We start from the raw sequence: 243,793 nt of genomic DNA, 5'->3' as shown, positions 1-243,793 counted from the left end.
ATCAACCATTTTTATAACGATTGTAAAACAGATTTCGAGATTTTTATTTTTCAACGATTGTTTTATTTTTTGTTGATATTTAAGTCATACTCGTAATACACAAATACAAATACATGCTATGTTTTGTACTAAGCCATCTGAATACAAAAAGAGTGTCACATTACCCAAGGTAAAATATTATAATCTGTCGTCTAATCCACTGACCATGTTGTTAGTAAATTACATTTTTTTTACTAGTAAAGTCATATACAAGTCTACAATATTCAATAATAACTAAGAAAATCCTTTTTTTATAGGGTGACATATTTTACAGAATATTTTTTCTTCTTCTCCTTCTCCTTTCTTTAGATCTTTCGATATGTTTTGCGACATGTCCCTGCGATGCAGATATCCAACTTGTACTCCACCACTTTGGTGGTCATACTGGGCTGGTATTCTGAACGGAATTGCGCTCGAAGAGATCGCTCTGTGAGCGTGTATTTAGTACGTAAATACGCGTTAAAAATGCGTTTTCAACGCGCGCTTTTGCGTTCAGAATACCACCCCTGGTGATCGACAAATCAGTACCAGTAAAATTTAGCATCTCAATACCAACTAGGGTTGACCCCTTACCGAATACCTACAGATGCATATCTGTCGGAAAGTTTATTATAATTCTTTATTTTAAAGGATAAACCACGGGAATCACGTGTAATGTTTTGTTACATTTTTTCAGTTTATTATAAATTTTGTACCTAAGTACATTGAAATTTTTATAGTACTCTATCGGATATACCTATGATAGATTTACAATTATTCAGTATTACTGGAAAACATGAATTTTATCATCGAATCTAAAGAAATAAGCTCCATTGGCTCTAAAGTACGTTGTCGGTATCCGGAAAAAACTCTCATTACAAGATTTTTTACAATTATAAGTACCTAATGTTTTAAGGCGGTGTGCCGCCTCATTGGAGGTTCTAACGGTGCATGCGGCTTATGCCGGCGCTGATTATTGAGCATTTTTTCTGTATTTTTAACTAAATGTAAAATTCGATGTTGTAAAATTCAGTGTTGTAAAATTCGCTGTTGTAAAATTAGTAAAGTAGAGGAGAAAGAGAGGCAAAGTGCTTGCTAATAAAAGAAGTAAAATGTTTGCCAACACCTAAGAATGGCATCATTTAGCGCAAGAAGCATTTTTTATTCCTAATTACATAATAATATCCTTACTGAGACAATGTTAAGTATTTTAAGGTTTATTCAATTTACTATTTATGCTCTTTGCCAAAGAATGATAAATTCGGTGAATCAGTAGGGATAGAGGATTGACTGTAAGTAAATGTTTAAACGTAATGGACTACAAAATACAGATACAATCGCATGGGAGTTATGCTGAAGAAATAGGTGCTTAGACTTAAAAAGTAGATTTTTATAAACTTTTTTCCCTTTTACAAATCTAAGTCATATTATTCAATGAGACTTACAACTTATCAAGTTACTCCTCCCAGGGGAGCTCACAGAAGAAAACGCAAATGTAAGGTGACAAAGCGATGGGATGAAGAGTAAACGTTCGGAAGAAGGGAAGCGGTTCAATGGAACGCGGTTACACCCTGGTTCTGTGGTCTGGGATCCCAGATGCAGAATGAGCCCGCCAGGGAGTGACCGCATTTTTATCAAACAAAATGATAGGATGTATGAAAGAGTATATTTTTTAAAGTTCTAAAATGTCCTGTGAATTTGAGAAGAATAAGTTTTAAACTAACGTGATGAATGTAGTGAATGGAAAAAATAGAATGAGAGAGTGGTACTTGAGGCAGATCGAACTCAAAGAGATGGGATGGAGTATAAGCCCTAAGTGTATTTGGGGATGGAAGACAGAATGATAATGAATGAAATTGCTAGGGGTATGTCTGGAAGTACTAGGGATGGAAATACATATAAAGATATTGAAAGGAGGCTAAGTGCCGGGAATAGGTTTAACTGTGGACTAGGATCGATGAAATTTACCGTTAACAGCCGATATGGCATTAATGTATGGAATTGGAAAAACGAGTGTGATAGTAGGCTGAAGGCTGTCGAAACGCGAATATAGGTAATGTGTGGTAAAACAATGTATCATAAATGCTCAAATCTTGAGATTCAGAGGTATGCAAAGCTGAGACAAGAATCATCTACAAAATTAAGAAAGGGGTGATGCAATGGTTTGGACAAGTTGAGCGAATGGGCACCAAAGGATGAACAAAAAAGACTTACAATGTGAATGTTTATGAATGTAGAAAACTAGGAAGACCGAGAAAGATATAGCATAGCCAAATTCAACAAATACTTGAATATGGAAATGTCAAAAATCAGAATAATCCTCCCTTCCTCCTTAAGATGTATAACGGAAGAAAGGTCTGTATACAAGCAAAGACAGTACGATGTGGCGTTCTATCCTCTCTGCCTTCCCCTACGAGAAAACGGCGTGATGGTTTTTAAAATTTTATTTATTGTTCATAAATTCCAAATAACATGGTTGGATTAGGTGGAATATCCGTAAATTGATACAAGTATGTATTGTATTGTTGTATTTATTATAATATAATGTAACTCAGTAGGATTGCTTTAGGTTCATTTTATATAGTATTTACAGTAGAACTCCAGTTATCCGAACTCCGACTATCTGAATCGCTAATTATCCTAATTATTTTCATTAATATGTTCAGCAAGCAATGACTTTCATTTACAGTACGGTTTATACATACTGTACTAATGCACAGTACGTGTAACTACTCTTAACATGTAAAAGTGCTACCTTTTCATAATTAATTAATAGCTATTTTTCTTGGAATATTTTTTTCTCCTGTTTTAAACATACATAGAGTAATTAATTAAAATAGACACTTCTGAAAAAATCCAACTATCCAAAAAATTACTATGCGAATGTGGTCCGGTCCCAATTGATTCGGATAGTTCTAGTCCCACTGTAACAATGTTAAAATGAAATATTTTATTAAATGTATGTAAGTATGGTAAAAATGTTTAATAATGTAAGCAAATGAAAAAAAAAAAAAAAAAAATTTTTAGACTGGCCATTAAAAAAGGTTCAGCAAGTAGATTTAAGTATTATATCTTCAAATCTTTTGGAAATCCCTCTGTATTGAAGAGTAAATATGAAAAAGAAAAATGTGGTTTAACTAACTTTTCTTGTATATGTGTTAATTAGAGTAATCTATATTACTACAAATTGATGTTGTAAACTCTCTTCATGGAATGAGAAATTCGTGAATTGCTATGGTATGTTGAAATTATTGGGTTGAAATACATGTGTTTCAATGCAAAACAATGTGAAAAAAAATAATTAAAAGGGTATGTGAAACTGTAATCTGTTGAAAGGTTTTTGAAATGAGGTATTGTCAAAAATTGCACCTAATGTTTCTAGATTTAAGAATGATATGTATTGATTTATAAATGATCCCACATTAGTTCATTCAAGTTATCTTATTTAAATGAATTTTATACTAACCACCAAACCTCAAATTGAACCAAAAATAATATTTCCTCTAACTAATGATAAAAAAAACGTTTTTTATGGTTGCTCAAAAGAGTTTATATTATGTATACATACATGGATTTCTAGAGAAATATAGAATGTTGTGGCGAAGGGGTTTTTTTAAAATAAATATTTAAGGGGAATCTATCATCCTTTAATATATATTTTTTTAAATCCTTATTCTTTAAAAAACTAATTAATAGTTTATTATTCCCAAATCTATTTGTCTTTGCAGTTTTAAATTTTTATATGTTGGGGAAAACTTACACTTAGTGAATATTGATTCACTTTTTATAATACTACTGAGGTACTTATACCTATATAGATTGTACAATTTACAATATAGTAACTAGTAGCCCCCTAAAGTTTAATGTAACCTTGGATGTTGTGAGAGTTTATTGATAACTACATTCCTTAAACATGTATGGCCTAAGTGTCTAACACTAATTTAATTATAATGGGTTCTGTAATAATTATTAGATTATAATACATAATGTGTATTTTTAAAACAAAGTAAATATCTTAATCAATTTAGTATTTTGTAAAGTTTTGTTTGTACCCAGCGTCGTAGCTATGGTCATGAGCCCCCCTGGTAAGATTTGAATTTTCTAGGAAGCCACCAAGCCTCATTTTCTAGGAAGAGAAAAGGAAAAGAAAACTGTGAGTTCGCAAAGTGTGCCCCCCTAAGGGTTGCGCCCCTGGCAGCCGCCCGCCTATCCAGCCCCTAGCTACGACGCTGTTTGTACACAATAATTGATCAGATTATTGTACGATTATTGAATTATGTAATTGTCAAATTTTAGTAAATATAACATTAGGATTGTAATTCTTTAATTCATTGATTAGAAATAAATAGTTTAATTGTCAATAATGTGTTTTATTTTGTTTTATGGACATAAATAAAAAACAATATTTATCATATGAATAGGTAGAACCTCCAAAATATAAGAATATTAATCATAAAAATAACATTGCAATTTACAATGAGCATCACTTCTCTTAGTTTATTATTTAAAAATTCCGATTGATTATGATAAGAATAATTACTACCCACCCATGACTTGATCCTCAAAAATTATAATACCTATGTTCGTCTACTTCTGGATTATGCCTACTTAATCTGGAGTCCCTATTTCAAAAAAGACTGAGTTGTTGGAGAAAGTTCAGGAAAGGGACATTAAAATGGTAATCTCTCTGAGGAATAAAACATATGACGACCTTTTGAAGGAAGCTTGGTTTGAGTAATCTGGATGGTCTCAGAGGGAAAAGTCTTTCTGTGAAAGTTATTGGTGCACGTTAGTGTGTTCAAAAACAACCTGGATAAAAGCATTGGTGCACGTTAGTGTGTTCAAAAACTACCTGGATAAAAGCACAAATTCATGATGTTATCCATTTATATTTTATCTTCTCGCCTTGCAAAGTCCCCCCGACGTAGGCCATCACTACAGCGAAAGCATATGTATCTGTCCTGCGCTATTTTTATATTTCGCAGCCAGGACGACTGCTTATTGATGTACTCGCCGTAGTGATTCCTGGGAAAAGATGACCAGAGTGGTTTCCCGTTGCCTTCTCTGGTGAATTACTCTGTCGGGGTTACCTTCCCTTAGCTGGTCGGTTTTGGTTTTGAGGTGCCAAAAACTCGTCTTTCATCCTCTCGTTATCTGCTGTGATCACACCGCTATGAGTGTGATCCCATTGCCCGGGGTTCGCAACGTGGACGCTAATGAGTTGGACTAGTCAGTAGTGCTGCTGATGGAATGTAACTGGGTGTTTGCAGCATTTTATAGAATCGCATCCTCCAGCAAGATGTGACTCACTGCGACCCTACTGACTTTTTTATGTACATAAAATATATATAAAATATATTAGATGTGCACTATCAGGGTAATAGCTCCTATTTAAATCAAGGGTTAGTAATGCAAGTCATAAAAAACAATAAAAAATTAGTGTTAAGATCTTATTTTAGGTATAAGGATTTATTTTTTTATATTTAAAGGAATAACCCGCTAAGCCTCTATTCTAGAGGCTTGTAAGCAGGTGGGAAAGAAAGGATATGGAAGGAAGTTGTGAATAGTACACCACAACACCTAGACCAATTGAGAAAAATCTTTGTTAGATTTTTTTCTTGCAACTGGCGAGAATCGAACCCGCAAAGCCAGTTTCACGGTTAGCCGTTCAACCAACTGCGCTACAGCGCTGAATATAAGATGAATAATTCAATTCAGTAAGAAAATCTTAAAATAAAATGAAAAAATATTTACGATTTTCATGATTTTTTGGGTCATAGGTGAATGAAAAATTATTTTTGTCATTATCAGGTATGGCTAAGGGATAGATGGGCTGAAAACATTGCTACAATATAATATTTGAAACAGGTTATAATCCGTGCGAAGGTTTTCACAGTCACTGTTATCAATATGTTTCTTTTTTGGGTGATACAGCAGTTGTTGAATTTGTTCCGACGTTTTGGCTATCATTGCAGGAGCCATTACCCAAAAAATTAAAATATTAAGATTATGATCCCATTGCAATGTTGGCAGTGTGGACCCATGAATCAAAGACCTGAAGTTTGAACCCTGAGGAGAGCCTTGTGAAGTTAACAAACATCAACAGATGAAAAAACTAAAGGAATATAGATATTCAAATATGGGCAAAATGGTGAATGTTACACAGTGTGTAATGTGGCTTCTTACATCAGCCAATGACAGGTCATAAGCCCTATAGATGCCTAGACTTCTATTTTCTCTGAAATGTTCTTCGTCTCTGTTGTAATATGCTAATATAAACTGTATAATGTCTGCTGAAAAGTTCCCTAGCCTAAGTGCAAGTACAAGATAGCGTGGTGATCTAGAATTAGATCTTTTTGTCTCTGTAGACAATAAATTCTAACTTATTGATATATTTTTCACATATTAAAGCTGATATATACTATAAACAAAAATCAACATCTACAAGACCATTCATGAAAGGTGAATATAGCTTCCTAATATCAAACCTCAGGATGCGATGCTCAGAAACCTGAATTAACGCAGTTGTGGGCTATCGGAACCAGCAGATGCAACCAATAAGACAAAGAGTTAACCAGAGTACCCCACTATGCATCGACACATGTACCTACATATTTTTCATTACTACCTTAAGACAAGATCCCGTCTATCTTAGTGATTTTTTAATTCTATAAAGACTTACACGAAAAAAGTCCAGATCTTGTCTCGAGTTTACAATACGACACAACCGGGACATTGGTGCATGCAAGCCATAGTTTGTGCTGTGTTTATCAAGGAACTGCATATTATTTTTTCGCAACCGGTGGATTGGAACATTGAATGCCACTTGTTCCAGTAACGATGGTACATCAATTAAGCCATTCAGTAAATTAAACATAAATATGGAGTCAATGTTATTTCTACATTTTGTAGACTTGAGATTTTTAACATTGACTCCATTTCTCCGTAAATGTAGTCTCCCCTCTCAAAGCCAATCATCCATGCTATTTTTCTTCGCAAATGATGTTGCACCAATTCGATATGATTTATCCGGCCTACATAGAAGGGAGACCAGATCACGGATGCATATTCTAAAAGAGGACGAACAAGTGAGCAATATAGTGTTTTAACCGTGAACATATTAGTAAAGTCACTAGATGTCCTGCTAACAAAACCCAAAAGTTTTAGTGACTTGTTAATCATAGTATCAATATGTTAATTGAAGGTAAGTTTACAGTCCATGATAACTCCGAGGTCCTTAAAAGACTTGACTACATCTAAATTAATATTTTCATTTTTGTAATCAAAGGAGATAGGTTTTTTCATTTTATCAAAAGACATTATTTCACATATTTTAATATTTAATTCTAGGTAGCTGGCTTGGCATCACACATTAAAAGAATCAATACCTGACTGAAGCAGCAAACAGTCATTTGTATTTTGAATTGTTTTAATAATTTTATTGTCGTCTGCAAAGAGCCAAAAACAAGTTAAGGAGAATACATTTTCTACATTGTTAATAAACAAATTAAAAAGAAGGGGTGGCAGATGGCGTACACTTGATGTAACATCGATACTGGCTGATAAACAGTTCCCAATCCTAACCTTTTGCTGTCTTTCACATAGATAAGATTCTATGAACGACAATAACGGGTCTCTTAATCCAAGTGCATGTAATTTAGCAATAAGAATTTTATGGTCAACTTTATCAAATGCCTTTGCAAAGTCTGTGTAGAGAACATCAACTTGCTGACCACTCTCAAGTGCTTTGGTAATAGTATGTGAATATTCCAAAAAATTAAAGGTAGTTGATCTAGCAATTCTAAATCCATGCTGTTCCTCAATCAGTACATTTTTAAATAGTGCGTACTTGCGGGAAACTGAACCCTCTATGTAGTTTGTCGAGATTAATAGATATTTCAATGGAAATGGTAAACCTTTTTAAACAGGGAATATGGAAGTCCTGGCTTAGCAAAGCTTATGACTGAATTGAATGATCACTTTACATAATGTGTAAAAACTTCCATTCTGCCTTCAAATGCACCTTCTTTGGTCACCTTTTAGAAACGCCTGAAACAATATTATAAATTATTGGACCACACAATTTTGTTCCTCTTCTTTCCTGGATTCTCTTTCTATCTCCTTCCACACTCTCTACCTCATCCCTAACTCATCATGTTTTTTATTAATTCGTCTTAAATATACTAGCTATAAATGTATATGCGTATAAAAAATGTGCAAAATAAATACATATTTACATCAAATTTTTAAAATGCACAAATTATGATCAAATTATACCAGTCTATTTTTGGTAAGTTGAAAGATATTGCTTTCATCAATAAGAGTATCAAAGTGCATTTATTAAGAAATGATTTTGTTTTTCCAGGTGATAATACTCTGTCTCCAGTGGTAAACGGTAGGGAAATGCTATGGACGCTTACTTTGGACATTCTACATAAATGCCAAACTTTCCATACATTGCCTCTTACTAACATTTGTTTCAATCCATGTAACACGGCCTACCTGTAGCCTTTTTCTGTAACTAATTCGTTTCATAAATTCGTTTGTGTCGTATGAGAGAGAACGAGAGAGAAATATGATTTTGATTGCGTTAAAATGAGATGGATATATGACAAACAAACGAACTTACGAAATGAAATTGTGACAGAATAAGCCTGCAGGCCAGTGTTATAAGTTTTGACAAAATAAAACATTCATTATCCTCATAAGATTTATTTGCTGAGGGATATATTGTTTCCCCGTAGGGATAGGTAGAGAGGATAAAACATCACATCACTCTGTCTTTGTAAGTACACCTCGCTTCCTCTACATTCATAAATCTTCTTAAAAAAGAATCTAAGAGAAAATGTATAACATATTTATTATGGTGCAATATTCCAAGTGACTCTACAAGTTACTTGCATGCTTATAAGATAAATAATTTATATATCGTCGCCTTAATTTGAATACAACGTAATTCACTTAATGAGACAGAAGACAATAAAAACTTAAATAAATGTAATTTTGTAAGAAACTTTCGTGATTTTTTTTTCCAAATATTTTGTTATTAAAGTATACATGATTTTAAAATGTTTTACCCAAACAAATGTAAGCTTTTGTACCCCTGATGACCTACTTATATTCTTATATTCCTTGTAATAACAAGGAATATACATCTTCATTGAGATCTTTTTCTTTTCATTTCTTCAAATGATAGAGATAGATGCTATTTTGTATGATAAAAAATATTCAATCCTAATCTGGAATGCAGAAAAAAATTACTTACTTTGTATTCAAATAAAGGTAACTATTCTCACTGAAACTGCCATCGGAGGGCAAATATCAGCAAAGGCGCAGAATCTCAGATGGAAAAAAGCATGTGGGGTTCTTTTTCCAAATCAAACAACTGACAAACTTATATTTATACACCAGCATTGTCAAAGGGGTATATAACAGAATCCCCGGCCGGTGATGTCTGGAACTGTGCAGCGCTCTAGCGGGTGGTCTCTTTGGCGCATGTCTCTCTAGCAACTGCTCGATAGGAACTCTCTCTTGCTTGCCAAGACATTTCCTTATAATACAAATAGTTACCCCTGTGTTTCTTGCATCTGGACGCCGTTGCCATTTTTTTGCAAATAATCATTATTACATTTTGATTATTCCTATTTCTACCTATGAATTTTAAAAAACGTACGAATTTTTTATTTGGTTTTTAGTTTGACAACAAAAGTTCAAGGACGGTTTCGGTTTGCGCTAGCAATTCTCAACCCGAGTACCTACGGCCTACTATACTACTGTAATCTGAAGCTACCGTTTTTTTGCGGGCGATAAGACACCCCAAAATTTATACCTTCATTTTTATGAAAAAAAAATGTTTTGCACGATAAGACACATATCAAACCATAAGACGCACCACAATTTTTTATTGAATTTTCAGAGTAAAAAAGTGAATCTTACGATCCGGAAAATACTGTAACTTTGTGGTTAATAATCATAAAATGGAATGAGAGATTCTTTTAGCCCGTGGTGTGTTATTATTCTAAGGTTGCAACATTAAGTCGTTATTTATTAGTCCAAGATTATTGAGAGTTTTGGCTATGATAGAACAATATTATTGCAGCGTAAATTGTTTTGGCAGTTACGTATTTGAGGTATTGGTAATTCATTCGGTATACTAATTGAAGTCATGGAAAAAGTCATATATTTTATAAATTGAATTCTCCCAATCTCTTCCGAGGGTAAAACTTGTGTTTTCATTTTGTTTGCCTTACAATAATTAATGTGAAGAAAATTAATAGAAATACATGTAACTCAGACTTATTTAGGATTTTTCTTTGCTCCAGTGTTATGAACATTGCTTTAGATAAGTCCTTTTTATTTTTTTCCGGAGATCAAAAATTGGAATAAAAACTCTTCTAATCAGCTCGTTTTTGTCAAGAGTATAATAATGATGCTATGTACTTGTTTTTGTGCGATTTCTAATACAACGAGGCCATTTTCCTTGTGACCCCTTTTTTCATAATTTTAGAGGCAACAAACTCCAATTTTGATAGTTTTAATAGTTATTACCATTCTATAGTAAAAATTATTCAAGAGAAAAAAATGACATTAATGTCTCAAAATTAAAAAAATGTAACTAACCCGTTTTAACCGAGTGCCTTTTAAATTAGTAGAATTACTTGTTTTAAAAAAAAATTACGTAACAAAATTTTATACTTTTGTTAGTGTCATGTTTATTCAAATTATTTGTCAGATATACCAGCAATTAAATAAACATTCTACATAAAGGTTAAATTAAATTGAAATAAACCATTTGCCAATATTTAAAACATATTAAATTCAACGCAGTAGTATCCATGTGTTGGAATAATTTGTTAAAAATACCAAAAAAATACAAACATTTGTGTATTGCACAGTAGCTTTTTCGCTTCGATTATATTTATATAAAGCTTAGACTTTTTATGATCTATAACATAATGACGGATTCCGAATTTAGTAACAAAATGTAGGTGTATTTTATTGGAGATAATCTGTATGTGAATCACCCCTACAATGAAACAAATTTGGGTATTGTCTATGGTGATCAAAAAATAATACTTTGTACCAAGTTAAATTTGTGGTATAGTCTATGCTCATTACTCGTTACCTGTCAAGTGTCAAGCAAATATTAGTATTAGTCAGGCAGTTTTCAGCCAATACAAGACTTTCTAGTCATTCTTCCGATGTCGCACAAGCCACTTGCTAGTAAATCAATACAGTTTGTGGCGCAACTGTCGGCGGCGTGTGCCCAGCCACGCCGTGCCGGCCGGCGTCCTTCTAGACGAACCGCCAATTTATCCGTTTCCATTCGAAATCGCTGTCACACTGCTCTCTGTGTTTTTGCACTTTTTCTTCGAAATACCGAGTTGTTGCGTACCGAATCGTAATTCTACGAAAAAACTACATCGTTTTCCGAAACGATATCCACATTTATTTAAAGAACGGATCAATCGTGTTCAAAGTCCCAAATTTATGAATTTATCCGATGACAAGATTAATCGACGTTGTTTTGTATGCATTAAACACTTCAACGCATTCAACTTTAGCCAATACAATGACATCCAGCTTTTACTGTGCTCTGTGCCTACCATTGGATTGCCAGGTAAATTACATGATATTTCATACATAATTATTTCAAGAATTTGTCTCATGTTGCACGTTTATTCGTCCCGTTTGCCTGCCCTGCAAATTTATAACTCATAGGGAAAGCATACTTTTATTAATCTGGACCCATTTTACAATTAAAGTTATTAGTATTTCTGCAAGAAAAATATATGTACGACTTAGGTTAGCTTTCCACTGTAATTGCACCTTATTTATCTGTCTTGTGTCTATACAATTGCAAGTCTGCTTTTGGAATGTGGTGTTTGTGATTTGTCTTACAGTTTTGCTATATCGTTCCATATTTTTTGTCTCAATCGGAGTTTATATTGTTTTTACAGTTGATTAATCGGGTTATAATGTATGTACAAAGTTGGCGTAGTGCCTTTTCCTGCAACTTCCGACATTTTTATTTGGTCATTATTTACAAACAATTACTAGGGTGGCATGGTGTGTATACAATTGTAAGGATGTGCTTTTGCAATGTGGTGTTGGTAATTTGTATTTTTTTTACAGGGTTTAACAAGTCACCATCCAAAGAAAATAGTTTTCATTATTTACTTGGTGAACAGAGTTCGGGTATGTATTTCTATAATTTTCACATTTCCTTACACCCCTTCTTTCAGACTTATGTTCTATCTCAGTTATTATATTATCGTTAATGCTTTCTACACGTCCTAACCATCTCAGCTTATTCTTTTCTATTCGTTCAAGCCTTACTCGATCTTTCAAGGTTTTTCCTGAAATTCTTGCATTATGTTATCTGGTATGATGTTCATTTTATTTTTATTGTGAATTACAGTCGGCGTAGCTGTTACTGAAGAACTCCCCTGTGCACTCCCGGAAGGCGTTGCCAGTTGCAGTGGTACGACTTTCATCCAACCTATTTCTGGTTTGTAGTAATATTTTTTTATTTTTGTAATAAAAATTTACAGACATACATATTTATATATAAGAGAAAGAGAAACATCTTTGTTTCTTTGTTAAAAAGAAAAAAATAAGAAAAAATACATATAAATTCAGGAGAGTTCAGTGTGTGTAAGAGTTAATGGGAGATTTACATCTTGGTTTGCGATCTCAAAAGGCATGAAACAGGGATGTGTAATGTCACTATGGTTGTTTAATCTATACATGGACAACTGTATGAAAGAGATAGAATGTATGGGTATTGGAGCAAAAACTGATAATTTTTCAGTCAGCTGCTTGTTGTATGTTGATGATGCAGTTCTGTTAGCAAGCAGCAACGAGGATTTGCAACAAATAGTCTCTAGAATGTATGATGTATGCCTGGAGAGCCAATTGGCGATGAACCAAACTAAGTCAAAAGTGATGATATTTGAACGTAGTTATACAGAAAGCAGCCAGCCATAGAAAAGTGAAACTGAGATAATAGCCATTTTGTGAAAAGGGTGAATTATAAAATCTACACAACAGTTGGAATGTTTTTGACTAACAAATGATAACAATGAATACATAAGTTTTTTTAAATATTACAAACAAGAATCTTATTATGTATTTGACAAGTTTAAATGATTTTTATAGTACCATAAGATTTTTCTAGTTTTGTGGGTGTTTTCTGCAAATTTACAAATGCCGTTTTTGTGATCGACAAAGACTACAGCGTCTGAGCGTGGGCCATTCCTTTTTTAATTATTAAAAAGTTTATAGCACATTTATATCGTATGACATGACCATGAAAGTGACCCTCTCAGTTGAAACAAATTTCTGACCCATAATTTTCTCCAGCAAATCGGCATATTAAAGCTGTTTGTATTTTCGAAGAACTTAAAATGTATATATACAGTTACTTGTCCGACTCATTGACACATTGTCACATAAAGTCAGCAAGGGTGCTGGCTTTGATGGCATACACCCTTTTTTTATTTCTAAATGTATTAAACAGCTTGCGCGTCCTCTTACTTATCTTTTTCAATTATCAATAAAGGAAGGCACGTTTCCTGAAATATGGAAAAAGGCAAATATTACACCTGTGCATAAAAAAGGAAATAAGAGTCTTGTAGTAAATTATCGACCCATTTCTCTTCTTCCCATTTTTAGTAAAATCCTTGAAAATATAGTAACCGATCAGCTCTTCGATGTTATAAAACCACATATTAATCCCAATCAACATGGATTCTATAAGAAACGGTCAGTTGAATCAAATCTTTGTGAATTTACCGATATTGTTTTGAATGCAATGGATGCAGGTTTTCAGGTAGACGTTTTATATACGGATTATTCAAAGGCTTTTGATAAAATAAGTCATTTGGTCTTACTTCGCAAGCTTTGGAACATCGGTATACGGGGGAATCTGTATCGTTGGATATGTTCCTACATTAGTAACCGCAGTCAATCGGTCTCACTCAAGGGATTTAATTCATCATTTAAACCAATCCCATCAGGTGTCCCTCAAGGTTCGCATCTTGGACCCTTATTTTTTATTATTTATATCAATGATATAAGTTTATGCATTCAAAACTCAAATTTTTTGCTATACGCTGATGACAATAAAGTATTTAAAATTGTGTCTTCAATAAATGATTGCAAAGTTCTTCAAGCTGACTTAGATAGAATCTGTTGCTATTGCAAGGACAATCAGTTATTATTGAATTCTGATAAATGTCTTGTCATGTCATTTACTCGAAAGAAAAAAAGTATACTATTTGACTACAAACTATCTGGGAAAATTGTCAATCGTTCAATGAAAGCGAGAGATTTGGGTGTACTGATGGATGATAAGCTTTTATTTAGAGATCACATAAATACAATAGTAGATAAGGCGTACAGACTTCTAGGGTTTATCTTACGAATCTCCAAGCCATTCTCATCACCAAATACATTAAAACTTCTTTACTATACTTATGTGCGAAGTCAACTCGAATTCGCTTCATTAGTATGGTCCCCTCAATATAATGTATATATTAATCAAATTGAAAACATTCAAAAGAAATTTATAAGGAGCCTGGAATATCGTTTTGGTAACATTGAAAATGATTACAGCGCATCTTTGATCAATTATAATATAGAATCACTACAAAAAAGGCGCCTTAGATATGATTTAATTTTTCTTTTCAAAATTCTCAATAACATAGTTGATTCGCCGTATCTTTTACAAAATATTGGTTTCCGTTGTCCTCTTCGCTATACTAGATTAAATTCCCTTTTTTATGTACCAACTTGTAAAAACAATTATACCTCGAATTCATTCATTAGACGCACCTGTAGAAATTATAACGAACTCAGTATTGATGTAGACATTTTTAACTGCACGTTGCGTTTGTACAGAAAATTTCTTCATGGGGTCGATTATTTGGGATAGTTGCTGAATGTACATCTTGAGTGGTTTATGCTATGCATATGTGCCGCATGTAATGTATATGTTTGTATATGTTTTATATGTGCGTTCATGTGTGTGCGTGGATGGCTCGGAGTGTACATTCGGTATTTTTATTTATTTTAATTTATTACCTCCATGGAAAACGCAAATGTCAACAATTATCTTTTTTTCACTTAAAATTCTTATTTATTTTTTATTTTTTGTCACATTTAATGTTTATATCTTTTTAATTTATGAAAACTTAATTGGTCTTTTTATGTTAAAAAATTGTTGTTTTTAATACTGATTTTGTATGACTGTATGTTTTCTAAATAAAATAAAATAAAATAAATAAATAAAATATTACTAATTAATAATGTTTTTAGATATCAACGCTGATGACATATCAGGCCCACTGCGTATTTCTGGTCTGAGTGCACTCCAGCAGAGTAATGTAGTCCAGTAGTCAATGTTAATATTTAGATTTTTCAATCACTTATATGATATTTGAGGAAAATAATTGTATTCTGTGCTTTCCCCGCTATTATACCCGACCCAGTGATTACGAAAATATTGATGTACTTCGTTGAATAACTAATTGAATATTTTAACTTTAATATAATAACTCTTATCTAGTGAGGTCCCAATATCACCGGAAAACCCCTTAATTAAGAATATAAACAAATAAGTAAAGAGCCATAAAACATAAAAATAATTTACCATGGAACCTAATGTTTGTCAATTAGGATGTTTGAATATTAAAAAAATAATTTGTTAATTTATTATAATGGGTACCCACAGTAATGGGAAATTAAAATGTTTTAGCTGTTCATTAGGTATTAATTATTACTCTACAAAAAAAACTTAATTATTATTATACAAACTCTATTCTACAAACTATTCTACAAACAAAACGTAATTGTGGTAAATGAGGTATATCAGCTCGATATTGATCCAAGAATACTTCAGAAAAAGTTTCTTCGATTTCTTCCTTAAGAGTCATATAAACTATCATCACATCACTTAGAAGTTGATCGTTATTGTCTAATTCACTTTCGGAATAGGTTGAGCTGCTAAGTCTCCAAGTTTCTCGGTGAGGTACTATTATTTCTATATCACTTTCACTATCCGTTATCATTTTGAATGATATATTTTGTAAATTTATTCACAATAAAAAGGACGCTTTGCAGAGTTAAATTGTTTGTTAGAGTAACAAAGTAAGATTAAATATATACATATATAAATGTAAAAAATATGTAATTTACCACAGCTGTTTGTAATTTCGGCAACTGTTGTCCATCTCGCTCAATCCATTATGCGTGAACTAGCTATTAGTGAAACGGAATATTTTTCTTGGAAGAAATATCAATTTGTGAGACAGTTGCACAAAAACTTTTTTTATTTTTTATTATATTATTACAACTACCAAGAAATAACATAACTTCTTAGTACATTTACCAGTTATCTTTAAGTTTCAATCTAAATAACTCCCTACAAACATTTGGACATACTCTTAAAATATTGTTGATTAAAAAACTTGCATAAAAAAATTAAAGTGTTTTTAGGCATTACCTAGGAGGTGAAATAATTTATCTAGATGAAACTCACCGACATCAATAAAGGTTTGATGCCGCCCGTCAATTAAAAAATGCGTTTGTAGTGTCTAGAGGCGATTATTGTAATGGTATCTATGCAGGTCTACCAATGAACAAAATGACTCGCCTACAATCTGTATTGAATACCGCAGCGAGACTTATTTTCGGAATCTCTAAGTTCAGTCATATCACTCCACTACTTCGGGAACTACACTGGCTACGTTTTCCACAGAGGGTGGAATACAAACTCTGTTGGCTTATGTATATGTCACTGCACAACTCTGCTGTAAATAAAATAAATATCCTGAAACAGGAAACCCGTGAATTGTACCTTCGGGGTGGTACTGAATATAAAGTTCACGGGTTTGAAATTGAAGGCCATGAAATCGTACAAATGTTTGATGTGCCACATCTTTTGAAGGGATTTAGAAATAATATGCTAGTAAAATGTACATTTTATTCAAAATTCTGTATCAAAAATAGCAAAGTGGTCCCATATTGTACAATCATACACATACGATCAAGCAAGAGGGGAAGACTTTTTCCAAATGCACAAATTAACAGATTGTCATATTTTCCCTGATAAACTTAGAAAAATGAAGGTCAAGGTTGGTGTTCAGCAGGACAGTAGGAACTACCATGAAATCTTTGGCAGATACTGTGGATGATATTGACGATGGGGCATCGCAGACTGCTGATCTTGTCTTATTTATAAATAAACTTATCGACAGTTTAAATGGCAGTTCTCTCAATGCTGATAGTATTATTTGTAAATACCGTTGTGGAGTCAGATTAACATCTCCCTACTGGAAATTTTGGCAGGAAGCTATTTCCATCTTAAAATCAGTAAAATTTCTAGATTCCTAAAACCAAAAAATATCAATACCACCTACAGTGCGTAACTGGATTACAACTCTGGAAGCAATATCATATTTGAGTAATAAATTACTTACATGTTATAAATTTACTTTTGTGCTTCCACGTAACCTTAACCAAGACCCCATTGAAAACTTTTTTGGCATGGTAAGAAGTCAGGGTGCACGTAACATTAACCCCTCTAGTTCAAATTTTATAGATGCTTTTAAGTCGCTTCTCATATCAAACTTATCTCATACTCGCTCCATTGGAGCAAATTGTGAAAATGATGACGGTGAAATTTTAGATTCATTAAAACTTTTTTTAACATCGGACATCGAAGTCACTCCTTACCAACAAGTTCTTCAAGACAGAAAAGTAGTCAATATGTTGCGGTTTGTAAATATATAGCTGGTTATGTGGCAAAACGGGCTCTATCTAAATTTGGATCTTGTTGTGAATGTAGACTGGATCTTAAATCTAAAATACAGTTACCGGGGCATAGTTTAATAACTTCTAGGGCATGTGGTCCAAATACTTTAATCCACCCAACAATCAAAATCTATAAAGTTTTTAATACCATTGTCAATCACTGCAAAAATAATTTACCGATTATTTGCCATAAGTTTCATGTTATGTCGAGTTTGAAGGAAATAGTACTATCTAAATTAAATCCAGCATGTTTATCTTGTCCAGCACATAGAGGCCATCTTTTTGATTTTATTGTTAACTTAGTATTACGATTATGTATTTTTTCTTGGTGTAAACAAATGAACTTTCTATTAACTGGGCGAAAAAAATTAGAGTCTTGCATTGTTGATCCTCTCAAATTACAAGCTAGAAAGTCTTATAATAAAAGACTTAAGAATAAGAAGCGCAGACAATAAAGTAGATACATGCATACCCTTTTCTTCTTACCTGCCATATAAGCACTTCATTTCATTACTTAATAAGCATATAAGTGCTTCCTTCTTGTTTTATTCCTAAGCAGCAGCCTAGAAATGTCAATGTGAAATAAAATAAATTATCCACCATTAATAATATTCTTTTGTTTCAGAATGGTGATTGTTGATGCCATGGCTCTTAATCTGCACGAAGAAAATATTTTTCATCCAGGAATAGCAGGGATCCAATGCTGATCACAATGCTGCACAATTTTTAAATAATACTCAATTGTTATTTTTGATAATCCAATATACTAACCACACATGTATATAATATTATTTTACAAGTGTCAGTTTTCTTTCTCGATTCTTTCTGACGTATATAATAGAATTGAGCGATTTATTTTAACAGTAAAATAAAACTATTAAAAATGTTTTTAAAATTTTTTATTTATGTATTCCTATTCCATAATAAATTTAATGTGCAATATCAATATAAAATTGTTTTTTTAAATACAGGACAGAAAAATTAAATTGCGTGCTAATACTTGTATTTAATTAAGCAATTTTGTATTGATATTGTACAATAAATATCAATATACGATGCAACGCAGTGATTTGAATTTTCGCGCCATCGTCAAAGCTTCTTGTATGCCACACTAAACAGCGCTGCGATCGACGCCCAAAGTGCTTAGATATAGTACCATAGTTTCCTATCTAAAGATATCTGTAATCTGTGGTCAAAAACAGCTTTTCGGAGAGAGCGGTGTGGGCCGGCGCGTTGTCATAATGGAAGAATCAGTCGCTTGTGCGCCAAAGATCTGGCCTTTTCTTTTGGATACTCTCCCTCAATCTTTTCAAAACCTCTGAATTGAACTCAATGGTATCCAGACATCTCACAAAGTTCATCAATGGTTCGACGACGGTCTTCACAAACGAGGGCATTGATTTTTTCGATGTTTTTGTCATTTCTTGACGTTGAGGGGCGTCCTGAACAAGGTTGGTCTTCAATTGACATTTCTCCATTTTTTAAATGTGAAAACCACTCGTAGACTCTGGTTTCTTAGCAGTCTTAAGCATTACAATAGTTTCCGCGGCCGATTTCTCCAACAGGAAACAAAATTTTATAGCCGCTCTCGACAATCGGCCATCACGTTTGCGAAAAGGAAAAATAGTTTCCCACAGACGAACTGATAAATTCACAGTAACAGAACTTAGACTTTACACACTAACTCAGAAGACGTGTCCCTAAGGGACACCGGATTGAAAAATGGGTATTCCCACTCTCCCTTCCCACCACAGCGCGATTCCCGTTACTTTTGGGTCCCTCCTCAACCGACTAGTTCAAAGAAATATATTTATATTATATTTGTCACCTTTATTACCATGTGCATATGGGGTGCTGGTTATATTAATTAGTCTTGAATAGTGTCAATTTGTTCTCTTTCACATGCCATCCTTATCGAATAAAAGTGATAGAGGGTATAATGTGGCGAATAGCGAACTCAAATTTTTAATCTATGATCTATAATTTAGTCAGTGTTGACTCAAGGCCGACAGCATATGGATCTGCTAGACAGGTACTCTGAATAAGAATAAGGATACTCGTTTTCTCATTGGAAAACAGAAAATTATTCACGAAAGAAGTCATTCGGGGGCTACCGGGGGTAGTAGGTATTTGGTACAGTCAATTGAGAATTTACTCAGAAATGAGGGCTGTTTGATATTAGGCGATGCTAAAATATAGAACTTCAACTTAAGCCCTAAGGGAAATAGTATACAAAAAATGTTTTTTTGCGCGTGGCATAAATTGGAGCATTAAATTTTGCCGCCAATTTTTCTGAAAATGTACGAAAAAAATTATAAACGAACTACTTTGAAAGAAATGATTTCGCCAGTTATCCTACTCCTTCGTCCGCAAGTGTATTTTTCAGTATATGTAGTAAAATGATAAACAAATGTGATGCATATGCGGAGGAGAGGAGAGCATACTAAATAAAACTCACATTAGACAGATATAAACAGTGTGTGCTTTTTACCTTACTACGTGTTTTGCTTGCCAAAGTCGATGTGATATGATGTGATGACACTTGGCATTCTTCACTGACCATTCCCTTTCCTTCGTGGATGACTTTTTAGCTCAGATTTGTAGGAGCGTCGTCTCTATATATTATATCTCAACGTTTTTAACCTGGTTTTAGTTATTTATAAGGAGGAGAATATATTTCAACTGAATTATATTCTCCTCTTTTTGAAAACATAAACTAAACTAGCATCCAAATAAATGATTTTAAATCAATTTTCGATCATTATCTTACAGTCTTAAGAGCAAAATTAATAAATATTTCACCCCATAAAATTTCACCTAAAAATGACATAATACAAATATAGAAAAACTTGAAATAAAACAATTGTTTATTTATATAAAACAAATTTATTTTGTTAATATATATATATTTAAAACACTTACATATAATACTCTCTATTATAGTTAAGTTATGGTGACAATGAATTGGACAGCTTAGACCAAACCTAAATACACTTATCGTAACTGGATGGACAGAAAGTGTACAAATAAATACAGGAGGCTTTGAAAAATCACTTTTGAAAAGTCACAGGAAAGTTGTTAATTTATTATTTTTGTAGGAGAATCAAGATGATCTTCATGTAGGTAATAATGTGTGAAAAGGGGAAATTTATTTTATAAATATTATGATAATTTATTAATATGTAACATATCTGTTTAACAACACATAATATGATAGTGATTAATGTAAATACAACACATCAATACTTGACATAGAGAAACAATGCTCAACACAGTTTTATCTATTTAATGTAGTGGGTAAATTATGTTTATTTCCCATTCACATCAAATAATGTTTCTAACAAATAATTGAAGTGATAAATAATGTCCCTAAAGCTAAATGTGTTTATAAAAAAAATAACAATTATTCACATTAAGCTTGCTTTGGTTACCAAATATATACACAATAATTAAAGAAAATATTTCGATAGACAACAATGTAAATTATAATAATCTACAAATAATACGATGGGCTTCATCTTGGATTGTTTTGGAATATAAGAGTTTAGTGAGTGATCTCTTGTCCAAGGAATGCTCCGTTGCTTTGGGTGCTAATATTTATATTACCAGATCTTTCTTTGTCCCGAGTTTCCTACACTAAGTACTTACTATAAATTGGGCACAGTCAGTTCCAGCTCTATGGGTTTATTCATATTATATTCATATTATGGACACTGTTAAAGCATTGGCAGATAGTTAATATCAATAAATAAAATTCGTACGCATAATCATTTATATTTTACACAAATCAGTCCATTTATTAATTTATATTAATTCTTTTCTGAAAATGCTATCTACACGAGTTTTAACTCTTACACATATTTTTATACATTTCAGTGGCTTCCTCAAAAAGATTATTTTCGATAGAATATACATAGATAAAATACATTATTATTTATACAGACATAGGTACTAAAAATATATAAATAATTTATTGAAGTAAAATATAAAAGAAAAAACGTATTTTTATTATTCGTCATTTTTTGTTTACTCAACAATATTTTTTTTAAATAGTAAAACTCAATGAACTTCATGAAATGATAAATCATTTTATAATACTTCCTAGGTATTCTTATTCAGATGCATATTTCTCATTGAAAAAAATGTTGAAGGGTAAAAACCTCTCTTCCATCTGAGATTGGTCCCTAGCCTCAAACTTGATTTATATTCACAATACATAGCACATCTTGAGTTTGAATAATAATTTAAGTACATGCACGTTTGTCCAATATTTTGCTTTACTGGTAAAAAATATAATACACACTTTGGTTAGCGAACTTGCATTGAAAAATTGACTTTCTTAAATTCATTTAGGATTGTTTTATAATACATGATATTCCTATCTACTTAAAAAAAGTACGAGTATGCATACAAAAACATTTACTAAACACGGAGAAAGCCACTGATATAATACTTTGATGATTCCAAAGTAAATTTTTAATAAAACATAATTATGCATGTATAGCTCCATCACAAGGTCTTCATATTTACAAAAGTGGAAACAAAAGAGTCATAATCATATGAAACTCACTATAATATATATATATTATTTATAATTTAATTAATCACAAGGATATCATGCATACACATTCACTCGTTCTCACACAATTTTGGCATCTTGAATACACAAATATACTTTGGTTTCCTTCATATTCCATTAGAAAAGTGGGTTTGTTTCAAAAATAATTTTTAAATCAAGTCTTTTGATAAAACATGATAAATAAATTCGTCATTTCAATGAAATTAGAATTTACGACTAGCAGTTAGGGTGCCTGAACCCCCATATTTTATAGCATTGAGTTTTCTCTCTATCTCTAGTTTGTCTTTTCCTTCGTTTCCTCTTTGATTGGTCAGTTTGTTTCTTGATGAATCGAATATTGAAAGGATCTTCAGCTAGTTCAGGATAAGTTTGTATATCATGAACGTATTCCCCTTCGTAATTGGTGGCGAATCCCTGCTTTTGTATTTCATCCATTTCTGTGGCTGACCACTCCACACTACCAGTAAAGCCATTGCGAACAGTTTCCTTTTCCCTGTGCCAGGCCTTCCTTACTGCTGCCAACCTTGCGTGGTGAAGTAAACGTTGTTTTTCTTTCTCTGCTGTTGTACCATATCGCAGATTTATAACAGCATTAGCACCATGAATTTTAACATCGAGATAGTTGTTACCGCTGCCATTTTCTTTGGGGATATCGTGGAAAGTAGAATTTACTTGACCTTGCATACGTTTCAGCTGTTGTTTGTCTTCATTGGCTCTCCAGTTTTCTTCTTTAACAAAGTAAAATGCATCTTGTTGAGCACTATGGACAACAAACGTGAATGGAAGCATATAAGATCGATTAAATACTGAAGTATATACATCTCGATAAATAGCATTTGCTGCAGGAACACTGGACACGATTGCTTGACCTTGAGGGGTGCGTGATACAAGAATTCCTTTCCCAAAGGGAGGTTCAGATGCTGCACCAATCTTTTTAGGAGCTAAATCCATAACATCTGTTTTAAGCGCTGATCTAGGAGGTGATGACAGTGATTTAGCATCTGACATTTTTCTAAGTGATAAGAATGAAATAAATCCTGACTCAACATTTACTGCCGGAGAATTAGACATTAGTGATGGAACTTGTAAAGACCAAGATTCTTTAGGGTTTCCCCAGATTGTTGGAGGTCTTGAAATCGGTGGAAGAATAGATCCACCAGGTAGTTCTTGTGGAAACAGTTGAGGAGCGAGGCTTTTCAGGTTGTATCCTAGTCGTGACAACCAACTCAAGTGATCTGGAAAAATAGTTATTGTTTGAAATTTTGTTCATAATTCAAGAGCGATATGTATCTGATTTTTGAGAAAAGTATTTGATTTTGAAATAGGTACCTGTGGGTTTTTCTCTAGCTTGCTTTAAGTTGATTGGGTCATTTCCATTAAATCTGTAAAGATGTAAATGAGTAGGATTTGCCACTCTCTGTATTATATTTTCCCATAGTGGAGACATCCATTGTCCTATCAACGGATCATACACTTTTCCATTTGGCATATGCACCAGAGAAGTAACTTGATCTAATAAGCCTCCACAAAAGTCTACTGGTAAGTATATGTATGGATTTGAATCGTAAACCATGTGTCCATAAGGAGATCGCATGATCTCTCTTATTCCTTCTCCATATTGATTAAATACCATTATCGGGGTTCCGCATTGATCTGTTGCTACATAATACTTATGGCGATAAACCTGAAATAGAGATGGGGAAACATTGAACAAGAATTGAATTTATGATTTGATCCATAATTAATCAAAGTTTTATTTAAAACTTTAAGAAATTTTTCACATTTACAATATAAATATGAAAACTTGAAAAGTTATTGAAACTCTATTCCGTAGTCATAAGACTTATAATGCAATATGAAAAGGATAAATTTTTGAGTGATTGTATTAAGGTGGTATGTACAAAATATATTTATTTACCTGTGCGTATATTAAGTGCCCTCGGTCATCATATATGAGCGTGATCAATTTTCCATCTCTTGGAGAATATATTTGGCCAACTTCATGAGGTCTGTCTTGGTTTGTGTAGAAAAACTGAGTAACATTTCCGAAGTTATCTTTTCTTGATGCCAATCTAAAAAGGAATGGAAACATTAAATTAGTTTTAATATTTTTATTTATGTACTTTCAAAAACTTGAGTTAATCTTTAAAAATTAATTTAGAAATGAAATAAAAATTATTTACCTGTCTAAGTGATCATAATAATATCGAACATCAAAGCGTCCCTTTTTTGTGGCTCTCACTAAAAGTCCTTTGGCATTATATTGAAAACGTTCTTCTCTGGCGTTCTGTGTCACAAGACCCCTGTTGTCATAGCGATATTGTCCTTCTCCAAATTTCACAATACGATCCATTGCGTTATATTCCATTGGTATGATATTCCCTCGATACATAAGGGATAACATATTTCCATTATCATCATATCTGAACCCCCACGGTTCCTGAGCTTCTACTCCAGATAGTTGACCATCGCAGTCCCAGGTATAATTCTTGACATTGGTGTATGTATTTACTCCAACATTTTTTGTATAGGTTCTAGTCTGCGATATGCGTCCGTGAGAATCATGAGAAAATTCCATCCTGAATACTTCCATTCTGTGAATTGTAACTGTGATTTGTTTTTCCAAAAATCTGTCATCAGTGGCGCGTGAAAATATTGCAGTTCCATCAAAGACAGTAGTTTCGTTGAATTTTGGTCTAAGTATTTTAAATTGGCTGATAAGTTCTGGTGCACCTGTTTTGCTACTATACGCAAGGTTATGTGTGGGTAGTGTTTGACCTCCAATGCGACCTTGAATGGATGTCAATCTGTAATTTGTATCATATTCATAAGAGAATTTGGCATTGCTAAGACCGGTTTTTGCACCATAGTCAATTCTTTCTTCAATAAGTAAACCTCCTAAATATTGGTAATCCCATCGATAATCCATATCTTTTTCAGTGTGAAGTACTTCACTGGGCATACCGGAGGATTTGGAATATGATATTTCGGTTCTACCATCTCCATGCACAATTTCAGCCAATCGTCCGGATCCATGGTAGCGATATACAATGCGAGCTCCATCTCCCGGGTAAACTGTTTGCAAGAGAGCTCCCGAGTGAGAATAGTGTTGTAGGTATGACCGAGATGATCCAGGAGGTGTATATGTTACACGTAAAAAGCCAAGAGATGGTTGAATGCTGAATGAATGTTTTGTACCGCTTGGTAAAGTTACTTGCCTTAGGCCACCTTCATCATCATACAGCAAAGAAAATCTTCTCTGGCTAGCGAGGGTTATTTTGGAAATAAGATTCCAGTCATTATAAGATATAATTTTAGTTCCATCTTGCACACTGGTTATTTCAGATAACAGCCCGTGACGGTCATAAGTGTATTTTTCCTCAGAACTACCCCAATTCCATCCATCCATTCTATTAAACCTGTCGTAAGATATATTTAGGGGAGCTTCCCCATTAAACGGCACAAATGATTGTGGTAATCCTGCAGGGTCAAATGTAATAATGAGTATCGGTTGGTGATCTCGATCGTAAAATGTTTCTTTGCTGGTGAATTGGTCAAATTCTATACCTAGAACTTTTGAACCATTGACCCAAATCTCGCGATTGAGTGTTTGTTGTGGATTTCTCACATCACCCACTAAGCTGTAGCCAGAGGTCATAGTATTGACGAGGTTATCACCGAATGTTGTTGTTTGGTGAGACCACATTCGCAACATTTCTGCTTCAACAGGGAGAGCTGCTTCAAGAAGTGGATGTTTTGCTATAGCGGAACTCTCTAATTTTCCTCCCCAAGGAGTTATGACAGAAAGGGTCTCATTTGCATAAATATAAGCTTTAGTGGTTTCTTCTTCATTTTTAATTATCAATGCTTTAGAGTTTTGACCTTGCATTAAGAGTTCACTATTATGTTGTTTTTCATTAACTGTTATAGCTTTGACAGGATTTGATACATCTACCACTAAACCATGAGTTTTACTTAATCCTGATGCTATGTTAATAATTTCTCCAGTCGGTACTATAAGAGAAGTGACACGACCCAAATCGTCATATTGATACATAAATGTTTCACCACCCTGAAATAAAAAAAGTAATCGGTTTAACATATTGAATCACATCCAAAGTAAAAGTAAAATATGTAAATTAAATGAGCTAATAAAAAAGCATATAAAATACTCGGCTTACCCCAGATTTACTGTTTAACAATCCAGTATTACTGTCGTAATCTAATTCAATTTCTGACCTTCCCTTCTCAGTCAATTTGGTAAGAAAACCTACACCTGACATTTTTAGTTCGGATTTGTGGTCTTGCGTATTTTCTATAGAACTGACAAGATTACTATAGTCTCTGAGAAATTGAATTTTATTTCCTGAAGCATCAGTCACAGTTGACAGTTTACCGAAACTTGTATTTTTAGAATAGAGGAATGAATATCTGGTTTTGGCAGAAGCTAAATCTTTAGTGGCAACATGTTGTCCATATCTATTAAAGACATATATTTCAGATGTTGGTGGGTAAGGAATGTGAAATTCTCCACTTTCATCATGATTCGGCAAATAATGTTTTAGTGCCAATATGTGTAATGATCCTAGAAAAGAAATAAAAAATCATACATTTGTAACAGGTGTAGAATAGAATATAATAAGATATACAATCTCAAATTTTATTGTTAAATAAAATCTGAGATCCTAGTTTATGTATCTTAGCAATGTGTTTGATTAATTGATTAATTAATTTATTTATACAAAGATACATATTAAAAAAAAAAAACAACAACATATTCCTAACTCTATGAGGCCAAGAACCCTGTGTTGAGTTGGGATACAACATAATAGAAAGTGTAAGCATGCATATTATTAGAATTTTACAAATATTTTTTTTACATAAATATAAATTTTAACATTAATTTAAATATTGAAGTATGGTACTTTTTATATGGTTGAATACAAACCTTGATCTGCTACATTTAGTACTCCATCTGGTGAAACAGAAAGGGCTGATATTGACTGGAATTTGGCATTGGAAGATAGGAGAGTTTCAGCATTGCTGGTTGTTTCTTCTCCATAGTAGTTTGGTGAGCAGGGACAGTTTGGATTCACTTGGTCTGGGGTCCCTCGAGCCTGTGGATTAATAGTAGTAGACAAACTTGAATTGCATTCGCACGTCGAATCCTTCATTTTTGATTGCTGCTTTCCAGCGAACAATGTAATTTTTCCTGAAGTGTCCACACATTTGATTGAATTCACTTTTCTAGAATCAGCATCTGCTATGTATAGTTCCCCTGTAGGAGCAAAAGCCAAAGACAGGACTGTACCCAATACATTTTCGGGTTTTACTTTCTCGACAATCGAAGCATTGACATATTCCGGTTTGTCGTTTCCTTCTAGTTCATTACTATTTGGATTTCTGTGACAGTGTAACGGAGTTCCAGCCACGACTTTGACTTTCATATCGGGTGTTAGCTTCATGACAAGTCTATCGTCAATAAAGTGCAGAGAGCCATCCAAAGGGGAAAGAGAGAGCCCAGTAGGCCACTGGAGTTGGGCTTGGTGTGCTGGGGTAGCAATGTTGCATGGGGCTGGTGTCCAGTGGTTATGGTGACCATGATGTCCAACTAAAGTATGAATTTTTCCCTTCGGGTCCACGGCTCGGATGTTTGTTCCATCGGCAATATACATAGTTTTGTCAGCAGCTATAGCAAGACCTGCAATCAAAATAGATATTAAAGAAACTATGCAGGTACTGAGTATTAATACAAATTTATTCACGGTGGTTTATTTTCACTCTAAATTCAAGTGGATGGTTGATGAAACATGTAAAATGAAAAAATATGGAATTTGCAATCCTTTTTAATTTTTCATACAAATTAATTAATTAAAATAAAAGTCAAATAATTATCTACTGAGATGATATATTTCTCCTCTCACATAAATACTAAGATTCACGCACAAGTATGATAATCATAGCAGAAAAAGTTCTATGATACTCATAATTTACTAAACTAGAAAGAGTCTTTAGTGAGTGAAAATTTTTCTTAAATTAAAAGTAAATTATAAACGCAATATTAGAAAAATGTATTAATTTTTTCGCATCATCCATATCAAAAGACATTTAATTAACTGATAAATTATTGTATCATGTGAGCTTTCAAAGTAAAGTGCGTTGAAATGTTAAATGGCATAAATTCAATTACACAGTGAAGTTTCTAAAAAACATATGAAAAAATATGTTTTAATAAGAATGAACTACTTTATGGTGTCATTTTTAGTGAACAGCTGTTTAGAATAGCCAATAACTTATGTGTTTTGATATATTTCCAGTTTCCGAGGAGCCATGTTTAGCGTGTTTTCATATGTACAGGGTTCTCTTTTTAAATGTCAGGACAATTAATCGACACAACTAGTGACATCACGGGTGGAGTGATTTCAAAATTACAAAACTTAATAAAATCATAGCTCCAATAATACGATTCATAAAAGTAAAAATTTCAGGCTTAGTTTGACAGTCTATAAAAAAAAATCGCTAAACTTCCTCATGACAATTTGTGTTAGTATGTATACTAGAATATTTCATTTGAAAACTTTCTGACACTCACAGATAAACAAAGGCCATTAAAGATATAAATGGAATGTACGTATTTATTACATATTGCTCACTATGTACGATTTTTTTTTTAAATTCTTTATTTTACCGAAATTTTTTATGAAAAAACTATTGTTGTCACAAATAGATGAATCTAAAAATAAATTTTCAGCTGTGATTGGGTGAAATGTACCTTTCGGGTGAGCCAGTTTAGCTCTGATTGCTGGAGACTCATCACCACAGTTTGTTTCATCCCCCGGAATACAACGTTCCCCATTACCCACAACAGCTTCCATATTGATTGTAGGATCTCGTACATCGTCCAGTGAAAGAACTTTAAGGATCTGATGTTTTTCTGGATCTGACACATACAGATGCCCATCAGCCGGTGACACACAGAGATAATATTGGTAGGATACTTGGGTCGCGCTAGAACAAAGAGATCATTCTATTAGTACCGATCGGAAAAAGTATACACCTCGATCAAAATGTAAAGTAGATTGTAATTTGATAAAGTTACCTTATCTGCAGTACTGTGTGAACTGTTCCATCAGGTTTGATTCGTCGAATTAAGTTGAAGTCTCCTACGTATAAACTGCCATCAGGTCCTGATGCGAGAGAAACAGGAGTCAAAAGTCTAGCGTCTTTGGCTTTACCGTTGCAATGGTCCGGACACAAAAGTGGCCTCTGTAATCCGGTTCCCATAAGAACTTGGACAGTGCAAGGATACTGTTTCAAATGTAGAGTTGAACCGTCTCCTTTTTGAAGAATACCTTCGTGGAAGTTGTAATGATGATGAATGTCCAATCCCCAACCACCGATGTCTGAAATGTCTACGTCACAACCTTGCAGAGTTGCCGTTTGTGTTTCCCAAACAGGCTCCCGACATGTACTGTGCTGGTATCCGATATATATCTTTGCTTGAGCGACTCCGTATACTTTCTGTTTGTATACATTTCTTTTATTCCACGCAAAAGTGTGAGTCAGATTTGGATCTGCTTCGTAAGTTTTGACATGCAGGGAGCCCTCGATTTCCACTTTTACATGAACATGGGTAAGTGTTGGTGGGATCACATCATGCGTTAGTTTCATATGTACTGTACTCAAGTAACCAGAGGCTTGTGAAGACTGGTACATCAGGTGTAGATCGGAGCCAGGTATCGGGATAGACTCCTGAACAATCTGTAAGTTAGTTGAGTTGAGTTAGATTAATAAAACTGAAATATTTATACACAATAAGAACTTACATTTGAAAGGAGAGAGGTTTAAATATTTACTCAGATCAATGAGTTTTCTTATTGGTTACCTGAGTTTCGGCAAGTATAAGACTTCTTCCAGGCTGGCCGCCGACTGTATGAGGGGCCCATGTTCCTGCCAATCTCGGAGAAAGTAGTTCATGGTCGTGCGCCATACACGGTTCAGTTCCTCGCGTAAAGATAGAAGACGATAATCCGGGAAAGTTCATGGAAATTTGACGGTTGGGCAGGATGCTGAAACTGTTGTGCAAGAATATCATTACTATCTGAACTCAAATGAAAAATTCGGTCACGGAAACAATAAGATTTACGATGAATTGAGATTGCGAAATACTAAATATCTTACCCTGGTTCGGATTTTCGGTCTTCTTCGTTACTCAGTTGCATATATACGGGAGGCAACACGACTATCTGATTCCACGGTGCAAAAACTGTTTGGGTTAGAGGGTGGAAAGGCGACCTTTGGAACTGCAGCGTTACGGCTCCTCCTCCATTCACGAGAACATCGAACCTGCACAAGATTAATTCATAAGTAACCCGGAGAACACTACTAAGCACATTGTCAGAAAATGGTTTTAAAACTTACCAGCCGCCTTGTCTTGTTAGAGTGAATCCTAATCTTGGGAACCGATCAACGGAGACTCTTAGGCCAATTATTCCAAGGCCCTGAGATGTCAATACTTGTCCCCTCATCACGGAAACTCGGCTAAAAGTTGTCAATTTTATATAAAAAACAGATTCTAATAAAATAATTAAACTAACTAGTGTATGAATTGAAACAACAATCTACTATTAATAAAAATGATTCAAATATCAATGAATGTGGTAAAATTAGCTGAAAGTTATTACACAATAATTATATTTGTGACATGCTTAATTTTTGAAAGTGCCAAAAAATATAATAATATTTTATCAATGTGTATGATTTTACAATTCAAAACTGTTGAAATTGTATATGAAAATTAAAGACCCTATTGGGTCTGTAGACACGAAAAGTAAGTAACCACTTAAAACTTTATTTAAAAAAAGTTGAATATTTGGTATTGCATGTATTAAAAAAATAAATTTATATTAGTTTATGATATTGAAAGCTTAATGAATATGTTATGTTAATAATGAATTTTGTTAATGTTGTTAGTAAATGTTAAGTGGAGTTATAAACCAATTTATAAGATTATTCATCAAACAAAATACATAAAAATATTCTAAACACAAAACATTCTTACCCCGAATATTGATACAATACTTTTATTATATGAACAATCCTTTACATAATATGTAGCGTAAATATCAAAATCCTAAAAGAAGAGAATTTCATGCATAACTTTCCATATCTGGCAGTAAGGTAGAATAGGAAATGTTGAAGCAATTTGTATGGAAAATAATTAGTCAATGGTAAAAGAGGTATAATTTGTAATAAATGCAAATTAACAGACCGGCTGCGGCATCTGTGTCGTTCGATCTTTTCGAGATATTATTTTCCTAAGTATTAAAACATGTTGGTCTATTAAAATTTTATGCAACTAGGCTAAGCTTTATAGAACCTAATTCTGTATTTTATTAAACTATTCGGTATTCTTCTTGGCATTTAAACAGTTAAATCTAATGCTTATGTTTTGAAATGTACCTATAGGACTGCATAAATTGGGATTTATTTTATAACGTTTCAATCTTTAAAGGTTAAAAAGTTTAAACGAGATCCATTGCTGCTTTGATTGAAAATAAAGAAAATAACTTGCTTGCACTTTCAACGGCCAAACTAATACTTACATATTGTACACTAGTATTATTACTGTACAAATATTCATTTATTTACTGTAAACAAATAGGCAATCATATTAATAATTAAGAAAGTTTACAAATACTACCACTTATTAACTAAACATAATATTACGATGTTTTTTCGAAATAAGTTCTCTTTTACGATATTATGTATTGTACCTACCTAATATTATTGAACCCATCTCAAAGAAAAAATAAAATCAAGACAGTTATAAATTTGGAAGTAAATTGAAAAATTATTTTTGATTAATTATGTGCATACGAGTAAAACTGAATTAAGATTTAATTTTAGAGGAGATTTACAAATGAACATGCACTAAATTTTAATGACGAATTGAGTAAAAATGATTAAAAAATAAGCAATACGCGCACTAAGGCCCAAATAAATATTTCTCCCTTATTTAATATTATTCTTATTTATTGTATTTGTTTATATGGGAACGAAAGTATAATTATTTGACTGTTACCGCTTTTACGAAAACAAGAAAAAAAATAACTTTAGTATAAAATAGAACTTCGACTCCTAAATCTGACTACCAACTTGGCTAAATATACATATATTTTTTAATATTTGTAAAATAATGGAAATCTACCGTGATTAAAAAATTTGCAAAAAAATATATTTATTTGGAAAAAACACACATAACTTATACTTAGTTGAAAAAAATTGTAAAGTTAATTCATCAGACGCAGTCTTTTGACTGATAGTTTTGTTAACGATTGTACCATAATGTTTTTCTCATAGCAGAGTGATTGCTAAAAAATTTAACAAATCTTAACGAAATAAGGTTTATTCGAACTTTTGTCAAATTTTCGTGGATTCATGCTCAATATACTGGGATGATTTTACTTTTACGCATGCCCATGATGGTGATTAAAACAAATTCATGCGTACCTAATATACATAATAATAATAGTAAACTAAAATATACACTATACATGTTAAAATTGTTCCATTTTATAAATTAGATTCACTGCGTAAAATTTAGTTGATTCGAAAATAATTATCACAGCAAAAAGTTCGGTGTTAAAGATGAATCTGCTCTAAATGTGCCTTTACAAATAATTTAATGTCCCTACTTAATGTATTATTGCATTAGTGTAAGCTTTGAAAAGTATGTACGCAAGTACTTTAAACAAGAAAATTACTAATATCTTTTTTTTCTTTTCTGAGAGTATCTACCCACTATTATCGCACAAGTATCTACTTTATTTCATTCATTAAATCATTTTACTAAATTCACGACGAATTGTGGTCCCGTGGGTAGTTTCGTGGACTCCGAATCAGGAGGTCCGAGGTTTGAACCCCGCTCCACCACAAGTTGTTTTTCATTTTTAACCCGTTTTTTTCACGACTAAAAAAAGGTCCAAAAATCAAATTGTTTGGGTAAATTATAAGATCGCTAATATTTATTAAAAAAAGAAAAGAAAATGCTAGGTATCTACATAAACAAAATGTTTAATGAAAACAACACGTAAACATTATTATGTATCCATGTTGTATAATATATAATTACGTTTATACACTTCTTCTGAACGTACCTTTTATCATCTACATGCAAAAGAAAGATAACATCATTTTATCTGGATCCAGGCGTAAATACTACATACGTTTTTTACAGCATTTTTTTTAATGAAATCGGTATATATTTTCTCACTCTAACAACTACAAAGAAAATGCTAGAGCCTTAATTGCAAATAATAGTAATAATTCAATCTAACTCTATTTAACAAACTTCAAATAGGTATATATTTTTTAATGAACTTTCAAATTATATTTATTTTCTTTTGTTTAAAAAAATAATCTGGGGTGATATTCCAAACGCTCTCACGGCCGAAGAAAAATCTTTTATCTCGCGTATTTGCATACAAAATACGCGAGATAAAAGTGTTTTTTTACGGCCACGAGTGCGGTTGTGAAAAGCACCGCTGGGGTTCCTTCGTGTGAATCCGTTGGCGATAAGATTTTTTAAGAACGGATTAACAAAAAACTTTTTCTTTTCGTATGTTTTATTTTAAATTATACATTTTTTTCAAGTGTAGTAATAAGGAGTGGCCTTAAATAAGTATGTTTTTTTTTGAAAACTATAATTTGCCTATTAATTTGATTTATTTGTATAATATTGAATTTTTTTGTTTTAATGGCTGTTGTTTTTTAAAATAAATAAATATGATATTTGCAAATATTTTTTTAAAGAAATGATTCATTTGTAGTTATTTCATAAAAAAATCCCCTCAGTTGGAAACAGAACACCTAATTTTGATGCTCGAAACAAAGTGGCGTTTACCCAACGAAAATAGAAATTACATAGAAAATAATTTCATACAACCTAAATCGGGAACGTGAAATAAAGTAAAATATCTCCAATCCTTTGTGGATTACGTTCGTTACATAAAACACGTAACACCATCTAACGGCCGACATTATGAACTGTAAATCTTCAGACATGGGCGTAACAACCGATAATCGACGTGCTGTTTAAAGCAGGTCGCTACCCGCTGAGAGAAAATTACAGAGCCCTTTGATCCTCGCCCGGTCGGGGGAAGTTCGCAACAGGATTCATAGAAAGTGCCGCTCATGTTTGTTTGTCAAAGCAGCCCAATCTACGGACCGAACCTTCTCGAACCTCCCCGAAAATTCGGTGACTATGGAAACATTGTCGGAACTGACATTGATGTTGAAAACTTTTTACAGAACTCCAAATAAATAATAACGTGAATTTGGCTCCCCTTAGCGGTAAAGGATGTTTTTACAGGGTAAATAATGGAATACTGAAGGCTAACAAACCGATACCCGTAAATACCATTTTTCAGATGTTTTTTTTTAAAAATGATTACCTAGAGATTTGCCCTGCGAACGAAATGTATAAATTCGAAGGTTTCCTTTTTTGAAAAGGTATTTTCATGGGATAAATACTAAAATATGACTTCTTGTACATTGTTGTTTTGATATTATGGATGAATACCGATACACAGGCGATTCAAATATGTAATAAACTTTGCTTGTGCGTGCATAACAAGTTTTCATATAAATCATTCAAATGTGCGTGCTTTCACAAGCAATAATTGAATTGAAAGGCATTTGCCATTGGTGACAGACAGAAACAAGATTTTCGACAGAAACAGAAACTTATTTCAATAAGTTAAAGGCGCTGGTTCGTTGTTATGTTAAACATATAACTTATATGTAACAGTTTTTCAATGTACACTACAGGAACTTTAAGTTATTAACTATAAACAACGTCGAAGACTGTCCTTTACTTACAAGTTCTTTAGAATATCTTGTACCCAACAGAACAAGACTCCATACTACATTTAATTTGCCAGTACCTAGGACTAACTCAAAGAAAAACGACTTTTTCTTTAGAGAATGTCATTATTATAATACTGTTCTCTCCGGTCACGCAGACATTTTCATCTCTCCTATATGAAATACAGAAAATTCTTTATGGACAGTACATCCGTTTAGTTTTACGATGTAAGTAATTATGTATGTACTCGTATGTTCATTATTATATTTTTGTGCCTTCTACATTATTTTTTATCACTTTTTTCTTTTCTTATTCTTTAAATTTATCTTGTTTCTATTTACTTTATTTTTAAAACTGCATATACGTATATGTATTTTTATTTTATTTGCAACTTTGAAGTGCCTAACATTTCTCAATTGTTAAATCGCTTTTATTTTGATACCGATAATGTACTTAATCAATAGCTTACACCACTGTGGAAAATTTCTATTGAATGTTTTCACAATTTTCGTTCATATGTATTCTTATTTTCTGTATACAATATATGTAAAAACTGTTGTTTTTTTCCTAAATAAAAATAAATAAAGGAAATACAAATATATAAATATAGAAAATCTTAGAACTCACGAGAAAGAGTCACGAGCCATAAGATGCACCCGGGACGGCGTAAGTACAAACGTAATCGGATACATTCCGATCGCAGGTTACGGCTGAGCCAAGTTTCGGCCAATTTTAGGCCGAAACCGAAACCGCGGTCGAAACTCGTTTTAATGGCCCAAACTGACCGAAATCGAAACTTCGGTCGATCACTATTTACCATACGGCCAAAAAAATTCCTTTTAAACGTAAATTGTTATATAATATATTGCAACGAAGTACCATTTACAATCATTGCCTTTTGTGATATAAGCATTGTTTTATTTTAAAAAAAAACAACAGTATGACGTATACCTAGCAGGGTAAAAACGTGGGCGCAATTCAATTCGTCGTGAACGTAGAACAACGATGCATGTGATTTCCTTCAACTTTACATGAGAGCGGTTTTAATTTTTTATGGACACTTTATCTCAAAACTCGATAAGTAAAAAAATATATACTTCGATACTGGGTTAGTTACATACGTTTTTTTTTCAAACCTAGTATACGAGTATAAAGCCTTCATAAACCTTTTCAAGATCAAATATAAAAGAAAATCAACGTCGCATTTCTCGCACATCCGTCTCTGTTCTACGATTACGACGAATTGTATATTTACTTGGTTCACAGACACATTAACCGGTTGAATTTTCGCGAAAATGGTGCTTTATAAATAATTTCCAATGATTGTAATTATTTAATAAAAAAACAGAATAAAATATACAAAGTAAATAGACGCTACTAAAATGATTATCTTAATTAATTAATGTATATTCAAAATAATTATAAAATTTTATTGTGTTTTATTCAAACGCACACCAATGTAATGCCACGAAAGAGATGAAACCGGTCATTGGCCGATGAAACTATTTGAATTACTGTATTTATTTGAAAGATATCTCATACCTATATTATTATTTATTTCTCTTCATACAAATTTTTATTCTCATAAGTTAGAAATTTAGTTCTAGGACTGTTAAAAGTACAAAGGGAAAATCAACTCGCGATTTTATAAACGTTATTACAGCATCTAAAAATAGTTAGTAATTCTAAGTAAAGATGAACCCATCGTAACATAACAAAGGCATATTTCTTTAGTAAATTATTTTGTTACTTACGGGGTATTATTTATGAACCCTCGATTCCAGGTAGTAAATCAATTAAATATTTATACGAAAGCCTGCGGGAATACTTAATTTAGGGGAGTATTAAATATGAAATTATACTCTGTAATATCAACTTGTTTTTAGAAAGTTGCCTATTATTATTAATATTATCTGAAAGTTACCTACTTATTATTTGACTAACGAGCGCTTTTGCCAATTTACGGCCTTTCTTATTATTACATTTTTTGCTACTTTAAACCAGGTAAATTTATTGATATTTAAAAGGGTGAAGTAAACTCATTGCTTCTATTACATTTCTGTAATCAGCATAATCCAAAAATCTTTTTCTGTTCATGTTGTTTGTGTAAAAAATATGTACAATACAAAACATCCATGTTAATTAAAAATATCTATAAAGTTTTATGTAAAACAAGCATATCAATTAAAAAATAATGAATTCAATATTTTTCAAGCGAATTCTTACATTGGAAATCTGAATGTCGATAGTAAAAAAAAAACTAATATTGTATTTTTTTAAGTATCAATGTACCGTTCCTATTTTTTACATATTTAAAAGCTAATACATTACATACATATTTCAACGTTATTGTGTTTTGTTAAAATACATTTTAGTCATGCGGGCGTTTATAAATGGGGAATTGATTTATGAATAATTTATTTATTCAACAATGAGGAAGCTCAGTGCTACGGGAAATTGGATATAAAAAATGTTTTCTTACACGCGGTAAAAATGAAAGCATGTACGGCGAAGTTTTTCTAAAATGTATAAAAAAAATGGTTCGAATAAAAATGAACTACTTTGAATGGCGTTACGTGTTCTTGTGAATCAACCACCGATGATAGTGTTGTGATAGATTTCTGGTTTACAGGAAGCCAATTCACCAATCAGCAGGACTCACCGTAGAGAACTTGTGACGTCACAGGCGGAGTAATTTCAAAATTGAAAAAACTTAAAAAAATTATAGCGCAGATAATACGATACTTAAAGTTTAAAAAAATGGCTTTATTTAATAGTCAATTCACAAATAAAAAAAATCACTAAATTTACTCATTGTAGTCGGCATTACTTTACGGGTTATTTAACCTATTTGGGTAATGTGTTGACTGCAAATACCGTAAGACTTTATTTCCTTTGTTTGCTTTACAGAATTCATTGAATTATTTTATATCTTCGCATGTTTTGTTTATATACTTATTGTTTTTTGTGTCGGCCTTCAGTCTTTTTACTTTATTTAACTTTTTATCATATCTTTCATAATTTCACGCTGTTTTTTTCTGCGCATTTACTTATTTGAGTTTTATTTTTAAGCACGTTAGCCTGTATGGTTTTTATAAATGCCCCTCGGGCGTTAATGAACAAAATAAATAAATATCAGGTTAAATACATTACACTCCACTACTACTGGAATGAGGATGTTCAGTGTTTTTTATTTTTTTTATTTATTTGTTGACTATTAAACTAAGCTTATTTTTTTTCAATTTTTATATATCGTATTATCAGCGCTAAGAATTTTTTAAGTTTTGCATTTCTGGAATAACTCCACGTGTAACATTAGAGGTTTTCTTCCGCTTATTCTCGATCAGTTCTGCCACTCGGTTCATTCACGGCAAGCAAACCGGAAATCTTCCATAACTCTCTCATCATTGGGTTGATTCACGTGAATCAGTGACGTCGTTCAAAGTAGTTCGTTTTTATTAAAATGTTTTTTATTATTTTATTCGTACATTTTCAGGAAACTTTGCCCTACAATTTAATGCCTCAATTTTCACAATTTAAAACATTTATTCTATTCAGTTTCCCGTAGGGCTGAAGTTCCTTATTACACTGGCTACGTTTTTCACAGAGGATAGAATACAAACTATGTTTGTTGGCTTATGTATAATCTGTGTATGCTTCGGAATATTTAACGAAGCTATGTATTCCAGATTAAACAGTTGACAGACGTCTTACGCTTAGATCAGCTACATCTAAGGCAAGAGGAAAAGTTATTATACCTCCACGCGACCAGCGCACTAAATTCCGTGAACACGCATTTGCGGTCGCAGGCCACGATGACATGGAATGGTCTCCCAGCAGAAGTGCATAACTGCGAGAGTGAAGTGATGTTTCGGAAAAAACTTTAAATCCACTTGTTATTTAAATCATTTAAATAAATCCGTAGCATGTGATATCAAAATAAATCGTTTTTATTTAAATTACATATTTTAAGTTAAAATAAATTAATATTTACGGAATCACTTTGTAAAGCGCCCTTGAGGTATTATATTACGAACATGGCGGTATGTAAGTTATCCATAATAGTAAAGTTAATAAATATATATGCTGCCGATATGTACTGAAAAATACCTGCAGAAGCCGAATTCAGCAAGCAAATTGTCATATTAATATGTGAAGTCTAACTTGCATTCATACGGCCTCTGGATGCGTAAATTTGTCCACGAGATCTAGCATTGTTAAAGTAAGTTTTTAGGAATATAAAAACGAGTATTTTTCTGTATATTTGGATTACCTATATATACAAGTTTTGTCCGTTTTTCACCAAATTTAAAAATGAGCATGGTGATCATTTTTAAATATAAATATCTAAAACGCACTCGGTGAGCATGACGTGTGACGTCAAAGTGATGTGAAGTTAACGGCTAGCCGTTTTATATGTACTCGTTTAAAAACCAAAAAAATATGAATGAAACGTTGTTTTATTTACGATTCTTATGATAGTTTTATCATTAGAATCGTAAAAATCCGCTCTAAATATTTATAATACTTTGAACGTTATTCCTATTTCGTGAAAATACTCTTTAATACGTCAAAATTTTTATTGTACTCAAGAAAACGTGTACAAAAATACAATTACGGGTAGCGATAAATTTATTTATTTCTGTGCGACAAAAAAGTATTCAAGTAAGCAATGCCTATGAAAATTCTAAGTAATAATCATTTGTAATGAACCCTGAGGTTTCACTCTGTAGCTAGAGGTCGTTATGTTATCTAGCACATATTTGTAAACGATTTTTGGTAAATAAAAACACTAGAAAGTCAACGTTTAAATTATTTAAATGAGGGCTACCGTCCATGCGCTCTGTAGCTGCAAGACGTGCTGCTATCAGTAATGAAATTTTATCGTAATTGGAAACGAGGAACTAGAATCCCAACTGCCCATACCATACTTACTGTACGGCGCCTTTGAGGGGGTTTTTATGAAAATGACGTTATATAAATTATCCATAACAATAATAATTATAATTTAATCTAACTGTACCTGCCTAATATTTTATTTTTTTGTACACTTTAATATTGTAGTTATTTTATCTTGTTTGAAAGAAGGAAGAAGGGACGACTGATAGCTTTGTATTACTCCGTATGGATCTGCCAGCGAAAGGATTTTTAAGTCCGAGTAAATAAAAAACTTTTTTATTATTTTTATTTTTATTGTTTCATTATTATTGTAATATTTTATTTATTTTTTACGCGTGGAATGATGCGGAGTGGCATTTCGATGTACGCTTTTCTTCTTCTTTTTTTGACATTGTATTTAGTAATGCATAGAAAACTATAATTGGCCCATAATTTTGGTTTATTTGTAAATATTTTTTTTGTTGTTGTAATGGCTGTTGTTTTCTTTTAATAAATATAATAAAAAAAAAAAAATTAAAAGAATTTCTGAATTAACAAACTAGGCGCGTGCTATCCGGCAGAGGATGGCATATTTCAGACAAATTGTCTAAATCTATACGGCACGGTAAAATTAAGGTGGATTGATATTTTTTATATTCTTTTGTCGGCCTCGTGGTGTAATGGTAAGCGAATTTGCCTACCATGCAAGAGGTCTCGGGTTCGATTCCCGACATGGTTGACATGAAATATTAATTAAATGGGTGTTTTTACACAATAATATTTCATAGTCCCTAGACTGGTACCTGAAGCGTAAGACTGATCACCTTACCTTCATGCAACAAAAATGATCGAGATACGCTGGGGTTGTTGTACCAAATAAAAACTATGCTAAGGCTTATTTCACACGTACCGTCCACATCCACAGGGCACGATAAAATCAGAATGCATTGACATTTATTATATTATTTTGTATATATTTATCGGCTACTCTTAAGTCAAAACCCAGCAAAAAGAAATCTAGTGGAGATTAATCGACCTCATGGTGTACTGGTTATTATGTTTGTCTGGCCTTCAATTTTCAAAAGCTTCCCTTGATATATCTTTCATTATTTCTTTCGCTAATCATAATGTCGTAACGTTCTTTATGGCTTTAGTTTTGTATTATTTACTTTTTAGCAAGAACATTTGACAAATTATTTACTCTGCTCAGTATATTTTTTAATTTGTTGATTTAATTTTAAGTTGCTAGAATTCCACTCGTCCATAGCTGCGACACCTGTTATAATCTAGCTCATATTAAAAAAAAATGTTTTAATATCATTCAAGCACTAAACTGTCAAATTAAAACAAAATGTAAATGGGGGGTTATTTCTTACCGTCCATGCGCTCTGTAGCTGCAAGACGTGCTGTAATCTAGCTCCCATCTGCTATAATTCTGATATATCATAATTGAAAACGAGGAACTAGAATCCCAAGCGTCTATGTGCTCTATAGCTGCAAGACGTGCTGGGATATTTATTTACTGTACAGCGCCCTTGAGGTGATTTTCACAAAAAATGGCGCTACACAAATTATCCAACTACAATAATAAAATAAAAAAATATATATTTACAATACGACGTCGGGTTTCTAGCACAAGTAGGTAGTTTAAATTGTAGAAAAATGAGATGCCTTCACAAATGACATCAAATAATCTTTATTTAAAAAGTAAATAAAAATATTTCGTATTTTTTTTTTTTTTTTTTTTAGAGTCTTTATTCAATAAAATATACATATTATTACATTATAATACATTATGAAGAAAACAAAGTATTAAGATATATTTTGTCCCGATAAACTATTCAATAATAGTTTGTCATCGGGTGCTCAGACATTAGTTTTAATTAATAATCAAATAAGAAGAGTACAGACATAATACTGTATACGTATAAAATAATAAACATAAAAATAGTTTAAAGATTTTTTTTATTATTTTTTTTTTAAGTAAGAAAATAGAGTAAAATAATACAATTAAAATTAAAGAATAGTAATTTACTTAAATATATTTTAAATATAAGAAAGAAAAAAAAATAATAGACACATATATAAATAGTGTGTGCTCATAAATGTAATCAAAACAAGATAAGAAAATAAATTAAACAAGGTAAAGTAAATCTAGAATTTCAATTCATATCTACAGAAAAAAAATATAAAAAAATAGTAAGAAAATTAAAAGTACATATTAAAATTAAGATCTAACATTTTACATTTGTAAATGAAATAAGAAAGTAAGAAAGTAATAAAAGAAAAGAAAAGGTTAACCCAAGAAAATAACAAAAATGTAATTAATGAGGGATAAAATTTTTTTTTTTTTTCAAAAAATGTATATATGTAAAAAAAATAATAATAAGAAAAAAAATTAATACGAAAAATAATATTTAATAATATTCAGCTTGCAGTTTTAATTAAATTTTAAAAGTGCACTATCGCACAACTAGTGAAATGTTGCAAACAACTTGTGCCAGAAATCCGACGACAATAAATATCAGTCCACCCTATGTTATTTTACCATGGGTGGGAATTGGTCCTTTCTGGATATTTCAACTTATTTATTTTATTTTATTTTTTTGCACCACAACAGGCCAGGAGGCCCAATAACAGTGGTGAATTACATCACAGATCACCCAGGCTTCAGAAAAATAACATTTTATTTTTTGTGCTCTCACCGGAACCTTCCGTGCGTGAGTCAAGCGTCTTGGCCACTACACCACGGAGGCCGCCAATGAAGATCACTCATTTCATTTAACACACCTGCAATTTCAGACATTTTTTAACTTATTATTTATTTAAGTTTTGATACATCAGCGCAATTAAGCGCATCAACCTATACGTAAATTTAATTTTCGACTGTACTTTTTTGGTGTAATGGCCAGCGTTATTGCCTAGCATGCAAGAGGCCTCGGGTTCGATTTCCGAAGCGGTTTACATGAAATATTTATCAAAAATTGTGATTTTACACTAAAACATTTCACAGTTCCTGGACTGGCACATGAAGATAAGACTGATTATCTTACCTTCATGTATAATAACAAGAATGATGAAGATTAAGTACCCCATGTACGATCAAAATGTTGATATTTCGGAATTAAAACATTATAAAATACGAATAATTTTACTAAGATATTAAATGTTTTATGATTATAACCTGAAGATTATATTTGATTGTGGGTATATTTCACTAAAAAGTCGTTTAGATTTGACTCATGGAAAAATAAAGTTATTTTATTATTTAAAAAGAATCTTTTCATATAAAGTTTATATTTGAAGCACTAACTTTGTGGTTATTCATTATAATAAAATAAATAAAACAACTTTGTTTTTAACCACTAATTTTTATTTTACACCGACCGGTTTCAATGCAAACAAGCTTCTTTGTCAAGGTTTACGTAACTAAACGTAAACCTTCACAAAGAAGCTTGTTTGCTTTGAAACCGGTCAGTGAAACATAAAAATTAGTGGTTAAAAACAAAGTTGTTTTATTTATTTTATTAGAATCTTTACAGGTTAAAAAAAATACGAAGGTTATTGTATTAATATTTTGTGCGGATAAATTTTCTATAAAGGTTTAAAAAATGCATATATTTAAATATCCGTAAACGTGAAGTAGTTTTTTTTATTTTTATGGGAGTTGCATTTATTATTTACCTTGCTTATTATGTACAAGTTTTATATTGCTTAAAGTGAATTTTTTTGTTTTTAAGAAGCTTTAATTTTTTTTTCAGTATTGTAGTCAGACGGATATTCTAAAGTGAGACGATGTATATCGAGGCGTTTCGCGCCCTACATGACAAACGGCACGAATGACGTTTTCGCGTCATACTTGTACGCAATGTTTATTAAAAGCGCAGTGGGCGGGCATGACGGGCGACGTCAAAATGACGTAACGCCGTTTTGTATGTGTTCATTTTTAAATCCGAAAAACATGAATGAAAACTTATTTTGAATACATTGATAATATAATATCATATGAATTGTAAAAATCTGCTCAGTGTTTATTATATTTTTAACGCTTTTGCCGACTTGTTAAATAAAAACCTTTTTGCTAAATTTGGCAGGTTTGTAAATTTTTTGTTATTTTAAGTATAGGTTTAAAATTTGATAAATGACAAAACTAAAGGTTAAATGATAAAATGACTCAAAACATCCCCTTTCATCTAAAACACGCCTAAACGAATTTTACATAAAAATACTGAGTAAAAATAAAATAGTCTCAAGTGTCTTAATATTTGAAATTACATTTAAAAATACTAGATAAAAATTCGTACTTATTTTTGTGATAACAAAATGGATCTATTTAATACCTGGATATATATTTGGACAGTTATTAGCTCTTGCTGTGTTCATCGCGTCGCGCACGCATATTTTGAAGTTACGCTTGTTTACAGAAAAACGTCAGGTTTTAATTACCCCAGTCGTCTTAAAATTGGCGGGGGTAATATATAAAATATCGCGGGGTGGCTCAGTCATTTACTAAGCTGATTTACCCAATTTCTGCAAATGACGGCCAATCCGCCTCTTGGTTAAACCTTCCTATAGCGTGTGGGGTAGCGTACACCCCCGTGGTATTTAGCCATTAAGAAAACCGCGGATATAATAAGCCAAAATAATTAACTTATTTAAAAAAGAAAATACGGGGCTGTCATTAATTTTTGCCAATGATAATTTCCTCTGTGGAGCACTGGATTCTTTGGTACTTTTTTCTTTCATGTACAAGATTCTAAATTGATTTTTCACTGTCTCATAATATCGATTTTAAATATAAAATTTTAATAAGGGAGAAAAGATAAGTTTTTTCCTAGTTATTGAGAGTTGCAAAAAAAAAAAGTTGAAATAAGGTAGATGCGAAATAATTATTGCAAAATGGTCAAAACTGGTCGTTATCTTACTTTTTTCATGCAGGTTATTATGCCCATTTCTGAAAAAAACGCAACAATTATTTATTTAATTAATTATTTACTTTTTTGTGGTGCAACTGGTCCATTGTCATATTAAAAAAATATTTCACAAATCGGGAATAACGTTGAAAATAGATAAAATATTTAGAGCGGATTTTTACGATTATAACTAATATGACTATCAATGTATAAAATGAAGTTTTCATTCACAATTTTTGTTTTGAAAAAAAGAGCACATACAAAACGGCTCGCAGTAGGCGTTACGTCACATGCCCGCTGAGTGTGCTTCTGACAAACATTGAGTACAGGCATGGCGCGGTAACGTAGACCGTGCCTTTTGTTTCATAGGGCGCAAAACGTCTCGTTTTTAGGTAATTGAAAATATGCGTATTTTAAACCAATAAACAATTTAATACCCCTTATATTAAAAAAAAAATGGAAAGACGCTATAAGCGCGGTTTGTGACTACTAATAAAACTAATTAAAAATTCATTTGAATGACTCAAACTGAAAAAATATTTATTTTATTCCAGTTGACGTTACATTTCATATTATTTGATAGATTGAACAAATCTCGACTTTTTTAATAAAAAAAAAAATGCAAAAAAACACCATTTGATATTAATCGGCGTGATAAGTTTGTTAACTATCGCATTAAATGACTTATTAATAATGTATATACCAACACAACATTTTTAGAGACAATTTTTAATTAGTGATGCGATGTTTTTAAAAGAGCATTTGCATTCTACGTGTTTCTTAATTTTTTTTTACCCCTTTGGGTAAAATTGCGCCTCTCTTTGGTTGTAGAGTAGACGCGGCGTACTGGGTGTTAGTGGGTATTTACTGTATACTGTACCCGTTCACGACGGACACGCTGTCAACAAGAAATCGAATTTCACCCAGTGACATTTGACACGATAATGAGAGGCGGCTTTCGACCGCGCCTAGCCTCGCAGGGCTAAAGTTGTTTGCCGAAAGCGAGAATCTCCCCGTTTGACGGTTAGTCAAGTGGGGTGAAGCCGCGGATTTGTGTTTCCCGCCGAGATTGTTATTTGATATTCGAGATCGATGGGTTCCGGAAACAAGACAGAATGCTTTCAAGAAAATCTCTATAAATTGAAAATAATTCCGGATTTTGTGTTTATTTACTAATTAAGATTCACTTAACATATGGTAATAAGATCATTATAGCACCAATAACGACCATCTATTTATATCTAAAACTTAGTTAATGTTTAGATTAGTTTTATGGTCCCCAATTAATCTTTTTAATGTCTTTGTTCCTCATTTTACAATGCAGTAAATATGCATACATCTACTCAATACTTAACATAGACATCGTGAACAAAATATGTACTAAGAGATAACATAATTGATTTACATGCATATACATTTTTCTAGTTGATGTATTTTATTTTGTTTATTTACAAAATATGTACGGATTCGATTTAAAAATACATTTTATTTTATATTTGTAAAAAAATGCAATTTGGCAACAAACTCGTTAATGTACAATAAAGTTTAATAAAAAAAATGCACATTGAAAAAAAATTAAGTAAGAACAGTTATGCGACGGTTGTACATTGCATCGGCCAGATTAGAAGGTAGTTGTTTTCAATAATTAAAACAAATTTTTACCTATATTCAAAATTCATTATAGTATTCAAATTTACGAAGAAGAAAAAATAAACGATTTTAAGGTGAATAAGTCAATCAGATACCAAAATAATACCAACATTCCTAAATTCTACCCAAGTCATGGTTGAAATAGTTTTGTTTTCAAAGGAAAAAAAAATCACAATCTCCCCAATGAACTTAAAACTACTATATCAGTAAATAATTCAAAGTAAATTTAAAGAAATTTCTTGACCCGAGTAAAAACAGCATTTTATTTTAATTAGTATTACTGTTATAATAAGAAAAATACTTTATAGTTTTATTCCACTTTTATTTATATTTTTTTATAAATTTTTAACCAGTGACCGGGTTGCGTCGTGACTGACATCCAGTCCAGACGATGTCGGTTACGACGAAACCCGGTCACTGGTAAAAAAATTATAAATAAAAGTGTTTGGGTAAACTTGTGCCCCTCTTTGGTTGTAGAGTAGACGCGGCTACCGTACTGGGTGTTAGTGGGTATTTACTGTATACTGTACCCGTTCACAAGGGTATTCCACTTTTATTTATAAAAAAATTAATAAATAAAAGTGAAATAAAACTATAAAGTATTTTTATTATTATAATTAAAATGCAGTTCCACCAAAAAATGTCAGTGGAAAAACTCATTATATTACTGTATTTTTATATTCAGTTTTTCTCTTTATTTTTTATTTTTATTTTCATAATTATTTTTATTCGAAATGACATACCTAATTTCAGATTAATAAATAACTATTGTGTAAGCCAAGCCCAAGAGCTAGTCTCTTTTTTAGAAAGTTACAGTTTTAAGATTAACTAAATATATAAAATTAGATCGTAATAGATAAAAAAACCTTTATCATTTTGTGTAACTATATTAATTAATAACAGTAATAAAAATCAGGATTCGTGTTGATATCTACTTATATTTCAAATAACACTTAAAAATAACGGGGTTTACCTTTTATTTGAAATTTAACATAATATTTGTTTTTTTAATTGAAAAATAAATACGTACCGGATTCTATTTGATGTATTTTTTAACGTCAACTTCAGATTTGAATTTATTGTAAGCCGATGTCAAACACTAATAAATTAATTTGTTAATCCAGATTTTTATGATGCGATTATGAAAGGATTTGGTAAGTTTAACTTTTTGAGGCTTTATAAACCTTTGGAAATTAATCGAAAATCATTCAAATGTCAGAATTAATAAATTCACAAATGAATCGTTTTGCAGTAATACTTTTTGTAGGTAAAAATATTAAATAAGAAGGAGCAAACGATAAAAAATAAATATTGAAAGAAGTTTGCTTATTTTATTCACGAAAGGGTTTTTATTTTGGCTAAAAATTGAATATATAACGTTTACTAGGGTAAAAATAGTAAAATACATTTACAAAAATGAAACGATTCTCGAATTTGAGACACAAAGAAATAATTTCTAATAAAACTTATATTTACTTTCGAGAACTTTTACAAAAATCAACATTCATTCCTTTATAAAGCTGTAAGTAGTCAAAATATTCCCTCACCATTATATTTTTTTTGTATTGCTAAGCTTTGCAACAGATGAAATGTATTAGTTTTTTGTTCAGTTGTTTTTTCAAACACGAAAAGTAAACAAATAACAAATCGAAAAAAACTGCCCGCGGGTCAATGATCCCTAGAAAAATGGTAGATACCTGGATACAATTTTAAGGGTTTATTATCATTAGGTTTGTTTAAACGTTTAATTTAGGTGTATTAATAGGATGTGGGTAAAAATTGCGTGTTTTCACACTAGAATATTTCATAGTCCCTAGACTGGTACCTGAAGCGTAAGACTGATCACCTTACCTCCATGTAACAAAAATGATCAAGATATGCTGCGATTGGTGTACCAATGCAGTGCCCTATGCACCATTAGGTGCGGAAAGGGAATGATGATATTATCCGTGGCTTTATCCTACTGAGTTCCTCCAGGGTATGCTCGGTTACAGCAGTTTGAAGACCAGCAGGAATGTGTATTTAACTACGCACTTCTTTCGATTGTTGCGCGGTATCATTGACAACCCTGAAATTACGCGGAGCATTAGCTTTTATGTTCCTTAGACAGCGTCAGCGTAGACTGTTTCACATTCCAATATACAGGACCAACCTGCCAATGGTTATGCCTGTTGGAAGGGCTATCTCTATGTTGAACAATATTACTTTAGACATTGACATTTTTCACGTCTCTGAGGTTTTCGTTACAAGATTCTTTTACTTTTTTAACATACTATTTTCTAGATTTATGTATACTTATGTGTTTTTTTTTATATATACCTAATTTTACCTAATTATTTTAATTATTTCTATATGTATGAATTAAGATATTCCATTTTGTATTATACATATACATGAACAAATAAAATTGAAATGAAAATTATAATGGAAAAAATGATACCTTAAAACCAAAACAATATTGTTTGAGTTTTAAAGAAATAAAGACTCACTGTTTTGACGGACAAAGATTTATTAAGTATGAAAATAAAATCAAACCGTGAGATTTTCAAACACTGTTTCTTTAAACTAATTTATTATTTTACAAATGACCGAAATTAAACTGTTAAACACAAAAAAGTAATGATTATTGTACACTTTGTGTATGCACAAGGAAAATTTATCGTCAAGTAATATGGTACTTTATTAATTTCTAGAAATCTCGCATAATCATTTAAAATATATTTTATATTAGTTATTTCAATAGCTTGATATCGATATATTATATGGATACATTAAAATATACGTGATAAGTGATCCCAGAAAATATTCTAAAATACTGAAATCATTTCTTTATAAAAAAACTTACGGTGGATAAATTTAAATTACTCAATTGCAGATTTTTTTATTAAAGTCTTTATTCAAACAAGCAACAAAGCATGTTAAAACCACATTATATGCAAAATAAAGTAACTGTATTATTTCCTATAGGCTTACATAATAATAAAATATATTAATAGAAGTGATAAATAGAAAAAAAAATAACAAGGAAAAAAAAATAAGAAAAAAAGAGATCCAATGTTTCAAAAAATGCATAAAAATATTTAGTTTTTTTTGTTTTAAATTGTTAGGTACAATTTTTACCACATACGTACTGAAAACATGATATAAATTTTGTTTAACCCATGACTGAGAATTTTAGTTGCTAACGAATATATTTTACTAAAAATGGTGTACATGAAAATCAGTAATATATTTCTGAAAATAATCAATATGATGCATGGAATATATGTCAAAATGATGCATGCAGAACTGGGGTGTATGCCATGATTTTTATTTCATGCTTTGGACAAATAAATGCATATTTTACATTGCTGTTACAATCTAAATCAGTTTTGGCAATGGAGATTGCTATATTTATATCTAATGACAAAATAATGATACAGAAATGTGTCTGAATTAAACATGGATATTATACATATTTACAGAGAGCCTACTATGAATACATACATTTTTTAGTTTCAAAAAATAAATGTTATTACGAAATATTGTATTTTTAGTACGAACAAAATACTAAAATGGCCCAATGCACATAATGTTTCTAATTTGATCGAAAATGTTACTAAAATTGAGCTCATTGCAGATGAAAAAAAAACAAGTTTTTATAATTTTATTGCTTATATGACATTTCTGTAATCAGTATAATCTAAAAGCCCTTTTAATACTTATTCTCTTATACTGATGGACAAAACATCCATGTTAATTAAAAATATCTTAACAGTTTCACTTAACCTGCAATAGGCTCAGTTAATCGTATTTTTTTTTCAAATTAGATTATAAAAATAGTCATTAGGGCGAATTAAAAATTTCGCACATCTCATTTTTTTTGACAGATCAATAAAAATCTTCAACAAAATACTGAATTATAATAAAAAAACTAGTAATGACATAAATATTTTTAGTGTAGAAAAAAAGTAGGAAAAAATACGTTGCCAAAATGTGCAAATAGTTAGTACTTTAAAAAAAAACAATTAGATTTTCTCAACCCTGGGTGTTGTCTGCTGTAATTTACCACTGTAATTGGGCATCCACCTACTGTTGTGCATTTTAAAAATATATATTCATAGTAGGCTTCAAATAGAAATAAAGATGAGCACCAATCTGAAAACGCTTATAGCATAATGTAGCAGAACTCGATCATGAGATATAACTTAAAAGACTTAAAACTAAATAATTTGATAACGTTGAAAGTGCAAACAGAGACGTCGTTTTTTGAGAAATCGTTCAGCTCTACGGGATCAATGCAGCAAACAGTTTAGAAGAAATTAGTCGGCTGGAGGGGGTAGGCGGTCCTGGGGAGGGGGAAACACAAAATGGCGGGGCGGGGGAAGGAGAGGGGAGGTAACAGATAAACAATGAGACGCAGACAAGGGGTAACAAGGGGTAACAAGGAGTAACGAGTATACACCCTACTCTCATCACCGTATATCTTCCAATTAATTTATTGTTCTACGTTACATTCTTGGGAGATATAATTATCTCGATTTGCGTTGCTCACTTGTCAGAAGAATTGTTTTTCAACTTTATATTTATTATCATCGATTTATTTCGATCAAGTTCCGTAACCGTGAACATTTATTCTGAATCATACTGACGGTACGACGTTGCGTCGGTTCCGAATGAGAGATTATGTAGCTGCAGAGGCAGTATGAAAGTCAAACACGGCGCGCGATCTCCTCCAGAGACCCTGTCGGAGCTGCGGGGTCTGCTGGAGAGCGAGGGGCGCCGGTGTCGGCGGAGTCGGCGATCGGCGGTCGGCGATCTCTGATCGGCGATCACGCTTCCGCTTCACGGTTTGCGGGGAGCGGGCGGGGGCGGGAGCCGCGCCGCGCCGCGCGGGTGTGTGCGGGTGCGCGGTGTGCGAGTGTGCGTGTACGTGTCGGGTTGAGGTATCTCACAAGTCGAAGCGCAGTGGACAAGACAGATGGTATGGAGCGATACAGATAATGATGGATGAGTACGGAGCGGGAGTGCGCGGTACACAGAGCAGCGGGTGCGGGTGCGTGGCGGGCGGAGGAGGGGGGGGGGGAGAGAGGGAGGGACAGAAGGGCGGAGCGGGGCGGGGTAACGAGTAGATTTAGTATTACGAATATTACGCTAATGCGAGACATACACATACTTTTACATACACATACCAAAATAAGATAAATAAAGATACATCGAACGAAAGGGAATGGGGACACGAAGCTGGGCCACTGAGGAAGTAGCGTTGAGTAGAAAATAAAGGTATGAGAATGAGGTATAGCAACACATACATAATAGACGATTACAAACAGAGATAGTCGTAACGCAACGTAACGTGACGTGACGTGACGTGACGTAACGGATACGGGGGGTTGGCGGCGACTTACCACGGTGTAAAGGAATTCCAGAACTCGCTAGGAGTAGCACGGGGACACGGCGGCACGGGGGCACAGAAAGACAGGACAGATTACTACACATATAGCTACAGCCTGTTCCACCACTCCTCACTACACTCACCCTCACTCGCACTCACACACACACAGCCGGTATGAAAAAACACACGTTAGTACATATGTATTAAATGTTCAAACAAAATAAACAAACACAAGTGAATAAAGTATATAAGGGATGGAGGTTCTTACTGGATTATTGGTGAAAAATATATTTTACTGTTACAAGCTCATGACAGACACAAGTAGCAAATTACTATGGACGGCACAAATACAAATAATCACACGGAAGATATGACAAAACTCGTTATGAGAACGTGTATATTCTTATAATCTCGTAACCTAACGCGGTTTAGCAGAGTACGGTATGGTATAGTCACTTCAGGAACGCGACAGTCCGCCACTGGCTTGTGTCCGCCATGGCCCGAGCCAAACCAATTTGCCCAACCTATTCAAGCTGACCAACTCTTATTGTGATTAAATTCAACGGAAACTCTTTACTAAGTCATAATATAATAAAACGGTACAAACAAAATACACAACTCAGGGAAACAAATATAACAAAAAATAACTTTTGACAGCGGAAAGTGCGTGCAAGCGTAATTTCTTTCTCCATTAAGGACTCGAATCCCGTCATTCTCCATCCGGTGTGAGAGAGAGGGACAGACGCGTGTATGCTTTTTCATTTAAAATGTGGTGTGTGAAACAGAGAGGTGAGACAGACAAAATGGTAAGACGCACACAAGGGATAACATTAGACAATACACAAACATCTCGGGTCTGAGACAAACTGTTCTAGTTAGGCTGGTGTGGGACACTGTCCATGGATCAGGGAGTTCTGGGAACTCCGAGGGCATCCATGGAAAGTGTTGGATCGCAGTTTCCGATAGGAAACACGAGGAGTTGTAATTCACTAAATGAAGTGAGGTTCGCAACAGACCCGGGAGCGGAGGGGCGAGGAGAAAGGAAGAGACAGGGTGTTGAGGACCAGTCGCGGCCTTTAGGGTCAGAACCGCACAGAGCTCTAGTCCTAGATTTCACTTAAAATTAAACACTGGACTAAGAGAAACATTGCCTTTCTCCGACTAGATTGGTTCAAATATTTGATGCAGATAATTATAAAGAAAAAAACGGGGCAACCGATTGTAATGTCGTAAAGATGAATGGAAATAACTCAAATTATGGTATAAAATAAACTTAAAAACACATGGACATTCTTCGTTAATAAAATAATACAGTTTAAAATATTTAGTTTGTTAGTTAAAGTTAACCTGTTAGTCAATAACTATAAACCTAAATTAAATTACAAGTAGAGAAACTCTACAAACCAATCCAAAGTCGGATAATATAACGAAAGCACTATTGAACAAGGATATCTAGTTGAATATTACGAATCACCTACCTTTCGGAGTAATCATCCATGTGCGCGTACGATTGTACAGAGTTCTCCTCAATGAGGAACTTGACTCTCTGGTAGAAGGAAGCCGTGACAGACGGTGGCTGCTTCCTAAGCAGAACATCAGCGGGGTCGTTGGAGGCGAGACACATGATGTTTTCCTTGCACGAATCCCTTGAGCAACATTCGGCATCCGAGCAGTCGGCAGTACCGTCTGTTGTCATTACAACGATATTAACGTAAATGAGAATCTAAATCTGGTTATCTAATCGAATCTGAGATTATTTGGGTCTTTCTTACCATGGTCGTTATCGACATTATCGTCACACTCCATCTCAAGAGGAATGGAGCAATCACTACCAGCCCAGCCTCTGGAACAGACGCAGGAATATTCTCCTGCTTCCAAGCTGCATTGCCCGTGGCGGGAACAGCTGTTTTCGCATCCAGCTAAAAATAAAAACAAGTTCTAGAAAACGCCATCAACGCCAACGCACGGATAATCATGGAGGCATTTCAAATTTTTAATTGTTTTTCTAATTATTGATAACTTGAATATTTTTTAAATAACGGGAGCGGGGCACAAACACAGGTAAAGAAAGGAAACGAAATTACCAAATTCACATACATTCTAAACGGACATTAAAAATATTACACTAAAAGGATAAACGTACACGGGCCTACCTACACATCAAACGTTTTCCACAGTTAATAAGGAAGTAAGAAAGAAGGAAGAAACGTAATTGTAGTTGTTAGTAAATAATAATAAAGTGAAAATTTGTCATATTTGGAGCAGAACGAAAAAAAGTGGCATTGTTACCTTATATATTGGAATCGGACCATAAATTTGGAAGTTATTTAATATCCAAAATAAACAGTTTTTATTTGCTGAGTTGCCCTTTGATATAATATGTATAACAAAAGTTCTGGTTATTTTTCCAACTTGACCGAGATTCCGAGAAGGAATTGGTTGGAAAACAATTGTTAATTAAAAACACAGTGAATAAATAACGTCGATTCCAACCAACGAATTTGGAAAAGCAATTTGAGACACGGATTTTCAATCCAAAGCTCGGGAACTTAATGCAAAATAAATGAGATACCACATTCAACGTAATCCAACATGCAAGATATCGCTATCTTGGTTTTATCGCTAGAAAGTTGAAAACTTCCAAGTTACTCTTTGGCGATGGGCTTAAGTACTCGGGAACAATATCCGTGTTCTGTCTTCATTACTGAACCACGGTTCTTACATACTTCTACAATCCATTTAATGTCTATAGTTCAGCCAATCAAACAAATAATTTTAATAAAATATGATAACTACAATCTGCAGTTACTGTCAGAAAAACACAAATGTGTGTTCTGTTTAACATAAAAACTAAGATGATTGCATTTTTACGTAATATTTAATAATTTTTAATGCAACAAATGTTTTTGATTGCAATACGCGTGAATAACGAAATTTGAAATAAGATAAAACATTAAAATTTGTTGCTGAAAATCTTGGTAAGTAATTCATCCTATTTTTTATTTTAATATTTAAAAGACGAGTAATATATATTTACTTTCTAATTTCAGGTTTTTTAATAATTGGTTCTGAACCGTTATGAAGTAAAGTGTTTGCGTTTGTATTTACTTACAATATTTATACATACCACCTGGTTGTGGTCCTATGGTAGTGTCTTAGACTTACGTTTCAAAGGTTCGAGGCTCATAAACCCATCATACATTATTTTCATTTTTCAAGCTCAGTTACCTACCCACTTCTGACAAATTGAAATATTTGTGTAAATCATACGAGTAAGAATGCAAAAAACGCCGTATCGTTACATTTTATCAAATTGTCCAAGGTATTTAACATTCTTTGAATATTTAGAAGTTTTCTTTATAAAATACTTAAAAAGTGGCGCTTTTATAAAATGACGTAACAAAATTACAAAAAAGACGATTGTTATAAATCTAAAAACACTAAGTGTTTCGTGTATTTTGTATTTTAATATTCACATTTTGAGATTGTTCCGCTACACGGGCCCCTTGAAAGTTTCTTGAAAATGCAGGAAAGGTAGACGTCATTAAACGTATAAGGCTTTCCATTTAAAGTTGCGATGGTATAAAATGTACTGTAAAGAAAACTATGTAGGGGAATTTGCATACACTAGTATCGCGGCTGAAAGGATTAGTAACGTGGTTTCTCTTTTGCTTTTTGCCCGAGTTTAATATTTTGCATCCTTATTTTTACAGTATGCACATACAAATATTATGTATATTCACTTGGATTTAAAAGTCCCTGAAGGTTTCAGAAATGTACCATATTATGCTAATACGTATATGCCGTGTAATTTCGAATAGGCATATAAATAAATTCAAAGTTGATTTTTTAATGAATTATAATTAAATACAGAAAACAATAAACAGTTTCATAGTTGCAGATGAGCGTTTATTTGATATAAAGTCAGGTGGGGTAGGGGTAACTACAGGGCAAGAGGGACAGAAGCTCATCTATCTAAATCTATAGAATTAAGGGCCTTTTTGCGCAGTCCGTTTTTAACAAAGTTTTCAGAGAGATATATTGTTGTCAATCGAAACAATGTTGAATCGATTGCATTCCAATTTTTTTAAAAGGGAAATAACGAGAAAAGACACGCGGGTGAAAGAGTTGTAATCTGCATAAAAATAAATTGTACTACACTATTTGGTTGGTAAGTTTAATATTTATTGAATGTTCTGCACGTAAAATTATTTTTTACATAATAATTATGCATAATTAGCACTTATTTAATAATTTAAAATCTTGTTAATATTTTTTCAAAGTGGGGCAAGGCTAACTTTGGGTAAGAGAATCATACGTTCTTTTTACCCCAAGTGAGAAATCACAAACCTTTTTATTAATTTATTTTTTTAAATTTTTTTTATTAAATTGAAAACATACTATAAATAATTATCTTGCCATACAATATTCCCAAGGAGTTTTTTTTTTTTTTTTTTTCATTTCTAATTTTAATCATCAGTTATTTTCTGTTTTTCATATTATTACCTAAGTATTTAATATCGTCCATTTTTAGCATTATGGCGCGAAAATATGTCAGAAAAATTGAGAGAGTTTCATATTCAAGAGAAATTTTGGATGAAACAAAAAGAGAGGTAAAAACATAGTCAACACGGTGGCTAGAGAGCCGTTTTCCAATACTATATTCCCAGAGCCACGATAATGGCGCAAGTGTATAAAAAAGGCATAAAATCAGAAATACTACGCAGAAAAACAGTGATATCAAAAGCTATAGTAAAAGTCGGTCGAAAAATGGAAATAACAGAGGTTTGGTTAACTCGGAAGGAAATATTGGAGTTGGTCAAGGATTACGTCGTTTTGACAAAATCGAGCTCCCATTCAAAAGTAACGTTCCAGGTGTAGGTGGAGACCTGGGTTTGGAGAGCGAGAACTGATTTACGGGGATCCGTTACGATAGATCTACACAAGTCACAGGGACGTCAAGAGCATATATAGCACTGACCCCCATTCTTCGTAATAAGAAGACTGATCAAATTTCATAGTAAAAATAAAGATTTACTAACAAAACTATGAATTTTTTAATTTTAGTATAATATTCTTTTTTAAATCCTTAAAAAATATTGTTCTATAACCCTGAATCGAGAGCATATGACACTCTTGCCCCGAATTAGAATGAAAGTAATTTTGCTTTCTTTTTCTTTCTCATATAAATGACTAAATCGGCGGTTACTCTAGTTATTTGTATTCAAGAAGATTATGTCTTTTTTATAATTATATATGGAGAAATACTGCTATTATACTCTTACCCCAGGTAACGGGACAAAAGGAACAGCCGAAGATATTTTTAGATTATTATGAATAACATGATGTTATTGTATGTTTTTGATAAATAAAGGATCTGTACATAAAATAATAACAAACAAACTTTCACGATGTCGTATTTAAAATATGGTCACGGAGAGCGTTTAATTTTAATAACAAAAAAGTATGACACTCTTACTCTAACTGACCTTATTTAAAGTTGCATAGCTATTATTGGATCAGTATAGTTATCGACTAAGTCTAAAGACTCAAGACTAATGCATAGTTCACTCAAAGATACGACAACACTATCTTGTCCCATCTTCCTATTGTTCTAGTATAAAGAAAAATTTGGAGGACAGGACAATGAACCAAGACATTGACATGGATATAGATGGGCGGGCTACCTCCGTAGGGCAATGGCATACCCCCACATTTTCGCAGCGTTCCGCGTTTGAACTATGGTCGAATTGTGCCGTCCTGCGGGGTAGAGGCTGTTAATGGAGCTGGAACAGGACAGTATTGTTTCGTCTATTGTACTGTCCTCGTGTGAACTCTGCTTTAGACAAAAATAAAAGCAAAAGGTGGATAGATATATATGTATGAAATACTAAGATAACAGTAATCGGAAAACACCCTATTCTCGCTAAACAAAACCTAAAAAATATCAATGTTTCTCATATACACGGTTTCTCAGGGCCAGACCGCAAAACTTCAGAGAAACATTACTCATGGTAAGCTTTAAAAATATTCTTTTAAAAAATTTCCAAAACGAAATTTATTTTTTTAAATATTTTTTTTACCATATCAAAATGGAGTAAATCTTTAATTTCTCGCACAATCATCCTTTCCGCAAAACCCCTTCCCCTCCCTGACAAAAAAAAATTGCGATAAAAACGTATTTGACCAACGAAGCGATACGCACCAGACGCGGATAAGGAAAGCGGCTGGGTAGGAGATAGGTAGGGGTTTGTGAAGAGACTTCATGTTCGAGAAATAAAGGTTTACTACCTTTTGAGATTTCATATTTTTTTATTTTTAAATTACTTTTTGAAAAAAAAATTATAAGGATTTTTTTAAAGCTTAACACGAGGAATGTTCCTCTAAAGTATAGCTGTTTGGCCCTAAAAAACCGTGTATATCATATTTATAATTTAGTTGGGTAAAGTGATCATTTAATCTAGCTAATGACAAGTCATAATCCCTGAAAATACCTAGACCTCCTTATTTATTTCTCGAAAAGAGTTTCCCATAAGTATAAGAAGCAAAATGTACGAAGCGCCAAAAAGTATTAGTGGTGAAATTAGAATATTTAAATGAAAGTTTTTCGTATTTCACGTCAGAAGCGATACTGCGCTATCTCACTAATCGATCTCTTCGTAATAACTTAGAAAGTCTTCCCTTTGAAGTCCCAGAAACACGGAATTGAAAATAATCCTCCTGTAAATATATATTTTCGATTATATTCCCCGTGGTCAGGCTCGAGACTTGCGCTTGCATTATAGAGAAGATTTATTATTTTAAAAAAATAGTGAACATAAAAAACAATATTTTGAGTATGTCCAAATGTTTGCAGACAGCCTGAATTAAATATTTTGACCTACTTAAAACGTTGTTCAGTTAGCTAACTGGTAAAAGAAGAAGTAAAAAAAAAATTGTTTTCAGGCGTTGCCTAGTAGGTGAATTGGTTCAACCGGATGAATCTTACCCACATGATAAAGGTTTCAGCTCTTTTACAACAAATGAAAGAGCTAAGGAAATGTGGATGTTTAAACATAGGCTGAATGGTAAATGTTACCCAGTGTGTAAAATGGCCACTCAAACCAGCCAATGATAGGTCATAAGCCCTATAAATGCCTAGACTTCCATACTCCCTTCTTAAAAGTGGTTTTCGTCTCTGCTGCAACAAATTTAGAAGATAAAAAACGCCTTTTAAATATCTGTGTCCAGGCGGATAAAGAACACTGTCCTGTGTGTGAAATAGAACCAGAACCCTTGACGAGTGTTTTCGACTAGATAGCAGCTCTCAGGTAAAAGTACTGAATAAGGAAATCGAGAGGATATAAGTCTGCCTCGTTGATAGGCGCGTTCGGCCATTATTATTGTGGTCTTGGGTTCGATTCCTGGTAGAATGAACGTGGAATTTTCATTTAATAGGTTTTTTTTAAGAGCAATATTACATCGTTTCCGGACTGGGACCTGAAGCGTAGGACTGATCACCTAACCTTTATGAAATTTATGATCGAATTACGCTGCATGCAGTGAACGCAGTCCCCTGTGCACCTACGGGCGTGGAATGGGTTGATATACATATATATATTTTTCATTCTAATTGATAGCTTGCTACCGTACACGGCTCTCGAGGACTTCAGTCTCCTTGGCTGTGCCCATGTATAGTTGCTTTTGATCATACTCGAAAATATAAGGAAAACTTGCTAAATGCCGAACTGTGCCCGAATGAGCTCTCTGTTATCAGGTAGCCTTGGTATCTTTGTGCCGAAAGTCTAAAGCCGAAATCTAGAAGTATCATAATATGCACTTTATTGAATTGAGATAAAGAGGGAATAACTCTTTACCTACTGGGATCAAATTGATTGGACATGATCATTCGCCGAAATTATGACAAAACCTTAAAGAAGCCTTGAAATTATTTTTAGAAGCCGCCAGATATCCGACAAGAAAAAAAGGGCCACGGATAGTAGCGAGAACCTCCATTTGGTATTCATGGAGAGAAGAGAAGGGACATGACGTGTTTAGAAGATTGATTAGGATACACCCAATAGAAGATATAGCTCTTAGTGTTTACATAAGTGTGTAATGTGACCACTTAAACCATCCAACGACAGGTGATAAGCCCTGTAAATGCCTAGACTTTCACATTTAGTAAATATTCGGTCTTATTTTAAGATTTTAAATGTAGAGAAATATACATAAAACAAAACAAAATAAATTAAAACGTAAAAATTTCAATAATACATGTTTTTTTTAATACTCAAAAGGCATTTAACTGCACACAGTACAGGGAGTACTTGGAAATTAAAAAGAACATACCATTTTGTAACAAAATGTTAGTTTGCACACGCTGCAAGTTTTATAATGAAAGTAAGCACTCTTTCGCATAATGTTTCCTTTATAATCACCCGGTTCTTTGGAATATCTCACTCATACTTTGCCGGCGAAGGCTGAAGCGAACGCTGCGGTTTAGAGGCTTTGGCATTAAGAGACAGAGAGGGAGAAAACGGGGAGAGATGAAAGGGAGGAATGGGGAAAACACCCACCCTCGGTGTATTAATATCCACCCTGGGGTGTTTAATTAAATAGGTATCAATAAGGCACATCCAGTTGCAGTCACGATGCTCTTTTGACCACGCTCAAAGACCTTTGGAACGAAACTGTGTACTTTCTCTTTGACAAGAACGTTAAAAGAACAAGAATTTTTGTAAGCTCCCCCAAAGAAAAATATCGAAAAGTGACAGGACTAAATTAATTTTCAAATCTTCGCGTTTGACGTTAAAGTTAATTGATGCTTAAAAAAACATAAATCATTCACGAAATATTCAAAATATTCTAATTGACGTGACAGAAAAGTTGCTTTGGATTTTACTAATTTAAAATTCTCAAAGATAATACAATTTTAAAACTAGGGGTAATTAGAACGCATGCGTAAGATTACGTGACCTTTGAGATTTTGTAAAAAATGTTGCCAGTATGATAAGTATTTATAATTTTTATATTTTTTCCACATTTTCTTCTACCTACCTAAAAGCAAGTATCTATTTATCGATAGAGTCGGGTTTGTAATAAGTAGATAGATTGAGACGGTCAAAAAATTATACTTACCGTCTCGGTAATTGTTAAATGTTATTTAAAAACCATGTTCAAGCGACGGTTTTTTGCTTAAATTAAGATTCATTAAAAGAAGTTTGAAATTTAAAATCCCAAAGAGGAATACTTAAATTTCAATTTAGCATGGAACGCAGAGTAAAGTTTCCGCGCTATTTATTGGTTGAATTCGATCATATGACGTCTGCGATGACATAATGAAAACACGTATCGACATATCAGTAGAAGATCAAAATTCGCCATACCGAGGAAAGTACAGATAGTATAAAAGTTAAATACACCGTCTCGGTATGTACCGGTGAAGGTAGCGTTTGTAATACGACCCAGATCATACCTATTATCAAATTATGAAAAAATTATGCCCTAAAACATAATATACATCGTTATCTATTTAAATAAAATAAAATTAAGATTTGTGACGAAATAACGCAATCAACAAGAATATTATGTTAAACGGTTCTTTCGTCGTCTCTTTAGTATAGTGTCAGATAAACTTGATGCATAACTTCACTACTTCCTGTTTTCTGCTTAGTATGGTAATGCGCCCACGATGAAAGTACCCAATGTGTGCATAATACTGTAAAACTATTCTACCACAAGGTACGGTTATTTATGATGACTCTTCGTCAAACAACTTCTAAAACTCATTTAAATAATGATAGTGTCGCTCGTATGATGCTCGTTTCGGTGGTTGAGAAACAGTCACGAGTAACAATGGCAATACTTATAATTAACCTTATTTTTGATAGATATTGTTTGGTAAAAATCAGCTTGAGTAAACCCCTCGACGCCGACGGTAGAAAAACACGTGAAACTATTTTCTAAGTACAGTATGTAAACCGTTCAAGAAATAAGTGTCATGAAAATGTAAATCGTCTGATCAAACAATGGACGAAGGGAAGGAGTTGGAAGATAAATAAAATGTCGTTTTATTTGGTCATATCTGTTATCTATTTGTTTCTTTTTTGCGTGATACCGTGTATGTTGGATTTGTTGCGACGTTTCGGCTTCCATTGCAGGAGCCATCCTTTTAGGGTAAACTGAGTGGAATGGTAGTCGAAACGTCGGAACAAATCCAACAGACACGGTATCACCCAAAAAAGAAACAAATTGATAACAGTGACGGCGAAAACCTTCGCACTTATTTATCTGTTATCTATTTTTTTTGGTAGTTCAAAATATTTATTTAAAAAAACATAGTATGTTTGTAGTCATTTATGATATGTTCATAAATAAAATAATAAAACAAACGTAGTTTCACACAAGTGAGTATGATGGCAACATTTGTAGTTTTATATAAAAACGTTAAAAAAAGAAATCTGAATTAACAAACAAACAATAATTATTTTCACTAACCCATTTATTTGTTTAAGAACTATCTTGTAACATACGACGAATTATACATTAAAATGATTAAAAATATAACTTTTTTGACTAACAAGCTTTTTTTAAAAGACTTTATTATTTTATTAATTAACTTGAGAATTAAAATGTTTTTTTTTCAATCTGAGTTATTAACTTTTATTATTTTTAAAACTAGACTGTAGTTTCTAAAAAGAACTATTTACTGATATAAGGACTTTAATAAACCTCACCGTAACTTGCGTATCAGTGCTGTCTTTGCTGTGGGAAATTATAAAACCAACATCGGATTCTTTTCCCCTCGGCCAAAGATCCTCGGAAATATGAACAAAATCTCATTAAACGGTACTGTCGATGTGTTCCAACAGCAAAGCCAAGCATTCAAGAAGCAAGCGGTGTTGTCACTCCTGACTCGCGATGATACCCTTGCCATGTCCGCCTAGATTATGCCATAATTATACCTTTGTAAATTTAAAGAGACTTTAAGATTGTTTAGATTAAGTGTTATTCTATAATATATAGCCATAATTCATAAGCCTGTTGGTCGGCTTGAAAAAAAAGAGTTCTCAGGCTCTTTCCTATCTGTTGATTTGGACATTACAAAACTCTTTTATGTTTTTTTAAATGCAGGTTTTGGTTTGGTTTTCGTTTTATGTTACGATACATAATGCTCGAACTGAAATAGGCATTACCAACTTCCTGTTGATTGTTATTACATCACCTTTAACTTTGTGGTCAGTTGCGGTTAGAGGTAAGCTGTAATTCAATAAAGCGTAATTTGAAGTAAGTTTGTTTTGTTACCGATATAATGGTATGTTTTTCAGTTAATTTATGGATGAATGTATGTATTCAAATATATTTTAAGTTTTCGAGGTCAACATTGGCATTAGACAACATCTAAAGACATTTATAAGAAAATTTATAGGACAAACAAACATTTATACATTAAAAACCGCCTCCATTTATCCCTTGTCCTCTTTAGAGATTTTATGGCCTCTTTTCAGATACGCACATTGCAAAACCTAATTTTAAGCTATAATGAACGGAAAATGACTTTTGAACAAAAAATTGTTTATAATAGACGCGTTTTTATATTTTACATGTACTGCTTTCAATGCCTGCGTTACCGTCGGTGCACCTTAGTTCATATAATCAATTTGTATGTCATCATCAATCTAATTTTCCCGATTGTGACGGTGAAAGGGTATGTTAGGTCATTAGCTTGTTAGTAAACCGGGAGAACCAAGTCCGATCGGGCAAACCGGAGCCGTGCCACCCCTCCACCGACCATTCTATACCAGCCCATACCCTTTCACGACATTTTGCAGTTTGAAGGACACCCCGATTAATTTATAACATTTATGCACAAAAAACCCTGATGAAGCCGCCGTTGAAGAAGGCGTTATCTAAATATAATGCAGGCACTGACAATTAAATATCTAAATAAATGTTCGCCTCATGGATTACTCGGAAATATTAATTTTAAAGGGACGTTTTTACGCTGCAGTATTTTATATTAAAAAAATAAACAAAAAACAGATACATTTAGGGGATCCGAGGGGTGGGGTCGACGTATTGCCTCCGTCCATACATCTTTCTTCTCCCTTATTAATCTGAATAAAGTTACAATTCCTTAGAAAAACTTTCCAGGTGGATACTGGGCTTTTGAAACCCTTCAATGTCGGGGTTGTGGTCCCGTGGCTAGTGTCTCGGAATCACGGATCAAAGGTCCGTGGTACGAATCCCACTCTAACCAAACTCCATTCCAATTTTCTTATAGTGAGTTATTTACAACTCGTTGAAAATGGCCCTCAAAATGTAATATTTGCGTAAATTATAAGAACGCAAATATTTCTTTTTTTTTTATTTTTAAATTCAGTATTTCATAGTTCCTAGACTAGCACCCGAAGCGTAAGACTTATTATTTTACCTTCATTTAACACAAATGTATGAAAAACTCCCCGATTGGTATGCCATTAATAGATCGATGCCCAATACGTGAATGTAAATTTTTCACGAAACCGCGCATTTTCAAAGTATTGTCTTAAAATGGTTAACTCACGTAGAGTGCAGTGTTTTCCGTTCCATCCTTGAGAGCAGACGCACGTTCCATTCTTGCACTGACCGTGCGCGGCGCAGCGCGTGTCGCACGCGCGCTGCTCGCACCGCGTGCCCGCCCAGCCCGCCTCGCACCGGCACCGCCCGGACGTGCACACGCCGTGCGCGCCGCAGTCCAGTCCACAAGCCGCTGAGGAAAGAAAGATGTGTTAATAACCAGTTGTACCAAAAAAGGTTTAACAGTTTAATTATTAAAATAAAACAGGTTTGTTTTTAACCTTGTTAATACTAAATTTTACCTTGTGAAGCTTCGAAATTGGTCGGTAATAAAACATACAAAAAGCTGTTAAAAACAAAGTTGTTTTATTTGAATTATCATGAATACCCACAAAGTTAGTGATTCCAATACATAATACACCTATATGATTGTTTCGTTATAATATATGTCCAAAATGGACTTTTAATTTATTTATTTTTTTGAATCACGCAACAATTGAAATAGTTGATTTCGTTAGGGATCTTAGCGTATTTTTTCACTTTCACTTGAATCACGGCATTTTGATTCCTGTTATCATTTATTATCCTTATTGATCCGTTTGATTGACATAAATTAACAATTCAAATGCGCGTTTTAAAATAAAGTTTTTTGTCTTATGCTCAGTTTCTATAATAAAATCTTATTTTATCTCTTATTCTTAATATTTGATATATTTTTGACACTTGTGTAATAATATTTACACACATGTCCACCCTCATTCCATTATAACACCAACTTAGCCATTCTCTCACACATTTACACTAACACAAACACACTAGCATGTATTGGACGAGTATTTAATGTATTTCAGTAAATATCTGTCATTGGTTTTATTCTCTGTATATTTTATTTGTTATATATTTTTTACATGTATTACTGTTGATATCCCTAATAAATGAAATAAAAATAAAAATTACCCGTCGTGATAAGCCATCGTGCCTTAGATCCTCACCGACGCTTCTGCGTCGCGCCTCCGGGATGTCTTTCGACGCTGAAAAGGTTGCAGTGCATCAGAGGAACACGCTTACCTTGAGAGCAGTCGCTGCCAGTCCAGTGCTTGTCGCAGACGCACTTCCCGCTGTCCAGGTCGTAGGTGCCGTGCTGCGAGCAGCCCGGGAGACACTGGTACACCTGGCGGTCCACCTCCCCGCACGCCTCGCCGCGCCAGCCCGCCTTGCAGTAGCACTTGCCCGCCACGCACGTGCCGTGGCCGGTGCACTCGGGCTCGGGACAGTCGGCTGGAGAGAATCAGAAAATCGTTACAGCAAAAGTTCAGTGCTACGGGAAATGAGGAAGCTCGGTGTTTTTTAATTAATTAATTATTTTTTATTTGGGAAAAAAACAACAGTTTTTACATATTATATTGTATACAGAAAATAAGAATATATATAAACGAAAATTGTGAAAACAGTCAATAAAAATTTTCCACAGTGGTGTAAGCTATTGATTAAGTACATTATCGGTATCAAAATAAAAGCAATTAACAATTAAGAAATGTTAGGCACTTAGAAGTTGCAAATAAAATAAAAATACATATATTTATATACAGTTTTAAAAATAAAGTAAATAGAAACAAGATAAATTTAAATTTAAAGAATAAGAAAAGAAAACACTTTTATAAAAATAAAGTAAAAGGTACAAAAATATAATAATGAACATACATAATTACTGAAATCGTAAAACTAAAAACTAATAAAAGAAAAGTTTAAGAAAATATTTTTATGTATTGTATGATTATTTTTGCAATTTCGAAATTACTCCGCAGTGACGCCACAAGTTTTCTTCGGTAAGTTCTGCTGATCGGTGAATTGGATTCTCGTACACCGGAAATCTATCACAACACTATCATTGGTTGATTTGGAAGAACTAGTGAAGTCGTCATATTTTTTATTGTTTTTTTGCACATTTACAAGAAACAGCCGGACAATTTAATGCTACTTTTTACCGCGCGTAAGAAAACATTTTTTGTATCCAAATTCCCGTAGCACTGAACTTCTTTATCGGATATCAAATAATGTTTCCTTACGTGTGTTGAAAATTAGAGCATTTAATTTTACGGCGAAGTTTTTCTAAAATGTATTTTAAAAAATTACCCGCTTTGCAACGTCAGAGGCTAACGTGATCACGTGTTTACAATAACGAATAAATTATAGCGCTGTTATGTTGTGGCAACTGGCAACAGATTTCCGGTTTCCGGGGTAGCCATGTTTTCAGACATTTAGCGTGTATTGACGTTAAGTGAGTACAAATAACTTGATTTAATAATTGTACAGGGTTGAACTTTTAAATGTCAAGCACTCGCCGAGCTGAACTCTTAACGTCTTGTTTTGTCGATTGGATTGAAACAAGTATTAACTCCAAATATAATAATTAACGGTCTAATGTCTAATGAGATAACGCTCTAGTGCGCATGTTTTCGGATAGTTTGTAGGCATTTCGCGGTAGTAAATGGCTGGTATGCACCTTAAATTCTAATTACAAATTGGAAGCCTTTAAATAAATCAGGTGTAGCCTCTGGGCAAAAAACAAAGCAAACGAAATAGAAAACATTAGTGGTAGAGCGGATATTGCTATCAAGAGGTTTAGGGTGAACGGTTCTAATTACTTTTTCACGTGACCGGAGACGGAGTGAAGGAAAAAATATGTACCAGCCATTGGCTCAGCGATCAGCAATTGGTTAACAGTTCTGTATGTAATACTTTTCCGGCTCCCCCACTAAATAGCCTCCTCTGTCAACAAGACGAAATAATACGTAGGAACGAAAATAAAACTTCGCAGGATGATTGGTAGTTTTTCCATTACGTTCTTTCAAAGTTGGCGATTGATTTTGGGTTCGGTTGATTGATGTGTTTTGATGGAGGGTTTAATTAATGTTGCCAAAATGGCCTTATTTTGTCCGGAATTCGAGAATTATCTTAGGAAAGGATTCCTGATTTTTTCGAGTAAATTTAATAAAGTGAAATCATCGAAGCAAACATTGGACTAAAAACTTTTTAAACCGATAATTTCATTAAATAAATGCGTTAGTTACATAATAATAAGATTGGCATCATCAAATTTACTGTACGCAATAATAAATTTAATTAAAATTATTATGGATATTTAAGAAACATAATAAACTCTTATGACACATGTTTTGTGTAAATTTACCTTCTCCAAACCTAATAAAATGAATTCCTTTTTTAAGATAATAAACCTATTGCATTAAAAAAAGCTGATCTATCAGTGTACGTTATAATATTGTATAAAATAAATACAACATATTTATGTACCACGTTTTAGAATTTAAAATAAATTTCAGTGTTCTTTTCATTTACCCAAATATTTCGATTTTGGTGGCCAATTTCTACGAGTTGTAAATAACAAACTTTTAGAAAATAAAAATCAAGTTGGAGTAATGTGGGGTTTAAACCCCGGACCTCGGATCCATGAGTCCGCAACACAAGCCACTGGACCACAACCCGATTCAACTTTGTTCTAGGTGTCCTATAAAAGGTTAATTACTATTAAATCCACAGTTTTGCTCTAAGTTATTATTGATATTATTGACATACTGTTTTTTTTAATATTTTAATTTAAATTATTTAATAGTTTGTATATACTAATGCCAAAAATGTATTAGTTAGTTTTTATCTGATTCACAGTTTTTGTTTTTCTGTTAATTGAATATTTAACGATTTATTAAAACATATCTTTTTTTATGTATTTGAATTCAAGGATATTTTTAAATTTAAGATTATTTGGTATTTTTGTTTCGAATAATACATGATAAATAAGTATTATATCATATTTATTTTTTTTTCCTATGTAAAACAAAAACATTTTCGCTCAACACGGGTTGGCTCCTCGGATATTGTTCTTGTTTTCGTACAATACAACATAACAATGTTTGAAGAGACTTGATTTAGTCAAACAATATTCACAATTCACAACACCGAGTAAACATATTTTGCAGTGAAATATTTGGGAGCTGACGTAAAACTAGATTTCCCAAATAAAGTAAAATGGCGCATATAAATTAATTGAATCGCATGGGTGAACTTTGTATTATTCTAATATACTTTAATGAGCGTGAAATTTCGTCACATGACTGGAAAACGTGAAATTTAATGGAGTATTTATTTTTGTCAAACGTGATACAAAACCAAATTGTCCATTTCCGTTTGGATTTTTCTACATTTCATTTAATGAATATTCGTTGGAATAAATCAGAAATGGCTACTTTATAAAAGTTATGCATAATCAACTGCACTGATTCGGAAGATATAGGTTCGATGTGTGTTCTCTTATACACAGTTTTTCAGGGCCAGACCGCGAAACTTCAGAGAAACATTCCTCATGGAAAGCTTTAAAAAAAATTCTGATATTTTTTTCCAAAAAGTCATTTAAAAAAAAATTGTTATCTCAAAATGTAGTAAATCCGTTATTTCTCGGACAAACAATCCCTCCACAAACCCTACTCCTACTCCTCTTGCGGAAGAGATGATTGTGCGAGAAATTAAAGATTTAATCCATTTTGAAATGGCATGTTTAAAAAAAAAAATTAATGACGTTTTGGAAGGATTTTTTAAAAGCTTATCATGAGGAATGTTCCTCTGAAGTTTCGCGTATTGGCCCTGAAAAACTGTGTATAGTATATAGTGATTATTTATCAAAATTGTAGGTAAATGCTCACTTAAAAGGTTATTTTTCATTTCACCGACGATTAATTTTGGTTTATAAAGCTAGCCCCCCCTAACTGTTTTATCCCTTTTTCATTCCAATATAAAAATAATTTAATAATATTTTGAACACATCCAAATATTTGTACTCATTACGTGTATTTAATATTTTTATGTAACCATTTTAATACATTTTTAACCTGAAAATGAAGATTTTAAAATGTTCTAATAATTGCATTTTTATTGAGATATCTGTGTAAAAAATAGATCTAGAATATTAGATTTCCTTGTCAAAGAGATTCTCCATATTTATTTGAATTTTCATAAAAAACTCACATTGTGTAAATAGCCTAAAAATTGTTTTCGTAATACTGACCTGTTTTGCGAAAACCATGATTACCAAGAAAATCCCGTACACATTTATATTTATGAATATTGGCACAACCACAGCAAAGCATGCGTTTAGTGACGACATATGGTTTGTTGATTAAATTCAAATCCGTTTAAAAACCCGGATTTGAAAACCGTGAAACGAATGAAAGCATGTTGTAATCAATCATATAAAATCATTTTTATTTCAGATGTAATTTTATTGATATTTAGCCATATTATATATTATTATGTAAATAAAATGTATTTCTTAAAATAAAATAAAAAAAGGGTTTGGAAGATATAATTATATTGTAGAATGAACTTTTAAAATGAGTGGCCAGTATTGCGTACAGTAAATTTTTTATTTGTTTTCTGTATTTATTATCTATGCTGATCTATAATAGGTCAGTATAGGATAAGAGCACAAATAATTAAAAAAATGGTATATATTTTTAACAACACTTTCTTAAATTCGTTGCGAGCAAAAAGTATTAAGATTATATTAATGATACATACGAGTAATTCTCACCCTTTTTATTAAAATTTACTTTACATTTGACTATTATTGTGTTACTATGCGAAAACAAATTTTTAAAAATTTGTTTTGAATTTTACCAACAAGAAAGTTCAGCGCTACGGGAAATAAGATTTAAAAATATTTTCTTATGTGCGGTAAAAATTAGAGCATTTAAATTTATGGCAAAGTTTCTCTCCAATGATAGATAAATTATTAATTGTTGCCATGTATTATTATATAAATTTTCTGCATTCCATTTTTCGACATGTATAACTTTTAATTATTTATATTTTTCAATTATTATATTGTATATTGTTTTGATTATTTTGTAGATTGTTTAATATGTTAATAAGTGTTTTTGATTTATATATAAAAGAGTCCCGACTTAACACGGAATTTTCTAACAAGTCGGGACGTAAAAAAATATAATTGTGCTCTATGATAAAATTGTGTATTTTGTGCATTAAATAAATACGTAAATAGAGCGTAGTGATAAATTTCCGGTTTACGGGAAGCCAATTTACCAATCGGCAGAACTAACCGTAGAGAACTTGTGACGTCACAAGCGGAGCAATTTCTAAATTGCAAAACTTTAAAAGATCAAAGCGCTGATAATACAATACATGAATTCTTTTTTAAAAAAATATTTTTAAATGACTGAAATTCCTCATTCATCAGTTTTATAAATAACCAAAATTGCTAGTAAAATTGCAAAAAATAGACATAAAATTTACGTTTGTACGACTTACGTTGATCGCAGGCTTCGCCCTTCCAGCCTCGGTTGCAAACGCACGCCCCCGCGACGCAGCGCCCCTTGCCCCCGCAGTCGGCCGGTAGGCAGTCGCCCTTTGGCACGTCACACTCGGGCCCCTTCCAGCCCTCGGAGCAGTGGCATAGGCCCCCGCCGTACTGCCCGTGACCGGAGCACAGCACGGGGCAAACGCCTGGAGAAGAAACAAAAACACAAATAACGATTACGTTAGTTTGTTTTACTTTACTTTTATTCATAATAAATACATATTTACATCATAACAAGTCCTACTCAATCGCAGTTCTGAATTGGATTTTATGAAATATCTGTAATCAATCGTCGTAAATAAAACGTAACTAAATAAATATGTATTATCATTATTAAAAGCATCAACTTTATAATCGAACATTTGACTAAATGTTGTTAAATATTAAATATGCATGATGACATAGTGCATGTTTGTCCTAGTCAGTGCATGTGCTTACTTAAATGCATGTCGTGTTGGTTTTATATTTTTGTGCAACAATTATGGCGAAGGTGTATAGTGGGTTTTGCATGCTCGTTTAATTGGTGTCCTGACGAAGAGACGCACGTCTCGAAACCGGTAGACACAGAAAAGTCGGTAAGTGGTTGTATACAAATATTTAATAACATTTAGTTAAATAAATATGTGTAACAAAACAACTAAGCTTTACTCTACTACAACTTGATTATCATTTTCAAGAACAGTTAGTTACAGTTATTAAAAGATGTAGCCGAAAATAAAATATTTGGGTAAATTCCAAGAACGTAAACATTTCTTTAATGTATGAAAAAAAAATTGTTTATAAAGGGAGTCCCGTGGCGTAATGATTAGGATTCTTGCCTAGCGCTCGTACGAGATTCTGGGTTAGATTTTAGGTAAAATCACAATAATTGAATAGAACTCTTTTCGTGACTGTGATTTATTTATCACTTAAATAAGTGTAATAATAAATATTGTGTTTATCTAACATTGTAGAATGTTGTGGTCGAAATTATATTATTTGTATCACCAAATAAGAATCGAACTGTTTATTTTCGCACATATAATAGACTCGCTGCAACGGTTGAAATACAACACAGAACCAAGGTACGAATTTTAAGTTTTCATGACCTTATTAAGAATTGAATCCAGAACCAACAATTGGTAACAGGATACAAACCTTAGTTGTTAGAAAAAACATGTTATTCAAAACAAGTTTTTGTAATAAATTAATTTAAAGTATAAATTAACATGTGATTTTACGGTGTAGGGTGCCTGTTATAATTTTCAAAACGATTTGTAACGTGATAAAAAAAGCATTTATGAGTTTTTATTTACTGTTTGAATTTTCAGTGCAATGCGTAAAACACGAAACGGGCAGTAATTAACATGTTTTTACCTCTCCAAAAAGCGAATACATTACTTCGTAAATAAATTATACAAACAAAATAACACGTATACTCTAAATGGCGAATCGTTAAAAAGGAAACACAAGTATACCATGAGGGAAGAATGTGTATGTATTGTATGGTAGAAAAAAACGCCTGTAAAAAGTTTAACCCCTAAAACAATGAATAAAGATCTTTCGTTATTTTCTGAAGCAAAGTTTGTATATCAACATTGTGAATGAGATTATGTATTCTTGTTTGTCGCTCTACAATAAACTTGTAAATTTAAGCCTAAATGATAACATCTTGAATCCGATTGTAGGCTTTCAATAAGCTGACATGTGTACGATGCATTGTTGCTTTTGTTGTTGATTTAACATACAACATTGTTATAAGTAATAACAATTTGTGTTAACAGCGCATTGTCAGCCAGCCCTAACGACTAAGGTTCCTATTCGGCATGGCGTAAATAATCAACTGTCGCATTGTATTAAGGAAAAATGTTACGTCACCGGGGGTGACGTAGGGGAAACAAATTGGGCCTACTTAACAGATCGAGATCACATAGAATCAAATATTCATGTAAATTCGATTCAGCCTAGGTATCTAAACGTCTTGCTTCGTATTCAATTTAAGTATTTTAAATATACGTACATTAAAAAACATCGAAGCACCATTTTTAAAGTAGTACGTTTTCACAATTTAGCGAGGCATTATTCAAATCAATTTTGAAAACAATTGAGCAGTAAATAATGTTCGATTAAAAAATATTTTTGGCTTTACTGTAAAGCTGGGAAGTTCTAAGCAATTTATCGTAGAAAATTTAATTTCATCGCGTAAATAACAAAATACGCTCGGTTCTGAAAAAAAGTATCGTATATAGGTATTCTCGGTGGATTCAATTTTCACCGGGCGACATCCCCGAAGGTTGGTTTTTTGTACAATGGGCTAAAGGGCGTCCGTGTGGGGTTAATTAGGTAAATTGAAATTTACAACGCGTATCTGGCAACACTAAACCGATCAATGACCGGCGAGGGTGCGAGAAGCACATTAATTGAATTGCGGCCCCGTTGTTTTATATTCAGTGACAGGTTTTGTGTACAAACAGAGATTAACACTAAAACTCGGAACTAATAATGTTATCCAATTGACTTTAAAAGAACTGCCCTCCATATTGAACATTCTACTCTGTGTTTTATTTTTGAATTAACGAGAGCTGTATCGAATTATATGTACTTACTTTTGGAGCAATCGGTTCCTTGAAATCCATCGATACAATCGCATTTGCCGAGGTAACAGGAGCCACGACCGGAACAATCGTTTGGACAGGAATTGCTGATACCTTCCGCTTCCGAAACAATTAGTTCTACGTAGTGAGGTTGCAGTTCGTCATTGTAGACTGAAAGGAACCATCGTCCCGTATCTAAGTATTGCAGGAGGCTGACATTCATCATCATACTCTCCGGCATTGGGGATCTCTTAGCTATCATATGTTGATCGATAGAAAACTGTAAATCTATTGTTGGTCTAGGCTCGATCATGGCGTATTTTGGATCGTCGTCTTCTTTTGGGGTGAAATTAGTCAAGTCCTCTGATCTGGAATAAAACGGCCCTTTACGGTCACCGTCCGAAAGGATTCTATCAGTTCCATCGTAGCTTTCTAGAATGCTCCTTAAAATGTCTGACTTGGTCGATTTGTTCGAGTGACTAGAAGCTCTGTTGACGCTATGCGAATCGGTAGATCTATGATCTTCAGCGCTTCTTCGTTTTCTTTTAAGTCTGTGATCAACGCGTCCTCCTCTCACGAATTCAACGAAATCGTACTGCGTAACGCTGGGAGCTACGTTTCTCCTTCCGTAAACCGCGAAGTTCGCGCCCCAAGGCAACGTGAAGTTAAGGCGAACATAGGCAGGCTGCTTGTTACGAAACTCGGAGTTCCAGAACTGGAAGGGTGGAATGGTAGAAGTGTGCAAGACGTCGAAGTCTCTAAGTTCCAGCGTAGGAGGCCAGTGCTGAGCTTGCGTCTGTTGTTGAGGGAGGTGCGGTGCAGCCAGCGTTGTAGCAGACCGCTCTGACGCTAGCGTCGCTGCAGATTCTGTAAAACAAGAAGCATTATATAAATACATAAGTTATTTTACACATTTTAATTTAAAATATAAAAAATAACTTCTTTTCAAATTACCTTCCGTTGGAGTTTGTGTAGACTGTGAGTCTTGTGTCATTTGGTCATGCGTCACAGCTTTCACATCTTGTACAATGATGCAATTTGTTGAATCTACATTAGACTTCATCGAAGATAGAGCTGAAATAAAGAAAATACATTTTTATTAGCAAAATTTACAGGAAATTTAAATATAAACTGATATCATGAACATTATTTTCTACAACGACGCAGAGGATATTAAAATGTAGCGACTCGAAGGTTAATAAATTATAAATATCCTAAGAGCACCGAAATTTTATTTTGGATCGTAAAAACGTTCTCCAATAAATGAGAAATTTTATGGAGTATGACCTCCAATAATATCTTTGGTCCTCTTTTTGAAGGGTAAAAACCGAAATCAGCCGAATTCGGGTAATGAAAATAAGCGGGGGCAAAAATTGATATTAAAATTTCACGACCGCATTTCGAGTTCAAAAACAAGCGGGCGAATAAACACGAATGGAAGTCGGCTCTTATTATGCCCAACCCAATCACACCTCGTCTTTCCTTCCTTTTTTAATACAAAAAATGAGGATTCTCATTAGAACCGCACATTCCCACTGAATATTTTACGTTTACATTTCGCGGTTAGGTAAATGAGAGAAATAAAAAAAGCAGCGCGGAAAAAGAGGTGAATTGAAAATGTGAAAATGCTTCAGCTTAAAGGGGGCTACTGAAACACAAGTGAGGGAAGTGTTGAGCGGCGAGGAGTGAGGAGCAAGCGGGGTGAGTAGTCTGAACAGTGTGAGCAGTTCAAGCACTGAACACAACACAACACAGTTCAGTGCTGGTGAGAGAGAATTGGAATCATTTTTATATTACTCGCTACAATACTCTCGTGGGAATGAAACAGTTCTGAGTTACGTCACGTTTTACAGTCAAATCTCCTTTGTACTGATATATGGCACACACTAGACGCTGTTTGAAGGGTGCGTAAAATACTCACTACACTGGGAATTACGAAATAAATGGTATCGAAACTGTATCGATCGTATTAGCCTTTGAAAAATAAAATACACGTTTATCTAGAATAATCAGTGATAGTGTCCACGAGAGTCATAATTTTATTTATGTAAATTTCATAGTAATGAAAATCATTAATAAATTAAGTCCGTTGAAGTCTGTGGTAAAAATAATTGAGCTTCATACTTCAATTCTGCATATTTTATTTTTGATTTCTTCCATTTAACATAATATTTAGAGAAAAAATATGTTTGAATTACAAAAATGAATATTTATATTTTACATACCTACATTACTACACAGATTTTCGAGAAAGGAATACAACAGACGTGTACAGAAATCTAGTTCTTGTAGATAGCTTCTATGATTTAGTGTACCTAAGTATAAATCGAAAGTAATATTTTATTACATAACGTAAAAAAAAAGTATACGTATAATATGCATAAGAAGTACCTTATTAAACAAAATTTATTAAAACATGTTTAACAATTGTCATAAAACAAAAACAGACCAACCGTCACGCGGTTTCACTGTAGGGGTAGGTAAAGAGTATTGAACGTAGCTTTACTCTGTATTTGCATACATACCTCGTTTCCTCTACATTCATACATCTTCTCATGCATGCACGACAATTACTCTGACTTTTGACATGTCTATTTTTAAATATTTGTTGAATTTAATCACAAAATGTCTTTCTTTTTCTCTTTATTCTTTTCTGATTACAATTTATTTATTAAATACCCGGGAAAATATTTATCGTGTTAAAGTAGAATAAATATTAAAATGAATTATGGGTGTTGTAGGTTAACTTAACACACAGCGTTATCAAATTAAACGAAAACGGTAGGTATTCGAAAAATGTTCGTAACAGCTGATTGACGTTAGACTGTCAGTTTGACGTTTCGATTTAATTTGACACCTCTGTTGTATGTAGTTAACTAAAGCCGGCTCAAATTTTAATGACTAAATTTAATTATAGAACATAGTTATTAATTATAAACACAAAGCCTAGTCCACCGAGTTTGATAAATCAAAATGATGAAAAAGGTAGATAAGATGCAATTTTCAAAAGTGGACGAAAGAAAAATTCACAAGTAAATGTAAGAGCGTAGTAGGTAGGTAGCTAGGCTTTGGGTAGTCAACTCTAATAAAAGATCTGATATAGTTATCTGGTTTCCATTATATACAAAAAATATTACAATTTAACTGTGCTTTTTTATAAGATTTTTCTTAGAGAATGGTACGTCTCGAAACCGGTAGACATAGAAAAGTCGGTAAGTTGTATTATATACAAATATCTTTTGGTAAAGAAATATTTGTTTAAAACAATTTTTTTTTGTATTTTTCTCGTGACGGCGTTTTATCGTCTCTGCCTACCCTTACGGATAAAGGCGTGATGGTTTTTTATTTATAGTAATACAAATATTTTACCGATTTATTGTGAATAATTAAAAAATGATCATTTCAAATAAACCGATGGGCGCGTGTAATACTTTCGTTTAATTTATTGTAAAAGTTCCAAGAAGTGGGATTACTTTTGGATCTGTCCTCCTTAAGGACGCGCACACACATACTCGCACAAACACACCCTCGTATGCGCTAAGTACAGGCGCCACGCAAACACACACGCAGTGTATACACCCCACTCCGGGCGGGAGGGGCGATCGATTATACATTAAGGAGTATTGGTCTGAATTAATAACAGACGCAGCAAACACGCGTTTTATGTGTATCCGATGTTTGAACGCTTCATCCGGTGCGATTCACGTGTTTGCTTAACATGCCTCGTGTGTTAGAGAAGGTTGCTTGCTTATAAGCGATCAGAAAAGCGCTTCAAATGAGGGACTACTTTATGAGGGGTAGCTCACAAAAATCCTTTTTAAATAAAACAATTCAAGGCGGGAAAGCGATATAAAGTACCAAGCTACCTAATATCAATGAACGTTTTATTTTTCTTTCTCTCCTCACAAACTAACTCACATTACGGAAATAAAAGAACTCTTCAACAAATCATTATCAAATAATATATTATTAGATTATTACGGCATGATTTATTTTGTATGGCAGATATTACAATAGTTCAAAAGTGACCAAAACACAGTACAATGGCAATTATGAATGTGGTTAAGAAAAGCCATAATTAGCTATTGACATAGTAGAGAAAAGAAAATAATTATAATATTACTTCATAATGGAGTTCTATTATCTGTAAAATCACAATAAAAGTAGGTAAGTAGAAATTAATAAGCTAAAGATGCCTTTTAAGAGCAATAACATGTTTGGTTTAGGCTGGAAACTTAGTAAATTCTAATATAAATCGATTTCATAATTTTCTCATCATCGGCGCAAATTTATTATTATAAAACATGAATCATTTGAATAAATCTGTAGCACGTGACAACCAAATAAATTGTTTTAATTAAATTAAAAATTTAAAAGCTTCAATTAAATTAATTTAACAATAGAATCACTATCTAAAGCGCCCTTGAGGTATTTTATTACGAAAATGGTGCTATATACGTTATCCATAATAATAATAATAATAATGAGTTTTCGTGATGCGTATGCAAGAAAAATAATTTATACATCTATCATTAGAAATGTTTAAACATCAATACTGCTGTTTATGGAAATATGGACGTTATAACTAATTCTTCTTGCTTAATATTAGGTACAAATGAAACTGTCAAAGTGTTTACTGTGATAGTTTTTGAAGCATTGAAAAAAAAACGATTGAGAATTTGACGAAATATTGACGTAAAACTTGTAAATTCAATAAAGTTAATATAACTGGCGTAAATACAATACTTGGCGAAAAGTTCGAAAATATAAATCAACGAAATTAATATTTCAATGCACTATTTTTAAAGGGTTATAGTAAATCGAATCATTCCCAGTTCAGTTAAATAAAATAAAAATTAATTCGATCAAATATGTTTTTTTTCTGTCTGACTTTAAAACAATAAGTTATTTCGGTTTTTCAAAACGTTATTTTGTTTACGCACTAATAAACAAATTGATATTTGGTTTGGGTAATCTCACTTTTTTTACTCGGATTCAATACTGAATAGATAAACAAATAATAACATTACTTTCAATTACTTACATATTATCAAACGGAAAACTTTTATGTTCAGAATATTATCGTCTGACCAAAAGGCAAAATTTATTTAAATAGGTTCCTAGTGCCTATATAATCAGAGGAACCAATGAAAAGATATGTTTTAATTTCTATCTACCCCATTTTATTAAGGGTAATTTGTTTATTAAAAAAAATAAAAACAACAGAATTTATGTGAGTAAATTAGTATTAAAAGTAGTACCTACATCCAGTTAAAGCTTTTCACAAATAAAAATAAAATAGAAGAATGTGTAACACACTAAGGAGAAAATATAAAATATTACACAAGAAACAAAAAATTGAGCACTGCACGAAAGTTGAAAATGAGGAAATAAAGTAGAGAGGAAGTGGGATTTTTACAATATAACTTGCCAATTCGGAATTCGCTAATGATAAATAACATAAACGTGTGAAAATTATATAAATAACATTAACTTATAAATTTATAATATATTTTTTTAGTAGCAGGTGCCTCATATAAACATATAGATTTTCCAGTATTTTTTTATTGCGAGTACTCCAAACAGGATCTTTTACTAATCCGAATGATTGATATTTTCTTGCTGATCATTGGTTATTCATTCGAAAGGAACGGTACATTTGAATGATTTTTGATTAATGGACTACGAATGATATATTAATTTGGAAAATACGGTGAATGATAGTACCTACTTTGATCAATAAATAAATTTGGATCCTATCTCAGACGAATATCAAAAATATAATAAAGAAAAGTATTAATTTCTTTGTTCAGTATTGTTTTCTAAAAATAACGTTTCACATTATACAGTGAAAAGAACGTAAGATTTTTAGTAGGTGTACAATAACTTGTCCCGAGGTTTTAAATTTCAGTTTTGGTTTACAAAGATTTGTGCAAATTAAAAACGTTATTAAAATTAACTAATAATTATTTATTACGATTAAGTACCAGTAAAGAGCTCCTTAATTAATGCCATACATTTTCATTTTTTTTTTTTTTTTTTTTTTTTTATACGCCTCCACTCTACATTTTCATTTAGTGCTTTAAAATATTGTAACAGCGTATTCCATCGCAAGCTTTTAATATGTTTATATTTTAAGCGGGTTAAAGGCTTCAGTCTTATGTAGTGAGCGGTATAACAATTGTCCAATTGAAGTTGGACAATTAAGAAAGGCAAAGGGTTGAAAGAGGTACGAGAAACGAGCGGTTTGTTTTATCTGGAATTCAAAATATCTTGCAATTTTGAGCGTTCTAATGAATTTGTTTTATTGCACAAAGCCTATTAACTGATTCAGTAAACATGAATAAATAAATATTAAATATAAGTATTACATTTGCGTATTTTTATTGAGTACATGATAAACTTATCAAATGAAAATGATAGTTAACATGTCAAGCTAAATTATTGCAAATTTATTTTATGCGGGTACACTAGGTAATTGGTTCATTTTCCAACCGTGTAACTCAATGAAAAACTTTTTTTTTTTTAAGAAAAGAGCGGTTTTCGGTGTTTATGCTTTACTTCGACAGGAAACTGTAGATTTAATAAAAAAATATGCAACATAAAGGATAGATAAAAAAAAAGTAATTTTTTACATTCTACACAATGTGTTTAAAGATTTCAAATGATATGAATTTTATGTGTACCAATGTAGTGTATGCACTATAAGTTGCGAAAAGTGTATGATGATGGTGAATTTTTCGTACTTAAAAAAATCGAAACGCCATCGCTCAAAAATCACAATATTATTTGAGGGAAATGTTGAAATATTTATCTCTTTTATAAACGTAATTGGGATCATTATTTTGTGAGTAAATTGAGTAACTATTGTGACCCCATTTGCTCAACACAATTTGTGAGTCGCAAGTCTTCATATTAGGATAGGATCATCTTATAAAGTGACAGCATGATTTATTAAGGATACGAATAATCATACAATGTATCCGTTTGTTAAAACTGTTAGCCGCGTTTGCAGACCATCAGAGCATGATAAAAATGTTTTGTAAGAACAAAAAACATTTCAGGGAACATTAGTTGTAACATATCTATCTATTTATAAAAAAAATGAGGTCCCGTATGTTTGTGGCCGCAAATTTCGAAAAGTAATCGATGGATTGACAAATTTTTTTTACAGAACATTGCATTTTAGCAGAAGAGTGTTTCTATTTACTTTTTATTTGGAAATTCCAACGGAAACAGAACATTCTATGCGTTTTAAATTGACTCATAATTTGCCATAGTTAACAAGTACTGAATGACAGTTCTACACAGTGCTGCCATTTTATCTATTTCAGACAAATTTACAATTTTCTTTCCTTAAATTCATTCTGGAGTATATTCACAGCAACACAAATTAAGATATTACATTAAGCAGTGTATTTTTTCGGTAAATGTATAGTTGCTAGATTTTTTTATTTACTCCCCTAATAATTAATATAAACAAAGCCATAGCGAAGCGTGGCCGGGTTTAGCTAGTATTATATATTTTTGGCAATATTTGGGTCTTCTGCATTTCAGAATGAATGTATAAATTCCACCTAAAATTGAAGAGGCCAACGTTTTTTACACTCGATTGAACAAATTATTACATGAGAAAAAAAAGTAAATTCGTGAAGGTTCATTATTCATCATTCCCTTTCTGCACCTAATGGTGCATAGGGCACTGCATTGGTACACTAATCGCAGCGTATCTCGATAATTGTTTACATAAAGGTAAGATTGATCAGTCTTATGCTTTAGGTGTCAGTTTAGGTACTATAAAATATACCAATGTAAAAACACTTTTCTAAATAAATGTTTCATGTCAACCATGTCAGGAATCGTATCTGAGACCTCTTGCACGGTAGGCAAACGTGCTGACCACTACACTACGAGGCCGACGATAAAAATCAATGCGATATAATATATTTTATTTGCTTTTTTGTACATTACAGTAAAATTTTCATATAAATATACACATTTTTGTTTTAGATATTTAGAAAATTCTGCTTTACTTTATAGACACTTCAAGTTAACTCTGCCCACTGTAATCAAGTGGTAAAGCATCATTAAATATGTCTTAATAAAAATACTAATATTATTGCTAAAGCTTTAAAATAAACAGTTTTTTTTCGGAAGTAAATGAAAATGAGTATATGTAGTGATGATGACATGAAAATGAAATTTCCCTTCAAATAAGGATTTCAAAAAACTTAAATACAATATTTTGAGTGTGTCCAAATGTTTGTAGACAAAATACTGGATTTTGCCATCTTGGGAGTTATTGAGGTTTACAAATGATCACAAAGATGCAGACTTTCAAATTTCCTTCATCTAAATGGTCTCCATTTTTATTGTTATTTTTAAAAATTTCAATAAATTTCTTGGAATTTTCAACCTCTTGATTTATTTTTGTCGTATTTGTACAGATTATCTTTGCATAACTCTAAGTTAATTTGTTTTATTGTTTAATAATCTTGGACGAGTGCTCTTGACCTGATGGCTACATCGAGGTGAAAATCTTGTAAATCGAGTGGGAATTAGTCCGTTTGGTTAGTATCTTCGCCAGGTTGGATTCCCAGCAAGATTGACGGGATATGTTTTTCTAATTTTAAGTCTACTGAAGGGTAAGAGTGATCATCTTTAAAAAAAGTAGTATATTAATATAAAAACAAACCATAACGTTTTTTTAAATTTTTTTATATTTTATTTGTTTATTTTTCCATACATATATTATTATGACTTCAGCGTCTGAGCGTGGGCCATTCCTTTTTGAATTATTAAAAAGTTCATAGAATATAAATATGGGATAACATGACCATGAAAAGAAAAGAAAAGATAAAGAAAAGAAAAACCAAACTTATATATGCTGCTATTACGAAAACATGATTTATTTACAGTATGCCTTTTTTTTTTTTTTTTTTAAGACTAAATCTATCTATTCCGTCTATGCTAATCCAACCAGTGATTTGATGTTTTGTAGTTCCTTAGTTAGAAGATTGAAGGATCTTGGACTAACTTGTAAGGAGTGCCTCTGTGCGAACTGTTTCCCCGTAAGGGTAGGCAGAGAGGATAGAATGCCACATCACTCTATCCTTGCATACAGATCTCGTTTCCTCTACATTCATACATCTTCTCATGCACGCGCGCCGATTATTCCAATCATTCGCCTGAGAGATCGCATTTCGACAGCATTCAGCCTACTTTCATCCCTGTTTTTCCAAGTCCATACTTTGCTCCCATACATCAAGGTCGGGACCAGGACTCCATTGTGAACGGCTAATTTTGCCTCTTGCGACAAACGTTTATTTGCCAAGATATGAATTTGTTTTTATTAAGTTTTGTATTTGTTTTTTGTAAATGTATGCAAAAAATAGTTTACCTGCAAAATAGGCCAGCATGGAGGCCAGCACCACGGCGACAAGGATCATGGCGATGGAGAAGCACTTCCAAGAGCAGCGGTGTTGGCAGCGTTTGTCGATGTGGAAACGGGAGGGCGAGTAGGGGGCGCAGTGCGCGGGGGCGGCGCCCCGCCCGCGCGGCGGGAAGCCGCCCATGCCCAGGGCGCCGCCCCCGGCGGAGCTCATGGTGCCCATGGTGCCCATGCCGCCCATCCCGCCCATGTTCCCCTGCAGCTGAGATGGCGTCAGTCTGAAACAAGCGTGTTAAAATTAGTCAATTTAACTCACAACCTGCTTCCACTGTCCACAAGAGAAAATGATAAACAGGTACAGTCTACTCAAATCTTTAATAACTTCTTGATTTGCGTGTAAGACTAAGTTTTCATTAAAATAATAATTCTAGTGTGCGTACTGACACAAACTAAATTAGTATGTTCACTTGGTTCACCGACAGGCACTAACACATTAACATAGGCGAAGCATTAACTCTTTAAATACTGTGGTAAATCATTTCTTTGCGCGCGGTGATGTAACATCGTGTTACCACAAGCAAAAGATGGATTATTCTAAATTTCAGACATCTGAAAAAAAACAAGAAGACATACTGTTTAATAATTCCTTTTCCGTAATTTATATAAATAAACATATATTTCAGCCCTGTTATTGCAAAATTAATTAAAAATCATAAATACGCCCGTCATCTTACATGTGTGCATCCCCCATCACTGTCAATAACCGACTGAATCTGTTTCACACAAACACCGGAAATAGAAAAAGATGAGTTATATCTTCGTGCTCTCTCTCATATATATTTATAGTTGTATTGAAGTCACATTCATTATTTGTGTAGTAAGGCTAAATATTTTTTGTACTAAAATCTAGCATAGTTTTACTTTCCGAATTCTGTGTGAAAATGTTCATTTGAAGATTAGAAAAAAAACAACTTTATCATTAAAAAAATAAGATATATATTTTAAGTCTTGTATTGTGTATAGACTAGTGTGACATCAAAGCCACACAATAGTTAATCATTCAAAATACCTGTAGTCGCAATATAAACATACGTCTACATTAGAAATGAGAGATATTAAACTAATTTAAAGTCTTTAATCCTAAATTTTAGTTACACGATCTTGATTTTGCTACAGTTCTGTATTATCAGAAACATAGCTGTATTATATTTAGTTATGTATTAATTTTTATTATATATTTTGAAAATTGAGTGTGTCATAATATTAATAATGTTTTTTTTTTCACACTATAACTGGGGTACCCGTGCCGAGGACACTTATCTATATCTATATATGTATTGATTTAGTATGTGAGAGTCCGACTTAACCCGGAACTTTCTAGCAACTCTAGACAGAAAAATTTAATAATTGTGCAATAGTGGAATTGCGTATTGCGTTTTAATAAATAAATTGTTTTGAACCAATTCCGTTAGTAATATGATTTAAAAAATCTATCCATTATACCGTCTGATTTTTTTTTTACACAACGCATACATTGCAAAAAAAGTAATCATTATTTGTATGATGAAAATAATATATTGGTTTTATTTGAATCTACTCAGAGCCAATAAATGCAAAAAATTTCAACCACGAAATATCAATTTATGGTTTTCGATTCTCGTTTCAAATAATGTCGATGGTATTCAATTCTTGATTGCGATTGTGGACAACAATAAAGCCATCGAACACTGTTGGAAAAGGCGAAGTTTTGTATTTCATTTTGTCCGATCCGAATGCATTACCATCCCGTTCGCACGTTCGCCCGCTCGATCCGGGAACCGCTACCCGATGCCATCCGAATACAGTTTTTAATAAATACGCTCATATTTCGAACATAATATAGATTTATGCAAAACGTTCCATGATTTGTTTTTTAATCCGCACAAACGCCTCGAGCGGGGTCTACCCAGTTTTCCCCTCGCAGGAAGCATCAGCTACATAGGTTCGGATCAGCAACCCCCGTGGTGAACTTTGAAAGTAGATGGAATTTTAAATCGCACACTGCATTATTAGCCTCCTCATTCGTCATACACCCCTGGCAATATTTTGTATCAAAGCCCCCTTTCGTCAGTCGAGTTTGTCAATTTGTGACATTGGATGTTTGGTCATGTTCTGGATGTGACATCTTCATATTTACCCGTTTCTATTCGGCTAAACACAATCAAAAGTCTTTTTGTGATATTTTCTCTACACATTTATTTATTCGAAGGGTGGTAAGTTAGTCGAAGATCATAAGCTCCTCCATCCCTAATAACGTTATGCAAATAATAAAAAAAAATATCGAAAATTACTTTTCACCCAATGCAGGAAAAACTTTGAAGAAAAGAAAACGATTATAAATTTTATTTTTTCTCCTTTATTTATTTAATTACAGCCAATTATACTGCACATACATATGATTCGTTCTTTTTAAAAAACATGCTAAAAAAAAGGTTCGCATTAGATTAATAAGGTTCAGCAATTAGTCCATAAAAACTTAGCAAACAAAGACAACTGTAACATTTAACTAAAATAACACTAACAAAGTGAAGAAATAAAATTATAATATTTACAAACAAAACCGATTATTCCATTATCTCACAACCTTATGAAAATTTGATTAAAATTATTTATTGACAACTCTTGATGGAATTCCATTGTAATGATGTAATAACTTATATTTACAAATAAGTTACAAATTAAAAATACTTGGTACACTTCCACTTATTTTTTGACCAATTAGCGCTTTCACCCTCTAAACATTATGCAGTGGAAAGATAATTTATATAAAACTAAATATTATCTTAAGTGTAGGTACATTTAAAAATAAGTTGAAAGATATACAATACGTATATTAATGAAACAGAGTAGGACAAATTATTGAAACTTGTGTTGGCGGTGTACTGTAAGAGAGGATTCTCTTCTATAAAAATATTTATTGTTTTATTACAATGTACAGGGTCCAACTAAGGGGACTAATAAGGGTGAGTTTTTGAATTCTATCTGCTGATTTATTAAAATTCTATCGCTATTATTTTTTATCCTATTTAATTCAAAAATTTCTAATTTATTTAACTTCGGACTATTATGTCCTGCATGTAATTAGTAAGTTATTTGTAAATATAAGTTATTATATACCTTATGAATACATTTTATATACACGAAAAAAATAGAAATAATCCATGAAATTTATTATTTATCTACTTAAATATGTATATACTTACACAAAAAAATAATACATTTACAGTTTGATGACATAATTTCGAAAAATGCCAATACGTCAGTTTGTTTACGTTTTAAAGTTTTCTCGCAATAATTTATTTTATTTTATTCAGAAAACATACAGTCATACATAATAAGTATAAAAACAACATTTTTTTAACATAAAAAGACCAATTAAGCTTTCATAAATTATGCAAAAAATATAAACATTAAATGTGACAAAAAAATAAATAAATAAGAATTTCAAGTGAGAAAAGAATAATTGTTAACATTTGCGTTTTCCATGGAGGTAATAAATTAAAATAAATAAAAATACCGAATGTGCACTCCGAGCCATCCACGCACACACATGAATGCACATATAAAACACAAATAATATCTCAAATAATCGACCCCATGAAGAAATTTTCTGTACAAATGCAACGTGCAGTTAAAAAATAAACTCGACAAAACGAAAAAAAAATAGTTGCCCGAAAAGATTCAGTAAACTAATTCTGAAAAAGCCACAAGTAAATAGGGTTAGTACTCACTTTGCAAATAATGTTCAAAGCTCGTTGAGAAGGGGTTAATTAATTTAAACCACATTTATCTCATCAATACCGGATTACGAATTGAGTACACTGTTGTGCAACGAATTTGTTTACTAGGGTTACATAAATTGCAGGTAGTAACGTAGGTACATATTACGAAACAGAACAAATTAGTTGCATTCGCGGTATGAAATACACGTTGACATTATCAGCTCCTGCATCCGACACATGAATTGTCGGGTAGAACAAGAGTGATGTATTCTGTAGGTACTGCGCTCAATCTGCACCGGATTATTGTCTGAATGGGTTATCATATAATATACCCACAACAAGCACTATGCCTCTACTACTATAATACACACCCTGTTCGTATAACATAGGCCTCGGGCTTTTGTCATTTAAAGTTGAGCGGTACAGGAAAACTTGGTTGGGGAGAATGATTCAATTTGGCAGATACTGCAGGGCACAGCGTCCGCCATTAGTCGATGTGACTTGGCAAAAATTATAAAGGCGAGCTTTTAAATACGGGAAATTAATTTAACCACAGTTAAGTTATCGGATTATGTACGGCGGTGGTGCCATTTACATTTTGATGAATCAGCGATGTGACAAGAACATCTCGTTATTGACTGAATAAGCAAGTTTATACATTTAAGATAAATTTACCTTATCTATAGGTATATAAAACGATGTAACGAGAGCAGATTACAAACAAATTATGCACATAATATGTAATAATCCTTAATCAATTATTAAAACAAGAATAAGAAACTCACATCCATGTGTACATATTACATAGCATTTACAATAAATAAACGTATTACAACAGAGATGAAGAACATTTTAGAGAACGTAATAAAGAAGTCTATGCACCTACAGGGCTTATGACCTGTCATTGGCTGGTTTAAGTGGCCACTTTACACACTGTGTAACATTCACCTTTCTGCCCATATTTGAGCATCTGTATTCCTTGAATTCTTTCATCTGTTGATGTTTGTGAAGTTAAAGAGCCATAACCTTTATTTATGCGGGTGAGATTCATCTAATTGAATTATTTACCTACAATTTTTAAATATTTTCAATTTCTATACTTCTTCATGCACCAGGTGAATTTAACAACAGGCGTTGCCTAGTATGTAGGTGAAATAATTCAATTAGATGAATCTCACCTGCATGATAAAGGTTTCAGCTCCTTTATTTTACAAAAGTCAACAGATGGAAGAGTTGAGGAAACTTGGATGTTTAAATATGAACAGAATGGTGAATATTACACAGTGTGTAAAATGGCCACTTAAACCAGCCAATGACAGGTCATAAGCCCTGTAGATGCCTAGACTTGTATATGACCTTCTCAAATATGTTATTCATCTCTGTTGTAATATGTTAATGTTAACAGCTCCCCAGGGAGTTGAATCCAGTCCTTGTCTACAAAAGTTTGGACAAACTTAAAATATTGTTGATTCACATTAAACAATAGAAATAGACCTATCATATAGTCAAAAATCTCACGACAAAAACTGCGGGGACCATACAATCTGTCCTTCTCAATGTGTTACCCTGACCAAAAAATCTAAGATAAAATATCTGGGAATAATAATCGACCAAAATATTAAATGGAAAGAACAAATAGATTCAATGTGCAAAAGACTAAGAAAATTGTTTAAAAGCTTAGATCTATCTTATCGACGGATCAATTGAAGACAGTTTGTTATGCTCTAGTACAGTCAATCATTCAATATGCAATAGTTGGATGGGGAGGGGCTTTTAACGCTCATCTTAGACCCTTAAATGTTCTACAGAAAAAAAATATTAAAATAATAATATATAAACCACCCTTCTTCTCAACTACCGAACTTTTCAAGGAATTCAATGTTTTGACGAGAGTGGAGGATATCTACGGAAAGTGTTGTATGCTCCAGGTGCATAAGGAGAGCCTCCCATCAGATCATATTACAGGAAGGTTAAGAACAGGATGCCTCGCTCTACAGAGAATTAAAACTACCACGGCCAAACATCATTATACTTATAGAGGACGGAAGCCTTTCAATAATTTACCACAAAATCTACGTCAAGAAATAAATTACGGAAAATTTAAGGATAAATCAAAGAAAAGCTTCCTGAAATAATTAACATTAACCGTATTTTGAAAATTAAGATGTATAAATTTTGTGTTTTTAATTATTTTTTTATTAGTGTTAAATTTTCTCAATTTTTTAATTTGTTTAATTTTTTATTTATTGTATTATTTTGTTTTGCATTTTTTGTTTCTTTTTTATATTATTTTGTAAACTTGCCAAACACAAGAGCCAGACTCTTTTGTGGCAAGTTCAACCTAAAGTGTTCCATTTTTTTATTACATGTATTTTTTTTTTATGCTAATATAGTTTTTTATATTTACAAAAAAAAAAAGCACAATTATCCTTGTTTTCGCTTCCAAAATATGAAATATCTATAAGTAGCCCGCTTCGATAACCCCACACTATTTGGAATCGCTTCTAACGCAAAATGGTGGAAAGGCGGCGGGGAGGAAGACCGGGGTGTGTGACTCTCATTTCCATAATAACTTCCCAAGTTTTACAATGGCCGCTGATTGGTTGCTGCTGTCAACATAATACTCCTCATCAGTGCTCTCCGTTACATCGGCATACCAACGCATTCACACACCTTCATATTATATAAGTATGTGTACGAGAGTAGATATTATTTAATATTGATCCAAACAACTTCCAAAGAGCTGGCGACATAAGTTTAATATTTCGGAAGAAATTTGCTGACTAGATACGAAAAAAACTTTTATGGAAGTATTTGGCCATCAAAATTATTATCAGATTTGAAATGTTTTAAGATATTATTATGATTTATGAAGGTACTGAATCTTTTTCATGTGTTATTATTTACTGTAGTACGCGCCTATAACAATAAAATACCATATCAATGATGTTTTAAGTAATCCCTTAGTAGTTTTTCAGTAAATTAAACTTTTTATGATTATTTTTAAGTGTGAAAATATTTGTACACTCGAACCTCGTTTTACGCGGTTTCAAAACGCAGTTCAAACAATAATTTAACAATACGTAATAGTAATATAAAAAACGATCCATCGAACGACGGATGCTCGGTGTATTTATTTATTTATTTATTTAACTTTTTGTACATAATGTTATTTGTACATTGGCGGGCTTATTGCCAAATGGCAATTTCTTCCAACCAACCAATGTATGTCTAAGAGACAGAATACGAAATGAAGAAATAAGTCGTCGAACCCCCGGAGTCGTGGATATTATGGATCGTACAGTAAAAACCAAACGGCAGTAGTCAGGATACTTGGCGAGGCAAAATGATGGCAGGTGGACACCAATAATAATAATAATGTGGAGACCATGGGCAAACAAATGAGATGTCGGAAGGCCACAAAAAAGATGGGTCGACAGCATTGCCTCGATAGTCGGTAAAACATGAATGATAAAAACGCGTGATAAGAAGGAGTGGAGACGTTTAGAAAAGGCCCTTATCCAGCAGTGGAGACAACTAGGCTGAAGAAGAAGAAGAATAGTAATGTAATTGTGCTTTTCTTTATTGGAATGCTCTATATCACTCTTTTACTTACTTGGTGTATGAAACATTATATTTGAAACATTTAAGTTTGTTAGTAAAAAAATATCGATGCAAGTTCATTGTAATTTATTATAGAAATAAAAGACGGGTGAAACTTTAATCCACAAATTCGTATCCAGTATGGATACTCCAAATTTGTGGATTAAAGTATCACTCGTCTTTTATTTTTTTAATAAATAATATTTGAAAGTGATAGTGAATTATCTTAGCTACATTTTTTTATAGAATCTTGTTGTCATATTGTATAATTTAAAACAATTAAGGCACAATAAATAGTAAACAATTTTATTTTTTTGATATCCTGAATGGTTTTTATACAAAGAAACTTGTCAATCATTGTTATTTATTTAGTATGATAAATTTTTTATCATGGTACTGTGTATGTAGATCGTTTCCCCGGTGTAGAAAGTAGTTCCATTGTAGTAAAAAGGACTGAAAACCGCATGTTATATGTTTTTAGAAAAGGAAGATGTTTCTTATAAAAACAGGCGCGTGTATTATTAATGGAAATAATTATAATCATGGTGGCTTTAGTTTACAAAAGATTACGAAGATTTCGATGTGCAACTGCAGACGCCCAGTTTTGCACTCACTAAATAACACCAGTGATTGTAATGGCTACGACGGTGCATCTAAAAAATAACTAGGGACAACGCCAATGGAACGACAGAGCTCAAGCAACAATTTATTTGATTAAACTTTCATTGTATCGTTATTGAAAGTAATTGAGGCGGATTCATCGGACAGTGGACACGCTGCGCTGGAACAGACTCGTAGACTGGAACCGAGGGTATTTGGACACTCATCCTTTTGCGGTAGGATTGATCTCCTTAATTGAATTTGCCGAACGTGACGCAACGACACCAATTGACTAAGTGAATTTCTCAAGTATACGATTGCTGAAAAAATATCCAGATGTCCCTTAATCAGAAAGGTTTAACAAAACGTAAATGAAAGAGCAAACAAAATAATAAATCTTTGACAAACACTTAAAAAGAAAGTATGATATCTTTAATATTATAATTCGTCGATGTAGGTTATCTCTTCAGTGTCATAAAATGTTTATTTCAACATGAATATTGATAGTTTGTTAATGCTGGTATCGCTCGGACATGGTTCACGTTAAGTGCAACTTTATTAACATTTTATTGATAAAGGTTAGATTTATATAAATGTCGGGTGAACAGAAAAGAGCATGAAAATATTTGTAAATGGAGTTTCGATGTAGAACTAACCATTTAGAATTTGAACAAATGAATAAATTACTTTATAGTGTTTCCAAAAGAAAAGCCAGAGGCTGGAATAAAGTCGTAAAAAAATAATGTTGCAGAGAGAGCCTTTTAGTTTTTCGAAAACAAATAAGTATCCCGGTACTTCAATCGATAAGTTTTTTCCACTTTATGCAATTAACGGGAGTTCACCCTCGAGAGGGGATGATAAATTTGATTTACGAGGAAAACAAGTATAGCTTCCCATCCCATATCCGACTGCCTTCCTTACCGCCATAGTTCATCCGAGAGTGCAAAACTTTGCCTTAGTTATAATATATTTATTCGTTTCGCGAGGCTCTAAGCGATTCATATAGCTCCGACTTCTAACTCTTAATTTAGTGTTATGCTTCCTGCGCCTCGAGTGCGTTCTACTCTCTCGTGTTGCTACTACTATTTACTGCCACTGTCTACTGTCGCTGTCTGCGACTACTCTCCAGGCTTCCTTCTTCAAGCAATCAAGCGTCGTTTGTATTTTCTTATCTCCGCTCGTTCTGACGGAGGCGGAACTTTTAAAGCGTGGCGTTAGCGTCTTAGTTATTTACTTAGGACAAATATATGCGAGATAATTCCGAAAAAAAAACATTCGTTATTAATCTCATCGATACCGAAGATATACACCAAGATCAACAACGTACCCCTCTTCTCGGGTTTGTAAATAGATAGAAAACTTTCTCTAATTTCCTTCCCAAAATTACACAAACCCCAATAAAAGGCGCGTATGTACATAAAATACAAATGTCCGCGTTAAAACTTCCTTTCCGTATACAGCATGACGTGAAAACATAATAGGCGGGGAAAACTAACTTGGAACAGACCGAACGGGAAGCGGGCTACGGTTATGAGACGATGATACCTTCTCTGGTGGAAGTTTCTCGAAGGAAAATCCGAAAAAATGTATATGAAAAAAGCGGGGGTAAACGAAACTTTTTTTATTAGATCTTCCAGGGTGGGCAGTGGCGGTCGGGGGAGGGAAGGGGGTGCTCGGTGCGTGGGATGATACAGTAGTAATGAGCTCGCTGGAGCCGAGATTTGTAACGGAAGCGGCCAATGAGCGAGTAGGGAAATTCCAGGCGCCAGACTTTCCCTCCAGCGAGGACTCGGCTGCGTGTCATCACTTATTCAAGTTCTCTCGGTCATGCGGGTGGCGGGTGGCGGGTGGCGGGTAGTAGGAGGCGGCGCTCCTTGCTCCCTCAGTGTTGTTTTGACATTAATCTGTTCGTGTTAATACTATAATGACAGCTCTATCTGGAAAGTTACATATTCATACATGCGTTTAGACTTCATGAATAAATTTCCTATTCAAATGACGACGATAATGACGATGTTCCATAATAGGAAAATGAACGATTCGGGGGTTTGATGGAATTTAATTGTTCAAAACTGTTACAATCGTTACAATATGTCATTTCTAATTTACTCCAAATTGCTTTTGTGATAAAAGAGCAATTTTAATTATAAATTATAGTCGTAGGACGAGTAGTACGGAAGGTATAAGGGTCGGGCCGGATGTGGTGACGGTACTCCTAGAGTAGTCATTACGTCTGTGTCTAAACAGCCATCTACATACATAGCGCGGAGCACCGACTGCTCGATGAACGGAACGTGTCTTCAGCGGGGCGCAAAATAAACAATGCTCAAAAAGATCGAGTCATTCGTGCCGAGGAAGGTAATGTTTTCGCATTAAACAAATTTGTACGGCCGAGTATCCCTTTGTTATCAAACGTAGCGTTTATTGGGCGGAATAATGAGTCGATACCCGTACCGCAGGGTCCTCCGGCGGTTATTACGAGTGCGCGGACAATGAAACCCCGAAAAATTAACATCCCGAGTGGAAGAGAGGACGCGGACGGTGGGTCTGACTGCGCGAGATAACGCTAACACCGCCATTTTGGAACACAAAGGTACGTACGTGTACGTGCGTCGAGCTTCACACGTAATGTTTACTTTATAGTCCACTGTGTGGCTCCATTGTGCGAGGGGCTAAAATCGTTACATTTTCCGTCTATCGATACGGAATGAGCCACTCGATGCTTTCTACGTTTCTTCACCAAGAAATAACGGAAGAATCTGACATGACATCGAATAACGCAGTCAATGACAGAAATAAACACACGAATCGATCGATTCGATTGAAGATAACGATCTTCCCACAAGTTATTTTGAAATAGGGGTGTAAGTTGTAGCGTGGGTGCCTTGTGTTCATGTTTAGTGATGCATGACGGAGGACAGGCCACAATAAGGCAAGGAACTGCGCCTGGTACTGGACTCGGCCCGAGGGCTTTTAGTGCCCTGTCACCGTAATTACTTTTGATTGCACCTGAACTATATAGAGCCCTCATTACTTCTAGCCTAGCTGCATTTTGCCGTTCCCAGGCCGTTCACGAAACATTATGTTTTTACTTTTGAGGCTAATGGCAAATAATTGGATACCTCAGCGTAAGACAGATGAGTCGAATATTTTCGTAATGTTTGGTCCCAGTCATTATTCTAGAAAACATAAAGATGGTCACATATTTACTGTCGTGATGTCATACAATCACACTTATGATCGCAATTAGTATTATGACGTTGGCCCATTACATTTTGTTCATAATCCTAGTAAAATAACTAAAATGTTTATGTTTCGAATACTTGTACCTTTATAAAAGAAATTCAAGAATATTACAAATGTGGAATACGAAACTCAACTCTAATTGAAAATTAAAATACAATTATATAAACAACTTCATTTTACCTACCTAAACTTTTGGATTTGAGAAAAAACAAAATATTTTTTATTTTAATTCTTTTACTTTTAAGCCTCTACAGAAAATAAAAACTACGTAAATAACATATACAAAATAAAAACTAACAGTGGGGATAATAAACAATAACGGTGGGAAAAAATATAAACAATACCCTTAAAACTTTCTTCTGTTCCCAAGTTCGCCCGCACCTATAGTATTCCTCTGTTATCTGGTCTCCATATAATGGTGTTCACATCAAAAATATTGAATCAGTTCAACATCGATTTTAAAGAAAGACAGGCTGGAGGTTGTGCTTATCCAGAGACCAATATACTTATCATGAGTTAGAAACTAGCTTAAATATATCTTCTCTTCTAGACCGTCGAAATAAATCCGACCTTCTAGTCCTATATAAAATTCTTAACTCACTATTTGATGCGCCTGAACTACTGAGCTCAATAAAATTAAATATCCCAACTAGAAACCCCAGACAAAACTTACTTTATATGACCATAGAACAAACTATAGTTTTCATTCCCCCTATGCCCAGAATTCTTAGGCCTGACAACAAACATACCAGTCTTGATTTCTTTGATAACAAGTGATCTTCTTTCATTATATCACATAGTCAAATTCAATTATAAACAACTTTTTCCCGCTTCCACTCCCACCAAGTCTACTATATATTATTGTGTCTTTCTACTTTATTTTATAATAATTTTATATGTACACATTTGTCCTTAAAAATGCACATTGGGCGTATTTATATATAAATAAATAAAGATTATCTAAATAGTAAAATGTAAAAGCACGTAGGTTTTAATTAATTAGCTATAAACACAATATATAAATTTAAAAAAATATTTTCTTTTAAATCAATCAATTTGATGTGTATAGTGGTAAATACAAATTCATAAACAAAAAAAAAGTAATACATGTCATTTCACAAAGTGAAAAATGTTTTTGATATTAAACATAATTTATTGTATTATTCACACAATCGATATCACTTCTTTAATGTATTAGAATGAAAACTTATTGAAATAATGAAGTTCGGATTAGTTTTCTGTTCGATGAAACATTATCTGAGCCATCGTAACTGCATAGCTGAGCGTCAGTAGGTAGTCAGTAGTTATGTCCTCCTATTGGCTCCGATGCGATTTACGAGATTTATGTTCGCGACCCCATTTACTGTTATCTGATAAATGATAAATCAATAAGCTTCCGACTTTTATCTCTTCTTTTCTTTTCCACCTACAATATGTGCCAAATAACACGGACGAATGTCGCAGGGCGAGTAATATTTGATTCGCATGCGGTTTAATGACCCGAAAGGGCCGTTTGTCGCCATAATGGCTATTGACGCGCACGACGTGAATATGCAGACCATATTTACGCTAACCCGCTTAAACTAGCTAGATACATTAAAATAACAAATACTAGTAATTAATCAGACATTCAAATTGAAATTAGCACACCGAAAATAACATGGAATAACTTGTACCGTGTCTGAACGGAACATCATCATCATACCCATGTCCATACCAAATGGTGCATAGGGCACTGAATTCGTACACTTAATGCAGCGTATATCGATCGTCCATGACATGATATATTGCAGTGACAGTACATTCCTCTACATGTCCGAAATCGTTTTGACACCTCGTTGCGTAACGGTTGGCACGTTTATTTATTTATTTTATTTATTTAAACACTTATATACATGTACAGTTTACATACATATGCATAAAGGCGGGTACGATATTACAGTAAAGATTTTTTTTTCTCCCTATCTGCTATGTAAGCAGTTCAATTTGAGAAAATCAGTGGTATATGAGCATATTGTCGGTAAATTATAATATTTACACTATAAAACAAAACAGTAATGTACATATATATTTAAAAAAATAAAAAATTGACTAAATATATACACTATACTATGAAGAGAGAAGGGGGTAAAGGGGAAAGGAAAGATGGAGGAAAATGGAAAAACTTAAATATTTAGGAAGAGACAAGAGAGAAAGAAAGGGCGTATCTGACACAAGTGGGTAGATTATTCCACGCGTTGCATAGTGGTTGGCACGTTTGCCTACCATGCTTCGATTCCTGACAAAGTTGTCATAAAATATATTATAGATTTAAAAAGTGGTTTTACACTAGAATGTTTTAATGCCCTTGGACTGTGACTTGAAGAGTAAAACTGATAACCTTGACCTTTGGAGTATGAATACATAGCCATACGCATTATTAGATGCTGATAAAGGAATGATAATGTAATTTGTTCATATGTAATCTGTCTGGTAGTGTAAAACAGCATTAATCGACATTATTCCTGGCCGATTACCTTTGTTTCCTATCCTTCTATTAACCCATCCTTATGGTACCTACATATCTAATCATCAATATAGAAGGTTTACAAATATAGAACATTTGGATTTGAAACAAAATAAACAAATTTTTGACATTACAAGACATTGCATTGAATTCTTGGAATCGTCGCGCGTCGTTTTGAAAGTTATTATCATAAATCGTTAAAATTCACAGTGAACTTTTATCATTCAGTGCACCAATATTGAAGAACATACTTATAGCATTAAATGTAGGTCCATTCCCGTGCTCCTTTCCTCGATTCAAATAATCCAACTTTGTACGAAATTGAATGATATTAGTTTTTCATTATACAGTCAGCTTTTCGTTAACACTGAAAACTGTCAGCCGATATTGATAAAAAGGAAAAAAGATGCTTTATTTATATGTAGGTGTAATGCCAACAAAAAATAACGCATTCCATCATAACATTTATTCATTAATCAATACATTTAAATTGCATCGGTAAAATGGCACTTCAAACTGTTTGTTCAAAGAATAGGCCCAATTTTAGAGTATATAATATATATCGAGACAGAATGCAATAAGTCAAAAGTCTTTATATATTTCAAATATTTTTTAATATAAATTTAAGATGTTGATTTCAAATTTTATGCTATGCCTAGAATTTAATGTTATGCATTTACAGGTCATAAGCTCTGTAAATGCCTCGACTTTCATATTCCCTTTTGAAAAATGTTTTCCTTCTCTGTTGAAATTAATTTAGAAATTTGGGTTTGTTAATCGAATGATTCTTATTTATTCACAAGACGCCTAGTCATTTTTAAATAAGATATGAATAAAATAATGAAAAAACGTTTTGAAATAAACTAAATATGGGCACAAATAAACAATACGTGATAGAAATATTATTATCTTTTGGATTTAAAAAGTAATATTATTGTTCGAACACAAAGGGGTTGAAATATTGAATGGGAGAATGCAATATCAAAGCAGTAGAATGTATGTAAAGCATTGTACGTCGCGTTGACTGTTGATTACAGGAATAAATGCAATTCAAAAATCAATATCTAGGAAACACATTTCCAATAGGAAAATGCACGGTCCGATTGTTTTCCAGGAAAATCTTCGCCATGTACAAGCGAGCTACGAAGCGCAGCCATTATATAACATTCTAATCGCATACAGGGAACAAATCGATAGCAATCAGGGAGTTGGAATGTTTGTATTCGATGTCGACACAGTCATTTAGCAACGCAAAGTTTTCCATACCCTTTGCTGCAATTTAAATTTACCGAATTTTCGCTAGATTATATTTGGCGATAGAAATTCATTCCGAATTATTAGTCGATGAAATACTTGAAATACCAAAAATGATTTCTTACGCGTGGTAAAAATTCAATCAATTAATACTACGGAGAAGTTTCTCTAAAACGTATGAAAAAAATCATGAAAACGATTTTAATAAAAACGAACTACTTTAAATGACGTCGCAAGTTCTTCTAAATCAACCAATGATAGAGTGTTGTGAAATATTTCCGGTTTCCGGGAAGCCAAATCACCAATCAGGATAAACACCGACGAATACTAGTGACGCCACGCGCGGAGTAATTATAAAATTACAAAACTTAACAATGATAATACGATTCACAGAAAAAAAAAATCTTAGTTTGATAGTCTATTAACAAATAAGTATCAATTCTATTGGCTCATTTACTCTTTGTTTATTTTTATAAGCGCTTTTTATAGACACTTATTTTTATTTAAAATAATAAATTTATGAAAGCTCGTTTAAATATGAGAAGAATGCGTTTTTGATACTTTAGAATCTTTTAAATCGGTTTGTGGTCCTGTGACTAGTGTCTCGGAATCACGGATCAAAGATCCGTGGCTCGAATCCCACTCTACCCCAACTTAATTTCCATTTTTAATAGTGAGTTATTTACAACTCGTTAAAAATTGCCCTAAAAATGTAATATTTGGGTAAATCATAAGAACATTAATATTTCTTTTAAAAAAAAGATAATGGTTTTAGTATGGTAAAAAGTTGTTTAAAATTTTTTCAATGGCGTGCATTCAACCACCTTAAAATGGTTCCCTGTTGGATAATAAAACAGTCTTAGATAGCTTTGTTTGTTTGTTGTAAAAATGTGACACCAGTAAAATCAGTTCAAATATGATTGTAGGTTTATCTGTATGAGCGCAAAACGTCCGGATTAAAATTCAAAATGTTATATCTTGTTATGTCCGCTCACCTGGGGTGCTATTCTAAACCACTCTCGTGGAACGAGAAAACTGTTTTTCTCGTGTATTTTGTATGTAAATACTCGAGACAATACGGCCACGAGAGCGTTTGGAATACCAGCCCAGGGCCCGATACGCGCGACAAACGAAGCAACGCACAACGCGAGGACTAAATCGCAGTTGGCCATAATTGTGCTTTATTGTTATCACTATGAAAGGCGCCTTTTTCGCCCGTAACTGCATCGTCAATCTGTGTTCCTGATTCCCAGTACAGTGGCAACCGACAACAAGCCACCCCGGCGGATATGTCACCCGCCATGATGTATGACGTATGACTCGTGGTTGCGAAAAACTACCACTGGCGCTGCCGTCGGCAAAATGGCGGAAATTTCATCGCAATCAGCCATTATTTGATCGAGCATTGGAAACGACAATAATCACGTTGACAGAAGATAAGAGATATGTGGATGGATGAGTTCTGTACTAACGTGGACCTGAATGTGGTAATCAATCAAAAATGTTTTGAGTATGTCCAAATGTTTGTAGACAGGCTAAATTCCCCCCTAGGGAGTTATAAACAACAGAGGGTTGAAATACATTGAGATCTTTTTTAATCCACAGATAGATGAGAAAATGTTGATGTTTCAACCTAGGCAGAATGGTGAATTTTACACAGAGTGTAAAGTGGTCACTTAAACCAGCCAATGGCAGGTCATGAGCCCTGTACATGCCTAGATTTATATATTCCCTTCTCAAAAATGTTTTATCTCTGTTGCTTTAAATTTAGATCTGGTAATTAATAATAATTATTGGTGACAATCATTCCACTTTGTCATAAATTAATGGTATTTGCGATTGACGAACTAGTATAGGTTTGGAACCTACTTATAAAAACAAAAATTTTGGTAAAAATAAACATTGATTACGTACCTTCATTTTGTGGAAGTTATAAGCTTAAAACGGAAATATTGGAATACAGTGTATTGAAGCGGTTTCGATTGCTTGAAGTCTAAAATTAGGTGGGTACCCTAAGTATTTTACTTATTTTATTTTATTTTATTTTATTTCATTTTATTTGGGATTTTTACAGCTATTACATAAAAAAAATAATTAGAAAAATCTTAAAAATACTAAAGCCAATTAAAAAAATCCACTGTAAATATAATGACACATAATATATAAGAAAAGAAGTTTAGTAATTGTATTTGTGTGACGTTTGTATTCATGTGTATGTGAATGTGTGTATGCGTGAATGAATGAGGGAGAGGATACATGTGCGTGTGGGAATGAAAGAGGGAGAGGGTGCGTTTGTATGGGTGCGTAAGTATGAAAATAATATATTTGCTTAAAACTTGTAAATTGTATTAAAAATGGTACAATAAAGAGCTTAGTAAAAAGTTAGAAACCTTTTTGTTAAAATTCAAATGACGAAATGATATAAATTGTTTTTTTTTTTTTTTTTTAAGTATGTTAAATTTCAAAACCGTATTCTGAAGAAAAAAAAAGCATTTTATTTTTTAAATTTAACTGATACACATCGAATGAATAATGTGGGACGAGTCCTATACAATACAGTAGGTAATCACAAAATGCAGTAAATACGAAATAATGACAACAATAAAATAAGGATTGACAATACGCGAACGTTGATTCAAAACGAACACACAAATGCATATTATATGCACCTACATAATATATAAATAAGAATAACATATAAGTTTAATAGAAATGATTCGGATTATAAAAATCAGGTGTCACAAACAGTTGGCCCGCAGTACGGGGATACATAATTATATTAAAAGATCTTCTCACTATAAAACTTATATATGTTCAGGGATAGAGAGCAACGGAGAGGAGGATGCGGACAAAGACAATTTATTACCTTATGTGCCAATATAGATTTTTAGTTTTATTAATTTATGATTTTACTGATAATAGGCTTTTTGTTAATTAAAAATAGGGCTGGGAGTAAAAATAAAGAAATCAATACGTAAATTGTAGGTAGGATTTTTGTTTTGATCTAGTTCATTTTATTTTTACACTAGTTTAATCTTATTGATGTAGGTAATTATTCAGTTTTATAAAAATAAAGGTTAAACATATAAAAAATACATAAATAATTACAAGAACAAAAAGAGTTCAGTAATTCAATTAAGAAATTATTGTAGGTATACAATGTTGGTCTAAGGGAAATAATACGCCACTGACTCATTGAGGCAGGCAGGCCAACCCGTATGGGAGCGAAGTATGGAAGTGGAAAAATAATTATGAAAGTAGGTTAAATGCTGTCGAAATGCGATCTCTCAGGCGAATGTGTGGTAAAACGATGTATGATAGGTGCACAAATGTCGATATCCGTGAACTATCTAAGGCTGAGACATGCATTATCGACAGAATCTAGAAAGGGGTGCTGTCTTGGTTTGGACATGTTGAGCGAATGGACAGCGAAAGAACAGCTAAAATGATGTACGGTGCGAATGTTGATAAATGCAGAAAACGAGGAAGACTGAGAAAGACGTGGCACGATAAAGTCCATCAAATACTTGAATATGGGCATGTCAAGAGAAGGAATATTTGGCGTGCGTGCATGAGAACATGTATGAATGTAAAGGAAGCGAGGTCTGTATGCAAAGACATAGTGATGTGGCGTTCTGTCCTCTCTGCTTACCCAACAGTTTACATCAATACAACGGGCTGTAGATACTCAGTCCTCAATCACAAATAACTATCGACGTGCTAATAAGCGACGTGATAACAATTTCTCACCATGATTGTTTATCGTATTCGCGATCACAATAGAACATACGGGAACACCTAATATTAAAAGTCAAAATATTTACGTTTCGTGATGTATAATCCTGCTGCGCAATCACATATTGAGTTTCACCGCTATAAATATGGAAAATATTCCAAAACAGCTATTTGCGTTTATTTATTTATTTATTATCATGCTATTTATTGCATTTAGCCGGCGCGCGGCGGTTGGTTAGCCAAATGTCAAGAAAAGCAGTCGCCATAGTAATTATGATTTTATTTTCACTTTTTTGTGTTTTTTTTTTTTTTTTGTTTTTTTTTCCATACTGTTACATATTATGCATGCATTAAATTACATATTTTATACATTATATTTATTAAACATTAGAAGAGAAAAAGAGAAAAAATACATATTCTAAAAATAAACATAGCCTTAAATTTGGAAAAAATGCCCACAAAGACTTAAACGTCTGAGCGTGGGCCATTCCTTTTTTATTGTTTTTGGTGAATAAAATACTCCTTACTATTTTGCAGATGCAATATATTGTATTATGTTTTATAGTAAACGCCGATTTTTCGCCAAAGAACTGTATTTATTTACGAGAAAAACAAAAACAAACCGACACGAGCGTTAACTTAGAGATTACACCGGCTTTAACTTATGACTGCGATAACTTAAGCATGTAAATTATTGTTCATGGTCGCTCAAATGCTTAGCATGTTTTTAAGCATGTCGATAGTTTTTTTGTGATTGAGCGATTGAGGTCGAGAATTGCAAACGCTAACCGAAACCATCCATTACACGTTTTTTGTTAAACTAAAAACCAAACCAAAAATTCAGAACGCTTTTATTACTCTGAGATAAAGAAATAATAAAAAAAAATAATAAAAAAAGAGATACGTTCGGTGTTCTTTCGAAAATCACTCAAAACCATTCTCACCAATAATTTTTTGTAAGGTGTAAAACAATACGAGGAAATTGAATTCGTCTAGAAGAAAGGCCAAAAATAATAGAATTTCCTGAGTGTTAATCTTTTAGTTCCCCTACTACAAAAAAGATACTCGAGGGAATGAGTCGGAGTCGAGTGACTCGACATTTTTAGATTGTGCAGTTTCATTCTGATATCCTATACTTGCTTGGATTGAATTATCGTTATGTGCTGGCTGCATATCGCACCATTAATGTTTTACCGCGTTACATCACAGCACAAATACTGTTGGTACAGGATATTATAGTACGGTAAGTGCTGTCAATGTGGAAGTTCATTATTTTCATACACGGTTTGACGCATCGAGTGAGCCGTAATGTATGTTGGGGATGGTGACGAATACATAACAATATATACCCGTAATATTGCGCGGGATGAAAGGAAGAAAAATGGGAAGTGCTGTGGTAGCGTGGTGCAATATAAAAGCGAGTTCAGCTGACTCAGTATGACAACAGTAAATCTATCAGATTGCAACTGGCATGAAAATTATAAGTCAACAGTACTGGATTTATAACATGTTTGCATTATTTTTATAAACGTCTAGATATTGATTTATTAACAACTCATGTTAATAATAACAAAATAATAATAACTTTGGGTTTCTTAAAAAACATAATACATATGAAAATATCCAAATATCACATACTACGAATACCGACAAAAATATATGAAATGGATTTATAATAATTATTTGTATTTTCAAAATCAATATGGATATTGTGGAGAAATTTTTTCATACATAAATGTAAAAAAGAAATTTATAAAAAAACGTTGGTAGAAAAACGCGACGCGTTTGGCCTTGGCAGTTGTGATGTCAAGATTCGTGATTTTTTAAATTTTTTTTTTATTTATTTACAATTTTAAAAAACCCATTAGCGTTACATTAAAATTTTTATATTGTCTAGTCATTTTATGTCTCGTCTAGTCTAGTTAGTTCAGTCATCGTTTGCTTTTTCAGATTGATTTTAAATTTGTCTCCAGTAAAAGTTTTCAAGTAGTAAGGTAAGTCGTTGTAGTGTTTAAGTCCATTATGTAGTATTTTATAATGTTCTAAAACAAGTTTCAATGGCCAGGGATAAATAAACATAGATCGTGACGTATTAGGGGCGTGGCCAATGGAATAACGTTTTTGCGGGAGTTCAAAATTACTAAAATTTAAAAAAAAAATGCTATTAATAATTAGCATTTTTCTATTCTTTTACTGGACAGTATTTTACAGACCTTTATAACGTTAAAGATGTTTTAAAAAACGTGGTACATATATTATTCCCCTTTTTGCTTTGTTGGAGCTTCTCTGTGCATTGAAAATAAACAAAAATGATGTTTTTTTTGTGAATTTGATGGATAACATGGAACACAACTTGGTAAATTTTGCAAACGCAGTACTTCGGTTGTGCATCTATGGATATTTGAAAAATAAGGTAGGTAATTTAAAACGAATCATTTCTTTAGTTATACTATTCGAGTTTCACAAAATAATAATGATAAAAAACCAAAATACAAAATTAAACTATTTTATAATTTCAAAATATTTTGATCAAAGAAGATCTTTTTGGTGAATATGTTTATAACTGCAAAAATGAAATGATCATATAAATACAATCGTAGATATCATAAATTATTTTCAGTAACGAATATATAAGCTATGCATTTGTCAGATTTTAAAGAAGCACGTCATTTTAATATTCCTCAATGAAGTCAACTAATTAAAAAAACGTTAAAGCCCGCCTTAGGTTGCTTTAAAGGCCGATGTACAAAAATAAACTATTTATTCTTCTATAAAATACGACATCGTGTTTATTTTATTCAAGTGATTATTTTAAAACGATCTTGAATAATTTTCGAATAAATTTTGACTCATGGGCCATTGCACAAGGCATTTATAAATGAAACTATTAGAACAGAGATATGTAGGGAATATTAGTAGGGACACATCAAATGGCCCGAAGATCTCCTCTGAGATTTTAATGATCTGAACGAATTTCACACTTATCAAATATGAATAATAATTGTATGTTTGTACAGTTATGCAGAAGAAAGCCAGCAAAAACAGTTTGATAACAAATAAAATAATATGTATCGTTGATTCGGAAGAAAATTGTCATTCGAATTAATGTTAAACGATAGATGTAAAATATAGATAATGAATCAATCCAATTAAAAGAAGAAGACTGACAGGTCATAGGCCCTGTAGATGCCTAGACTTATTACCTACACTAAAATGTTCTTCATCTCTCTTGTAATTTGATAAATTAAAAGATTTGCAAAGTTGCGTCTTTCAAGAAATAATAGAAATTCGACTATAATAATTATTGACCCCCCTGAAAACATACTTATTTTATGTTTCATCTTTTCAATATGCCAGGGATTTATGCATCTGCAGTGAAAATAAACAGTACAGTTATTTTACTTTAAAAAAAAAGTAAAATCACTCAATAATAAAGATGTTGGACACGAAAAATCAAAAAAAGGCACGAAAAACTAACTTACGTATTTTTTTAATGCGAAATTTTAATGTTAGAACAAGGAAGCCACAGAATTATAGTTCTGGCGGCCTTTTGTTTTGCATATTTTAAAGGTTTTTACTAGTAAACTGTTTAGGTCGTAAAAGCAATAAATAAATAAAAATACATTTTTCTATTAAAAATACGAAAAACCAAATGTTCTGTATTACTCGTTATTGTTACAAGATCAACTAAAATAAAAATAAAATTAATGCAAGAACTACGCATTTATTCATTGTTTTCTATTTTTAACCTAAATATAATTTTGAACTACGAATATTTCGTCGTTTATTGAATTTTGAAGGGGTAGCTGTTTTTTGTAAAGTGACGATCTATTTATTTCGTATTCTAAACAGCTGGGTAAGAGAATATTATGCTAATTCAGACACTCCAGACGAATAAGAAAATGTCATACGAAACGATGTTTTAAATTTATTACAAAAGTTACACTTTACAATGCATAAATTGAAATGTCTGCGTCTGTCTACGGTTTATGTAAAATTATGGAGTTAAAATAAAAAACAGATAACAAAACATTTGTTTTCAAATACCCAAATTAAAGATATGTTTTAATAACACATATTTTACATTTAATACATAAAAGCAACGAGGCGTGAATACAAGACCTTTAAACATTTTATACGAAAGAAATTTGCTATTTCGTGAATTGTTGGATAATACAGTATTTAGTATAATCTTAACCCGGTATAAAAATATCGCGGCCGTAAATATTAAATTTTTAAAGTAATTTTGATTCCCACAATGTCAAAATTAATTTTGTATATAATAAGAAATTACCGTAAGTCAATTTTTCTTATTTGTTGTTCTCAGCATAAAATAAAATCAAGCATATTTAATTATATCTATTAAACTTCAAGTAGAAAAATACATGCACTTTGGCATAAGCCCTGTCTAGACTAGACTTCCATATTCCCTTCTCAAAAATGTTTTCTCTCTCTGTTGAAATGAATTTAAATATGAATAGTTCCCTAGGGAGAAAATCCAGCCAGTCTGCAAGCATTTGGACATACTCAAAAATTGTTGAAAAACTTGTTCATTATTGATATGACATTTCAGTAGGTATATGAAAATGTTATAACTTATATATAGTTTCCGTAATGTCGGCATTCTGAATGACGTTCTTTATTAGCTCGCTCGACTTTTTTCAGCGAATTCCCATTAGGGATGTGCCTCATATTAATGGCAGAATTGGCGCGTGCGCGTTCATTGCTTATGAAAGTGTAATTTCATGGCTGACTTGTCGCTTCATATGAGGCTCGAGGCGCCCAAGAAACGATCATTACGCATCTGTGTAATTTACCAAGGGGCATCACATTTAAATTTACATTATTTTTATTTCTTTCCTCGAAAGGAACAAAAAACGATTTGTTCCGATCAGCGAAGCGAGGGAATACCAATTATTATCTAAGTTATAGGATAATATTATCCATTTATCCAATTATACACAAATATAATGAAGGATATGTAAAATTTATTTGTAATAACTTAATTATGATATAAGTATGCGTTAAAATTATTTGATTATCTTATTTTAACAGGGTGAAATTAGTTTCTGGCGGCCCCTGTGCGGTGTAAATGGATAATACGGTTCTTCACGCACGGGGGATTCCGGGTTCGATTACCGCTGAGATCACAATAATTAAATGTGTTTTTTCTCAAGCCTGTGTATTTTTCGCTGGGGTCTCTTGTCCTTTTGCGGAGCGAAAAATTTTAGTCGTCAATTTGGATAAAAAAAACGTTTCATTGATATACTTAACGATTTATTGGACTCTTGCATTTCTGTCAAATATTATATTTATAAATAATTATTGAATACCATGAAAGATTTTCTTCGATGTTTAAATGAGAACCGATCAATTACGCTGGATGTTTTTGTCAATGTCAATACCTAATTAAAAGTATTTTAAACCGTATGCAAACAAAAATGTATACTTAATGGAAAGATACGAATTTATTTCATGTTTCATTATTACACGTTAAATGCGTAGGTAACAGCATTGAAACGACATTATTTACACAGCTCAAACCGCGGAAGCGTAATTATGGTAGAAAATTAAATAAATTGTATAAAATATAACTTCCCATAAACATAGCATTAGAGCAACGTTTTCTTGATACAGAATTATCCGCTTGAAGAGATATGAAATTTACTTTTAATTGAATCTCAAAACAAAGTAATAACGCTGACGGGGAAATGTCACTTCTTGGCACGCCCATTGCTTTATGTTAATTATGTTGTCACACAATATGTGCGGAAGTCGGGCCCGAGGAACCAACACAATACTTGGGACGAGGGGTTAACACACTTTCTTCCGCATGGTGGAGCATATATCGTCATCTTAGGCGGATCATTCGAGCAGAAACACAATTATAAACAGATTCCCGGATCCTTTTTAAAGCTCCGAGCCCTCGAGAACAATCAACTCTCTGAGATTGGTTTTATAAGAACAATGGCTTATTTATTCATCTCAGAACTATAAATAAATCAACCATTAACACATTTATTCACAAAACGATACATTACTTAACCATCACGATGCGAGCCTTACTTATACCGTAATTAGATTTTTTTATGATTAGCGTTCGGCGCCCGCTTAGGTACGAAATTTAGATGGGGGCTTTTATAATTATTACCAAGTTATCAGAAAACTTTTATCAGCTTTAAGTTGTAATTACCGAAACTTCGAAAAACTTGAGAGTTAAATTTGATAATGTGGAAAAGTACCATCTGCGTTGCGTGATGACAACCCATAAATTAATGTGAGGTAAATAACAATATAATTACGGTCGGATTGTACATACCCAGGGACGTGTAATCAAAATAGAACAGCTATGATGATGTTACCAATTCTCCTCCAAGAACAGACAGATTACTCTTTAAGCCAGGATTTAGATCCGAGATGATAGAAGTTGGAGATGGATTTACTAGAACACGTTTTAACCAGGTACAAAGGGGTTTTGTTTTTCTAAGATGTATTGTACACATTATGTTGTTTCGTAAATTACTTCAAACAACATATCAGATCAAAACGGAACACGACGCTATTTATCTCGCAAAGAAGAGTAAGCAAATACTAAAGAAGCTACGTTATAGATTTATGGGGTAGGGAAGGTTTCGAGTTGTCCAATAAAATAAGAAAATAGTTTCAAAGGACCCAGAGTAATTTCTTTACTTCACACGAAGGAATGTGGGCGCGGTAAGATTTTTCCTAGATGTGCGGGAGCACGAGTAGGCAAGTAAAGGAACGAAGTTATAGTGAAAATTTGTTTACGAAGCTTGGAAAGTTCGCAAATGTTTGCAATGAATAGCCGTGGTTTTTATTAACACAGTCTGATTCAGGAAAGGCAAAAAGTTTGTAAAAGCGGAGCACCTACACTGTTTGCCTTAATCCCTCGTTCGGGGGTGGAGCAGGAGAGGCTTTCTAGGCGATAACAAGATATAAGAAGTAAAGTAAAGAAAGGTGAGACTGTACACGGTCCATCAGAAAACAAGACACGTTCCAAACTTTGCTCGTACCTCCGAATCTACTTTGCATTACGTTGTTGTTTTCCTTTAAACGCCCTCTTACCTGGGTGGGTAAAACTTCACGGTAGACAAGATGAACAAGATAATATTTATACGAATTACGAATACACATTTAGGGTAAAAAAATGTTATCTAGAACGCCAATTCAACTATATATCCGTGTACATTATTTTTAACAAAAAGCAAATGAAACATTTTATACTCAATATTATGAACATATTATCAACTGTAATAACGTAATGTAATAAGGAAGTTCAACGGTTTTTAAAATATTTTTTATTTGTTAAAAGACTATCAAGCTAATCAAAAATGAAAAAAAAATAATATTTGTGTATCGTATTATCAGCGCAATGAATAGATATGTATTTTTTGTATTTATCACATTGCATGTATTATTAATATGATTTTTTAAAGTTTTGTTTTTTTTAATAACTCTGCCTGTGATGTGATATTTTCTTGACGAGACATTTTCATAAACGATAGTAAAATCGAAGTGGATGATGAATACATTTATCTAGGACACAAAGTCAAACTTGGTAAAGATAACCAGATAGCGAAGTTACCAAGAAGAATAGGGCTAAGTTGGGCTGATTTCGGCAAACTTAAATATATTTTTGAAAATATACAAGTCCCTATATACTTGAAAAGACAAGAATAAGGCTGCAGAAGAAGTGATGTGATAAGTTATAGTCGGTGAGTTCTACTAATTGGTGAGTTAGTTTCTCCGAAACCGGGAATATATCATTGCTTAATTATTTAGAACTTGCGAGGTTGTTCAAAGTAATTCACTTTTAAAATAATCATTTTTAATAATTTTTTCGTACGTTTTCGAGAAATTTCGACGTGTAGTTAAATGCTTCCACGCGAGAAAATATTTTTATATCGAATTTCCCGTAGCACTAAACTTCCTCAATGAGTAAAACAGAATGATGTTTTATTTACTCTATCAAATTAATGAAATGTTTCATTTATGAATTACGTTCTCGGAGTGAGGCTTACGTCTACTAATATAAAAACATGTTTCAGTCTTTGGGGCCACGTTTCTTGTTTGCCGTTTTTTAATGATTCTAATGGATATCATGTTCCTACTTGGAAATAATATTGAACGCCCTGATTTCCCCTAATGTGTGCTTTCGGGCGGGGTGAACTTTGCAACAAAATGTAATACGATAGTCGAGACCACGATAAAGGGATGAGAGTTCAAAGCAGAGGCGGTCATTTTGTTTCTAAAAGTAATTATGAAAACAATAATTGTATTGCGCACTGTACTGGAAATGGAAGATCTAGTATTTTACCGCCTCGTACAATGCAACGGGAAAACTCAGCGATTGTACCTAGGCATAGGCATGGTATTATACATATATAATACAGTAAAGCGTTAGCGGTCGCAAACAATACTTAATTGAAAAACATGCTTAACAAAGAAAAAGCACCGATGAAAAGAAAGCGGGGAAAACAATGGCTTCAAAGGTCGGCTCGCTTCTCCATTTTAAGTTCAAATGTATAAAAGTCAAGTTTAGAATTTTCAGAGGAAATCATTTAGAATAATTAACATTTTTTGAAATGTATATAAGGTGTTTAACAAACAAACAAACAAACTGTGACACAAAAAAACAAACAAAAATGGCGGCTTACGTGGTGTAGTTTTTAAGGCGATTGACCCACGCACGGAAGGTTCCGGGTTCGATTATTTATTTACATACATGTAGTTGATTACACATTATTTGAGACAAAAGTCCCAACTTCATGGGACTAAAAGTCTTGTGTTTAGATGGGACGAGCAATGAGTTGACACAGACACATGAGCATATCACCACTAATATAGGATCCGGAACACAAAAAAAAAATGGCACATCAATATAGTAAACAGTAAACTCAAACATTCGGAAAAACGCAAACATTAAACGTGGATTTCAACCCCGGGTGTTCTGTGCTGTTCACCACGGTGATTGGGCCTCCCGGTCTGTTGTGTTGTACGCTGTTTCCCCGTAAAGGTAGGCAGAGAGGATAGATGCGATATGACTCTGTTTTTGCATGCACATCACGCTTCTTCTATATGTACGCCCGACGACTATTCCAACTTTTGACATGTCCATTTATTTGTTGGATATGGTCGCGCTATGTCTTTCTCGGACTTCCTCGATTTCTGCATCCATTTCGCTTCGTAAACCTTTTAGCCGTTCTTTCGGTGTTCGTTTGATCGAATTAAGACCTTTCTTGGCCAAGAGCTCTGCGTTGGTTTGGACATGCAGAGCGGTGGACAGCGAAAGAACGGCTAAAAATATTTAGAATGCGAATGTTGATGGATGCAGAAATAGAAGAAGACGGATAAAGTCATGGCATTAACAAATCCAACTAACAATAATAAAACTATATATGTTACTTATCATATATAGTTTTACCACATATCATTATGACATCGCATTTCGAAAGCGTTCCGCCTACTTTCATTCTAGTTTTTCCAATTCCATACTTCGCTCCCATACACAAGGGTCGGCATCAGGACTCCATTGTAAATTGTCAATTTTGCCTTTGCGACAATATTTATTTGTCAATATTAATTTAAGTGCACCGTTCACTCTGTTTCCGGCACTAGCCTTACTTTCAATATCTTTTTCTGTCATCCCATCCCTAGTAAACATACTTCCCAGATAAACAAATTAGTCTACCTGTTTCACTGCAACCATTGATCTCACATTTAGTCATACTTTTATTCCTTTCAAAACCATCATTTACATTTTCCGTACAGTACAGTTAGCGAATAAAATTTTTCTTACATACAATTGAATCATAAACAGCGAATTAATTGATATAATATACATATATTTTCTATTACATTAACTTGTGTGAGACAAAAACAATCCGCGAATAAATTATGTGTGCACAAAATTGCATTATTTAATCATTGTACGTAAATAAATAAAAATATTGCTCTTAACTTACACTGCAGATGTTACAAAGACTATAAAATGTACATTTAAGAAGAAAAGACGGTCTGACTTTTTTTCATACAAACGTTTTCTAGTATTTTCTCCCTTGATTATGGCGCTAGTATATTTAATATGACGTATATCCACTGTTTTTCCTTTTTGATAAATTGTTTCTTATAGGAGCTAGGACTATCAAAAACTCAAAAAAGCAGCTAGTTTTATCTGACGTCTTCGGGCGTACGGTGTACAAATATTAAAAATGATTTTGAAGAACGGAAAAGATACTGATACAGAAAATTTCATTTCGATACTCTTTCTCAAAAAAAAATCAAACCAACTAGGTTCCGGAAAACGGGTCGTTCATTTCAGTTAAGTAAAATCAGTCCGACTGGCAGTTGTCTTTTTCGCACAGTACCGAGGAAGCATTTTGTAAAAAAAATGTTTTTTTTTTATTTAGTCTTAAAACGTACTAAGATAATACATGAATTTCAATATATTAACTTATATATAATAATCATTAAAATATATTAATTATTAACATTTCTAAACAATGTAATATGTACACTTGAAAGCTATCACGAAAAATATTTCAGAGATCAAAACACTTTAAACAAATTCACCATATTACAAAAAAAGCTCCAAGAGTAATCCTTAGAAAAAAAAACAGCTACACAAGGGTAAAGCCAATGCTAAATTACTTATTTACCTATTCATCAGATTCTTTAACATCAATATTGCAAAGTGACGTTGATTTCTATGTTATATGCATTTTGTAAAATAAAATAAACTTTTATTAGTTTAAAAAACAGAGAAAATAAGTCTTATAATATCCACGATCCTCGCCAGTCTGAAAGGAATTTGTGATCTCTGCTTTAAGTCAGAATTTACTAATGCCTTAGACTCGTGTTCAGTCATATAATCAAGCATTTTCCTCGGCTTATTTGGAGATGGGAGAAGTGGCGGGGCGGGGCGGAGGAGGGTACCATAATAGTGACGTCCATAAAATAAGGTGAGATAATATTCATAGCTTTTCCCAATTTTCCAGACTGAACATAGCGGTCCCTTCCCGCGGGGGTAAATGTGAATGGAGAGGATTAGGGCTTACGAAAATTCTGTTGTTCAAAATCGGGAATGGTAAACCTGCCAGGGGTACAGGGCGCAGTTTATCCACCCGAAGGGTAGTGTTTACTAATTACTCATTAGGAACCAAAAAATATCGCAATGTAAAAAAGCCAAAAATACACAAATCATCATAATCATAATTCATTTTCCGCACCCAATAATGTATAGGTCATATATATTGTTGTATATGACGAAGTAACCATATATTTTTTTAAGAAATACAAAATATTTGATCAGGTTCTATTGACCCAAAAAAAACTTTTTATTTTGGTAGTATCACAGAAAAATGGATAGAATCAAACCATATGAAAACAAAAAATGCTAATAAAATCCAAACGTGTTTGCACTTTTTTTTGTAAAATTAAAACAATATTTTATAAACTTTATATTTGAAGCTCTAACTTCGTGGTTATTCATTTTATAATTATACCTCGACAGACCTTGTTTTGCCCGTACGTTGGCTTGCCTGCTATAAGCTGGTTCAGCGCACATTTTTTCAATACCCGAATTTTCGATGAACTATAATATACTAAGTGACATTTGACATTGAGTTTGACATTTCAATCTTTTCGTTTCGCCAATGTGTGATTTAATTTTTTTAAAAACAATATCTTGTTATCCTACGCCGCACCATTCCGATATTTGGTGCTTGTCATTGGCTCATTTGGGGTGAAATTTTGGGGTTATATGTTCTGATATGCGAAAAACCATTTTAAAAAATTAAAAAAATCTTAGAACTTAGATTGAAAAAGAAATAGGGACACACGTTATTTATTTTTGCCCTTTTTGAGCTACTTGTAAATTCGTTATGAGGGTTGATTTTTCGTTTTATCTCCTCATATGATTGGCTGAGAGTTCTCGTCGCTATCGTGCGTTGAGTTGTTTGTTTGTTACAGATCGCAGCGCCACCTACCGGGTCAAATTTTAAATTTAACCATCCAGGAACCCACTAAAGCACACATAAAAAAAATAAAAAAAATCGGTCCAGCCGTTTAGGAGTTCAGTGACATACACACGTACAGAAGAATGATATATGTAAAGATAAAGATAATCAAATTCCAACTTCCCTCGCCCCTCACTCCATAACACAAACACAAAATACTACAAGATACACTCGACTTATTGCATTCATGTGTATTAGATTTAGTATTTAGTAGACACTGTGAAAATTATAAAATAGGATAATATTGATTGATTTGGTGTTTATTTTGTTGAACTCCATATTTAAACATATTTAATATTTAAACACTGATTTGAGTTTACTGAACACTTTATTTTATTTTTACAAATATAAAAATAAAAACTTCGTGACAATTGTTTCGCCTTGTTAGGGCATTTTCAAACGAATGTGAAGAGTATATAGATTGAATGTCCTTATATAGTTATATAATTCAAGGTACTTAAGTAGAAAATAAAAATAACCTTATGAATTATAGCGTGTACATTAATCATAATTGAGGGAAAAACCAATGGTTAAGGGCGAGGCTAAGTGTTTAATAGGTAATGGGGAATTTAGGTATTTATATTTTAATTTCGGGAAAAATATAACAAAATAAGTATTTATTGACATACAAGTATGTATTGTGAGATAATTAATGAAGCTTTATAGTTTTGTAAATTTAGATAATTGCTGTCGAAAAAATATGAATAATATTATAATAGGTTGCTGTTCATTTTAATTTTAAAACATGATTGAAATATTATGAGAAAAATTATATAAACATAAATGTATTATTATACAATATTTATATTTTTAAGATTTTCTTATCAAAATATTTAAATGCAATTGTAACATGATTCATCTATTAATTACGCGTCATATAAGCGTGTACAAAAAGGAACAATATGAAGAATAACAGTCTATTTAAATATGTTTAATAGAGGTGAAGATATTAGGTTGGTTTGTTCATTTATTATTTTAAAATTAGGATTATTTAGATTTTTATTAATTTCCAATTTTTCGAGTATAATAAGTATATTTTCTACTTAAGTACCTTGAATTATATAACTATATAAGAACATTATATCCATATAATCTTCACATTCATTTGAAAATGCCCTAACAAGGCGAAACAATTGTCACGAAGTTTTTATATTTTTATATTTGTAAAAATACAATAAAGTGTTCAGTAGACTCGAATCAGTGTTTGATTTCTAATATTATAAGTTTTTAAAGGATAATATTTATTGCTTAATTCAACCTTGATAAGGAAGCTTGTGCAGCTTTGAAACAGGTTGGAACTAAAATATATATAAAGTGTTTAAAATTTATTTTAATTACGGAAAAAAAAATATTATCGAAAAACTTAGCCTTATGCTTCGCCGTGGCTGTGTGTGTGCCCCCTTTGAAGAAATAATCTCTTTATTCGTTTTTGATCAGACGGGGGCTCTTTCTATATTCAATCCATAATATTCCCCGAGAACTTCGTTTGGGTGGTTCTATATTACTCTATAGTAACGGAATATTACTAGGGTCTTTAGATAAATTATTTTCCTAAAGGAACAGTAAGGTTACACTGAAGATTACTTATTCAAAGGCATTTCACATATTTTCGGCGAAAGATTGTGTCAAAGAGAAGAGGTAATGAGATAATGTTGACAAAATTGTATGATATATTGTATGGATTTATGGCGAGGCGTAAATATATTAAGATATGAGATATGAGTATAATGTAATGATATCAAAAAGGTAGACATCCTTTGAATCTCCATTCTAATTTTCATACGATTCTCGTGATTTCAGTATATTAATTTTCCTTTGAATATTCTGTTTTTCAAGTACTTTATCCCTTATTTATAGGATCACTGAACCGTAAACCCAACCGTACCAAATATTATAAATTAGATGAGAATTATGATAATAATATATACCTACATGCTTATTTTAAGGTAGTGATTCAAATACACGTGTGCCTTAGCGAATAAACACTGTGATTTTAATGTTTACGCAGAACAAAAAAAAACATGTTACTTTCCCGGCTTGAAAAGAATCTTTATTTTAAACATTCAAGAACACTACGTAAATAGCAATGTCAATACAATTTTTCTATTTTTTTACATCTAAATCAATGTACCAAAACTCTGGTAATAATTTCCTGCAATAATTCTCAAACAATATGTCCGTCCCGCCAATAAGAAATATAGTTTATATTAAGAAAATGTTAATACATTTTATGCACTTACTTAATAACATTTTGTGTATTTCAATTGTAAGATTTAAAGAATTTCGACAATAAATCATGTTGCATTGGAAACAATATGCTACAGACAATAAACGGGAAGGTATATACACTTTTCTGTGAAATAATACCAGAATCCCGAACGAATGTTTTTGACTCGATCGCTGCTCTCAGGTAAAAGTTCCGAATCAGAAAAATGAGTGAAGGTAAGTTCGCCTTCCATCTTGAGATCCTGGGTTCGATACCTGGCAGAGCGGACGTGAAATATTGATTTTAAAGGTTGTTTAAACTGCAAAATTTCATTGTTTCTGGACTGGCATCTGAAGCGTAGGATTAATCACCTGACCTTTATATAACAGATGATCGAAATACGCTGCATTTGTTTAACAAATGCAGTGTCTTATGTACCAATGGGAGCGGTAAGGGGGATTGATTATTGATTTGTGCATATTAAACCGTAAGAAAATGTATATGGAAATAAAATCGTTTTGATGATAGGATAGTAATGTACAGCATCCACTCAACTGCCTCTGATATAAGGATATTGTTTGGGAAAGACCTATTCTAACAAGAACGTACAATATGCGAAAAGGAGTACATAATGTAATACGCTAAAGGCTGCCGGTTATTGTATAACCTCTAAATATTCTCCGGGATGAGAGGCAATATCGTTTTGATTGCATCCTTATAAAAACACGAGTAAAACCTCGCGTCCCCTTAGCGCAGGGCGCAGGATAACCCATACAGCGGGGATTTGCCTCTTTCCTAACAAATTTAACCCAAGAAAATCAAGTTTGAATAATATATAAGGAGTACTCTCCCAGTTCCTTCCATTCCCCCCTTCTTTCATACCCAGAGCTAGTACTGTTCCTAGGTACAAGGGGACATTTCTAGTGACTTTAAAAACCTAACTAAAGTGAGTAAGCTGCTCTATCTCCGGTAAGAAGTTATTTCCCCCCTTTAAACTGAGGAGAAAATAATTCGAAATTATAGTTTTTTTTTTTAAAATGTGTTTTCCGATCGCTTCTTAATTGATTATTAAAAACATTGAAGTTATTTAAAATTTAAAATTCCATACGGGATCGCCTAGAACTCTCATCAACTTCAGGGTGCCTGGAGGAATAATTAGAAAGGTGCCACCGTTTTGTAACAACAATTCACGGACAGTGTATACTTGTAATGCCGTATTAAACAGACTCCGTGAACTCGGCAATAGTTGTTCCTACGTATCGGATATATTTAATGTAGGGTATTGTTCTCATAGAACAAATCTTTAGAACTTTTTCGAAGATGGTGAATGGTAATGAAACTTGTACCAAAATCAATGCATGAAAAAGTAACTTTATGATTTTCTTGTTAAACATATTAATCCTTTATTAATATTTTGTTTTTAAATGAAATTTTTACATTTATTTTTAAACTGTTTTAAAATTTTAGTGAATGTGTGTTTTACAATTTTTAGGTTCAATTTTTGTTTCTTAATCTTAGGTAAAAAAGAATGCACGTTTTTTAAAAATAGTCAAACCAAATATGTTCATAATATAAGTTTTGTAAAAGACAATTTTGCCGTCTACGTTAGTAAGATAACAATAAACAAAACATAACTCAAGATAATAATCGTATTCACTTTGGATTTTTTTTTTTTTTACATATTTAAGTTTATTTCTTAGATATATCTTCTTTTTACAAATGAAGTGACATATTTTGAGAATTTCGTTTATAAGCTTCTGAGCAGTTTTATCAATAAAGATCTCCAATAATAAATGATTTTTTATCTACCAAAATATGTAACCATTTAAGCTATTTATAAAGTTCATTAAAAATTAGAAAAACATATATTGATATCAATTTGATTGTAAATAAAAAGCGTTTTCAGTAATCGCATTTGAATAAATAAATCACATCAAATATTCCCAATAAGGCATTGCAGATATTGAGTTCAATCGGTTGGAAAAGTTAATAAGGCAATTTTCCGCACCCACTTAAATTCCGATTCAAATAGAATCAACACAATATGTCTCGAAACAAATACCCCGGTTCTATTCCCCGAGGAAAACTTGTGCCGTCTACGTAACATAATATGTAGATACATAAATTATTCATTGATCAAAAGTCCAATACGGGAATATGTGCTTCAGGAAAAATACAAGTTATAGGGACCGATTGCGGTTATGCGCATTACCATATTCGAATATTTTCATTTGCTTTTAGGTAAATACCTGCTAAAAATTTGGCGACATTCCTTTGTGGAAGTATGAAAATGAAATTTACAAAAAACTTGTTTATTTTAGGCCATTTATGAATTTCCCTTAACTAGTTACTAAATGGTAGAAAAATGTAGTTTAAGGTTAAAACGAAATTTGAAAACCCCTTGAAAATATAAGACAGCATAAAACTGCGCTTTTAATTTATTTAAAACGGATTGAAAACAAACTGAAAATAAAATGAATAACCACAAAGTTAGTGCTTCAAATATAAAATTTATAAAAACACACTTGTTTACTATTTACTACAAAACCTATATTTAAAAAAATAAATTTGATATGTAAAATAAGTTATTAATTAGGTATATGAATACATAATTTGGCAATCATTATTTTTAGACATATAATCAAAATATCAAATAAAAATGTCAAAATAAGCATGCGTTGCTTATTTTTTGAAAGACTATCCATCGTTAGACTTTTCACAACACAATTCCAATACGAACACACAAACTACAGTAATATTACAAGAGCTACCCTATAACAGAGTAACCAGATGTCGCATTTGTAATTGGGTTGTTGCAATGATTGAAGTGTTGTTGTTGCATTATGTTCAGTTGAATTGCCCAGTACTTATTCATTTACGAGATATTCACACATGATGACTGTTTGTTTAGTAAAAAAAAAATCATTTAAGAGTTAGGGACGCTTTGAAGCATTACAAACCGAATTGAATAATATATGTTATGAAGCATGATTAATATACGAGTTCCATATTTTATATTACATTTGACACATTGCCTAGTATTTTATTCATTTGATACTATTGGGTGGCATTCAAAACATTAATATTACCTGATTTGTTAACTGTCTAAAATTTTTAAACCTATTCCTGTTAAATCTTTTTATAAAAAATATTCTGCTTTCAAAAACTTTTTAAAGAACCAACCCGATAATAATAAACAGCAAAAATTTCAAAAAATATACAAATTTATAAATCATCAAATATTCTGGTATTTAAATTGAAACGTTTACAGCATTAACGTATAAAAAACCTTTTATTTATATTAGATAAAAAAACAGTGATGTAAATACCTACTCCTTGTAAGATGTTTGTTTGTTTTTGATCTATAAGCAAATAATATTTGAAATGGAATGGAGTCGATTTGGTGAATTTAACAAGCACTAACCTAATTGGATACATATTCCAGTTTGACAGATAAGATATTATTTATATCCTTCGGAAACCTTCGTCATGTATTCGGGGTAATGGAATACGTTCCTGCAGCAGAAGTCTCTTGGGAGTATCCCCCATAGTCGCGGAACTCCACAATCCAATCACTGCGGCCATTCATGGGGAATGTGTTTAAAATAATGGTCTTTTTGGGGGAAAGTCGTGGCGTGTTCGGCCGTTTTATTTTCGCGAAGGAGCCCGTTTTGAATTTTTACGATATTGCCTAATTAATGTCGCCGAATAATTGGGGCTCTAACGATTACACGACATTATACAGTGTACAGCAAAGTAGCTGTAATTTTATACCCGGTAATAAAATTCACGACATTGATACGCAATTCAAAAGTAAACTATCGTTATTTTAACAAGCGGCCATGACATAGATTTTTTCCAAGATATCGATACAAAGAATAGTAGTTTGTCAAAATTTCATTTCGGTAAATAAGAATTCCAATCAGTCATGTATACATATAACTAGTATCCACTTGGTACGATGACAAATCATGTCATTTCAAAAGGATATTAAGTTACATGTAAATATTTTTCGTAGAAACTAAAATCTGTTCATAGGCGTGTCACGACACGAAATCGATGCATTATAATAAGATTCGACGTTGGTTCACAACACAAACTACAAGTTGAATTGATTACAATATGTAAAAGTATATTAGGTATACAAGTTTGGACCGCACCCCGCGGCGAGGAGCAATGACAACCATCTCTGTATAATATAAATCCACGGTGTTTTTTATTGACTCACGATTAAACTTTATTTATGAAAGCTCGAGCGGAGTGTTGGAGGTTGGAGGGTGAGTTGTTTGATAGATTGATGTATGATATTGCGCCGAAGTTTAATGGAAAAGATAAATTCTCTTCTTTGATTTCGAGCGCTCCTTAAACAATTTTCATCGTAAAATAATGAATCTTCTAAATAAATAAACCCCTTTATGACCTTAGGTCAATTTAAAGTATTTGACTTTCAATTGAAATGGTCTTCATTGCGTTGGTGTCAATTGTCGTGTTTTATAACTATCGTTAACTGTTCACATAAATGTCACGAAATATATTGAAAAATCAACATAAATCATACGTAATAATGCTCTCAAATACATTTAATTTGCTGAGTGAATTTGTGTGTGTGTTGTGGTATGTGCGATGATAATAATCATTCACCGAGCTACATGGCGTTGTACGAAAGTTTGACAGTCGGTAAATATTTGATACCGGCCGAACTTTGTCTGGAAGGTGATCCCGCGTCACTGTCAGTTTCTCACGTCCATTCCTGTCGCCTAATCTCCAATAGACCTCTGCCCACGACAATTCATAATAATATTGTAATGTAAGTTGAGGGGCGTCGGTATTCCCTCCTTTGAAAGGACCGCCATTTGCATGCGGAGTAAATGATTGGGTTACGATTTAAAAAGGTTACACGATGCGGGGTTTAGTTGCAATTTGCATAATAATATTCAATTTGAGAACATAACCGACTGACGGGGTTTCGAGAGTTCAGATGCTCCGGCTTTGAGCACAATAATAGCTGTAATTGAATAAGTAGGTTACCTTCATATTATATTAATATCTAGATGAGAGCGTACATTTATAAAGACCTACCCCAAATAACTAAAAGAGATGATAAAACAAAAATCGATGATAAAAAACTCTAAACCAAAAAACCAACTGGCTCTTGCCTCTTCGACTCTTTACTCTTTATTGTAATATGAACCTACCATATACTTTCCCAACTTTTGCAAATAATCTCATGGGAAGAAATCTTAGTTAATAAGTACACACGTACAGCTTATTTTTCACTGTATTGTATACTATTTAAGAAATAAAAAAATGTAATTTATCCATTTTGTGTAATTCTATAATTAAAAATATATGTACGTGTGAAATCGTATCGACGAATACCTTCAAATCGTATGTTTTCTAGAACGTATATTTTTTTTAATTAAAAAAAAAATATTTGCGTTCTTATGATTTACCTACCCAAATATGTAATTTTGAGGGCCATTTTCAACGAGTTGTAAATAACTTACTATTAGAAAATGGGAACCAAGTTGGGGTAGACTGGGATTTGAACCACGAACCATTGAGCTGTGAGTCCGAGACACCAGCCACGGGACCACAACCCGATTCAAATATATAGTATCTTAGTTAAATTACCTAATAAAATTAAATAAATAGAGACGATATTATTTTAATTCATTAATTCATAAAAATGTTAGGTTCGCAGCAACATCTAGTTTTGTAAGAGGTTGAAATGTTATACTTTAGGTCAAAAACCTAGAAAACTTGTATCACATTGTTGTGTTTCTAAAACGGATAGGTACCCTTATTTTCAAAATGTGTTTTTGTGAAAAACACTAACACGACACCAACAATGTGATACTTTTATAGAACACAAGAGTAAATTAAAAATAAATAAAAAAAGCTTAGCAAATTTGATTGCGTACACATTTTTCGCGCTTCGCCCCTGCATACGAATCACGATATTCGGTATGTCCGCTGCCTACTTATATATATATACACAAGTACAGGTCGGAGGGGGTTGGCTAAACAGCTATTGTTAACGCCAAACAGTGCACAATTCCATCTGTTTGTTCGGAAGCGAGGGTATTCACTTCATTACAGAGCAGCGACCAAATAGCGAGAATTTTCCTCGAGTTTCAAACAGGCGAGTTCACAACACAAGCACAGGCGTGCTTGTTTCAACACGACCCGACGCTGTGCTGTTAACTACATATCTGCAGTTTCAATACTCGTAATATATATTGTTCCCGCGAACTCGTATCATCTACCAAACACAGTTTAATAATTATAATAAGTTTTGCCTAGAATTACGAATTAAAAATTATAAATAGTCGAAATTCCTCCGCTCTTGAGTTCTTTTTTAAATCATAAAGTAGATACTACGTAATTGCGTATTTTTGAAATAGGTACTACGAAATGCATTTTTTTTAATGCCAAGGGTAAGAATTGTGGTTGAGAAACGTCTTTAGGTTAGTATTTTTTTATAATGACGCCATTAAAGTAAGTAAAATATTGTAGAATTTGTAACTAAAGAATTGAACTATGATGCAGTAGGTTTGAAAATGATACCATTTTATAAATATTGATAGGTATTTTAAATGATTTATTTTTTGTGGATGCAGCCACTCCACTGGTCCATAGGCGCGTTGCGAAGCGTCAGTTGTTTTATTTTTTTGAATGATAAGAAATTATAAATAAATATGTGTGTGAACATTTGGACAAACTCAAATATTGTAATGAAACCAACTGGCCCAAGAAGAAGTTTAAAAATTGGAAAATTGTTTTCAGGCGTTGCCTAGTATGTGAAATAATTCAGTCAGATGAATCTCTTCCCGACAATAAAGGTTTCAGCTCTTTAACTTTACTAAAATCAACAAATGGAAGAATTGAAGAAATATGGATGTTCAAACATAGGCAAAATGGTTAATGTTATACAGTGTGTAAAGTGGCTACTTAAACTAGCCAATGACAGGTCATAAGCCTTGTAAATGCCTAGACTTCCATATTCCCTTATTTAAGGTATTCTTTATCCCTGTTGTAATGTTTAACTAAAACAAACTGTCATTCATTCGTCGATACAGCGTTACCCAGTGAATTAAATCGCACTTATTTTAACAATTTGTCAAATATGTGTGTATCTTATCTGTGTACCTTTTTTTTTACTCCTTAATATGTAAATAACTGTTTAGTAATTATTTATTTTAAATACTATATTTTCCTTATTCCACTTACATGTATGTATTTTATTGTATATGCAACTTATATGTAAAAGGTAGTGCCGTTTAATTCAATAAAAAAAATGTATAAAAAATGTATATAATTTGAATATATAATACTCTGGGGCATGATTAGAGTTTTTATAGCATTGTTATTTAATTTGCTTGATTATATCTCCACATTGAATAATTGATAAGTTTAGGTATCAGGTAATTGCAGTTTCTTTGTACTTAATTTGTTTTTATCTGTGGTAGGTGATGAATATAATTTCACATTAAAACTTTTGTTTCCAAACACGATTTGTATTTTCGTTAGGTTATTTACTATTAGTTATATAAAATACAATAATATTTAAGTACACCTTTGGCATCTTTGTCTCTTGGGGATCAATACAAAGCTTCCGCGATATAAAAATAGGCCAAGTATGCTAAAACTAGGCCGTAAATTAAAAGGCGCCACCCTACGCAGTCAGACTTCATATTTATGTTTTAAGATTAATCATCTCGTGTCGCGTTAATCACACAAGTCGTAGTTAATAGCCCCCTTCCTACCGACTACCGACTACCGACTCCACAAACAGTTTAGAAACAGAGGAGCAGTTTAACGACAAATTATTTTTTAGGCACGCAGTAAATCAATTTTTACAGCGAGTGATTCGTTGGGACGCACGCCGAATTATTTATGTAATGAACTGTGAAGAAATTAGTTTAGTATATGCAGTAAAAAAACTGCAGCAAAAACAGAGAAAGCATAAAAATATACTTCTTGTAATTAACTTCCGTGTCGGAGGGGAAAAAATACATAGTTCTGTTGTAAAATAAAACCAGAATCACGAACGGGCGAGTTTGACGTGGCGAAAAATCCTGAGGTAAAAATCTTGAAAAGGGAAACAAGTGGAGATAAATCCTCTTCGTACAGTTGGCGCGTTTGCCTACCATGCTCGAGGTTCCTGGATTGATTCCTGGTTGGGTCACATTTGTTTTAAAGGTGATTTTAAACTGAAATATTGTCTCTGTACTGGCACCTTAGGCGTGATCATATTATCTTCCTGTAATGATGATCGAAATACGCTGCACCTGGTGTGCTTATGTAGCGCCCTATGCACCATCCGGTGGGGATAGGGGCGTAATGATGATGATGGAATTATTATCAATTTTTTACTCAGGCGTCTTAGAACTAAGTAGTAATTTATTGAACAGCAAACGTAACTAACACTTTAAAATATTACAAAGATAATTAAAAATGCTGATTCCATAATCATTCAATAACATACACTTTTATGGCCCAATCATTGGTCAACATATTAAAAAAATGATCGCAAGAAACGCAAAATAAGAAAGCTTTTTCAAATGTTACATTATGTATATTAATTTGTTCGAAAAAATCTATTTTTGAGATGTTAGTTGAATCCTGTCTTAAGAATTCAACTGTAATCTTTTTTTTACTGTTACTTCTACGCTGTATGCTTTTAATTTGATTAATCTAAAACATAAAACTGAAATTGTGTTGTGTGTAAAGAATTTGAATCAATAAAATGTAGACATTTTTTAAACTTTTTATACTTAATTTTAATTGTACATTCGTGGGCTTATTGCCTAATGGCAATTTCTTCCAACCAACTAATAAAATAAAAGTTTTATTTTTATTATCCAAGTTTAAACATATTCAATAGAAAATAAATAAAAAAAAGCTAAAGATATATAAAAATAGCAATAAATGTATTTGTATATAAATTACCTTAAATCAATTCTATTACTCAATGGGAAAAAGGAAAAAAAAAGGAAAGGAGGAGAAATTAAGGAAGAGAATGGAGATGTTTTTTCAGACGTGATTTAAACAGAGATACTGTAGTAACAACTTTGATGGTGGATGGGAGATGATTCCACAGTCGAGCGGCATGGACACTTTATGAGTTAGAGAAGAAAGAGGAATTGTGGATAGGTATTAGGAAGTGACTTGAGAATTCGAATGAATAGGTAAACAGTGAACTGATAAGCGTTGAAATTTTTCACGCATGTATATAGGAGCGTTAGGACTATGAAGTACATTGAACAGAAGTGAGAGGAAGTGATAGTCTCTCCGCTGTCTAATTTTGAGCCATTTTATTTGCTTACGATAATCAGAAATGTAGTCATATTTCCTAAGACCAAAAATCACAGGTGTTTTGCATTTTATTTCGTTTTAAATGTTTTTTTATTATTATTATAAACAAAAAGTCATGAAAATACAAACGGTAAAAATATAATATTATTATAGTTATAGTGACTGATGGACTTATTATTAGAAATGCTGGGCTACCAATCATTGTTGGGGAGATGGAATATTCATTTGGGTGTTCACTTTTTCTAACTGATTGGTGGTCGCATACATATTCTGATATTCTGAACGAATTCGGTCCATATTATGTCCCTGATAATTATCTTCGACAAAGTAAACACAGGTTGTGCTACCTACTACGATGCAGAACCAACCTGACAATGGTTATGCCGGTAGGTAGAGCAATTGTGTTATTCAATTGTATCGCCTCGGATGTCGATATCTTTTATGACAGCAGGATTTCTCTTAGGAAGGCAATATCCAAATTGTAATATGCATGTTCATTTTACTCGAGACTTTTTTTTCCTCTTTCCAATTTAATCAATCCGTTATGTATATTTAGTAATATATTGAGAATTAATTAGGTACTCTGTAATGTTCTCAATGTAAATAAAAATAAATAAATGAAATAGTGTATAGTGCTTATATTAAATACATTTAAATTTACTCTGTTTCATCTTCTAAATATTCATTGAAACTATGGTAGCATTTATCAATTAAGAACAATTTTAACAGTCATGCAAAATTTTCGATACAATTGATTTTCATAATTTATTTTGGAAATTTATTATTTTTTTATTTATTTATTTTTTACGGCCATGCACATGGGCCATCATTGAAGAAACTAATTTTTCGCCAATGGAATTTCATCGTTCGATAAATCGAATAATCAGCGTTCACCATAGATGTTGCGTCGATACTCATTCCTTAAATCTACCTCTAGAAATATATTCAAAATAACGGTCGCGTAAACCTTTTAAAATATCAGAAGAAATCACGTAAGAATCCCGAAAAACTAAATTAGATAAATAACAATTACTAAGTGCTGTTCTCGGTTTCGTTGGACAAATAAAATATTTTTCTCGTTTTAGGTAGGTAGATACTAGGTAGGCACTTGTTATTTTAAAAGTAGAACAACCAGAGGTACCTAGGTACTACTCTAAATAATAGGGTCGTTCTAGTAAATTCCTTTTGAACTTTAGCTCGTATATTATTTTATTCACGCATTCCAGAGAGTTCCGAGCGCTCGTCGACGAGGATGCAATGAATAAAGTTTTCCTTTAATTAAGGGTTTAGAAATACGGGGCACGCAGGTCATCGATTATTACCTCGGGGTTAGTATGCGAGCCCATACAAGTCGGGCCGATGGCGTTGGGCGGCATCTGTCACGCCAGGATCGAGAGGAAGTGATTGAGTTACCTTGCTTTGCTTTACTTTCTACTAGAGATGCGCTGCGCAAATCCGGTTATGACTATCGAATTATTCCTATTATCCACAACGCAGTTGTTCGATTACACCCGTAATCGTGAATATACTGTACGATTTGTATAATTGTATTGTAGAGCTTTCACACTTAGAGATAGCGCAAATAGGGAAGAGTTCAAGCTTAACCGAAGCTGTGAAGCCATTTCTCTGCAAGAAATCAGACTTTTAAGATAAAATAACTGCAAAAGTCAAATATCTAGGGCACATACTGACTGATAATTGTAAAGACGATCAGGACATAGAGAGACAGAGAAGAGCCATCAATGTCAGGGCCTCTATGCTAGCGAGACGCTTCTTTCAATGCAGTGACGAAGTGAAGAAAATCATATTTACTTTGTATTTGACGTCCATGTATACGGCGGAACTTTGGAACAACTATACGCAAGGAGCGTGGAATAAATTAAGGATCACGTATAACAACTCATACAGACAATTATTCGGATTGTCTAGGTACTGCAGTGCCTCTGAAATGTTTACAGCTGGACGAATAAACACTTTCGCTGCCCTGCTTCGCCAAAGGGCCTGGAGCCTATGGGAACGCCTAAAAAACTCTAATAACGAAATTCTCCAAGCCACTGCAGAGTGGATCCAATCACCGTTGTTCGAGCGATGGCGCAATATGTTAAGACCACCATAAGTGCTGCAATATAAAATTTTATTTTATGTTTATATTTGTGTTTATTGTTATATTTTTGTTTATATTTATATTTATGTTCATGTTTATATGGTAGAATTGGCTCTGCACTTTATAGCCATTTTACTGGAATAAAAATAAAAAAAATAAAAAAATCACGTACCTTATAAATCATGGTTATGATGAAGTAATAATAATAATACTGAAAAATGATTGCATCCAATGTAAAAAGCTCGACTCGACAAGAGAGAATATGTCTAACAAACGAGAAAGTATTTGTGTATTTCTTTTCGAATTTAAAATCAATCGGATATTGTTTACGTCATGAATTATTCGGTGATTTCCATCAATCGATTATGCGCATCTCTACTTCTGGTTCTTAGCGGAAGTCTCACGAAGGGAAATTACGGAACATAAACTCTTCTTCGGGTAAATTGGTATTGTGGAGTGGATAGAACGGCATATGTTGAATGGATTTCTTTTGAAAGCCCGCGCCGAAGTTATCTTAATTGATTTCCTGGGCGGGGCCGAAGGCGACAGTCGAGCGTTCGGACGGAAACCTTTTTTATTAATTTTAAAATGGGTTATAAAAAGCGTTATCATGTGTTCGTTTATGTCCCTTAAATTTGTTCACATTGAAATCAAGGTAGTTACGAACATAAAATCTCAAATTGAAAAAGCACAAAGTGCCTAAACGGCCTATTAAATGTTTAAATATGTAGACACTAATACTATTCTTAAGAGTGTCCATTATCGATGGTAAATACAAGAAAAATCACTTTCCTTTAATATTTCATATTTACGTAGCCCGAAATCGAAACCGGGACCAGAATAAACGGGGAAACTAGGAATTGATAGAGATAAAAATAGAATAAAAATAAGATTAAGTTTTTACTGCATATTCGTCGCGAGATATTTCGATTTATTCTGATGATCAAATCTTGTAGATATTTAATAACAATACAAAAAATTAAATTAAAAATTAAGCAGGTTTAATGGATATTTTAATGAACATTGGGCAACATGCCGATATAAACCTAGCGGGCATCAAATTCAGAAGATGTTCTCTTATATAAGTGAATATTTATAGCAATGTGTAATATAAAATGGCGGTTAGTTTCAAAGCAATATCCAAAAAGCTAATAGCGCCCGAATATCTTACCCAAGCAATAAGTCGAATCCAGAAAACACAAATGTATCAGATTATTTGGTTGCAAAAGTAAAAAGGCGCATTTTCCTGGATGTGAAAATCAAATCGTACGGTGTGGTTTCAATACCCTTTTCCAATGTTTCCTGGAAAATATAAGTAGTGGGGTGGAGAAAATACAGGGCCATCTGTGCTTCGGGTCGTAAAAATTTGTTAACTATTAATACGGGTGTCTCCTAAGTGTCTCCGCCTATCTTCAAAGGTTGGTTTGATCTCCGTTTTGATTGATCTTGTTCGAATGTGGAAACCACACACAGTTCTCACATCGTATAAAAACATTTAATCGCCAACAAACTAGACAAACGTTAACTGTAATGTCTTCTATTGATGGTTTTTGTTGATAACTCTACTTCACTGTCAATAGGTGAGACAAGTTGTTTGTCATTTATTTATCTGGCTATAAAATCTGTCAACACTTTTAAAAGAATTTGAGCAGTAAAAATCGTTTGTTGCACTATGTCCGATTAAAAAATATAAATAATAATTTTATAAACAAATAACCTATTTTTTTTTAATGAGAACTACCTTTGTGATTACCGATGTTTTGAGATGACTTATTCAAACTTCTAGCATACTTTTGGAAATGTTACCGTCCAATTTGTTGTGTAGAGCTATAGATTGTGTTCTATTTTATTATGAACCTTGAAATTTCTGAAAATAATTCGACTTAACCGTTTGATAAATGATTTAATTTAGGTTTAAAACTATTGAGTGAGCAAACATTTGGATTAACTTATATGATGGAAATGTGATTAATCAGTTAAATAAATTCCAGCGTGCGTTGCGAAGAGCGAAATAATCAAAGTTGATCAAATAGAAAATAATAATTAAGTTGATTGGAAATAAATACCAACATGACTGTTTGAACCAAATAATTTATTTCCTACTTCTGCCTTTCACAAAGCCGATTATCGGATCCATCAGTATTTAAACCACAGCCGATTTGTACAAGAGCGCCATTGGCGTTGGCGTCGGTTCCACGGATTAATTTGTCGTAATGTAAATTAATTTAATTGATTTTGACTGATCATTTATTAATATTTATATGTAAAATCTGCTGTCAACGGCATGTGTAGAGGATTTAATGTAATAAATCAACTATGGCAGCTGTTTTGAAAACAGACGGAAACATGTAACAAAAAGTGTGCGGAATATTTTTTTACGATTTAAACAAAGTATTACAAAGTCTCAAATATTAATAGGAAAAACAGAATAAAAAATCGTTAAATAAGTTTATTTTTAAATAAATTAAGCGGAAACGAAAAGGATTAATCAGAATCTGCTGGGATAATAATGCATAATAATGAGGTATGTGAGGTGTTATAATTGGATGCAAATTTGAGTCCACTCGTGATCGATCACAAAACGCTGTAGACTATAGTAAGCGGAGTGGTTGATTCAGTGAAAATTGAGACACGAATATGCGAATACTACAAAGGGCGAGTAATTAAATTCCAATCAGATAATCCCCTGCAAATAAAGCATACTAAATGAAATTAATAAGTTGGCTAAATTAATGTGTCAAACTTGCGTACAGCGGGTTATGAACTAAAGTTCTACAAATGGAGGATTGTTGACAAAGGGGCTACCTACGTAGAAAAAAACGGCGAAGCGTCCTCTTAAAACCGAAGATAAATGCTGGGTGAATTGAAAAATGAGATATAGCGTCGTGTATAAGGACGAGAGTACCAGAGTTAATGTCGGCCATACCTCACAGGGCTTGAGTAATGGAGCCCCATCTCGCGGTGCACACGGGCATACAATGTCCCACAATGCGGACATCTAGTTCTAGTCTTCATTGTGTTCCGCGATATTAACACAAAGGACATCGGATTCCGGACAGACAATGTGTCCCGCGGACGTGACGTTCCAGAGACACTTTCCTCTGCCCCGGTTCCAGAGAAGATCGGAGATGTGACGTATTGATCAGAGATGCCTTACTACGTACTTAGTATTGTCTCTAATCCACCAAGCCGTGAAGATTCGTTTCGTATGGGAAATACTTATTAAGTGTTTAATATAATGGAGCACACGGACGTGATGGAATCCGGATCTCGGAGATTCTTTGTACGAAGAACGTTCAAGGTGCCAATGAAAAGATACACAATATACCATTAAAATGAAATACTGTTTAAATTGATAACGTCCGCGAGTAAATCTTTTTAATAACACAATCAGGTTTCATCACTTATTCATACCATATAAAGTAAAATGGTAATAACGTACTTAATTTTTATTTTTTAAATTTAATTATTCAGTGACGCATAAAGATACACAAATAGAAAAGGAAATCCATATAAGGCATATTTTATTTTCTTGATCATTTAAAATCATAGGTAGATAATTTCAATTGTAATATTAAAAGCCACCGTCATTGGATAATGGTTAATACACGGATTTTTTACGAATTTTTTCTTTAAAAAATTCTTATCAAAAATCTCGACTAGGCGAAAACGCGTAAATATTGTAAACTTAAGCTGTTAGCGAAAATGTTTTACCTTTATTGGATGAGTTCCGTGTTTTGTGAATTCAATGTTCATGGCGATAAATAATAATTAATATGTGGTTTTAAATTGTCGAAGCAGTAATCAGTAATCTACCTACGCCAGGCCGTAAATATTAAAAGCTCTCGTTAGGAGATGGCTGAATTAAGATTGTAAAAAAATTACATGCAGTTCGCGTGCGAATGTGCGTTGCGAAATGAACTAAAAACGGTGATTTTCTCCAAATACATTTTTTTTCTATAAAAGCTCATATAAAATAATGTGTTCCCCAAAAAAGACTTAATTTTAGTGTTTGATATCACGAAAAAAATATATTATGGCGAATTTGCTTCTGATTACTCAGATTGGTTTACTCAAAGTAATTTTTACGACAGTCACGTCATATAGAGGACAATTTAGCAAATAATATGCCGTTCTGTATACGAATACAAATACATGATATAAAACAAATAATTTTTTGAAAAAAATGTATTTTGGTTTTTTTTTAGCTTTTATTCTATGATAAACGAATTTCAATCCTTCTGGATCAGCAAAACTTATTTTAAAATTTAATAACAGAAATCTAATTTTTAGGGTCCTCAAGACTGAATATTCAAGTATGCAAGCTTTGTTCGTTATCTAGCCAATAATTAAACTTGTATCGGATTTCTATTAAACTTTCGATTTGCATATTGATGAGCTCTTTTCAGTAGCTGCATAAAATTATTTAAAAACACACCACAAATGACAGATACCCAGTACCCGCACAATGTACGGCCGAATACCAAAGTTCCGCAGACTAATAAGGGATTTGCATATAAAATACCGCAGTCCCGAAATTAGTGACAAAATATTTGTTAATTAGGCATAAAATCATATTTCGTGGTATAAATTTAATTACGCTTTGGTATTTCATGAAATTCTGCATGTCACAATTGTATAATTATTTGTTAAAATAGTTCGAATTAATGACGATATTCAATTAACAGTTCGACGTATTTAAGTGAACACTAATAACTCGATGTGGATTATATTGCTTTGATTGATGAGACAGCTAGTCCAAAAAACCTATTTAAAATGTTTATATATTTTTGTACAATTTGTAAGGAACGGAAAACGCTCTAATCCACTCCAGTAAAATTGATTCACATAGTCTTTCTTGTGAGAACAGCTTCAGTACTTTAAAAATAAATGTTTTCGCTTGTGTTTTCATAAGAGTGCAGTCGGGTGCGGATCGGACATGATCAATGAAATAAGAATTTATCGATAGGAAGCACTTTATGGGCGCTAAAGAACGGTATGACTTTCAGTCTAGACAACTAATGGTTAAATTCAATCAATAAATTGCTATTAAACTCACGTGGTTCAGAACAAAGGTTTTAATGATAAAACAAGAGTGACGGAATATTTCCTTAAGAAAGCTTACAACTTGTAATAACTTTGTACATGAGTAGTAGGTACTTGGACTTTCCAAGAAATCATGACTCACAGTAAAGATACAAAATGAAACATTTATTCTTGACAGAAGTCGTAAAATTGAATCGTTCTTATACGACGCGGAATAAAATATTTCGGTAGTATTTCAAATGTTTCTATACGCCGGAAATTATTTACCGTCTACATATCCTTACAGACCTTGAGTCCCAAAGGAATGAAATATCACTAGAACCCGTATATCCGTGATGTTATATACCTATATATTACCTACATACATTCCCGTACCTACGTCTTAACAAAGAAATCGAATATTTCGTTACTTATTAAAATATTTCAGTACTCCGGTTAGTCGAGCTTTCGTACTAGAACCAGAAGTCGTATTGTATAGTATAACGCGTGAGTTTGTTAGTACTGCCTGAAGGGAACATTAATAATAAAACCAATCGCCAGATTTACATTAACTGGTTGGCCGCGTGATCGGGCATGTTTCCTTGTACTCGTACCTACATTCTACATGCTGTCTGGTATGCAGGCGTCTCTGTATATTTATTCTTTACTGCGGATGCTATAAACGATTTTTAATGTTTTGGTCCCAGTTGGGTAACCTGACACGAATATTTATCCCGGGAAGATCCTAGCGGGGACGAGTACCTCATATTAATGGCTATGGGTGGTCCAGGATAGAAACCATAGGACTCGCATTAGGAAACTTCAAATTATCGTTCATTAGTTCCATTCGTGCGATACAATTTTATCTTTATTAGATTCTATGTGAAATGCGACATAAAACGCTCGTCAAATAAAATTATTCCCCGTGACATGCAACCCCTGGGTGTCGCGCTGTTAATAAAAATAAAAAAAACTTAAATTCTTTTGAATTTGATTTATTAATGTATTTTATCGGAGATCTTCAACACGTTTAAAACAACAAAAGTTTTTTGAATTCATTTATCATAAACCGCTGTTTATTTGTTTCGGCGTACGAAGCGTTTTTAGGATTTTTTTTCCTATTTTTTATCACTGTGATGAAGTGCATTTATTTACATAAATAAATCAGTAAAAACGTATTTATGAATTTCGTATAAAAGTATGTAATAGTTACAGCTGTTACGACTTCTCTATCATAATTTAGGTACGAGTATATTACTATAAAACACTGATGCACTTAGCTGAGAGGAATTATGACATATATCGATAGAGACAGAAGGTAGCGCTGCGCTGTGCGCTGGTGCTAAGGTAGATCAATTACGCCAGGAATAGATATAATACGAGCGGCCTCGTGGACATGCGGTGAGCGTGTCAAATAATTCAAAACAGAAATATCAATTTATCGTAGAGACTGAATAGGAACACAAACAATGGCGGACAAGACCGCACGATATGGGAAAGATGAAAATATATTAACAACGAAGCAGCGCAACGAATCACGAAATAAGCTGCAATAATACACCGACTAGTGCGTGATTTATATTGCATCCTCTGGTCCATATTTTAGTGGTGTAGGTATTATAATAAATCAAACCGCAAGATGGGTGGCTTCGCCTCGAGTTTCGAGTTCCTTTTGTCCGGTTGCGCGTCCATTTTGTCGTATAAACGTCGAGATCGCGGGTAAACATGCAGCCATGCAAGCCGATATGCTCAAATATCGCGCGTAACGTCGCGCGGCGCCGTGTAGGCGGGGGTGAACGGGGACGGAGACGAGATTTATCGGGTCCGATCACCGCTGGGCATCGGGACGCCTACACCAGCCCGGGATGCGGTACTCCTGGGGAAATTGGCGAGGCAGGTGGCAGCTACAAAGTCAAAAGATAGGCGTAGGTGTAACGCGAATTTCTTACTTTCATGTAAGGTTTTTATCGCGATTTCCCCATTTATATTTCGATAAGATCATGTTTGAATAAAACGGCATCTTTATTCTGTGCGTAGATTTACTACCCACACATAGAAAACAAATGTTTAAATTGATATAGAATCATATCTGAATATTCTACGAGGTTCATTAATTTCATTAGAATGTATTGTTTAACTCTACAGATGTTAGTTTTGGAGAATAAAAATATAAATGAGTGTCTGCCGCGTTTGTAGATCATATAAAAACATCTTTGTTTATTTATATATTTTTATGTTCACCGATAGCGGTTTTACATACGTTATTAAAGTCTAATAATAAATCAAATCTATCCCTGACAAAAATGACCTACGCTATAACATCGCGCACCTAAAAAGCTGCCGCACCCTTTTTTGCTATTTCCCTTCCGCTTAAGAGAATATTAAAATAAACAAAGCTCGGTTCGCTTTCTTAGCCATACTTATTTTTCATAAGACAATTAATCTAAGACTTTTAGAATAACCACAATGCCCGGTCCAGAATAAAAAAGTACCCTGTACCCACATTACTTACAAAAAATGAGTTATTCTATCTCAAGGATAAAAATTTAGAAGCCAGCCAAGTTAAATGGAGGCATTTCGAATTTTCGGTTTTGGCTATGTTTATAAGAAACCTTAAACGATACCTACCAGATGTGTTGGGAGTTGGGACTCGGGACTTTGTACCGTGAGAATGTTTACGTTATAATTGGACCAAAAATGTGTTCTATTAGTTTCAATATGAATTATTCCGAGTAATCAATTTGTAATGAAGAGTATTGGATTAAGATTAAACCATACTAAGATGTCTTGTATAAATAATACAGCAATAGTAACAGAATAACAACTACTATTATATTTGCTGAAACAACTTCACAAGCAAGCAAAGTACAAAGTTTAAGTTGGAATATTAATTAAATACAAAGTTTCGGTCAGTACGGTCCGAAATATTCGCGAGTCGAGTAAGTTCCGCAGTAGTGAACCGCACACTATGTAGGGCCTCTCTTTATACTACATTGTCTCGACTGTATGGTATACTCCATACTGCATGAGAATTACGCTACCATAAATCCCGAGAACGTCGGGCCGAGATAAATTATGATAGCACCCGGAGACAAATGAGAGTATAGAAAAAAGGCCGAGATCGGATTTTATAAGGACAATTAGGATCGCATTACTCCGCGCCGCGGGAAGCGGCGAGGAACAATGTTCCGAACAATATGGAGGACACGCGAGATAGTAACAAGAAACCGAGAAAGAAATAACTGAACGTTCTCACAGAGCTAGTGGTATTCTTTTATGAAAATTTGAATACATTTATGAACTATGAACATTCCGTCATGTGTCTTCGATGAAAAGACCGCTACACGCCATGACACTATCTCTAAGTTTTGCATTCAACCTGATTTGAACATTCACCCTTAATTTGAAGCTGTATTCATCTTCTAGCGTAAGAAATATGACAGCTATATTTCTTTAAAATGTTGAATAAAATGGCTTACCAGTGGTATCTAAACGAAATTCTGACATTTTTAAAGACATCAAAAATGTTGAAAACGAATGTATAGATACGAATAAACGATGAATAAAATCTTTTCACTGAAAAACATATAACGTTTAGATTTATTTTCCGAAGATAAAAGTTGCTCCTTTTCTTGAGAAACATTATAAAATTCAATGTATTATCTTTTAAAAATAAATATGAACACGTGTGAATGTGGGTAAATAATGTAAAACATACCTAGACTTTTTGAATAACATTATATTCTAGATTTTGAAGGAGCTTTGACACCTGGTCATACATCAGACAACATTTTTAAAAATTTAAATTTCATTGATAAACCCTTACGGATTACATGCATTTAACAAAATATTTTCACTTTTAAAATTCACATTCTACTGTTAATAATAATATTTTTAACATAGTTTGTAAAGGTTGTCTGAGTCTTTTGTTTTGTTTTGCTGGTAGTTTATTGTATAATTTCAGTCCATGGTTTATTATACCCGTATGTAGAGACAAAACTTAAGGTGAGGAACGTACATTCTAATTTCAAATGCAGAAAATAACCCGAAGGTGAAGACAATAGAATGTACTTTCCTCACCTTAAATTTTGTCTCTGCATACGGGTATTAGTCTCGATTGTCCTTTTCTCGTTTTAAAAGATTGTATATGATATTTGTCTGATATTCTCGTATTGTGTTCATGTTTACTACAGTTTTTTTCAAGTTTTCATTCTTCGTCTACAATTACATCAGTGGAAAATTTATGAATAAATTTTAAAGATTCTAGTTTAAATAGTTCAGTTACATTTAATTGTTTAGTTTGTTCAAACAGTTCTTTTGTTGCTGTTAGATAGGGAAGGTCATATACTAACTTTAATATTTTATTTTGCTATCTTTGTAGTCTGTTTATGTCATTTTGATTTCCTGTTCCCCATAGTAGTTGCATATAACATATTTTAGTTTTTACATAGGCTTCATACATTATAAATTTTTCCTGTATCGGAACAAAGTTTTTGATTTTAAAAAATAGACTCGATAAAGTCGACACTTTGCTAATTAAATTGTTGATTTGAAGCCGAATTGAGTCGTAAATAAAAATATACGAGAATCGTTATTATTCACTAATGTAATTTATAGAAGTTCTCCCACTTTTCAATATGCGATACTTGCATTGAATTTGCGATAAAACAAAAAGGACTAATGCGCTGGTAATTTTGTTCAAGATGATATTTTATACAAAACATTTGAATGAAGTGAAAATTTAAGAGATAAGAAAACACGTTTGTTTTCATAAATTAAAATGCAAGATACCATCAAAATAACACGCGCTTTCACAACACTGCGAAATTATTATTTCGGAATGCTCTAGGAAATAGGTTTTTTTTTGCCAAAATACTTCGTTGGTTTCTTTGAGACTGCCATTCAATTAATAGATAAATGGTTCGTTTATCAAATGAATATGATCAATGGAGGTGTTTTGACAGGGGAATAAATTATCTTGAAAATAAATACAATCGCGTTGAATTTAATACTGTGTTTTCCACGAATGTCTCCAATCCATGCTTACACCGGGGGCATTATCAAACTTGTCGATCTTCGTTAGGGAGGAAGATAAATTGGAAACAGAATGTCAGAGTTATGGAAATATTTGACAGAAGCTATGTACAATTATTGTACCTACATGTAAAGATTTAAAAATAACGTCAATCAATCGGATGACGATAAAATATTTTTTTATTCAGTACCACAGGCGAAATACCTGTTACAAAAATAAGCACGAATTTAAACAATAATTCTCTTATCCTTACCAAAAACCTCATTTTCAATGAAAAATAACGTCAATTTTTGTTAAAATAAGTGCGATTTAATTCACTGGGTAACGGTGTATCGAAGCAGGAATTAGAGTTAGTTTTAGTTAACCAATTACAACAGGGATGGAGAATACCTTAGAAAAGGGAATATGGAAGTCTAGGCATCTACAGGGCTAATGACCTGTCATTAGCTGGTTTGAGTGGCCACTTTACACACTGTGTAACATTCACCATTTTGCCTATGTTTGAACATCCATATGTCTTGATTTCTTCCGTTTGTTGATTTTATTGAAGTTAAAGAGCTAAAACCTTTATTGTCTGAACTTTATCTGACTGAATAATTTCACATACTAGGCAACGCCTCAAAACAATTTTCCAATTTTTAAACTTCTTTTTGGACCAGTTGGTTTTTATTACAATATTTGAGTTTGTCCAAATTTTACACAGTGTGTAAGGTAGCTACTTAAACCAGCCAATGACAGGTCATAAGCCCTGTAGATGCCTAGACTTCCATATTCCCTTTTCTAAAGTATTCTCCATCCCTTTTGTAATTTGTTAATCTTAATCTTAATCCCGAGGGGGTGAAATCCTGTCTTTTGTCTACAAACGTTTGGACAAACGAAAATATTGTTTTAGTTAAGTTAGTGGGTATTAAATACGATGCACGCCCTCACTAACTACTGCTCCGATAGGTTCATTATTTTTTTTTGTTTCCCCAAATTTCTGTGCCAAGCTGTTGAAAATTTTTGGTCCTATGAATTTAAAATTTAAAAATTAAGTCGCTTTTATATTTTTAGATATTTATGAAAATAAATATTTAAATCTAATCCGAGTTCCCGGGAAGTCATTGGACTTATAATATGCGCATATATTACGTAGTTAGAACGCGCAGGCGCCTCGCGCACTCCCGCCTAAAGCTAATGTTCTCATTACCAACAAAAACAAAGTTTCATTTGGTGCCGTCAGCAGAACAGAATAGCAAAACTAAATAAGACGAAACAGATTGCGGCTTCGTGCATCTTCCCGCTACCGAAGTTTCAAGATCTGGATCACTCCGGGTTCATGCCTTCATTCACTTTGATCAAATCTTTCCAGATGGTTCGAATCAGCATCACTTTGTCGGTATTATTAGATGATCATGCACCTCATTTTGTTTAATTATATAAGCAAGAGGCGAGTGATACTTAAAACCACAAGTTTGTGGATATTAGTACCTATCGTCTTTTATTTCTATAATAAATTACAATGAACTTGCAGTAAAATAAATAATTAAGTTTATCACAGCTGCTAGTCACCTGAAGTGACATTTTTATTAAACTGAGCTGCAATTAATTCCAACTATCAACAAATAGCTGTCGTTATATTATTATTACATTTATTTTTATTTTTGGTTTAAAAAAAAAACTATCAAAGCGGATAGTTAAATCAAGTGACGGAATCGTGAAAATTTAAAAATTAACATCGTTAGCAAAAAAACATAGGAAACGTTATCAAACTTAAAAAGGTATATCAACTACCTATTTCTAGTCCCTAAATATATGTATCGTCGTAACTATTTATAGTTGTTTAGTTTTCCGAGTTATTTTTAACGATTTATCAATGGCGATTTTTTTTCATTGCAAAACTAGGTCAAGGAGTTTTAATGTATTTAATTGTATGTGCGTAACATATTACGTTCCATGTATTAAACACATTTACGCCTAGTTATTTGGCAAGAGCACATGAATATTATGTTCTATTATACAAAATATGAAGAACATAGAGAAGCTCTTATTACTGAATGCTAAGACAATAGTCTAATGTCCTAAAGTGTGTTGGGGTTTTGTGTATTATGTAAAGTGTACGTACAGAACAGGTACTAAATACGGATGATGTGTGGATTTCATTGGGTACTAGTGCCACTAACGCACTGGTATTTGTGACGAACAATAGTCGTAAAGCTTCGGGGAGGTTTACACAGCAATAATTAATTAGTTAGGAAAATAATACCTGAGTTATTCCTATGTACACACGAAATACCCTAGTTCTGCCTGATATTGTTCTCGGTATATTTGTCTTGTCCCCCGCCTGCTACATTTTTCTCGCTTCGTTTAATAATGCATTGAATACTTATGTTTCCGACGAAACAAAACACGCGAAAATCATAAAACAACTCATCTCCCTTTTGCGTTAAATATTTTAAATAAATTATCATAAAAATGAGAGGCACTTTGATTCAGCCAAGGACCCAAGGATGAAAAACGAGACAAAAAACGACCAACTTTAAGGAGAGGGTAAAATAATTTTATAAGAAAAGTTTATAATTGTGTTGCGAATTATTTATCGGTAAATGATGAAAGTTGGTTTTTTCTTTGAGTAGTTCATTCTAAAATTACGCCTGTAAATTATTTAATGCTGTTTGGATGAGTAATCAAAACATTAACTCTCGTAGCTACTATGTATAATATAAGCTGTTATAAAGATTTCGTGAATAATAGAAAATTTGTACTTAATCAATTAATATGAAATAAAACGTCTTTCAATTGCTATTTATGATGTTATTGATCAAGTTATTAATGCCCTATGAGCTCGCCATGCGTCTCACATTGATGAGTTTTAAAATACGTATTTTAAATATATTACTATTATAGCTTTGCCTGCACCCCCTTTTTACAGCATATTTACTTAACCACGTTCGAGGAATGCATACCCCAAATATTTGTACAGGGTTCTAGATACCCAAATATTTTGAAGTTCGGTTTTAATAAGAAACACATGTTGGGGCCCTAAACACTACAAGACATTAAAACAAAGCTGCCAAAAAAAAGAAAAAAAATATACATTTTATTTCATGTACAATAAAATATAAAATAAGTTGTTTACAATTGAATTTGATAGTTAACAGTTACGAAGTAACAGTTGCTTCGCCAATAAATTAACGATTTGACGTTGATTTCGTTTCTTTTCCCAACAAATTTAAAAATAAGTAACATCATTATTACAAAGCGTGCTAGAGTTTTTGTAAAACTTGGTGTGAGGAACGTGAGTATACCTTTGTATGTAGTAGTATGTACCGAAGACATTTTTTTTATGTCCAAATTACACGCCGCACGGTGTAGTAGTATTATAAACTTAGGTGAAGCAAAATCGGCCAAAGCGATTTCCATAAAAACTTAATGGACTTCATCTCGAACCAGTAAATTGGATTTTTACGTTCCTTCCATCTTTGTAAATGACTTGGAATAGTTGAACATCGTCGAGCAATTACCCTCGTCAACAAATCCCATTTGTTTTTTGACACTAACAGCTATTTCGGGATCCAAAGAATCCGCCCAATATGTTTTGAAAGGGTTGGTGCGCCTAATTGACTGAGCTGGAGAGATGAATAACGCCCTTAATGGTCTGTTGTCGATACTCAAATATCTTCGAGCATCCCACATATTAAAAACAATGAAATGATCTGTGATCAATACTGTTTATCGTTGCGAACACGTAATACAAGAATTTATTACGGTAATTAATATAACTTTAGTCGTTTTTAAACAACCAGGCTTAATTGTATTAAGTTTTGTTTTGGGAAGTTTGTTTATTAATTAATATTAAAGACTGTAAACGTATTCCTAAATATTAAAAGTGGTACTGTTTCGAACGAATTAAGATTAGGTACAAAAAGACAAAAACGTTATTCACATTTAATATTGTAGACATGAATAATTATCACATTGTTAATAACTAGGGTCAAGATGAAATTGTTCAAAGCCATTGTATTTCAGAATTCATCAGAATTTTGGTGAGATATCTAAATACTCCAATGCTGCTTTGAACAAAGTTTAATATGTAGTTAGGTTCATCCTCATGGGCGAGTTGTGACCTGAAGCTCGCATGGCGGGCGGCGGGCGGCGGGTTCTAAGTTCTAAAGGGCTCGGTTCATTGCCGGTGAATGTAAGTTAATTTCCGCTATTAGCTGCCAACTCCACAATACTTCGAGCAAACAACTGGTAACGCCAATCTCTCGGGCGCATCCCTACACACTACGCGAGTGTTCCTCTCTCCGTATCTATACTATGTTGCGAATTTTCATCTGTATACGCCCGCAGTCAGGCGGAAAACACAATTTTCTTTGATACGCCGTACCTGCCTCGTGAGTATGGTTTGTTTTATGGAATAAATCATATCCGCAGAATGAAGGGGGAGTTCAATTTGCCGCGGTCTTCTGTCGGTTTGATTTTCGAATTTGGAATATGAAATTTCTACACGCGTGTAACGCGATATGTATTACCAACATTGCCAGCTGGGATAAAAACGACAGCATTAAGATAAATTTCCTACACGGTCCGATACGAGCGTATTTTATACGACGCTTTTGATTCGAAGGAAAATTGTAATTTTAGATTCGTTTGAAGGTAACAGATACCACAATTTCGAGAATGAATCTTGTTAAGAGTAAATCAAATTCGATATCGATACCTAGAATTTCATTTAAATTTGAAACATGATACCAGGATGTTAACGACATTTTGTAGGGTTAATAAATAACACATTCCCGCGATGTACAGATGAATGTATGTAATTGACATCAAAGAAGCGGAACAAATATTAAAGGACGAAACAATTCCAACGTCAGAATAATGAAACCATCTACAGAAAACATTTTCCAATGGAAGAAAAGTAATAATTGTCTTTTCAAAAATAAACAAAGCAACTTGAGCGTAACTTCGCCAGCCAACTACGATAACGCAAGTTGGCAAAGCAAACACAATTTCAATAAAGATGAATCGAATTCGCTTTATAAATATACTGAGAAAAATGATAAAAACACTCAGTTATAAGCTCTCGTTTGAAATATTCATGGAGCAAGGAGCAAGTATTAAGAATCGCGAGTAGTAGTGAAGTAAAAGAGGAATAGATTTGCAGCCAGCGCCGACGCCGACGAGAGGAAGAAGCCTGTTGGCATAATGTCTTATCATTTGAATATAATTTTCCTCTTGATTGGATCACGAGCTCTCGTCTCATTTTATTTACGAATACCTAATGGCGCGGAATAAACGGGGAATGATTTTTTACCGGAGATGTGTGGAATAATAATAAACCTAAAATATGGAGCGCAGGTACTTGCTACAGGAATCTATCGAATTTTGTAACCATTTTACATTTTGCTGAATACGTAGTAGTGAGTAAGTTTAGCATAGATTAAAAAAAAAAAATAACCCGCTAAGCCTCTATTTTAGAGGCTGAGATGAAAGAAATAATATGGAATAAAGTTTTGAATAATGCACCCAATTCCCAGACAAATTGAGAAAAAGTCAAAATGTGTACAATGTATGATTTGCAAACTTAATATATTTAAAAAAAAATTATTTATTTATTTATTCACACTCTTTATCAAAATACAATTCCATGTTCACTTTGCCCAGCTAACAAGGGTACATACCCCGTTCCAAGCTAGGCAATTACATTTTAATATATTATAATAGTTAACAAATTAATATAGAGCACAGACAAACAAAATATAAACTTATTCGGATACACATTTTGATTCATATACATACAGACATACACATATATTCACACATATATATAAATATACACATATATACACATGTACATACACACATACGTACATACACCCATGCGCATACACATACATACATTCATAAAAACATAGACAATTTATTTATGCGAAACTTCATGGTTGTCATCTATAAATATATGTTTTTTTAAATTATTCCTTTTTTTAATATTTTATTTTTGACATCCAGTAAGGTTCTCCAATCCGTGGCATGCATCAACTTTTCTGACTCCCTACGACCAATGTCATGAAAGAGCGAGGTCAACACCTTCCGTAACTTGACAACACTCCCGTCTTTCCACGATTCTGGCAAAAGGTTATGGACCTTTTTGCCTACGTTATAGTGTTGTCTCGATGCCAGAACAGTGTTGACCCCTTCACTTAGTATCAGATCCCTATTAGAGTATCTTGTATTATGGTTGTGGTTGACGCTTGGGTAAATGTCTCTCTTTATATGTGTAACCACTACCGTTCTCAATATATAACTGTTGAATAATATTCAGTACTCTGACTACCTCTTTGTCAGTTTAATATATATCTTATATTTTATTACATTCCAACGATGTTTCACTGCTTTATGATAAATCCTACAATATTTTTATTTACTGTGCTTTTCTTTTATTATGTTTTCCAGATCTACTTCATGTTTAAATTATGATTATTTGTACAAATTGACTACGGCCGTTCGTATATAAATAAAATATGCAAATACTTATTTAATTTTATTTTATTGTTATCAAAAACATTTTTCACTTTGTGGTATGACATTTTACACTTATATGTTTATAAATTTGTATCAATCACTTAAATTTAGAGTTATACTTCGACCGGTTTCGAGGCTACTACCCCTTTGTCAGTTTAATTCCTGACGATTAGGTAGTAATCTCGAAACCGGTCGAAGTATAACTCTAAATTAAAGTGGATTATACAAATTAATAAACATTTAAGTGACTTATTTTATTTAAATTTGTTGCAACAGAGAGGGAAAACATTTTTGAGAAGGGAATATGGGAGTCTAGGTATTTACAGGGCCTATGGCCTTTCATTGGCTGGTTTAAGTGGCCACTTTACACACTGTGTAACATTCACCATTCTGCTTATGTTTAAACATCCACATTTCCTTAACTCTTCTCAATCCAGCCAGTCTGCAAGCATTTGGACATACTCAAAACATTGTTGACTTATTTTATTACCTGCAATGATTGATTTCGCCCCGTTCGCGTTTTAGTGAAAATTTGAAGGAGAGTTAAATCTTATTGACCACAACATCGCATCACACGCGATTTAATGGAGGGTAGCTAATTAATTAATAATAACGCTTTAATTTACGAAAAAAAAAAGCATATGGTACAAGTTTTTTTTTTTAAAAATTCATTATGTGTATAATATAAAAGGTGTCGGATGTTTGAATACGGTGTTTAAATGAACCTAAGTTCCCAAAAAAACGAAGATTTGCCGTACAATTTGGATAATTTTAGAGTTATTCTAACGAGCTTTTTTTTTAACCAAATTTTCCTTCGTTTAAACATTTGCAGATGTCGCAATAGTCTTAAATAAATGCGGATAAATAAGGATCATTGATTAACGTTAGTGAGTGTCGACTACAGGTAAAGAAGTTTGGTGCAAGTGGGTCAGATAACTGATATACAAACACACTTCTTTAGAGGTCCCGAAAGAGATTGAATTTTCAGATTAAACGGGACGCGGAGAAAATAAAATATTGGATATAAAAATATCCCAGCTTTGTATGTGAAACTGGATTCAACTTTGAGTAAGGAATATCGGCATATCATTATATTGGGCTGGAATCTGGAACGGGAATCAATTTAAAACGGGAAAATATAAAGGATTAGGGAACGCGGGATGGAATAAGGAACCCTCGGAAATTGAATAACATATTTTGAAATAAATATAAATTCATTTAAGGATAAAACATACGCCATTTCAGATCTGAGGAATATCAGTTATACATTCTGTAGAATCGGTCGAAAAAAAGATCCAACAGCCGTTTTGACTTGTTCCAAAACTGACAAGCTATAGAAATTGCTGACAAATTGTATGATTCCATCTTTGGTTTTCTGGTACAAATAAATATTTGTCTTCAGATGGAATTTAATTATTATTAAACAGGTATCTGATTTCTATCAGAAGATTAAAAATGATACTATTTTTGCTTAAAAAAGCCAGTTGCACCAAAAAAGTTAAGTTAAAAAATTTATAATACAAGTAATTGTTACGTTTTCGTATAAGAATATTGAACTAGTTCAACATCGGTTTTTAAGAAAGATAGGCTGGAGGTTGGGCATATCCAGAGACTTATATACGTATAATGAGTTAGAAACTACCTTGAATATATCTTTTCTTCAAGACCGTCGAAATAAATTCGACCTTATAGTCCTATTTAAAATTCTCAACTCACTATTTGATGCGCCTGAACTACGGAGCTCAATAAAATTAAATATCCCAACTAGAAACCACAGACAAAACTTACTTTATATAACCATAGAACAAACTATAGTTTTCATTACCCTATGCCCAGAATTATTAGGTCTGCCAACAAACATACCAGTCTTGATTTCTTTGATAAAAAGTTGTATTCTATCAAACGATCACTGAATCAAATTCAATTATAAACACCTCTCTCCCGCTTCCACTCCCACAAAGTCTACTATAAACCATTGAGTCTTTCAAAATAATTTTCTACGTATAAATATGTCCATTAAAATGCCCATTGGGCGTATATATAAATAAATAAATAAAATGAGCAAAATGTATGGCAAAAAAGTGTAAGATAAAGCAAACAAATTCATCCATTTTGATGTAAATCCAACACTATTAATATTTTTTTTTAAACTTTTATTTTTATGGTGCAATTGACTATAAGTCGTTTTTCTTAGTTCTTCCGATAATGCATGAGGTCTAATATTTAATTACTGAAAAAGTAAACATAGTTTATTCGTGGGAACTGAAAACATCGACTGTTAAATATTAAAGATGACATTAAATATTCAAGCAAATAATTGGGTACTCCGAACTCGTAGAAAAGACATTTAATTGCCCGATGTAAAACAACAGGTTAAGTAATTAAGCTTAATTAGACAAAGGCACTACAGCTAGGCTTGATCTAAAGCAATATTATTATTTTTATTTGTTAATACATGGTCATCCCTAGAAATAGTATAAAATAAAATGCACGCTAGGCGTGTTCGGTGTCCTTTCATCACTCCACTAACTTGTCAAGCAGACTATTAATTCAGTTGTCATTGCGATTGTCCTACGTCTGTTAATACTAAAGTATGGCCGACCATCGCCATCGCCGCTATGAGGCAAATAAAATACCTACGATTCTCCTTTTGTTGGAAAAACATAACGACAATAGAAACCTGTTTTATATGCCATTGAATGCAGCGTTTATAAAATTTACCGCGCTTTAATATTCCCGAACGCGGGAAATTGAAAAAAAGTAATTGTGTGCGGAAGGCATTTTTTACGCGGCTGTCGGGCAAATATGCTTTGAATTAAACGCACTGAAAATGTTTTATATTTTGTTTTGATTACTTGTATCCACCGCACAATACGTGGAAAATTCATGAATACGTTAGCCAAATTAAAACCTGTCAAAAAAACGTTTAATTATGTCATCAAGATATAATATTTCTACTGAACTGGAGAACGTTCCGCACAGGTCAATTTATTACTCACGCCACCGTGCGGTCATTCACAACACTTTTTTAGAAGCATAATGTACGTACCGGCAATAGATTTCTTTATAATACTAAAAATGCAATTATGCGCCGCGCTGTCGAGTGTTTTTAAGTAAATGTTGTGTTTTACCCAGTGAGTGCAGCTATTTATTCATAAAACTCTGTTTTATTCGTGGAATTTACTATGAAAAATATTTAGTTAGTTATTGTTTGGTGAAAACTGGTATCGGTGTAAAGAAATCGTTGTTTGAGTAATCATAAGTGAATGCCTCGATAAAGACTTGCGCGCCTGGAAATCGGTATACATAATTTACGATGTTTGCTAAAATGTACCATCATTTGTTTTAAAATAGTTATTCGGAGTTAAAGGTGCCTTGATGCTTTCCAAGTCGTGCAGATCCTCATTACTGTAAATGTTTGACGCATTCACCCCAACAGGTGAGTTGTGGCCAAACAGTGGTACTACAACCTCTTCATTTGCTCTTAATTAAATCCCACGCTGATCTCCGAGCACCATTTCCTCACCCCTTCCTCATCACAGACTCTTCATCTCTTCTTCTCTCTTCTCTTTATGATCGCACTTCAAAGTGTCGTCAGAGAGAGACAGGCAGGGTAGAGGGAGGGAGAGGACCCTAGTATGAACACCTTACATAATATTTTAACCTCGCATTAATATTCAAGAGTTTTAACCCCATTCGCGTCTCAGAGGGGCGCCGTTTAAGACGAGATGTATCTTGAATTTTTGAAGGAATTTTCGCAAGTCTGATACGGAGGGGTGTTTAGAATATCACTTAAAATTACATAATAAACGGTAAAATAAAAAGTATTATAATGTATAAAAACCATAAAAATTCTACATCTATTTTTAGTTCTTCTGAAATCAAGCAAAAGTATCTACATTACGCCATTGAGAATTATGTATTAGTTAATATGTTAATGATAATTAGGTTGATTAGATTAATTACGTATTTTTATATAAACTTTGTTAAATAACTAATTTAAGGCATTTTTCACATTTTGTAAAATGTTTCCCCCGGCACGGGACACCCCAGTGCGGGAACATTATTCTATTTAAAAAATAGAATACAAACAATGTAAAAGTATAAATGAATAAATAAAAAATAAATACACAGTATAACAATCTATTAGTTGAAAAAACTAGAATTAACATTGGTAACTGACATTCTTGAATAAAATATTTCTTTTAAAAAGATCTTCGTAATTATTTTGCTGGAAACGCCATAAAATATGTTTTTTTAAAAACAATTATAAATTTGCTTAGTTAAAGTCTAAAATGACCAGAGTTGATAAAAAAACGAAAATCAATAAAGGTTTTTTTTTAAATATGATTCAGTAGAGTACAGTAGTCGTATAATATAAATTAGTAATAAAATAAGTTTAGTCGTAGTTACTTTCCGTTAGCAATACGGTAAAAAATGCGTAGGTACTTATTTAACATCGAAGTATATGAGAAAAAATATAAAATGGTGTTTTATTTTAAACTAAGAGCAATAAAAATAGCATTTCATTGCTTGTTTGAAAGTACTTCATAACCCATTAGAAAGTTATGTTAAACTTCTTTATTCCTTCTGAGTATGACGTCAAAGGCGGCTTATTAAATGTTCTTGTTGTTTGAGACGTAGAAAAATAACCACTTGTTAATATGCATACGTAATGAAATATTTACATTGAAATATTTTGCATAATTTGAATATTATGCAGGGAGATATAATTTCACAGACATAAAGATTGATAAAGGGCGTGAATAATTTGAATTGCAAATTTGACCAAAATGTTTATATCTTATAGCAGCGTCGAGTCGATAAAACACCGAAAGAAGGAAGGCAGGAGTATTGTCGTCAAGCTTTTTGTTATAATGGTAAAAAAGATAAATAAATCAATTAATCAAACGACTTCGTAGAAGCGTTGCGTTGGACGAATTCGTGCATTATAAATTATTTTAAAATAAATACGTCAACATCCGAAATGAACGATGATGTTTTCGGAACAGAAACTCACAAGTTGTGATTCCTAAGGTAAGCGGAGAACAAGCCAGCATAATTTATAACTTGATACAAAGGGCTTTCTTCTGCGCTCTATTCAGGGGTCTTAACAAACCGCTAAATAAACCAGGAGAAGGTTCTCATCGTATTAGTGGAGTCGCACTGCACACAGGCACAGGTGGGATTCAACATAATTGCAAAATTGATACAAAGAAGACTTTATTTCATTACACTTCAGACACGTGACGTCGGGGGATGCGTGTACTCTGTACACTGAAAAGTCAGTACCCTTAGCGTCTCCCACGTACGGAGCTTGAGTGGCATACAATCCTGCCACAAATAGAGCCCCAGAGAGAAAGGAACCATATCATTGACTGCTTAACGTTTGTGTTGAAGAGAACACTTTAATCCCTTTAATTTATAATGAGTCGCGGTAAATATTTTTGCTACTGTTTGGAAGGGGCGTTTAAACAATAGTTTCAACCCTTTATATTTCCTAACTCGTCGGTGACAAAGGGTATGCTCATGTTTTGGACGTAGGTACGTCGGTATGATAAGTATTATGAAAACATTTGTGGCGTATTTGAGACTCAAACGAAAACAATGAATTCGAGAAAATAATATTTTTCGCTACTTGCTATTCCGGCGAGTTATACTTATAAACGTAATGTCTAGTAATGAGGAAGTTCAATGTTTTATTTTTTATATAAAAAATTGTTCATAGACTGTCAAACTAAATCAAAATTATTATTTTATGTCTAGCATTATCGTCGCTATGATTTTTTAAACTTTTTTGAAAATCCATCGAAACATCGAAATTACACTGCCCGCGATGTCAAGAGTAAAGTTCTGGTCGGTGAGTGTTCAAAACACACGTCTGAGTAATAAAACAAAACTGACAAGAAGCAAATAAAACATTGGTTTAACTGACATTTATTGTACGAACCAATGACTTGCACTCATTCTACGATATAATTTGGCATGATCGGATTAGTTTGTAAAAAAGGAAAACAATTTGTTTTTGTTTCCGACATTTAGAAATGGAACCCCGTACAGTTATAAGTTGTACCCGCTAATTGTCAAAACACGCTAAAATATGGCTACCCCGAAAACTGGAAATCAGTGGCCGGTTGCCACCACAACGAAAGAACTGCAACTAGAGAACTTTTTAAACAAACCAAGCAATTAAATATAACTGAACTCTTTCAACTAGAATCATTAAAATTTATCCATAAATTAGCCACTAATGTAATTGTATACGAAGAACTAAAACTTGTAAAAAAATGTACTCAACATGGACATAATACGAGAATATCAGACAAATACCATATTCAACTTTCTAAAACAAGACAAGGACAATCAAGACTAATAAACCAGGGACTGAAATTATACAATAAACTACCAGACAAAACAAAACAAAAGACTTTTCAAAAGACGTAAAAAATATTATTTTGAACAACAGAGTATGAATGAAAAATGTATATATTATTCTATGTAAAATGAATATAATAATCCGTAAGGGTTTATAAATAAATTTTAAATAAAAAAATGTTTTGTTTGCAATATCCAATAATTTATTGGCTATCGTTAACACGTGGTAAACTTGCGACATTGCAAAGTAGTTCTTTTTCCTGGCAATATTTTGAGTTTGTAGACAAAAGACTGGATTTCATCCCCTAGGGAGTCAAAACCAACTGGTCTAAGAAGTTTAAAAATTGGAAAATTGTTTTCGGGCGGTGCCTAGTAGGTATATGAAATAATTTGGTCGGATGAATCTCTTCACAACAAGGTTTCAGCTCTTTAACTTGACAGATGGAAGGATTGAAGATATATGGATGTTCAAACATAAGCAAAATGGTGAATGTTACACAGTGTGTAAAGTGGCCACTTAAACCGGGTTGTGGTCTCGTGGTAGTATTGTGGACTCATGGACCAATGGTCTCAGGTCCAAATCCCACTCTACCACAACTCGGTTTCCATTTTTTCCAGCACAAGTTATTTACGACTTTTAGGAAATGGTCATAAAATTTAAATATTTGAGTAAATAATAAGAACTCTAGTATTTCTCTTTAAAAAAAAAACAGTCGATGACAGGTCATAAGCCCTGTAAATGTCTGGCCTTACATATATCCTTCTATTAAATGTTCTCCATCCCTGTTGTAATTTGTTAGTTAATTTTCATGAATTTTTTCATACATTTTCGAGAAACTTTACTGTACAATTAAATGCTTTAATTTTAACCACGTGTAAGAAAACACTTTTTATATCCAATATCCCGAACTAAAGTTTCTCGTTCTCACGTATTTGTTTTAAAAGTTAAAAGTTTCCAATCCAATTGACGTTAATTTAAGTCGGAATCATTTTGGAATGCACCTTAAAATTGGGGCAGCGAAAGAGCGAAATGTTAGTCCAGCGCTCGGAGCGTACCCAGTGCACGCCACGGCCCTCGCAATAATCCAATCTAAAAGTGCAGTCTGAGCAAGTATGAGGTTAAATTCGTTAGAAACGTGTGCCCAGTGGCGGCTAGGTGTAGGTGGCGGCACGTCCCGCACGCCCCGTGGGAAGGGGTGGCTTCACTTGACCTGCCCGAGAAAGAAGAGCCTGAATAATTTATTTCGTACAATTAGTCGGACCGACGCAGTTTCGGGTGTAAATAACTTAGTTCTAGTAACAAAAGCTAACAATTTAAATATTTAGGAGGGACACTGCTCTTTTATAATTTGTCGGTGGGAGGATGTTCATCAATAAAGTGAGGGTTGGTGTACGCTTCAACTAACATAGATAACATGAGCCCATTGGGGGTGAAGTAAACCAACTGACAAAATGGTAAAAGTTTCAACTCTATGAGCTTTTATATATATATATATATATATATATATATATATATATATATATATATTTAAACTATTAGGTTACATTGCTAATAGTTTATACATATTTTACAAATTGAGTTATTTGTCGAAGGTTTAATAATTCCTTTGTCGAAGGGTCAGATTTTTATTATGTTTATCTGATCAGAATAAATATATCCAGGACGATAAACTATTAAATTTATTATTGTGTACACGGCGGTAATTTTTCATTCCGCTGGCGTTACCTGCTGACGGATTCGATCTGATGAAAGAAATAGATTAATCAATGACTCTTCTTCGAGCGGAGCAATACATCATAGTGGCTGCTGTTTATGGAAGAGGGGATAAATTGTTCAACACAAATAAACATTTCGAAGGACAAATAAAACGATCTTGTTATACAATATGTTTGCGTGGTTTTATTCATTTCCATTATAACTTTGATACAGTAATATGAATTTGAATATTTATGATAAATTATTCGAGTTTTTTAAACATGATAATTTGACAATGTTTTGAGTATGTCCAAATGTTTGTAGACAGGCTGGATTTCACTCAAGATTTTTAAGAAGGAAAACTGGAAGTCTTAGCATTTACAGGGCTCATGAACTATCATTGGCTCATTGGCTGGTTTAAGTGGCCACTTTACACAATGTGTAACATTCCCACACTCTTTCATCCCGACGGGAATCGACATGGAATGTTTATTTTAAAATGTGGTTGAGCACCGCTATAATTTATGATCCTAGGACTGCGTTTAGAAAATTAGACTGATTGTGTTACACGGGGACCAGAGATTAAGAAGCGGGAAGGTTTTGTTGTCTATGCGCGCAGTGCCCAATGGACATATGTAAGGGCGCTCAACACGTCACTCGCCCTTCTCTGCCTCCCCCAGCATTCAAATTCTCTTCATAACTACTATTTTTTGTATGCTCAATAAACCAAATGAAAAAAGTAAATTTAAATACTAAATTTCTCTATTCCTTAAGGATAAATATTTAAAATCCTTTTGAACATATTTTCATAAATTACCAACCGCTACAAACTAGTAGAGTAAATACAACTGGTTACTGACGACAATTTTCCGATACGTTTTTATATTATTGGAAACTCTCGTAGGTACGTGTATTTTTTTTAATATAAAAAAAACCCATGTGGTAAGGGCTCAAAGACCCGAGGGTAGGTATTATTTTTACTATTTTTAAGAACTAAGTTTTCTTTTAGGCGTTTTCCATTATAAATAAATACACTTATATATTGTGTACCTATATACTTAGAGTATATGTATGTACGTCTTCCCAATAACCACACCTGTTACTTAAAACTTAACAATATTAATTACAATTCAGATTATTACATCAGTTATAAGTATGCAAATCCAATTATTGATGAGCGGTGTTAAACTAAAATGGCCCGCCATTAACATTAGATATGCCATCAATTAAACATCGATTCCCTCGAATATATTTTGATGGGGAATCTTGATTATTCCACCCCGCTGTGTTCGGTGGGTCCTTGGCGCTAAATAATTACCCAGTCTTTAGATCATCATTAATATCAAATAAAACTTCTACAGTTGAAGAGATTAATGATTGGAGGACTGATGGAAGGCAGGCCGCATGCCTCAAATATCTTTCTGAATTTTCACATCAATATGTGGACGTCGTTTTCATTAGAGTTAGTAATCAATCCAGTTAACAAGCAGGCGTTATCTTCGTAACGTTTAAAATATTATATTTTACAAATATTTAAATCGCTCATTTTTTAATCAAATAACTTGAGTTAATCAATAACGGAAAACTAAAAAAGAAAGTAAAAACTATAATTCTTTCGGTGTTTTAAAAGTCCTTCGTAAATAATAAAATAATATATAATAATAATATATAATGAATCGGGTTGTGGTCCCGTGGCTAGTGTCTCGGACTCACGGATAAAAGGTCCTTGGTTCGAATCCCACTCTACCCCAACTTGATTCCCATTTTTTAATAGTGACTCTAAAATGGCCCTCAAAATGAAATATTTGCGTAAATTATACGAACGCAAATATTTCTTTTAATTAAAAAAAAATGTATCTCTAAAATAGGAAGAAATATGACAGATTTTGTTGAATAACATTAAAGTTAAAATAACCGCTTTAGACAATTGCAAAATACATTAAATATATATATATATATATAAGCTTATGGATGTTAACATACCTAAGTTGTGTGAGTTTTTTTTAAATGAACAAACTAGCACAAAAAGTGAAACAAAATAGTAAAGATTGTTTAAAAGTTTCCTACTTTATTCCCTCGAAAATACTAGCGTTTGTCTACTCGACACTACGTTTTGAAGGCTTGTAATTTGTAATAAAATAAAATGATGTTTGTAATGTAAAACAAATACAATATTAAGATATTCGGAGCTCTAAGGAGCAAAAAATTTTCTTAAAAATTACGTAAAATTTTTAGTATTTTGTTTTACTTTTGGTGCTCATATTTAAATTTGAAAAAATAAACTGACAAAACTTATGTTAAAAACTAATGTTTTTCTATATTTTTTTCCAGGCTTTTAAGTTACTCATTTCCCCTTTTTTTGCCCAATAATGCAACTGTTTCAAATGAAACTCTCCAAGTTACGGAAAAATCATATTAATCTCAATTTTATTTATTTTTATTTATTTATATAACTTTTTGTACATAATGTTCATTGTACATTGGCCGGCTTATTACCAAATGGCAATTTCTTCCAACCAACCAATAAAACAACAGTTTTATTTTTACTATTCAAGTTAAAACATATTCAATAGAAAATAAAGATAGAAAAAAGCTTAAGATATTTAAAAATAGAAATAAATGTATTTGTGTATAAATTACCTTAAATCAATACAATTACTTAATAGGAAAAAAGAAAAAAAGAGGAAAGGAGGAGAGATTAAGGAAGAGAAAGGAAATGTTTCTTCAGACGTAATTTAAACAGAGACAATGGAGTAACATCATTAATATAGTAACATTTACTCAGTATCGATTGGCTAGGAATTTTCTGTGTTTAGGCAGCACCTTTTTAGTTGTGTTTTTTCATTAGGAGATGATAAAATAATAAAAATAAATATAAATAATTAAAATAGAAACATATTTTATTTGTATATTAAAGGCACATCTCAGACATATTAAATGACTTAAAAAATGATTTCATAATGACTTTATTGCATTAATGGAAGCACTTTTTCATACATAAATATAGTAGAGCATTATGCCTAGTATGTTCCTTTTACTAGGTAAAGACCATCCTTAGTTCGAATGCTTCCTACACATCGTGATAGTGGCTATTCCAAGTTAGATAAATTCAGTGCCGTCAGCACTAGGGTGGTGTGGGACGGGGAGGGGGTGGAGGATGCGAGGGGAAGGTGGAGGGATGCAGATAGCGAGGGTAGCTTAGGGCTACCAACTGAATCCAGAGGCAAGAATAGAATGGAATTTGTGACATATTTAACAATTTAATTCAATTTAAATATGTGAACCGCGCGCAAGATCCTTAGCACCACTCGTTACTTTTAGCGATAGTTTATTATTGGATTTACTGTACAGGGTAGAAAGTGTACAAAAGTTAAACCTCTTTAATTTCACAAACATCTACAGATGAAAGAATTGAAGGAATGTACATGTTCAAATATGGGTAGAATGGTGAATGTTACACAGTATGTAAAGTGGCCACTTACACCAGCCATTGAAGGTCATATGCCCTGTAGATGCCTAGACTTCTATATTACCTTCTCTTAAATGTTCTGCATCCCTGTTGTAATGGGTCTCTTATGGTGTTTTTAAATGCAGGTATATTATTATAATATCTCCCTAGGTAGAGAAGAGAATTGAAGATTCTGGTAATGATCAATGTCGTAATTATGTACATTTTACGGTTATAACTGGTGGACATTAGTTTAATTAACACTACTAAAAACCTTACCGTTTAAAAATCTAAAAAGTGTATGTGAAATCACAAAATTTGTCATCTTTAACTTAAATTGGTGTAGACTTCCCACCCATGCATTCATTTAAAATTAATATAAACATTATACATATTTAATATTGTTAAAAAAAGAATGCTCCTAATTAAAAAAACGCCATTTAGACCTATCAATCTCCGTTTAAATGATTTCGTAATTAAGTTTGTGGCTAAACATTAAACATGAACCGCAATTAATATCCGTCAGCCACGAGAGACAGCCTGACTGCGATCTTTATCTCGATTTTGACTCGTAAAGTTACCCAATTTATTTTTGAACCTAGACACATAAGAGCATCTGTTTTAAATGAGACCAAACTTTTTTGTTTAAGTCACAAAAACGCAGAAACTCCAAAGATTTAATTAAATCGCCCGTAGGTTTGATCTGAGTTTCAATACTCGGCGATAATGTGAAATTCAGCGCTCCTTTCCTTAACTATAACATTATGTACTGAAATAGAGAAAGGAAAACGGTACTTTATTTTTAGTTTTTTTACTTCGAATTTTTATTGTCTTAGTGTGGAAATAATATTTTCGGAGTGCTAGCCCTACTCGGGAACGAAAAGGGTGGTAAGAGGAAGAAGACGAACGTTTAAACGATTTTTTCCACCGCACCCCAAGTGCTATGGGGAAGTTTTTTTGTCGCTCGGATCTGGAGTACATTTTGTAGATTCGTCTGATAGCGTCCGAGGGATTTGCGACGGGATTCCTTATTGATATTAATAGTTCGCAGGATAGCTGTGGCAGTTTGATGAACTTCCACAAGATTCATTCCGCTAAAGCGGAACGAATGTGACCACGGAACTACTACTCGGTCAATTTCTTTCAAAGGGCCTTCTTGCCCCATATTTTACCATTATCTTGGGATATGGTAAACATTCGGGGGTATCCTAAATTCAACCATATTTTGTTATAAATCACTTATTTTGATGCATTTAAAATTATCGAATACCTAGTCGTAATTTATCAAAGTATTTGGTTTTGAAAGGAGGCAGACATTTTGTTTCATATCACTTTACAATAATTGGCATATTATGTTTTTTTAATACGGCAAGCATATTTTTAGAGAACACATTTGGTAAATGCTATTGTGCAATTTTTTTTTTTGTAAAATTATGTTCTATAAGATGAAATATTCTAATCTAAGTATAAAGGCAGCTTTACATTGAGTCAGTTACTGACTTTAAACACAAGGCAAGTCAGTGCTTCGGTACTGCTATCGTATAAATTTATTTCACGTCACTACAGCGCTGTCGCGTCAGTACTAACTTCAATATTCCCGGTGTTTAATTTGAAGTCAGTCCGCTCCCCCCAGTACTGACGTCAGTAACTGACTCAATGTAAATCTGCCTTTATGCAAAGCGTTCGAAAGATTTTCTCACAAATTCTCAAAATGCGTAGGTGCCGAAAAGCATACCAATTAATTACTAATGGGTAAACGGAACACAATGAAGGGAGCACATTTATGAACTCAACCTATTTCATCATTCATAATGGTGAAAAGAAAAGTGCCTGTTCAAAATGGACACGCGTATACGCCTAAAAGATTCACTATAGAAATATCTGCGGTATGTTTCCAAGAGTGGCAATAGACAAAACGAAATAAAAGTTCATTCATAAGATCTGAAATTCGTTCTATTTCTATACTCGCGCGGTCCATTCATCTTTGTGGTAGATTGGCAACGGTTGCGTGGCTTTAAATAAATTCATAAAATCGAAATGAATACAAATATTCCTCTTCGGATGGTGAAATTGCCTTTGGCCAAATGCTTTATACTCCGCGTCTCATTTTTGTCAGAATAATAAATTTATGACTTTTTCTGATTTGTTTATTCGAATATTTAGGTTATTGGAGAAATAAAATAAAATGATATGATATATTTTATGGATGGTCCGCAGTTTATTAGATTGCCTAGACCTAGAGAACAATAAATATTAATGTAGGCAGTCAGAGTTCTTACCGACACAGTGTATTGCATAATATATTCGTTTTTTGTTTACTTCCTAATTTATGCCTATGATAACTATTCAGTTTTATAGATTTATGTGCCTTTTAAGCAATTTTATATTTTTGAATAAACAATACCATAAAAATATTTGAAATTATAAAGGTAACAAAACACACTGTGTGGTAACGAAATAATGCAATGACAAAACTCAGCTGCTAATCAAAAACTATTTTTTTCCGTTTGTTTTGTAAATTTATTTTAATATAAAAACGAAATGTAATTTACGCGAGTAAAAAGCAATATTTTATCAAAAGAAAAGTGATTTAAAATGCATGTTTAAAAAGGGTTTGGCTTATAAAACATTGTGCAAAAGTAAAAATTAATTTTGGTGGTTATAACACCACGCCAAGATGTGGACACAGAGAATGAACCGAAATAATGTGTAATTCACACGACTGCAGGTAACGCACCCTTTTTCTGCCACAAAAGGTCCTTCATCCTACCCCGCTTGGTCCTATTGTACGTAACTACCCCGTACTTGACTTCTTGTCTGGCACTTATCTTGAATTTTTTATACACAGGCGCTGAAACGCTTTCAACTTATCACTTCCGCTGGAGAATATTATGTTTTGTACAATTCCGATTCGCGAGTGGCTCTTTTTGAAGTCAAACGATATTACGCGGAGCTGTTTTTTTCTTTAATACGCGAAAGCGTCCGGATGTTTATGTCGCGAATTCGAGCGAGAGAGCTTTTGACTCCGCCGAGAGCTTTTAAACGATATTTACGAATTTAGATCATTTCCAAAGCACTAAGCTGGACCTGCGGTTAGTTATGTTAATGAGACAGCTTATCGCTATAAAAAGGCCCTTAATGCCCGCAAAGTATACAACAATGGCTTTCGGGTGAATTTTGACAAAATACTGAATTCCTAATTGTATTTATATTTGCAAAATATTTCAATTTGCGGTTGCGTTTCTTTCGCCCTATTAATAATTTACTGCTTACTAAATGTAATTAAAATTTTGTTACGGGATTAAGTATAAAATTCAATTAAAACACTAATTGCATTTCTGATAGTAAATAAACAGCGTCGAATATATTTAGTTCAATTGCTGCTAATAATATTATTTTCAACCGAAAACTAACATCAATAATTTTGAATTAAAAATAAAAAAGCCTTCTACTAAAAGTATTACAAATAGCAAAAAAAAAACTTTAAAGCAATTTTTAGCATGTGAGTTTTTAAAAAGTAATATTTTTTTTACATGTTTTCTTAATATGGATCTGACAAACACGGACGTATTTATTATTATATCGGTTCAAAAACCTTTGGAGTCAAAACTGCGGGAATCTGCTCCAACGCAACTAAAATTAGATGATGTTTGTCATAAAATAAATTAAGCTCGGAGAAAACAATGAATTCTGAGGACAGTTGCATAAAACAAAATGCACGATGCAGAATAATAGAAGAGCGTAAATGACCGCCCGAGATGCGAGTTTGCTAAACCACTTGACATCAGTTTAGCAAACATTGATGTGATATATTATATCAACAACTAAGCAGTTTATCACTCCCACATACGAGTACATTCCACGTGGATTTGTGTACTGAGAAAACTTGTGGTCAGTGCGTTCATACATTTAATTAACAATTAAGTAATGTACCATATTAAATATATTTAAAAAGATTTGAATACAGCAAACGCAGTGTTCAAATTTTGACATGTATTTTCTTTACTTTTTTTGATGCCCAGAAATGTCCACTTGACCGCTTAGTTTGAGAGTCAAATTTAAACGTTTTCATTGTTAACTTAGTCAATTAAGATCCAAAATGAGATCTCTTAAAACTACAAATTAATCATTTATAAATGAACTCTTTCATGGTTAAATTTTGTTTATTAAGATTCAAAAACATAAATGCGTTTAATATTCTTTTACCATTATAAAAATATTGACATTCATATTTGTTATTAATAGTGACTTTATTTGTTTTTTTTATGTGCTTAAAATTCTCAAGTTCCCGGGTTCGATTACTAACAGGGCAACATGAAATGTTAATTATTCTAATTTTTTTTTTTATAGAAAAAAATAATATGTACGTTCTTATAATTTACCCAAATTTTCCACATTTGGGGTCATTTTCAACGAGTTGTAAATAACTCACTATTATAAAATGGGAAGCATGTCAGAGTAGAGTGGTGTTTGAATCTTGGACCTCTGATCCTTGGGTCCGCAATACTAGCCACGGGACCACAACCCGATTCAAATATATTCTAAGGTTCTTATTCTCAGTGGCGGGAATCAGTACTATACAAGCTCCTGACGTCACTGCGACCTGTGAAGATCTATTTTGACGGTTCCCCGTGAATAGTTCTCGCCCTCCAAGTCCAGGTCTATAAAGATCCTGGCTACTGTGTGGAAGGCTAAAGTTTACATTTTTCTTAATATCCGCCTCCAAGTCCAGATCCGCAAAGTATCGGGCTATTAGGTAGTGGGCGAGCTTCTTTTATGATGTTTTCATGAATTCTAAGGTTCACTGCAATATTTGACTGTCCTTGGAGTGGTACCTGAAGCGATTGATTAATTTGCCTTCATTTAACAGATGATCGAAATACGCTGAATTTCGTGCACCAATGCAGTGCTTAATACACCACTCGGTGCGGAAAGGTAAATAATGATGGCGAGTATAATTGTTAACTAGAAAAAATGTTTGAATGCGGGACAAACATTTATTATGAATACACGCTTTTTAAAAATAAAAATATAAGTATGTGTGTATCTATGATATACGCAAATATTCCAACTTTATGGGTCATTTTCATCGAATTGTAAATAGCTCATTAAAACAAATTGGAGTCAGGTTGTGGCAGAGTAGGACCTCTGATCCGTGAATCCACGACACTAGCCACAGGACCACAACCCGTTTTTGAAGTTGTTTCTTCAAAAGGGTGATACAGACGACATTTAGCGTTCGCGTGCATGTTTAAAGCCTTAGTGAACAATGCGAATCCACGCAATACATTCTTATAGGGGGGTCATAAAGGCAGGTTTTTTGCTAGTGTTTTTTGAAAAAGGTCTGAGAATTTGCATAATTAGTATTGTACTTGCATCAATGCAAACTTCATTATTGGTCAATTTGAAAACATCTGTCCTGCAATGGAAGGGTCGGAACTGTATTTTTAAAAATATATTTTAATACTTAAATTGACTTGGCGAAGAATAAAGAACCGAAATAAAATATCACAGTTGCCCAATTATTTGAAGCAACATACAATTTTTCAAGCGAAATTTACATTGACCATTGAAGTAAAATAAATAACATTAGATTTTTAACTACCTACCCACTTCTTAGTTCGTAAAACGCAAGGTGTAAAATATTTTATAAACATTTTATGACAAAGATCATTGCAATTATGTTAATTAGTTTAATTTATTGTAGAAATTATTTATTATTATTCCCTTTCCGCACCTAATGGTGCATAGGGCACTGCATTGGTACACCAGCTTATCTTGATCATTTTTGTTACGTGAAGGTAAGATGATCAGTCTTACGCTTCAGGTACCAGTCCAGGGACTATGAAGTATTCTAGTGTGGTGACACCCTTTTAAATAAATATTTCATATCAACCATGTCGGGAATCGAACCCGAGACCGATAAAAAAAAATATTTCAAAAAAATATTGACAAAAGTTTTTAATTACGTGTGAACAGTAGATAGATAGCCTTTTAAAAATTGTGTTTTTTAATTTATTTTTCATTTTATTTATTTAGAATACAAACAAATGTGCATGTTAAATTAATATTTTAAAAAACTATGTAAAATGTATACAAAGTAGAGCCTGCCATCCAATTATATGTATTCACTAAATAATACTGTAATAAAGTGTAAACAGTATTTTGCGTATATCAACATTTTTGTAGACAAGAGAGACAAATAGACAATATTTTATAATTTATTTTGGACAATTACGATATTATTTTATTGTTTGGAATGGTAATATTTAAAGAACAGATTAAAGTAAAAATTTATAGAAATAAACGAAACGAAAAAATATTAAAATTAACGAACCATCACGCAGTTTCCCCGTAGGAGTACACAGAGAGGATAGAACGCTATATTAGTCTGTCTTTGCATATAGACCTCGCTTCCTTTTTATTATACATTTTATGCACGCGTGACTTTTTTTATAGCATTCGAATACCTAACGTAAGTTATTTTGATTTTATCACCGTAAGAATTTTTAATCTAAAAACTGACTGTGGAAAACAAAACATCAATTTCTCCATACTCGTTTCCGAGCCGGTGTAGTCTGAAGTTTGGAGAATTTACAAAATAATTATGTCTGCTATATTGTAAATAGGAGTCATCATTATCCGTTCCTTGTGAAAATCAGCAACTAACTTGAAATAAGTACATATTTTTAAAGTACGCATATTTTCAACGAATAAAAACGTTAATATTCGTTTTGTAAAAGTACTAGTACCTACAAGAGTTAGGTATAAATTAAAAGATCTCAAATCTTTTGTTTTTTTTTTCAATTTTTGCAAGATTTAGTTTTGTTTGACGAGACTGAAAATAGCTTTTTTTTAAATTTGTGTAAGTAGATATTCAATGTAAATATTTTATATATTTATAAGATTTTTATACGGTCTTTAATAAGTAATTCGTTATTATATTATTACAATTTAAGCAAATCATACCAGTGTCGTAAAAAATGAGAGCAGAAGGGTGTAATATTTCACATTAATGTTCAAAGAATAAACAGATAATGCAAATTCGATGAGACTCAAAAGGTAAAAAAAAAATTAAAACCGGTTTTCATTTTATAGAATCTGTATGCGGGAATTATGTAGATGTAGTGTGTACATTAAACCTATATACAGATCCGGGGCGCGTAATAGTTGACGATAAAAAACACACATCCATCAAAGTACGTTGAAAATAAAATACGAGGGGAGAAAGGACATAAAAATATAATACACATAAAACGGTGATCAGAATATCGGGCGAGATGGGGACACAAGTAACAAGGGGTACCTGGGGTCGGCGAAGGGTTCGGCGTAGATATTCCGGGGGGCCCTTCGGGGCAGGGGCGGAGGCACGGGGCCCAGGGCTTCGTCTCCGTCCCCATAGCGGTCCCCGTACCGGCCCATGGACTTCATCGTCATCCCGAAGCCGTCTCTGTCAATCCTGGCGACTCGAGACACTAATCTAGCACCGACAATCACATCCCACCGCGCTTACCCTGTTCATTATTGTCTACCGGAGGGTCAATAATTTACGCAAATAAACCGAACTGAAATCACAAGGTTCGCATCGTCAACACTAAAGTCGGATAAATCCTCACTGATCACTCCGTATCCGATAACTCCGGTTAGTAACTACCGGCAACTAAGTAAATATTCTCGTTATCGCGGGTGACGGTTGTAGATTGATGTCTGTTTCGCGTTTCCGGACTGTCGCGGTATTCACGGAAAGCTCTGCCGAGGAGATAACAGTGCAACTTTACGCGAAAAAGCTTCCGCGATCCATCCAGGGGTTGGGAGGAGCGGCGCGCGGGGAAATCGGAGACATACACCCGTCAATGTTGATAGGATCGAGAAATGATTACGGCTGACACGTCAAAAAACGAAAACCACTAATTTTACTTAACTTTTTTAGCGCTTTTCACGGTTCGAAAGATTTTATTTATAAAACGAATGTGAGAAGGGACGGTCCGCTGCGAACTAGCGGCGTCGGTGCGTACGCGTCCGCTCTCGGCGCCTGACAATGGCGAAGTGTGTGACAGGGAAGGAAGAAGTGTCGGAGGAGTGCGCGCGCAGGACGCCTGAGGCCGCATGCGCGGGGGAGGGGGGTGCGCGCCCCTCCCCGCCCCTCTTCCAGCCGGGGGGAGAGGGTGGCGGGCGCCTTTAATCTGGGGTTGTTTGTGAGCGCAACAGTTATCTGCCGCCTGTGTTGCCAACGTGAGAGGCAAATTCCAATATCAATTGCACAATCATTGTCCTAAACTTTTAAGTTTTTCATTTGATTCTGTTAAACATTGAGAATTTACAAATTTAGATTTTTAATTAAAACAAACGATAACGCATTTATTTATTCAATATTCTCTGTACGCAGAAAACTATTAATATTTTTTATAACATACGTCCAGAGGCTTTTTACTTGACAGGCACAAAATTAAAATTCAAGCGTTTCGTGATATAACAAGTCAATATGTAGGTCTCACGCGAATGTGTGGTAAAACGATGTATGATAGGTGCACAAATTTCGAGATCCGTGAACTACGTAAGGGTGAGACAGGCATTATCGACAGAATCAAGAAAGGTGTGCTGCGTTGTTTTGGGCATCTAGGGAAAATTGACAGCTTATGTACAAGGCGTATGACCTGTCATTGACTTGTTTAAGTGGCCATTTTAGACACTGTGTAATTCAAAACACTGTTGGAAGAACCTAATTTTTACCCGTATTTATTTTAAAAATAGATTAATACGTGGTAGTTTTGCCTTAGTATTTATTGTACAGGGCCCTTGAGGTGATTTTCATAAAAATGGCCCTATTTAAACTATCCATACTAATAATAATACCAAATAATCTAAGAAAATTAAATGGTCTTTTTAACGACTTTTTTCTATACCCAAAGATGATGAGGTCTATTAAAGGATGACGTTTCGCGAATGTCATTCCTCAATGCGCTTTGTTGCTGCAAGACGTTATTTTTATTTTTAATTTGTATTAATCATACAACATAAAGTATTTTACAAGTATAATACGATGAATTTTATTCCCAGGAGTTAAAACACCTCAATTTGGGACATAAATAATATTAACATTAAGAAAATAACACATATTGAGAACAACAAAGAAGCAAACCAAGTTTAGCACCTTTATAACTAAATATAGCACAACAATATATACGCCAAAAACCTTTTCTTACACAAGTAGAATTCTCTGTTTTTGATGTGTATTATTATTATCTTATCTCTTTCTGATATTAATTTATCAAATATTTTTGTGTACCGTATATTATATTATTTTCACATATATACTTACTGTTAATTAATTTTCATTATTTGTTTTAAGAATAATTTGTTAATAACAATTTTTTTATACGTATATATGTGTATATATGTGTGTATATATATATTTAGAATTCTTGACAAGTTATTTACAATTTGTTTTTTAATTTTAACATTGTTCTTACGTTCATATTTTTAATCTTTTTTTTTTATGCAAAGTTTCGCTTTTTATTTTGCATTGCAGTTTGCTTTTTATTGTTTCTACATGTATATAAAATCTTTTTTTATTTCTTTTAATGTGTTGTGTAATTATTACTTTCTTTGTTTGTAGTTACCTGTATATTTTTTTTTATACTTATAAGTATATGAAAATGTATTTTTTTTTGTTTGAATTCTTTACAAGTTACTTACAATTTGCTTTTTAATTCAATTACTTTTATTATATCCATATAAAATTATTTTTTTCTTTTTTATTATGTAAAGTTTCACTTTTTATTTTGCATGGCAGTATGCTTCTTATTGTTTCTAAATGTATACAAAAAAAAAAATGTTTATCTTGTAAATTTTTACGCACTATGTTTGTACTTAACTGTATATTTTTTGTAAATGCCCCTTGGGCGTATTGTAAAATTAAATAAATAAATAAATATATATAAAAAAACGCTTTTGAGAATAAAAAAAAAGTAGTGAATCTACTAAGGGAGATAAGGTCATTAACATCACATGCCATGCAGGTGATGCTGCCATAGATGATAAGAACATTTCCATCTCAGTTAGTAGACATCTGGATGCCTAAGAAATGTCGTATAGTACAATGAACACATGATTATTGGAAATATAATTCAGATATACAAAACGTGTGTCAGACCAAATCATGGTGTATACATTCGTTAAACTAGCTTCTGTGTGTAAATGGCATAAACCATCAAATTATTTCTAATTAGAAATTTATTAATAGAGTCGAAAACTCCAACCGTTTATGAGTTATGCGTTTATGAGTTATGTTTGTCTGTTGTTAAATTAGGTTTTAATTGGAAAGAAGAAACTAAAATACCAATCGCCCAGGCACTAGCTGCTATACGTAGCTGCAATATTTGTTGGGACATTTATTGTACAGCGCCCTTGAGGTGATTTTCACCGGAATAGCGTTACATAAATTATCCATAATTTGAATAATAATTATAGAGGAGATAAAGACCGAATCGCTGACGGAACTGAATTCCGTACCATAAAGTGAGTTTCAGAAATATTTCGAGGATTGCTAAAAAAGGCTGACATAAGTTAATTTTATCAGATTGTGATTACTTTGAACTTTAAATGGAGAGATACGATGATGGAGGCATAAATCAATATTTTTGTATCTACAAAAATTCCGAGTATTTCTAATTAAACTGTGTATACAAATTCCCTCACCAAACAAATAAAACATATCAAATTATTATATACATTCACATAAAAACCTTTCGAGTATTGTAAAAAAACGCTAAAGAATCAAGGGTTCGTTTATCTTAATATTTGAACGATATTTATTTAGAAGCTAAATCGTTTATATTTTAATGTTATCTTCCAGTGAAACTGAAAAAGGTCGGTTAATAGTGTCCAGCTATAAATTATGCCGAAAAAAATTGTAAGAACCCAGAAACTAAATGTTCGGCATGTGGGTCTATTGTATTATAAGGTGCAATGTGCTGTAGGCTGTCCTGTTTTAAGGATGTAACATTTTTGGAGAGATAAAATGACAATCAGTCTCATGTGAGGTCCTTCGGTCGCGCCAGCCATTAGCAAAGGCGACGCACGCTGAAGACTTTATATATATGCGTTTCGTGTAGGAGTGGCCAATCGGTGTATTGAAGGATTGAATTTCCCTAGAAAAGTTATATTCTAGTAGTTTGGTTAGTGTCCGGGAGAATTGAAAATACAGTTATCAGAATCCTGGATGAGTGTTTTCGACTCGATGGCCGCTCTCAGGAAAAAAAAAACAGAAAATCGAGTGGAGAAAAGTCCGCCTCGTAGAGTGTTTGTCTACCATGTTTTCGGTCCTGGGTTCGAATCCTGAGAGGATCAGCATGAAATATTCGTTTTTAAGATTGTTTTACCGTGCAATATTCCACTATCCTTGGATTGGAATATGAAACGTGAGATTGATCAACTTATCTCCTTGTAACATGCGATTGAGAAACACTGCATGTACTTTTCCAATGAAGTGCCCTATGCAGACTTGTGCAGACTACGGTTTGGTGATGAAATTTGTAAACATGTTTGGTTCAATACCCTGGATGAACATATTAAGTTCTTCAAAACGAAAGCCATTTTCGGGAAAAATGCACATGTTTGGATTTTGTCTAGGGGAAGAGACCATTGCAGGAGACTGCTGCGAGACATAGCATAGATTTATATATAGTACTATTGAGCGTGTTGTCCTGATGTTTATTGAAACTTATGTTTTTGTAATAATTTTCATTTGTATTATTCTTTAATAATATGCATGCTTTCACTTTCTATTTTATTGTTTTCCAACTCATCACAGAGATCTTGGTCTCATAGAGTTAGGGCTACGTTACTATTTTTTTTTTAAATTAATAAATAAACAAAAAAATAAAATCAAACGAATTTCGTAATTTGATCTAAATCCTTATTTATGTATTTTCTATAAAATTTAATAAGAAAAGGAATGCTGATGTAAGAAGTACCATTGATACCCTCCAAATTTACCTAAAGGTTAAACCGTAAAGTTTAGCCAATATTTTTTAGCGAAAATATAAAAATAGCAAAAGAGTACAGTGTAAAAGAAGACGATAATAATTAAAGGGCATGTGCATGTGGATAGTAGTGACCGAAAGAAGTTACGGTTTCAGTTTCGGCCAGTTTCGGCTACGGTCGGGATGTGTCGGATAACGTTCGGCTGTACTCGGGCGGAATACTGGTCCAATTAGAGATATTGGATTGTAATCCATTAAAAGAAAATATAGATTGTATTGCCATTGTATAACATAAAAAATAAAAATCAGACTTGATTAGTGATATGTTTATTATGGTTAGTAGTTCGAAAATCTTTAATATTTTTCTATTTGTAATTATGTACTTTATAGCTAATAAGTCCTTTAGCACGTATTAAAGTACTCTAACATATACTAAGTTATAATTATAATAATAAAAATACTTTATAGTTTTATTCCACTTTTATTTATAATTATTTTATAAATTTTTTACCAGTGACCGGGTTTCGTCGTGACCGACATCGTCAGACTGGTCTGACGCCAGTCTCACACCAGTCTCACACCAGTCTGACGATGTCGGTCACGACGAAACCCGGTCACTGGTAAAAAAAAATTATAAAATAATTATAAATAAAAGTGGAATAAAACTATTAAGTATTTTTATTATTATAATTAAAATGCAGTTCCACCAAGAAATGTCAGTAGAAAAACTCAATATACTAAGTTAGATGTATAACATAACAAAGAACAAAAAAAAAACGCTGAAAATAAACTTATTTGCTCATTCAATTTATTAATTCAATTATGCATTTAATTTTACAGTTATTTTAATGAAGCATTAGGTTAACAATAAAAACGCCTAATTTTGGGTGTTTTGAAAAGACTTTTAACTTACTAAATGTTATTAACCACTTACCGACTTTTCTATGTCTACCGGTTTCGAGACGTACCCGTCTCTTTGTCAGGACACCAATTAAACCAACATGCAAAACCCACTATACACCTTCACCATAGTTGTTGCACAAAAATAAAAACCATACGACATGCATTTTAATAAGCAAATGTACCGATTAGATTATGAAAATATTTTATGTTGTTTGAGAAATAGTTGAAAAAAAGGAGAGGGGATGGAAGGAGGAGCTTGGGTTTAATAGTGTAAGTGTAGGTAGGCGGTAAGTGATTATATAAAAATATTTAATAACATTTAGTAAAATGTTTCACCACAAAGTGAATGCTTTTAATTAATTAATTAATTGATTTATTTTTTATATATTCATTACAGCAATTTACAAGTAAATATTTATACAACAAATTAATTAAGTAGTAAAAGTAAAGATATATATTTTTTGTTTTTGCTGTTGGTTCATCTAAACTGCTTAACAAGGAATAGTTTCCCCGTTCTAAGGCAGTAAATTATGTATTTTATAATAATATTAAATAGTAATTACAGTTTTATCATTATGTGTGCTTTTTCAGTCTTAAAAGTAAACAATAAATATCCAGAGAAAACATAAATAATACCAAAATATCTAAATCTTAAGTGCTAAGTCATTACTAGTAAAACAAGAAATATTTATGACTTTTAACTCATGTAAATAAGTTTCGGTTTCGGGCGAAACTAGAATAGAAGCCGAAATTCTTGTTTCGGTTTATCACTGGTGAATAAGCAACCTACATACGTATGAAATATATATTAATCAGTATTTTTTAATATCATTTCATGATTATTTGCAGTCACTTTCATCCAAAAATTGGTCCATAGTCGACCTGTTGGCCATACCTGTTTAGAACAATTATCTCGCATCTGGACTCTCCTGAAAAGGTTCAAAACATCATCGTTTTAAGTCGAAATAATGTTACAAAATCCAGCAATATTTTTACAAGTTAGTGGTCTGAGATTGTTGAGAATACAAATTTGTTTTAAGGATCCGTGTCCCGTACCTTCTATCACCCTATGGTGTCCTTTGTCACAGGCGAAGCGGACGAAGCGGTAAGGATCACAAAAAAACTAAGCTGAGAACAATAAGACGAGCAAAAAGTTAAGCGGCTTCGTCTACAGACTACAAACCAAAGACCGAGACTTCTATGCCACAAAAAGCTACATAAGAAAGCTCAGAAATTTATGTTAAATGTTATAACTGCCTCTTGGTCTAGTAGTTAGTGTGTTTAACTACAATACATGACGTCTTGTGTACGATTCCTTCATAAGGTAACACTTATGGAACGGCTGCAGACATTCTGTCCAATTCTTTACTATCTTATAAGTCCACAATTTCTAGTTTATTTGTAGCTGCTCGTCAAACTATTATTGACAATTCAATTCCTTAAATTAAAAAAATACTTACTTGTTTATTTTTATTACCTTATACTTGTTTTTTATTTTTTACTATTATATTGAATTGTATTGTAGTATTGGCAAATACGCATTTCATAAATACATATTTTAATTTCTTATTTTTTCTTGATAATATATGCTTGCTTGTTTATTAATTTAACTTAAATTTGTCTTTCTTGCTTATCGTTACACTTTATTCATTGTTTGCTTTACATAATTTATTTCACTAGCTTATATCTTTGCATTTTTTGTTTATATGCTTACTGTTTTTTCTTGCATACCTTTGTTGTTATTGTTTTTTTTTTTACTTGGTAAAACTTTTTATTATATCCTTTCTAACTAATTTCACATATTTTTCTGTATATTCTGTGTTTATTATTTAGTATGTTAGCATGTATTTCATTTTTATTTTTTGTAAATGCCCTTTGGGCGTTAATGAACAAAATAAATAAATTGTTGTTGAAATATTGATTTTTAAATATGTTTTTACGAATATCGCAATATTTTATAAAGTTAAAAACTGATAATCTTACTTTCGTGTATATAATATGATTAAGAGGATGTGCGGTGCTAGACAATATTAGACAATATGCTAGACAATAATGCCTTCCCGATATTATGCCTAACTAAAATCGACAAAATCAAGGGTTCGTTGTTCCGTTTTTCACACTTTAAAATTTAACTGATTTAGATATTTTTTATTTATTCACCTACATAACATACAGTCAACAATGATTAAATTACAAAATAAAGATAAGATTTAAAAAAATAATAAAATTAAATAATGGTACATTCTTAAATGTGTGCGTGCTATATATATACAATATATGTGTAAGAGGGTGTGTTTGTGTGTATTTGTATGAGAGTAAGTCCTCTGGTGTGTGCAAGCGTGAGCATAATTAAAAAACAAGTGAGTGTGTATCGCAGCTAGATAAAATGAGTCGTAATTTGTTTTTAAATAAATTAAGGCGCATATTAAATATATCAATAGATATAAAACTAGAATTATAATTTTAACAACAACCATAGAGAAAAGCACAGTTAGTGCTACAGACTGGCAGATGGAATACATAAAATTTATTTTGTGTCATGGAAAAGGGGACATGAAAATTATTATGAGAGTATGTTGAAAGAGTCCACTTTATTATTTAATAATTTTTACAAATAGCATAATTCAGATATAATGCATATATTTTCAAGGGCAAAAAATCAATTTTATTAAGTATCTAGTAGTTTATCAGAATTAAATTTTCTGTGTCGGTACTTTTGCGTTTTTCAAAAATTGTTATCATATTTGTACTCGTATACCGTACGTCTGAAAACAGCAGATACAACTTGGCGCTTCAAATCATTTTTGGATGGTTCTAGTTAACATTACATAGCATTTATCATGAAAATAAAACGATAGGGACACGCCAACGGTAAACATCTATTATCTGTAAAAAAACATTGCACATTGCCATAATCCAGGGAGAAAATACGAAAATACGAAAATACGTGTGTATGAAGAAAAACAAGACAGGGTGATACGCTGCCACTGGAGTACACTTCTGTATATATATATATATATTTTTTTTTATGAAGTAATTTGGGTGAAAGAGCGATAAAATGAAGATATTTTTATTTCATGTAATAGCTTAAGGCAGTACCTAGAAGAGTTTCTACGGCACTTTATTCAAAGTTTTGTTAATATTAACATATTACAACAGAGACGGAGTACATTTAAGAAAATGGTAAATAACAGTTTAGACATTTACAGCGCTTATGACCTTTCATTAAATTATTTAAGTGTCCACATCCATGCGCTCTGTAGCAGCAAGACGTGTTGGGATATTTATTTTGGGATATTTGGGATATTTATTTTGGGATTTTCACAAAAATGGCGCTATATAAATTATCCAAACATTATTATTATTACTACACGATATGTTGTTGATTAAAATTGTAAAATATTTTTGTAGGTGGAATAATTTAGTCATATCTTACTCGCAACAATAAAACGGTCAGCTCTTTAACTTCAAATTAATTTATGCATAATTATTATTAATTTACTCTATCTAATCTAATTTCTTAAATTTCGGTTTGACTGACAGTTTATTTTCATCAATAAATTGAAAACATAAACATTAAAAAAAGGTTTTAATTAACTGTATGAAATAATAAATCACAGTAAGAAAATGAATAGCCTTTTTATTAATGGGCGTATTTCTCCATCGCTAAGCTCATTACTCACATCACAAAGACCTCAGTTCAGCCGCGGGGTGATTTGATACTTTAAAGCTCGCGCAGCAAGTTAGCTGGTTGGATCTTAAGTTGTTCTATATCAAATCATATTAATGAGTAATAGTTTTGATTAAGGTAATTTATAAACGAATACGTTTATTTATATTTTTATATATCTTTAGGTTTTCAATATTTTTTTTCTATTGAATATGTTCTGTAATTTGAATTATAAAAATAAAACTTTTATTTTATTGGTTGGTTGGAAGAAATTCCCATTTGGCAATAAGCCCGCCAATGTACAAAAAGTTAAACAAAAAATAAAAATCTAAAAATAAGTAAATTCAAACCTAACACCATCTACATAGTTTTGTAGTCTTTAATATCTTATAAAACCCTTTTTAAATTTTGGGGTTTAGTTGCAGGCACTTTGTGAATTACAAAGGTACTTTAAATTTTATACTTTTTGATTTAATTTGCAAGACTTTTTGATATCAGTTTTGCACAACATTTTTAGTTCAGTCAAATATTTCCATTATATACAAATTATGATTGATAAACTCGTAAGCTAAGACTTATTCATCTCAAATTCTTTTATTTTTTCCTTTTTATATATTTGTATAATATAATTTATTTTATAAAGAGTGTCTACTGTGTGAACCTTAAATATTTTATATAGACTTTCCGTATTGAATGTTGAGGGTTTCTATAGAATTACTTTGATAATTAATCTTAGTACTATTTTAAGAGGGTTTAATATATTAGCGTATGAACCACCCCCACCCTACAATACCATATTTTAACAAAGATTGTACAATTGAGTAAACGTAAAAATTGTTTTCTTAAATGGCGGTACAATAATCTGGCACGCAACCAGCGCAGCGAGTGCACAGTGCCAGTGCAACCATCACAGGATGAGAGGACGGTGGGAATTTATACCTGGCTATCGATGATCCCATTATGGCTTAGAACGGATCGGAACAGACTCTTGATGGATTACATAATCGACCCAGTGACTGTATTCAACGCTCAGGGACGATATTTTCCAGACACGCGCTAAATATAAAACTCTCGAACAGTCCTATTTTTGGCAGGTAAATATTTGCGTGAAAATTTCGAGCAATTATTTTTAGTTTTTAATTAAAGATCACGTCAAAAAATCTCAAGCCCAAAATATTTTATCAGCCACATTTTAATAATTTCTTTCCTTTCATATAAATCTAGATTACTGTAATGGAATAAACGCACATCTCTTTAAATACCAAACTGATAAACTTCGATCTGTTCTCAATGCAGCAGCAAGGCTTATTATGGGAGAAAAAAAATATTCTCACATCTCACCACATCTTCAAGATTTGCACTAGTAAATAAAATACAATAAATATAGAATAAGATACAAGCTTTGCTGGACAGCATTCAAATCCCTTCACGAAATGGCTCCAAAATACCATTATCGGACCTTTGCATTAGGGAAAATACATGTCAAAGAAAATCTTATCTTAGGTCAGCATTTGACGCAGGCAGAGAAAAACTTGTCGAAATACGGCGCTCCCCAAAGTTCCCTCACTAAGTTCGAAGATCGCGCTTTTGCCGTTGCCGGCCCCGCTGCCTGGAACCAATTGCCTTCACACTTGGGAATCATCGACAGTCCCAGTCAGTTCAGATCTCAAGTAAAATCTCACATTTTTAGTTTACCATACCATCAATTTTAAATCATGAAATGTAATATGCCAGTTTAGCTTAGTTAGAAAGTAATTTTAAGTATACAATTGTAAAGCAAGTTTTATTTTATCTTTATATCTATAAAGGGGATTTTGCCCGAAAAATAGCGCTATATAAATCAGCCAATTATTATTTATGCTTTCAAGTAATTTAACCTGACTGATGAGTATTTCTTCTTCTTCTTCCTCTTGGTCGTGTGTCACATTTACTCGGGGTCAGCCCTTTAAGTTCTCAGTCTACACGTCGGACTAAGAAATTTGTTGTTTGGTCTTTATTTTACGGCTGGTTGCCTTAGAGGGCTTAGAATACTACCGTTGATTATTGTTCTTCCGCTGCCATCCTAAACACAACGTCCTGCCCGAGGCCGCTGTCTCCCAACAGCGCATAGCCTAATAAGTATTAAAATACTAAATAGATATTCAAGATTGCAGTCTACTTTTGCTGTGGCGTCTAGTAGACAGAATTATTTTGCAAATTCTCCAATCGTCAGACTACACCGCCTCGGAAATTAGTATGGAGAAATTAAAATATTTCATTTTACATTGCCAGTTTTTAGAGTTAAAATTCTTACGGCGATAAAATTAAAATTCATCATTCAATTGCTGTAAAAACAAAACCATCACGCCGTTTCCCCGTAAGGGTAGGCAGAGAGAATAGAACGCCAAATCACTCTGTCTCTGCATACAGACCTCGCTTCCACCACATTCATACATCTTCTCATGTACGCCTGACGACTATTCCAAGATTTGACATGTTCATTTATTTGTTGGATTTGGTCGTGTCATCTCTTTCTCGGTCTTCCTCTATTTCTGCATCCATCAACATTCGCATTGTAAATATTTTTTAGCCGTTTCTTAGCTGTCCATTTGCTCTACATGTCCAATCCAACGCAGAGCTCCTTTCTTTTGTCGATTGTGTTTATCTCAGCCTTAAATAATGTACGGATCTCAACATTTGTGCACTTATCGTACATACTTGGGTTTTTTTCTGTTTTACTAATTTACACTTAAATAATTACCTACAGTCAATCTCATTTTTTTCAGTAAAACTACTATAAATTTTTAACAGATTTATTAATGTACCTACTTACTTATAAGCATTATTTTATCTTTATATCTATAAAGCGTAATGTCATTTGATACTTTGTTCTTGTCCTTACTGTTTATTATATGAGTATTATATTAACTTATAATACCACAAAACGGTTTTATTTTAATTTTCTACCTGTTATGTAAAAGCCCCCGGGGCATATAAAGATAATAAATATTATACGATTATAACAATAGATTAGGCTAATAGTTTTGTTAAGTTAACATAAAGCCTTATTTTGAGATAGTAGCGATGGGGAAATAATGGCGTCATTTATAATAATAATAAAAGTATTAATCAAAACGAAAAACGTTAATAAATTATATATTTTATGAACAAATTACAACAGGGATGGAGAAAATTTTAGAGAAGAAAATTATAAAAAGGTCGATTTTGTCGATTTTAGTTTGACATAATCAGTCCGACGTGCAGGAGGCATTTGCGAGAGAGTAACAGAAAAACAATGTTCAAATACATATTCATCAAAACTGTCCGCAACCGCATGTGCTCTTAACTCAAGACAAGATCTGAACTTTTTTGGTTCGAGTTTACAACAATTTGAACGAGCACTAAATAAATAGTCCAGATTTTGACTTGATGTCCTTATGTTTGTCAATGCTTCTTTTCTTTTCTAAAAATGCTTTTTACTATTCTTTTATTGCAATATTAAAACCCTGTAAATTGTATATATGGACAATGTCCGTTAATAAATAAATAAGATACGCCGCGGTTGGTGTACCGATGCAGTGCTCTATGCACCATTATGTGCGGAAAGGGAATTATGATGACTTGTTGTGTCAGGTAAATTTATTTCTGAATGAAATGTACATTCGTTGTCCGTTAGTTTCGATCCTTTGACGACAATATACATTACTCACTTAACTTTGAGTAGATATATTTATGTGAGTGGAACTAAAAATAAACGTAAGTGGAATATTGTTTTGTAATTTGACCGCGCAGGGTTCTATCAGAGATTTAAGTGGACGGTTGTTATTTTGATTGGACAGTTAGCTGTTTGCGAGACATGGACACGTTGCTAATGGTTTTGGGTTCGAATTTTTTCTACTATAATTTACTTATATGGATTTTATAATTCACGTTCCATCTTAACTACTGTCTGGGATAAAATTTCTAATATTTTGTTTTAGCAAAATCAGCGGTCTTCAACAGCATAATAATTTGCGCCCTTAGAAAAAATCATACTCACATGTTAATCATTGGTTCAGAGATTCGGTGAGTTACAAAATTTCATTATTTGTCTTAATCAAAATATTTTTTGCTAATAATTATACGTAAAAAAAATTATTGCTTACGATAAATAAAAACCTTTCAAATAATTTTCCCGCAAAAAAAAAAACACAGGTTGATTCTTATGCATATGTCACCTTTTGCTTTCGTTATTAATCTAAAAATTCTTGCCAATATCCCAAAAAAATATATATATATTTTAGTTTAGTGCCAAAATACGGTATTTATTGGCATAAAAAATAAACATTAATGTATTTAATAAATAAGTGATTGATATGTAAAAATTGCAAGAAAATACTCCTAGCAGCTTCACTAGATTTAAAAATACCCGTTCGATAGCTACGTATATTATGTACATTCACTTAAATAAAAGTAATAATATAACTTTATCATAAAAATGAAGAAATTGCCAAAGCAAAATAATCTTAAAAACGGTAAGTAAAAATCTGAATTCCAAAAACTAAAACTAAAAACAAAAATTACAGATTATGAAAATAGAAAAACATAACAAAAAAATTAAATAATAATAATTTAATTAATGAAAAATTATTGAAGGCAGCATTAAGTTATTATTCTTAGTATATGACAATTAGCTCATTTTTAATGCCGGATTCACTTTATTCTGAGTTATTTTTTTTTACACTTATAAATGCCCGGAGACAAAGTAAAGTAGTTGTTATATGGTTTATTATTTATTTTAAAAATGAATATATATTTACTTAATTATTTATTCATATTTACTTATTTATTCATATTTTTTGCTTACAAACTATAATTAATAATAAAAATAATGTGACCTCACTGGGTTTCTATATAATTGTATTTGCGTTCTAATGAATACCCGACATATTTCAATTTTGGGACCATTTTCATCGAGTTATAAATAACTCGAAGATAGAGAGGGATTCGAATCCCGGGCCTCTGATCCATAAAATCTGCAATACTTGCTACGATTACATTTATATTGCAAAATATTTTTTCTTTTTTAAATTTACATTCTATTGTTAATGATAATATTTTGAACATCTTTTGTAAAGGTTGTCTGAGTTTTTTCTTCAGTTTTGTCTGGTAGTTTATTGTATAACTTCAGTCCCCGATTTATTAATGTCGACTGTCCTTGTCTCATTTTAAAATATTGTATATGATATTCTCGTGTTATGTCCATGTTAACAACATTTTTTTCAAGTTTTATATCTCCATCTACAATTACATCAGTGGCTAATTTATGAATAGATTTTGAGAATTCTACTGGAAAGAGCCCAGTTATATTTCATTGTTTCGTATGTTTAATAAGTTTTTTAGTTGCTGTTAAATAAGGGAGGTCATAAACACACTAGTTTAATATTTTATTTTGCTATCTTTGTCTTCTATTTATGTCATTTTGACTTCCTGTTCCCCATAGTAGTTGCATTTACATATTTATTTTGTTAGATTTTTTTTCTATTTTTGGAATGAGGTTTTTGATAATTATGGGAAAAACCAATCGTAAGGTCAGGTGGTTACTTACTATGCGTGTTTTGAAGAAATTTATAAATGTATCGAAAAAAATAATTAAATTAGCATTTTATTTTTTTTATTTTTATTTTTATAGATATTTGGACCCCTGTATTTAGTAGCCTTACGTGTCATGTACAAGGCTTAGGTACTCGGAAAAAAATATTTTTGTTTATTTTGGAAATGGGATGTTCGAGCTCTGATTTTGGTTCATTACCTTTATGAGTCCAATCACCATTGTTGCAAAGTTCAAAAACAATGGCGCGTGATAACTACTTTTAACTACAGTGTGGGTTAAGGATATTCCATCTTTCCTGCATTCTGCTTCAAGTTATGGCATTGCAAACTGAAAAATGGGCACTGAAATAACAAATGTTCGATAATCTGCATTTTAGATAATAAGTTATTTTATCGAGTGCAGTGAATAACAAAGAGTTACAGTGTTTTATGATTTTAGTGCTTACTTTGAAAATACAAACAATTTATATATATATATAAATGTTTGATAAAATTATAAATTTTCATAATGTTTTAAAAAACGCTTCGTACAAACATATACATACATAAAGTGAAACAATGTAAATTAATCGTATAAGACAAAAAAAATCGTATGAACTTTTTCTTAAGTACGTAAGTACCAAATAAGTTAGATATTTATGTTTGAATGCCTTTGCATAATATTAGTTTGAAGTGTGAAGAATAAACAATCGTTTTAGATGTAAGCGAACCGTTAAACAGAAAAAAATCCGAGTATAAAGATACTGGCGTGACTAGTGACTGGTATAGTCATCTCGTCATTCCCGTATAAAGGCAGCCGAAGGAAGCTTCAAGGAGCGCTTTAAAATAGTCGAGAGATTTGATTTATGGAGTGGAAATAGCTCCTAGAAGATAAAACACTGACATGCGGGAACTTCCCATAAAAACGAACACCATTCAATAACACAATGGGGAGATTGCATTTTGGAAGGGAGAACCAAATGTTGTGAAGAAGTTTATAAAAAATATCGCATGGCATAAACTCGTGTAAATAGAAGCAAAGTAATAGCGTAAGGTACAAACTACAAACCACTTTTTACTCTTTTTAAAATACTCAGTTTCGTACCTAAAAAAATATTTAAATGAAACATACGGCTTATTACTAACAATGTACATATTATATATAATAATACATATTTAGAAGGCACGGTCGGCTGTCGCCGACTTTTACGAGGTAGAGATTCTCTCATGGCTCATTAAAAAAAATAGACGTAAATCTTATTGTAATGATAATAATTGAAAACTATTCACTCGGCTCATTTTTAACTTCGAGGTGAATATTTTTACAAGTATAGAAAGACAAATAATTATTTTACTCTTAGCATTAAAAAAATAAACGCGGGGCTGTTGTAAAAAGGGTCAACGTTTTTTAAATCTAGAGAAAATTTTAAGGACTTTCAGATTTGTTCACTTATAGGGAAATATCACATACTACGAATACCGCTTAAAACATGTGAAATGGATTTAGAATAATTATTTGTATTTTAAAAATCAATATGGATATTGTAGAGAAATGTTTTCATGCATAATATAAACAAAAAAATTGTTAAAAAATATGTCTTTATAAAACGCGACATGTTTGGCCTTGATTATTGTAAAATCAATATTCGTGAAGCTGTTATATTTAAATTTAAACGGTCACAAACGTGTCAATGCATCGAATTTAAAAATATACATTTCAAAATATTTATTATGCTACTAAAAGTACATTTCTATTTTTTAACTGGAAAGTATTTCATAGACCCTTATTAATTAGAATTTGTAGAATAAAGTGATATTTCCCGATTATGTTGCATTACTATATATTTTTAGCGTAACGGGTTATGTTATGAAGATAGCAATACGGCTCCCGATCGGTAAATGAATGTAAAACTGGAAGATACTGGAAGAAATCATACAAACAATGGACCTTTTGCTTTATTTGTGTAATGCGACAATACCAGACGGGCCGGGCCTCCGATTAAAAGAATGATATTTTACTCTACCAGGAATCGAACCCAAGATTTCAAGAATGCTATGAAAACTTTCCAACTATTACACAACCGATTTCACATCGATTTCCTTATTCAGTCGAAAACACTTATCCGGCGTTGTGTATCCGCCTGGACACGTAAAATATTTATTATTAATTGTTGTACATAATATATCATATAACATAATATGATATGATCATCCAACTATCTAATATATGAACTATCCACTAATGAGGAATTTCCTTGTTTAAAAAAAAAAATTGTTTATGCACTATTAAACTAAGCCAATTTTTTACATGTTTTTTTGTAATTTTGAAATTACTCCGCATGTGACTCAGAGGTTCTCTTCTGCTTATTTTCGGTCAGTTTTGCCGATTGGTCCATTGACGGTTAGTAAACCGGATATCTTTCACACGTCTCTTATCATTGGTTGGTTCATATGAACTTGTGACGTCGTTCATTGGTCCATTGACGGTTAGTAAACCGGATATCTTTCACACGTCTCTTATCATTGGTTGATTCATATGAACTTGTGACGTCGTTCAAAGTAATTCGTTTTGATAATATATATTTTTTTACATTTTCAGAAAAAAATGCAGTACAATTTAATGATTTAATTTTTACCATGCGTAATAAAACGTTTTTTGGATCCAATTTCAAGCAGGGCTAAAGCTCCTGATTGAAAAGTACTATTCAGAATAAACATAAGCGCATTTTGACGATGTTACATTTTTTTTTAATTTACTGTAATTTCCACATTATAAAAAAATGTTTATTGTGCATAAATCTGTGTCCGTGATTTTGTTTTCAATTAAAAAATAAACAGGTTTAAAAAAAAATATATGCATATACATGCACATTTTTTTTTTAATACTACTTTATTTTTCTATTATTTTGTTGATTTTAATGATACCACTATTTTGTATATTTGATTTTGTGTGATTCTTAATTTGTATAATTTATATTTTAAAAATTATTTCTGATTATCTTTTTTGCATTGTATTCTTTGGAATTTGATTATTTACTCGTATTACATTTACCTTTTTTTTGATCTAATTAATTTTACTATGTATTTTTATTATTATTTATTGTGGCTTGACACGGGCATAGCCTAAAAAGCCTTAATAAGTTCCTAAATATTTTATTTTGTAATTTTGAATGAATAAATAAATAAATATACGTATGCGTGGTAGTGTTTTTTTTTATTAAAAAAAGTTTCAAATTCACCTCAAACAGTTTATTATAACTTCATAAAATAGCTGTAAAATTACTCTGAAGTAATGTTGTGATTTACGACATTGGCCCTTTTAAACCGAAGCCAAAGAAATAAAAAAATAAAAAGTTATTTTCACAGCTCTGAACGAATAAAAACAAAAATCAAAACTATACCCATTTTATTAATTTTATGTCGATTGAGAGAGTTTAAGACTCTTTTATTAATAAAAATATCACGAGTCGGAATAATCGGCGAGCGTGTAAAAGATGTATGAATACAGGGAAGCGAGGTCTGAACGTAAATATATTATACTAAGTAGTTTTGCGTTCTATGTTCTATCTTCTTTGTGTTCTTACTTTACTCCTACAGAAAAAACGACGTTTTTTAAAGTTCGAATATTAAATAAGAATATGTTAATGTGGCTGTCGGTGAACCTAGTAAATATACATATTATGCTTGTGTAAGCAGGCACATTTGCATGATTTGTTTGAACCTTTTCGTAAAGCACTCATAAGCAAATGTTTATTATAATTTGAATGAACTGTATTTATCGAAATGTTTATGTATTTTAATTTAGAATAAAAATAAGGTTTGCGTAAACATAATTTATTTAAAAAAAACATATTAAGTATAAAGTTAAATAACTTTAGAACGAATTACTTCATGTATTTTATTTAAGTTATTTAACTTTATACTTAAAATATTTTTTTTAAATGAATTATGTTTACGCAAACCTTATTTTTATTCAAAATTAAAATACATAAACATTTCGAGGGGGGAAGGGGGATGTTCCTGGAATGCAAAATGTAAAAATGCTATAAAATAATCATAATTGTATATAATACACAATGCCATCCTCGCGGTGTAGTGGTCAGCGCGTTTTCCTACAATGCAAGATGTCTCGGGTTCGATTCCCGATATGGTTGACATTAAATGTTTATTTAAAGGGGCATTTTTACAGTATGATATTACATAGTCACCTAGACTGGCAGCTGAAGCGTAACGCTGATCATTTTTTTTATTTGTTTACAATTTTAAAAAACTCGTTAGGGTTACATTAGAAATTTAATATTGTCTAGTCATTTTATGTCTCGTCTAGTCTAGTTAGTTCAGTCATCATGTGCTTTTTCAGATTGATTTTAAATTTGTCTCCATTAAAAGTTTTCAAGTAGTAAGGTAGGTCGTTGTAGTGTTTAAGTCCATTGTGTAGTATTTTTGACTGTCCTGTGTTTGTCTTTGCTTTTTCAATATGATAGTGTTTTTGTTGTCTGGTGTTATATTTATGTATGTCAGCATTTTTGACTAATATTATGTCGTCGTCTTGTATGTTTCCCAGTGTTATTTTGTGCACAATTTTTAAGGTCTCAATTTTAGTCAAGTAGTTTATGTCAAACTGGTGTGTTTTTTTGTACAGTTCAGTCGTAGAGGTCAGGTAGGGTAGGTTGTATGTTAGTTTAAGAATTTTATTTTGTTGTCTTTGTATTCTTGTTATGTCTGTCTTGTTACCAGTTCCCCAGAAGGCGATCATGTAACTCAATTTACTTTTGACATAGGCTTCGTACATCATAATTTTTTCCTTTCTTGGTATAAAATCTTTAATTTTGTAGAAGAGGCTATGTAGTGATGCCATTACTTTAGTGAGTCCGTCTATGAGTTTTATTTATTACCTTCATGTAACAAAAATGAACAATATACGCTGCGATTAGTGTGCCAATGCCGTGACCTATACACCATTAGGTGCGAAAAGGGAATGATGATAAAACACAATGAAAGTTTTTTTTAATGTTATGTACGTATATTTTTGATATTTACGAAAATAAAATGATGACGTTTTTTTATTTTTTGCACGTAATTAATAAGTTAAATTATCATCATTATTCCATGTCCGCTTCCTAGTTGGAGCATATGGTATCCACAAAGAGTCTCCAGGCATCTCTGTCGCTGCCAGTTTCTGTGCGCCCTCCCAAGCCAGTTTCGCGTTCCGTAGTTTTACATAAACTGCCGACGAACGGAAGCAGCGGACGTCCAGGATGTTGAGAACCCATGCCTTGTGAAGTTGGCAAACGTGGTTAAGGCTCTCAGGAAGCATCTACAGTATATGGCCCAGCCAATCGTATCGCCTCCGCTTGATGACAGTTGTCTCAGGAGTTTGCTGCGTCCGTAACTTAAAACCACCGCTCACCCAAGATTCTTCTGAGACGTCTATTCTCAAAATTCAGTATTTCGTCGTTTTGGACCCTGGTGAGGTGCCACTTGGTTTTGGCCACAAGCGACATTTGGTTTTTACTGATTAAATATTCGATCTCCAACCAGACAGCCTTCATACTGTTGAATGTGGCGTCTGCTATTCCTAGCCGTACTCCCAGTTTTTTTAAAGCTGCCATTTTCCCATCTCATGGGAATAAACCTTAGTTAATACAAACGTACAACTATTTTTTTTTATTGTATTGTGTACTGCATAAGAATTTTTTTTTAAATGCATTAAAAAAAACATCAATTTAATTCTATCTATTTTGAGTAATTCTATAATTATTGAAGATATATATGCATGTGAAATTGTATAGACGGCTACCTTCAACCTGTATGTTTTCTAGTATAATAATAAAAAACGAGTATTTTATTTATTTTATTTTATTTGATTTTATTTGGGAAATCAACAGTTCTACATAAATATTTATAGTAAACAAACAGATAGTGTATAAACTCAGAACTAATAACAGATTTCCACAAAGTATACAAAGTTAGCAAAGAAAATATATTACATATTAAATAAATACATATAAGTTTATACGTTATACGAATGTATAGATTAGTCAATTCATCACACGACTTGGAATTCTCTGGGATAGATCTTCCGGCTTTTCGTAGATCTCTTCTAGACTAAACAGTGTGGGATGAAGTTGGATTGGCATGGTTTAGCTCGAAGTCTTAGGTCTTTCATTTTTATGAATATATTGTGTATGATTATTGTTTTGCCCTTGTTTGTCTTTGCTAAATAGTGTTATGTTCTTCTTGTTCAGTTTCTTGCATTTATGTTTCTTCATGTAACTGTTGTAATTGGCTTAGGCCGTATATATGATAAATAAATAAATAAATACATTCAAAAATGTTATTTTCAGGTCAAACATTTTTCCCATAGAATAAATATATTTTTCAATTAATTGATTTAAATTTATTGAAAACGAATAGTTGATATTTTTTATCAGCGACAACTTGAATATACGAAGCGTACTAACACATGTTTGTTAGGGATGGCGTTCTTAAAAGGCATTGATGAAAGAAGTAGTCTTGTATTTTATCTCCACTCAGTTTCACAATGTCTCCTTGGCGTGAGAAAACAACTCGAGGAACGCAACATTTTATCTTAAGTGCAGGACTAATTTCGTAAGACCCTGACGGCCATTTGTTGAGTCATAGACGAGGCGAGTACGAGAAAAAAAGTCAACAAAAGGAAAAAACCCTGGAATCTGGTCGAGGAATGCGACCATATTACCGCGATGGCAAATTACCGAAGAACATGTACTGTACCAGTAGGTAACAGTGGTTCAAAGTGGCTCCTTCGTAATAAGGACAGTAAAAGTGAATTATCGAACCGAGTTTGACCAGTTTTGCCTCCTCGCCCCGAGCGATTTGTAGAAGGGTTCAAGACCAACTTAATTATTTTTTGGATACCCGAAGCATACTGAGCACATGCCGTCACCCGTCAGCATTAATCTCTTAAATTTATGGACATGTAGGTAGAAAAGTGATTAAAGAATTCATGAGTCTTCCTACGTTAAAAATTACGCAAAAAACTCAATCATTCGGTTTTAAATAATTATCATCAAATCTTGTTCTAGTAAGTTAATTTATTTAAAATAAAATAACCAACGAAATATTGTTAGAATAAGGAAGTTCAGTGGTTTTTTGATCATTTTTTATTTGTTAATCTATCAAATTGAACCAAAATTTTATATTTCTATGTACCGTATTATGATTGATTAACATTTTGTAATTGCTCCGGGTGTGATGTCACAAGTTTTCTTCGATGAGTTCTGCTGATTGGTGAGTTGGTTTCCCGTAAACTGAAAATCTATCACCACACTCTATCATTGGTTGATTCTAAAGAACTAGTGATGTCGTTCAAAGTAGTTGATTTTTATTATTTTTAAAATATATTTTTAAAAAACTTCGCCGTATAATTTCATGCTCTAATTTTCATCGCATATAAGAAAACATTTTTTATATCAAATTTCCTTGTTATAAGAACTTACTCTTGGTAAAAATGGGAGCTGTTTGTGTTAATTTAGTACCTACCAGACTAAAACTTTTTTTTTGAAAGTAGGTATGTAAGTAAAAATTTATATAATATTATAACAATGGAATTCCATCAAGAATTGTCAATTCATGAGTCACTATCCCCTCTTTTCCACCTGCTGACAAGCCTCAAAATAGAGGCTTAACGATTTATTCCTTAAAAAAAAAATTCTAACAATATTTGAATGTTTCTTACATTTTTTTAAAATTTTTTTTGCACCACAACAGGCCAGGATGCCTAATTACAGTGGTGAATTACATCACAGAGCACCCAGGCTTGAGAAAAACCACTTTTTTTTTGTTCTCACCGGGAATCGAACCTGGATCCTTCCGTGCGTGAGTCAAGCGTCTTGACCACTACACCACGGAGGCCGCCGAATTATACTATCCATATTACCAACTTTAGGCGGAAAACTAGCTATATTTCCATTTTGGGGGCCATTTTCAACGAGTTGTAAATAATTCACTATTAGAAAATTCGAATTAAGTTGGGGTAGAGTGGGGTTCGAATCTCGAACCTTTGATCCGTGAGTTCGCGACACAGCCACGGGACAAAAGTTTAGATATATCCGTTATATTACGTCAAAAAGAAAAAAATACGTTTCCCTATTTAAAACACCAAATAACAATAATTGATTAAGAATAATATCCCGAAACTATTGATTATTATTGCAATCTGTAATATGAAAGCGTTAATTATTTTAATAGTAAATTTGATATCATGTAATATTAATACTTTCATATAATATAAAACGGTTACCTTTTGAAGCACCTTCGTAAAATATCACATTAAAGGTTATCGCTTCATGAATGTACGTAATGAATAAAAATAAGTTCATTTTCTTTCTTATTTGATAAATCAAATTAAAACACCAGTAGATGGTACAAAAATACCAGATATTGATTAAATAATTATTTTCCATGATACCGGCCGGCCATTTTGATTAAAAATGAAACTAGTAAGTGAATTCGATTCACCGAAGCAATTGTTAGAGTGATTCCCACGATAGCCAATACTTGTATATGTGTGTATTCCTACACTAGCGTGATCGTGTGTGTGGAGCGTTCCTCCTACGCCATATTAAGCCATCTTGCCGTTTGTGTTGTGAACAAGTTTTGCGTTAGCTATTCCTAAAAAGGTAATCGGTTATCATTACCCGGTTGCCCGAGAAGGGAGAAGGAAACTACTTTGAAACCTTAGATCGTACGTAAAATATTAATAATAAAATATGGCTTTGTGTTTGTTGATATATAATATTTTCTCATTTCAAATAGCAACTGAACACTAAAAAATAAATATAACTATATTATTTTTACATCACTGTATGCAAAGGTAAACTCTTATCTTTATTTTGTTAACCATAATGTTCAAACAGTGCTATGTTTATTTAGTTTATATTGCTTGCTTCTTGGCATGAACACTTAAAAAATTTACTACTTTGCTCTATGCTCTATGTTTACATTTATTTTTTGTAAATTTATTGATATCATTTTAACTTGCTAAAATTCCACTCGTCCATACGCTTTGTAGCTGCATAACGATTGGTAATCTAGCTTCCATATGTAAATGTTATCAACTATAAAATACCTAAATTTTGCTAGAATTCCAACCACGGAATAGATAATACACTAGAAGTGGCAATAATAAGTTTTACTGTGAAAAACCGATCTGGCCAGTTTACCGACCGATTCCAACCGTCATCGTCCATGCGCTTAGTAGCTGCGAGACGTGTTCTCATCTTACTCCATTTTATTATTAATATTATTGTTATTTTATTTTGTTTGAATTTTATTAATACATATTTTTTTTGATATTTTAAAAATGTGTAAATTAGGGCTAATTTTTTTTTCCTTCCATGCGCTCTTTAGCTGCAAGACGTGCTGGGATATTTATTAATTGTACAGCGCCCTTGAGGTGATTTACTCAAAAAAAGCGCTAAATAAATGATCTAACTATATATTTCTAACTATACATATATAGGTATATATAAACGCAAATTTCCTTGGTATTCTTTTTTTAATAATCGGTTATAATTTGATATGCATTACGTATAGCAAATGGGTAAACTAGTTTGTTGTGCCCCTACTCAACACAAGGCTCATGGCCTCATAGAATTAAGGATACGTTTTTTTTGTAATATGTATCTTTATATGATTAAATAAAATAAATTAATTTTCTAAATTACGAATTCTTTTTGCAAATGTCAAACTCTGCTCTTGTACCAACAGGGATGCGCTTTACGTAAGAATGCGATTTTAAAAAATGTATTAAATGTTAGTTAATATTAATTTATCAGTACTAAAAATCCATTCAAGCGAAATAAATGGGTAAAAATTATAAGGAATTTAAGAAAAAAAATCAGATTGGGATCCATAAAAAGAGAATGTTGTTTGTAAACATTCTAAAACATTTTTTTTATACGCATAGAACAATATCTTTCCAATTTTTTGTATGCATTCTCGTCGAATGCAGCCCTGGTAAACGACGAATAAAACATTTTTGCTCCTAACTTTCTTTCAACTTAACATATTGAATTTTATAAGCTTTAAATATGTTCATGGCAAAACTCTTAATTTTGCTGAAAACCGCATGTAAATAATTGGTTCAGTAGTTTTTAAGTCTATCGAGGACACAAATACGAAAATTGCCTTTTTTATTCATATATAGATATAGTTTTATCATTTTGGTTCTTCTTTACCACAACATTCCCATCTATGTACCAAACGTTTGCTTGGTTATCCAAATAATTTCCCCTTGTATCAATAATTATTCCTTCAATTCTTCTGTCTGTTGATTTTTGTAAAGTTAAAGAGCTGAAACCGTTATTGATGCGGGTGAGATTCATCTGTCTAATTTATTTCACCTACTCGGAAACGCCTGAAAATATTTTTCAATTTTTGTACTCTTACACCAGATGGTTTAATCAACAATATTTTGAGTTTATTTAGATTAGATTTTACCCCCTCGGGAGTTTTTAAGAATAACATATTACAATGGAGACGGAGAACATTTAAGAGATGGAAATATGAAAGTCAAAGCTTATGACTTGTCATTGTCTGGTTTAAGGTTTGAGGTTTAATTAGTTGGAAAACTTAAGAGGAGATCAAACACGCTTTTGCAGATAGTTAATACAGGTATTTAACAATAAATAAGATGGCGGATTGTGGGACAGTATTTTTCTAACAACTTTGTCGATTTGTTAACACATTAAATCTTAGCTGTTACTTTTTAACGATGACAGTACTGAACTGTGCCTAAGTGACGGTGTAGGCTTTATTACATTTTTTTATCTACAAACATGACAAACGACATGTGGCTCTAACCATAAAACTTCTCTGTACTTTCATGTTTACTGTGGGGCCAGCATAATTTCTACATGTTTAAACTTGTCAACTAAATGCATCGAGGGGTATTCGTTCCAAAACTGATTGTTAAAAAACTCAGGTTTAGTTTGAACACGAGACACTTAAATGGTATGGCATTTTTTGAGGCTATACAAAGAGCCGACTCGTGAGGTTAAAATAAAGGGGTTAGGATGAGAACAGCCAACAATGGTCGAGCACCATGTTTGGGAAAAGATCAATAATATAGAACTGGTTTTGTTCGTCTGGAACTGGAATACGAATTAATGAATTTCTGACGAGAATTTTCAAACTAAATATTTATACGTAAAATAATAAGATTTTTTTTTAACGCGGCAAAGCAAAATAACTAAGCATTGTTTTGTTGAAATTTGCCTTTGATCAACAGCTTTCATAGTTCAATAAAGTTTGATTAAAGATTTTTCGTAAACAAATTCATGGATCTAAAGAAAATCGCATTACAGATTATTTTTTCATGAAAACGGGTTGTGGTCCGGTGGAAAGAGTCACGGACTCCAGATCAGGAGGTCCGAGGATCAAATTCCGCTATATCATAACTTGTTTTCCGTTTTCTAAGACGGTTTTTTACTACTAAAAGAAAATGGCTCAAAATTGAAATTTTGGGTAAATCGAAGATGCGAAAAATCGTTTAAAAATAAAATAGTAAATATTTACAATCATCATAATTTTTCTGTTAGCATACAGTGGTGCAAAAGGGACCGTTTTAGTACTTTAATTAGAGCGTATCTTGATCATTTTTTGAAATTGTAAATTTTGTACTTTATGAATGACATCCTTATTTTGGGGGTTTTTACAACGCTTTTAATTATTTTTTAAGTTCTATGGTCTATGCATAATAAACATTATGAGTGGGTTATGTTAGATCAGTTAAAAACTAACCTTTGAATTATAAACATTTCTACTGACAAGAGGAAGCGTCTCTCAATTCGTGAAAAAGTGGTAATTATTTGTGAAATAGAATGTGGCCGAAAAATCTTTAGGCGTTTAATAAATCTTCTTATTCACAGTGTAAATATGTGCACTCTATCCGTCTTGAATTATTTATTAGATTCAATCATGGCATTTATTTCTCGGTCGTCTTTGTTTTTCACATCCATCAAAAATTACATTGTAAATCTCGATTCAGGCAGGGTCTGTGTGCAAAGAGAGGGTAAAGTGGCATTCTATACTCTCTGCCAACCCCTAACAGCGTCATGGTTAGTTTGTTAAAGATTTGAAAAATGTGGTCAATGACATTAACGTTGTTAAGGTACATGATTTGACACTTTTTGTCAACACCATATTTTTAAAAAGCATGATTTGATACTTGTGGTCAATGGCATATTTTTAAGGTACATTATTTGCCACTAATTATCGACGGAATGTACATGATTGGCACTAGCAGTCAACGTCATATTTATAAGGAACATTATTTGACATTTGTGGTCAGTGAAATATTTTCAAAGAACATGATTTGACAATTGTCAATGATATATTTTTAAGGTACAGGATTTGACACTAATTGTCGACGGGTTGTACTTAATTGGCACTTGTAGTCAACGTCATATTTTTAAGGAACATTATTTGACACATGCGCAAGATGATCAAAACGCAAGGTGATTAGTCTTACGCTTCAAGTGCCCGTTCAGAAATAATGAAATATTACAGAGTAGAACCACATTTTAAATTGTGTTTTACGTCGACCCTCCCAGGAATCTTACCTGTCCTCAAATTCGGTTGGATACACCAACCACTACACTAAAAGGCAAACTTATCTACAATCGATTTTCTTTTTCAGGATTTTTACCTGAGAGTAGCCATTGAGTCTAAAATACTCGTCCAGGGTGCTGGTTTTATTCCATATTCAGAACTGTATTCTTTATCTGTCCGGGTACAGACAGGATATCAATGAATATACATATCTTCAAACTCTACTCGTACTAAATATAAAACATTCGTTATCTGAGAACGGCAATTTTGAAAATGTCTAATTTTTGCATTAGTATTGCGATATACAAAATGGACGCCACTCGATCAAGCTCATAATATTATAAATATTCGTAACCATCAGTTAAATTTTGAGGATTTTTTTATGAGTACAGTTTTAGTCATAGGTTTATTTCAATATGAATTTAGTATTTTTTTTTCAAATTTTAATTTTCACACATAATTTTAATATTTATGCTAACATTCTAAATGGATGAATAAACAAGCTACGAGTATATTGGCAGGGTAAACGGATGGTCGATGCTGCTTAGGAGTATCTTAAAGCGCTATGCATTCCGGATGAATTAGCCAAGAGACGTCTAACGCTTTTATCGGATATATCTATAGATTGGGAAAGTCATTCTGCCTGTCCGTTACCAACGAATTGAATTCAATGAGTATGCTTTTGAAGTTAGAAGCTATGTGCATGTAAAATAATATTTCCCAAATCAATCCAGTAAAGAATCCCCCGTTACTTTGCATTTTTCGCAATTTCTCGTAATAAATTAACTTATGAAATAAACTAATTACTATAGGGCTTATGACCTGTCGTTGGCTGGCTTAAGTGGCCACTTTACACACTGTGTTACATTCACCATTTTGCCTATGTTTGAACATCGATATTTCTTCAATTGTTCCATCTGTTGATTTCTGAATCAGATTATATTTCCGGCCAAGATGCGGAAGATTTTGACTGTAAAGATGACTAACCAATAAGCCTTTATGAAGCAGAGGCCTTTACAGAAGTACAGATTAACAATTTCTTGATAAACAATGGTGATACTGATTGGCTCGAGCCTTTAACTAATGAAGTCATGAAAAAAAAGTAGGAAATGTAAGAAATGAGCTTCGGAACCAGTTGCAAGGATTTCACATACTCAATCCATGTCTACCTGAAATACTTGCTTGGGATGGGCGGATGAAATCGGTATCTTAATTTCAGAAAAAAGTATTTACGTACATTAAGGGATAAAACGTTTTCCATGTCGCTAAATAACACTCGTTAAAGCACTATATTGGAGTTATTTTAAAGAGTGTGATTAATAGCCTCACGATTTGATAATGTTACAAATTCAATGATCAAAACATACTTTCAGTTACAAAAAACCTAGTTTTATTTTGAAAAATGCTTTTCAAAATATCTGTATACATTTCAAATGCTTCGTACCTACATCCGAACATGGTATACATTTTAATTGTTCGGACTTCGAGGTCCTACTGTATTAGGCTTTATTTTGGTGCTTGTAATAATTATTTATCATTTATCGAATGTGTATCGAGCAAAACAAAATATACATTTACTTAATTATAAAAGTATTTTTAAAGCGCGTGTCTGCTCAAATAATATAATTTATTAGTAAAACAGTTGAATAACCAAAAGTAAACGAAAGCCAAAATCAGCAGTCATTTCACAATGATTACTTAGTACAATAAATTCTCGAAGAAAGGATCTTTACTAGATAATTCATGGCGAATCTGTTATTTTATATACTGGAAATTAGATTACCCACCCTTATCACATTCTGAAGAATGAAGGCATATTGACATTGAAAAATATGTTATAATATATTGGAAGATGTTAGTCAAGATAAAGGGCGAACAATGGAGTGTCTTACAACCTTTGTGATGTGCTACTTGGAATAAAGTATCAGATTTCACCGGCATAATATTTGATCAAGTAGAAATAGGACAATGAAATATACCAGGCAATTATTATGGCTGGTAAGGGATACTTTTTTTTCTTAAAATATCGATTACCTTAGTCTTGTAGGGGTTCAGTTATATTGGAAATAAACTATGGGTAAATTGAAAAAAATGTCTTGTGGTATCAAGGAGCTTAGGTCCATTTTTCAAACCTTACCTTTGGCCAAATGTTAGCTTTGACACTGATGATTAAAAGCTTTAATTACACTCAACAAAACAGTACGGAAATATAGTTTTATTTGTAAATTAATTCCTATTTATTTAATGAGTGATAAATAGTTATGTTTTCATAATTTCTATTACAGCTGCCAACCAGTATCGTATCTATGGTAACGAGTTATACGTTAATAAATATGAACTACGAAAATATGTACAAGTTTTTCTCTCATTCGTGTTTGTGAGTATATCTTGATTTGCTATTTCTTTTCAAAAATGCAATATTGTCTTTTCTTAGCATCCGACCTATTGTCCACGTGTAAACAACAATTTGTATGACAGGACATTGTTCCGAAACATTTTTTATCTCCGCAGGACAGTGATTAGCCCCACCACCGCGTTAAAAATTAAATTCATAATTCTTTTTTGTAGAACACTCGTTGAAAACCCCGTATAATTTTTAAATTAAGGAATATTTACTAGGAAAAAATGGAACACACGACGAACAATTTTCAAAACATCACAACTTTTGAATGAAATGAGATAAATTAAATGTATAAAAAAAAACCTACAATATAAAAAAAAATCTTTTTGTAAATAAAAGTACACATTCAAATAGCATATCTGCAACAACTGATATTTTTTGCATTAAAACAAAGTTGACTTCAGGTTTTTATTTTAACTGAAAAAAGCATTTGACGAAAGTGGACTTCGGTGTTTTATTCACGTTTAAAATAGCCTATTGCGATAATTTCTGTATTTATAACTTCTAAACGGCAAAAAGTTTTTACGACAGCTCTAAGGTATAAAACTATAAACTAACCTGAAAATTTATTCCATTGTATCCAGGTAATATTAAAACAAAATGATCAATTTAAGATTTGTTAGTCTTAACAAGGTTCTTCCAGAGTCATAAGGGGTTGAGATAAGTATTCTAGTAGAAAATGTAATCCAGTCAGCCATAGTTAAACAATATGCACTTAATCTGTGCACCGTAAAGATTATCGGATTCATTCACTATCGGATACTTAATTATTCAAATGTATACAGGAACAATTACCATTCAAAATCCCAGTGCACAAGTCCAGAGCTTGCGGGAAACTGCATCTTCGATATTACTGCTCTGCATATATGAACACGGACAACTAATCAATAGGTATGTAACCTATATGATAGCTATATGAGGTATTATATATGCAAATATTTATGTACCGAGTGATTGGAAATCACAGTATGATTACACGATTATTAAGCTCAAGTCTTTAATTACATTAGACTCCTGAACAAATAATGTATTCGTCGTTGGACCTTGGAAATCGGCTGTGTTTGCCCAAAAAATACATTTTTTTGTAGAACAAATTTTTTTTTTGAATGACGTTCCATTTTGTTTTATGTTAAGTGTCCATTTTTAAATTTGGAAAAAACGGACACCACGTATGCGAACACTTTATATTTAAACTTATTAAAACGACACTTTGTAAAAATGTCCCTCAATTAAATGCAGGTTAATTAAATTACCGTTTACTTTAACTGCATTTCATAAATTAATGACTTTAATTTTTTTTGTAATTTTATTTAATTTCACAATGCGCCTAAAGGGATTGAGAAAAAAAAGTAAGTAAAAAAAAAAAAAAACAACAATTGAATTTTTAAAAGACATGTAGAAACCAAAAAAGCATACTGCAATGCAAAATTAAAAGTAAAATCAGCGTAATAAAAACTAGTTTTTTTTATACCAAAAAATGGTAAGAAATTCTAAATAAATTACGGTAAGTGTATAAGAATATAATATATATGGCATACCTACACATATTGAAAATATTTGAAAAAAATATTTCAGGAAGAGTACAAGATAATAATAATACAAATAAAAATCAGAGATAAGATTGCATAAAAAATAATGTTGATATCTTTATATTTAATGATTTCGTTAAAATATGTTTAATTTTATAATAAGCGATAAAACTGGTCACCGGTTTTATGCGTTTCTTCAGCAAATCCATATACTTATGTACTCACTTTAAAACGGAGAATACATACTTGTATTTGAATACGCCATAAATCCCCACATATAAGTTCACGACTTAGAAAAATCTACTCCACGAATTCCAATACACATCTCTGTGGTCACGATTCGAATCTCTCTCGGCCTCATTTCTCATTTAATCCTCAGAATAACTTCCTGATCGGTAAGGTAAAGTGGAGGATTTCTAAACAGACATTAGAGCGGCTTGGTCAAAGATTTAAAACAATATTGGCTGATGCAACTTTGAAACTGAGATAGGGTTCAGATTTAGGTATTTAGTAAGATTTTAATAGGTTTGCAACTCTTAGGCCTCTTGGCCTGTTGTAGTGTAAGAATAGTCTTTGTGGAAAAAGTACAATATTAGTTTACATTAAAAAAATAAATTATTTAATACGTTTCGTCTCGATAACCAAACAACTTATAACAATAGTCTGAGTATGTATGTCCAAATGTTCGTGACCAATACTGGAATTCAATTCTCTGAAAAAGTAAACATAATGTTTCCTATGAAAAAGCGTCTAATAATATGAAAATACGCCTGCTTTTAATAAACATTTATACTCGTATATACAACTGAAAGTACATTCATCCAAATACCCAAAACTATTAAAGACCGTGGGTCTTCCTATCAGTTTCACACATCCAAAAAAGTTATATTTTTTGTAAATGAACGAGTAACTCTTAACATAAGATATGTAAATGCTTATTTTTTCACATTTCCAAATAATTCCTTCATCCCGGTTGAGATATGTACATATCAATCGGGTTGTGGTCCCGTGGTTAGTATTGCGGACTCACGGATCAGAGGTCCAAGGTTCGAACCACACTCTACCCCAACTTGATTCCCTTTTTCTAACAGTGAGAGTTGTTTACAAATCGTTGAAAATAGCCCTAAAAATCGATATATTCGGGTAAATAATAAAAACGCAAATATTTACCATTTTAAAAAAAAAAATAAAAAAATTGTTTTTAAATAAAAAACATGACTTATTGAAGGTCTAGATTTAGGTTGACTATAGTGCATCTGCAAAAACATTAATAAAACGTATATCTTTTTTCAACTACAATTAGGACAACTGTGTTATCTCTGTCTTACTTATTGCACTCTGTTCAAATGTTGTCTCTCTTTCACTTACAGAGTTAAGTTTGGAGTATATTATGTACATTCTTTGTCTAAAGAACAAACTGTACGTATAATTTTTGTTTATGTCTAGAATGTGCACATGTACGCACATGTAGGTGTAATTTAGAGAATTGTGTTTCTCTTACGCAAACTTACATCTGGTGCAAACTTCCTTTTGTTTATGATTCTGTTTAGAAACTGTAAATAAAATTGTTATACTTCCATTGTCATCAGAAGTGAGAGGTTGTAACGGATAATTATTTTTTAAAACATAAATTCAAGAGTATGAAAATGTACATCCAATAAATTTGTAAAAAAGTGGTGTGTGGGTTTGAATAGAGAGATGTTAGAAGAAAAACTATAACATATACCAATAATATAATCACTAGATCCCAGGGGCGAATCGTCAAAGTAAGCGACTATGCACAGCTTACCATTATATTTGACTTTTAATAATAATAATTTATAGTAACCATGTTTATGGGAAAATAAATAAAAGTATTTGTTATTTATTATAAATCACCGTTTATTCTACAAAAAAAATTCTATGAAGTGCGCCCAGGCCATTCTTACTGAACGATGAAACTAGCCGATTACCTTAGCTTATTCTTCCATACAAAAAAATACACTGTATTTTTCGTCTTTAACCCAAGTCGGCTTTTTTAGTACTAAAACAAACTTGCAGATTACAAATATTATTAGAAGATTCTCTATTTGGAAACTAGTATTTCGATCATTTTTTCCGAAGGACTATTTTACTTTGATGGGCTACCGTTGACATATTATGTATCACATAGGACAGGTGGCGTTCGCAGTGGCCGTTTTAGGCATTATTCATTTTTAAAAAAATCGGCCAGTCCTCAAGTCTTGACAGTACTGTCAATGACAGATCATAATAGAAATATCTGCGGAATGTCATTGTGGTATTTGTTAATAAACTTTTGTACAAGTATTGTATTAAAATAGTGTAGAATAAAGCCACGTTTATCGCGTGGTTAATAATATTGTTGTTTGAGTTGATTTTCACAGAACCACAAAAAAATAGTCATTTATAATTACATTACTTACATGTTATGTAAGTACTTATATGTAGTACAAATTAATGAATATTTTTAAAAGATTACCGATAAAATAAAGCATGGCTCGCCACTGCTAGATCCTCGACTCAAACGCAAACTTACATAACTTTCGGCCAAAGAGACTTAAGAGTATTATGCAATTAAAATTTATAACTTACTTCCACTTTCCATTAAAACAGTAAAAAGAAAATGTTTTGTTTATTGGAAATATTGAAAGCAGGGTTAAAAATCTTTAAACAATATTATTCACTAAAGTTTAGTCTAGGTTTTTTTTTATATTTCTTAATTGGGTATTCTTTATTATATATTTTGACATAATGTTAAAGCTTAATTTTAAGGATATTAAAATAACAATTTGTATCTATAATGTGATGAGTTTACTTTTAAAACTTCGACATGCCTCGAATCTCGGTGTTAATAAGATATAGTTGAGTTCACTTCTTAGAATTCCACATGCCTCAAATCTCGGTGTTAATAATATTGGGCGATGTTTGCTTGTAAGATGTAAGATTCGACATGCCCCAAATCATGGTGCTAATAAAACATAAGACCTTCTCATAAACTTGGCGTAAAGCTACTCCTAAGTAAAGTGGTATAATTCGGATGGCAATACCATCCTCATTCTACCACTATAATAAGGATGGTATTCCCATCCGAATAGGGAAATATCTTTTTTTTTAAGTAATAAAGATCTATGAAGAATTGCTAATTATTAGTAGCATAAAAAATATTTTTAAATTTATGATTTTGAATTCCCGCAAAAACGGTCATTCCACTGGCTACGCCCCTAGTACGTCACGATTCATATTTATTTGTTCCAGGCCATTAAAATTTGTTTCGAACATTATCACGAATCTTGACGTCACAACAACCAAGACCAAACACGTCGCGTTTTTCTAGCAATGTATTTTTATTAAATTTCCTTTTTACATGTACGTATAAAAATATCTCCACATTATCCATATTGATTTTGGAAGTACAATTAATTATTCTAAATATATTTCATATGTTTTTACCGGTATTCGTGGAATGTGATATTTTCCTATTATACCACTATACTTAAGTATGACTTTATGCCATGTTTATGAGTAAGGCTCATAGTTTAACGTGCTTCCAAAACTTTAACATGCCACGACTTAAAAAAACCAAGTTCAATTTATTTCTTAGTCTTCGATATGCCTCAAACCTCGGTGCTAATAAATGTTTGAGTCCTGCGTACCCTTCCTCTGTTAGACAGGGGTATGAGTCGGGCGTCGGGGGTGCCTACCGGGTAGCGGATAGAGTTTCAGATTTCCATTTATATTAGATTTGATTGTAGGGACAAACACGCGGCGTCTTCCCTCGGATGTGTCGCGTCGTATCACGTAACTTTTGCTGCCTATTCGCATATACGATTTTAATACACGACTATAACTTTCAAATGGCTGACGGATGCCGTATCCTCCAGGAAGGGGCGGAGAGATGAGATTCATACGAGATAGAAGGACTCGCGCCGGACATATGGATAATAAAATATAACGCCGAAAAAATGAATCAATATTTTCAACGTTGCTGGAAATATGTATATTTTATTGGTTATCTCTAGCAAAGATATCAATTTAAATTTCTTTTCATAAAATTATTAAATAAATACAAACCATTTTATGACAGTATGAAAAAAGAAACACAATAAACAATATTTAAGCGCGGGACCATAACTATTTTTTGGTAGGAAAGAGAGCATTTTTATATTTTATCCGCCTTGTAGTTAGTGCGTTTAGTAACAATGCACGAGGTCCCGGACTCGATTCCCGATAAGACTGACGCAAACCCCATTAAAATGGTGTACTTTTTTTTATTTTACAATAAACATACTTTAAATAAAAAAACTCGGTCAACTAAATTTTTAGGTACCTACATATAAGGTTTTGCAGTCGAAACTCTTGTTGCGGTGGTTTTCTATCCTTAAATGATATGACATATTGTTGTACATGTTCTTTAAAAACAATTTTGGGTTCCTCACGAGAAAGTTAAAAAGAATATATTTACAATATCGTATTTATTAATACATTTTATTGTTAAAGGTATTTTTTTTTTTAGCTATATAAACACATTTTTTCTATATAGCAACCAAAATAAAAAATATCTTAACGTCGGGTTTCTGGCACAAGTTGATACCTACATTTTACTAGATGTAAGATATTGCACTTTCAAAGGTAAAAGCTCATCCAAAATCAACAATTTAAATAAAACCGCAAGTTGAATTTTGATACTTGCTTCATACTCTAGGACAGCGTTCGGCAATTGGCGGCCCGCGGGCCAAATTCGACCCGCGAAGTGATTCCTTCTGGCCCTTCGGGTTCCTGTTCAGTTTCTGAACGGACCACAAACGACACGACAAAGGGCCTCCATATAAGTTTGGAAAATTATATGGAGGCCCTTTGTCGGATATTGTCATTTATCCTCACGACCATATCGCAGACACGAATGGTAGCAAAAACTGTATTTAATTGTATCATAATAGCCTATGTTCATCATAGTAATTTTATAAATGTTATAACACCAGATTGAATTATGACTATCATTACTTTAAAATTTATTAACTCTGACGCCCTTCATATAAGTCACCAAAAGATAAATCATTGTCACATCAGCACGGCTTATTTAAAGGTTATAACCTACTTAAATTTGATCAAGACACAGTGAAAAGATTGCTAGGAGGTAGGTACTACGTTTGACAATTTCAACATCAAGGGTTAGTAACACTACTTCCCTTTGATGAGAATAGACGGCCCAAAATATTCGTTCAGTTCATACTCAGAGACATTGGGCTCCCTGGATAAGATGTAAAATTTAACTTCTCAATTACTAATACTATCATCGCGCCATTTCTCCGTAGAGGTAGGCAGAGAGAATAGACCGCCACACACTTCTATCCTGGCATACATTTCTAGCTTCTTCCACATTCATACATCTTGTCATGCATACTTTTCAGTTCTGCCTGTTTTTGACCAGACCAGAATTAAGATTTTGGTTTATTTGATCATGCAACGTCTTTCTTGGTCGTCCTTGTCTCATTTTACCGTTCATTTTCGTCATTTATACTTGTTTTACCATTCTTTCGTCATCTATTTGTTCTACATGAACAAACCATCTCAGAGACCCTTTCTCAAACTTATAAATTATACCTGACTCAGATTTACACTCTCTCCTGATTTCCCAACCATTTTGGTTTTCGCACCGCATGCGCACGAGTGACGTCGGCGTGATGACGGCCCTAAAAATAACCGACATTTTCAAACGGCCCGCTGCCAAACCTAATTGCCGACCACTGCTCTAGGATATTATATGTGGTTCATTTACAAAGTTGATCCCGATCAAAACACAACCAGTAATATCTGCTTACTTACGTCGGTAGTGAGAATAGTAAGTATTGGAACACCAATTCTCAAGTATCTTCGTGATTGGTTACCTCCGGAAACTTGTATACGTCGGAACAATTTGCAAAATAGTTGTGGTATGAATACCTCGGATGTTTATCGTTAGCGATGTAAGCAGAGATTATCTGATACAAGAGGTTAAACGCTCTCCTTCAGGCTGGAGTGCTTTATTTACTTGCCCATTTTGATTAAAGCTTAGTAAAGGAGCATTAGTGCTATTAGGTAAAGCGCCACAAAGGGGTATGATACTCGGAACCTATCTTCGAATTTGAGCGATAATATGTTGTGTAATTGTTTTTTTTTTAAACGTCACAAAAATAATTTTAAAATCCAACTAATGCACATGAATCCCTAACAAATCTGAAAATCGAAATACAACTTAAACGTGTTTTAATCAAAATACGTTTAAGTTATTAAGAAGAATGCAGTGCTAGACAAATGTAGTAAACATGGACACAATAAAATAATATGAGAACAATTTTATTTACAACTTTCTAAAACGAGACAAAAACAGTCGAGACTAATGAATCAGAGACTGAAATTGAGTTGATAAATATCAAACGCCAGTCTCTTCGATCCGTGCCTCATGTCTGAGGATGGTGATTACGCCTGACTCCAGGCATGGATCGTCTGTGGATAGTCTCCCTTCCTCCGCCAAACGCCAGTATGTCCATCCAAATTATTTTTGACATTTGTTTTACACAATTTAGTGAAAAAAATATGATGATTTTAGTTCTGTTCCTATTAAAACGTTTCCTCATTATTACAATGAAAACACCGGCAATAAACCCTGTTTCCATTCACAAGCTAGTAGGTCCACATCGACATTGTGGTGGATTGTTGTGGACATACTGGCGTTTGATATTTATCAACTCAATTTTACAATAAACTACCAGACAAAACTTAACAAAAGACTCGGACAATCTATACAAAAGATTTAAAAATATTATTATTAACCGTAGAATATGAATTTAAAAAAGAAAATGTTAAATATATGTAATCCGTAATGGTTTATAAATAAAATTTAAATATTATTTTTTATTATTATATTCGCGGCACTAGATTCCTCTTTTTGCACTCCTTGTCAAACCACTAATGTTGTGTAGCCATTTATCGTTTAAAATACAACTTTTTGTAGAGTCTCGGTAGATATATCAACATCCGGACGAAGACGGACTCTGCAGCAGCGAGGAAAGCCGTCTCGGTGGCCGGCAAAACGTGGGTCACAATGGAAACGAAGAAATGGTACGCGATACGTGACAACGCGAGTACTTTCTTATTTCATATATACATATTAATTGCCAACCAGCTACATTGAATTATACTTAGATATTTTTAATTTTATCTCTTTTATTTTCATAATTATATAAAGTCATGATTTACAACCCTTGCTTGCACTTGTATATAACATTTGTATATGAAATTTGTTTAGTCTCCCACCAGTCTGACGATGTTGGTCACGACGAAATCCGGTCACTGGTAAAAATTTATAAATAAAAAATATATAATATTATGTTAATAAAATTTGTATAAAACCACTCACCGACTTATCTGTCTACCGGTTTCAAGACGTAACCCGTCTCTTCGTCAGGACAACAACACTACACCAACATGCAAATATCACTACACACCTACGCCACCACCGAGGGTTAACCATAGTGAAGCATGTGTCTAACCTGCATGTCGATTTTATATTTTTGCAAATCTACTATGGTGAAGGTGTGTAGTGATATTTGCATGTTGGTGTAGTGTTGTTGTCCTGACGAAGAGACGGGTTACGCCACCACCGAGGGTTAACCATAGTGAAGCATGTGTCTAACCTGCATGTCGATTTTATATTTTTGCAAGTCTACTATGGTGAAGGTGTGTAGTGATATTTGCATGTTGGTGTAGTGTTTTTGTCCTGATGAAGAGACGGGTTACGTCTCGAAACCGGTAGACAGATAAGTCGGGGAGTGGTTTTATACAAATTTTATTAACATAATATCAAAATGTTGGACCACAAAGTTAATGTTTTGAATATTAATAATAAAAAATATATAAATAATTAAAATTCAGTTCCACCAAGAAATGCCAGTAGAAAAACTCAATCTGTTATTTTTTTATTTTTTAAATTTCAATTTCACCAATTAAAATAGTTGCAAAAACAATAAGTCCGTATAATGTCGTACGATCCAGGAGTAGCCTCCCAAAGAAGGGTATTGTTATATCGGATTAGTATTGAGATGGGTAGAACAAAAGTCGTAAAATTGATGGGTTCAGCGGGGGTCGAGATTTTTGCCGTACGATACGACAAAACCACAAAACCACAAATCTGTACCTTATTATTGTGTTTAAAGTTGCGTGCCATTATTTCGCATTGATACTAGTCGTGTGGTTTAAGGGGCGTTGGGAATCGCATTTTAATCATTATGATCGACTTTAGAAAACGCCGAATAAATTATATACCCTAAGTAAACAAAAAAGACAATGTAGTTTTAAAATACGTTTCTAATGTGACATGTGCAAATATGTATTATTTTTAAATTTGTTGCAACAGAGAAGAAAAACATTTTTAAAAAGGAAATATTAGAGTCTAGGCGTTTACAAGGCTTATGACCGGTCATTACTTAAATTAAGTGGCCACTTTACACACTGTGTAACATTCACCATTTTGCCTGTTTGAACATCTGCATCACGTTTTCAGGCGTTCCCTAGTAGGTGAATTGGTTCAGCCGGATGAATTTTACCCACATGATAAAGGTTTCAGCTATTTTACTTCACAAAAGTCAACAGATGGAAGAGTTGAGAAGATGTGGATGTTTAAACATAGGAAAAATGGTGAATGTTACACACTGTGTAAAATGGCCACTTAAACCAGCCAATGACAGGTCAGAAGCCCTGTAAATGCTTAGACTCTCATATTTCCTTCTCAAAAATGTTAATCTTCTTTGTTGCAATAAATTGAGAAAATCCAGCCAGTCTGCAAGCATTTGGACGTACTCAAAACATTGTTGAATGTATTATCTCAGTTATCAATATTTTATGCCCCAATGTCCAAAATGTGTAGATTAGTCAATTTGTCGCCCAACTTGGAATTTTTTGGGATAGATATTCCAGCTTTTCGTAGATCTCTTTGCCACTTAAACAGTGTGGGATAAAGATGGATTGGCATGGTTAAGCTCGAAATATTATATGTTTATCGTGTTTATGAATGTATTGTCTACCATATTGTATTGCCTTTGTTTGTTTTTGCAACGTAGTTTTATGTTCTTTTTGTTCATTTTTTTGTATATATTATGTTTCTTCACGTAACTGTTGTTATTGGCGTAGGCCGTACATATAATAAATGAATATCTCGACTTTTATTTTTTTAAGCAATTCAATGAAGTGAAAAGAAAGTCACAAACTCTGAATAGATTTCCACCTTACCCTGACAAAAGTGTTTTCCCTCTCTGTTGCAATAAATTTCAACCTTAGTGCTTTCCTAGGGCAGCGGTGTCTATATTTTTTTTGCCATAGAACACTAATTGAACGTAGTTATGCAAAAAGCAGCCAGCCATAGAAAAGTGAAACTGAGATAATAGTACTTTTGTGAAAAGAGTAAATAATCTAATCTACACAAGAGTTGGCATGTTTTTTACTTTAGCAAATGATACATTATGCATGCATTTGTTCTTTCATAATACAAAAAAGAATTTAATTGTGTTTATGACCACATTCAATGATTTTAAAAACAGACAGATCTAATATTGAATGAAACCTCATACAAACTCCGAATGTATAAGGTGACATTTATTCTCATGACATTTTGACATCACACATTTTTCCCAAGGTGATTACTATAGTTTTTTTGTATGAAAACGGCCTGGCTGTTCTAAGTAGAACATAAAATTGACTTTATTGGATTCGATAGCATCAATTTCTCAAAATTGTAGACTAGTTGCTATCTGCATAACTAAACTCAATTGATCTTCCTTTTTTTGGTAAAACCCCATCTCGACAATAAAAAAGTCAATTGACAAAAACTTTATTATTAAAATTCATGACATCTTATTGTTTGCATGTTGTAATGTTCGACTTAAAAATAATTATTGTATTTTGATTTTAAAATCTTTACTGGACGTACTTAATGTGAAAAATACAATTTTCCACGATTTATTTTATCTTAATTAAGTTCCGACAATTGAATACGGAGATCTGAAGCGGCCTTCGGCTGCCTATTTTATATGGAAATACGCCGTAACTCTCGGAATCCATGAGACCTATCGACTGAACCCCAGGGATCCGCGGAACATATTTTAGGAACCACTGCCATAAGGTCATCCATCCATGCCATCCAGCCATTTCTACAAACATTTGAAGATTTTCGAAATATGTTATTTCCAAACTGATTAAGTTGAACGAGGTCTAATCCTACTACACGTCATAATGGATCTTTTTATTTTTGTTTCATTTACGCAGGCAATAACTTGCAATTAAAAGAGTAATTATTATTTAATTGATTACGAGCTGAACCCAGCAATGCTTTGCTATTGCTAGATTTGAGTATAAAGAAGTATAAAGATTAAATGAACAAATCTAAAGTTTGATTTTTGTGTTTCGGATTACATAAATTGTAAAGATATGCTGTGACAGGGAATATCGATTATTATTATTATTTTATTAAAAAAAAAAAAAATATTTGCGTTCTTATGACTTGCCCAAATGTTTTTAATTTTAAGGGCCATTTTCAACGAGCTGTAAATAACTCACTATTAAAAAATGGAATCAAGTTGGGGTAGAGTGGGATTCAAACCACAGACCTTTGGTCCGTGAGTCCAAGACTCTAGCCACAAGACCACAATCCGGTAATTGGTATTTGAAGATTGTTTTTCTGTCCCTGTCTTGCAGATGTCTTCCCGGTACTGTGCAAAAAAGACAACTGCATGTCGGGCGTTTTATGCCCTACTAAAATAGACGATATCGACGAAATCGACGTTTCGTTGTCCCATTTTCCGCACCTAATAACTGAACCAATTTTGTTTTTTTGGACAAAATATCAGAAAAAAAAATCTGTATTAGTACGTCTTACATTTTGCAAAAATGTTTATCATTTTTGTATATCGTGCGTCTAAAGACAGCGGATGAAACTGGGCATTTTTATGGGATTTTGGATGGTTCTAGTTCCCAAAATAAACCATTTATAAAAATATAAAAAAATCAAAGCCATAGGGGACACGCATTTACATAGGGTAAATACCTATAAAGTGTGTTAAAAAATCACTGTTCTAGTCCATAATCCAGGGAGAAAATACTGGAATATGTTTGTATGAAGGAAAGTCAGACCGCATTTTCTCTAAATATTAAACATTGTGTAGTATACTAACAAAACTTTACTTTATAATGATAAATGGATAAACGTCAAAAAATGGTGTAACTTTTCATTGGTAAGTAGGTACCTAGGTACTTGTTTATGATTGAATCTTTTAACTTAAAATAATTAATTTTCAAATAAATATTTTTTTTTCGCAAACATCAAATTCTCTTTTTCTTACCAACAGGGGTGCCCTTTTAAAAGTAGGAATACGATTTTCTAAAATGCATGAAATATTTTATAATTACCAAAAATTTAGTAAAATGGAAAAAATGGATAGAAATTATAAGGAATTTAAGGAAAACATCTAATTGGGAGCCATTAAAAACGAATGTTATTTTTAAACATTAAAATACAAATTTAAAAAAAAAATAACGTGCCCTCATTTCTTTAGTACATGCAGTCTTCTCGAATGCAGCCCTGGTGAATGATGAATAAAACATACTTATACGGTCTACAAAACAGATTAAAGATTTTAATAGTTATAAATATACTCATGGCAAAGCCCATAATTTTGATAAAAACCGCACGTAAATCGGTCCAGTAGTTATTCAGTATATCGAGGACACATACGAACATTACGTTTTTTTATTTAGATTTATCCAGCCTAAGCCAATTATGACAGTTATATGAAGAAATGTATGTACCAGAAACTGAACAAAAAAAACATAAACCTGTTTAGCAAAGACAAACAAAGGCAATAAAATAATGGTATTTAATATATTTAAGAACACGATAAACATAATAAAAGATATTAAAACCTGACATTTGTTCAGTTTGAGTATGCGTTTGGCTTCTGTGTCCATTTGTACCGTGCACGTACTTAAGTACAGGTGGGCTGGTTTAATTGCAGTCCCCAGCATCTGCCATCAGCTATCTTCATATCTACAAAAGACAGCTGCGGCTACTTTTTCATTTAATAAAAAAAAACTCACCTGAACACATTAATATTACGTGACAAATATTCGATACTTATTAAAATCAGCTGTTTTCTGTATTTACTCGTTGAATTTACTATATTTTTTTATAATTATAATTATTATTATTATTAATAATTTTAAGCGAGCAGTTTAAGTTGATATGCTTAAATCTATTTAAACGAAAGTTAGTTGTTGGCGCACTTTAACTTTTCCGAAAACAAATCTAGTCCATTTTTAAACCCATTGAGACTACACATTGAGATCATCTCTTGTGGCAGCTTATTCCAACCATCAACAACTCTATTGCTCAGGAAATGCTTCCGTAGTTTAAGATTGAATCTCGTTTTCTCCAGCCTGAGACTGTGGCTTTAAAGCCGAGTATTTTGTTTAAGCTTGAACATGGGATCCAAATTTGCAGCTATAGTGACTGCTGAGTATCTTGTATGTATCTATCAGGTCACCCCTTCTCGCCGATCCTGCAGCGTTGTGAGATCGAGAGTTTCTATGTATGTCCAAATTTTTGTAGACGATGACAACATTTCATTTCTTACGGAATTATTAAAATCAAAATAATAAAAAAGATGGAGAACATATTAAAGAAGAGACTAAAGAAGACATTTGTAGGGTTTATGACTATTCATTAGCTCGTGTATATACTATACAACATGATTTTATTACACGCAACAAAATATTTTTTTTTTTCGGTAAACAAAAAGAACTATCCAACAATGTTTTGAGTATGTCCAAATGTTTCTTAAAACATTGTTGAATTAACTGGTAAAAGAAGAAGTAAAAAAATTGGAAAATTATATTTCAGGCGTTGCTTAGTAGGTGAATTGGTTCAGCCGGATGAATGTCACCAACATGATAAAGGTTTCAGCTCTTTTACTTCACAAATTCAACAGATGGAAGAGTTGAGAAAATGTGGATTTCAAAACATAGGCAGAATAGTGAATGTTACACTGTGGTAAAGAGGCCATGTAAACCAGCCAATGAAATGTAAATGCCTAGACTTCTATTTTTCCCTCTCAAAAATGTTTTTCCTCTCTGTTGCAACAAATTAAGATCTAAATAACTATCCTTTGAAGCACATATAAGCCTTGTACATTATAATCCAGGTTTTAAAAAGACTTGTTATTTATTTATTCATATTACAGAAATATAATAACGCATCCCTTACTTTGTATGGCCAAGAGCCCTGTGTTGAGTTAGGATACAACATAATAGTAAATGGAAGCATTTATATTATTATGCAATGTCTCGTTCAAGTGGCCATTTTACACAGTGTATAACTTTCACTTTTCTGCCTATGTTTAAATACCCGCCAAGGAGTAAGCCGTAACACCCCAGGGATGTATTGCCCCTTTTTCAGCTTTTAAAGACAACAGCTGGAGGCGCAATGCAGAGGCCTGGGTGAAGATCTATGCGACATCTCATCAGTGATACGTAATAAAAAACTCACACGAGAGGTAGTATCATACATGATAAATATAGCGCAGGAAATTGGTAAAATAAACCAAAGTAGGGAACAAAATGACAAACACTTCTCTAGTGGAACGGAATGCCTGTTGACTACTGCCAACAGGCCGGCTTCTCTTGAAGAGTTTTAAGTGGTTTCTTCTCCACGTGAGCAAATGCTGAGAAGTTCCTGATTAACCCACATTAATATATTCCTCCCGATCCCAATAGTTAAGATAAATTTCAAGATATTTAATTGCAGAAAAATCCACTTTTTTAAATATAAACCTTGTATATTATAAGCAAGGTAAATAATAAAGCAACTCCCATATAAAAAAAGGCTGCCATTTTGAACGCTCTCGCGGGCAAATAAAACGCATTTTTAGCCTGTATGTAGATACTAAATGCGTCGTAAAAAAGCGTTCTCTACGCTTGCAAAAGTGTTCAGAGTACCAACCCAGGGCTGATATTATAAACATAATTTTAACGCATTACTTAATTCGCGCTTTCAATCCAAACTCTCTATTAATGTTCCTCCAAAAGTTCTTTGAAAAACCCTCTGATGATAAGAGTATGAAGACATACTCTTGTTTTATCTAATTATTAAAAAAAAAAGAAAGAATTTATTAGTTACGCAAACCTTGACGAAGAAGCTTGTTTGTTTTAAAACCGGTCGGTGGAAAAAAACAAAATAGTGATTAAAATCAAAGTTGTTTTAATTATTTTATTATTATGAATAACCACAAAGTTAGTGCTTCAAATATAAAATTCATAAAAACTTTTAATTATTTTTTTTAATTAAAAGAAAAAAAACAGCCATTATTGCAAAATACATATTTACAAACACACCACAATTATAGGCAGATTAATGTTTTCCATATATAGATAAATACAATGCAAAAAAAATATAAGAATAAAAGCGTCCCCGTGAAAAGCCACCCGGCTAGGCAAAATACAAATATATGGCCAACGTTAAATAATTTGAAAACGAAAAATAAAAAAAATACTAAGCAAAGATTTATTTACAAATAATTATAATGACATGGGTGTTTCCATTCAAAATATTTTTTTGTGTTTTTTTCTTGGATTTAGATAACTGTTTATTTTATGTTTATGCATACATTTATCCAACTGTGGTGTTACTTGTGAAAACCTGTTATTGGCTTATTTGTTTTTTTTCATACATGTGAGCTACACTCTCTGTTGAATATTCAAATAAAGAATAGAAAATATAAAAAAAAACGTAAAAAAACGCGATCATTTAACCAGCCCAGAACTACATACCAAAAAAACAAGTATGATTTGTGTTTTAGTTTTATTAATTCCAACTTATAACTTAACTATAAAGTAGTTATAAGTTATGACGTAGTTAATATAATATTTGCATAACCTATTTATTAATATCAACATCTATTAAACTTGAGACTTAAACCAGATCATAGTCATTAAAATATTTCCGATGTATCATAACTGGAATAATGGTTTGTTTACTCTATTTGGTAATATTAAGTGCTTCTGTTTATTCATGAACCGCGTTATTATTTTACGTATCATAATTTGTCTAGAAGCTTCTGTTTTCTGGCAATTTCTGATCTGATTTGTATTTTGAGTATTAACAAGTACGCGCAGATTCCAGATGGGTGTTTTGGTTATTTAAAAGGAATAAAATCTAGCACACGCAACTGCGAGTTTCTGGAGGAAGACAAGATAGGGTTTTGCCCAATATTGAAAATATTAAAAACAGTTTAATTTAATATTCAATCTACTTTTTCTTTACAGTCACAGTTTAAAAACAGTTTCAGCTATTTAGAAAAAATAACTGTTTAAAATAACAGTTACTGATATAAGAGTTTATATAAACTGTGGAACTTCCATCCACTATCAAAAATGTTTCTGCAGTAGTTCTGTTTAAATCAAGCCTGAAAAAATAACTACTCTTTCATCCACAATTTCTCTTCTATTTATTTATTTCGACGGCTTACGCCTTTGACAAAGTATAAAATAATATTGAAAAACAATTAGAATTAAACAAAACACCTGAACACAGTATAAAACATATAGATACATGAAATAAAATCAGCAGAAAATAAGGAAATAATAAAGAAAAATTTAATAAGAAATTATGGTCTATGTATGCAGCAAATTAACAATAAATAAAGAATTAAAATATAAAAAGTATTGAAGTAACAGAGGCAATGTATCATAGCATAAGCAGTAAAACAAGAATAACACTCAGTACATTTTTATAATATTATTTCAATTATTTATTAAATTATTCCTCTTCCATTTTCCCGTTTTTCCTTTAAATGTAAATATTGATATAATTGAAATTATAATTAACATAATTGTTAGTTTTATTTTTGTATTTTCAAATGTTATTAATTTTTCAATCGTTTTTTTAAAAATTTATTTAAAAGCTAACATAATGTAATTTTCTTTTTTGGTCGGTCGATAGAAATTGCCATTTGCTAATAAACCCGTTAATGTTCAGGTATCTCCGTAAATTTAAAAAAAAAAAAATTAATCTAGCAAGAGAAAATAGGTGACTAACATTTCTGCAAAGATTAGTCATGTCACTTAGAGAGCTGATGACCTCATAATTGTACCCCTTTTAGAACCTGAGGGTACATAAGGCACTAAACTGGTACACCGAATGCAGAGTATCCTAATCATCCGTTTCATATAAATAAAGTGGCCAGTCTTACGCTCCCGGTGCCAGTTTAGCTAAAATATTGCTATTGCTGTGTAAAAACATATATTTGAAAAATGATTTGAGTGTGTCAAAATGTTTGTAGATAGGCTGGATTTCCTCCCTAAGAGTTATTAAGATTTCAATTTATTGCAACAGAGAGGCTATATATTTTTGAGAAGGAAATCTGGAAGTCCAGGCATTTACAGGGCTTATGACTAGTTATTGGCAAAAGTCGTATGTTTAGACATGTGCAGAAAAGTGAATGTTACACGGTGTTTAAAGTGGACACTTAAACCAACCAATGGCAGGTCATAAGCCCTGTAAATGCTTAGACTGTTATGTTCGCTTCTCTTAAATGTTCTCCATGTGTTGTTATATGTAATATATCAAATTAATTTCGATCTAATATAAATAATAATAAGACACTTAACATGAATTATTTGTAAAATAATAAATAAGGGTAAACAATTAAAGAGATGTGATTAGTATAAAACAGCACTTTTCGATATTGTTCCTGGCCGATTACCTTTTTATTCCCATCTTTCGCTTGACCCATCCTTATTGTACCTACCTAACATTATGATAGAAGATAAAAACATTTTTTTTTATTTTTATATTATGTCATAATTGCATGAGAATTCTTGTTATCATCGCTCATCGTCGTGAAAGTTATCATAAATCGTTAATGGCGAACTTTCATCATCCAGTGCCAAAAATAGAAGAACGTCCTCATCGCATCAAAGGTAGGTCCATTTCCGTGCTTCTTTCTTTGCTCAAATATTCTAACCTTAATCAAAATGGAAGGATATTTATTTTTAAATTATACCGTCCGATTTTCGTTTACAAGTGGAAAAAGGTGTTGTGACAAAACAGAAAGCAAAGATATCTGGGGTAAAGTTTTGAACACCAGTACAAAAATATTAATGACATAACTCCTTCATTCCCTCTCAAAATTAGTTTTCTGTTGCTTTTTGATGGTAACGTTGGTTTTATATGAAATGGCTATATCTTAATCTATGTAAAAACGATCATTTTGTAAAATTTGCGACATTACGCCTTTATCCACTCATGTCTTCAATTTATATACACTTCATCATCATCATCATTCCCTTTCAGCACCTAATGGTGCGTAGGGCCCTGCATTGGTACATCAATCGCAGCGTACTTTGATCATTTTTGTTACTTGAAGGTAAGATGATCAGTCTTACGCTTCAGGTTTGAAATATTCTGGTGAAGAAACATAAATATATTTACTTATGTGTAAAATAATCAATATGTGAAAATTAATTTAAATAAATATATTTATTGGTCGCTATTATAGTGTATGAGATTCTAAAAAAAGTAAAATCTAATGTAATAAAAAATCAATAAGTAATTTCAAATAATGGTTGAATTTCAACCCCTTTTTAATGAGCGTTTACAATAGCTTGGTTTTTACATTTTAAACAAAAGGGGTAAATTAAAAACCGTCCCCTATCTTCTCGAATTTCATAATATGCAAACTGTAATCGTATATTTAAACCGGGTAACTGACAAAGAAAATTTAAAAGATATACCTACTTGCATTCGTAAAATAATTTTGATCTTGAACTCAAGAGTTTTTTTTCTTATTTGTTTATTATAATTACTTTTAACTCTTTTTATAAATGTTAATTCATCAGTTTATATATATTTAAAGACGGAATATTGCTTTAAGGCAATTTTCTAATATCTACCCAAACAGTTTAATAGAAGGAAATAATAATACTATTGCGGAATCTGTTTCGTGCGGTTATGATAATATTGTTTAGAATTAATATTTTACTAATGTTTTGTTGCAGGGTAGTTTGTATAAAATAAAAGATTTCAACTTCCGTATTTTGTCTGGAGTTTTGTTTACAACTTAATTGACAATTATTAAATAAAAATACAACGAATGAATATCGAACAATACTGTTTGAACCTAACCGTGGAAATTGGAACAAGTTTACGTAAAATGTTATAAGTGAATAGCAAAGTTGTTTTGAGTCTGAATTTAGTTTCTCGGTCGTTGGCACCGTGTTGCGCCTATGTGTTGGCAGGCCTGGCACCTGGAGTAACGTGTGTCCAATGTTGTAAGTGGCCATGAATACCATAGACAATAAATTTAATTGCATAATTTCTGTGAGCCATCAGCAAAATAACTCTATGTGGCTTAAATTAACAAAAACATCTATTGATATCCGAATTTTTTATTTTTTTAAATATTTGAAATTACATAAATTTGATTCTTTGGAGTGTTTAAAATGATTTAATGAGCTTTTAAATAAAAAATGTTGTATTGCATGTTTTATTATTTTTCCTTTAATAACAACATAATACATACATTTATTGAGTACAGCGACAGTTTATAGTGGCATAACCAAAAATGACCCATATCTGTGATCTTGTCCTGACTTGCTTAAAATTGTTGTCGAGTTGGAGTATCATCATCATCCCAATGAAAATAATTAATTCATGCTTTTAAATAATTATTTAAGTCTCTCTCTCACATATACCTTCCCGAATACTGTGCAAAAAAGACAACCGCACGTTAGACTGATTATGCCTTCCAAAAATTGACAAAATCATGGACTCGCATTTCCATTTTCCACACTCAAAAACATACCCGATTTAAAAAAAAATTAAAACCAGAAAGAAGTTTTCTTTGTTGGTAGTTTTTTTTTGTTGATATTTATCATATTTGTATACCGTACGTTAAAAGATAGCAGAAGTAAATAAGCGATTTAAAGGGTTTTTTGAAGGTCCTTGGTTCTATAAAAGGCAGATTACCAACGAAAAATAAACAACGGTGAGTGTATACAAAAATCATCGCTCTAGTGCCATAATACAGAGAGAAAATACAAGACTACATTCAAATAAAACAAAGACGAGCCGCGCATTCCCTTAACTAATGACAAAATGTGTGGAAAATATTTAAATAATTATTTTTGTAATATGTAAAATTAAAAAGGCAAAAAATACATAATTTTCGCCTTAATGGTTATCTATTAAAAACATGACATTAGCATAATACCAACTGAAGTAGTCCATTTAAAGCTCGAATGATCTTTGAAAATCCAAAATTGCACTGTCGTTTTGAAATCTAAAACATTTGATATTGTGTTCATAATATTATTTTATTTGCTTTTACATAAACGGCATAAATTGCCTTTGATTGAACACAAATATAAAGAACAACAACAAACTATTACGCCGTTTCCCTGTAGGAGTAGGCAGAGAAGATAGAACGCCATATCACTCTTTTTTTGCATACATACCTCGCTTCCTCTGCATTCGTACATCTTCTCATACACGCAAGCCGATTATTTCTACTCTTGATAGGTCTATCTTCAAGTATTTGATGGACTTGATCGTGCCATGCCTTTCTCAGTCTTCCTCGTTTTCTGCATCCATGAACATTCGCATCGTAAATCATTTTAGCCGTTCTGTTGCTGTCTATTCGCTCTACATGTCCAAACCAACGCCGCATCCCTTTCTTGATTCTGTCGATAATGCATAACTCAGCCTTACACAGTTCACGGATCTCGACATTTGTGCACATATCATACATCTTATTACCATAAATTCGCCTGAGAGATCGCATTTCGACAGCATTTAACCTACTTTCATAATTATTTTTTAAATTCCATTCTTCGCTCCCATACATTGGAGTTGGCACTAGAACTCCACTGTGAACTGCTAGTTTAGCCTCCTGCGATAAACATTTGTTTGCTAAAATAGATTTCAGTGCACCGTTTACTCTGTTCCCGGCACTCACCCTCAATTCAATATCTTTCTCGGTCTTTCCATCCCTAGTAAACATATTTCCCAGATACGCAAACTCTTCTACCTGATTCTGATTTCACATTTAGTTAGTTTTTCATCCCTTTCAAAAACCATCACTTTCGATTTATCAACATTCCTAAGCATATCGCCTTCCTTGCATACATCGTAGACTTTTGTTACCAAGAACTGCAGGTTTCCTTTGCTGCTAGCAAGAAGCACGGCATTATCCGCATACAGAAGACCGTTACACCACTCATTTTTGCACCCATTCTTAAATCTTTCAGTTCTTTCATACAGTTATTGATGTATATGTTGAAAAACAAGGTGACATTACACATCCCTGTTTGATTCCTTTAGGGATCTCAAGAAAAATGTGTAAAAATATACACATACTTACATAATAATAATGATAAAATTGCATAACATTTGTAACAGGTAAATACACATAAGTAACCAAAAAATATATATAAATATGAAAAAGAAAAACAAAAACATTTTTAGACATAAAGAAAAGTTTGAAAATTATATTGCAAGAGAAAGGAAGAAATCAGACTCTTTCTATAACTATAATTTGTTGTTTTCTCATAATTTTGATTGATTATTATCCATTAAAAACCACGACCTCGGAAGATTATATTTCACCGCCGGGGACTGATTCAATAAAGCTAAAATGTTTGCTCGGGCAGCAAATATAGCAATGATAGGATCCATTATCCTAATTTGCTTGGAAGCTACATGGCTAGTAAGTGACTATACACGTATAATAAGGTTAATGGAAGCAGCCGGCTAAGCTTAGGTTAATCATGTGTAATAAAAAGATTGGCCGGTTACCAGGTTACATCGATCCCAGCGTGCTTACTTGTGGTCATACTAAAGTCGCTCTAATGGAAAATTGAATTATTTACGCGGAGGTATGAGATGTTTGGCACAAACTTCGCCATGAACCAAAATACCATACTGCTCAATTATGTACATTGGAAATACAATTCTTACCACAGGATCGATAAATTTCACGATAAGTTGAACTCGTAGTTGTGCTAGAGGTATTTAGAACTCGTGCTAAAAATATGCAATTTCAACGATGTTTTTATATTTAATAAAAAACCCTCGTACTTGCAAAAATATTTTTTTATATTTTATTTTTATTTTTATTTATAAATATATAAATATAAATTCCAATTTGACCTTTAATCAAAAATACAATTTGACGTTAACTTTGCCCAGCTAACAAGAATACAAACCCCGTTCCAAGCTAGGCAATTACATTCTAATTATTATTATTTTTTCATTATTTTTTTTTGCACCACAACAGGCCAGGAGGCCTAATTACAGTGGTGAATTACATCACAGAGCACCCAGGCTTGAGAAAAATCACATTTTAATTTTTGTGTTCTCACCGGGAATCGAACCCGGAACCTTCCGTGCGTGAATCAAGCGTCTTGACCACTACACCACGAAGGCCGCCTAATATATGGTAATAGTTAACAAATTAATAGAGAGCACAGACTAATAAAATATGGCCGCCAATTATATTTAATAATAATTGGCGGCCTCCGTGGTGTAGTGGTCAAGACGCTTGACTCACGCACGGAAGGTTCCAGGTTCGATTCCCGGGAGAACACAAAAATTAAAAATGTGATTTTTCTCAAGCCTGGGTGTTTTGTGACGTAATTCACCACTGTAATTGGGCCTCCTAGCCTGTTGTGGTGCAAAAAATAAATAAAAAAATAATAAATAAGAAAATATAAACTTACACATTTTGATACATATACATACACACATACACATATAAACACACATATATATATATACACACATATATACACACGTACATACACCCATGCGCATACACATACATACATTCATAAAACATAGACAATTTATTTATAATGCAAAACTTCATGGTTACCATCTGTATATATATATTTTTAAAAATATTCTTTATTTTCGGCATCCAGTAAAAATCTCCAATCCTTGGCATGCATCAACTTTTTTGACAATATTCAATATGAACTAAAACAATATTCCTGAAAGCACGTAAGGGAGTGCAATTCTATTGTTTCCATGTACACTTTTTAAAACTAAAATACTATATCGTATGTATTTGTCGGCCTATTGTGTAGTGGTCAGCGCATTAGCTTACGATGCAAAGGGTCTCAGGTTTGATTATAGACATGTTTGACATGAAAAATTTATTTAAAAAGGCGTTCTTCCATCATATTTCTTAGTCCCTGGACTGGGACCTGAAGCGTAAGACTAATCGTGTTACCTACACGTTACAAAAAAATGATCACGATACGCTGCGATTGGTGTACCAATGCAGTGCCCTATGCACCATACGGTACGGAAAGGAAGTTATGAAGATGTTGATGATAAAATGTTGTGAATGTTGTGCTACAGAAACCGTTCAGAAGGGTGTTAACCCTTTCAGTTCCGAAAGAATTTCTGTCGATATAAAAAATATATTTTATTCTGTGTTAACTAAAGGAAATATTTGAAAAAAATAACACTGTTTTGTTTTATACTTCAGAAATTATTTAACGTTCATTTTTTATACATATTAAAATTAATACTACATTCAGTGTAGTGGGTCTCAAACTGATAATCAACCGACGAAATTAGTTTAAAATACGTTATTATCTTACAATATATGTTTATCTTCTTCTTTTTCCGGTGCCTTGTCGACAGCGCTGATTCTGAATGATTTACCTTCGGCACTTTTCCAGTAACCACGTTCCACGTAGCTCTGCCCACTTCCATGTCATATGACTAGCATAGAAAGGACATCTTGTGACAAGCGAGTATCACTACTTCATTGTAATAATTTTAAAAAATATTGGTCATTTTGATTTAGTGTGCACAGTTTTAAAAAAGTATTAGTAAACGAAGAAAAATAAAAAAATAATTAAAAAAATTAAGCACAACATATAGAACAGCACCGTGAAAAACAAACAAAAATAAATCCAAACAAAATTAATCAAGGGACAGGGGCATAAAAGTACATGATATAATGTATTATTATGTTAAATTTTGTAAAAAAAGCCTATGTTGATAAGATTAAGGCTTTAATACGGAGTGCATTAGAGCAGCGATGCAACCCTCGGTATTAGATAATATTTATGACGTTTCATTATAGGTTTTATGAAGGTTTGTAGAATGTCTGAAATGAGGTTAACGATAATGCTGGTACATTCATCAGAATCACTGCTTATACATTTAACAGAAAACAAAGTGAAAATTTGGTCATAAAAAATTAAAAAATCACTTTATCACCCGTTTTTATAAGGAATTTGCAGTGCGAGAATTAAAGTAATTTTTAAAATACAAGTGGGTATACGTTTAAAATGAAAATGAAAATCGTTTATTTATTCTTTTGCAATTAAATAAAATCATTTTACGTATTTATCACCCAATTTCATGGATTTTGACATGGTTTTGCGGTTAATAAACTATTATTTATTTGACATGTATTAAAATATTTTTTTGTCAATTTTAATTGTACTACTAATAGTTTGTAAATTATGTTTGAGTAAGTTAAATATTCAACTAGGTAATTAATGATTCAAAGATTTGAAAACGTTGTGGTTTAAGGTTTGATAATTACATTTAATAATTTTTCTTTCAGTGCAATTCCCAACTATCAATAAAATAAGTTACCCGTTGGTATAGACGGGTAAAGAAAAAAATATTGGTTAAAAATAAAATGTAAATAAGAAAAATGAATCAAGTAGTTTTAAACAAAAAGAAAAGCGTATTTAAAGAGGGTAATTAAAGTTTAAATTGAATCAAAGCTATCTACAAATATGGCCATTCATTAGTATTATTATTGGTAGATACCGCTTGCGCCTGGTAGGTATGTACCCGAAGCAGTAATAAACCGTGGCATAAGCTAATTAAAGTGAAAACTAAAAGAAATCTGTTGAAAAAATTGACATTTTGAATAAGTGTCACCATTATTAGACAACAACAGGGCCTATATTATTACAATAATATATTAAGATTGGGACGTATTATGTTTCAGCGTCCTACTCCAATGCTGCCATAAACACAATTTAAAGCAGTGCTTCACCAGTTGGCTAATTATACCATAATTTATAATTAAGAAAAATATGTACAAAATTATGCCATTAAAATAAAAACTGAGATCTCACTGATAAACCTTATAAGTTTTGAGCTATGTTACTATAATATTACTATAATTTCTATCAAAAAACGGAGTGGGGAAAAACTCTGTCAGCAGAGGCTACTTTTCAAAGCGATAAAAACATCAGCAATAATGAATTCTGCGTTGTTCTTCTCCTATATATTGTTAAGATCAACCAGAGTCTAAAATCAAGTTCATTTACGTATGAAGTTTGTAATTAATCATAGTAATGATTGTAGTGTTTTCACTACAAAAATAGCAAATATTCGGACAAATCCTAATTAATTTATTATTGGATACAAATAATATCATTAATTTAAATATTAAAATAATTTTATAATATGATCAAAGTATGGTCCTATACAGTACAATCCAATTTTAGATTGAAACTTTCCCTTAATCCAGTTATTTAAATTTATCAACTTGAAGACGTTTTAACTTGAAGTCAGAACATTAAATTCCCACTAAAAATAATATTCAGTTGAATATTTTATCAGTCAACATGAAGCAAACAGATTACAGTTGTCAATTTTAACAGTTGGACGAGTTTTGCCCAACAATTGAGTTGCCAAGAAAATGGTAGTAATTATTTTAATAAGTTCATTTAAAAATCAAATTACTTTTGATATAAATGTCTTTACGGAACATTAAGGAAAGTAATAGTAAGAAGCTAATGCAGCACAAGGAATTATATGGCCATCCGCCTCTTTTAAAATGAATTGCACGCTCTAGGGATGAAAATGGGTCAGTTTAATCTAGGAGCGTAGAAAACTTTTGCTAAGGAAAAACGTAAGAAGATGAAATTTGCTGTTGGAATAAATTATATCCGTAAACTTGTACTTTATTATTTTGTGTTCTAGTTAAAAGAGATCATTTGTGGGATATTAAATCAGATTTATGATAAACAACGGTTCTGAATCGTTATTGATAGAATAATTTGAGATCTAGCCTGTTTCAATAACGACAAAATAAAGTATGGGCACAGAAATATTTAAAAAAATTATTTGTTGGATAAAATACAAAAGTGAAATCGGTAGGTCCTCGCGATTTTTGTGTGATGAAATTTACTACGAAACACATCTAAAGAATTAAACTTTGTAACAGTACTGTATGTTTCCTAAATAAAAGAAAATACAAATAAAAAAAATAAATGTACAAATTTGAAGACGAATTTTCTTATTTAACATTCAAAAATTTTATACAGACATATTAAAAAAAATTAGGCGGTAAATTGTTAAACAGAGTGTGATAATATCACTTGGAGCAGACAAAAACGGGCCCCGAAGATACATAAACGTTTGTTTTTTCTTTTCAAATAAAGTATTCGTCTCTGTTTATTAGGTACCATATTTTTCGGACCATAAGACGCACTTTTTTACTCTGAAAATTCAACCAAATATTGGGGTCCGTCTTATGGTCTGATGCGTCTTATCGTCCGCAAAATACGGTATCTATCGCAACCCTTTTCGCATTTACAATTTTTCAATCGCAACCATCTGACAATAAAGTTTTCGTATAATCTATCACGTTGAATATTGTATTGTAACTCTATGAAATAAAAATCGAATTTCAGGGTAGGTTCAAAACGTAGAGAAATATGTAATAAGCTTTATAATTTGACTCAATGAACCAAAACTCATCATGGATAGAACAGTTATGATAGTAAAAATACATATTTAGTTTTATTTATAATATTTTTTCGTATTTAAATAAAACTTAAATTCATACAATTGTTTTTACTTTAAACTTAAATCATTTGAATTTAAACTCATTTATTCCCATTTTTATATAAAAACATGATTTACAACCCCTGCTGGCAATTGTAAGTACGTAACATAAAAAAAAAATTAGTCTCCCATCAGTGCGACGATGTCGGTCACGACGAAACCTGGTCACTGGTAAAAAATAAAAATAAAAGTGGAATAAAACTATATTCGTATTATTATTATTATTATTCGTATATTAAGTATAGAATTAGAAAAATGATGATAAAAGCAGGTTAAATGCTGTCGAAATGCGATCCCTTAGGTAAATGTGTGGTAAAACGATGTATGATAGGTGCACAAATGTCGAGATCCGTGAACTGTGTATGGCTGAGATATGCATTATCGACAGAATCAAGAAAAGGGTGCTGCGTTGGTTTGGACATGTAGGGCGAATAAACAACGAAAGAACGTCTAAAAGGATCTACGACGCGAATGTTGATGGATACAGAAAACGAGGAAGACCGAGGAAGAAATGGCACGATCAAGTCCATCAAATACTTGAAGATGGACTTGTCAAAAGTAGGAATAATCGGCGTGCGTGCATGAGAAGATGTATAAATATAGACGAAGCGAGGTCTATGTGCAAAGATAGAGTGATATGGCATTCTATCCTCTGAATTTTTGTTTGTTTGTTTGATAATTAAAATGCAGTTCCACTAAGACATGTCAGTAGAAACACTCAATCTACGAGTATGTGAAGAACAAGATTTTAAAAAACGACAAAATGTTTTTGTTAGAAAATTGATTTGGAATTTCTCGCACATCACATGCAAAAAAGTCCTTAAGATAATTAAGTAATACTCAACGACAAAGGATGTTGTGATTTTAAGAACCTTAATATCATTTGAATATTAGCGGTCCGTCGCGGTATAGTTCAGTTTGCAAGAAAAATGCAATTATATGAGATTTATTTTCGCCGATTTGTAAAGCTCAATGAATGATTATCTCCCCCTTACTTTTGACGCCGATTTAAGTCCATAATCGAATTCACAATGCACGTGGCCACAACTGCATCACAAATTAATCACGTGAAGACTTAATATATCATACAGTTGGATGGAACTCTGAATGTGTATTAGCTGTAAACGCAGACACAGCTATTATGATCGTAGAATACAGCAATAGTCTATTATATTAAATAATTTACTTTACTAAATTACTAGGACAAATTTGTAGTAATAATTTAATTTATTTAGTTGAATAAACCATAACTTTTCATTTTTTGCCAACGACTAACTAACAGTAACGAACATATATATTTTTATTTATTTACAATTTTAAAAAACCCGCTAGGGTTACATTAGAAATTTTATATTGTCTAGTCATTTTATGTCTCGTCTAGTCTAGTTAGTTCAGTCATCATGTGCTTTTTCAGATTGATTTTAAATTTGTTTCCAGTAAAAGTTTTCAAGTAGTAAGGTAGGTCGTTGTAGTGTTTAAGTCCATTATGTAGTATTTTTGACTGTCCTGTGTTTGTCTTTGCTTTTTCAATACGATAGTGTTGTTGTTGTCTGGTGTTATATTTGTGTATGTCAGCATTTTTGGCTAATATTATGTCGTCGTCTTGTATGTTTCCCAGTGTTATTTTGTGCACAATTTTTAAGGTCTCAATTTTAGTCAAGTAGTTTATGTCAAACTGGTGTGTTTTTTTGTACAGTTCAGTCGTAGAGGTCAGGTAGGGTAGGTTGTATGTTAGTTTAATAATTTTATTTTGTTGTCTTTGTATTTTTGTTATGTCTGTCTTGTTACCAGTTCCCCAGAAGGCGATCAATTTACTTTTGACATAGGCTTCGTACATCATAATTTTTTCCTTTCTTGGTTTAAAATCTTTAATTTTGTAGAAGAGGCTATGTGCTGATGCCATTAATATACATAGAACGCAGTGTTTCTTACCTTACAAAATACATATTTATTATATAATAAAAACAGTTCAATATAATGTGAAAAACATAAAAAGTATTGTGTTACATAAATACTATAGCACAGCACTTTCAAATAAAAAACATGTAAAAAACATGGTTAGATGTAAATTAAATCAAATTTAATAATAAAAAATTAAACAATTTGTGCATATAAAAAAAACATTTTAAAAAGAATACGATAAAAAACATTCAAAGTAAAGGGCGATAAAATATTTTAAATCACAATTTAAAAAATACATATAATTGAAATAATTATAAAATAAAGCAGACACGTAAATACACAAAAGTACTTATACAAAAGTAAACATAAAAAAGCACAATAATCTAAGAAATGTAAATTATATGCAAATATATTTTATTTACGCTTGGCTGTGCGTCTTAAAAAAACAAATTCTTGTGTTTGGAGGACTTACACTCTAATAACGTATAATTCTCGTACATAAATATTTCAGCTTACAATTAAACATACTTTTTGTCTACTGATTTTCAAAAGAGTTCATTTTTTTTAATCATTAAGGGAGCGTATTTATATTTTTTATGCGTAAATAAACATTGGCATTGTATTGAAATAATTTAAAGTTATATATTTGTAAAAAAATTAATATTAGCTGATCTGAAATTTCTAGTTTCTAGTTCGTTTAATCAACTAAATTGTTTTTTTTTTAAATCTACGTTTATAATTTAAATAAGTGAATAATGTGTCGAAAAAGCTGTTTTTTTTGTATTTTATTTATTTTTTCTTTTTTATACTTAAATAATAAATATTAGTATGTATATATTAGTATGTATTTAACGTAATTTAGTTTAAGCATAAGTCTTAATTTAGGTATACATTATTAATAGGTTTATAAGGTATCACGCAGTTATGCGTTGATTTAAACCAAAAATTGGTATTTCATTTTTAACGGGATTGTTATATATATAATATAAAGGGATACCTACGTAAAAACACCAAAACAAGATTTTTTTAAAAACAGTTGATTAATTCAGAATTTTTAAATACGTTTACAATATTAAAAATGCTTAAAATACACGCAAATAAATGTTCCACACTTTTATCGTATTCTTTAATTTATTTTTTGAATAATATACTAAATTAGACTGAAGCTCCAATGATAAAAAATAGTCGTAAAAGTATTCTAAAGATAGGTTTTTCATTATCAAATGAATTGATCGATACTCAGATCAAAAGTTTAAACAAGCTTAATTGCACAAAACCATGCAAAAGTTTAATGGAATATTTCTTTAGCATGCAGATTAGGAAAATGACAAAAGTATTATAGCAAAAATACAAATCGGTTTTCAAAAATCACAGTTGTATTAAGTAAAGTAATCTTATACAAACGTCCGAAACATTTGTACCAATAGACGTTAGTTTTATCTTACTAGAGACTTTCTTCAAATATTTGGCCACCCATCTCCCATAGAGATAAAATCTAGGGAATAAGCTACACAATCTGTTTCATCATTTTTGAGGCAAAGTGCACAAATAGAAATCCTTCAGAGATTAAAGGAGCGCCCGGGGACTAGATTCTGACCGAATAAACAGAAATATTTTTGTACCCCATGGCTTTTTTATAGACCTACCTTTCTACCTTCTGAATGAAGACAAGAACAGTTCCTTTGTTGACTTATTGTTGGGAAACGTCGGGAAATAAGTCTAGGTAAATAACGAATACGGGGTAAACACGACTGTCCAGGGACACCAAGAAAAATGTCAGTCCGTTGTATTATAAGAATCATCATAGTCATAGTGCTTGTTACTCGTTACCCGTTCACCATGGAACAAAGTATTTCTAAAGAATAAAAAATAATAACGTAAGGATTGCTTTAATACACAAAGAATTTCTTAGATCCTCGCGGAATCTTTAGTCCTGAAATAATATGACTCGACATCTTTCGAGAAGTCTTTAAAATGAATTTACATTACATTATTTTAGTTTCGCGTAATAAAAACATCATTATACAGTACAATGCCTTTGATATGTTTATTTTGAGACATAACAATTTTTTTTTGTCATGTTGAGACAGTAAAATTATCGTTAGAAACATATCCGAGTAAACCAATTTCACTTGATGAATTTAACATAGTTAAAGCTCCATTTCTGTAGTATTTATATAATGCAGAGTACAATCATAAATTACATATTTTTTTTGTTCTGAATCTACTAACTGGTAATGAAATTATAATAAGTTCATGCTTACAATAATTTTTGTGATTATTTTTGAAGAATAAACTTACATAAAAGTACATTATTTTCATATTCCGAGTCGATTATTTGGTTTCGACGTCTTTGTTCCTAAGACCTAATACCTAAGTATCGAAACAAACGTTTTTTACGATCAGTATAAAACAAATATTTTGAATTCGCTTATGACGTTGGTCGTGAAATTATTTTTTTTGTAAGCATTTGCATATTATCTTGCAACGATAATGAATATTCGATTGAAAACACCCATGGGATTCTTTTAAAAACAAGATCAAAAAGTCGCTTAAGAAAATATGTTTTGTGCATTGTCTGTCATTGAAAGTTGACACAGCAGTGATTTTGAACAAACAAAAAGCGATAAAGGTGAGCCTTTAAAAGTAATACAATCGGTCTAATCTCAATACTTATGTACGTTTTTGTTCTGTTTTTATCTATGAATTCTTTTATGTTTTAAATCTTTAAGGTATTAATTTCAATCCATTTTTTCTTGGTGGTCAATTGGTAGAATTCTATGGTGTTTTTTAATAATTTCTCTGAATAAAAAATCTGGATAGGTTACAAATTTCATTTTATTAAGACATTATCAATTTAAATTCTAAAGAAATTTTAACTCACTGCGCATGGCATTGTTGTATTAGAATTTCACCAATTAATGTCAAGTTTAATGATACAGCGACGCAGGCCTATAAGTTTTCTTCGAAATGGAGATTGCTGGGTTTGCTCGAATGCACGGGTTTTAGAAATGACATATTTATGGAAATATTTACTAACTTCATCGCTTCTGTATCGCGTTGCGTTAGAGATAACGAGGCAAGTGTAAACATAAATAATTACTGGAGTTATAACTGATTGACAGTTAAGTGTCTGCACCACACGTGTCCCTATTCTAAAACTCCATAAACCAAGGGAAATTGAAAGCAAATAAATTTGATACAATTCTCTGGCCCTTAGTGTCCTAGCCACGTGCTTTAGGGGAGGACGGTGTTATTCTGTTATTGTTGAGTTTAGAAGGGAACCTGAAATGGGTTTGTTTGCCCGCTCGCGCTCTAGACGGCTTGCTGGTAATACAATAACCGTAATAAGCTTTAACTGCGAGCTGCGCATGTGTGTGTCTCTATACTGGCGCATACTCGGGCGAGAGACATACGCAGGACGGGACTCTGTAACTAGTGCTGTGATGGGATTTCAGCGAAACTTTAGGATTTCGTTTATCCTATCACCGTTTCGTACGCGTGTCAAGACTAAAAGTAATTTGAGCCATTTCGGATGGTTCATTTTTGATGTGTATCCGCCAGCTCCCGAGGATTTACTCTTGAGAAGAAACTTGTACTGTTTACTAACTTTATCTGCTTTTACTAGACACGTTTTAATTGGAACATATTCTACATAATATAACTACACGTTTACTTTGAGCAAAATCAATAAAATAAAATTTACCATGCAGAGCGGTTTCAGAACATGACTGTACTTTTGTCGAGGCTTAAAATAAACTGAGATAAAATATTTTTAATTTTACCAAATGACTAGTACGAGTGTCAAGATAGTCAAAATACATCACCTGACAACGCGTGTTCAATATTTCAGCGCCCTTGAGGTGATTTTCACAAAAATGGCGCTATATAAATTATCCAAACATTATTAAGGTCCAGGATACTAATTCCCAGAAAATGAATAAGAGGCGTGTAGCGGGTATCGCATTGCATGATATTTTAAATATTAAACATTTTCAGTCTTCTTCAGTTTCAACCTTGGGGTTTGTTTAACAGCGAAGCCTTACAATTCTTTCTTCACTTCGCTCGGTTTACAGCGATCCTCTTTAGCTCTCTATAGGAGGTACAGTCCGTATCTTTTCGTTAGGATATTTTCTCCAGATACTCTCGGTGAAGACGTTTTCTGCCAATCGAATTAACTATACGTTTAGAGATATTTTTTATCAACTTAATAAAAATGCGGGTACTAAGTTATCAATAACAGCAGTATGACAAATTTTCATACTAAGAACTGCCGACAAAATATTAAAACTAACAGCAAGTGTAGGCTTATTTGTTACCGGAACAAAATAGTCCGATTCGGGAGATAGGACAAATTAAATCATTTTTGTGGAAAGGACGATTGATATATTTTAATGATGTACAAATAAACACCATTCCCACATTTCAGTAAAGGACTGTTATTTAATTTTCTAATTTAGTTATTAATTAAATATAGAGCGAAAGAACATTTAGCTTCACATGGATTAAATAACGACATATCAAACTATGCATCACATTTAAATGAATTAAAATATACTTTTGACGGATCAAAAAATATAAAAACTTTACATGTAGGACATAAAGGTCAAAAGTTGGATAGATTGGAAATTTTAAAAATAAATAGGATAAAACATAGTATCGATAGAATTTTAATAAATCAGCAGATAGAATTTAAAAACTCACCCTTATTAGCCCCTTTAGTTGGACCCTGTACATTGTAATAAAACAATAAATATTTTTCATATAATAAAATATTCTCTTAAAGTACACCGCCAACACATGTTTCAATAATTTTTCTCACTCAGTTCCATTGAAATATTGTGTATTGTATCTTTTTCAACTTATTTTTAAGTGTACCTACACTTAAGACAATATTTAGTTTTATATAAATTATTTTTACACAGTATAATATTCACCAGTCTGAAGATGCCCATTAGAGGGTGAAAGTTCTAATTGGTCAAAATAAATAAGAGGAAGTGTACCAAGTATTTTTTAAATTAATAACTTAAATAAAAATATAAGTTATTACATCATTACAATGGAATTCCATCAAGAATTGTCAATAAATAACTTAAAAATGCTTTAACAAGGTTGATGGTTTATTGATTGACAACTTTTTGGTACTTCTAATTTTTCATGGGTTTATTCTATATTATAAAACATATTATTATTATCAAAAGTGTGATTGTTTTCAATAAGGCGACTAGCAATTAAGAAAAATATTTATTTTTTTACGTGTGCTCTTGTTTTAGTAGAACACAGTCTCCATACTTTAAATACAGCAATGTCCAAGTATATATATATATATATAACACAATACATTTACATTTCAAATCAAAAATATTACTATGGTGAGCGAATTTAACCTTAGCGAAGACTTTCGCTAAAAAGAATATAAAAATTTAATTCAATTTTGAATATAAAATTAAGTGAGAAATCTGATTACTTTGACAGTCTTGGAGATCAAATGCGAAAAAGGACATATTATATGAAAATACGATTTGAATTTCTTCGTGCTTAGTTTTTTATATCCGTCGATACGCGCGGTAAAAGTTATTTTAACATCTTTTTAAAAAATAATCTTTTTACAATTTATATATACGACCAATGAGCATTTTTAAGGACATATTTATACATAGATAATTACTATAGAGAAAAGTAGAAAGACACAATAGTATATTTAGACTTTGTTGGAGCAGAAGCGGGAGAGAGGTGTTCATAATTGAAATTGATTCAGTGATCGTTTGAAAGAAGACAACTTGTTATCAAGGAAATCAAGACTGGTATGTTTGTTGGCAGACCTAAAAATTCTGGTTAGTATAGTTAGTTCTATGGTTATCGGTATGAAAGAGTATATTTTGTCTGAGGTTTCTAGTTGGGATATTTAATTTTATTGAGCTCCGTTGTTCAGGCGAATCAAAGAGTGAATTTGGAATTTTAAATAGGACTAAAAGGTCGGATTTATTTCGACGGTCTTGAAGAGAAGATATATTTAAGCTAGTTTCTAACTCATTATTATATTTGTCTTGTCTTGAATTTGCCATAAGTTGTTTTTATTTTACTGTCGGTCGATGGATGAAATATAAAAATTAATTTCTAGCTCTTACATTTGTTTTAGTAAGTACATGAATTTTTCAGACTTTTTTATTCGTCGTCGTTTATAGTTAATAATTCACGGTGTTTAATTTTTTTTGTTGTTTAAAAACAGTGTTATTTAATTATTATTTTGATTTTCCGTTACCTAAAAAGTACATCATATTGGTTATTTTACATTTCCTTTTAAAATATTTAAAAAGAAAAATCCCTGCAAAAAACTGTGTTTGCAGTGTGGCGTGAATTTAAGTGCGTGTACAAAAAATGTAAATGTGAAAATAACAAAATATTTTTTTCCACTTACAAACTAAAAAAAAACTTGAAATAAAGACATTAATGTCATCATCATTTTCCTATCTACAACTAATGGTGCATAGGGCACTGAATTGTTAAATCTCCATCTCGATCATTTACTTTCATGAATGTAGGTTGTTCAGTATTACGCTTCAGGTGCCAGTTCGGGGAGAATAAAATATTCTATAATATAATCTCTTGATCACCTAAAACGGTAAAACTCTAATTATCCGGATTATTGAGTACGAGTTTTTTTGAAATTGAAATAATACTGAGAATATGAATCAAATTAATAAAATAAAAAAATTACTTAAATATGTCCAGAATGGTTAATTTCACAATTAAATTAAAATTAAAAACTTCTCATTTATTTTTGATAACGCTCTCAACATTTGGCTGGAGTTTGCATAAACGGAATTCTACTGTATTTACATAGGTCAAAGTTGATTTGAGTAAATAACGAAGTAGGTATAAACTATAACAATATTTCGAGTTAGTCCAAATTTTTGTACAGCAGGACCGGATCTCACCCTCTTAGAAGTTAAAAAGATAAATATATTATAACAGGGATGGATAATATTTTTTAATTGTTTTTAAAAATATTTATTTTTTATATTACATGTTATTAAGTAACGTTTATTACAGTTTTTATTAAATTATAAATCAGTTTAGCATTTCGTCATTTTTATGCTGTTCCTTCTGAAAAAAAGAAACAAGCTCTAAATATTTACTTTATAAAAATTTACACCCGAAAAGATTGAAGAAATATGGATTTTTAAACATACATAAAATATTATATATCACGCGTTGTGTAAAGTGGCTACTTAAATCAGGTAATTCTTTCAAATTTTTTCCAGTTTTCTTGTCTAAAGTTTAAATATGTTAATAAGTATTGTTAACATTTAAATAAACCTGTCATCAAAATATGGAAAAATTCTAATTTATATTTTTATATCAATCAAATACTTGCACTCCAAACCTCAGTACAAAATAAGAACCATAAACAGATTTTGTTTCAGACATCCATTGTCTAAAGTCTGATATGGTTGTGTTGGATTCTGAATTGTAAGCGGAGACAGGTATATTTTGCGAAATCATCTTTAGGCTAAGGGTGATTAAGGGCATAACAAAGACCCAAGATTTTTTACGACTTAAGTAACACGTATAAAAAGGCTATTATGATATTCCCTTATGTGACACGGGTGACCCCTTACAGAGATTTAGCGCGAACCTAATGCGAGACTGAAATAAAATTACGGTGCCTATAAAACATAATTGGACACGGCCGGCGGCTATGCGTCCCACTACTATTGTACCGCCAAAGTGGAATTGGAAATCAGATTAATGACATATGATTTGTTATTGAATTTTGTGAAAACGAGGGTGAAGGGTGAGATTCGTTTTGCAAAATAAATGCATAATTCAGCCGGTCAGTGAAGCTTTGTTCGTCGGTAGAGAATGTACAAAAACTTTAGTAATTTTTTTTTGGAACGCAACAAGCTTTGAGGTCCAATTACAATGGTAAATTACAGAACAGTTTACCCTGGTTTGAAAAAAAAAACACATTTAATTATTGTGTTTTCACCGGGAATCGAATCCCTGTCTGAGTCAAGTGCCCTAATTACACCACAGAGGCACCCAAATTTTTTATTCATGTTGAAGTTGACTTTTTTCGACCTCGTTGTGTAATGATCTGCGCGTTTGCCTACCATTCAAGAGGTCTCGGGCTCGATTACCGAATTGGTTGATTTAAAATATTTATTAAAAACGGTGTTTCCACTCTAGAATATTTCATGGTCCCTGGACTGGTACCTGCAGCGTAAGACTGATCATCTTACCTTTATGTAAAAAAAAGATCAATATATGCACAATTGGTGTACCAATGCAGTGTCCTATGCACCATTAGGTGCGGAAAGGGAATAATGGAAAATGAATTAAATAAATTCTTAAGTTAATGTTTGTTATAGTCAATAATATTTTGAGTATATCCTAATGTTTAAAGCCAAGGCTAGATTTGAATTGCATATCCAAATAACAAACGCCTAAATTGTTAGTACAAAAAAAAAATAAAATTCAAAGTTTTCTTTTACGATACGCGACTCATAACAGGTGGATTTATTATTAATTTATTTAGTTTAGTAACAATAGAAAACCATTTTATTACATACAAAGATATGCCTGTGAACTGGCCCTGATTTGCTAAAAAATCGGTGTTAAATAGTATTTGCAATTCATACATAAACCTACATATAAATACATAATTGGTACAGAAATGCACACACATACACATGCATTCACAAATAAAAAATTATATAATATTAATACACACGTATAGATATTTACATACTAAACATATTTCATGATCATTCGCTTTTCCGCACCAGTAGTGCATAGGGCGTATGTCGACCATCAAAACTTGGTGATCAATCCTGTGCTTCATACGTCAGTTTAGAAGCAATGAAATATTGCAGTTTAAATTAGGTTGTGGTCCCGTGACTCGTGTAGTAGACTCGCGGGTCCGAGGTTTGTACCCCACTCTACCCCAACTTGATTTCCATTTTATAATAGTGAGTAAATCACAACTCGTTGGAAATGGCCACCAATTTGAAATATTCGGGTAAAATACAAGAATGCTAATATTTCCTTTTCTATAGAAAATTATAAAATAATGAATAACATTAAAATCAAAATTTCACGTCCACTGCCAGAAATCAAACCCGGGACCCCGAGAATGGTAGACGAATGCGCCAACCACTACACAACTAAGCGGATATAACTCCACTCGATTTCCTAATTCAGAATTTTTAACTGAGAGCTTATATTTATATGTACATTGTATTATATTTAATATTTACATAAACATGTTACATTTATATCGATATATTAAATTATATTTTAAGTTTTTAAGAGTGTGATATGACTTACGGTTTGTCTTGAAATGATAAATCTGCAGTAGTAGTTTTTTTATTACCTGAAACAAAAAACATAAAAAAAGAATTAGCGTTGCAAAAATAATTCATACGTATTTTTAAATCATTCTACATAACTATAATATAAGAACATTCTTAAAAAATCACCAAGAAAAAAGCCATAAATATAATAAATCTGGCATATGCCAATTAAATTGTAATGATTGCAATTCAATATACATTGGAAAAACTAAATGAAACTGAAATATTAGAGAATAAGAACACTCTAGGTAATAAAAATATTTTTTCTGAATTCGCAAACCATCTGATAGAAAATAATCATAACTTCAATAAAGACATTGGATAAAAAGTACTTCATGTTGAAAATAAAATATTCAGCCTGCAATAAAATTGCATAAATTAATTTAATATTTCGTGGAAAATACAATTGTTTATGTAAATCTAGTTATATAATGATTTGTGCTAATTTGTTTAATATATATTTAAAAACGATTTCTTATGAATTGGAACATATTATTAAATGAACACAATTATTATAAACAAGGCCTCAAAAAGGATTAGTTTGGAAATTAATATTCATAAAACAAAGATTATGAGTCCAACAGGACGAGACATTTTCATTAAGAATAATGAAATCAAAGTGGTTGATAAATACATATACTTATCTAGGACACAAAGTCAAACTTGGTAAATATAACCAGACAGAGGAGTTACCAAGGAGAATAGAGCTAAGTTGGGCTGCTTTCGGCAAACTAAAATATATTTTTGAAAATAAAGAAGTCCCTAAAAGCATGAAAAGACAAGAATATGAATCGCGCATATTACCGGTGACAACATACGGACTAGAAACCATATCTGTAACACAAAAAAGTAGCCAGAAATCAAAATGCACGCAACGATCCATGGAAAGACAGATGGTCGGTGTATGTCTAAGAGACAGAGTAAAAAATGAAGAAATAAGGCTCCGAACCGGAGTCATGGATATCATGGATCGTGCAGCAAAATTAAAATGGCAGTGGGTAGGACACTTGGCGAGGCAAAATGATGGCAGGTGGGCACCCAGAATAATAAAGGGGAGACCATAGGCAAACAAAAGAAGTGTTGGAAGGCCACAGAAAAGATGGGTCGACGACATTGCCTCTATTGCCGGTAAAACGTGGATGATGAAAGCGGTAGATAGGAAGGAATGGAGACGTTTGGAAGAGGCCTTTATGCAGCAGTGGAGAGAATAAGGCTGAAGAAGAAGAAGAAGAAAAAGAAGAAGATTATGAACAACACAAAAGTATGCCATATATATAAGTAGAATAGAAAATATTCAAAACAAATTTATAAAGTACCTTAAATACAAAACCGGTATTTCTTATGTATCTACTCTCACTGCCTCCACCTTTCATGGAATCATTTCTCTACAATACCGCAGAGTGTGTGCGGACCAACTACTGCTTTACAAAATTGTGACAGGAATGGTTGACTGTACAGAGCTGCTTGGTTTAATAACAATACATGTGCCAGCCAGGATTTGTAGACGGTACCACCTATTTCATGTACCAATAAGTAAAACATCGTATGTTAAAAATGCTTTTTTTCGTTGGACTTTTTCAATTTACAATACAAAATTTAAAAATATAGATTATACAAACATCACTCTGTCAGATTTCAAATTTTCACTAAAAATGTATTATGTAACTTAGTAGACATTATAATAATAATTATGTACATCTTCCTTCCCCTCCTTATCCTCTCTTCAAGCATTTTTGTCCTTATCCCGCCCAATTTACAGTAACTTAATGTTCTTAAAATTAATATTTTAAAAATCTTTGATTATTGAGTACATAAAATAACATTTTTATATGTATAAATTGTATGTATTTATTTGATATGTAATATATATTTTCTTTACTAACTTTGTATACTATGTGGATATCTGTTATTAGTTCTGAGCTTATACACTATATCTGTTTGTTTACTAAAAATATGTATGTAGAACTGTTGATTTCCCTAATAAAATAAAATAAAATAAAATAAAATAAAATAAAATAAAATAAAATAAAATAAAATAAAATAAAATAAAATAAAATAAAATAAAATAAAATAAAATAAAATAAAATAAAATAAAATAAAATAAAATAAAATAAAATAAAATAAAATAAAATAAAATAAAATAAAATAAAATAAAATAAAATAAAAATAAAATAAATCACTCCAAATTCGACTGTTGCAAACTTCTGCAATAAACAAACTTTAAAATACCACCCCGGTTTGCTTGCAACAATTTTTTGTTTTGTCATCCTTCAAAACAACTCATATCTTGCAAACTGTCCTATTCACAATTAAGGTAGTAAATGAAAGTAAAATTTGGGTATTTTAAATTCCTGAACCTGAAATGGTCAGGAAACAAGATTTGATAATTATGCGATTCCCAAAGCATCATAACTTTGAAACCAAATGAGATAATTTCAATCTATAAAATGCTTTCGATCAACAATAAGGATTATTTTATTATAATAGTATAACTATATTTTAATTGAGTATCTGGGACTACTGATGTTTTTTGCATCGAAACAATGTGGACTTCATTCTAAAACTTCCTTTATTTCAACTAAAAAAAGCATTTTTACGACAAAAGTGGACTTTGGTATTTTATTCACGTGTCCAATAGCTTATTGCGATATTTTTTGCAATTTTAACATTTTTTTTTGGTTGAAAAATGTTAAAACGTGGAACCCGTATTTTATCTTTTAAGGTACAGATTTGTGTTTATCAAAACATTTATTAAACTTAATCTATTGATATATTGAATAATGCTGAACTGAACACTTGCAGCATCATAATCATTTCCATTTTTGCAGCTAGTGGTGCATAGAGCACTGCATTGGTAAACCAATAGAGAAGAGTATTTTAATACAATTTTAATTGACAATAAGATCATCAGTATAACGCATCAGGAGCCATGTGGAGGATATTTGCACTTATGCAGTTATCATTTTTAAAATTGATATTTTACGTTACTACTAGGAATTTAACCTGAGGCCTTACCTGAAAAACGCGAACTATAACACTAAGTATTATTTATTTTTTCAGCATTTACAGTACTTTGTGGAAATTTTTTTTTAATTTAAAATAAAACACTTAATAGTAATTTTTTATCACATAGTTATATTATAATAAAATCTTAAGTGGTAAAAAATTACAAAGTCTTAAATCTTTATATATTTAATTTCTCTCTACGCGTGATTTCACTGAACTTCTCCTAAACGGCTTAACCGATTTACGTGCGATTTTCAGTGAAATGTAGATCTTTGAGCTGCGCGTGTTCGTAGATATTAAAATTTTCAATCGAATCTGTAAAAAAAAGGTTAGTGGCCTAAATATTTTTTTCATCGACTTACCATGGTTGCATTCGACGAGAATACATACATATAAAAAAATAGAAGGATGTTGTTTTTTGTATTTAAAAAAAAGTTCGTTTTTGAATGTTTACAAACGACAATATCTTTTTGCTGGATTTTTGGTAATACTAAAATAATCGCAGCCTCCGTGATGTAATAGTGAAGGCACTTGAATTATGCATGGAAGCATTAGATTTGATCTTTCATTAGATTTGATTTGATTATGCAAAAATTAGATTTGATCTTTCTCAAGCCTGGGTGTTCTGTGTTGTAATTCACTACTCCAATTGGGCTTTCTGGTCCGTTGTGGTGCCAAAAATATGTATATATATTAACTGACATTCAATACATTTTTGAAAATCGCATTCATAAGTAAAGTGCACCCCTGTTAGTGAGATGAGCCTAGTTTGAAATTTTCAAAAAGAATTCTAAATTTGAAAATTAATTATTTTATGTTTTGGAATTCAACAACAAACAAATACCTAGGTACCTACTTATCAACACTTATAAATGAAAAGTCTTTTTCGGTAATAACAGGCGAGCCAACGTTTTGGCAGGAAAACGTCTGTTGGGTCTGCTAGTTTGAAATAAATTATATTTTAGAAATTTTTTCGTTTCCTTTTTTTAGGATTTTTACCAGTGAGAAGTCACCAAGTTGAAAACGCTAGCGCAGGGTTCCGGTTCTATTTCACATTCAGAACTGTATTTTTTCTGTATATTTCTAAATACTAACTTGTTTATCGTTTAAATAAATCAATGTAACTAAATTATCTGTTTTAATAAGGATCGACAAATTTACGCATGTTTAAGAGACAGGTGATGTATTTAACACCTGCATGCAACCTTTAGAACTTTGCTGTAAATTTATTGATGATTTCTATTTGATGTTCCAATTCAAGAATAATTGGTTGTAAAAGTCATACATAATTGAATAATAGATCACATATACGTGATTACTGCTTGATTCTAAGTCTTTATCTCTTATTTTGGGTATGTGTAGGTGTGTATGAGTTCTTCATTATACGCAGAATGTAGCAACAATAAAGCAATTAATGTTTTTAATGTAGTAAGAGGAAAGTATCACATACTACGAATGCCGATAAAAATATGTGAAATAGATTTAGAAAAATGAATTGTATTTTTAAAATCAATACGGGTACTGTGGAGAAATGTTCTCATCAATTTTTTTTTGGAAAACTGTTAAAATTTTACAATATTTGAGATTATCCAAATGTTTGTAGACGTTCTAAAAATTTATTTTAATGTGCCAATATGTCTTCTTGCTCATACTGGTAATCGTGGTTTTGGATGTGACAGGGTTGAAATAACAAGATGTATATGTATACATTTAATGCAGCACTAAGTCTTGTGTTCCATTCAACCTACGTTCCGAGACCAAACTTAAAGTCAGTAAACGTGAAGCAGCGTACAAAAGCGCGACTTAGTAGACAGTATTTTTTACTCTACTACGCGTTTTGTACGGCAATATTTACACGACAACGCTCATTTTTCGAAACATAACTTATAAATTTCATTATATGAAACATCATCATTTTTTAATTATACCTCGATGTGTAAACCAAAAACCGCACAACTGGACTTAAAACAATCTTACACTTCTTTGACACCCTTCACGTATTGTTGTGAATTAACATCAATATGTGGCTAACACGATAGCAATATTACTGCAAAAATGTGTTAACCCCAAAAAAGACGCTTTCTTTGTGTTGTTGATAATAAACGGCAAATAACTTTTAGTAATTTGGGGATTCATATTAGAAGTAAATCCCTTTCCTTCTCTAAAGTATTTTAAACGTCTGGTTTAAAACACGAAGCCATTGTTTAAAAACAATTTTTTTTACTCAAAATTTCCCGTCGCAATAAAAAATTTGCATTAAAAAAAAGACTAAAATTATAGTTTTATATTACTATTTTTTTTTGGGAAGTAACAGTTTAAAACATTTTCCCGTTATTTTTGTTACAAAGGTAAATAGTTTTTTAGGTGTTCTGTAAAATGTGTTATCCTACTTTTTTGTTAAATTTTTATGGTAAAAAAATTAAAAATATTTTTTTTGTTTCATTAAGTACTTTTTAAATACTAAACTTGAAAGTAACTAAATAATTTATCATATTTTTGAAAAATGCGCCTGAAATTAAACATCAGCTATCTTTATTTAAGGTTGAAGTTGCTAAACGCATTTTTGCCTAATACCATCTAGTTATTACAAACATATTCATTTAATTTTTTTTTTTTTTTTGTTAACATATTTGTTAGTACGTAAAATTGATTTATTTAAATATTTTTTAATGATTTTACAGACGACGTCCAATTAAATTGCTTAATTTTAATTTTCTGTGTCCAGGTAGATAAATAATGCAGTTCTGTGTGTGAGATAGAACCAGAACCCTGGATGAGTGTTTTTAACCCGACGGCTGCTCTCAGGTAAAAACCCTGAATAATCAAGTAGAATAGAGATAAGTCGGTCTCATTGTGTAATGGTCGGCGCGTTCGCTAAACGTCCTGCGCACGATTCTTGACAGGATGGAAATTGATTTAAAAAGTTGTTTTAACCGCCATATTTTACTGTTATGAAAGACGCTGATTTTGGTTTACAAAAGCAGTACTCTATGCTGCACCGTTGGCTGCGGAAAAAAGATAATGATGAAGATTTAAATAAAGACTAAAAATTGTAATTTTTAATTGAATCAAATACATACACAAATATAATTTTCATTGACCAATTTTAGTTTCAGTTTTAGACCTGCAGAACAGAGTTTATTTTCTAATTTTAGTAACATATTATAAATAATTATCCACTAAAGCTAAAAACTTTTCGGAGGGACACATTTTTTTTAGGACAGGTTTATTTTACACGCTTTTATATTACATACATTTATTTATTACCTTTTAACAGTCACTATAAAGTATTAAGCAGGTATTCTTTCGGTTCTTTTTTTTCCTAAATATTTTCCATGTCAATCGTGGTTTGCGGGAGATCATTAAAACACCACAAAATAACGCAATTAAATGTTTGTTCTCCGAAGTAATTAGTAATTTGGGGAACGACCATACAACCCTTAGTTTAAAATCTAGTTTGGTTGGGGGGAAATTCTTTTTTTTTAAATTCCGGATCAACAATCAATTTATAGTCACAAAGTTGTTAAACCTGCAGGACATTACAGAATTTAAAATATGCACCTTCGCCCAAATATTTTGTCTCACGGATTATGCTATTCGGTACAATCCTCTTTAATAATCTCACCGAAATGTTAAACATTTTAGCCAGATGAGACTGGAAGGTGAGATCCCAAATACGCGATCCGTAAAATATAATCGATTCAATGAGCGAAGTGTATATTTATATTTGTTTGTATAGGTATATTAAAACGTTTCAAAATTAGTAAGTATGAAAAGGATTTGAAAATAATGTTTAGTTTCAAGACGGAGAATAAGGAATAGAAAAAACTTAATACTAAAAAATACCAAATATTAAAAAAAAAATCCTTTGTTTGTATTTTTCATGTATAACAAAAAAAAATATCTGAAAAAGTTCTGAAAAATGTAAAAAATAAGGGCGATTTTATTTATTTACTAATAAAAAATAATAATAACTATTTTTTTTTAGAACTGATCAGATGGTCGAAAAGTTATTTAGGTACAAGTAGTTGAAAATGAACCCAAAATTAAAATATATCATTCCGATTTATTTTTTTACATAAATTTAAGTTAAATTAATTACATTATTATACATAAGTTTTGTATTCTGTTATTTTAATGCTGTTCCTCTCCAAAAAAGAGAAAAGTTTTTGTGCTTGAAGATGGACTTACACTGAGTTAATAAAAGGTATTAGTATTATAAGTATTTTGTATAATAAAAATCTAATAACACTAAATCGTCCTTTTATTTGTTAAGCATTGATTTTTTTACAAGTAAGCATGTAGGTTTAGGTAGTACGATATGATTAAATTACCACTGAATTGAATAAATTAATAATAAAATTTTGATCACGTCGTGCTATACGATCGTTTTAAAAGCTCTAAAAGCTTACGCGTGTTAATCCGATAACGAAAATTAATTGAATGTAAAATAAAACAGGGTGTAGAAATTAGGATAAGTAGGACCGAAACATAATTTAAACACGGTAATTGCATGCGGTTCGAGTTTCGGGAAACTGTCGTAGACAATAGTTTTTAATGCAATTCAATGCACTCGCTATAATTAATTTACTCACTCCACTTTAAATGTAAGCGGAAAATGGTGATGCGAATAACCAGCTTTTAAAATAAAATTATTCGATTCTAATATAACTTAATATTTTAAGCGGATTAAATTATTAATATTAAATAATGTAATATCATGTTACAGAATACATACAACTATATTATCGTCTGTGTTTAAAATAAAGGCTTCAAACCACAATTTCGGCCTACGATATTTTATTAGTTAAAATATGTTTTTAACCAATTATGTTGGTCTTGTACACATTTTGGCAAAATAGTCGTAATGCTTGTTTGCTGTTGCTAGAATATGTGCATAACAGTAATGGTTTTTTTCTTTGTCCTGAACATAGTTGTTATGTAAAAATTACAACTAAGCGCAGCGTTCATACGCGGTTGTAGAAATGGAGTTATGGTAACGTATTTTAAACACGTTTAATTAAAATAATTAAACCTAGATGTCTTACTTTTCACTTCAAGTCTAAAGAGTATTATGTACAAACAGTTTAATAAATAAATATAAAGAAAAGGAAAGATATAGCTCTACAGAATAACAAGAAAAAAACATTTCTAAAACATTCTTAAGGTAGTATTTTAAATCTACATCATTTGTAAAAAGATCGTATTTTATCTGAAAACCTCTCAATTTCTGTTAACATACGAGAACATATATATTTGTAAATTTTAATATATTTTATTATACGTATTGAAATATTTGCATAATAATGGTAAATGTGACAGTTATCGATTAAAATGAAGTGGGTTGTGGTCTTGTAGTAGTTTTGAGAACTTTGGACATCCTGATCCGGTCAGAAAGTCTTAGGTTTGAACTCAGTTCTATTAGAACTTATTTCCCATATCAACAAGTTTACAACAGTGAAAAATATTTTAGATAATGAAATTTGTAAATCACAGCATTAACAAGACTTATGACTTGTCATTGGCTGGTTTACAAGGGCACTTTACACACTGTAAAACATTAACTATTTTGCATCTTTTTTTTCACACACTTTTTTATTTATTTTATTTTTATTTTTTTACAGGACTCACTAAGCCAATTAATATGGCTTGTCGGTAAAAATCCTTTACATTAAAACATATTATAACACTGCATAGTTGTATAATAATAATTATTACTAACTTAAATATATGGAGCGAAAAAAAGTACATCAATAAAGGTTTGAGCTCTTTGATTTTACAAACATCAGCAGATGGAAGAATTGAAGAAATATTGATATTTAAAAATTAAGGCAAATGGTGAATGTTATAAAGTGTTAAAAAAAATGGTCACTTAAACCAGCCAATGACATGCAGCCCTGTAGACGCTAAGACATCTACATTCCCTTTTATAAATGTTCTTCATCTCTTTTGTAAAATGTTGATATGAGCAACTCCCTTCATAAAGGGTTTCATTTTGTCCTTGTTAATATAAGTTTTGACAAATCAAACCATTGTTATTGCCCATATATTTTACACGGTTGTTTACAACTTACACAAAGCGGGTTCAAATGAAATACTGTTTAAATTTGAAAAAAAAATTACAAGAAAAACGATCAGTAGAGGGAACCAACTAAAAAAATATCCTGTAAAATTTTAGTTTATTAAATAAAAATAAATTAAATATAATGTAAAATCATCAAAAAGCCTCTTGAAAAAATATGTCAATTGTCCATCGTTGTACCAGCTTTGGCCCAGAAAAGCATTATCGACAAAATCAAGAAAGTAGTTCTGCGTTGGTTTGGACATGTAGACAGATACGACGGTGAAAGAACGACTAAAACGGCTAACGTTGCTAATGTTGACGGATGCATAAAATGAGAAAGACCGAGAAAGACATGGCATAACCAAATAAACTAGTCCTTAATATGGACATGTCAAAATTCAAAATAATTGCGTGTACTAGAAGATATATGAATTTAGGGAAGCGAGGTCTTTGTGCAAAGACAGAGTAATATGGCGTTCTATCATATCTGCCTACCTCTACGGAGAAGCAGCATTATTTGAATTTTGTTTGTGATTACTACCATAACAGGATTAAATATTCGAATATTAAATAGTGGATTATCGCATCACTGGCATGGGGAGATTTGAGTAATATTTCCGTAAGGGTATATTAATTTATTTTAGCTCTATTTGTCCGTTTTACAACTACCCGTGTTTGTCAAGCGGAGGCTAGAAGCGAGGAAAATAAACAGTAAATATCTACCTTAAAACAGTAAGTTTGTATCACCACGCCCCGTAATATATTAAATTTAATCTTAATCAGCCGACATCGTTTTGAAATGGCTGACCTTTTTACCCGATAAATCAAAATGGTTGAATTAACGGTCACTTCAAGGGCACCTCTAGTCGGAATTTTTGTGACACAAAAAAGAATTTGAAGCCTGATAAATCTCTAATTTGCTTCTTCTTCTTTTTCTTTTTCGTCTTTTAAGAGATCCTTAGATCTATGTTATAGAAAACTAGTTGTTCTCTTGAGAGGATGAGGTACAACTGTTTCTCCATCTCTTGGGTGGTTTCCAGGCAGACGTTGTCCAGATGGGATTTCACAGGTTGCACGGTACCCAAGTCTGTCGCTGTTCATTCTATATATTTTGACCTTTTTATTAGTATCCTTATTTCTCCATGTAACATTCCTCCGACACCCCGACACAGTTGATGCTTTGTTGACTAGTACTCGGACTTAAGTGTACAAATCGCTATGACTTGAGATTTCTACTTCTTCTTTTTGCATAATTTAAATTTGCCTTACATAATTTACTTGATTTTTAAATATAATATCTGTCAAGGTTTTTCTTGTGTTTTGAAACGGTTTTTATATTACGAATAAGACTGTAAATATAAAATAACCTCAATAAGAAATGAATATGGCAGTCAGGCAATTTAAATGAACAATTTTAATATTTTTAATTTTTTTTTTTCCTTTTTTAATTACTATAAAAAATTGCCATATAATCTTTAACAGAATATTTTACATTTTTTTTCTTATGTTCCACAAAAATTATAACTGTCTATTATTTATTATAGGAACATTTTCTTGTATACCCATGAACAGGCCATGCCTTTGTGGGATTTTTTGTTTACTATTTTTACTATTAGTATGTATTTCATTGCTATGTAATTATGATTTATTTTTTAAAAACTCTGTTTCGTCACTTATGTTTATTGTAAAAAAATAAAATAAAAAAATTAACACTTCGTAGAATCTTTAGTTTGCTTATGTTTAGCATACATAAGCATAATAATAAGTTATTAGAAAAAAAATCATCTGCAGTTTTAATAATTCGTTTTAGAATACTTTAATTTACTATATTTTTAGGGATTTCCTAGTAGGTAAAGTAAATCGATAGGATATATGCCATTTCAATAAAGGTTAATTTCATTTTATTTTATAACAAAACCCGAAGGATTCAATGTACAAAAATAATTTGTAGAATTATCGATTGTTTTTCCTCTAATACAGGATGAAATGTATAACCCTCTAACTCGTTATATTATAAGTTACACAAGAACACTGCGAGAAACACTGTTGTTTTAGAAGACTAGTTAAGCGTTTTCAAGAGAAGAGTTTTTCACTTATTTTTCTTTGGTTATTTTTTTTATTACCTACCTTTCACTTTCATTTAGCTGATATTTTAAAGATTCTTTTGCAATATTTTTAGTTTATTTAAAATAGATTTTTAAATATTTCATGTGATTTTTGTAACTAGAATCCTGTGAACAAATAAAGAACAATTTTACTTCATGGTAAAATTCCACAATGTACGATAAAATAATATATCGCGTATTAATGTGAATTTATCGCATTTTAATCATTTTTTAATTTTTCAATTTTGTTTAGTTTTAAGCAAATGCAATATTCAGTACTTTTTTACTAATCTTCACTCGATTTTTTGTGGCAGGATTTTTAACTAAAAAGAAGCCGATTAATGAATTAGAAATAACAACTGAATAAGAAAACAAATGTTCCATAAATAAATATCTGGTAAATTCTAAGGCGAGAACAAAAAATATGATTGTTTTATTAAAGTATCAAGATATCAAACTAAAAAATTCTTCCCTTTCAGTGGTTTCTTCAATAAAGGATCTTGGAATTACTTTAGATAGTAAACTCTCTCATCGTGAACACATTGATAATATTGGAAACAAATCTCTCAAACTTCTCGGTTTTATCAATAGAAGGACGACGGACTTTAAAAATATTAATACCATCAAAACTCTTCATTGCTCACTAGTTCAACCCCATCTAGAATACGCTTCTTCTATTTGGTTTCCATTCTACAGAACTCATATTGACTATGTGGAAATATAATGTATCACTTAAGTTTAGTTAGAATGTAAGTTTAGATATACAATTGTAAAGCGCCCTTGAGGTGGTTTTTTACAAAAATGGCGCTATATAAATCAGCCAAATATTATTATTATGGAGTCTGTCCAATACCGTTTTCTAAGAAAAGTGGCATGGTTGCTCGGATAACAAAGGAGTAATTATTCCTATTTTGAAATAGAACAATTTCTTAACCTGTCTTCACTGGAAAGACGTAGAACTGAGATGGACCTTATATAAATTTTCAAAATACTTAATGCTATAAGTGATGTCCCATCTCTGTTGGAATCAATTTTTTTTCATGTTCCCAACCACGTCACCAAAAGTCAAAATATGCTATTTATTAAATCTTCTGAGAGCAACTTTTGTTTTTATACCCCAATGTCCAGAATGTGTAGATAAGTCAATTCATTACACGACTTGGTATTATTTGGGATAGATCTTCCCGCTTTTCGTAGATCTCTTCGCGACTAAAACAGTGTGGAATAAAGTTGGATTGGCATGATTTAGCTCGAAGTTTTATGTCTTTTATTTTTATGAATATATTGTATATCATTATTGTATTGCCCTTGGTTGTCTTTCCTTCATAGTTATATGGTCTTTTTGTTCAGTTTCTTGTA

The 243,793-nt window shown here is 32.3% G+C and overlaps 1 protein-coding gene and 1 long non-coding RNA gene across 4 annotated transcripts; one reads left to right on the top strand and one right to left on the bottom strand.

Annotated features, from left to right (window-relative positions):
* The first annotated feature begins 11,169 nt into the window (after positions 1 to 11,169).
* Positions 11,170 to 19,027, top strand: LOC148284823 (uncharacterized). Of its 3 annotated transcripts, XR_015823717.1 has the most exons (4): positions 11,170 to 11,638; positions 12,154 to 12,216; positions 12,440 to 12,529; positions 18,461 to 19,027. It is a non-coding gene; the product is annotated as an uncharacterized LOC148284823 (long non-coding RNA). The 3 variants fall into 3 exon arrangements; XR_015823716.1 differs by having other exon boundaries at positions 12,154 to 12,529; XR_015823713.1 differs by lacking the exon at positions 11,170 to 11,638 and having other exon boundaries at positions 11,645 to 12,216.
* Positions 19,028 to 22,482: 3,455 nt separating this feature from the next.
* Positions 22,483 to 163,499, bottom strand: LOC148284822 (teneurin-a-like). The gene is made up of 20 exons (XM_088234203.1): positions 162,756 to 163,499; positions 82,999 to 83,267; positions 74,553 to 74,672; positions 73,611 to 74,465; positions 70,977 to 71,171; positions 65,706 to 65,915; positions 64,645 to 64,830; positions 53,870 to 54,016; positions 53,576 to 53,783; positions 30,836 to 30,955; positions 30,596 to 30,760; positions 30,300 to 30,489; positions 29,514 to 30,175; positions 29,187 to 29,422; positions 27,363 to 28,115; positions 26,596 to 26,999; positions 24,598 to 26,486; positions 24,333 to 24,486; positions 23,744 to 24,098; positions 22,483 to 23,649 (listed from the first exon to the last, which is right to left on the bottom strand). Exons 1-20 carry the CDS (start codon positions 162,884 to 162,886, stop codon positions 22,631 to 22,633), a joined length of 8,268 nt encoding a protein of 2,755 aa, XP_088090329.1. The 5' UTR covers positions 162,887 to 163,499; the 3' UTR covers positions 22,483 to 22,630.
* Between the last annotated feature and the right edge of the window lie 80,294 nt (positions 163,500 to 243,793).

This window comes from Micrasema longulum, unplaced genomic scaffold (assembly GCF_059751315.1).
Source record: "Micrasema longulum isolate JH-2025_06_02 unplaced genomic scaffold, ASM5975131v1 h1tg000086l, whole genome shotgun sequence".
Lineage (NCBI taxonomy): Eukaryota > Metazoa > Arthropoda > Insecta > Trichoptera > Brachycentridae > Micrasema > Micrasema longulum.
Note: the sequence above shows the minus strand (reverse complement) of the source record. Positions and strands in the feature narration are given on the sequence as shown.

Coding starts and splice junctions, on each gene's coding strand:
- LOC148284822 (XM_088234203.1), bottom strand. CDS start 162,886: ATGACGATGAAGTCCATGGGCCGGTACGGGGACCGCTATGGGGACGGA. Junction 74,466..74,552: donor TACACAAACTCCAACGGAAG/GTAATTTGAAAA, acceptor CTTGTTTTACAG/AATCTGCAGCGACGCTAGCG. Junction 54,017..64,644: donor CGGAAAACACTGCACTCTAC/GTGAGTTAACCA, acceptor TTTTATTTTTAG/CTGGATGCGAAAACAGCTGT.